Below are 288,358 nucleotides of genomic sequence, written 5' to 3' on the forward strand. Positions count from 1 at the left end.
GTCACCAGTTTCTGCTTTGACAGCAAGATTTCAGCTGGTTCTGGGAGGTCATGTGTGAGAGATCACCCGCACTTTGGTTGGAGCATTCTAGGACATACTACTTATGCCATGGAGGATCAAATGAAGTCGTACATGGTGCATATACACTCACCAGCCACTTTATTAGGTACACCTAGCTAGTACCGGGTTGGACTCCCTTTTTCCTTCAGAACTGCCTTAATTCTTTGTGTGGCATTGAATCAACAAGGGGTTGGAAACATTCCTCAGAGATTTTGTTCCATATTGACATGATGGCATCACGCAGTTGCTGCAGATTTGTCGGCTGCACATCCATGACGCAAATCTCCCATTCCACCACATCCCAAAGGTGCTCTGTTGGATTGAGATCTGGTGACTGTGGAGGCCATTTGAGTACAGTGAACTCATTGTCATGTTCAAGAAACCAGTGGTGAGATGATTTGAGCTTTGTGACATGGTGCATTATCCTACTGGAAGTATCCATCAGAATATGTGTACACTGTAGTCATAAAGAGATGGACATGGTCAGCAGCGATACTCAGGCCATGGCGTATAAACTATGCTCAATTGGTACTAAGGGGTCCAAAGGGTGCCAAGACAATTTCCCCCACACCATTACACCACCAGCCTGAACCTTTGTTACAAGTCAGGATGGATCCATGCTTTCATGTTGTTTACACCAAATTCTGACCATACCATCTGAATGTCGCAGCTGAACTCGAGAATCATCAGACCAGGCAATGTTTTCCCATTCTTCTATTATCCAGTTTTGGTGAGCTTATGTGAATTGTAGCCTCAGTTTCCTGTTAGCTGACAGGAGAGGCACCCAGTGTGTGGTCTTCTGCTGCTGTAGCCCATCTGCTTCAAGGTTCGATGTCTTGTGCGCTCAGAGATGGTATTCTGCATACCTTGGTTGTAACGAGTGGGTATTTGAGTTACTGTTGCCTTTCTATCATCCCAAACCAGTCTGCCCATTCTTCTCCGACATCAAAAAGGCATGTTTGTCCACACAACTGCCACTCACTGTATATTCTCTCTATTAAGGCATGTTTGTCCACACAACTGCCACTCACTGTATATTCTCTCTATTTCGGACCATTCTCTGTAAACCCTAGAGATGTTTGTGCATGAAAATCCAAGTCGTTTTTGAAATACTCAGACCAGACTATATGGCACCAACAACCATGCCATGTTCAAAGTCACTTAAATCCCCATTTTTGATGCTCGGTTTGAACTTCAGCAAGTCGTCTTCACCACGTTTAGATGCCTAAATGCATTGAGTTGCTGCCATGTGATTGCCCGATTAGCACTTTGTGTTACCAAGCAATAGAACAGGTGTACCTAATAAAGTGGCGGTAAGTGTATATGGGCCTTGGTCTAGAATGTAATGATTTTTATTTCATTGATGTTAATATGATGTGCAAATTAGATGGAGCTGTCACCAGGGGGTTAATCTCTTGCTACTAGCCAGTTAAACATTTATTGTGCACTTTATGCTTTAGGTTTTTTTTTTTTTTTTGTTTTTTTTTAGATTTTGGAGCAGTTTAAACTTCCCAGATAATGTAGCGCAGTCGTGTTTTTCAGGTAGTTATCGGGCCTATACAGCCAGCAAAAACTGAATTTATTAAACTTCAAAATGATGATGTTCGAGTATTTTTCATTAGAGGATTATATCCAATGTACAGATGTCACTGATGAAATGTCTTCTCCATGCTTTGAAAACTATGAAAACACGGTCTATATGATCTCTAAAGGCAGCGTTACTTTATTTCAGATTATGAAAAACACTTTTGATAGCATGACGAAAGAAGAATCCTCGTACCAGGAGAAGGTGAATGAAATGCTTCCCAGCATCACACAGCTTAACAAAGAGACTGACGATCAAAAGATCAAGTTGGAGAGAGTCATGAAACAGGTTGTCTGCAGTGCACTGGAAACATGTTTTATGCTCTGTACAAAGTATAGCTGTTATGTCTTATAAGGTGCTTTATTGTTTTATGTGATTTTCTGTTCATAAAAGCACAAAGCTGCGTTTCTTCACCTTCCATGTTCACAGTAGTGATGCTGTATGGGGTTCATACCTTTATCTTTCCAAGAAAAATGTACAAAATCACTGAGCAGCGGGATCACTCTGTGAAGTCATCAGTGGCTGTTATTGAAACATCTCATACCATTTCTATTTCTTAACACAAAGTAGATTGGCTTTTTTTTTTTATTTATTTTTTTTTTTTTTCAAGACGAAGAACCAACTAGTGTTAAGTTGGCCACACAGGGTACAATCTGATTGTACAATATCTTTTCCATTTACCAACAATGATGACTTTTTTTTTTTTTTTTTTTTTTTTTTTTTTTATTGTAGGCTTTCCCGCTGGCTGAGATTTTTCGAATCAGATTGCAGTAGGTGTGACCATTTTAACCACTTCAGCCCTGGAAGAATTTACCCCCTTCCTGACCAGGGCACTTTTTGCGATTCGGTACTGCACGCTTTAACTGACAATTGCACGGTTGTGCGACGTGGCTCCCAAACAAAACTGACGTCCTTTTTTTTTCCCACATATAGAGCTTTCTTTTGGTGGTATTTGATCACTTCTGCGATTTTTATTTTTTGCGCTATAAACAAAAAGATAGCAACAGTTTTGAAAAAAACGCATTATTTTTTACTTTTTGCTATAATAAATATCCCCAAAAAATAATTAAAGAAACATTTTTTTCCCTCCGTTTAGGCCGATACATATTCTTCTACATATTTTTGGTAAAAAAAAAATCGCAATAAGCATTTATTGATTGGTTTGCACGAAAGTTATAGCGTTTACAAAATAGGGGATAGGGGCATTTTTATCTTTTTTTTTTTTTTTTTCTAGTAATGACGGCGATCAGCGATTTTTATTGTGACTGCGACGACATGGCAGACACATCGGACATTTTTGACACATATTTGGGACCGTTGTCATTTATACAGGGATCAGTGCTATAAAAATGCACTGATTCCTGTGTAAATGACACTGGCAATGAAGGGGTTAACCACTAGGGGGCGGGGAGGGGTTAAGTCAGTACTAGGGAGTGATTTCTAACTGTAGGGGGGATGGGCTAGCTGTGACACGTCACTGATCTCTGCTTCTGATGACAGGGAGCAGAGATCAGTGAACACTGTCACTAGGCAGAACTGGGAGATGCTTGTTTTATATCAGCATCTCCCCGTTCGTCCTCTCCATGAGGCGATCGCGGGTATCCCTGCGGCGATCGAGTCCGCGGGACCCGCGACCCGAGTCACGGAGCTCCCGGCCAGCGTACACACGCAATGGCATGGCGGGGAATTCAATGGGACTTACAGGTATGCCCATTTGCCCAGCCGTGCCATTCTGCCGACGTACATCGGCGTGCGCCGGTCGGGAAGTGGTTAAACCATGTTGCTCCATGCACACTAACGTTTTTCATAAGCTCAAAAAAAAAAATGCTGGATGAAAAATGCTAATAGCATTTTTTTTGTCCAAGCTTCTAGTAGCTGTTAAAAGCATTAGCATTTTATTAGCCTTTTTTGTAGTATATGCACACTAGTTTTTTTTTTTTTTTTTTTTTTTTAAGCTCCTAGAAGCTAATAGGATAACACTATCTGTCCATGCATACTACTTTAGGCTATTAGCTTTTTTTGAGCTTCAGCTTCTAGGAGCAGAAAAAAAAATAGTTTTTGTAGAGTTTCTTGGAGCGTTTTTTCAGCAGAAAAATATGCTGAATGCTCCTAACTACTTCTAAACGCTGCTAACAGCTAATTTTGAGCTTTTTCCTTTTTTTTTTTTTTTTTTTTTTTTTTTTCTTATGTACTGCAAAAACGCCAATAAAATGCTAATGCTCCTAAGAGCCCTTTCACATTGGGGCCGCCCGTGCGTTAGCACTAAAGTGCCTCTCATTTTAGCAGTGCTTTTCAGCCGCTAGCGGGGTGCTTTTAACCCCAAAGGAGTTAAAAACACTCCTGTTGCGGCGCTTCGGAAGAGCTGCCCATTCATTGCAATTGGCAGGGGCGTTTTGGGAATAGTGTATACACCGCTCCCAAACTGCCCCAAAGATGCTGCTTGCAGGACTTTTTTTTTTTTTTTTTTTCCCAACATCCCACAAGCGCACCGCTCCAGTGTGAAAGCACTAGGACAGCATGGGAGGCAGTTTTCAGGCATTATTTCTAGCACTAAAACGCCTGAAAACTGCCTCAGTGTGGAAGGGGTCTAAAAGCTACTAAAATCTGGCACAAAAATGCAATTATCAGCATTTTTCTGAGCTTATAGTGTGCATTGGGTCGAAGAGAAAAAAAAAAAAAGCTGTTAGTAGCATTGTAGTAGCTTTTAGCCTAGGTAGCACATTGCAGTGATTTGTGGCTAGTGCTGGCAATGGCACTGTCCTGATCGCTGTGACGCCAACTTTGCGGCGCCGCACCGATTCCCAAAAGTAGTTTCTGTACTACTTTTGGCAACTTTGGGGTGCGATTTGTATAGACATCTGTGCAGCAACCCGCACAGATGTCTCTGAAATCACCCCTGAAGTCGGGACTGACATGCGGGAATGAAATTGTGCGAGTTCAGCTGAACTCCCACGATTTCAATCCCGCTGTCAGTATGAACCAGGGCTAAGAAGCATTTAGTGTTGTGTGTTTTTTTTTTTTTTTTTCTGCTGGAAAATTTCTCCAAGAAACCCCCTACAAAAACACTTTTTTTTTTTTTTCCCTGCTCCTAGACACTGAAGCTCAAAAAATGCTACTAGCCTAAAGTAGTGTGCATGGACAAATAGGATAACACTATTAGCTTCTAGGAGAAGAAAAAAAACATTCTAATAGCTTCTAGGAGCTTAAAAAAAACACTAGTGTGCATGGAGCCTAATGTCCATCTGCTTATGTCATGTTTAGTCTCAGCCACAGTGAACTAAATTGTTGAATATTTGATTTGGGATGTAAATAATAATAATTCACTGACCATTAAAATTAAAAAAGTACTTAAGGCAAAAATAAAAATGACAGATGATGCAGTCTGTAACTAGCATTAGCAAAGCAGTCTATTTTCATAGCGCAGCACCCCCCCCCCAACTTATTTTTTTTTTACCTGCAGTTATTATTTTTCAGACCAAGCTGGGCATCAATATTGGAAGTTAGGGGTTTGAAACAAACCATTTAACGCTGATAGGGTGGAGATCATGCTGTCACTGCTCCTCCTCTTCACCTTATTGAACCAGAGAATGCTTTGTATTCATTGAGAAAAATGCAAGACATTTTCTGGATGTTGGCCTTGCCAAGCAAGCTACTCTCTGTGGTCATTACACAGGACTAACGCTCGGTGCGGCACCCAGGAGATCAGGACCATCACTGTAGTACCTTGGGCTACTACAGGTATTAACAGCATCCAGAGACAGATTAGATATCACATATACAGTATGTTACAGTTACATGAACCAAGCTGGCCCAGTGTAAGTATGCAACAAAAATGTAACCGCTGGAGTTTAGCTTTAAGTTCCCACAGAGGCATATGGCAGATACTGGCAGCGATAGTCCAGATATCGTTTCTCATTCAAAGTGTATTGTTGAATAACCCTTAGGCCCTTTGAGTGGGCTTCAATGCCCAGGAGGGCATTCGCTTTCACAGCAGTCACATAATCGGGAGCCCGTTTTGCTGACTCCCAATCAGAAGCCTTGACTGAGAGCAGTCAGTGACAGCTTGGTCAGTGTGCTGGGAGTGCCATGCAACATCTTGCTGCAGTCTTGTATGTATTGTGGCTGGATGTTAAAGCTTGCTTTTCTTGCTGCTGTATATATGTGTTTATACAGTTAGCAAGAGGATAAATAGAAGGAAAAAACATTCAATGAGGGCGGGCCAATCTTGCAGGTCCATCAACATGCTGCTTGAATAACCAGAAAATTGATTAAAGCAAACCTAAGCACTAAGGGTCTATTTATAAATGTTTCCCACAAGATTCATATAACCCAGGATTTATACATTTTTCCAGTTGATTCGAATCGGAATAAATGCATGAATCTTGTATGAATACATACTCTAAAAGTTAAGGCAAAGTCTTGTGGGGACCTGCAACTTCGTCAAAATGCAGTATGTTGTGCAAAAGAAAATCTTACATTGCCGAAATAAATAAAAAAGAAAAATTGGATCTCCAACTTTTTTTCTGGTCACAGGTTGGTCAGGGCTTCCTAATACCAATTAGGACAGAAGGCTATCTGAAGTTGCCCAATTCCTTTTTTCAGTTTGAGTACATCGTATGAAACTGAGATGAAAAGTGACAAAACAGAATTTGTAAACAGTAGATATTAAAGCAGGGTAAGAGATAAGTATCTTAACTAAGCTTTTTATCAAACATTTATTAACTTGCATTATTTGCTCACAGTGCTCCAAACTGGTGAAAGAAATTCGTTTGGCCAAAAAAAGCAAAGGAGAAACCGATCATGAAAAAGATATTGCTGTACGCGATCTGCGAGAATTCAACAGATCTGTCAACAAGATGCTGGCTCAAGCAATGGAGCAAAATCCTGAGCTGGCAGTGCCACTGCAGATGTACTTTCAACAGGTTTGTAAATTTTGTAAAACTGACCTAGTGGGGTTACACCTCTACCATCTAAAGCAATTGGCATTTACTTTCTTCACTTGCAGATCTGCCATAAGGCAGAAGGTTCTAATCTGAGTGCACACAATTTCTCTAGTGAGAGCAGCAGAATGCATTCTTAGAAGTGGGACTATGTGGTCATAGGGTGATCTAGCTGGCCAGAGGCATATCGGTTGATTCCCTAAATATGTGTGATGGATAACTTGCTCAAAGTTTACCGGAAAAAGTTTACCAGTGCTTATGCTAGAAAGCAATAGCAAGGTCCCCCAACCATACAGTATATAGAAAATCAAAATTCATTTAAATGCATATAAATCAAATTCCATATGGTGCTGCTCTTTTAAATGTAGAAAACCTCTATTAAGAAAAAACATATATGTTACAAAAAACAAGTGAAACCAATTTTTATTGTTAAACTAAACCTCAACAACAAACACATCAGTGTAACATATTACAAACACAAAATACAAATTGCAAGAAAGTCCAGTTGAAGAAAAGAAAAGTCAGTAGGCTGGATTCACAGCTAAGCTAATTTTCAGGATATTTCAGGTGTTATTATTTTATTGTTTTTGTGCACATAAGCAAACGTATTTCAGGCATTTAATCGTGTATTTAAGCTTTAGGCCTGGTGGATTTCATGCAAAATTTCTGGGCCTGAATGCAGGCATTTAAGTTGCTGAGATCCAAAATAGGGTGGCTTCCCTCTTTAGGTTTAGGAACTGTAAAATGAAAAATTGTATACTTGCCGGACCTTAATTTTCCTTTCCTAACGTTAAAGCATGACAGCATATATGTGTGGGTAGGCTCCACCCCCATGCCCAATTCCAGGACCGTTTAATATTATAAAAGGAGTCGCCTCCCACCAGGCAGCCTTCTCATTACTTATCAATGCGTAGCCCTTAGGGAGGGACCTATATGCCGTCATGCTTTAGCATCAGGAAAGGAAAATTATCGTCAAATATACAATTTTCCATTTTTCTGACACAAGCATGACAGCATATACGTGTGGGATGTAGCACGCACCAAAAACAAACAAGGGTGGGTAATGCTGAAGTGTTTAAAATTGAGGATTAGGTCTATCCAACACCGAACGACCAAAGTGTATTGTAGCGAAGGCCACTGGGTCCACTTTAAAATGGGCCCAAATTGTGTTGAATGTAAACCAGGTAGCAGTTTACATATCAATACTGGAGATGCTCACGAGTTCTGTCCAGGGATGCACAATCCGTCTGGTAAAGCTGTCTCTGCACTCAGTTGATGGATTTGGCCTATCCATCTAAAAACTCTTTGAACTACCCTGACCAGCAACAGTGCAATTGTCTTAATGGACAGTGAGTGTTCACCTCTGATGCCGCGAGGCCTAAAGAGCCCATCATTTGACCTTTGAAGAAGGGCCACTTCCATGTATTTCTTCAACATAGAGTCCAATTCCAATGCTTGTGATATTTAGATATTTTAGTTAGGACATCATCCTTCCAGCAGGTCCGAACATAGATGCAAAGATGCAGACCTTTGTATAGCGCTAGTCTGCCTGATAATGGTAGCAACAAGGTAGTTTATAGCTTGACACTTGGATATCCAAGCTCCTTCTTCTAGACATATTAGCCGTATGAAATACTGCTGCAGTGTTACTGCCCATATTTCAAGAAGTCCTATCCAGAAGAATGGAGAGTAAGGCAGCAGGTCCCTCACTATTTGGAAGACCGAAGGGGAAATAATAATCTGCACAGTTTTTTCGGAACTGGTTTAATCGGGATATGTGACAGTAACTGGATCCCATAGAGCGAGGACCCGACTTAGCATCATCTACTATTTAATTCCATATCTAGGCTTGCTTGCATACAATTCAATCCTTTAAATTCTGCAAGGTTTCCTACAATCTAGTACACCTGAAGTTTTGAGTGGGTGCCCTGGCTTCAACGGGGTTTCCAGTCACTAAAGGTGAGCCTTCACTTTTTGGTCTCCAGCATCTTGATATAACTTGTCTGAACTTAGATCATGCAGTTTACCACGCTGTGTAAGGTATTGGATCTCAGAAAGGAGAATAGGAGGATCAGAGACTGTACTTGATGATATCATGGCCTGCAAGCCACTGGGCAATCATTTTCCTCATGACCATTGGACGACTGCGAATCCTGATAAGGAGCCTGGAGACCACTGGGTTTGCTGGATATGCATATTGGCTAATCTGACCCAGCTGGATGTCAGTTCCACTGCTTCCACCTCTGGGAAGCCATCGGGTTACTGTCAGGTTGATATCCTGATAGCCTTATTTCTTGTAGATTCCTTGAACTGCTTGTTGGTTTGGAGGCCATCCTTTGACATCCAATGGCTTTGTATCTTATGGTGTCTGACAGGAAGTTCTAGGAAACCAGATCGCAAAGGGATGGCAAATCTGAATGGGAGATGCCTCTGACAGAAGTTGACTAGTCTTGCGCTCATTCTTGACAACAAAGATAGGACATTACAGTTTTGCTGAGGCTCCCTTTGTTGCGTTTTTAGAATGACCAGCCTGAGAACCATTGCAACTCTGATTTTGGACACTTTGTCCTCCATTGGCATGAATACCCAATAAGGTAAACAGATTGCGACGAATACCCATGAATACCCAATAAAGTAAACAGATTGCGACGATTGGTATGCCAGGTAGCTGATAAAAGCTGAAAAGATTAACTGGCTTAGCCACCACCAAGGGGACTCGTCCCCTATGTGGAGTTACTGTTCCTAGTACAGGAAGCAAGTCTTCTATTACTGTAGACACTTGTTAACCTACAATCTTACCTGATCGCTTGAGTAATGGATTCCAGTGATTCCATATGAAGTTCTTGGATCTTAGTCCTTTCTGCCTCATGCCCCAGTCTGCTTTTCGACTAAGAACCGTGCAGAACATAATCCTTGTCATCTTCTTTGGACAGATGGCTCACCGTTGAGCAAAATGTGGTAACACTTGTTTCAAGCGTTAATTGCTCTAAGGAGTCGTGGAGGGAATGAAATGAGTTGGAGGAAAGGAACAAGAATTCCAATTACTTCCTTAATGCACAGGACCCATGGATCCTGAACCCAATGCCCAAATTTTCATATAATTCTGCTGGCCGACACCTACTGGACAATTTGGGTGGAGAAAACTTTATTGCTCCTAGAAAGTAGTAGACTCGGCTTTAGGCCAACAGATAGAGGATTACGGATTCTTTCAGCCTCTTCTATAGTTTTTTTTCCAAGGTTTAACCTGTTACTCAATCTTCATTACTTTGTCTTTTGGCTATCCTCTGGTCATTGGAGGCCATCATAAGGGGGTTAATCCCTCTTCTAGATATCACCGAATCCAACTTGAAAACAGTCACCAATCCTACTTTAAAAGAGGTATGTGTCGCCTGTGGGATGGACCATAAGGGTTAACTGACCACAACGGGCTTGTAGAGAAACAGCATACAGCTCAACAGCAGGCCACAAAACCCTAAATAGTACTATAAACTTCTTAATTTCCAAATCCATTCACTGTTCCAGGGCCTCTGCAAAGGATATTGCTTCTACTGCTGGCAGAATGGCACCCCTAGCTAATCTGATGAAGACTAGTTGGCCAGCTGCTTTTGAGGCAGAGGTACCCTTTAAAATCAGTTGATTGATTAGCTTAGTACCTGAGCATTAGCGAATAGTGATCTGCACAGAGTTTGAACACGGTCAAAACCTCCACTTTCTCGCTTCTGATATGCAAACTTGCCATAGCCACTTTCCAGCAGCAAGCTACTATCAGCTAAGGCTGACACATCTGGCCAGTCTGATAATAATCCTTGGCCAACTGCTTCTGAGGTAGAGGTTGCCTTTAAAAGCAGCTGCTTGATTAGGCTTAGTATGGAACCATAAGCAACCATAGCACTTTGCAGCCTCTGCCTCACCTTTTGCTGCTGCCTCTGGCATGCAATTTGGCATCACATTTTGGCAGGTAAGCCAGCTACCACAAGCCCAGGACAATTATTGTAGTGGGATTTCCTTATTCTGTCTCTCCTGGAAGTTAAATGCAGAGTGGTTCCTTCAGGGCTAAAGAGGGCCTGTCCCTGTTGAAGGAACAGTTTGCCTCTTCTGGAGAAGTGACGCTGGTGTTGAGGCCTGGAGAGATTTACAATTCATTATGCCCACAATGTGCACATTTTTAGGTTAAAAAAATGTACTTACCTGCCCTCACCTTAGTGAACATGGATGGTTTCTAGGAAGGCTGATTGCTACTGGCTCACAAATGAGCTGAAAGCCTGGAAACATAATACCTGTGAGTATTTGCTAAAAACGTCAGCAGTTATCCACTACAAGCAGCAAACCATGCATCTAACTGCAGTCCACTACAAGTAATAAATCACACATTCCTCTGCAGTCCGTTGCAGGGTTAGGACTCCATTTACAACTGTGAAAGGTGCTGTTCGCAACCAGCCACCGAGACCCAAGAGCCCGCCACCAGCTACCGCAGCCGGTCACAGTGCCCAAGGTGTCCCAATGATCAACAGCAAATGGGCCCCCGCGCAAGTGCGGGTGAGGTCTGAGGCACGTCAGGCAGAAGCAATTAGATTGATAACTAACAGGTAAAGGACTTAAGGAAATGCAACTAAGCAGATCACGGAACTTCACTCAGGCCATAGACTAACATGTAAATGCATAGCAGTCATTAATACTGTAGAGTCAATATAAATTGCAGGCAAAGCAGTAAGGGGTTAATAGACATCGGACAATTGGCACTAGCTGGTTAACCTACCTTAGACAAATGTACTACAAAGGTTAATACACAGTAAGACAAGCCTGCAGAGCCAGGCCTTGCTGAGTTAATAGGAAAGGCTTCAGCTCAGCACACCTGCTATCAGCCTAAGCATTAGCATTACTGCAGACACAAACTACAACCTGTGAGGCATTAATAAAACAGACAAACTATGGACAAGCCAGCAAGAGTCACATGTGCGATACCTGCTTTCAGTGGTGCAAGTTAAAGAGGAACTTCACTCTGCTCACATGATTTGTAATAAAAACATCTTTGTCATTCTGAAGCTTCCCTCCAACCACTTTGCATGTTATTTTATATAAACTGTGATACTGTACTTGTCAAATATGCTGCAGAAATCTCCCTCCACTGAGTCTGGCTGCAACCATTTTAACTGTCGGCAGCTGAAGCTGCTGCCTGTTCACTTCCTGGCTTTACACAGACACACAGGGGCATACTCTCCAGCTCTGCAGCTTATTGGCCCTCTTATGACTCATCCCCCCTCCCTTCCTGGTAAACTCTCACCAGAGTCAGAGAGAGGGATGTGCATGGATGTCATAAACATAGGCTTTTTTCCAGACAAGAAACAGGAAGTGGGCTGTATAAGGTATTTACTGGCAGAAAAAATGTTTTACTAGCCAAAGTTAAAACAAGTGCAAAAGATTTAATAAATGGAAAGATGAGAAAATGACCGAAGTTCCACTTTAACAGCATATACCTGCAGAGAACTTCTAAACCCACATAACTGAACATTATAGACTTGTGCACCATGTGGTGCCTTACCACCCGCACGTCTCTTTGCCAACAGGATGTCCAATGAATGTTCATCCACGGAGTCATGATGCAGGAGCAATCACTAGAGACCAGCTGCCTGCACCCCCAATGCCTGGAATATGCGGGGGGGGGGGCCTCCCCCAACTAGGAGCTTTAAAACCTGTACAGAAGGGAGCATCAACACAGGAGTGGCCTAAATCTGTGCAGCTTGGCCAAATTAATCTCCGGCAAGGTGAAGAGGGGGAAAAAAAAATCTTGCTTGAAACAGTGACACAACCGGCTGAGCATTGAGGGGGAAAAAAAGAAAAGGAGAATGCTGCCTGGTGGGACTCCTTTTATAATCTAAACAGTCCTGAAATTGGGCATGGGGGCGGAGCCTATCCACATGTATATGCTGTCATGCTTGTGTCAGGAAACAGGTTGAAGTAGAACCCCTAAAAGCGGGACTAAACCCTCTTACACTTTACAGCCAAGAAAGCGGCTATCTTAGCCTTTGTTTGATCTGCAATTGCCATGGTGCTGCACATGTGGTCAGCTATGATACCAGCCATTTGATGGCTTGAAAATTCCTTTGAGAGCAAAAGCAAATGTGATGGAACCATTTTGGAAAAGTTACATCGATTTCCGATTCAAATGGTTCTGCAACGGGAATTGGAGAAATGGAACCCTGTTCCCAAAGAACTGCTAGAACTTTATGGAGACCTGCTAATCTATGCAAAGTCACAAGCAGATTGCAAGTGATGAATTAGGGATGGGGCTGTGAGTGACACTCTGGTTTATAGCCCCTGGAAACCACCTCCTACACCTAAGAATCAGAGATGCAATCTGTCAAGGTGTCTGAAAAAGCTAACAGATAACTCCCACTTTGGATAAAGGGGCCCACACTCCTGCAAAAAAAGACTTGTTTAAGGGTTTTGGAAAACTTGGAGATCCAAGGTGCATGGGTAGACTGGGTGTTAAACTTGGGTCTGGGCTTGGAGTGTGAGGCTGTGAAGTAACAAAGGACTTTTTTGAGCTTCTGTGAGGAATTGGCCATCAAAGGCTTAGCCTTGGGTTATATGAAGATGATTGCTCTTGCTTCCTGTGGGATCCTAAATGATGGCATCCAGGGCAGATCCAAAGAGGTTTTTGAAAGCACCTGACATGAGACCCAAGGTCTGAAAGTCCCTTTTAGGCTAGCCCAGCAGTGTCCTGTCCAGCGGGGTCCAAGTACAGCACTCCAAAGCTAGGATGAGGAAAGGCCAATGGGATAGCTGCCATATAGAGATCAGCTTAAGCAGTGATATAGCAGTCTTAAAAAAAAAAAAATCTAAAATGAAAGCTAGTAAGTACAGTAGGAAAGAAAGAAAACTGAGGTTTGCTGGTAGTAAAAGGGGTTATTCTAGACTGACCTATAATTTGTTTGCCATTGTCCAATTCTCCTGTAGGTGGCAATATAACTAGACAGTATATGACTTCTTGCATTCCTCCCATGGATTCGGGAAAAAAAAAAAAAAATTTCAGAAAGATCAGCAAAGGTAGCTGACGTGTTTGTTTTCATGATAGGTTTTATTCAGTGCACACCTCTCTCAGCCAAGCACTGCTGAATCATTTAAGCCAGCCATACATGGATCAAATCTTGGTCGGTTCAGAAGGGACTCGATTCAAACTACGTATAGGCAGGCTGGTTGTGCTGCTATAGTCGATCAATGCCTCAAAAATCAGCCTGTCTGATCACTGCCTGCGGTTATAGCGGCTACCAGTAATCATGTTTTGCTGGCCAGGAAGGTCCCCCCCCCCCATCCCCTGGCAGAATATAATAGCACTGAGTGGTTGCAGGAAAGAGAATCAAATCATTTAGTATTTTCTGTGTGCTTTTGGTAATAACAAATATTAGCCACCAAAGGAAATATGGGTATTAAAACCAAGTCAGAGGAAACCAATCCCGATGACCAGGGCTGGACTGGGACAAAAATTTGGCCCTGGACTTCTTCCAGACTGGCCCACTTTAATTTTGCAGACATGCACAAAAACAGTATATAAACTATATGCAATTGCTCGAGGTGATTGCCCTGCAAAGCGGCCAGTGGGTCCTGCTGGGAGCCAGCCACTGACCTGTGGGCCCTGCAAGGAGCTGGCCACAGGCCATGGCCATCTTCCAGCAGGACCCACATTGTTGAGGCCTTTTTTGAGGTACTGGGTGGGCACTGGGGCAGGGTAAATGGAGGGGTGGATAGATGGGATTTGGGGTCAGCTGGCCCTGGGGGTGTCAGGGTCTTTCACCTCAGCAATGCCTTCACCCCCCCTGGGAGCTTGAGCGTGTGGACTACAACTCCCAGAATTCAACAGGGTGCAACAGCTAGCTGGCGGCCATGCCCCCCAGTGAACTGACACTGACAGCTCCAGCACAGCTGGCTCTGGCCACTCACATATAGCCTCCTGATCCATGTTCCTGAGGACAGGCCAGTGCAAGAATTTTTGTGTACTTAGGCAACGGTGCATTTTACCACCCCCCCACCCCAAGGTAACTGGATACGTCCCTGACTGCCACTGTCGTCCTATGCATACAGAAAGAGCCCCCCTTTACCATGAGAGACCCCACTTACTGAAAGAACCCCCATTTACCATCAGGTCCCCCACACTCACAGAAAGTACCCCCTTTACCATCAGATCCCCCACTCACAGAAATTACCCCCCTTTACCATCAGATCCCCCACTCACAAAAAATTCCCCCCTTTACCATCAGATCCCCCACTCACAGAAAGAACCCCCCTTTAGCATCAGATCCCCCACTCACAGAAAGAACCCCCCTTTACCATCAGATCCCCCACTCACAGAAAGAACCCCCCTTTACCATCAGATCCCCCACTCACAGAAAGAACCCCCCTTTACCATCAGATCCCCCACTCTCAGAATGAACCCCCCTTTACCATCAGATCCCCCACTCACAGAAAGAACCCCCCTTTACCATCAGATCCCCCACTCACAGAAAGAACCCCCTTTACCATCAGATCCCCCACTCACAGAAAGAGTTCCCCAGCAGTGCTGGAACTATACATGGTGGAGAGACTGTGGGGGAAGAAAGTGTAGCTGCAGCAGCGGAGCACACAGATCACATTATACCTGTCAGATGAGAACCAGGAAATGGAGGTTGGCGTGGCGGCTCCCTGTGCACGGTATCCCGATCCCACACATGTCCTCCAGGCTCCACTAGTTTCGGCTTCAGCTCAGAGGAGGTGGGTGGAGCTAAGCACTAGGCGCGCATGGAGAAGGAGGAAGTTAAATCCTCCTCCGCTCTGTATTCTGGGACATCGCTCTGGTGACGTCACTGGTTGCTACACGCCAGGCGGCAGGCGGCTAGCAACCATTCCGGGCAGTGAGTCAGCAGCTGTGGAACTACAACTTAAAGCGGGTCTCGGGTCAGAACAAGTGACAGACGGTAAAACGGCGATGGTGGCCTTTTTAGGGGGCATCAGATCGGCACAGGGGGCAATCCAGGGACACTGTATTGTCCCAGAATAAAAGGATCCTGTCACTGAAACCGGCCCACTGAGCCATCGGCCCACCGGGAAAGTCCCGGTAGTCCTGATGGCCAGTACATGCCTGCCGATGACGGTCTGATTAGCAATTTAATTACCACACTCTTTGCTGCTAATACGACAAAACAGCAACAGGGACTGCATGTGGAAAGACAAATCATAGCTGACAGGAATGAAGCCTTCAGAACCAGCAGTAGTGAGCTGTAATACACTGGTCAGTTGCTGAACTGAGTCCTGTGCGGTTTAGGGCCCATTCAAGCCTACATAATCTGTTAATGCACATTATTAATATGGTGCGTTAAGTAAGGCCATTAACTTGAATGGAATGCCAACACACCATAACAGACTTAAATTTGGACTTGCGGTATTTTTTCTGACTTCGTGCACCACAACACAAATAAAAGGTTTCTATGCGTTGGGATGACATTTAAAATTAATAGCACCCCAGTACATGTATTACAGTAAAACATGGGACAAAATGGGCTTCTAAAGGTAATTTGTCATGAGGAAGATGCAGAAAATCTCATTCCATTGCTGATGTCCTTCTGGCTGTTATGCTGACCTAAAAACAATATAGGTGCCTGTGTATCTCTCATATTTTTAGTACCTTACTGAGTTTGATCAACATGAAATATTTATTTCAGTTTGGCTTAGAAATTCCATCTTCCTCAACTCCTGGAAGCTCACGTTCAGGTTCTTCCCGAAGTTCCATTGCATCTGTCCGGTAAGGAACGCAAAGCTTTTTTTTTTTTTTTTTTTTTCATGAAGTAGGATGTGTTATGGTCTGAATAACAAAAACAAAATTCTAAATAGCTGTCATTATTTTAAGGTACTATACCACTGATGTTCAGCTCTTTATGTACTGCACAGCTTTGAGTGAGAATCAAATGTAGTCTATACAGGTGGCAAGGACCTTGGGCTCAACATTCTAGAATGTATGAATTTTAGTGTTCCTGTTTATGAAGTGTGCACAAATAGTAACTGGAAAGCTGAGACACAGAACATAAAGCAAATTTGCAGAGCAAAAATGTTATGAACATAATTATATATTTAGATGAAAAAAAAAACCACAACAGTCTGTAGCCATTTGCATATAATGCTCCTTCTCTAGTTAATTGCTGAAACCTGGTTTGTGCTATTAAAAAAAAAAAAAAAAAAAAATCCCAGGGAAGCTTTATCTGCCCATGATGAGAGCTGCAGTTAGAGAACTACAAGTAATAGACATACTCTTCCTACCATAAATGGCAAAAAAAAAAAAAATTGTATGCATTTAAGGTATTGGCAATAGAGTAATATAATAAATAGAACATCAAACTCACTGCAATCAATATATACGTTTTCACCTAAGATTCACACAACCTTCACACTTTTTTTTTTTTTTTTAGTTGAAACCAATTCGAAAAAAGCGTGAAGCTTGCATGGAAACATTTGTAAATGGACCCCATAATGGGCTGTATGTGCATGCACTAAGCTGCTTATTGGCCATCTCTTTCTTGCTGATGGCTTAATGTATGGTCCACCACTGGCTTTTCAAGGGTACATGGGCTAACTACCCTGTATAAAGATGATTTACTTGCCTATTTCTCAGCGTGCTCTGGTCTGATCACTTGTCTCCCAGCAGCCAGCTTCAAGCGAGTGAAGGGACAGCCAATAACATTCCCCATAGTAAGCCTATGGGTGATGTCACCACCCAGCCTTTCCCTCTGTTTGTGCTCTCAACAGAAGCTGGCCCTAGCACAGGATCGCTCTGAGAATAGGCAATTATATACATCTTCCTTTTACAGGGTAGTTATTGTAGGCGTTAAAAGGTGGGTGGAAGCAGTGTGAAGCACAGTAAGCTCTAGCTCACACTTATACTTTAAGTATCTGTAATTAAATTTTAACAACGAATAAAAATTCAGTTGCGTATATATTCAGCACATTGTCTAGTGTATGGCCCTAGTGCCTGGAGGTTTTACAGTGTGCTACTAATGTTGTGTACTGTCCAAGTAATCAGTGTGATCAAGTAACTTTATGCTATTCCAATGTTGGGTCTGCAATCATGTAAGTCATATATTTCTTTATTTATAGTTCAAGTTCTTCTAGAACATCAACCAGCTCAGGCCCCTCCTCACGTGTTAAAGTGGTTGAGCTTGGGATACCTATGGCGTCTCCTCCTTCAAGTGCATCATCTGCTCGCAGCTACAAGTCATCCAGCAGGGGGAGTACTCACAGAAGCCAAAAATAGTAATGGGACAATACAAAAATGTGGTGCAATTGTGTTGTTAAGTTTTGTAATGGTAGCAGAGATCAATAAAATATTCACCATCTTTTTTCAGTTTGCTTTTTGTTCTTTGCATTATGGAATATTAAAATAACAGTAATTAGTAATTTAACCGCTTGCCAACCACTCGCTGACGATTGACGGCGGCAGAATGGCACTCCGCAAATCGCCGTAGCTGTACGGTGGGCGCTTTGAGTATAGGGCACATGCGCCCGCCGCGTGACGTAGGAGCCCGTGGCTGGCAGCCGCGATGGCTGTCAGATACCCGCGATTGCTCCTGAGAAGGAGAGAACAGATCTGTCAATCTAAACAGACAGATCTCCGTTCTGTCAGGGGTGAGGAGAGGGAACAATCGGTCTCCTCCCCCAGGCAGTCCCATCCCCCCACAATTAGAATCACTCCCTAGGACACACATTTAAGCCCGTGATCGCCCCCTAGTGTTAACCCCTTCCTTGCCAGTGACATTTATACAGTAATCAATGGCTATTTATAGCTTTGTTCGCTGTATAGATGTCAAATGGTCCCAAAATAGTGTGAAAAGTGTCCGATCTGTCTGCCGCAATGTCGCAGTCCTAAAAAAAGAAAAAAACAGTTACTTACTGGTAACGTTCTTTCCTGGAGTCTTTCAGGACAGCCACCTGAGACCTTTGCTCCTCCCCTCTGCAGGAAACACCGCGCCAGCTCATTTTAAAATTCCTCCTCCCCTGCTGGTTCCTCAGTTGTTTTAGAGCACCTCCAGTCTGCTGGGGAGACACAAGAACACGTGATACACATAAACAAAATACCACAGTTCCTGTTTCAGGAAATTTCAAATCATTTACATTCGGCGGGTACTAGTGCTGTCCTGAAAGACTCCAGGAAAGAACGTTACCAGTAAGTAACTTAGTTTTTTCCCTTAATCGTCTTTCAGGACAGCCACCTGAGAGGATAAGTCAGGGCCAGATTAAGAGCAGCATGGGGCTGGTGCTAAGGATTTTGGTGGGCCTTTTTATGAAAATAAATAAAATGAAAACGCAAATAATTTTTGGTTGAATTAAATTAAAGAGAGAGAGGGGTGTGAGAGAGTGGTTGAGAGGGGGGGGGGGGGGGGTGATAGCGAGATAGGGGGCTGAAAGAGAGGGGATGAGAGGGAGGGGAAAAGAGAGAGAAAGGCGTTGAATGAGAGAGATGGGGACGAGAGAGAGGGGGTGAGAGTGAGAGGGGGGTGAGAAAAAGGGGAATAGAGAGAGGGTGAAAGAGAGAGAGGGTGGTAGGAAAGAGGGGGTTGAAGGGGGCAAGAGAGAGAATGGGGGATGAAGGGGGTGAGAGAAAGTACAGGGTGAAAGAGGGGATGAGAGAGAGAGAGAGAGAGAGGGGGTTAAAGAGGGAGAGAGAGGGGGGTGAGTCTGGGGGGCACAGCATAGTACATTACACGGGGGGGGAATAGCACAGTACATTACATGGTTGGCACTACACATTACATGGTGGATACATGGATACAGCACATTTAACGGTGGGCGAAGCACAGCACATTACATGGCGGGCACAGCACATTACACTGTTGGCACTGCCCAATACAGCACATTACAAGGTGGGCACAGCACATGACATGGTTGGTACTGCACAACACAGCACATTGCATGGTGGGCACAACATAGCACATGCACACGGTGGGCACAGGACCTTATATGGTGGGCACAGCACAAGACATGGCGGGCACAGCTGAGCACATTACATGGTGGGCACTGCACATTACAAGTGGGCACTGCACAGCACATTATATGGTGGGCACAGCATATTATATGGTGGGTACTGCACATGGCATGGTGAGCACTGCACAGCACATGACAAGGTGGGCACTGCATGACACCACATGATATGGTGGGCACTGCATGACACAGCACAGCACATTACATTGTGGACACCGCACATGACATGGTGAGCCCTGCATAGCGCATTCCATTGTGGGTACTGCACGGCACATGCCATGGTGGACAATGTACAGCACATTACATGCTGGGTACAGCACATTACATGGTAAGCACTGCATGGCGCAGTACATGACAGGGTGGGCACTGCACAGTAGTTTACATGGTGGGCACTGCACATGACATGGTTGGCACTGCATGGCACATTACATGGTGGGCACTGTACATTACTTGGTGGGATCACTACATGGTGGGCACTGTACATTACTTGGTGGGATCACTGCATGGCACAGCACATTACATGGTGGGCACTGCAATGTACAGCACATGACATGGTGGGCACTGCACATTACATAGTGAGCACTGCAATGCACAGCAAATTACATACTGGGCACAGCACATTACATGGGGGGCACTGCAATGCACAGCACATGACATAGTTGGCACAGCACATTACATGGGGGGCACTGCAATGCACAGCACATGACATAGTGGGCACAGCACATTACATGGGGGGGCACTGTAATGCACAGCACATGACATAGTGGGCACAGCACATTACATGGGGGGGCACTGCAATGCACAGCACATGACATAGTGGGCACAGCACATTACATGGGGGGGCACTGCAATGCACAGCACATGACATAGTGGGCACAGCACATTACATGGGGCCACTGCAATGCACATGACATGGTGGGCACAGCACATTACATGGGGGCATGGCAATACACATGACATGACATGGTGGGCACAGCACATTACATGGGGGCACTGCAATGCACATGACATGGTGGGCACAGCACATTACATGGGGGCACTGCAATGCACATGACATGGTGGGCACTGGGCACAAGAGAGCACATTACATGGGGGGAAGCAGCAGTCTTTCCCCTAGCACAATAAAACACTTCCCCAACAAATGTACTAACCTTATCTCAACAACAGCATGGGAGATGTCCTTCCTCCCGGGCTCCTGCTGGTTAGAACATCAGCGCCCCTCCCCCAGACAGCTCCCCTCCCCCAGACAGCTCCCAGACACTGAGGATCTGTGTGAGTGTAACAGATCCTGTGATAGGAGTCCGAGTCAGGCATCGACAGAGACAGGACTCGGCTGCAGTGACTAACACTTGTCTCCTCCATGTGTGTACAGAGGGCTCCTCTTCCTTCAGGAAGGCACACAGATATTCATAAGCCACTGCCATGGGCCTATGTTGAGGGAGGGGCCTGGAGCTGCAGCTCCACCAGCCCCTATGTTAATCCGGCCCTGGGATAAGTGAGCACTTACCCTTAGGGCGAGACTAAAGCTTGTAAGACCTTGCGTCCAAAGGCTTGCTCCTTGGTCGACAAGAGATCCACTCTGTAGTGCTTGACAAAGGTATCAAAGCTGGACCAGGTCACCGCTTTGCAGATTTGCTCCAGCCCTCTCTGCCTGTGAGGTTGCCATTGACCTTGTCGAATGTGCCCTAATACCATCTGGGATCTGCCTACCCCCCAAAATGTAGGCCTGACCAATCAATCCCTTCTCTGAGCCATCTGGCTATAGTGCGCCTTGAGGCTTTCTGACCTTTCTTAGCTCCTGAAAATAAAACAAATACGGAATCGGACTTCCTGAAAGGTTTGGTTTCCTTTAAATAATGTAGGATGCACCTCCTTACATCTAACTTATGAAACTTAGCCTCCTGTTCTCCAGAAGGATTTGTACAAAAAGGTAAAATATCATGACCCCTGTGAAACTTTGAGGTAACTTTAGGTAAAAAGGCTGGGTCTAGCTTAAAAACTATACGATACGGAAAAACTTGGCAAAAAGGAGGCCTGATTGATAAGGCCTCCATTTCACAAACTTTCTTGGCAGGGTGACCGCCACCAAAAAAACTGCTTTAAATGTCAGTTTTATTGGGCAAATTTGTCTGCTTAAGGCTTTGAAAAATCGAACTATCCATGGATTGGTGGCTAGCTTCTTTTCCTTTGATGTGAATAGGTCCACTTGCGGAACTCCCTATCTTTGTGTAATTGTCTTGAACACGTCTTGATTTAATCTCCAGTCACCTTCTCTCAAACTCCTTTTGCAGAGATAGTCAGCTACCTGATTGAGTTCATAGGACTGCTGATAGTGAAAGGACGCATTTTTCCACCCAATTTAGAATCCCTTCTGCCAGGGACCACAAGGTTCCTTGTTCCCCCTTGCTTGTTTACGTAAACAACTACGAAAACTACGGAATCTGTAAGTGGTGACTCTTCAGGTGTTCCTCGAAATGTTTGAGTGCTAGGAAAACTGCCTTTAGTTCCTTCCAATTCGAAGATCTTTTCATTTCCTCATCTTTCCAAACTCCTTGTGTTATCTGTGGGCCCCCCAACCCACGCCACTTGCATCTGTAGTCATTACTTGAGTGACTGGTAAGGTCCACATCCGTCCTCTGGTTAAATTTTCCAGATTCCACCACCACCATAAAGACTTTACTTGTGTTGGTATATGTATCTGGGTGTCTAGTGAATCTTGTTTGCGATTCCATATTTTTAAAATAAATATTTGTAGTGGTGGAAAATGCAATCCCGCCCATTGTACTGCCGAGATTGCTGAGGTTAATAGTCCCAAAATGGCCATTGCCCCTCTTATTGTGCAAGGTTGGTTGTTTTGTAGCATTTTCATTGCTTCTTGAATTTTTTTAATTTTTTCTCTTGGTAAAAACACCTTTTGTTGTCTTGAATCTAGGGTGTACCCCAAATACGCAATCTGTTGGGAGGGGAGCAGGTTGGACTTCTCCAGATTTAGTAACCACCCCAGTTTTTGTAAAATTCTGGGTGTAACTTAGGTCTTTGATTAATTTTTCTGGAGTGGTGGCAAAGATCAGCAAGTCGTCTAGGTAGGCAATGACTGCGCTGCCCCTGAGTCGGAGTGTCGCCAAAGGTTCTGCCAGTACTTTTGTGAATATTCAAGGTGAAGATGAAAGCCCGAACGGAAGAGCCTGAAACTGAAGGTGGTACGTCACTTCCTTTGGCAGTAAAAACAATCTTAGATAAACTTGCGGTTAATTATGAATCTGATCAGCAACACAAAACTTGGATGCCTACAACTGGTAGTTATTTCTGCTGTGTCTAATGAATCTACATGACAAAATGGGAAACGACATATGCCATTTCATAACAACTGTTATACTTACACTGAAAGTTGTATTCTGTTCATAGGCCTTAATATACGCTCTATATATGCAAATGCTACATCACTCATATGCACACCACTCATATTCAAATAAAAACTTTTACCCACCAAAACACCAACCTGATCAGCGACACACAAAGGCTCAGACACGTGAATGGATAATCAATCTTTATATTGGCAGTATTTTGTGGAAGCACTAACATAAAATATATATCTGCATATACCATTATACAATATTTACTATATCTGTATTGAATTAAACATTTGCTTTATGGAACTCATCATGCAATATGTATGTACACAAACAATACGTTAAACATGTATGCATCATTTTATTTCAATAAAAAACTTTGTTCAACGAAAAAAAAAAAACAATCTTAGATATTTTTGGCACTTTTGCTCTATTGGGATGTGTACAAATGCATCCTTTAGATCCAGGGAAACCATGTAGCACTTTGGATGCAATAATGCTTTTACGGAAAAGATTGAGTCCATCCTGAACCGTCTGTAGGTCACTGACTAGTTTAAGGGCTTGAGATTTAGTATCGGTCTGAATTTCCCCGAGGGTTTCTGGACCACAAATACGTGGGAGTAAAAATCCTTGCCAATTTCTTCTTGTGGTACATAGCTTACCACTTCTTGTTTTATTAGTTCCTTTATGGCTTTCAATAGACCTCTGTTTTTTGTCAGTTCCGTGGCATAAAATCTGCTTGGGGGTAGGGTTGAAAATTCCAAACGATACCCTTGTTGCACAATTCTTAGTATGAATCAGCTTGAGGATATCGCCTCCCATTGTGTAAGGAAGGCCCCCAATCTTCCCCCCCACTGTGACCAACTTGTCACTGTTTGCTCAGGAGGACGAAAAATTGCTCCTTCTTTGCCTTTCCCTCTCTGGTTCCAGGGTCTCTCGATTCCCAGCCCTGGGTGGTCCAAAGCGAGGCCTCGTATCTGTTCTTGGTCTTTTCTTTCCTTGTTGCGGTTGACCCCAGGTTGGTTTACGTTTCAACGGAAAGGCTTTCTTTTTATCCGCTGTGCGATCTAGTACCTTTTCCAATAGTGGCCCGAACAACATGTCCCCTGTTAGAGGGATTCCACAGAGCTTGGCCTTAGAAGCGTCGTCCCCCTGCCAAGTCTTTAATCACAAGGCCGAGGACCTTGCAGCCATCCGTAGTGACTCCGCAGATGCATCCGCAAAGGAGGATATGCCCTTGAGGAGTGTAGGAAAGGATGATAATATTTGCTCCTTCGGTGTTCCCCCCCTCAGTGTGGGCCTGTATTTGAGTGAACCAGAACTCCATGTTTCTAGCCACCACCGTTACTCCATTACTGCCATAGCTGGCTTTAGACTCCCTACTGTAGAATCCCATGATTTTTTTTCAGAAGAGAATCCATTCTTTTGTCCATTGCATCAGACAGCACTCCCATGTCTTTGAATGTTAGGTCTGTATGCCTCGAGACCTCGGAAACCACTGCATCTAGTTTGCGGATGATCCGGTGTCAGTTTGAAACAGGTTTCCCAAATGGAAATCTTCTTTTTAAAGCTTTTGAAAAGAAGGGTTTCCTCTCCGGATCCTGCCATTCATTTTTTATTGTCTCTACTAAGACCTCATGAACCGGGAAATTTTTCCTTTCTTGTTCCCCTAGGCCCTGGTACATTTGATCATGTAATGTTAGGGTCTTCTTTTCAGGTTGCATACCTAGGGTAGTATAGATGGCCCCCAGGAGGCTCTCTACTTCGTCCAGCGAAAGTTTATACCTGGAGGGTTTTCTGGAATCACCTTCCAGAGCTTCTCCCTCTGATTCTTGGGAACCGGACCCTGCACAATCTGGCTCCTCCTCCTCCCTGGAGGCTTCTGGTGGGCCCGCGCTTGTTGAGGGTACCTGCAATTTTGGCAGTGCTACCTGTTGAGGTGGTAGTGGAGCAGTTTGAGGCTGCGGGATCTGAAAACCTGAGAACAATGTTTTGAATGACTGAAAGGTATTGGCTAGTTCTTTAACTCAAGCTGCTAATTCACTGCCTTGTTCAGTGGAATGTTCCTGAACTACCTTGTCTATGCACTCTTTACATAGCGTCTTTACCTAGGAGTCTCTAAGTGCGACTTTACATGAAGGGCACCTCCTCTTGGAACTATGAGGTGGTTTAGTTTTGTCTGTTTTGCACTGAAATACACAATTACAGGTATCAAACAAATTCAAGCTTAAACTACCCTGTATACATTGCAGGTGTGTAGTTTTAAAATTAAACATGTGGATTTCTTTCCCCAGGACCCCATGTTTTATCCCTTGGCACTGAGGGTATACCCCCCCCCCCTCCGCTGTTACACAGAAGGAACCATGAAAGAGTTAAGCTGTGGAGCAGAGTGGGAGCACTGCTAACATTGAGAGCACTGAGCCTCTGTCAGTAAGGATTGGTGGGGAGAGTAGTAAGGTAAGGGGAGCTCCTCCCTAGGTCCCCCTTACCTTTGAGTGAGTGGAGCTAGCCTCCGTGGGAGCAGTCTGCCGTTCCTCTGCATCAGACATGATCCAAACGGGTCTCTTGTGCCGCCAGTGGAGCCTAGTGCTGTCTCTACAGCAATGTGGCTCTTCTCCAGTCTTTGCCCGGCCCCTCTTCAGTGATCCGGAAGCCGCAGGTCAACCAAATGTACCCGCCCCTTCCACCAGAGATGACGTCACCTGCCGCATTCATGCATTGCGGCGCGGCTTGCTTGTACAGCAAGCGCAGTGATGCCTCTGGCCTTTCTGTGGTGCTCGGTGGGGCCGGTACCTCCTTACCTCACTCGGCGCTAAATCGGGGCCCCCTCAGCTTACTCCTACACCCGGAGAGCAGAAGGCGGCATTTTGTTTTGGCAGGTAAGCCTTTCTGGCCAAAGGTCCTAGAAGCTCTGTACTCCTTTCAGGACATCCATCTGAGCTTTCCTTGCTCCTGGACTGGTTCCTCTGTCGGTGTCTCCCCTCTGGACAAAACACAATAACTGAGGAACCAGCAGGGGAGGAGGAACTTTAAAAGGGGCTGGCACGGTGTTTCCTGCAGAGGGGAGGAGCCAAGGTCTCTCAGGTGGCTGTCCTGAAAGACGATTAAGGGAAAATAAATGCCATAAATCTATCCCCTATTTTGTAGACACTATAACTTTTGCACAAACCAATCAATATACGCTTATTGCGATTTTTTTTTTTTTTTTTTTTAACAAAAATATGTAGAATACATATTGGCCTAAACTGCTAAAGAAATTTTTTTTTATTTTTTGGGGGGGGATATTTATTATAGCAAAAAGTTAAAAATATTGCTTTTTTTCAAAATAGTCTGTCTTTGTTTATAGCGCAAAAAATAAAAACTGCAGAGGTAGTCAAATACCTCCAAAAGAAAGTTTTGTGGGGGGGGAAAAAAACGTCAATTTTGTTTGGGTACAGCATCGGATGCCCACACAATTGTCAGTTAAGTGCCGTATCTCAAAAAAATGGCCCGTCAGGAAGGGGGTGAATTCTTCCAGGGCTGAAGTGGTTAACAAAGGCTTTGGTTTAGGGAAGGGTAAGTCAACACCACCAGGTAAAATTAAGGTTGTGATTGTGTATACATCAACTATACACCACTCTTTCCTGCCACCTTCCTATTGGCTAACAATGGAACAGCTGGTCTCACTAGCCATCAGAAAAGACAGACCCCAGCATTAGCATTCAATTTATGCTTTAAAATTTCCTTTATAGGGATTCTCATTATTCAGACTCCTGGAAAACACTGAAAATTAAACCAAGTTGATTGTGTCTTGAAGATGCAGTCACCTTACCATGCCTACACAAGTTTGCTTTAAGAGCCAATATGGGCTTAAATAAAAAAAAAAAAAAAAGAAACCATTCTTGGCTGCAGTGTGCAAAAAGTTTGACACAGAAAAGAGACACGAAAGCACTGCTACTAGCACAATATAGAAGCAAGTTCCCATAGGGTGATCAAACACATGCAATTATTTGCTTTTTTTTCCCCCCATGTCATGGAGTGCTATGGGTTATTCGCACTATAAACACACAGTGGAATTCATAAATCGTATGGTAGATACACCGTGGATGGTGTTTTGGCAGTGCAACCAATTGTACAGGTCAAAAGAATGCAGGTGAATCTGACAGAACTGTGGCACGTCTACAAGGTGTATGTCAATTTATAAATACTACATTATATACTAACAAGCACACACACCTGTATTATATTTTTAAATGTTATTTCATAATATATGTTTATATAACAATATATTTTAGCTATTTATTAAAGTATATTAATTTCTTTACAAACTAGGAAGAAAAAGTTCACACAATTAACACCAACATGAAGGGGTTTATCTGATATAGTGGTATACTTATTGCTTCTGTCCCAGCATTACTGACAAGCATAAAACATATGGCCACTGTGGCCCAAGTGTTGGTATTTCAATAGAAAGTGGCGCATGGCTTCTGACAGCATCCACAGCACCAATGTCTGAAATTACTTACTAAATCGTCCTGAGGTATTTTAAAAATAAGAAAAACATACAACCAATATTTACAAACTGCTTAAAGCGGTAAAACAAAAATGTAATAGATGTGGTGGCTGCATGATTTAGATTTTGTTTCCCCCTATATTTCACCTGGTGATCCAGCCAGTGACACTATTCCTGTCTTATGCCGCGTACACACGAGCGGACTTTACGGCATACTTGGTCCTGTGGACCGGAGTCCGTTGGACAATTCGATCGTGTGTGGGCTCCAGAGGACTTTTTTTTCCACAAAAGTTCGACGGACCTAGAAATGAAACATGTTTCAAATCTTGAATGAGATGCATTCTAGCCCATTATGTTTTTACTTTGCAGGGAACAAAATAGGAAGTAAAACCCATCAGGGTTTACTTCCTCTAATACTGCTTTGTTGGGTAGATTTGTTTTAGTTTATGAATGCAGGTTTAACCCTTATTTGCAAACTTTTAGTCATCCTTTGCTAAAATGTAAACAAGAGTATAATAAGAGTTTTGGCATACCTGTAAATTCCATATATTGGAGTACAGCGCACAGGAAGTGATTTGATAGATCATAGGTTATATACCCCCACCTTTAGGTGATTGGACATGTGTAACCCTACAGACCTCAGTTTTTTTTTTAGTTTTTGTTTTTTTAGGGAGATCACAGAAAAAAAAAAAAAAGGGAGGGACCTGTGTCCAATACTGAACTCCAAGATATGCCATTTACAGGCATGTCAAACTTCCTATTTTTAAAAGATACAGTACACCAGTATTGATTCATAGACTACGGGCATACACAAGCAATAAATCAAGGAACGGGCAACAAACAAGCATCAACAGGAAAACACAAGAAGGGTCAACGGAACTGAACAACCAGTTATACAGCAGCAAGTGAAGGTGGAGGTTCAAACAAGTTTGGTTTGGAACAAGATGTGAACAAAAGATCAGGCCCAATTACTTGATTTTAACGGGAGAATGGGTTCAGGCAGAAGTTCTATTAACCACTTGCCGACCAGCCACCGTCGTTATACGGCGGCAGGTCAGCTCTCCTGTGCAAATCGCCGTAGCTGCACGGTGGCTCACCCAGGCGCGGGTGCATGCCCGAGGGTCGGGCGGACTCTAATGTCCACTGGCGACCCGCAATGTCCTAGTACAGAGGCAGAATGGGGCTCTGCCTTCCTAAACAAGGCGGATCCCCGTTCTGACAGATGACATGACAGGTTACTGTTCCCAGTATTTCGAAGAATAGCATAAAGTTTTTTGTTTTGCAGCACTGGGCATCTTGAAAAATTCCGCCCCAAACTGCCCATCATTTATAGATCCACCCACGACATGTAGAAATCCGCCCCTCACCGACATGAACTCGCCACGGAAGCACAGGGCACAACCTGACAAAAATGTATTCTGTCGGCTATTGTGCTCAGGTGCCGTCACAACACATTCATCCCGAGCACTTCTCGACGGCGGGCAATTCTCGACACAACACTGGCTTTGCCACAATTTCGTAAGCTGGAAAGAAGTGTTGAGCAAGGCAGACAAGTGCTGAAGCCTCTGGGAACAGGGGGATTGTGACCTTATCCAATACGGAGTCAGCAGATTCGGTACTACGGTCAAAGCCTTGGGAAGGCAAGAGCAGAATAGCTGCCTTAGATCATAAATGGGCAATTTTGCAATCTGCAACCCTGGAAGAAAAGGTAGGTATTTGCATATCAGAGTTCGGGAAGGCTAAAAGCCATAGACTTTATAATATAATAATATCAATATGTAAACATAGTGGCAGAGAATTCTGCTTTTGTCAGACAGGCCACATAAAGAGTCTTTAAGGGAGTAAGGTTTGTGTTAGACCTTTCTCTGGAAAAGGATCAGAGGAACTTGGGAGTTTCCTCAGGGCCTGTAGCGGCCTTACTGCTGTCTGTCCCCCGTGCTCTCTCCCCCAAAGCACCTGTAATTTGCCTATGCCAAATAAAGGCTACTTTCAGAATGGTCATTGATTGAGGGACTTCACCATGTCTGGTAATAGGGCATTACAATGACCAGGGGGCAAACAAAGTTCCAATGGGTGTGTGTCTGCAGTTTTGCCAACTGGTGGGACAGCAAACAAACAGCTTGCGTTGTCAGCAGAAAATGCCCACCAGTAGTGCAGTTAGAAGTCTTATTAGCACTATTTTACTAGCCACAAGAGAAGTTCTGCTATGGAGGTGAAAAAGATCAAAAGTAAAACACGTAAATGCTATAATGTTACCTCTAAGACTAAATAGTAAGATAATAAAAGTTAGGTAAAAACCACTAATGGCAGGAATACACGATAAGAAAATCAGGCGAAAACTTCCGTTCTGCAAACAATCGGCCGATTTTCCACTCGTCGATGCCCAGCAAGTAATACCCGATATCGATATTGTGAACGAAAAAGACGGATTGAAAAAAATTGAAAAATTGCGTTGCATCGTTTGCGAATGAACGATATTCTACTCGTTGGTGTGAAGGTCGTCCATAAAACATCTCTTGAACATTATCACGCATGAGCGGAACCAGTAGACGACCCCACTTGTATGCGAGATGTCAACACTATGTATGAAATCGATTGCTCTTTTAAAAGATTTTTTTGATTGGTTAATGTTGGTGACGATTTCGAACCACGAACGCTGTTTCGTTGGTCGGTCGATTTTCTCTGTATTCCTGCTGTAAGTGTAGATTCCCGTCTCCATAACCTGTGCCTTGTAAATCACTTGAGTGCATGGCACTGTGGTGTGTCTTGTAGGATAAAAATGTAGCACAGATCCATCGAAACATATAAAGGTTCAGAGAAAGCCTGTCCTACCTTGTCCATGTTGCTAGTCCAGATCAGGGTCCAAACTTCACCTGTCATAGTGGGCATACCCCTAAGGGGTCTTCAGGGTCTGGGTGCCAAGAGAATAGACTATGATCCTAGACCTGTAGTACACTTACCTGTGCCAAGGTAAACACTGAAATCAGGATCCAGTGCCTGAAGTAAACGTTACAGGCCAGACCTGCTACTGCTGGATACAGATACGGTATCCCAAGGGTAACTGATCTGGAAACTACTAGTGAGTCATGAAGGCAATAAGCAGTCAGAGCTTGATGGAAGTGTCAGTCGAAGTAAAATGAATCTGATGAAAAATCGTAGGAAATTATTCTCCAAGGAGGAGAAGGCATCTATCACCTAAGAACACTGGCAAAAAAACCTGTATTGGAGTACATGGCTGAGCTACACTGAGGTGTGAACCCAAGGATGCTTTTGCCAGTGTTCAATTAGGTCAAGGAATTTAATCCATGGTCTATGAATGGATTCTTGTGTCTTGTGTGGCATTGTACGATAAAAGTATTCACTTGCATCAGCCTAGATAATGCAAATCACATTGAGATATAATTACAGATCAAAATGTGTGGTATACCCATGGCCAAAGTTATAATACTAACACCTTTTTACAAAGCCATCCACAACTTAGCCCCCTGCTACATCACTAGCCTAGTCTCAAACTACCTAATCGTTCTCTTCGTTCCTCTCAAGACCTCCTGCTCTCTAGCTCCCTCGTCACCTCCTCCCATGCTCCCCTCCAGGACTTTTTCTGAGCCTCTCCAATCCTATGGAACTCCTTACCCAAATTTGTCCGATAATCTCCTACTCTATTGGCTTTTAGATGATTCACCCTCCTCTTCAGAGAAACCTACCCTACCCACACCTAACAACTGTATTTTAATTTCCTCCATCAGCTCACCCTCCACAGTTATTACCTTTGGTTTTCTCTTGACCCTCCCTTCTAGATTGTAAGCTCTAATGAGCAGGGCTCTCCAATTCCTTCTGTATTGCATTGCATTGAAACTATACTGTCTGCCCTCATGTTGTAAAGCGATGCGCAAACTGTTGGCGCTATATAGATCCTGTATAATAATAATATAAATAATTTAAACATGCCTACAGTTAACTATGCATAGAGCAGTGTAAAAAGGAAAGGGGGTGGTTGCGGTGATAGCTTAGTGCTGGAGGGCACCATTTCAAAGGCAAGTCTTTAATAATGTACTAGCACATAGCATAAACATGGAAAGGGAGGGGGGGGGGGGGCAGTGTAAAAAAAAAAAACAAAAAAAACTAGTTTACTGCCGCTTTGGGGAAAAATAAATTACCTTGTGTGCTGATGAATATAATTTAAGCTCACTACACTTTAAAGCGTAGTTCCACCCAAAAGAGGAAGCTCCACTTATCCGCGAGGGGAGAAGGACCTCTGGTGCAACTTTGGCACCTTTCGGTGGGGGGGAGGAATGAGTACCTGTTTTTGACAGGTACCCATCCCCACTTCTGTAAGATCCCACCATGGCGTAGTCCCTCGGAAGTTAAGCCCCCCTCCTCCTTCCTTCGCTGCGCCAGTTAGAAAGCAAAGCGCACTTCGTACATGCGCAATAGGGAACCGGCTGTGAAGCCAAAAGGCTTCCCTTACCACGAATGGCGGCGGCAGCACCCGAGAGCCGATCCAAAAATCAGCTGGGGTGCCGACATTGCGGGATCCCTGGACAGGTAAGTGTCCTAAATATTAAAAGTCAGCAGCTACAGTATTTGTGCTTTAATTTAGCAGCCCCCTCCAGTTCTATGGATACAGCAGCATACTAGAAAAATAACTAGAGTACATGCCCAATATAAGCCACACATGTTCAGGTTTTACAAAATACACTAAACAAAAATTACAAAAAAGTCCAAGTACTTTGGAGAGAAGTTGATTTGCTTATTTGTTCTCGAACAAAATAGATTTTTACATTTTAAAATAAAAGTCATTCTAAAAAAGCAAGACATTTTATTTACATTTTTGTTTAACACCTTTTTCCTTCTCAAATTCAGAAATCTGATGGAGAATATTCAGTAAATTCCCAGGCAAAGCCTTGTTGGCAGCTGAATGAGTGTTCTGTGCTTTGTCATTCCCTTCTGTTCCATCTTGTTGAGATCTTCCGCTGACGTGGGCAGTTTGTAGAGCAGACCGACTGCTACTTAAACTATGCCTTCTTTCTGTGATGTCATGTTCTGATCAATACTTACTCTGAAAAGAGTCCGACTTGCTTCTGCAAGGTTTTTGTGTTTCTTCACGTCGTTTAAAGGAATACATTTTATACAGGTCTTTTTTGGCACAAATCCATAGAATCTCTCCTTTCAGACTTATACTTACTAACTGAAGCTGTACTGTAGGACAAGGCACTGCTGGCCTGAGTCTTTACACTGCTGTAAGAATCTCTTGAATCTTCAGACCTACCTCCCCCAGGATCCATACATTCCAAGGAAGAGGAGGACAAGGAACAATACCTAGTTTTGCCATCTATGGATCTACGTTGACTATGTCTATCCCTTTCTTCATAACCTCTACGACTGTCTACTTTGAGAAATGAGGCAGAGGTGTCTGCAGGAGGGGTACATATTTCCTCTTGGTTTTGGGGTGGCACATTAGAAGAAGGCTTCTTTGAGTGACTGGATGATTTTGAATGCATTCTACGTCTCTTCCTCTTTTTTTGTTTTTTATGGCTGTCAGAAGAAGTATCTGAGGAAGAAGAGTCTGAAGAAGAACTACTTGAAGACAAAGATGAAGATCTTCTTTTGCGTTTCTTTTTCTATCGCCAAAGCAATTAAAAAGCTTAGTAACCAGCATTTTTTTTTTTTAGCATGCTCAAACTTTAAAGATACCCAGCTAAAAGACTAAGAATACCTCAGACATTCAAACATTGGCTCTCTAAATATATAAACTACAGATATCAACTCTGTGTTTATTATTACTACTAGGTTTAAAAAAAAAATGTACATATTAAAAAGGAAAGTTTAAAAAAAATAAAAACACCACACACATCATACCTGCAGCCCCGATCCTTCTTTTCTCGGCTGCCCTATCGCTCCTAGCCTCTCCATCTTGCCAAGTGCCCCCACAGGAAACAGCTTGCTCTGGGGGTACCAAAGCAGGCTTGCTCCCGAGCTGCTGCTCTGCAATGGCTCCCACTGCTGTCTCAGCCAAAGAAGGAGGGAGAGTCCCCTGAGAGCCGAGGCTCTCTTGCACATCGCTGGACTGCGATGGGGCTCAGGTAAGTATTGAGTAATGCATGAAGGTAAAAACCTTGAGTCTTTAGAACCACTTTCACATTAACCTTTAGAGGGAAGTATTTCTAAAAATAGCAATTCTTGTAAATATCAGACACCTCAACATTGCTTCCGTTTCCGGCTTTGCACACTCCTTCCTAATGAGCTAGTAGGATAGCTAGCCTATCATGGAAATAGGCCAACATTGAAGCATGTCAGGAGTAGGGATGAGCTTCGAGTTCGAGTCGAACTCATGTTCGACTCGAACATTGGCTGTTCGCAAGTTCACCGAACAGCGAACAATTTGGGGTGTTCGCGGCAAATTCGAATGCCGCGGAACACCCTTTAAAAGTCTATGGGAGAAATCAAAAGTGCTAATTTTAAAGGCTAATATGCAAGTTATTGTCATAAAAAGTGTTTGGGGACCTGGGTCCTGCCCCAGGGGACATGGATCAATGCAAAAAAAAGTTTTAAAAACGGCCGTTTTTTCAGGAGCAGTGATTTTAATAATACTTAAAGTCAATCAATAAAAGTGTAATATCCCTTTAAATTTCGTACCTGGGGGGTGTCTATAGTGTGCCTGTAAAGGGGCGCATGTTTCCTGTGTTTAGAACAGTCTGACAGCAAAATGACATTTTGAAGGAAAAAACTCATTTAAAACTACCCGCGGCTATTGCATTGCCGACAATACACATAGAAGTTCATTGATAAAAACGGCATGGGAATTCCCCAAAGGGGAACCCCGAACCAAAATTAAAAAAAAAAAATGACGTGGGGGTCCCCCTAAATTCCATACCAGGCCCTTCAGGTCTGGTATGGATATTAAGGGGAACCCCGGCCAAAATTTAAAAAAAAAAATGACGTGGGGTTCCCCCTAAATTCCATACCAGACCCTTCAGGTCTGGTATGGATTTTAAGGGGAACCCCGCGCCAAAAAAAAAAAAAAAAAACGGCGTGGGGTCCCCCCAAAAATCCATACCAGACCCTTATCCGAGCACGCAACCTGGCAGGCCGCAGGAAAAGAGGGGGGGACAAGAGTGCGGCCCCCCCCTCCCTCCTGAACCGTACCAGGCCACATGCCCTCAACATTGGGAGGGTGCTTTGGGGTAGCCCCCCAAAACACCTTGTCCCCATGTTGATGAGGACAAGGGCCTCATCCCCACAACCCTGGCCGGTGGTTGTGGGGGTCTGCGGGCGGGGGACTTATCGGAATCTGGAAGCCCCCTTTAACAAGGTGACCCCCAGATCCCGGCCCCCCCCTGTGTGAAATGGTAAGGGGGTACATAAGTACCCCTACCATTTCACGAAAAAAGTGTCAAAAATGTTAAAAATGACAAGAGACAGTTTTTGACAATTCCTTTATTTAAATGCTTCTTCTTTCTTCTATCTTCCTTCATCTTCTGGTTCTTCTGGCTCTTCTGGTTCTTCTGGTTCTTCCTCCGGCGTTCTCGTCCAGCATCTCCTCCGCGGCATCTTCTGTCTTCTTCTCCTCGGGCCGCTCCGCACCCATGGCATGGGGGGGAGGCTCCCGCTCTTCTCTTCTTCTCTTCTTCTTTTCTTCTTTTCTTCTTTTCTTCTTTTCTTCTCTTCTTCTCTTCTTCTTCATTTTCTTCTCCGGGCCGCTCCGCAATCCATGCTGGCATGGAGGGAGGCTCCCGCTGTGTGACGGCGCTCCTCGTCTGACAGTTCTTAAATAACGGGGGGGGCGGGGCCACCCGGTGACCCCGCCCCCCTCTGACGCACGGTGACTTGACGGGACTTCCCTGTGGCATTCCCCGTGACGTCACAGGGAAGTCCCGTCAAGTCACCGTGCGTCAGAGGGGGGCGGGGTCACCGGGTGGCCCCGCCCCCCGTTATTTAAGAACTGTCAGACGAGGAGCGCCGTCACACAGCGGAAGCCTCCCTCCATGCCAGCATGGATTGCGGAGCGGCCCGGAGAAGAAAATGAAGAAGAAGAGAAGAAGAGAAGAAAAGAAGAAAAGAAGAAAAGAAGAAGAGAAGAGCGGGAGCCTCCCCCCCATGCCATGGGTGCGGAGCGGCCCGAGGAGAAGAAGACAGAAGACGCCGCGGAGGAGATGCTGGATGAGAACGCCGGAGGAAGAACCAGAAGAACCAGAAGAGCCAGAAGAACCAGAAGATGAAGGAAGATAGAAGAAAGAAGAAGCATTTAAATAAAGGAATTGTCAAAAACTGTCTCTTGTCATTTTTAACATTTTTGACACTTTTTTCGTGAAATGGTAGGGGTACTTATGTACCCCCTTACCATTTCACACAGGGGGGGGGGCGGGATCTGGGGGTCACCTTGTTAAAGGGGGCTTCCAGATTCCGATAAGCCCCCCGCCCGCAGACCCCCACAACCACCGGCCAGGGTTGTGGGGATGAGGCCCTTGTCCTCATCAACATGGGGACAAGGTGTTTTGGGGGGCTACCCCAAAGCACCCTCCCAATGTTGAGGGCATGTGGCCTGGTACGGTTCAGGAGGGAGGGGGGGCCGCACTCTCGTCCCCCCCTCTTTTCCTGCGGCCTGCCAGGTTGCGTGCTCGGATAAGGGTCTGGTATGGATTTTTGGGGGGACCCCACGCCGTTTTTTTTTTTTTTTTTTGGCGCGGGGTTCCCCTTAAAATCCATACCAGACCTGAAGGGTCTGGTATGGAATTTAGGGGGAACCCCACGTCATTTTTTTTTTTAAATTTTGGCCGGGGTTCCCCTTAATATCCATACCAGACCTGAAGGGCCTGGTATGGAATTTAGGGGGACCCCCACGTCATTTTTTTTTTTTTAATTTTGGTTCGGGGTTCCCCTTTGGGGAATTCCCATGCCGTTTTTATCAATGAACTTCGATGTGTATTGTCGGCAATGCAATAGCCGCGGGTAGTTTTAAATGAGTTTTTTCCTTCAAAATGTCATTTTGCTGTCAGACTGTTCTAAACACAGGAAACATGCGCCCCTTTACAGGCACACTATAGACACCCCCCAGGTACGAAATTTAAAGGGATATTACACTTTTATTGTTTGACTTTAAGCATTATTAAAATCACTGCTCCTGAAAAAACGGCCGTTTTTAAAACTTTTTTTTGCATTGATCCATGTCCCCTGGGGCAGGACCCAGGTCCCCAAACACTTTTTATGACAATAACTTGCATATAAGCCTTGAAAATTAGCACTTTTGATTATTCATGTTCGTGTCCCATAGACTTTAACGGTGTTCGCATGTTCGAACGAACTTTTTTCCTGTTCGCATGTTCTGGTGCGAACCGAACAGGGGGGTGTTCGGCTCATCCCTAGTCAGGAGGCAAAGGGTGTGACAACACCAGTAGTAAAAACTTTAGTCTGTAAACCGCTTTGCAGAGCACCCCAGGTTTTGAAGTTCTGGTATGCTCTTTTTGGGTACACATTTACACCAGATGCTATTGAAAGCGACTCTGTCACGGGGAAGGATATCTTAAATAATTACTTGCATACACTTTAAAACTAAGGTGTCCCTACTGCCAGTAGCAGTAAAATGGAGGAGCATTTCAGTAATGGGAAGAGCTCCCAGGGAAAGTTGGTATAAAGTGACCCCAGACAGTATTCTGTATAAACAAAATCTAATTTTATTGGACTCAAAGTATTAGTCATAAAGGGATATTCGACTAATTGCAACTCAGCACACATTCATGCATGACTCTGGCTCCTCCAGAGCAAGTACAGCTGCAGACTGAACTTTTTGGCTCCAGTGACCAACTGCTGTCTTATCAGATGCATAGTCCCAATATTAATCCCCTAATGCCTTGTTTCCACTGAGTGGATCGGTTTGGTTCGGTTCGGTTCGGTACGGTACACTATTTTGAGTGTTTCCATTATGAAAGCGGCCCATACAACCGAGCCACGCCATTCTGGGTAATGCTTCAGATGTGGGGTCATAGAAACTGGTTCGGTTAGGGCGGAGCTACGACATGTGACGCCATGCTAGGCATTTTTTCTAAACCCAATAATGGTCCCTGGCGGTCTGACTTGCAGTGGAAACGCTCACCTGAATAGGCCAGACCATTCTAGGCCTTCCAAACTGTACCGACCTGAACCGACATTAGTGTCTGCTACACGCTCCATGTAATTGTTAGACCAGCATGTCCTCACTCGACTAAACCAAAGGGGGAACTGTACGGAGCTTATTTACACTTAGCTAAAAAGTGTTATTGTAAAACTCATTCAAATAACCCCTGCAGCAATTAGTTCTAATTGAACGAGTTTGTCACTACTCCCTAGGGATACAATAACAAGATTGATACTGCTCAGTTGAGAAAATCTCTTGTCTGATACCCCCTTCCTGAATAGAGGAAAAATTTACTCGTTCAACTTATGTTGTGCCCATGGGCCATGTGTGTGCATAATGTTAACTAATAACATTATTTTGGTGTTAGGTGGAGGGTTGCAACATTTCTTTGTTTTGACCTTATTACTTTGAGTCCAATACAATTAGATTTTTTTTTTGATACAGCACTTTATACCAACTTTCCCTGGGAACTCTTCCCATTACTCAAATGCATGCAATTTCTCTGGTATGTATACCCACCCCCATTGTTAAGGGAACAGATGTTTAAAGAAATCCCACTTTTATTCCCCTGAACTAAGGGTGAGTCTTCATTTCTTTGCTGATTATATGTAAAATGGAGAAGGGTAGCAGAGTTCTTAGATTTTACATGAGATGTAAGTTAATCTGAGGTTTTGTTCTTAACAAATCAGTTGTTGTGCCATATGCACATTTTTTAAAGCAGGACTGACATACATACGATCTTTATTGTGTCGGAAATGTATATAGAGCGACATTGGGAGGTTCTCACATAGATGCACAATTGGGTGGACACCAAGCAATTTAAGCAACACAGCTGGCACTGCCAGATTATTTTTAAGTGGTGCATAGCTAATAGCCTCATTTACAAGGGTGCAGATGCTCCTACAGCATTAAAGCGGTAGTAAAGTCTCTTGCTTCATTTAAAAAAAAAAATGGTCCCCCGTGCAGGCTTAGGTCATAATGTACTAGTATGCAGTGCATACTAGTACATTATGACACACTTGCCTGCAGACAGGCCCTCCGGTGCTGTGCTGACACAGCTCTCCTTGGTCTCCGGCGGTTTCCATCTTTGCCCGATCTTCCTTCTGGGTTCCCGATCTTCAGATGCTTGAATGGCCGGGCCGCAGGTGACGCCACTCCCGCGCACGTGCACAGGAGTCACATTGCCGCGGCTCGCAGAGTGGGCTGTAAATGTGGTCTGAGCTACACATGTGCGGCCCAGATCACATTACCCGCTGACAGGCAGGGGGGCATTTATGACAGAAGAGACCACTAAGGTCTCTTCTGTTATAAACAGCTTGCCTGTCAGCGGATTTTCAATTCCAAGAGTTTACTGCCACTTTAATGAGGCATTTGTTTTAGCATTCGTCGCTGTCTGGAGCTGCCTATAGGCAGCCTATGTATGCACAGCTCGGAGAACAGAAAGTGTATAACACAGAATGTCATGTGACAGCAGTGCAAATGGTGCACCTATTAGTCATTTGCTTGAAGAGAAAGAACAGAAAATAAAGGACCACCTGTATACACTGTTGCACTTTGTTCAATGCCTCCTCAGCGTCTGTAAAGGTATTGTCTATAGTCAAAGCTTTACTATAGTAACCCTCGGCATTCATAGGTTTATCTTCTTCAAGCCTACAGTTAAGATGTATCAAACGTTAATGTTTACACTGACTAACTGAGAAACGGATACAGCCAAATACACTTCATTTAAAACTTGGTATGCATATACATTTTCAGAATACACTCCGAACATGCCAGGAAAGAAATTTACCATTACATTTAAAATAACTCTTATGCCCTGTACACACGATCGGACATTGATCGGACATTCCGACAACAAAATCCATGGATTTTTTCCAACGGATGTTGGCTCAAACTTGTCTTGCATACACACGGTCACACAAAGTTGTTGGAAAATCCGATCGTTCTGAACGCGGTCACTTAAATCACGTACGTCGGGACTATAAATGGGGCAGTAGCCAATAGCTTTCGTCTCTTAATTTATTCTGAGCATGCGTGGCACTTTGTGCGTCGGATTTGTGTACACATGATCGGAATTTCCGACGACAGTCAGCGTGGAATTCTCAGCCCCGCCTGCCTCTTCTGATCTGATAGCTACAGTCAGCGGGCGGAGAATTCTCCACTGACGTCAGGAGAGACGTGAGAGGAGAGAGGCGGGCCAGGCAGTCACATGAGCGGCATGTATTGTGCACACACTGAGAAATGAGGTATGAAGCTGAATATTTTTTAAAAAGCACATACAGCGGGGCACTTGATTGTAACATGGGATTTATTAAAGCACAGTAATTTTAACAGTGAGTACAAATGTGTTTGTACTCTTAAACCACATATACGCCCTGTGATAATCGTTCTCCGGCATCCCCTTTGCACATTCCACTGTGTTAACGCCTAGTAGGGGGAAGCCAGGGAACTGTCAGCACAGAGACAGTACAGGGAACGTCACAGGGCTGTTTGTCAGCTGTGGATTGTAATCCCTCCTGACCTCCCAGCAGCAGCTTGTGTGAATGCCTGTACCCTGTAGTGCACCGGATTAGTGCACTTTTTAAGGGAGTGAGGTTATTTTTAATTCAAAGCGGAGTTCCAGTCCATTTTTTGTCTATTAAAAGTCAGCAGCTACAAAAAAAGTGTATCTTCTGACTTTTAATAAAAAGACACTCACCTGTCCCACAATCCAGCAACGCGGCCACTTAAACCCTCCATTCTCTCTCCCCCCTGTCCACGGCGCTGGCAATACTACTGTGGGCATCCGGCTGTGACAGCTTGCAGCTTCACAGCCAAGTGTGCATGTCTCACTGCGCTGTCCTGCATAGCCGGGCAATCTTCTGGGACCTGTGATGTGTCCCAGAAGATTGCAGGGAGGAAGGGCCACCTAGGCGGCCCAAGCGGAAGTGGGAGCTTGTCGGTAATTGTGATGCATCGCAGAATCAAATCCAATTGTTGACCAGATAATCGTAATCAAATCGAATCGTGAGACCAGTGAAGATGCGCACCTCTACCCCATAGTGTTAACCCCTTCCCTGCCAATGACATTTATACAGTAATCAATGGCTATTTTTAGCTCTGAGCGCTGTATAAATGTCAATGGTCCCAAAAAGTGTCAAAAGTGTCCGATCTGTCCGCCGCAATGTCGCAGTCATGATAAAAATCACTGATCACCACCATTACTAGTAAAAAAAATAATAATAATTAATAATTAATTAATAATTAAAAATTTTGTAGATGCTATAACTTTTGCGCAAGCCAATCAATATACACTTATTGCGATTTTTTTTTTTCCAAAAATATGTAGAAGAATACATATCGGCCTAATGATGTGATCAAATACCACCAAAAGAAAGCTCTATTTGTGGGGGGAAAAAAAGGACATACATTTTGTTTGGGTACAACGTCCCACGACCGCACAATCATTTAAAGTGACGCAGTGCCATATTGCAAAAAAATGGCCTGGTCAGGAAGGGGGTAAATTCTTCCGGGGCTGAAGTGGTTAATCCTCTAAAAGACGACCTCAATAATACTTCAGATTAAGGAGAACGTAAACCCTGATGGAGTGACTTTTTTACCCTACTTGACACCAGCCTGAGCTTACAAGCTCCTAAGACCACTGAGGTGTGTCTTCTGGGAATCCCCAATGATTTTGTTAAAAGAATTAAAAGTCGTATTAGGTTTCATTTGCTTTTAGGAAGGCTTTTAAAAAGAAAGGCTATTCTGTTGAATTGGAACAGTGCTGCTCCTATGGTACAGAAAGTCTGTAAATAAATTTTCGGCGGACAACAGTTTGACGTCAGATTTTCGGATGATCAGTACACAAATCCGTCACACAAAAGTCGAAAGTACAAACACGCATGCTCGGAATCAATGCTCACCAAATACAAAATTAGCAGAAGGGGCCCAAAGGGTGGCGCTCAAGAGCTGAAATTCATCATAGTACGTCACTACGTTTGTGTTTGTTGCACGACAATTGTGTACCGTTAGTATGCAAGACAAGATCCTGGCACACGCCCTTTTGACAAAAATCAGACGCTCGGTTGGCCAACAATCGCACCGCGTGTACGAGGCTTTAGTCCGTAGGGTTCAATATTGAGTTGGCCTTCAACTCTTCTGGGAAGGCTGTCCACAAGGTTTAGGAGTGTGTCTATGGGAATGTTTGACCATTCTTCCAGAAGCACATTTGTGAGGTCAGGCACTGATGTGGACAAGAAGACCTGACTCACAGTCTCTGCTCTAATTCATCCCAAAGGTGTTCTATCAGGTTGAGGTCAGGACTCTGTGCAGGCCAGTTAATTTCCTCCACCCCAAACTTGCTCATCCACGTCTTTGTGGACCTTGCTTTTGGTGGAGGGGGATTATGGTGTGGGGTTGTTTTTCAGGGGTTGGGATTGGCCCCTTAGTTCCAGTGAAGGGAACTCTTAAAGCGTCAGCATACTAAGACATTTTGGACAATTTCATGCTCCCAACACAGAGTAGAGTGAATATTTTATTGTCCATTGCCTGGACATATTTTGGACACTTTGAAAAGCAGAAGGCGATACTATCACTTTCTGAAACTCAAACTTGCTTTTTGGGATTACCGCACTGCAACCATGTGCTCGTGGTTGCAGTGCTGCCCCATTGGCTTGAATATACTGCCCACCAAGAATGAGGGGTTGGGGTCATTTTTGAAGCTCCATGAAGCAAAGCCTTGCAGCTGTGAAATGTGTACACCCTGCGCCCAGCTGCCTTTACAGCTTAAGGGGGGCAGTGGAGGGGTGGGTGGGTAAAAATGCAGCTTAAACATTTATTTTTACCCACCCCTTCAACTGCAAGTGTAAACTAAGCCTAAAAGAGAAAGTTGGCTGCAGGAGGCATTGCAATCAATGGAGAGGGTAGTCAAGTGTGTTTGAGTCCAAACAGCACTGACAGTCCCGCTCCCGGCTTACCTCACTTCCGTCCCACACATAAGGCTCCGGCCAATCCGCTTGGCTCCCTTGCACCATGACACCATACAACACACTCAGGCACCGCCTCCATCAGACCAGCCCCCTGCCGGCACTGCCCAAACACACAGTAGCAGGTATTGGAATTGGTATTTGGATGGTCTCGGCCCGCTTCGGACCAGAACTGCGCATGCGTAGTTCTGAGCCAGGTGTCACAGACATATTTTTTACTGGCAACCTTTTCCTGTTACTGGCATTTACTGGCAGGAGAAAAGCGCCTTTTTTTACTGGCTGCCAGTAAAAATACAGACGCTTGACAACACTGCAAACATCCCTTTCTTTATGTGTATGTGTCTCAGAGGTAACTTAAGCAGAATTCAGTATTTTGTGTTCTTAAGGTTGTAAGACTGTTGTTCTGTTTCTGCCAGGGCTTTTTATGGCATTATACCCAATGCCCATTTTTTATATAATATTTTATGATGAACGTTTTTACTACCTGTATAAACCAAAACTTTTAGAATGAAACATTCAATGCAAAGTGCTTTTATGGCACTTTCTTTGCACTGCATTCTGAACTTTCTAAGACAGTTCAGTAGTAGATGGTGACTTTTGAACTGTGTCTCTCTAAGCCCAGGTTCACACATTCCCTCATGTCAGTCCCGACTTTGGGGGCAATTTCAGAGACATCTGTGCGGGTTTCTGCACAGATGTCAATAGAAATCGCACCCAAAAAAATCACCAAAAGTAGTACAGAAACTACTTTTGGGAATCGTTGCAGCACCACAAATGCAGCGTTGCACCAATTCAGACACTCCCATTGCCGACAATTGCCGCCGAGTTGGCATGTGATTTGACATCCCAAATCCCATCAATGTGAACCAGGGCTAATTGAAATACCGCAAAGAAACCATATGAACAAGGAGACAGTTTGTGTCATATAATTAGTTGGGTGATTGTTCTGAGTAGAACTGAACAGAAGGGGAATACATTACACACTCTTTACACTTGCCTATTGAAATAAATCTGCAATGAGCAAACTCTAGACCAGTGATGGCAAACCTTGGCACCCCAATACACTACACTGCAGAGTGCATGAGCATCATGGGAAATGTAGTTCCAAAACATCTGGGGTGCCAAGGTTCGCCATCACTGCTCTAGACCTTTGGCTAGTGCAGAGAATCAATGAATAAGAAATATTCTTAGGGAGTGTAAGGATGCAGTACCAAGTTAAAAAATTCCAGTTTTGCATATAATATTCACTGCCTATATTTCTGGATCTACTGATCATTTTGGCTTATGCCGCGTACACACGAGTGGAATCTTTGTCGGAAAAATCTTGGATGGTTTTTCCGACGGAATTCCGCTCAAGGTTGGCTTGCATACATACGGTCACACAAAAGTTTGCTGAACTTTCGACCGTCAAGAATGCGGTGACATACAACACTACGACGAGCCGTGAAAATGAAGTTCAATGCTTCCGAGCATGCATCGAATTGTTTCCAAACATGCATAGGAATTTTGCGCGTCGGAATTGGTACAGACGATCGGAATTTCAGATCGTAACTTTTTCCGACCGTAAGATTGAGAAAATGCTCTCAATCTTTTGCTGGCTGGAATTCCGCCAGCAAAAGTCCGATGGAGCATACACACGGTCGGAATTTCGGACCAAAAGATCTTATCAGACTTTTGCTGGTGGAATTTCCGCTCGTGTGTACGGGGCATTAGGGTCTTTTCACACGGGCGTTCCGTATGTCCGTTTTTCCTCCATCAGTTGGCAGATGAAAAATGGACATACATGTATGTCTATGGGCTAGCGGACATAGCAGATGATCCTTCGCTGACATCCACTGACATCTGCCTCCGTTAAGTTCCGTTTTTTTGAAACAGAAGAAAACCCTATTTTTATTCTGTTTAGAAAACGGTACGGATGAAAAACCAATGTTAGCAGACGATATCCTCTTACATTCTGATCCGCTGACATCTGTTTTTTACCCAACAGCTCGGGCGTTCAGTTTTTTAGTTCAGTTCAGTCACTTTTTTTTTTTTTTTTAAACTGATTAAAAACGGATGTCAGCGGACATAAAAACGGATGTAATAAATTGACATGCGTATTCGTTTTTGATCAGTTTTATTATCAAGAAACAAGCGACTGAACTGAACTAAAAAAATTGAACGCCCGTGTGAGAGGACCCTTACATTAAAGCAACCAAACTGAACTGAAGGGAACTGAAAGAAACCTCTGTATACACATGTTGTTATTATATATTTAGTCTGAATTGTCCAGGTTTGGGACAGGTTTACTTTTAAAAAATGGTGTTTTCAATCCCCTTCCTTTTTTTTTCTTTTTTAATAATACAAGCCTTACAAGAGAAAGAGAATAAAAATGTGGAAATGTAAAAACTGCAGTTTAATTAGAATATCTACAAATTTCTCCAGCACAGTTATAATTACCATTATTAATCTTTTCCTAATGCTCTGTAACTTCAAATGCATGCCCATATAGCATAAATAATAGCCAATGGTTTTAGTTACACCATTTTACATATTTCATATAATAACTAGGCAAGACATGTTTGGGTGAATAGCATATAAATGATACATATGTAGTCTTCTGGTACCATCTGCTGGATATGCTAATTTACTTCCTCCAAAGCTCTCTTTGTCCATAGTCATATTTATACTCCAGTGCTGTTTAAGGCTGTTCAACAATTACTGCTTCGCCCTCTCTGCTTCCTTCATATAATCACTTTCAACAGATAAAAGCTGTCATTATAATGACCAACTACATAAACGTGAAAAATAAGTACACTCCATGGAAACTGTTGACTTTTCAACGTATTTGAATAGTGCCTACTAGGGATGCACTCATACCATTTTTTTGTAGCGAGTACAAGTACCGATATTTTTGTTTTTAGTACTTGCCGATACTAATTACCGATACCTGCTGACAACTGTTTTGTGTAAACTTCAGCTGTCGGCAATGGTGCAAAGCATTGAAAAGTTAATTACAAATTAAATAAATTCGTTTTTTTTTAATTTTGCGTTTTTTTGCAGTGTGAAACGTGTTTATATGTGTTAAAGTATTAACGAACAAAGCAAACAAAATTTTTTTTTTAACTATTAAAAGTTTAGATTATAAAATAGAAGTGAACAAAAAGAAAATCAGCAGGAAAATAATAATTAAATGGAGAAGGAGAATAAGGAGTTATTAGGGCTGGTTAGAATAAATTAAGGGTTAACAACGGGTGAAACAGAGAAACGTTTAATTAAAAAAAAAAAAAAAAAAAAAAACTTTAAACTGACTTCATATGCAGATTGAAATTCATCCCTTTAATCTGTAGATGAATAAACAGTAGGATATAAAATGAAACGATCTTTCTTTTCATTCTTCTGTTTTAGCAATGTTGTTGATAAACATTGCCCGGCTGCTTTTTTTTTTTTGACACCTCCAATTACCGGGACTTTGTTTACACTTTAACTGTCAAATGGGGAACCCCGCTAACAGCTGAAAGAACTGAGCCTGACAGTATCGGTTTCAGGTATCAGAGCATTCGCACAAGTACCAATACTCGTGCAAATACTTATGCCCTGTACACACGGTCGGACATTGATTGGACATTCCAACAGCAAAATCCATGGATTTTTTCCGACGGATGTTGGCTCAAACTTGTCTTGCATACAAACGGTCACACAAAGTTGAGAAAATCCGATCATTCTAAACGCGGTGATGTAAAACGCGTACGTTGGGACTATAAACGAGGCAGTAGCCAATAGCTTTTGTCTCTTAATTTATTCTGAGCATGCGTGGCACTTTGTGCGTCGGATTTGTGTACACACAATTGGAATTTCCAACAACGGATTTTGTTCTCGGAAAATTTTATAGCAAGCTCTCAAACTTTGTGTGTCGGAAATTCCGATGGAAAATGTGTGATGGAGCCTACATACGGTCGGAATTAGTGCAAGCTCTTTTTGAGTGAAAATGCATGCACTTTGACCCCAACTTATGCAAGAGTTATATAAACATCGTCGCTTACATTTTGAGATTCTTGGAGACTTCTTTTAGTATCCAACAGTAAGCTTTTGGGCTATTTTTGCTGGGCTAGGCTGGCCAGTCCTGGACAAATTTAGGCCACTTGTAGATTATCTATCCAAAAAGATTGGTCTGCACAGAATTGTACATTGCCTCATCCCTAATAGGACAACCAACAATTGAATATTCTCCCATGGGAGTTTTCATGGCAACAAACTTATATAAAACAATACATTTTTTATTAGTAGAAAAATTGTTTAAAAGAACATCTTATATAAAAGACAGCTGTTTAGACATCAAAATACATCCACCAAAAGGAGACCCTAACACATCATAATACCCATATGCCTACTGGTGGGATGAACCCTTCGCCCTTCATGAAGTACCCCTACCAGGGGAACCCCAATGCAGTTTGATTTGTTGCTTGTAAATCTTCTTTAAGGGGAAAGGATATTTGAATCATAAGCCTCATACACACGGTGAGAATGTCGGAGGAATGATCGTCCGGTTGTTTTTGCGTGCTAGTTTTATATTGAAAATGAAAAGGTTACTCAACTTATGAAAATTATCATACATTCTCATACATGTTTGTCCCTTCAGATAATTATGGATCAGTGGCCTAGCGTGGGTTGTCAGCACCCAGGGCAAGGCAAGTAATTTGCGTCCCCCCTAACATGCGGACTTTTAGCTATCCCTGAGTCCCTTCAAATACAAGTACTACTGGCCTACCTGATTCCTATACTGACCACTACACTGAGAACTACACTGTCCACTACACTGACCACTATACTATACTGTCCACTATACTACATTGACCACTATACTGTCCACTACACTACACTACACTGCCCACTGTACTAACCACTATACTACACTATACTGACCACTATACTACACTACACTGTCCACTATACTACACTACACTGTCCACTATACTACACTATACTACACTATACTGACCACTGTACTACACTGTCCACTGACCACTATACTACACTACACTGTCCACTATACTGACCACTGTACTACACTATACTACACTGTCCACTGACCACTATACTACACTACACTGTCCACTATACTACACTATACTACACTATACTGACCACTGTACTACACTATACTACACTGTCCACTGACCACTATACTACACTACACTGTCCACTATACTACACTACACTGTACTACACTACACTGACCACCATACTACACTGTACTGACCACCATACTACACTACACTGACCACCATACTACACTACACTGACCACTATACTACACTACACTGACCACTATACTACACTACACTGACCACTATACTACACTACACTGACAACCATACTACACTGACCACTATACTACGCTATACTGACCACCATACTACACTGCACTGACCACTATACTACGCTATACTGACCACCATACTACACTACACTGACCACTATACTACGCTACACTGACCACCATACTACACTACACTGACCACTATACTACACTACACTGACCACTATACCACACTACACTGACCACTATACTACACTGTCCACTATACTACACTGACCACTATACTACACTATACCGTCCACTATACTACACTATACCGTCCACTATACTACACTATACTGTCCACTATACTACACTGTCCACTATACTACACTACACTGACCTCCATACTAAACTACACTATACTAACCACTATACTATACTACACTAACCACTATACTGACCACTATACTACACTGTCTGTTATACTACACTGTCCACCATACTACACTGTCCACTATACTACATTACACTGACCACCATACTACACTATACTGACCACTATACTATACTGTCCACTACACTACACTGACCACCATACTACACTACACTGTCCACTATACTGACCACCATACTACACTACACTGACCACTATACTGACCACCATACTACACTACACTGACCACTATACTATACTGACCACCATACTACACTACACTGACCACTATACTATACTGACCACCATACTACACTACACTGACCACTATACTATACTGACCACTATACTACACTGACCACCATACTACACTACACTGACCACTATACTACACTGTCCACTACACTGACCACTATACTATACTGACCACTATACTACACTGACCACCATACTACACTACACTGACCACTATACTACACTGTCCACTACACTGACCTCCATACTAAACTACACTATACTAACCACTATACTGACCACTATACTACACTGTCTGTTTTACTACACTGTCCACCATACTACATTATACTGACCACTATACTACACTGTCCACTATACTACATTACACTGACCACCATACTACACTATACTGACCTCCATACTAAACTACACTACACTGTCCACTATACTACACTGTCCACTATACTGACCACCATACTACACTTCACTGACCACTATACTATACTGACCACTATACTACACTACACTGACCACCATACTACACTGTCCACTATACTGGCCACCATACTACACTACACTGTCCACTATACTACACTGTCCACTATACTGACCACCATACTACACTACACTGTCCACTACACTATACTGACCACTATACTGTCCACTACACTAAACACCATACTAACCACTATACTACACTGACCTCCATACTCAACTACACTATACTGACCACTATGCTAACCACTATACTACACTGTCCACTACACTACACTGACCTCCATACTAAACTACACTATACTGACCACCATACTACACTGTCCGCTATACTGACCACCATACTACACTACACTGACCACCATACTACACTGACCAGACCACTATACTACACTACACTGCCCCCCATACTGACCACTACACTACACTGACCTCCATACTAAACTACACTATCCTGCCTACAGTCTCTCTCTCTCTCGCCCCCCCGGCCAGTAACAAGACTCTCACTCACCTTCTTATCCTGGCTGCATCGATCCGGAGGAGGAGGAGGAGGAGGAGAGGACAGCGGTGGCTCACATTCCTCTCTCCCCTGCGCTCTGGCTGCAGCCATGTTCAGTGTCTGGCGCCCTGTGATTGGGCGTATGGGGGGTCATGTGCGGAGGCGGGACTTCAGGAGCGATCTAGGACAAGCCAGCCCTACGCCTCACATGACCCCCATACGCCCAATCACAGGGCGCCGGACACTTAACATGGCGGCCGGGCCGGGGACACAGGATCGAGAAATTAGGAGGAGGCAGCCAGTGACACATACTGGCGCCCCCCTAAATTTCACGCCCGGGGCCACGGCACCCCCTGCACCCCCCACGCTACGCCACTGTTATGGATGAACTGTTGTGATCAGTTCTCCAAAGCGGTGTACTAATGATCAGATTATTGTACGATCGCTTTAAAAGCGGCATTTTTCATCTGATTTTCTGATTGTGTGTACTAGGCTTAACAAAGAATTATATAAACGTGTCATGAAAAATGTAATTACATAAGCTTCTACGTATCTTTTTGTATACCAGCATAAACACTCACATCTTCGATGCATCACCATCACACATGGGTCAGTTCAATTAAAATGGATACCACCTCCTCAGACCTATAAATACCAAGAAATCCACAGTAACAGCCAATGAGCACACAAGGAACCACAGAAACTGTCCACAACCAGCTCAGGGGACAATCACCTGAGGCAAAAGCCCGTATGAAAATTCCCAAAGAATGCCTTTCATTTTAAATAACAATTTCTCTCAGAACTGTTTATATTTCTTTGTATGTTTATGAGCATTTGTATATTCCAGATTTCATCTTTAGATGCTCATAAATTCCGTACCATACAATCAATATCTCTATACAAGGAAGAATTGTTCTAATGAACAAACTTTCAAAGAGTTGGCTGACAAACTAAAGGGAAAGATTACTGGAAAGAGGCTACGCCAAAACATGCTTATATAAAGCTTTCAATCGTGCACATAAACACCCCTAATGCCCCGTACACACGGTCGGACATTGATCGGACATTCCGACAACAAAATCCTAGGATTTTTTCCGACGGATGTTGGCTCAAACTTGTCTTGCATACACACGGTCACACAAAGTTGTCGGAAAATCCGATCATTCTGAACGCGGTGACATAAAACACGTACATTGGGACTATTAACGGGGCAGTGGCCAATAGCTTTCATCTCTTTATTTATTCTGAGCATGCGTGGCACTTTGTGCGTCGGATTTGTGTACACACGATCGGAAATTCCGACAACGGATTTTGTTGTCGGAACATTTTATAGCCTGCTCTTAAACTTTGTGTGTCGGAAAATCCGATGGAAAATGTGTGATGGAGACAACACACGGTCGGAATTTCCGACAACAAGGTCCTATCACACATTTTCCGTCCGAAAATCCGACCGTGTGTACGGGGCATAAGAGAAACTGTTATTTAACCACTTGACGACCGCCTCACGCCGATTTACGTCGGCAAGGTGGCACGGACAGGCAAAATCACGTACATATACGTGATTTGCCTTCCACGGGTGGGGGGTCCGATCGGACCCCCCCCCGGTGCCCGAGGCGGTCGTCTTTTGTCCAGCGGCGATCAGAGGTGAGGGGGAGGCCATCCGTTCGTGGCCCCCCCCCTCGCGATCGCCGCCGGCCAATCACATCATTCCTTTGCTGCTGTATGCTAAACAGCAGCAAAGGAAATGATGTCATCTCTCCTCGGCTCGGTAATTTCCGTTCCGGCCCGAGGAGAGAAGACAGGTATGTGAGTGCACAACACACACACATACAGTAGAACATGCCAGGCACACTAAACACCCCGATCCCCCCCCGATCCCCGATCGCCCCCCGATCCCCCCCCCAATCACCCCCCCCCCCCCCCGTCACAAACTGACACCAGCAGTTTTTTTTTTTTTTTTCTGATTACTGCATTGGTGTCAGTTTGTGACAGTTACAGTGTTGGGACAGTTAGTATTACCCCCCTTTAGGTCTAGGATACCCCCCTAACCCCCCCTAATAAAGTTTTAACCCCTTGATCACCCCCTGTCACCAGTGTCGCTAAGCGATCATTTTTCTGATCGCTGTATTAGTGTCGCTGGTGACGCTAGTTAGGGACCTAAATATTTAGGTTCGCCGTCAGCGTTTTATAGCGACATGGACCCCCATATACTACCTAATAAATGTTTTAACCCCTTGATTGCCTCCTAGTTAACCCTTTCACCACTGATCACCGTATAACCGTTACGGGTGACGCTGATTAGTTCGTTTATTTTTTATAGTGTCAGGGCACCCGCCGTTTATTACCGAATAAAGGTTTAGCCCCCTGATCGCCCGGCGGTGATATGCGTCGCCCCAGGCAGCGTCAGATTAGCGCCAGTACCGCTAACACCCACGCACGCAGCATACGCCTCCCTTAGTGGTATAGTATCTGTACGGATCAATATCTGATCCGATCAGATCTATACTAGCGTCCCCAGCAGTTTAGGGTTCCCAAAAATGCAGTGTTAGCGGGATCAGCCCAGATACCTGCTAGCACCTGCGTTTTGCCCCTCCGCCCAGCCCACCCAAGTGCAGTATCGATCGATCACTGTCACTTACAAAACACTAAACGCATAACTGCAGCGTTCGCAGAGTCAGGCCTGATCCCTGCGATCGCTAACAGTTTTTTTGGTAGCATTTTGGTGAACTGGCAAGCACCAGCCCCAGGCAGCGTCAGGTTAGCGCCAGTAGCGCTAACACCCACCCACGCACGCACCGTACAGCTCCCTTAGTGGTATAGTATCTGATCGGATCAATATCTGATCCGATCAGATCTATACTGGCGTCCCCAGCAGTTTAGGGTTCCCAAAAATGCAGTGTTAGCGGGATCAGCCCAGATATCTGCTAGCACCTGCGTTTTGCCCCTCCGCCCGGTCCAGCCCAGCCCAGCCCACCCAAGTGCAGTATCGATCGATCACTGACACTTACAAAACACTAAATGCATAACTGCAGCGTTCGCAGAGTCAGGCCTGATCCCTGCGATCGCTAACAGTTTTTTTGGTAGTATTTTGGTGAACTGGCAAGCACCAGCCCCAAGCAGCGTCAGATTAGCGCCAGTACCGCTAACACCCACGCACGCAGCATACACCTCCCTTAGTGGTATAGTATCTGAACGGATCAATATCTGATCCGATCAGATCTATACTGGCGTCCCCAGCAGTTTAGGGTTCCCAAAAACGCAGTGTTAGCGGGATCAGCCCAGATACCTGCTAGCACCTGCATTTTGCCCCTCCGCCCGGCCCAGCCCACCCAAGTGCAGTATCGATCGATCACTGTCACTTACAAAACACTTAACGCATAACTGCAGCGTTCGCAGAGTCAGGCCTGATCAATGCGATCGCTAACAGTTTTTTTGGTAGCTTTTTATTGAACTGGCAAGCGCCAGCGGCCTAGTACACCCCGGTCGTAGTCAAACCAGCACTGCAGTAACACTTGGTGATGTGGCGAGTCCCATAAGTGCAGTTCAAGCTGGTGAGGTGGCAAGCACAAGTAGTGTCCCGCTGCCACCAAGAAGACAAACACAGGCCCGTCGTGCCCATAGTGCCCTTCCTGCTGCATTCGCCAATCCTAATTGGGAACCCACCGCTTCTGCAGCACCTGTACTTCCCCCATTCACATCCCCAACCAAATGCAGTCGGCTGCATGAGAGGCATTTTCTTTATGTCCTCCCGAGTACCCCTACCCAACGAACCCCCAAAAAAGATGTTGTGTCTGCAGCAAGCGTGGATATAGGCGTGACACCCACTATTATTGTCCCTCCTGTCCTGACAATCCTGGTCTTTGCATTGGTGAATGTTTTGAACGCTACCATACACTAGTTGAGTATTAGCGTAGGGTACAGCATTGCACAGACTAGGCACACTTTCACAGGGTCTCCCAAGATGCCATCGCATTTTGAGAGACCCGAACCTGGAACCGGTTACAGTTATAAAAGTTAGTTACAAAAAAAGTGTAAAAAAAAAAAAAAAATATATAAAATAAAAAAAAATAGTTGTCGTTTTATTGTTCTCTCTCTCTCTATTCTCTCTCTTGTTCTGCTCTTTTTTACTGTATTCTATTCTGCAATGTTTTATTGTTATTATGTTTTATCATGTTTGCTTTTCAGGTATGCAATTTTTTATACTTTACCGTTTACTGTGCTTTATTGTTAACCATTTTTTTGTCTTCAGGTACGCCATTCACGACTTTGAATGGTTATACCAGAATGATGCCTGCAGGTTTAGGTATCATCTTGGTATCATTCTTTTCAGCCAGCGGTCGGCTTTCATGTAAAAGCAATCCTAGTGGCTAATTAGCCTCTAGACTGCTTTTACAAGCCGTGGGAGGGAAAGCCCCCCCCCACCGTCTTCTGTGTTTTTCTCTGGCTCTCCTGTCTCAACAGGGAACCTGAGAATGCAGCCGGTGATTCAGCCAGCTGACCATAGAGCTGATCAGAGACCAGAGTGGCTCCAAACATCTCTATGGCCTAAGAAACCGGAAGCTATGAGCATTTTATGACTTAGATTTCGCCGGATGTAAATAGCGCCATTGGGAAATTGGGGAAGCATTTTATCACACCGATCTTGGTGTCATCAGATGCTTTGAGGGCAGAGGAGAGATCTAGGGTCTAATAGACCCCAATTTTTTCAAAAAAGAGTACCTGTCACTACCTATTGCTATCATAGGGGATATTTACATTCCCCGAGATAACAATAAAAATGATTAAAAAAAAAAAAAAAAATGAAAGGAACAGTTTAAAAATAAGATAAAAAAGCAAAAAAAATAATAAAGAAAAAAAAAAAAAAAAGCACCCCTGTCGCCCCCTGCTCTCGCGCTAAGGCGAACGCAAGCGGCGGTCTGTCGTCAAACGTAAACAGCAATTGCACCATGCATGTGAGGTATCGCCGCGAAGGTCAGATCAAGGGCAGTAATTTTTGCAGTAGACCTCCTCTGTAAATCTAAAGTGGTAACCTGTAAAGGCTTTTAAAGGCTTTTAAAAATGTATTTATTTTGTTGCCACTGCACGTTTGTGCGCAATTTTAAAGCATGTCATGTTTGGTATCCATGTACTCGGCCTAAGATCATCTTTTTTATTTCATCAAACATTTGGGCAATATAGTGTGTTTTAGTGCATTAAAATTTTAAAAAGTGTGTTTTTTCCCCAAAAAATGCGTTTGAAAAATCGCTGCGCAAATACTGTGTGAAAAAAAGAAATGAAACACCCACCATTTTAATCTGTAGGGCATTTGCTTTAAAAAATATATAATGTTTGGGGGTTCAAAGTAATTTTTCCCCATTCATCTTTCAGGACAGCACCATAGAGAGACACCGGCTCCTCCCCTCTTAGGAAACACCGCCTTCCAATTCAATATTTAAATCTCATCCTCCCAACGGCCCCTCAGTTCAGGTGTTTCCTCCGGTGGGGAGACACTGCTTGGGAACCGTGGCGGATCAGTCAGGGAGACTGAAGCCAAAGATTTGGTGTGAGGAAGAGGGGGAGTCGGGTCTCTCTAGCTCTTTCCCTCTACTATTGTTTATTCAGTTAGGTAAAGGCTGGGGAAGCCATACTTACCTGTTTTTAAAACTGAATTGGCGCGCCTCAGCCTCTCTTGGGGAAAGCGACAGCTGAGGAGGTCCGTGTTTCTTCTGCCCAGGGGGGCGCTGTGGGAAGTGCCTGAGTCTCTCCTGCTTGTGCAGCCAGCGTTTGAAGCTCTATGGCCGGGTCGGATGACGGGTGACGTCAGTTCCGGCGAGGGCGGGCACTTCCGACGATTCCGCGTCTTCCGGTTCCGGACGCGGGGAAAGAAAACGGACCGAGCGTTCGGCTGGTGCGACCCTCTTGCTTTGCTGTAGAGTCAGCTGTCGGGGGAAACGATCGACCACCATCCTCAGCGGACATGTCTGAGACAGAGGTCTCTAGAACTGCTCCAGGAGACAGTAGCACCAGCCATGCTAAGGTAAGTGGAACCCTGGGGTGGTGTTCCCTTACCTAAATCCCGATAGCTTCACGGGTGTTCTCCCCTCACTGGTGGTTGGGGGGAAGGGGAGTGTGTCTGGGACCCTGGTGGTGGTTGGTCCTGGGGGGGGCACTCCTGGTGGTCCTCTGTAAAAGCACTGGTGGGATTGGGCATTTATGGCGACTCTCTCTCTTTCTTTTTCAGAAAGCCACAGAGAAAAGCAAGTCGCCTCATGGTTCAAAGAAAAAATGCCCCTCTTGTAGAGTTAGTATGGGGGAATCCTGGACCAAGGCACTTTGCAAGGAGTGCATTGATGGATTAGTCAGGGAACAGGCAGCAGAACAGGGTACAGATCTTGCTGCATCCGTCAAAGAGCTTTCTAGCACCTTTCAGTCCTTTAAGGCATCTTTTCTAGCTTCCAGTTGCCGCAAGCCCAAAGCAGTCCTTTACCAGTGCAGCAGAGTGTTACACCTAGCCCAGTGGATACTCCCTCTGTTAGTGGAGAGAGACCAGGGGGCTCCAGAGTGGAAATTGAGGAGGAGCCAGATAGCACCGCTTCAGATTCTCAAAGGGAATCGGATGTGGAGGAGGTGGATGGGGAATCCACAAAAACCTCTCGCTATAAGCTTTCCCTGGACGAAGTGGAGGAGCTCTTGGGAGCTATTCACACCACTTTGGGAATTCAGGAAGAAAAGAAGGTGTTATCACTCCATGACCAAATGTACAAAGGTCTTGGGGAACAAAAAAGGAAGGATTTCCCAGTCCATGATGTATTGGTTGAGGCCATAAAGAATGAATGGAAAGATCCTGAGAGAAAACCTTTCTTTTCAAGGGCTTTGAAGCGAAGGTTTCCTTTTTCAGAAGGGGAGTCTCTAGTCTGGAATAAGACCCCTAGGCTGGATGCTGCTTTTTCTCAGGTTTCCAGGCAAACAGGGATTCGTCACAGGGAAACCTTAAGCCTGCCATGGCGGTCACAGTAGTGGCCCGCAATATGGAATATTGGCTTACGCAGATAAAGGCGCATATTGAGGCAGGAACGCCAAAAGAGACTATTTTGGCTTCCTTTCCCATGCTACTTAAGGGTGTAGCGTATATTGCGGACGCTTCCGCCGAATCAGTGCGCATGTCCGCAAGGTCTTCAGCCCTCACTAATTCGGCTCGAAGGGCCCTATGGCTTAAGACGTGGCAAGGAGACAGCGCGTCTAAAGTTAAACTCTGTGGAATTCCCCTCACAGGAGATCTCTTGTTTGGCCCAGGGTTAGAGACCGTTTTAGACCGGACGGCCGATAAGAAAAAGGCCTTTCCCATTAAAAAGAAGTTTGGGGAGCAGGCTAAAAGAAAGTTTCGCCCCCAGAGAAAGTTTGAAACCCCAAAAGGAGAGCGGCAGAAAAAAGCTTGGGGGCAGAAGGGCAAGGGGCGGGGAGGGGCGATTTTTCGCCCTCCTGAACAGCCCAAGAAGACCCAATGACGGGGTAACCACGGTGGGAGGAAGATTGGGGGCCTTCCTCCCACAATGGGAGATGATCACCTCCAACCAGTTTGTGTTAGGGATCATAAGAAGAGGTTACCAGCTAGAGTTCTCAGAACCTCCTCAGCACAGACTTCTGGTCACCGAGCTGCCAAAGTGTGCAGAGAAAGCGTCAGCTCTTCTATCCTCCCTACAGGAGTTAGAGGAACAAGAGGTGATAGTGAGGGTTCCTGTAGAGGAGATAGGCAGAGGCTTTTACTCCCACATTTTTGTGGTCCGCAAGCCTTCGGGAAAATTCAGGCTTATCATGAATCTGAAGCCTCTGAATGTCTCAATTACCTACAGGAAATTCCGGATGGATTCTATCTATTCGGTGAAAGCGCTTCTTCCCCCAAATTGCTTCATGGCGTCAATAGACTTAAAGGACGCTTATCTGCACATTCCAGTCGCAGAAAGTTACCAGAGGTTTCTCAGACTGGCGGTGAGAACTGGGGAAGGAACGTTTCATCTACAGTTCAAAGCACTCCCCTTTGGACTATCCTCTTCCCCCCGCATCTTCACCAAAGTGATGGTGGAGGTCCTGGCTTTCTTGCGGCTCAGAGGCATCTCTGTAGTCGCGTACCTGGACGACCTACTCCTGTTTGCTCCTTCCCCGGAGCAGTTGTACCAGGATCTTCAGGTAGCAAGAGACAGCTTAGAAAACCTGGGATGGCTCTTGAACCTGGAAAAATCCAGTTTGGTTCCGGCCCAAAAGGTCACCTTCCTGGGCTATGTACTGGATTCGACAAAACAAAAAGTGTTCCTTCCAGCAGAAAAAATCCAGAAGGTGGACAGAGCAATATTACTGCTCCAGGGCAGCAGTCAGATCTCAGTAAGGAAAGCAATGTCAGCACTGGGCTTACTGACTTCCACGCTTCCGGCAGTTCAGTGGGCAGGGCTGCACTTTCGCCCCCTACAGCTGTTTATTCTGAGTGTCTGGGACCACAGTCCAGCATCTCTGGACTCCCTTATATCTGTGCCAAGTCAGGTCAAAAGGTCCCTCTGGTGGTGGAGGAAAGGGTCCAATCTCTCACAGGGCCTGGAGTGGGTTCTTCCAGTGTCCATAACGGTTACGACCGATGCGAGCGGCACAGGGTGGGGAGCACACCTAGATTCCAAGATGATGCAGGGCACCTGGGAAAAAGAAGACGCAAAGAAGTCCTCGAACTGGAGGGAACTGAGAGCAATAGAGTTGGCTCTCAGAGCTTTTCAGAGAGAACTCCTGGGGCAGCATGTGAGGGTCCGTTCGGACAACTCATCAGCAGTGGCCTACATCAACAGGCAAGGGGGAACCAGGAGCAGATCCTTGTGGGGTCTGGCAGAATCCATCCTCAGGTGGGCCGAAGGGAGCATTCTCTCTCTCTCTGCAATACATCTGAAGGGGGAGCAGAACCACGTAGCAGATTTTCTGAGCAGAAAAATGCTGAAGGAAGACGACTGGGTCTTGAACCAGGACATCTTCGAGATGATTACTCGGAAGTGGGGGGTCCCCTCCGTGGATCTCTTCGCCTCAAAGGCGAATACGAAAGCTTGTCTGTTCTTTTCCCTAAACAGATGGGACGGAGCAGCCGGGGTGGATGCACTAGCTCAGAGCTGGCGTTTCTCAAAGTGTTATGCTTTCCCCCCTCCCGTAATGATTCCAGCAGTTCTGAGAAAATTTCGGTCAGAAGACACAACCCTCATTCTGATCGCACCACACTGGCCAAGGAGGCCGTGGTTCTCCCTCTTGAAGAGTCTGACAGTGGAGCCTCCCTGGATTCTGCCTATCCGGGAGGATCTTCTCTCTCAGGGTCCAATCTGTTGCCCTCAGGTGGAGCGATGGAACCTCGCAGCGTGGCTACTGAGGAAGAATTGCTAAAGGGCAAAGGTTTCTCGGATCGGCTAGTGACAACTCTCCTAAATTGCAGGAAAAGAGAGACGCAAGCCATTTACCTAAAGGTGTGGAAACGCTTTAACAGTTGGTGCACAGAAAGCTCCTTCGATGTACGAAGTTCTGTAGCAGTATTAGAGTTTCTGCAGGCAGGAGCGGACAAAGGATTAGCCCTTAGCACCTTGAAAGGACAAGTATCGGCACTAAGCGTTTTCCTGGAAAAGCCGCTAGCTATAGATCCTTGGGTAGCTAGGTTTTTTTACAGCTTTAGGCAGACAGAGGCCTGTTAAAAGTTCCCCATTCCCAGTGTGGGATCTTTCCTTAGTTTTACAGTCTCTTACAGGGGATCCTTTTGAGCCATTGGAATCCTGTACCTTGAAGTTGATCACCCTCAAAACTGTGTTTTTGGTGGCGATCACCACAGCAAGGAGAGTAAGTGAACTCGAAGCCCTTTCTATTAGGGCGCCTTTTTTTCAGGTTTTTCCGGACCGTTTGATTTTTAAAACGGATCCGGCCTTTTTACCAAAAGTGGCCTCTAGTTTTCATAGGGGCCAGGAAATTATTTTACCTACCTTCTGTTCGAATCCTGTGAGGGAACAGGAGCATATTTTTCACAAACTGGACGTTAGAAGGTGCGTCCTTCAGTACTTAGATAGTACAAAACAGTTTAGGAAATCCGATTCTTTTTTTGTATTGTTTTCAGGGGCTAGGAAAGGGTTCAAAGCCTCTAGACGATCAATAGCCAGATGGTTAAGGTTGGCCATTAGCCAGGCCTATGTAATCGGGGGTTTGGAGCCCCCGGAGGGTATTAAAGCACATTCCACCAGGGCAGTGGCAACTTCTCAAGCAGAGTGGGCTGGTGCTTCTCCGGAGCAGATCTGTAGAGCAGCAACGTGGTCCAGTTTTTCCACGTTTGTGAAGCATTACAGATTGGACCTGCTGTCAGCCAAAGACCAAGCCTTTGGGCGTAAGGTGCTGCAGGCAGTAGTCCCTCCCTAAGGTAAGGTGCTCGCTTATCCTCTCTATGGTGCTGTCCTGAAAGATGAATGGGGAAAAACGGAGTTACTTACCGGTAACATCCTTTTCCAGGAATCTTTCAGGACAGCACTAGTACCCACCCAGGTTTTTGATTATCTATGAGAACTCATCGCATGAGAACGTCAGGTAAGATAAAGATTGGTATGACGTATTCTTGTGTCTCCCCAGCTGGCCGGAGGAACTCGTGAAGAACTGAGGGGCCGTTGGGAGGATGAGATTTAAATATTGAATTGGAAGGCGGTGTTTCCTAAGAGGGGAGGAGCCGGTGTCTCTCTATGGTGCTGTCCTGAAAGATTCCTGGAAAAGGATGTTACCGGTAAGTAACTCCGTTTTTTTGCAAAAAAAAATAACTTTTTCATGTAAACAATGAGTGTCAGAAAGGGCTTTGTCTTCAAGTGGTTAGAAGAGTGGGTGATGTGTGACATAAGCTTCTAAATGTTGTGCATAAAATGCCAGGACAGTTCAAAACCCCCCCAAATGACCCCATTTTGGAAAGTAGACACCCCAATCTATTTGCTGAGAGGCATGTCGAGTCCATGGAATATTTTATATTGCGACACAAGTTGCGGGAAAGAGACAAATTTTTTTTTTTTGCACAAAGTTGTCACTAAATGATATATTGCTCAAACATGCCATGGGAATATGTGAAATTACACCCCAAAATACATTCTGCTGCTTCTCCTGAGTACGGGGATACCACATGTGTGAGACTTTTTGGGAGCCTAGCCGCGTACGGGACCCCGAAAACCAAGCACCGCCTTCAGGCTTTCTGAGGGCGTGAATTTTTGATTTCACTCTTCACTGCCTATCACAGTTTCGGAGGCCATGGAAAGCCCAGGTGGCACAAAACCCCCCAAATGACCCCATTTTGGAAAGTAGACACCCAAAGCTATTTGCTGAGAGGTATAGTGAGTATTTTGCAGACCTCACTTTTTGTCACAAAGTTTTGAAAATTGAAAAAAGAAAAAAAAAAAAGTTTTTTCTTGTCTTTCTTCATTTTCAAAAACAAATGAGAGCTGCAAAATACTCACCATGCCTCTCAGCAAATAGCTTGGGGTGTCTACTTTCCAAAATGGGGTCATTTGGGGGGGTTTTGTGCCACCTGGGCATTCCATGGCCTCCGAAACTGTGATAGGCAGTGAAGAGTGAAATCAAAAATTTTCACCCTTAGAAATCCTGAAGGCGGTGCTTGGTTTTCGGGGCCCCGTACGCGGCTAGGCTCCAAAAAAGTCCCACACATGTGGTATCCCCATACTCAGGAGAAGCAGCTAAATGTATTTTGGGGTGCAATTCCACATATGCCCATGGCCTGTGTGAGCAATATATCATTTAGTGACAACTTTGTGCAAAAAAAAAAAAAAAAAGTGTCACTTTCCCGCAACTTGTGTCAAAATATAAAATATTCCATGGACTCAATATGCCTCTCAGCAAATAGCTTGGGGTGTCTACTTTCCAAAATGGGGTCATTTGGGGGGGTTTTGTGCCACCTGGGCATTCCATGGCCTCCGAAACTGTGATAGGCAGTGAAGAGTGAAATCAAAAATTTACACCCTTAGAAATCCTGAAGGCGGTGCTTGGTTTTCGGGGCCCCGTACGCGGCTAAGCTCCCAAAAAGTCCCACACATGTGGTATCCCCATACTCAGGAGAAGCAGCTGAATGTATTTTGGGGTGCAATTCCACATAGGCCCATGGCCTGTGTGAGCAATATATCATTTAGTGACAACTTTTTGTAAATATTTTTTTTTTTTTTGTCATTATTCAATCACTTGGGACAAAAAAAATAAATATTCAATGGGTTCAACATGCCTCTCAGCAATTTCCTTGGGGTGTCTACTTTCCAAAATGGGGTCATTTGTGGGGGTTTTGTACTGCCCTGCCATTTTAGCACCTCAAGAAATGACATAGGCAGTCATAAACTAAAAGCTGTGTAAATTACAGAAAATGTACCCTAGTTTGTAGACGCTATAACTTTTGCGCAAACCAATAAATATATGCTTATTGACATTTTTTTTACCAAAGACATGTGGCCGAATACATTTTGGCCTAAATGTATGACTAAAATTTAGTTTATTGGATTTTTTTTATAACAAAAAGTAGAAAATATCATTTTTTTTCAAAATTTTCGGTCTTTTTCCGTTTATAGCGCAAAAAATAAAAACTGCAGAGGTGATCAAATACCATCAAAAGAAAGCTCTATTTGTGGGAAGAAAAGGACGCAAATTTCGTCTGGGTATAGCATTGCATGACCGCGCAATTAGCAGTTAAAGCGGCGCAGTGCCAAATTGGAAAAAGACCTCTGGTCCTTAGGCAGCATAATGGTCCCGGGCTCAAGTGGTTAAAAAGATTAACAAGAAAGGTATTCCAGAGAATGAGGATTTGACCTGAGTGATCTTAAGATCTTCTACCAACATACTGAAATTAAGAAAATCCTTAATAAGCATTGGTCAATCCTAGTGAATGACCCTATAGTTAACTAATGTGTTGGTCAAATACCAAACATATTCTTTTTTGCTGTGAAATGTCCCATTGGAGAATATTGGATTGTTTGCTTGTAGATTATCTCCTTTGCAGTGGAATGATTGATTTCAAATTATTTGGCGATCTCTTTAAATCTCTTGCATCTACAACTTTCTTTCTGGAGGTCTTAGAGAGCACTATTGATCATGTCATGATGACACCACACACATCAATAGTGAAGAGAACTCCAGAGCCTGGATGTCAGTGGCTTAAATAAGATATATGACATATGCATACTGCCCAAGAAAATTCTAATCATTGGCACCTAATTTGGAACACTGGATTCTAATTACAGTGGAGTTAAATGTATAGGTGCACTTACTTTGTCCACATGATAATTTTCCATTTTCATTCATTTAGACTATGAAAATAAATACACTATGTCAATTTTTCATGTCACACGTTCAAGTATATTATCTTTATCTATAGGTTTTATTTGAATCAAGATCAACGTTTGCCTGGTCATAATATATTGAAAAGGTCAACAATTTCCATGGGGTACACTTACTTTTCACATGACTACAGGCTGGCTACGTTTCTGTATATTGTGCTTATTTTCCCTGTAGGAATAGCTGTAAGGATACCATAAAATTGACTTCATAAGGGCAGGTGTAGACAGATGCTTTAACCACTTGCTTACAGGGCACTTAAACCCCCCTCCTATCCAGACCAATTTTTAGCTTTCAGCGCTAACGCATTTTGAATGACAATTGCGCGGTCATACAACGCTGTACCCAAATGAAATTTTTATCATTTTTTTCCCACAAATAGAGCTTTCTTTTGGTGGTATTTGATCACCTCTGCGGTTTTTACTTTTTGTTAAAAAAATGTAAAAACCTGAATTTAAAAAAAAAAAAAAAAAATTTTTTTTATATTTTGTTATAAAAATTTTTTAAAGGGTACTTTTTCTTCTTCATTGATGTACGTTGAGGAGGCGGCAGTGATGGGCACTAATAGGTGGCAGTGATGGGCACTGATGGGTGGCAGTGATGGGCAGCACTGACAGGTGGCACTGATTGGCACTACAGGTGGGCATTGGTAGGTGGCACTTGTGGGCATTGGTAGGTGGCACTTGTGGGCATTGATAGGTGGCACTGTGGGCACTGTTAGGTGGCACTGTGGGCACTGTTAGGTGGCACTGTTAGGTGGCACTTTTGGGTGGCACTGATGAGGAATGTGTTGTGCTTCCACTTCGGGACCGATGTCCCTGACATCTGAGCCGGTGATCGGCTTTTTTCTCTACTCGCGCTGTCAGCGCGAGTAAAAAAAAAAACGATTACCGATCTTCCTGTTTACATCATGTGATCAGCTGTCATTGGCTGACAGCTGATCACATGGTAAGGGGCCGGGACCGGCCCCTTACTCAGATCGGTGATCAGCCGAGTCTCAGTTACTCGGTGATCACAGCGCGCCCGGCAGGGAGCGTGCACAGGGGAGGATGTCATATGACGTCCTCCCGGGAATGCAGGTCCGCGCTGTGGCCGTCATTCGGCCATAGCGCGGATGTCTAGTGGTTAAAAGAGAAGTATGGACTTAGAAAAAAAAAAAATTTATATTAGCCTAGGTGGATGCAACATCTATTTGATGCTGCATCTGTCCCCCGTTGGCTCTGCAGTGAGAACTGAATGATTAAACACTGCTGATCTCTCAGTTCTCCCCCTCTACTCTGAGCAGAGAGCCATGACTGTTAGTCAGCGGTTCTCTGCTCTCCCCTCCAGCGCTCACTGGAGCACTGGGATGTGGAGGGGGCTGGCTCAGGCTTTCAGCAGATCACTGAGAGGATGAGCCAGATGCCCGTCTAGGCACCTGGGTGGATCCTGACCATAGTGTCAGGATCATTCCCAAGCCTGGACCGGCTGAGTGACTTTAGCCAGCTGTCAGCTGAAAATGGCTCACAGGAGTGAAGAATGAAGTGCTCTCCTGTGACCTACAGGAGAAGTATAGCCAAAATAGCTTTGTCCATACTTCTCTTTTAAATCAATGAATAAAACCCTTCATGCTCACCTATTGGTTGGTGAAATATTGTGATAATTAAAAAAAAAAAAAAAAAAAAAAAAAAAACAAGAAAGGAATAAAACCGCAGTACACAAAGTTAACAAACTTTCATAAGAATATACTACAAAAACAATATAGTATCAGTATTAATGCAAATGCTCCGACACCCAAAAAAGCAGTTGGACAATGTTGCTAAAACAGAAGGATAAAAAATAAACATTGTTTCATTTTGTATCCTACTGCTTATTCATGTACAGACCAAAGGGACGAAATTCAATCTGCAGATTAAGTCAGTTTAAAGCAGCGGTAGGCAACCTGGGGCCCTCCAGCTGTTGCAGAACTACAAGTCCCATCATGCCTCTGGAAGTAATTGTAACTGCCAGCCTTGGGAAATGTAGTTTCACAACAGCCCCAGGTTGCCTACCCCTGGTTTAAAGCAACCTGCCAAGTAAAAAAAAAAAAAGTTTTTAGTTTTTTTTTCTTTATTAAATGTTCCTCTGTTTAACCCCTTTTTAACCCTTAATTTATTCAAACCAGCCCTAATTAACTCCTTATTTTCCTTCTCTATTTAATTATAATTTTACTGCTGATTTTTTTTTTTTTTTTTTTACTTCTATTTTATTAAGGGCACTATTAATAAATAAAAATGTTTTTTGTTTTTGTTTGCTTTCTTCAATAATATTTTTACAACTTTAACATATATTTACATGTCTCACATTGAAAAAAAGCACAAAAAAAAAAAAAAAATATTTGTAAAAAACTTTTCAATGCTTTGTACCATTGCTGACAGCAAAAGTGTAAAAAAACAGTTGCCAGCAGGTATCAGAAATTGGTATTGGTGAGTAGTTAAAAAACTATCGGTACTCGTACTCGCTATAGAAAAATGGTATCAGTGCATCCCTACAATCACCAGCAATCAAAGCAGAACATCAACAATCCTATAAGTGAAATCTTCATCAAAATGACAAAAATAATACCAAAACTATGAATAAAAAATTTATATTGTGATAGCATATAATTATACTCATAAATTAGTGTCCAAATGATGTGCTTGTCTATAAATTGTGCAGATGTCAATCCATGCCATACAGTATATCGTGAAAAACTCTTCAACCCAAATTGCACGGCAGAATCCCAGTGTGCATATATGAGTTTCCACGACCACCAAAGGGCAAATAGCTGGCCGCTCACCTAGGGCCTGGTTCACACTATTGTAGCTCTGCGAGTCTCATTTGCATGGGCACAGCCTCCCATTCACTTGAATGGGCGACTGTGCCTGTGTTTCGTGCAGGAAAAAGGTTCCTACATAATTTTGCACCATGCAATTTCCCAGTGGTTCCCACACCCTCAAACACGTTGCATTTTTAGATGCGTGGATTTTGGCTGCAGGTGGTTGCTGGTGAAGGAACAGGTGTGACTCCTGTACCCACAATCTCCCACAATAGTGTGAACATACACCATTTTTTATGATAGTGTTTCTAAGCCTGCATTGCATTGTCAATCTTAGTAAAAATTTGATCTATTAAGTCCTATTAATATGTTTTGCGCTGTGCTTAAAAAAACAAAAAACAAAGTACAGGTGTGCATAGGGGAAGACTGCATAGAGATTTCAATAAATCCTACCAACAGCTGGCCCACACCACCTGTGCTGAGCACAAGATGTTGGAGGCAGGACTTAGACAGAAACTTGTGCCAACAGTAGTGGAATTGTTTTTTAGGCTTCTTGGCAAAGCTATAACAGCTACCGAAGAGAATTCCTCTTCTGCTAGCTCCTGTTGTAAATTTGTCTTATTTCATTTCCAGAAGCATGGGCTCTCTTGCATACGTTAGAAAGTGATTCCATTTGGAAGTACAACTTTAAATGAAGGAGTGGAGAATCCAAGGAATTCCTAATCTTGTCATTCATGATAAAATATACGTATATACCACACAACCATGACCCTTGGCTTTTAAAAGTGCCCTATGGGATGTCTAGAACCTTTGCAAAATGCATGTAAATTGGTGCAAGTAGGAGGTTGGGAGTGCATAGCCAACCAATCCAACAACACTGAAGTGTGAATTGCTTCATTACCCAAAAAGGGCATGTAAGGGGGCCTACGATTGGACGGATGTTGTGTAAGGCCCCTTTCACACAGGTGCTCCAATCAGGTCCGCATGTCATTTTCTCCCGAAAAACGTGACTGAACTGACATGACTGAACTCATGAAATGAATGGTCCACATGTATGAAAGGGGCCTTATGAGAAAGGGTCCTTTTACACAGCCTTCCCGCACGGGAAGCTCATGGGAGATCGCTCCAGTCTGCCTGCATTTTCATTCATTTCATGCATTGACCAATGCTTATTACAGGCAATCTGTTTTCATCCATATTTCGCCATAGAGGAGAGCGGGGCTCTGACAGGTCCATCTCACCACAGTGAGCAGAGACGGACCTGTTATCCAGAAGAGCTGTTATAGGTCAACTCAATATTGAACCCTACGGACTAAGACTGAGATGCCATTAAAGTTCATGTGCGTGTAAAGGCAGATGTTCCAACACTTTTGACAATATCACCAAATGCTGAGAAATACAGGCAGACATTTATATTTATCCATCATGCAATACCATCATGGAGGCGTGTGATTGTCCCCAAATTTATTCTGCAGCAGGAGTCCTGGAAATTATGGTTTGGACCCCACAGAGCCCTAATCTCAACATCATTAAGTCTGTTTGGGATTACATGAAGAGACAGAAGGATTTGAATCAGCCTACATCCACAGATCTGCGATTAGTTCTCCAAGATAATTGGAACAACCTACCTGCCAAGTTCCTTCAAAAAAATGAACAGTGCAGGTGTACCTAGAAAAATTGATACTGGTTTGACACCAAAGGGTGGTCACACCAAATATTGATTTGATATAGATTTTTATTCTGTTCACTTACTTTGCAAAGGGGGTCACACCAAATTTTGATTTGATATAGATTTTTCTTCTGTTCACTCACTTTGCATTTTGTAATTTGATAGAAATACATTAATATTTTTGAAAGCATGTTTACTTTACAGCATTTCTTTATGCCTAAAACTTTTGCACAATTATATACACAGTGGGGAAAATAATTATTTGATCCCCTCCAGATTTTGTAATTTTGCCCACTTACAAAGAAATGAAGGGTCTATAATTTTTAACATAGATGTATTTTAAATGATAAAGACAGAATATCAACCAAAAATACAGAAAAAAACGCATGATACAAATGTTATAAATTGAGTTGTAGTTCAGTGAGTAAAATAAGTATTTGATCCCCAAGCAAAACATGACTTAGTACTTGGTGGAGAACCCCTTGTTGGCAAGAACAGAGATAAGACATTTCTTGTAGTTAGTGGCCAGGTTTGAACACATCTCAGGAGCAGTGGCATCTCCAGCTTTCATATTTAGGGGGGGTACATGAGGGGACAAAAGTAGGGGGGGCAACTATAAAATGCAATTTTATATATATACACATATATATATCCTGGGGCCCTTTACTACGATCCCACAATGGGCCCTTTCACATGTTCTGCAGTGAGCTCCCTTCTTACTGTATTGGGGCCCCCCAGGGTGGCAGAAAACAAGAGATATATGTCACCAGCATACCAAGAAAATATAAGGGTCCAAAGCAGTGGGAGAACTATCAGGGTTGCAAAGGTTGTCTTGCCACCAGGCCCTGGTGTTCTGCCATTGTGGGATTTCCCAGTCTCCTCTTGCTGTCCTGCCCCTGCTATTGACAGCGCTGGTCTGGCATCTGTCTCCTTGGCAGCGGCGGCAGTCTATTAGGACCTAGTGCTGGTGACATTATGGGTGCATGCAGGGGAAGGCTGGCACTATTGGTTGTAGAGAGCCGAGCCCCCAGCTGGTCACCTAGCAGCAGTCATGCTGTATAACCTTCTCTGTTGACATTAGAGCTGCACGATTCTGGCCAAAATGAGAATGACGATTTTTTTGCTTAGAATAAAAAGATGACGATTCTCGCGACGTAAAATCTTTCACATTATACAAAAGAAAAAAAAATGGGCTAACCTTACTGGTTAGATTTTTTTTTTATTATTCATTAAAGTAATTTAAAAAAAAAAAAATTGCATTTGAAAGACCGCTGCGCAAATACAATGTGACATAAAATATTGCACCAACCACCATTTTATTCTCTAGGGTGTCTACTAAAAAATATATATATGTTTGGGGGTTCTAAGTAATTTTCTAGCAAAAAAAAATGATTTTTACTTGAAACCAACAAATGTCAGAAAAAGGTTTAGTGTTTAAGTGGTTACATTTTTCTCACTTACACAGGAAGTCTATTCCATTGACAAACTGGTACAATGTTTATACTTAAGTTCAACTGATAAAGAATGTTTTGTTTCTTGGCAGACTGTCAGGGTTTTTCTCTTCCTTTCTTTTGAGGGCTGTGGCTTCAGAAGAGCAGAGAGAATTATTTGCATAGAAAGAATTGTGAAACACTTTAGCCACTTGACAACTGGGCACTTTTAATACTGTACCCAAATGAATTTTTTGTCCTTTTTTTCATACAAATAGAGCTTTCTTTTGGTGGTATTTGATCACCTCTGGGTTTTTTATTTTTTGCTCTATAAATTAAAAAAGACTGAAAATTTTGAAAAAAAATGCATTTTTCTTTGTTTCTGTGATAAAATTTTGCAAATTAGTAATTTTTCTTCATAAATTTTGGCCACAATTTATAATGCTACATATCTTTGGTAACCCAAATTAGTGGATATTATTTGGTCCATGTGAAAGTTAGAGAGTCTACAAGCTGTGGTGCAAATCATAAAAAATTGATCACACCTGATGTACTGATGGCCTCATTTCTTGCGACCCGAACAAGTCAGGAAAGTACAAATACCCCCCAAAAGACCCCTTTTTTGAAAGTAGACATTCCAAGGTATTTAGTAAGATGCATGGTGAGGTTTTTGATGTTGTCATTTTTTCCCACAATTCTTTGCAAAATGAAGATTTTTTTTTTTCCCCACAAAATTGTCATTGTAATAGGTTATTTCTCTCACATGGCATGTATATACCACAAATGACACCCCAAAATACATTCTGCTACTCCTCCTGAGTATGGGGATACCACATGTGTGGGACTTTTTCACAGCCTGGCCACATAGAGAGGCCCAACATGCAGGGAGCACCATCAGGTGTTCTAGGAGCATAAATTACACATCTAATTTGTTGACTACCTATTACACTTTTGAAGGCCCTGGAGAACCAGGACAATGACATGTGACACTGAAGTGGCACTGATGACAAATGACACTGATATGTGGTACTGATGACAGATGGCACTGATACGTGGCACTGACACTGATGTGGCACTGATGACAGATGGCACTAATACATGGCACTGATGACAGATGGCATTAATAAGTGGCACTGGTGACAGATGGCACTAATACGTGGCACTGACAGATGGCACTAATACATGGCACTGATGACACCTGACACTGATGACAGATGGCACTAATATGTGGCACTGATGACACGTGGTGCTGATGACAGATGGCACTAATACGTGGCACTGATGACAGATGCACTAATACGTGGCACTGATGACACTAATGACAGATGGCACTGATACGTGGCACTGATGAAACGTGACACTGATGACAGATGGCACGTGACACTGACAGGTGGCACTGATGACAGATGGCACTTATACGTGGTACTGGGGACAGATGGCAGTGGGGACAGATGGCAGGGACATGACAGCAGGGACAGATGGCAGGGACAGATGGTAGGACAGATGGCAGGGACAGATGGCAGGACCGATAGCAATGGGGACACTTTTTTTTCGTTTTTTTTTTCACTTACCACCGCAGCGGTTCGCTCTCCCTCCTCACACGCTGTCTCTGTGTGAGGAGGAAGAGCCGGCGATGAGAGATGATCTCATATGTTTACATATGAGATCGTCTCTCATTGACACAGCCAATCGCGCTGAAAACAGCCGCTATGATTGGCCGTTTTCAGCGATCTGTGACTGGCTGTGACACGGCCAGCACAAAACTTCCCCGATGCGCGCCCACGGGAGCTCGCAACGCAGAAGTAAACAGGAGGATGTCCAGGGACGCCCTCCCGGCAATTGGAGTCCGCGCTGTAGCCATCTTTCGGCTATAGCGCGTACGCCTAGTGGTTAGTCAAGATCGCGATAACGATTCTTGACGATTATTCACAATAACGATTCTTGACAATTAATTGTGCAGCTCTAGTTGACATGCTGATCGGGATGTGATCCAGGCGATGCTCCCAGTCAGATCTAATAAACAGAGTATTTATTAGCATCAAGAGTACAACCACATCAACCGTATGTGCAGCAGCCATGTGGGCTCTATGCCTGTAAGGTGTGGGCTTTGATCAATAAAATCACTATGATATTTAACACTAGGATTTGACTAGGAGCATCACCTGAATTGCATCACGATCAGCATGTCAGAGAAGGCTGCACTGCTGCTAAGCAACCTGCAGGGAGCTCAACTGTCTACTCTACAACCATTAGAGATGGGCTCAGGTGTGTTTGAAATCCCACATGCCCGATCTCGCCAGGAAGCCGACACTGCACACGGCTAATCACAGGCAGTGAGACATTCCTGATCTGTGCAGCTGTGGACCGGGAAATGTCTCAGTGCCTGTGATTAGCGCTGTGTAGTGCCGGCTTCCTGGAGGGATCGGGCATGTGGGATTTTGAACATGTCCAGCCCATCGCTAACAACAAATTGTGCTGGCCCTCCTGTACAGCAGCCCCATAAAGTAACCAGCACTGGGTTCCAATGTGCCACCGCTGCCATGGAGACAGAGACCAGCACTGAATAGCCGGGACAGGACAGAAACCCTGGTAGTTCCACCACTGATCCACACTGGGAGGTTTCCCCCATCCACCTATAATGTGTAGATGGGAGAATTGCATCATTTCTTTTTTTTTTTCATTCAACCTAATAGTTGAATGAAAAAAGTGATCAATGTATGGGCTGCCTAAGTGCTAAGACCAGCCATAGGCAGTTTAAATCTCAGCTGGTTCAGCAGGAACCGGCTGAAATTTGAACCATTAATGAGCAGGCTGAATGTACCAAGTTGATTGATCAAATTGGGTACAACCAGCCTGCCAGATACTCTTATGATTATCACTAGTGGTTGCTATAGCCACTAGTGATAATCACTATTTGTTGGGAGAATACAATTGCTGGGCAGGAAGGATATTCCCCTGTCACCACTGTCTGTGTTTATGCGGGAATCATGCAAGTTTCCTTCCTGCAATCTGTGGATGCAGGAAAGAAAATAGCACCGTCTATTACCTGCCTTAGTGAAAGTGAAAGTAAATTGTGAAGGTCTTGAAAGAACAGGAGAGGGGGAGGGACAGATGCGGGAGAGAAGGGATGGAGATAATGCAGTTCAGTGATTACAGTGTACTGCAGTGCACATACTTACCCACGGGTCCAGGCTAGAAGCTCAGGCATCATTGACACACAGCCAGGAATGCTGCTGATTTTCATATTTCCCGCCCACACATGCCCTCTCTTCAGATATAGCTACACGGGGGATAGTGTGGGCGGGACTGGAAGACTCAGGAGGAACAGAGGCGGGGGGAGGAGGAGGAGCTGTATTAATCTGTACATAAAGAGAGTGAGGGGGAGTGGCTGGACGCGCTGGACTGTGAAAGAGTGTCATAGACTGACACTCGGCTCAGCTTGCAGTCACCACTCTTGGAATTTACAGGCTGGTTCTCATGTCCTAAGGATGGGAGAAATCAGTCTGTTTTATCAGTAACTGAGAGTCCTGGTGGAGTCTTTCCTGCAACTCACTGTTCTTGCTGCCAATGAGGATGCAGGGGAAGGAGCAGATCGGGCGGCCATGGTTGTGTGAGCGCTCGCATTATGCAGTGTCAGTGAGCAGAGGGAGGGGGGAGGAATCACCCGCAGGAGCTGACTGGGGACGCTCTCCCTCTCAATAGAGACTGTGCTTCTCCAGCTGCGGCCCGAGTAAGATGCGTCGCATGCGCTACGAATGCAAACAAAAAGACATTGCCTTTTTGTAAAAAAAAAATAAAAATGTATTTTTTAGTTAGGGGGCACATGGTGGGGCACAGCATAATTTTGGGGGGGTCAGGGCCCCCTCTGCCCCCCCCTCAGTGACGCCATTGCTCAGGAGGGATTTTGGTCCACTCTTCTTTACAGATCTTCTCAAAATCCTTAAGCGGAGGTCCACCCTAAAAAAAAAGGAGATGGGGTGCGATGTCTTCTGGGACATGTATGTGTCCCAGTAGACAGGCGTCCATTCACAAAGCCCTGCACAACTCACGCGTGCGCAGTAGGAAATGGGCAGTGAAGCCGCAAGGCTCCACTGCCTGTTTCCCTTCATTAGGATGGCGGCGCGGGCATCCGTTCCGGTGGACGGATTGGCCTCGGGGGCTCGCTGGACAGGTAAGTGCCCTTATTAAAAGTCAGCAGCTACAGTGTTTGTAGTTGCCGACTAAAAAAAAAAAACGGCCGGACCTCCGCTTTAAGGTTTCTTGGCTGTCCCTTTTCTATAGGATTAAGGTCTGGAGACTGGGTAGGCCACTCCATGACCTTTTTGTGATTCTTTTTGAGCCCCTCCTTTGTTGCTTTGGAGGTATGTTTTGGGTCATTGTCATGCTGAAAGACCCATCCATGACCCATCTTCAGTGTTCTGGCTGAGGGAAGAATGTTCTCATCCAAGATTTTACAATACGTGGCCCCATCCATTGGCCCCTTAATGTGGCAAAGTCGGTCTGTACCTTTAGCAGACAAACAGCCCTAAAGCATAATGTTTCTATAATGTTTTCTGTGCTTGACTCTAGGTCAGGGGCGGATCCAGGGGGGGGGCAACGGGGCAATTGCCCCCTCCGAGAAATGCGGGTGAGTGAGCCGGCGGGCAGCTCCATAAGTGAGAGAGCCGCTGGGCGGCTCCACAGGTGAAAGAGCTGCCGGGCGGCTCTGCAGAGAGAGACAGCGGCACTGGCGTTGTTAGGTGGGTGCGGGGGGGTGACACCCGTAGGTAGCGGCACGCACCGCTAACACCGCCCGCTGACCTGATCTGCTCCTCAGGTCTTGCGCTGTATCCCTCAGCGCAATGGGCTGAAGCCGCCTCCCCCTCCTCTCTGTTTACATCCACACAGGAGGAGGAGGAGCCCGAGGGACACACACGGCTGTGTGTATCGTCCGCGTTGTTCTGAGGTCTGTAAAATTTATGTATATGTGGGTTGACATGTGCAGGCCAGGGGGATTCTATACTAATGGGGGGCTCTGCACTGAGGGGGGATTCTATACTAATGGGGGCTCTGCACTGAGGGGGATTCTATACCAATGGGGGGCTCTGCACTGAGGGGGGATTCTATACTAATGGGGGGGTCTGCACTGAGGGGGATTCTATACTAATGGGGGGCTCTGCACTGAGGGGGATTCTATACCAATGGGGGGCTCTGCACTGAGGGGGGATTCTATACTAATGGAGGGTCTGCACTGAGGGGGATTCTATACCAATGGGGGCTCTGCACTGAGGGGGATTCTATACTAATGGGGGCTCTGCACTGAGGGGGATTCTATACCAATGGGGGGCTCTGCACTGAGGGGGGATTCTATGCTAATGGGGGCTCTGCACTGAGGGGGATTCTGTACCAATGGAGGGCTCTGCACTGTGGGGGGATTCTATGCTAATGGGGGCTCTGCACTGAGGGGGATTCTATACTAATGGGGGGCTCTGCACTGAGGGGGATTTTATACCAATGGGGGGCTCTGCACTGAATGGGATTCTATATTAATGGGGGTTCAGCACTGAGGGGGATTCTATACTAATGGGGGCTCTGCACTGAGGGGGGATTCTATACTAATGGGGGGTTCTGCACTGAGGGGGGATTCTATACTAATGGGGGGTTCTGCACTGAGGGGGGATTCTATATTAATGGGGGTTCTGCACTGAGAGGGGATTCTATATTAATGGGGGTTCTGCACTGAGAGGGGATTCTATATTAATGGGGGTTCTGCACTGAGGGGGGTTCTATACTAATGGGGGGCTCTGCACTGAGGGGGATTCTATGCTAATGGGGGCTCTGCACTGAGGGGGGATTCTATACTAATGAGGGGCTCTACACTGAGGGGGGATTCTATACTAATGGGGGGCTCTGTACTGAGGGGGGATTCTATACTAATGGGGGCTCTGCACTGAGGGGGGGATTCTATACTAATGGGGGCTCTGCACTGAGGGGGGATTCTATACTAATGGGGATTACAACATCTCTCTGCTGCCTGTCTCTGGGACACAAGAGACCACCTTAGCAGGTGGAAAGTGACAATCTTCATCTGGTGACAGGCAATGTGGCAAGAGACAATCCGCAACATGTGGCAGGCGACGTGGCAAGTGACACACTCGGGCCTCCCACTGATTCTGCATTACGGTGAGTTAAACTATTTAATTTTTTATAACAATGTAATAATAGTAATAATGCGCTTCAATCATCCTGACACCATAACAACCATGGTGCCGTAATGATTGGAGCGCCAACACCAGCCATTTCCCCGATAGATGTACCCCAAAAAAATATATTTTCTGGCAGTGCCCCTCCCGAGACTAGACTCTGGATCTACCCCTGCTCTAGGTATGGTGTTCTTAGGGTCATAGTCAACATTTTTCTTCCTCCAAACACGGCGAGTACCTCTCCTCAAGAAGGCACATGTACAGTTTTTTTTAGCTGGCTTTGAGCCATTATTTAGGAATCAAGGGGGGTGCTTTGCATTGGGGAGGGTGGGATTACCTATAGTGGGTTTTTTTTTGCACTCTTTTGACCCTCGGTCAAACCATGTGTTTGGTTTTAAGAGGAATATTTTTGGGGAGGGTTGGATTATATGGCGGGTCTTGGGTCATTGTGTTAATAAGTTGTTCATCGCTTCTTTTAGCAATAAATTCATTTTGTAGTTTAACTCTTTAGGGTGTGTAGTAGTCTTTGTGGTTTGTTTTTGTTTTTTTGGTATAGAATAATACTGATTACACCCCCCCCCCCCAAATTTATTCTGTGAACTCTACATATATATATTAGGTAGGATTCCCACTTACTCCATATTTGTTGCACAGGTACAGTCATGCCAATGAACATCTAAATGATTCAGAGAAGGATTGGGTGAAAGTGCTGTGGTCAGATGAGACCAAAATTGAGCTCTTTGACATTAACTCGACTCGCCATGTTTGGAGGTAGAAAAATGCTGACTATGACCCTAAGAACACCATCCTTACTGTCAAGCTCTGAGGTGGAAACACGATGCTTTGGAGCTGTTTCTCTGCTAAAGGTACAGACCGACTTTGCCACATTGAGGGGCCAATGGATGGGGCCATGTATTGTAAAATCTTGGATGAAATCCTTCTTCCCTCAATCAGAACATTGAAGAAAGGTCATGGATGGGTCTTCCAGCATGACCATGGCCCAAAACATACCGCCAAGACAACAAAGGAGCGGCCTAGCCAGTTTCCAGACCTAAATCTTAGGCCCCTTTCACACTGGGGCGGTAGGGGGCGTCGGCGGTAAAACAGCGCTATATTTAGCGCTGTTTTACCGCGGTATTCGGCCGCTATCGGTGCGGTTTAACCCCCGCTGTCGGCCGAAAAAGGGTTAAAACCCCTCGTATAACGCGGCTATAGCCGCGGTATTACCGCGGTATAGCCGCGCTGTCCCATTGATTTCAATGGGCAGGAGCGGTTTAGGAGCGGTGAATACACCGCTCCAAAAAAGCGACTGACAGGAGATTTTTTCTTCTCCTGCCAGCGCGCCGCTTCAGTGTGAAAGCCTTCGGGCTTTCACACTGAACAAACAGTGGAGGCTGTTTAGGGGCGGTTTGCAGGCGCTATTTTTAGCGCAATAACGCCTGCAAACCGCCCCAGTGTGAAAGGGGTCTTATAGAAAATGTATGGAGGGAGCTGAAACTTCGAGTTGCTCAGCGACAGCCAAGAAACCTTAAGGATTTAAAGAAGATCTCTAAAGATGAGTGGACCAAAATCCCTCCTGAGATGTGTGCAAACCTGGTCACAAACTACAAGAAACGTCTTACCTCTGTGCTTGCCAACAAGGGTTTCTCCACCAAGTACTAAGTCATGTTTTGCTTGGGGACCAAATACTTATTTTACTCACTGAACTGCAACTTACATTTTTAGCATTTGTATCATGTGTTTTTCTGGATTTTAGGTTGATATCCTGTCTCTATAATTTAAAATACACCTAAAAAAACAAAAACTAAAAATTATGGGCATACTTACGAAATCTGCAGGGGATCAAATAATTATTTCCCCACTGTATATATATATATATATATATATATATATATACAGTATATATACTGTATATATAATTATTATATAGGATTTATTATATGCTCCCATATAGAAGTTCCTTATAGGAACTATAATAGGAATATATTTATAGGAATATATTTATTTATTTTTTCCCCATATATAGTTACTCATTCTGTATTTAGCTGCTATAGATCCTTTTTAATGGATGTATGTATGCGGTACCAGAGCCTTGTATATTCGCAGTCCCCCCCCCCCCCCCCCTTATAATCAGTATCACGTATGATGAGGGGTGAAGGGTGTATGGCTGGGCAGTTCCATGCCATGTATGGGAAGGTGTATGGCCGCCAATGAGATATACTGTACATACACAGAAAATCTTTCATAGCTTTGTTTGAGCGCTGCACTACTTTGTATTTATGCCCAAGTGAGTTGTCACCTCATAGTGCGAGCAGCTGGAGATTTCCTAGCGCTCACTGTATCTATTGTTTCAGATTACTGTAATAGCCACTTCCCTTCTCTGTGACCCGTGGCACTGTAATTTCACCAATCCCAGACAGAGCCCCCAAATGTTACTGGATTATCGGTAGGGATGAGCCCGACGGTTGAGTCGAACGTAAGTTTGACTCGAAAATCGGGTGATCGTCCGTTTGCCGAATTTAGAATATTATGGGGCGTTCGCGGGAAATTCGAGTGCCCGCTGATTGCCCCATAATGGACTGCGAGATCCTCAATGCATCGCAGTGCATTGACGGCTGCTGATTGGCCAAAGCATGCACCTGACCTGCATGCTTTGGCCAATCACAGCGCGCTCTGCAGTGAGAGCCATGATTGGCCAAAGGCAGGGTGCCTTTGGCCAATCATGGCTCAGGGGGCTAAGTCCATGCTCCCACACTATGTAAGGCTACTTACATAGCAGCCGTACATAGTGTAATGAATGAGAGCAGCAAAATTACATTTCTAAAAGGAAAAAATGTCATTTAATACTGCTTGCGGCTGTAATGTATTGCCGTATCCCGGCAATATACATAAAAGTAATTGAAAAAATGGCGTAAGCCCCCCCCCCAGTCCATTACCAGGCCCTTCATGTCTAGTATGGATATTAAGGGAAACACCGTGCTAAAATGTAAAAAAAAAATGGCGCGGGGTCCCCCCTAAAATCCATACCAGGCCCTTCAGGTCTGGTATTGATTTTAAGGGGAACCCTGTGCCAAAATTTTATAAAAATTGGCGTGGGGTTGAGAGAGCACCCCCCCTCGAACCGTACCATGCCACATGCCCTCAACATGGGGAGGGTGCTTTGGGGTCCTCAGGCAGAGGGCTTATCAGAATTTGTAAGCCCCCTTTAACAAGGGGACCCCCAGATCCCGACCCCCCCTTCTATGTGAATGGGTATTGGGTACATTGTACCCAAACTCATTTACCAAAAAAAGTGTCAAAAAAGTAAAAATTACAGGAAACAGTTTTGGACAATTCCTTTATTTAAAAAAATAGATTAAAAAAAATGTCCATCCATCTTCAATCACAGCGCAGACAGTCCAGAAAAAAAAGAAGGAAAAACTCCGCCTCTATGGGAGGTGTCCCACCGACTGCAGCCTTTTCGCGATGACAGCTGTTATATAGCTGAAGGCGGGGCCACCCAGTGAAGTAAATGGGTGACCCCGCCCCCTCCGGTGTCACGTGACATCACATGATGTTAGAAGGGGCGGGGTCACCCAGTTACATCACCGGTCAGGTAAGTAACAGCTGTCAGGCAGATTTTTTTCCATTTTTTTTTCCGGTCATCAGCCTGAAAGGCATGGTATAGATTTTGGGGGGGACCCACACGCCATTTGTTTTTTCATTTTATCTATATTGCCGGGATCCGACACTATATTATAGCCGCGAGCAGTTTTAACCGCTTCAGCCCTCAATGACCAAGCCATTTTTTGCAATACGGCACTGCGTTGCTTTAACTGACAATTGCACAGTCGTTCAACGCTGTACCCAAACAAAATTGACGTCCTTTTATTCCCACAAATAGAGCTTTCTTTTGGTGGTATTTGATCACCTCTGTGTTTTTTATTTTTTGCGCTATAAACAAAAGAAGAGCAACAATTTTGAAAAAAATACAATATCTTTTACTTTTTGCTATAGTAAATATCCCACATTTTTTTTCAAAAAAACTAATTTTTTCCTCAGTTTAGGCCGATATGTATTCTTCTACATATTTTTGGTAAAAAAAAAAAAAAAAATTGCAATAAGCGTATATTGATTGATTTGCGCAAAAGTTATAGCGTATACAAAATAGGGGATAGATTTATAGCATTTTATTTTATTTTTTTTTTACTAGTAATGGAGGCGATCTGCGATTTTTATCAGGATTGCGATATTGTGGCGGACAAATTGGACACTTTTGACACATTTTTGGGATCATTGATATATATCAGTGTTATAAAAATTCACTGATTACTGTATAAATGTCACTGGTAGGGAAGAGGATAAACAAAGGGGGCGATCAAGGGGTTAACTGTGTTCCCTCACTGTGTTCTAATTGTAGAGGGATGGGATTGTCTAGGACGAGAGAGAGAGATCGGTGTTCATACTTAGTATGAACACACGATCTCTCTCTACTCCCCTGAAATAACCAGGATTTGTGCGTTTACACACACAGATTCCGGTTTTCGCTCTGTCACAAGTGATCGTGGGTGCCCTTCGGTCATCGCGTCCGCCGGGCACTCGCAACGGCTCCAGGCACACACTGCAGGCGCGTGCCCCTAGTGGCCAAAAGGAAAAGCAATGTAAGGTAACGTCGATTTGCCCAGCCGAGCCAACCTGCCGCAGTAAAACTGCGGCAGTTGATCCGGAAGTGGTTAAATTACATTTTTTCCTTTAGAAATGTAATTTTACTGTGGTACTATTATGAACATGGGAAAGATGCGCTACTTTACAGGCAGATTAAGGAGACCCCCCCAGGCACGATATTTAAAGGAATATTTAATTAATTTTATTGTTTCACTTTAAGCATTAATAAAATCACTGCTCCTGAAAAAAACAACAACCGTTTTTAAAACATTTCTATGTATTGATACATGTCCCCTGGGGCAGGACCCGGGTCCCCAAACACTTTTTATGGCAATAACTTGCATATAAGCCTTTAAAATTAGCACTTTTGATTTTTCACATTCACGTCCCATAGACTTTAACTATGTTAGCGTGTTCGCAAAATTTTGTTGCCTGTTCTGCTGCGAACCGAACCAGGGAGTGTTCGGCTAGGGTTGTCACCTCATCCCTTTAAACCCGAACACATATTAATTACACAGGTTCTGTGGCTGATTACGGTGATAATTAAACTCACTTGTTGCCTTATCTGCATTTTATTAGCCACAGAACCTGTGTAAATCATATGTGTTCGGGTTTAGGCCGGGTTCACACTAGTGCAACAAACGCTCCGACATTGGGAGCTCATGTCGCATGACGTGTGAAAACCAATGTTTCCCTATGGGAGCCGTCTTAACTGGTCCGACACATGTCGGTCCGACTTTGAAAATGCTCCCTGTACTACTTTGGTCCGACTTTGATCCTACTTGAGTCCATTGACTATCATTGAAGTGTGATCAAATCGGATCACCATCTTGCATGATTCGACTTTGGCATGTGACTTGTGCTCTGATGATCTTGAGGGGGAACTCCACGCCAAATTTTAAATAAAAAACCGGCATGGTTTCCCCCTCCAAGAGCATACCAGGCCCTTGGGTCTGGTATGGATTTTAAGGGGAACCCCCCTACGCTGAAAAAACGGCGTGGGGGATACCCCAATCCATACCAGACCCTTATCGAAGCACGCAGCCCGGCCGGTCAGGAAAAGGGGTGGGGGCGAGGGAGCGGCCCCCCTCCCAAACCGTACCAGGCTGCATACCCTCAACATGGGGGGTTGCTTTGGGGCAGGGGGGCGCCCCGCGCCAAAGCACCTTGTCCCCATGTTGATGAGGACAAGGGCCTCTTCCTGACAAATTTAAAAAAGGCAGTACAGCGCTTAAAATGTTAATCCCTATGAAACATGAATTAGCATAAATGTCCATAAAAAGAGAATTCCAGATGAGAATCCAAAAGTGCGAGTGACATCCACATAAGATGAGTGACTATTAATGTGATAAACCTCCACCAACGATATCGCTAGCCGCTCACCTCAGCAGGTGGACCCCTGAGTAAAATCAGTCAGGTCTATAACAGCTTTTCCCACAATGGGAGATAAACAGGAGCAGGTAACTTAGGCCGGTCAGCTTTCAGTCTTTAGTGGAGCTCGCAGAAAGATCACATGCAATAGAATAAACAACATCTAGTGCTCTCTGTATATTGTATCAAAGGTTTAATAAAAAGTGGACAAACTTACAAGAAAAGCACTGTTCCCCAGTGCGAAGGATAAAAGCCTGTAGGATACTCCACGGAGATCAGTGAGCAAGACGCGGGTGACGTCACGATCCAAGTCACGTGATGTTTTCCGTACGCGTTACGTCCCTTGTGATGGGCAGGACTTCTTCAGCGGCGACGGCATGACGTGGTCCACCCGCTTTAAATAACTCAGCTGATCACCACAGCCAATTGGGGCATAGTGTATATGAACTACCATGGTAACCAATGACCGGGAACGGAGATAATAGTTCTAGTGATAGAACCACAAAGGGGTCAGCTATAACGGTAATAAATAACCGAAGCTAAGCCCATAATGACTGAAAATATGTGTTGTTACTAAGTAACTATTAGGAATGTGACCAGCTTCCAAAAAAGGAAGTCTAGTTTGTGCAACAACCCGTGTACTCGCTCGACCCGCATTACGTCCCTTGTGATGGGCGGGACTTCTTCAGCGGCGACGGCATGACGTGGTCCACCCGCTTCACATGTATTTTATGTTTGGAATATACAGATGAATTTTTATCCTGATTCAGTTTTATTGTACTATGTAATAGGATGTTCCACGGAATCGAGCGAGTACACGGGTTGTTGCACAAACTAGACTTCCTTTTTTGGAAGCTGGTCACATTCCTAATAGTTACACTTAGTAACAACACATATTTTCAGTCATTATGGGCTTAGCTTCGGTTATTTATTACCGTCATAGCTGACCCCTTTGTGGTTCTATCACTAGAACTATTATCTCCGTTCCCGGTCATTGGTTACCATGGTAGTTCATATAAACAGCCCCATTGGCTGTGGTGATCAGCTGAGTTATTTAAAGCGGGTGGACCACGTCATGCCATCGCCACTGAAGAAGTCCCGCCCATCACAAGGGACGTAACGCGTACGGAAAACATCACGTGACTTGGATCGTGACGTCACCCGCGTCTTGCTCACTGATCTTCGTGGAGTATCCTACAGGCTTTTATCCTTCGCACTGGGGAACAGTGCTTTTCTTGTAAGTTTGTCCACTTTTTATTAAAACTTTGATGCAATATACAGAGAGCACTAGATGTTGTTTATTCTATTGCATGTGATCTTTCTGCGAGCTCCACTAAAGACTGAAAGCTGACCGGCCTAAGTTACCTGCTCCTGTTTATCTCCCATTGTGGGAAAAGCTGTTAGAAACCTGACTGATTTTACTCAGGGGTCCACCTGCTGAGGTGAGCGGCTAGCGATATCGTTGGTGGAGGTTTATCACATTAATAGTCACTCATCTTATGTGGATGTCACTCGCACTTTTGGATTCTCATCTGGAATTCTCTTTTTATGGACATTTATGCTAATTGATGTTTCATAGGGATTAACATTTTAAGCGCTGTACTGCCTTTTTTAAATTTGAGTTGTGGGATTTGATAAATTTTATCCTCAGTATTCAGCTGCTTTAGTTTATAACATAAGTGATTAGCGCTGGTTGAGTTCTTGCTACATTCTCTTCCTGACAACCCTGGCCGTTGGTTGTCGGGGTCTGCGGGCGGGGTGCTTAATGGAATCTGGGGGCCCCCTTTTAATAAGGGGGGCCCCAGATCCCGGCCCCACACCTATGTGAAGGAGTATGGGGTACATCGTACCCCTACCCATTCACCTAGGAAAAAGTGTCAATTAAAAAACACACTAGACAGGTTTTTAAAGTAATTTATTAGGCAGCTCCGGGGGTCTTCTTCCGACTTCGGGGGTCTCTTCCTTCTCCGTGCTCTCTGGCCTCTTCTCCGCGCTCTCCGATTCTTCTCCCGCTCTTCAGTATGTTCTGCCAGGCTCCTCCGCTATCTTTTGCTTATTTGCAGGCTCTTTTGCTAGCATTGGCCCGGTCTTCTCCATCGTCTTCTTCCCTCCAGACTTCTTTCGATGTTGACACGGCGCTCTCTCCCGCTGTAATGCCGTGTGTGCGGTGCGCAACTAATTATATAGGCATGGGGCGTGGTCACCGGGTGATGTCATCTGAAGACCCCACCCCTTATGATGTCACCGCCCTTCATGCCCCGGGCGGTGACGTCAAAAGGGGGCGGGTCACCAGGTGACATCACCCAGTGACCACGCCCATGCCTATATAAGTCGTTGCGAAGCGCGCACACTGCAGTACAGCGGGAGAGAGCATCGTGTCAACATCGGAAGAAGACCGGAGGGAAGAAGATGACGGAGAAGACTGGGCCAATGCTAGCAAAAGACCCGGCAAAAGAGCAGAAGATAGCGGAGGAGCCCGGCAGAAGGCACCGGAGAGCGGGAGAATAACTGGAGAGCGCGGAGAAAAGGGCGGAGAGCGCGGAGAAGTTGGAAGAGACCCCCGAAGTCAGGAGAAGACCCCCGGAGCTGCCTAATAAATTACTTTAAAAACCTGTCTAGTGTGTTTTTTTTTTATTGACACTTTTCCCCCAGGTGAATGGGTAGGGGTACAATGTACCCCATACTCATTCACATAAGGTGGGGGCTGGGATCTGGGGGCCCCCTTATTACAGGGGGCTCTCGGATTCTGATAAGCCCCCCTGCCTGCAGACCCCGACAACCAACGGCCAGGGTTGTCGGGAAGAGGCCCTTGTCCTCATGAACATGGGGACAAGGTGCTTTGGGGTGGGGGGCCGCAGGGCGCCCCTCTGCCCCAAAATACCCACCCCCCATGTTGAGGGCATGCGGTCTGGTACGGTTCAGGAGGGGGGCGCTCGCCCGTCCCCACCCCCTTTCCTGACCAGCTGGGCTGCGTGCTCAGATAAGGGGCTGGTATGGATTTTGGGGGGACCCCCATGCCGTTTTTTCGGTGTGGGGGTTCCCCTTAAAATCCATACCAGATCGAATGGCCTGGTATGCTCTTGGAGGGGGAACCCATGCCGGTTTTTTATTTAAAATTTGGCGTGGAGTTGGTCCTCAAGATTCATACCAAACACAGTGCCTGGTATTGGCGGGGATACAAGTCGGATCCCCGTTCATTGAAAGTTGGACGTATGTCGGCTTCAAGTCGCAGGGCAAAGTCGGATCCAAAGTAGGATGGCTGTCGTGTCGCACCAATGTGAACCCGGCATTAAAGGGATGCGGTTGCAACCCTATGTTTGGCTCATTCCTAATTATCGGTGATCTGAGTGCAAGGTGTGACAAAGACGCAGCCTGCAGTATGTGTATCAAAGGGGAGAGATAAAACACTGTTGCTCACTTGCTTTTCAAGTTTAATGTGTTAAGCAGAAATGGATCACATTGTACAGATGATTACTTTCTTTATAGTGGTAGGGCAGGCCACATGGAAAAGCACAGCAATTTGTGTTAGATAATTACCAGTACTAACATATGAGATACTTACAGAGAAAGTGAATGTCAGAATAAACACAAAACTGATCAAAGACAGCATAAACAAAGTGTGACTAACCCGTATCAAAGAGGAGACACAAAACACTGTTGCTCACTTGCTTACCAAGTTTAATGTGATCTTGTTGGTTTTTAGTCTACTGAAGTCACACTACAAATCATTAGAGCTCCCCCTAGCTGCAGCCTAGTAATGGCATTACTGGGAGGTTTATTTATTTACTTGCTACACAGCACACAATAGGATCAGAGAACCTGGGAATTACAGTGGGCGGCAGCAGGAGGAATGGCCCCTTCTGAGGCCCTGTAAAAGTGATTGGGCAGCCGTATAGTCACTTGATCATTTTTAATATAAAAGAGCATGGCTGGCTGCAAAATTTGACAGCAAGATCATGGCTGCAGCTGCACATTATAACTCTTGTTATAACCATTTCCAGTCCAGGATGTATATACAATACCTCGCAAAAGTGAGTACATCCCTCACATTTTTGTAAATATTTTATTATATCCTTTCATGTAACAACTCTGAAGAAATTACACTTTGCTACAATGTAAAGTAGCGAGTGTACAGCTTGTATTATGCCCCGTACACACGGTCGGATATTCCGACGGAAAATGTGTGATAGGACCTTGTTGTCGGAAATTCCGACCGTGTAGGCTCCATCACACATTTTCCATCGGATTTTCCGACACACAAAGTTTGAGAGCAGGATATAAAATTTTCCGACAACAAAATCCGTTGTCGGAAATTCCGATCGTGTGTACGCAAATCCGACAGACAAAGTGCCACGCATGCTCAGAATAAATAAAGAGATGAAAGCTATTGGCCACTGCCCCGTTTATAGTCCCGACGTACGTGTTTTACGTCACCGCGTTTAGAACGATTGGATTTTCCGACAACTTTGTGTGACCGTGTGTATGCAAGACAAGTTTGAGCCAACATCCGTCGGAAAAAAATCCTAGGATTTTGTTGTCGGAATGTCCGAACAAAGTCCGACCGTGTGTACGGGGCATAACAGTGTAAATGTGCTGTCCCCTCAAAATAACTCAACACACAGCCATTAATGTCTAAACCGCTGGCAACAAAAGTGAGTACACCCCTAAGTGAAAATGTCCAAATTGGGCCCAAAGTGTCAATATTTTGTGTGGCGACCATTATTTTCCAGCACTGCCTTAACCCTCTTGGGCATGGAGTTCACCAGAGCTTCACAGGTTGCCACTGGAGTCCTCTTCCACTTCTCCATGACAACATTGTGGAGCTTGCATTCCTCCACCTTCCGTTTGAGGATGCCCCACAGATGCTCAATAGGGTTTAGGTCTGGAAACATGCTTGGCCAGTCCATCACCTTTACCCTCAGCTTCTTTAGCAAGGCAGTGGTCATCTTGGAGATGTGTTTGGGTTTGTTATTTTGTTGGAATACTGCCCTGCGGCCCAGTCTCCGAAGGGAGAGGATCATGCCTCTGCTTCAGTATGTCACAGTACATGTTGGCATTCATAATTCCCTCAATGAACTGTAGCTCCCCAGTGCCGGCAGCACTCATGCAGCCCCAGACCATGACACTCCCACCACCATGCTTGACTGTAGGCAAGACACACTTGTCTTTGTACTCCTCACCTGGTTGCCGCCACACACGCTTGACACCATCTGATAATAAGTTTATCTTATTCCACAGGACATGGCTCCAATAATCCATGTCCTTAGTCTGCTTGTCTTCAGCAAACTGTTTGCAGGCTTTCTTGTGCATCATCCTTAGAAGAGGCTTCCTTCTGGGATCACAGCCATGCAGACCAATTTGTTGCAGTGTGTGGCGTATGGTCTGAGCACTGACAGGCTGACCCCCCATCCCTTCAACCTCTGCAGCAATGCTGACAGCACTCATACGTCTATTTCCCAAAGACAACCTCTGGATTTTACGCTGAGCATGTGCACTAGACTTCTTTGGTCGACCATGGAGAGGCCTGTTCGGAGTGGAACCTGTCCTGTTAAACCACTGTGCTGCAGCTCAGTTTCAGGGTCTTGGCAATCTTCTTATAGCCTAGGCCATCTTTATGTAGAGCAACAATTCTTTTTTTCAGATCCTCAGAGAGATCTTTGCTGTGAGCTGCCATGTTGAACTTCCAGTGACCAGTATGAGAGAGTAAGAGCAATAACACCAAATTTAACACACCTGCTCCCCATTCACACCTGAGACATTGTAACGCTAACGAGTCACATGACATCGGGGAGGGAAAATGGCTAATTGGGCCCGATTTGGACATTTTCAGTTAGGGGGTGTACTCACTTTTGTTGCCAGCGGTTTAGACATTAATGGCTGTGTTTTTAGTTATTTTTTAGGGGACAGCAAATTTACACTGTTATACAAGCTGTACACTCACTACTTTACATTGTAGCAAAGTGTAATTTATTCAGTGTTGTCACATGAAAAGATATAATAAAATATTTACAAAAATGTGAGGGTGTACTCGCTTTTGTGAGATACTGTATATGTATACTTGATGGGAAGAGGTTAAAGGGGGATGAGGTGCAAACAACCATACCACTCTACTTTATAAATATGCTGTGCCCTGCTGATCAACCTTTGTGTGTTTGGCTTCCTGTTTCCTGCCTGCCGTGTGCTCTAGGTTTGTCTCTGTTACCAACCTTGGCGTGTTCTCTACTATTCCTGTCTGCTCGTGACCCTGACCTTTGGTGTGAACTCTGATGTCCTTGTCTGCTTGTGGCCCTGACCTTGGCTTATTCCCTTACTACCCCTAGCCTCCTGTTGCCTACTGTGGGTGTGAGCTGGGGGACCCTGGGAACCAGTTGCAGCCCAGTCCATCCTCACCACAGAGGCTCTGGTGAACACCTGCTGGCTCTTAGACTCCGCGCCCTAGGGAATCTTACGCTCTAACCCCGGTGGGATCCGTGTTGGTGTTCCAGCAGTCCTGCCTTCCTTTCCACCCTGACTCCCATCCGCAGCAGTCAGCCGTAGTGTCCACTACCTTGCGGTGCACTCCTGCTCCCAACAGTGTGCATCTGTCACCTAGCCTCAAGGTGACCTGACACCCGGCCCCTGAATGCCCTCTTCTCCTCCTCTCCCTCCCTCAGGCATTCAGTGGCTGCAGAAGGGAGATGGAGGGATCGGTTTCTCTATATGCCCCCCACTACCCCTCCTATCCAGGTGTACAAGGGGCAGCACAGGCCCCCTGGAGCATGGAGCTATTCAATGACAGCAGTGGTGGTGGGGGGGTATGGGATCAGTGGCAGAGGTGGTGGTGGGGGAATAGGATCAGTGGCAGCAGTGGTGGGGGGGCTGGGATCAGTGACAGCAGTGGTGTGGGGGGTTGGGATCAGTGGAAGCGGTGGTGGTGGGGTGATGAGAACAGTGGCAGTGGTGATGATGGTGAGGGGATGAAATCAGTGGCAGTGACACCTACCATTCACTACGTCCCGCAAGTCTTCCAGCGGCTTGCTGAGAGGCTGAGCTAGCTGACAGTCCAGGCATGTGGATTCCGACTGTGAAGTCGGGATCGATCCAGCACCTGGACCGGCTGACTGGTGTCTCAGAACCAACTGCACTCCTGTGATCCATAGGTGAAGTAGGGCCAAAAGAGCTTTGACCCTACTTCTGCTTTTGGCTGGTGCACCAGATTTCCTGTCTTAGGATGGCTCCTTTCTCTCACAGCATCCTATCTATGGACTCGACTCACCCTTGCATGCAGAGACCAGAGCTGTGTCTTCCTACACTATATGCATCAATAGAAATACACAGCCTTAGGAAGGCAGGGCACTCCTCTCCTCTTACATACAAGCCCCTCCTCTAAGCTAACATACTTACTAGAGACAGGGAAGCAGCACTGAAAGTTGTAAACTGCAAGTGCTAAAGTAAGAATTTTAACAAATAGTTTACTGGGGGATGTTTATTTTATTGCGCCCAATTTTACATAGTTACACAGTTGAAAAAAGAAACAAGTCAATCTAGTTCAATAAATAGAAGAAAAATGCATTAAGCTAAAAAATACACTGCTGGTTTAATATTGCTTTAGGGTTCTTGTTCAAGCACTTCCAGTTTAAGGATGACCATAGGCTGTCTTGTCCCCCAATTGCTTGTGAAGGCATATTTCATCCACTAGGAACCTGCCCCAGACCTTGCACAGACAGGTGGTGCTTAATCAAAACACAATTTCTTTTTTTTACATTTTATTCACCCTTATGCTGACCATTAAATGTAACCTAAAGACCTAATAGGGGTTTATTCAAGCACTCTATGTCCGTTACTGCTCCTTGGTAACACCAGTCCAGAATTTGCACTGGGCTCTCCAATTACAGTTATAAGTGCAGAACCTTTAACCATACCTCCCAGCAATCTGAGATGAGATAGGACACCCTTTTGTAGAAAGAAAATAGGCAAAAGACACACCCCTGCCATTCCTTACATTTACATGGACCAAAAAGAACACTTAAAAATGACCAGTTAAAACCCACAAGTGATTATTTGCAGTGTTACTTTTTTGCAATGTTTGCCTTTATACTGTCTTTTCAAAAAAAGTCAACTACTACAGAGGTTGGATGAAAAGGTTCATTCTACGGTAGTCTAATACTTTGCTAGTTAAATAACACATTTTTTTAGAGGCCTATACATCAGACCAAACAGAGGAACTACTGAGGAGGTAAAGGAGAGAGAGTAATCTGGTTCCAAAAAAGAGACCGTCCATCCAAATTAGGGACAGTTGAGATAATTTCGCATTACCTTTCTTTGGAGCTCTATCCCCCATCATTACAATCTGTATTCACATAAACATGAACACTCAACTGAGTGTTTATTTTTAAGCTGGTAAAGTTGCCACAGGAATATATGATACAGTAGTTTGTCTTTTCATGTTCATGTTGGCAAATGCACTAAACACTTTTAGAACTTTTACTAAGTCTCTTAATGTGTTAATTATAAGAGCTGCTTAAGATAACACCTCATTTCATTCAAGAGATGACTTTGTAAGCATGTTAATATCTATATAGGGTAAAATAACACCTGCAGAGTTTCCCAGCTGTGTCCTTGACGCCAGTGGTTGTAGATTGGGCCACGTTTACCTACACTAAGCAGCACATAAATAGTAAGCTTACAGTCTGTCTTTCTTTGTCAAGAGGGCTCTCGGGTGCAGCGTGCTTGCTTGTTCTCATGGCTGGGCTGAACATAGTGGTAGGCTTTTTCATATCTGTGGTTGCACTGTCCCAGCTAATTCGCTGGATAACCAAGAAATATTTGCCTGCCAGGATTTACAGATGCACAACAAGCGAGATAGCCAGCTCTTTGCAGCTGTGTGCCTGCTACATGGAACTCCGCATGTTAGTCGAGATTGGCATGTGGGGTGGAGGTTATGGTCCTGATGTAGTCTCTACTCTTCTCTTCCTGCTATTTTTAGCTCATGGGTTTACTTTTGATGGAGCATCAGCCAACCCTATGGTATCCCTACAGGAGTTTCTGCTCCGGGATTGCCCTTTCATAGATACAACAATTAAACTATTGGCTCAGTATGCTGGCATGGAGGCTGCTAGGTTCCTGATTAAACAGTACTGGATGCTGGAATTAACGGATTTCCACACAATTCAGATGATGATGGTAGATGATTGCAGTCCATCTCTACAAACCTCTCTAGCTCAAGGCATCTTTGTAGAGGCAATATGTGCCTTCTGCTACCATTTGGTACTACTCCGTTTCCAAAACTCAAAAGCGGTCTATAAGATACCAACAGCTGCTCTTACTGTAACTATATTGGCCTATGCAGGTAAGAAGCCAATTTGTTTTCTTTAAAGTATCAGAGTAAAATACAGTATTCTATTTCTTTGGACGTGTGTCAATATACTTTGGGGTTGTGTTGATGGCATCAGTTTGACATCAGTTTGACATCAGTTTGAGATGCTGCTGAGATCATCCAGAATTTGACAGGTGCACCTTCAGCCACCCTCCTTATGACCTGCATTTGACCTGCTTCAAGTGAGTTTTACATTCAAATAGACTTATATAAGAATGCAAAACCCATCTGACTCCAAAAAAGGCCATTGACACTGGCTCTTATGGGGATTGTTCACCCAGGCTGAGTTCCTGTCATATATTGACTGATATAATTAATTGGCTCCCTGAACTAGAGCGTGAGTGTTATACAGCTCAGCTATACATGATTTGAAAATTATTCAAATCCACTATTTTATCTTATCCAATTTTTTCAAGCCAGGTGATGCTTGCAGGGACATCCACAGCTTGAATTTTGTCAGATTCAGCAGAAATTGTCATAATTCGAGCCACCTATGTCTAAGTTTAGTTGTAACTTCAGGCTACCTGCAACTCATAAAATTAAGTCAGATACTATTTGTTCAGACATGTTTAATTTTCATTATATCTCAATCTTCCATATTTTTTAATGTTTGAGTACAAAATGTTCTTTAATAGCATTTTTAAGTGAGTGGTTATTGCATGCAGTGCTTCTCTCCCAAGGTTGGTGTCTGTCAACAGCTCTTTATATGACTGGTAATTACAATGGTAGGGTGAGCCCAGGAGCAGTTTGCTCTGTACATGTATGGGCTGCATGTGTGTACAGATCCAGCCATGGCAACAGCTAATGTTTAAAGGAGAGCTCCAGAAAACATAACTAAACTTATCTCTCTCAGTCTTTTCTAGTATGTTAATTACACTTACCTCCATGCTGCCTTTACCAGACCAGGGGCGGATCCAGGGGGGGGGGCAACAGGGCAATTGCCCCCCCCCCCCGAAATAATAGCACTGTCTGAAATTGTCTCCTGCCGCTGCCGGCCCGAGTCTCTCTCTCACATGTGCCGATCAGCGGCGCCGAGAGAGAGACTCGTGTCTATGTATGTAGTACAGGCGGCGGCGGTCACTCACACTGAAGGTGGATACATACCAGGAGGAGGTGGGTGGAGCCTCTTCCCTGCACTCGTTGCTAGACGCCAGGCGGCCCAGGCGTTAGCAACGAGTGACGTCAGTGAGTGAGTCACCGTCATGTCGGAGCAGAGTTCGGACTCCAGTCTCAGCCTCCGCCGCGGCTGACAGTGCGGGCAGCCCTGTAGGTGACAGTGCGGGCGGCTCCACCATGGCTGACAGTGCGGGCGGCTCCACAGTGCGGGCGGCTCGGTCAGTGAGTGAGTCGGTGAGGGGGGGTAGCTGGGCGGCTCCATGTGACTGTGAGTGGTCTGCTGGCCAATCAGGGAGCCGGCGGGCACAGGAGCAGAGAGATGACATCTCTCACCACCCTGAGCCCGCCCTGCATCCCTGCAGTTCCGCCCTCACTGTGAAGGCAGCTGTGGGCAGCAGAGAGATTACATCATCTCTCTGCTGCCTGACTCCGGGACATAGCAAGAGACCACCTTAGCAGGAAAGTGTGACACGGCAGGTGACAATCCGCATCTGGTGGCAGGAGACGTGGCAAGTGACAATCCACAACGTGTGGCAGGAGACGTGGCAAGTGACAATTCACAACGTGTGGCAGGTGACGTGGCAAGTGACAATCCACAACGTGTGGCAGGTGACGTGGCAAGTGACAATCCACAACGTGTGGCAGGAGACGTGGCAAGTGACAATCCGCATCTGGTGACAGGTGACGTTGGAAGTGACAATCCGCATTTGGTGGCAGGTGACGTTGGAAGTGACAATCCGCATTTGGTGGCAGGCGACGTGGAAAGTGACACACTCAGGGCTCTCACTGATTCTGCATTATGGTGAGTTGAACTATTTAATTTTATATTACAATGTAAGAATAGAAATAATGCGCTTCAATCATCCTGACACTATAATAACCATGGTGCCGTGATGATTGAAGTGCCAACACCAGCTGTTTCCCCGATAAATTGCCCGCAAAAAAAAAGGTATTTTCTGGCAGTGCCCCTCCGGAGATTAGACTCTGGATCCGTCCCTGTACCAGACACAGCTTGCTGAAAACAGAGAGCAAGGAGCAGCAGCACAGTTAGTCATTGCAAAAAAAAGGTCTATGTGGCCATCATTCACAGCAAGTAACTTCATTAATACAATAGCAGGGACTAAAAGTGAAAAGCACCCAGACCTAAAGCATTGTGCATCCTTGGCAACAAGTTAAAAGTATTAAACATTTTACACTTCCTTCCTACTGTAACTTCTTAAAAATATTTCCTGGAGCTGTCCTTTAAACAAATGGGCAGGTCCAACATAGGGTTGCCACCTGTCCAGTTTTGACCCGGACAGCCTGGGTTTTGACACATGTGCCCAGGTTTAAACCCACCAGAAACCCGGGCACATTCACGCTCAACCGTCCTGTGACCAGTGGCCCTTGGCCGCAACATCTAGAGCGACCGGGGCTACTCTAGATGTATATAACATAGAGCCTGCTATATAATGTACAGAGCCCTGTGTATAATGTAGAGCCTGGTATATAATGTACAGAGCCCTGTGTATAATATACAGCCTGGTATATAATGTACAGAGCCCTGTGTATAATGTACAGCCTGGTATATGATGTACAGAGTCCTGTGTATAATGTACAGCCTGGTATATGATGTACAGAGTCCTGTGTATAATGTACAGCCCGGTAAATGATGTACATTGACCTGTGTATATTGTACAGCCTCGCATATGATGTTCAGAGTCCTGTGTATAATGTAGAGCCTGGTATATGATGTGCAGAGCCCAGTATATAATGTAGAGCCTGGCATATGATGCACAGAGCCCTGTGTATAATGTACAGCCTGGTATATGATGTACTACAGGGTACGGAGTGGGTGTATTCTATAAGGGGTGGGGCTTATGAGAAGTGGGAGGGGTCAAAGGGGAAGGGCGGGGTCTGGCGCCCCCCCATCTTAAAACTTCACCAGCCGCCACTGGACCAGGGATGAAGGGAGGGTTGAGTTCTCCTTTTTATGCTTCAGCATAAAGAAGAACAAGGAGTCCTGGAAGTGATGGTTTGGCCCCCACAGAGCCCTGATCTCAACATCATCGGGTCTGTCTGAGATTACATGAAAAGACCTACATCCACAGAAGATCTGTGGTTAGTTCTCCAAGATGTTGGGTCAACCTACCTACCGAGTTCCTTAAAAACTGTGTACCTAGAAGAATTGATGAGAATTCAGAAGAATTGGAGGCAAAGGGAGGTCACACTAAATATTATTTTTGATTTCTCTTCTGTTCATTTACTTTCCATTTTGTTAATTGATAAAAATAAACTATTAACACTTCTATTTCTGAAAGCATTTCCTAATTTACAGCATTTTTCACACCTCACTAAAGCTTTTTCACAGTACTGTATATTGCTATTGGGCTACTGCACTATTGTTTAACACTACAAAGCAGGAATGAGAGCCTGAAAGTGAGTAAAAACAATCACAGAAAAAATATATGACTCAGGGTGGTGATACAAAATACTGATGAGATGTTTAAATCGTGTAAAAAATGTGTAAAAAAAATATATATGGAGTAAGATGTGCTACAGTCCAAAAAATTAGTAAGGATTGATGTAAAGAACAGTTCATGGATCTTCACAATAGATGAAACAGGATCTGGAGTGTAAACAGTGGTATGGTGACATCTGTTCAATGTGCTCACAGAGCCCTTACCTTAAAAGGCATGGGTAAATGCCTTATTCTCAATGGTAGTTAGTTACAGTCTCAGACTATCGGATCCATCCGGAAGGTGGATGACGAATGTGGGGACGGATCAGGCTCGCATCGAGGTTCGGATGTGCATAAAAAAATAATAAAGAAGGGGGCCTCCAATCGTGTATTAACATAATAAACCAAGTTTAATAAAAATAGATAAAAAAAACTGCTATTACAGGGCAGTTTAAACACCACAACAAGCATAAAACGGCGTTACGCCGCCACCTATTGTATCACTTCCGGTCCGCAACAAAAACAACCGGATCAACAGGTGATAACTTCCGGTTACGTCTAGTGTGAAATACATCCAATAGCTGACAATAATAGTCAATGGATAAAAATATAATAAATGACAAAAATGACTAAGTATGATCAGGGAAAATTAGAAACCAATGAAACATTACTAATTCAGGAAAAAGAGGAAGGGAAGTTAATTCTAACTTTCAATGCCCTTTTTGTTCTATCTACATATTGTAATTTACAAGAAGATTGCAGGACATGCACCACACCTTCTGTGTGACAGCTGATAAAGTCTTTAATTGGGTATGTGTTTCCTGTACTTGTTGCCAGAAATTCATTCTTTTTTCCTTGAAATTTTTTAGAATGTTGACACGCAAAGCAATATTTACACGGAAAGAAACCTTTTCCATTAAAAAAAGAAAAATGTTTTTTTGAGGGAGGATCAACTACATTTTTCACAATCAGATCCCGTAGTGTGGTGGCGCGTTTGTATATAATCACAGGTTTATCTGGTAAAATGCTTTTCAAGTGTTTATCACCTTTCAAAATATGCCAGTGTTTCTTGAGTATTTTTTCTATGTCTTTATGCTGGACATTAAAATCAAGAACGAGGGCTTATGCATCCGGTACTGGTTGTATTTTCTTATCGCCATGGATCATTTGACATCTATCCATAGTTTGTACCGATTGAATTTGTTTATTAATGAATTCTGGGGTGTACCCTTTCGCAATAAATCTTTTACCAATTAGATCAGCCTGAGTTTTGAACTCAGAGTCCCTGGTGCAGTTACTTCTGATTCTGACTAACTGACCCTTTAGAATGTTGAACAACCAGGGCTTATGGTGACAACTGGTAATAGGTAAGCAACTGTTTCTCGCAACCTCTTTAAAATGTGTTTTAGTGATTATTTTGTCATTTTCAATACTAATTTCTAGGACAAGAAATTGTATTTGTTTCTCCTCAATTTTCCAGGTCAAAACTATGTTCCTGTCATTGTGATTCAAATTAGACAAGAATTTCTCCAGTGACTCTTTATTGCCATTCCATATAATTATAATATCATCAATGAATCTTTTGAAAAATTCTCGTTTGCAAGGTGTATTTTTATATACTGCTTATTCTTCCAATTGGGCCATAAACGCGTTGGCAACGCTAGGGGCAAATTTCGCTCCCATAGTTATTCCTGTGGTCTGTTTGTAGAAATTCCGGTCGTGCCAGAAATAAGTATTTTTGAGAGAGAATTCTATGCATTTAATGAGGAACTTCCTCTGCATGCATTTTAAATTGCTGAATTTCCTCAAAACCCACTTGGTGGCCTCACATGCTTGATGGTGTTTGATGATTGTATACAGGGATGACACATCCGCTGTTGCCAATAGAGTTCTTCCTTCCAGGACGGTTGGTGATTCCAGTAGTTGTAGGACAAGTTTAGTGTCTTTAAGGTATGATGTTGTGAGTTGAACAGCAGGCTGAATGAAACTGTGAATATACTGACCCATTCTTGATGTCAATGAGTTTATCCCATTGACAATGGGTCTCCTTGGCGGATTTTCTCTATGTTTGTGTATTTTTGGAATGGTATAAATCACTGGGATTCTGCATGAATCTGGAACAAGGTATCTAGCCTCTTTGGTGTTCAATATATTTTTCTTCACTTCTAAATGTACAATTTGCTCCAGTCCTCATTTAACTTGCATTGTAGGGTTTCCTAATAATTTGGTGTATGTAGTGGAGTCTTGGAGTTGTCATTCAATTTCACTTAAATAATTTTGTTTAGTTTGAAGCACCGCTTCTCCCCCTTTATCAGCTGGTCTAATTACTAAATCTTTTCTGGCAGCTAATGATCGTATACCTTTTTTTTTTTTAATATGGATGGGGTCCATGACTTTCTTGATCTTTAGTTCATCCAAATCTTGTAAAACCAAGTTCTTGAAGACTTCGATGTGTTGCTTATCGTGAACCTGAGGATTAAACAGGGATTTGTTACGTAAAGAACTATGTTGTATCGTACTTCTGATGGTATGATGGTATCCCTAGTTTGGGGATTACCCAAGATGACCTTCTTGATATTAATTTTCCTTACGTATTTGTGTATTCTGATGTAGGTGTCAAATTTGTTTAAATTCTTTGTTGGGGCATATTTAAGGCCCTTGTCTAAGACAGCTAGCTCCTCAATACTTAACTCTTGCCCACTAAGGTTGAAAATGCCTTCGCCGTCTATTTGCGCTTTCTTTTTGAATCTCTTTCTCTCTTTGCATCCCCTCTTGGTTCTGGTGTTCTTCTTTGGTGTTCTTCTTGTTGTCGCCTCTTTGGCAAATACTTTGGTTCTTGTTGATGTCTCCTTGGGAAATGGTATGTTTGCTCTTGCCTCCTTCTCAGGGATTGGTCCCTCCGACCTCGATCTAAAAAATCTCCCTTCTGTCTGTCTTGTTGGTAGTAGGGTTGGCGATAATAGGGATTATGTTCCGTATGATGTCTCAGTGGTTCGAACCTGTTATAGGTGTGTATCGGGCTTCTCTCCCATATTTCTTGTGGGTGATGGTAGATGAATTCTCTAGTGTCTTTCTGATAGCCTTCATTATGAGGCCTATCTTGTTGAGGTCTTTCATAGTAATGGCCATCATTATACGGTCTAACTTGTTGGGATCTGGAATAGTGACCTTCATTAGGATATGGTTTCTTGAATGGTTTTTTAAAAGGTTTTTTTTCTAATATTCCTAGGGGTCTGGTACCAGTTATTTTGATGTCCTTGATAGTCTTGGTTTCTTCTCGGTGAGTGGTAATCTTCTCTTTTCCACCCCCTTGGTGGTGGGGGGTATTGGGAAGTGCTAGCCACTGGTTCCTCAATTCTTACTTCTCATTCAGGTGTGGAGTACGCTGAAGTTAACACTGGTTCTTCTAACTTACTCTGCCATTTAAAAACTTGATCTGCCTTGTAGTCCGAAGTGTCTCTTTGGTACTTTTTCATTTTTCTTTGTTGTACCTCTAAATCTTTAGCCATCAGATCTTTACTCATTTGGTTGGCTAATTTACTAAACTCGGTGGAGGCCTTATGAGGTTCTAGTTTGAGTTTTAGCTCTTCTATAGACCAACAGATAGAAGACACCTGAACGAGAAGTATAGACTTGATCTAGAAATTAGTATTGAAGGGGGGGCGTGACCAGATGCCGTTGTGAGTGGGTGTGTGTGCGAGCTCCCTCCTAGCTCCGGCCTTCATGCTGCTCAGCCCCGTCCCTAGCAGCTCAACCTAGCCTGCTACCTGCTATCACTTGCTATTTGACTTGCCTCCCTGCCTCTGACAGCTATTGTGACCGGCCAGCCGCACCTTACCTTCGGGAGTGGGGGCACGTCACTGCCGCTGCATCGCGCTGTCGTGTATCGGCTTGGTCTCTGCCCAGCGCTCCTCGCTCGGGCCGTGCTGCAGGTTCCCCCCGCCGCTGCCGGACTGGTCGCCTAGCAACGCCTGGGGCTCTCGCGAGAGCCGAGAAAATCTTCTGTGATCTGGACAAAGGCTCGGGAGTCTCAGCTAAGACGCTCTGCTTCGATTCCAGCCTCCCTCCCCTTGCTTCAGCCACAGCCACAGCTACAGCAGCAGACGCCAGCTACAGCAATAGACACCAGGTACACGTGGAGAGAGCGTGCCGCTCTGAAATACTCCAGGACAGGTACGAGAGCACTTGAGCTCAGTCTAAAAAGCCCTGGGGCTATAGAGGTGGACTTTATGGTATCCTGTAAAAACTATGCCCTGCTATACCTGCTAATGTTACACAGTTATACAGTAGTTGTAAAATGAGTCATTGAAGGAGCAAAATAAGGAAAAGCAGGGGGAGAGAGGGAAGAGGAGTGCAGAGAAGATCGTAAAGAAGCAAGGAAAGCGTTGGTTAAAGGGGGAGGGTATAAGAGAAGGAGAGGGGAAAGAAAGAAAAGAAGAAAGTAAAGAGAAGTCCAATTAAGTTCCAGCTGTGGGTTCTAAGGATGTCACGTTTATCTTAAAGGGTGGGCTGCAGGGGGAGCGGCAGTGGCAGTGGCAGCGGCAGTGGCAGCCTCTGGGCACACCATTCAGCAGATAAGGGGCAAACCACTGTTGGAATCCTGCTTTTTTTAGCGTCCCCAATGATGACTAGGAAGAAGGGAGAGGAGCCCCAACAGTCACACGAAAACACAACAACACAGGCTGCCCGCTCTGTTAAGGAAAAGGGGTCCCTAGCAGCATCAGCCTCCCTGGCGGCGACAGCTGCAGCAAAATTAGAAAAGTTTGCGCATACCCCTGCGCATACCCCTGTTAAAGGTAATCAAGTGCCTCATGAGAAGACACAGACAGGCCCATCTGGGGATCGGAAAAGCGTGGGCAGAATGTCAGCAGCTTCAGCTGTACTACCGGCTAGTACTAAAACCACATCAAATAAAAAAAGTCCAGAGATAGCCCCCCTGGAGAAAGGAACTGTACCAGTCAGTGGTGCTTCACCTGATCTTACTATAGCAGTTGAACCAGAACCCTCACTAAAGGAAGTACTAGCTGCAGTGAATTCATGTAAGGGGTCCCTGAATGACCTGTGTGACCAACTAGGGGGCCTCAAGGTAGAACTACGCTCTATGAGCCAGGAACTTCAGAAAGTACTAGAAAGGACTACCTATAGAAGAAAGATTGAGTCAACTTGAGGACACAGTGTTTCCAATGCAACGGGAATTCAAGAGTATACAAACGCAGTTTGAAATGTATAGAAACAAAATGGACGAAATAGAGAATAGAATGCGCAGATGTAATGTTAGGGTGTTGGGTCTCCCTGAGGGAAGTGAAGGCCCTCGCCCTGAAGTATATATGGAAAATCTGCTTAAGGGGCTCTTTGGGTCTGATACACTTTCACCTTACTTTGCTATCGAGAGGGCGCATCGAATCCCCACTAGGCCTACCGCATCAGGGGGACGCCCTAGAACAATGATTCTTAAGCTGCTCTGTTACAAGGACAAGGAGGCGCTAATGCAAAAATCTAGAGAGAAAGGAGATATTTTCCATAATGGCAGTAGGATTTCACTGTACCCCGACTTCTCCCTGGAATTGCAAAAAAGAAGGGCAGGCTTTGTGGAGGTGAAGCACGCTTTACGGTCTTATCAAATCCCATACGCCTTGCTATACCCAGCGCGACTGCGTGTAGAAGCCTCGGGGACAGTCTACTTCTTTGATGCAGCTGACAAGGCCTCAGCATGGCTGGAAGACTACAAAAAGAACTTATAAATCTAGGAAATCGGGAGAGTTGCAAAAGAGGAAAACGAAAAAGAGGACAAAATAAAACACTGTATTATTAAAAGCTAAATAAGGGATGGGGTTGGGGGGCTGAGGGAGGGTTTATTAATATTTTTTTTTTTCTCAGCGTGAGCCGGAGGTGGGGGGGAGTGTGGGTTGAAGAGTTTGTGAAAGTCTTAAATGTGTGATGGTACACGATCAAGGATGTGGGGTGGCCTGCTTTGTTTTTTTTCTTTTGTTTTTCTGCTCTAGTGTTCCCTTTAAGGGAGATGCTATAAAACCAGGGGGGGGGAGGGGGACAGGAGGAGGTTAACGGGTGGGTATGGTTGTTATTAGGTGTGATCGGGAGGTATGGGGTAGATTGGGTCACAACAAAAGCTCCTAGGGCTAACCGAAATAGGCACGGGTGGGGTAAGGGAAAGTCACTGGATAAAGAGTTAATTAGTCCCCATATGGGACTTAAACACATTAGTAAACAGAAGCAGGGGTGGGGGGAGGGTAACAAATTAAATAAGGGATTGTGTTACTTACACACGCACGTGGAAAGAATTGGAGTAGTGGGGGCTTGGGGGAGACAAGAGGGGAGGGGTTCTCCCCTTCTCCCTTTGCTCCTCACGCCCCTAAAATATAGTTCCAGCACTGATGGTGGGCTTAGGAATTATAGAAGAGTCACAATAAATGCTAAGAAGTTTGACGTGTTCGGTTGGGGTTTAAAAAGCGGCTTATATTTTATATTGCACAAGATGGTTGTTTTTTTTTTAATTTTTCTGCTAAAAATTTCTTATTTCCTTTTTGATGCTTAGTGTAGTTGGAATAGGATCGTGGAATGTTAGGGGTTTAGGTGATCCCGATAAGAGAACTGCTGTATTATCAGAGCTGGAGGCCCAGGGTGTCGATCTGATCTGCCTGCAGGAAACGCACCTGTCAAATGAAACCAGGACAAGATTTGGGGGTAGGAAATTCCAGACGCAATTCCACTCTGTCTACTCCTCCTATTCGAGAGGAGTGAGTATATTGATTAAAAAAGGGGTGTCGTTTACCTGCAGGGGTGTTCAGATCGACACGTTGGGCTGCTATATTTTTCTACACTGCCTATTAGACGGTAGAGAATTTGTTATTGCAAATATATATATCCTTCCTCCTAGTAAGTTGGAAATCCTATACTACCTGTTGGAATATATGGAGAACAAGACAGGGATCCCGTTGATTCTGGTTGGCGACTTTAACACAGTCCTCGATAGTTGGCAGGATAGACTCCCATCTGGTACCCGGACAGGGAGTGCAATGGAGGGCAGGCTTAAGCAGTTTTTAGAGGAAGTGGGGTGGTGTGATCTATGGAGAATCCGCAATCCAAATGTTAGACAATACTCTTGTTACTCAGGGACGCACTACACATTATCTCGAATAGACCTAGCCATAGGCAATAAGGAAGCGCACCCCCTAGTACATAAAATAGATTACGGCCCAAGAGGACTATCAGACCATTAGCCCTTAAAATTGATGATGCGCACCGGGGATAGACAAATACATAGGCCTTGGTCAGTAAATCCAGTATGGTTGGAGATGATAGGGAGCATGGAAGAAATTTCTACTAGTCTAAAGGAGTTTATGATGTGTAACTCAGGTACAGCGGCAGGGGGGGTGGTCTGGGACGCTCTAAAGGCCTTTCTCAGAGGGCTCCTAATTCAGAAAATAGCAAGGGTAAAGCGGAAAACAAGAATGCAGGAAGATCGCATCAGAAATTAGGTTATGGAGCTGGAAAGGCAGTATGTTTTGGGCCCCACTATAGAGCTAGGGGAGCTATGGGTTAGGAAACAACAGGAATTCAATGCGGTAACAATGAGAAAAGCTGAAAACAAAAGACTTTTCCAGAGGCAGAGGTTCTTTGAGGAGGGGGAAAGAATGGGCCGAATGCTGGCCGTAGTGGCAAGCACCAACTCCCCGACCTCAACAATCTCCGCGATTAGATCCCCAAAGGGGAAATTGCGACGGATCCTGTGAAAGTCAGGGAGATATTCTTCGATTCCTACAGTTCCCTGTACAAATCGAAACAGCCTATAGAAAGAGGAGAGCTGGATAAACTACTGGAAGGAATTGTACTACCAACCTTAATTACACTAGATAAAGTTAACTTAGAATCCCCTATAACCCTAGAGGAATTAAGGAGCGCTGTGGCTGCTATGCCCAATCATAAGTCTCCAGGCCCAGACGGACTCCCCCTGGAAATTTATAAATACTATGGGGGGATTTTGCTCCCCACTCTCCTGAGGACACTAGAGGAGGCGTTTATGGACGGTGGTCTCCCTGCCTCAATGACAGAGTCTAACATTATACTTATTCAAAAGGAAGGGAAGGACCAACTAGAGGTAGCGTCATATAGACCAATTTCTTTGCTTTGCTCGGACATTAAAATCCTAGCAAAGGTATTAGCAACTAGACTAAGTAAATGTATTAATAAATTGATACATCCAGACCAAGCAGGATTTATCCCCCATAGGTCTACCAGTGTCAATATTAGGAGAGCATATCTGAACCTGCAGACCCCAGTAGTAGACAGGGACCCTAGAGCCATTATATCCCTGGATATTGATAAAGCATTTGATAGCTTGGAGTGGGGCTACCTCTGGGGAATAATGGACAAATTTGGGTTTGGCCCGATTTTTATCAATTGGGTAAAAATCTTGTATAGCCATCCATCAGCTAAGCTAAAGATCAACAACGAGTATACAGATAGTTTGACATTAGAGAGGGGCACAAGACAGGGGTGCCCGTTATCGCCCCTCCTGTTCGCTCTGGCAATGGAGCCGCTGGCGGAGGCTATAAGAAGGGAGCCGGGCTTTCGGGGCTTTAGGAGGAAGGGTAGCGAAGAAAGAGTCGCACTTTACGCAGATGACGTTTTGGTATTCCTGGGGGATATGGGTCCATCTCTGGAAAAAACGATGCAACTGGTAGAAGGATTTGGGAAGGTATCGGGCCTAGTAGTTAACTGGGATAAATCTTCATTGCTACAGATTGACTCAATCAATAACCCCCTCCCTGATGGTCTCCCTGGGTTAAAAGTAACTGATAAGATAAAGTACCTGGGAATAGTAATTACTAGCGATCCCAATGACTACATTCGAGATAACTTGGCCCCCTTGTTTGAGAAGTTTAGAAGAAAATGCGACATCTGGTGTCGGCTTCCCCTGTCGCTAGCAGGACGTTCAAATCTGATCAAAATGATCTGGCTGCCACAACTACTCTACATTCTCCATAACTCCCCGGTATGGATCGGGAGAAAATGGTTCATGAAAATAAACTCCTTATTTAGGGACCTTATTTGGAAGAAGGGCCAGGCTAGGATTAAACTGCAGATACTGCAGCGACCTACCTGGGAGGGAGGATTGGCAATCCCCCATCCGTATGGTTATTACCTAGCTGCCCAAATGCAGCATCTAGGGGGCTGTGAATCCATGGGCGAAGCAAGTGCTAGCAATAAAATAATGCTGGAAGGCAGTTCACACAGACGCTTGGTGGATGCACTAGGGGCCGGTTCACTCCAGAGAAAGTTACCAACACTTAAACTAGTAAATAAGATCTGGCAGACAGTTAAGAAGATCATGGGGTATAGAGGCATTACTGACTTTTTGCCCATATGGTCTAACCAATCCCTGGGGGAATTAAGGGCTATAGAAATGAACCCTGTTTGGGAAAGCCACGAAATCTATAGACTGGTTCAGCTGTACACCGATACCAACTTGAAATCCTTTATGGAATTGAGAATGGAATTTGGAGTTCCATATAATACATTCTATAATTATCTGCAGATCAGGCACGCACTGAATACCCAATTTAGGTCTTCCCCTATGAAGCGATGTAAAACACTGCTTCTTAATAAAGTAGTTAAAGAAACAAACACTAAGGGGCTGATTGGAGATGTGTATACGCAGTTATTGGACAAGATCCTGGTTCAAGGCGTGTCCCTCGGGTCTAGAGAAGGTTGGGAGGCGGATGTGGGGGAGCTGTCGGACGCCCAGTGGAAAAAAATACTGGAACTTGGGCAGACGGTGTCCGTCTCTCCCTCACAGAAGGCCTCACATCTATTCCTTCTACATAGAGCATACTACACTCCTAGAAGATTGTACAGGTTTGGGAGTAGACCAGACGACAGATGTCCCAGGTGCTACAGGACAGGAGATCTCATACACATGGTTTGGAGATGTCCAAAATTGGCAAGATATTGGACGGAAGTGGTCAGGACAATAAATTGTAGATTCAAGGTAAACTTGGAATTAGTCGCTAAAGTATGTGTGTTGGGGTTAGTGGGAGCTAATATGGGTAACACCAACACAACCACTGCCATAGTAAGCTGTCTATACCAAGCGAGAAAGCTGATAGCACAATCCTGGCTCTCAATAAACCCTCCAACTATAGGGGAATGGCTTAAAAAAAATGGACTCCCTGGTTTGGACAGAAAGGACAGTATACACTAAAAAAGGGAACTACAGTAAATTCCTTGGTATATGGAAGCCCTGGCTCCAGGAGCTGAATACTCGTTATTTATTCTGAATCAATTATCTTTGAACCTTTCACGAATGCGGGGGAGAATAACAGCCCAAACCAGATAAGCCAGAGTGTAGGAACAGGCTCCACTGGGGCTTAGACAATTATAGCATGCCACGAGTCCTAGTGTTATTGAACCTAACTTTTGCGCTGATTATAAGGGAAGGGAGGGGGGTGGTAAGGCGGGTAGAAGATAAAGGGTGGGTGGGAAGAGTAGGGAGAGCAAGGGAAAAGAAAAAAGGGGGGGAAAAAATAGCACACTGTAAGATATTATCACTTACATATTTATTAATGTTTGTAATCATCACAGTGCACAGCAGGTACGCGAGGTATTGAGATTTACTATTGCCTGTGAATTTTGTTTTACTGTTTTTGATAATCGCACTTTAAACTTAATTGTCACGTAAAGTATGTAACTTTTTATATTGCTATCAATAAAAAGAAAGAAAAGAAAAAGAAATTAGTATTGAAAACGACAAAATAATCACTAAAACACATTTTAAAGAGGTTGCGAGAAACAGTTACTTACCTATTACCAGTTGTCACCATAAGCCCTGGTTGTTCAACATTCCAAAAGGTCAGTTAGTCAGAATCAGACGTAACTGCACCAGGGACTCTGAGTTCAAAACTCAGGCTGATCTAATTGGTGAAAGATTTATTGCAAAAGGGTACACCCCAGAATTCGTTAATAAACAAATTCAATCGGTACAAACTATGGATAGATGTCAAATGATCCATGGCGATAAGAAAATACAACCAGTAGCGGATGCACCAGCCCTCGTTCTTGATTTTAATGTCTAGCATAAAGACAGAAAAAATATTCAAGAAACACTGGCATATTTTGAAAGGTGATAAACACTTGCAAAGCATTTTACCAGATAAACCTGTGATTATATACAAACGCGCCACCACACTACGGGATCTGATTGTGAAAAATGTAGTTGATCCTCCCTCAAAAAACATTTTTCTTTTTTTAATGGAAAAGGTTTCTTTCCGTGTAAATATTGTTTCGCGTGTCAACATTCTAAAAAATTTCAAGGAAAAAAGAATGAATTTCTGGCAACAAGTACAGGATACACATACCCAATTAAAGACTTTATCAGCTGTCACACAGAAGGTGTGGTGTATGTCCTGCAATCTTCTTGTAAATTACAATATGTAGGGAGAACAAAAAGGGCATCGAAAGTTAGAATTAAAGAACATGTCCAGAACATTATGAAAGCATTCCCAAAGCACAATATATCGAGGCAATTCGCTGCAGTCCATAATAGTGTGCTCACAATTGGTCTACAAAGTAAAAATACCCACCTATACCTTGTTTCCCACCACTGCGCCTCGGAGTCAACACCAACTTATTTAATAAAAAATATTGATGCAAGTGTCTAACTACAACTGCCACATTGTAAAAAAATATCTATACCATATACTTTTTATCTATAACGTGTCTAATGTATGTGAATCACACGTGCAATAAAAATAGTGGCGCTTCCTAAAAAAAAAAAATCGAGTGTCTAAAGAAGACACTAATAAGTAACCACCCACTCATGAATTAAATAGTCCAGATTATTTAGGATCACTATATTCCAGCTACACGTAAATATTGATTTTAATAAACATGCATAATTTGGTAATTTTAAATAAGTGCTTTTAATATTTTTTATGATCATATTTTTTATAATATTTTGTATGATCATTTGTGAGTGGTGGTTGCTGGGTGATATTTGATTACTCTTGAGTAATATTGCTGAAGCAACCAGCACGGAGTATTTTTTAACATTTAGGGTCCAGTATATAAACTAAGAATTAGTGAAGTAATGTATTGTGCTGTTAGTAACTTTTGATTTGAATATAACTGATACTTGGGAAGTGCATATCAGTAAGTGTAAAATTGATAACTAAGCAGTACAGTCCTTTACTTCATGCATCTATCGAGCAGCGGTCCCGAGCAATGGGGGTTTGCGCTCACGGGGACACGATTAGTGTGCAGGCGCGGCGTTCACTTAGGGCGCAAGCGTACTGAGCGATCTCCTGTCATTTGTTGATGGGAGGGTATATAAATAATGACGGACATTCCGGGCGGCCTATCCCATGAATAAGTCACAGGTGTGACGAAACATGTCGGGGCGTGGCCATGTAGTGGTGGACATCGAAAAAGAGTGACGTGTAGAGAGACGAGCGTCGCGGTGTAGCCTACCAAGGAAAGAGACCTGTCGAAGCGGCTGGGCGAGCGAGGAGCGGGTGAGAGAATCAAATTAGACGCCTGCATATCTCGGGTCTGCCGTGACCGCAAACCCTCAGGAGGTTTTACAAGTTGTTGTGCTGTGCATTGTTTACACAGTGTGCTGTGGAAGTTTGCTGTGCAAGTTTTTTAAATTTAAAGTGTGAGTTTAACCATTGGAGATTTGTTTTAAGTGTGTGCTATTAAACTGGTTGTACGTATCACACTATTGGAGCATTTTTTCTCATTCACATATGGAACGAATTTTGCACTTACACTCGGATGGATGAATTGTTGGTTTAATTCCGGTGATTTGGAATCATTAAGCTTTGCAGCCTTACGCGCAAGTGGGGGCAATTGGAGCTGGTGAGTGTGTTTTTCATTGGGAGTGGGCTCACCCAACACCCGGGTGTGGTGGAAGTTTTGGAAAGAAGATACCGCACATTTATTTGGAGGACTTTGGCACGAATGTTCAATTAACTTTTTTTCCCTGTCATTGGGTCACATCCTTGCTTATATATGCTAAAGTACACAAAATAATTTCAATATTATTTTTATTCTATATTTTTTTGTATTTTTTGCTGTGTCGGCACTGTGTTACAACTTGTTATTAGATTTTTGATCAATTGGTGTTCACCACTTTTATAATATGTACAATATTTTTGTATGATTTATGTACACTTTAATAGGTGTTCACTAGTAATTAGTCACTGTAAATGTGTAATCTTTTTTAGGAAGCGCCACTATTTTTATTGCAAGTGTGATTCACATACATTAGACATGTTATAGATAAAAAGTATATGGTATAGTCCATAATAGTGACCCGGCTGAAATGACCTTTTAGGGTATAGACAGATACCATAAGTCTTGGAGTGGTGACCATAAAGTCAGGAGTATCAGCCAAAAAGAATCCCAATGGATTTACAAAATGAAAACACTTGTACCTAATGGATTAAATATAGACTTCAATTTAAATTGTTTTATAAGTGATTATTAAATTCTCATTTTTTATTGTGAAACTTTTATTGAACTTCCGGTGCACATTATTTTTTTTTTTATTTAAGTTTTTTTTATAAACCTCCCTCTTTTTTCCTGAATTAGTAATGTTTCATTGGTTTCTAATTTTCCCCGATCATATTTAGTCATTTTTGTCATTTATTATATTTTTATCCATTGACTATTATTGTCAGCTATTGGATGTATTTCCTCTAAACTGCCACAAGATGCCAGCAATGAGTCGACCACTAGTGCCATCTATTGGATGTATTCCCCCTAAATTGCCACAAGATGACAGCAGTGAGACAGTCCTTTTACTGCATCATCCACTTCTCCCTTGATGCGGTATTAATTGTGATGATGTTTATCTGAACAAACCCTAATATATTGTAAGTACTGAGCCATCATCCTAGTTTTATATATAATTTAAAAATGTTTTCCCATATTTAATCTATGTATTAAGCGCCATGTACATTTTCACTTGACCGCCATGTAAGAACACATATTTTAGTCTTTGGTCTTCACCAAAATGGCTTTGGTATCACTTCCTGTGTAACTAGTATAAATGAACTGATTGCTCATCCAATCGGATTCCCTGAGGAAGTCACGAGGGGCGTGACGTAACGCGTAGGATTGACGCACTAGACGTAACCGGAAGTTGGCACCTGTTGACCCGGTTGTTTTTGTTGCGGACCGGAAGTGATACAATAGGTGGCGGCGTAACGCCGTTTTATGCTTGTTGTGATTTTTAAACTGCCCTGTAATAGCAGTTTTTTATCTATTTTTATTAAACTTGGTTTATTACGTTAATACACGATTGGAGGCCCCCTTCTTTATTATTTTTTATGCACATCCGAACCTCGATACGAGCCTGATCTGGCCCCACATTCGTCATCCACCTTCCGGATGGATCCGATGGTCTGAGACTGGAACTAACTACCATTGAGAATAAGGCATTTACTCATGCTTTTTAAGGTAAGGGCTCTGTGAGCACATTGAACAGATGTCACCATACCACTGTTTACACTCCAGATCCTGTTTCATCTACTGTGAAGATCCATGAACTGTTCTTTACATCAATCCTTACTAATTTTTTGGACTGTATCACATTTTACTCCATATATATATTTTTTTACACATTTTTTACACGATTTAAAGATCTCCTCAGTATTTTGTATCACCACCCTGAGTCATATATTTTTTCTGTGATTGTTTTTACTCACTTTCTTCTTTGTATGATTCACAATTTAGATATTTATCACATTGGTTTATTCACATTTTTATCCCATTGGTGTGTTCATTTATGACCACTTAGTGGGCACTCCACTCATCTATTGTTTATGGTTTTGCGTGAAATCACATTAAGTTTGCTTATTCACTACATTTATTGGTCGATTTGTGATGACCATTAGATTTTGCTGCAATCCCCCATCCCATCACTTTTAATAGCGCAGAGGTCCTCTTATTGAATTATTTTTTAGGAATGAGAGCCTGTATGTGAAATGAGTGAATATGGCAGCCCCCCATACATATACAAATAAAAACTATATATAAAAGCAAGGCTTTTCAAAACAATAACACACATTTGCAGAATTTACATCAAATTGATGGTTTGTACATGTATTTCTAAAACAAAGCATTGAAGTCTATACATCCTGCTCAAATAAGCTCAAGGTTGTCTCTTTGGCTACTTAATTGGCTCCTACATTTTTTTTTTCCTTGATTTCCTCATGAACAGTTAGATGGAGAGGGGTTAACTTCTATGTTAAGCATAAATCACGTAAGCACCATTATTCATAACACCAGAACCAAGGTTAATGCTTATTTATGTGTATGAATGAGCTATTAACTAACAAGGTAAGTAATTGCACCTTTGGCTCACTACATGTTATCTAAACCAGTGTTGATTCTTCTATTTAGCAATGTTCACCTAGTTGTTCCTGTCCTCAGGTACCTCATACACAGCGGCTTACTTCAACCCAGTCTTGGCTTATGCCCTGACATTTCACTGCCCTGGCAAGAGCATTCAGGAGAACTCTGCAGTCTACTTGGGTGGTTCATTCATTGGTGAGTAATGATAAAATTAACTATTATTACTGAATTCATTTGATCAAACTATATGAAATGTTCATTGATAAATGACTGTAATTCAAGCCATGATATAATTAATTTGATTAAAGAAACCCTGTCACCAACTTAAAAAATCTATTATTTTAGATGCTTAGTCTCCTCTTTCATAAATTCATTTTATTTACTTGCAATGTGATCTTACTAGTCAGTTTCCTAGCCCAGTCTTGGGGCTTTCGGATTTCAATAATGAAGGCTTTTTACAGGTAAGTCACATGGATAATATACACTATATTACCGCACTGGTGCGCAGTCATGTTGGAACAGGAAGGGGCCACCCCCAAACCGTTCCCACAAAGTTGGTAGCATGAAATTGTCCAAAATGTCTTGATATGCTGATGCCTTAAGCATTTCCTTCACTGGAACTAAGGGGCCAAGCCCAACCCCTGAAAAACAACCCCACACCATAATCCCCCCTCTACCAAATGATTTGGACCAGTGCACAAGGGAAGGTCCATAAAGACAAGAATGAGCTAGTTTTGGGTGGAGGAATTTGCCTGACTTGCACAGAGTCCTAACTTCAACCCAATAGAAAACCTTTGGGATGAATTAAGAGCAGAGACTGCAGGCCAGGCCTTCTTATCCAACATCAGTGCCTGACCTCACAAATGCGCTTCTGGAAGAATGGTCAAACATTCCCATAGATATATTAATAATATATATTAAACCCTATGGACTAAGACTGGGGTGCCATTAAAGGTCATGTGCGTGTAAAGGTAGGTGTCCTAATACTTTTGGTAATATAGTGTATGTAAAATGTAAATACTGTATAATCCTATGGAAAGATTTTTGATGAAATAAATGGTCTGGTGTTTTAACATGTTTTTGCTTGCATTAAAGCCAACAAATATCAATGAAGGTTTCAGGTAAGTGAATGTTAGATACATACCAGATGGTGCCATAGAAACCTAATTGATTGCCTTTCTCTGCTAATATTCAGATTTAGCAAGCCCACAGATGTCCTTATAAAAGGGCATATGCATGTGACCGAAGCCTCTTCTCCCCCATATCGATGCAGACCTCAAAGCCCTGCCTTGCCAGGGGAGCGGAGGATCAACTAAAAACAGGTAAGTAAAAGTACAACCCCAATTCCAAAAAGGTTAGGACGCTATAAAATCTACATAAAAACAGAATGTAATGATTTCCAAAACTCGTGAACCCAAATTTTATTCACAATAGAAAACATAGCAAATGTTTAACCACTTGCCAACTGCGCAATAGCTGAACAACGGCTATAGCGTGGCTGGCTAGTTCTGGGGTGAGGCCATATGACAGTCTCCCATGATCGTGTCCACTGAGGGGCACAGGCGGCGCGCTCTGTGATGCTGTGATGCTCTGTGATCGCAGTGTCCTTCAGACACTCCACAGCATTCAGGAACTGGTGCTGCACAGCCTGCGCTGGCATCCATCAACCCAACAATACCTGTCAACTCACTCCCAGTGACATGTCTACAGTTACTAATGGATACAGGAATTTAACATCAATCCAATTTGAAGGGAAAATATAGCTAATCAATTCATCAGATCCACCACACATCTACATTGTAACAATTTGCACCTGGCTGGTTCATCTAACCTGAAGGCATGAGCACAGACAGGAAAAAACAGGAACACAGAAAGAAAAACGGATTAACACCTTGCCTACATGGGGGTGCATTAGTGCATATGGACTGGGCAGCTTGCAAGTCTGGAAAGGCACCATCTATGCTGAAAGATATATCCAGGTTTTAGAGCAGCATATGCTCAGGCAAGAATGGGACAATATTCCTCTCCCAAAACTCTAGCAACTGGTCTCAGTTCCCAGACATTTACAGAGTGTTGTTAAAAAAGAGGGGATGCTACTGTGGTAAACATGGCCCTGCACCAACCTTTTTTGGAATTGGGGTTGTGCTTTGCCAGCTTTTTGTTGCTCTGTCCCAACTTTTTTGAGACATGTTGCTGCCATCAATTTCAAAATTACCTTATTTTTTTTTTTTTACATTTTCTCAGTTTAATTATTTGATATTTTTTATATTTTCTATTGTGAATAAAATATGGCTTTATGTGATTTGTAAATCATTACATTCTATTTTTACATATTTTATACAGCTTCTCAACTTTTTTCAATCGGGGTTGTACTTTTCCTGTCCCCCAGACTAAACAAGCGCTTAACCAATGAAGTGCAGCTACAGCCCCAACGCAAGGAAGGACTTTTTCATTTTTTGGAGTTCGGCTTTAAACTTTTGTCTGTACTGGCTTCCCATTAAAAGGTCACAATCACTTAAAGTAGAACTAAAGGCACAACTTATTTTTCATTTTAGATAGAGTAAGGGAGGGTTATTTCCCTATAGAGTTTATTTTGTCATTTGTGTCCCATTGGGGAGATTTCCCTTCTGGGGGAGGGTCTGAAAGCTTCTATCTTACCCAATAAAAGGGTATCACCTAAATACTTTGCACTAAACTGAAACAATTAATTATTTTTATTTGTTTCCTCTTAGTCTGTTAAATATACAATTGAACGTGTACATACTTGTTGATCCCATCCAAAATCCAAGAGCCTGTACGTTCCTGTGCTCTCTGCAGTGTTATCTCCAGCAGTGTTATCAGCCCTTCCCAGTTCTCTCTGTGGACTACAGACCACATTTCCCCATGTTATTGTAGCTCTACCCTCTAAGGAGCCGCTGAGTTTTGGGTCGCCCTATAGTCTGCACAGCCAGGCAACACGCATTTTCCAACTTGCATCCAGACACAAGAAACAGTCCATGGACTTGTTTTTTTTAGATTGATTAGGGATTTCAATTTGGATAGGGTAAAAGGGGTTATGGGATGCCCAACTGGATTTGAAGAACAAAAAATTAGGAGAATTTCCTTCCCTGACAAATTGGCGTTGATTTAGTAAAGGAAACTAGTCTGTGCACTTGGCAAAGTGCAGTTGCACTTTGCAAGGGCAGTTGCTTCAGGGCTTAGTAAATGAGGTAAAGCTTCACCTTGCAAAGAATACCCCATCACATGCAAGAAAAATTAAAAAACAGTTTTTTTGCTTGCAAATGATTGGATGGTGGAAGTCAGCAGAGCTTCTTTTTATTTAAAAAGCTATGGAGTGACTGTTCTTGCAGAGTGCAACTGCACTTTGCAAAGTGCACAGTCTATTTGCCTTTAGTAAATCAACCCTATTGCAACAACAGATACTTGACTGTATTCCCTCCAGAATAGCAAGAGTCTTTAGCAAAGTAATCCCCAGGGCAGGGCAAGCAGTGGAACTCCCTCTGTCAGCTTTCCTCCTTCTTCCCACCTCCAGCCTGGAGGAAGAACCCCCCTTCCCTGGGGCCCCCTCCCAGGCTACACAGCAGCACCTCAACCATCCATCTTCCCCTTGACTCCCCTGCTGGCCAGGCTCCTTAATATTTAAGGGCTGGTTCAGCCACCCTGCCAGGCCTCCTGCCTGGGGATTGGCCAGATTCCCACAAATATTCAGATCCCTGTCTCCAGCTTCTAGAAGTTTCCATGAAACTTTCAGAACCAGGGGGAGGCGATAGAGGCCTGGTTTACAGAACCTTCCAGCTTGACCTGTATCTGAGCCCTGACCCAATTAACAGACTCATGCAACTACTATGCGTCAAGTAAATTTTCCTACACCTATTCTAGTACTAGAGGGTTCTACATTCTGAAGATGAGAAGAAGGGGACATCTTAGGTAGTTATAACACACTTCCTTTCGTAGTCTATTCCTTCACAGATTGCTGGCTTGTTGTCTGCTTATAATCACAATTGCCTATTTTTGCCTGTATATTGGCTTGGTTAGCCATTTGTTACCTGCATATTGTCAAAATTGTCTGTTTTTTGCACGCTTATCATAATGATTGTCTATATGCTGTCTGCTTTTTTTAGCACAGTTGACTGATTGATGCCTGTGTATTGTATACTATTGCCCATTTAGGGTCCATGTAGTGTCAGGACTGCCATTTTTGCCAATGTATTGTGAGGTCATTTCTGTTTTGAGGATCATATTACTATAATTTTATACCCCTGTAAACATGCCAAAGCCATGCCAAAACATCAAAACACGGTGCTGTTATCCTTTCCCAAAATGCACTTTTGTTTTATTTTTATAGCGTGTATATTCTTCATTTTTCATTATGGAGCATTATGTGCTAATTTCCAGTTCTACTTTAGTTAGCATGCAGATATTTCCCTCTTTTTTTTCACCCTGGTGTACCCTGCTATTACCACCTTTAATTTAATTTTTTTGTAACCAACGTAATTATATATAAAACATTCACACAAAGAAAATCTTCACAGTTTCCAATTTTTCTGATCATTATCCTTATATATTTAATTTCATTATTTCTATTGAAAGAAATTTTGACATATAGATCAGGCCATATAGCTATATGGCCCTATAGACACATGAGAGTGTTAAAATATAATCTGCCCCGGGTGTCAAGTACGATAGGTATTTAGACCACTGCACTGGAGATAAATTATAAATGTAGTGCACAAAAAGGCCTATGGCAAAGAGTCTTGTCAGATATATTTTCATTTATTATCTGCAATAGAATTTTGACATTGGAATCTGGTAAAATCAAGGTCCCAGAGACAGTTTTCATTTACTGGAGGTTGCAGGTACTTTTGTTGCCCAAAGCAACTCCTCTCTGCTAGAATCAGCAAATTTACACAAAAACATGTCCTTGTTTTACTAGTCCTCACCTAGTTTAGAATGTTGTGAGAAATGATAAATAGGTATTTATCTCATTTGAGAAGACTGTACTTCTACTGATAATAGGTAAAAAAAATTTGTAGCATGATAGCTATACAATGAAAAGTCCCTTTGCCTCACAGCAGAAGGCCTACAAAGTAAATCTAGACCTGCATGGTCCATTATCGGCTCCATGCATGCTAGTTGTTACTAACTGGCCAAATTACTCACCTTTGCTTCTGAATAATAATAATAGCGGGAGTCAAACTTCTTACTCAATCTGTATAAGATTGTTATTTCAGTCATTGAACCTGTTGTGTTATGGGGAACGTGTGTGCTTTTTAACCCATTCCTTCTCAGATCCAGGGGTAGTGACCTTGCCTTAACAGCATGCCATGAACACAGGACCCTCTCAGGGGAACTATTCTATTCTCCCATTCACATCTCCTCGGCACTCCAGCTGTGGTGAAACCACAAATCCCATCATGCCTCTGCCTCTAGGAGTCATGCCTGTGATTTGTCAGGGGCTTGCAATGTCTCATGGGACTTGTAGTTTCACCACAGCTGGAGGGCCGAGGTTGCCTACCCCTGCTGTAGACAGTACTTAATGCACCCATACCTCCCAATCATTCCTGATTTGCCGGGATTTTCCCGCAAATTGGACCCTCTCCCGGAATCCTGGCGAATCAAGGCTGAGTCCTGGAATAGCCGTGGCGTGTGCGGGTTGCCATAGTTCCCGCACGTCGCTAGCTACATTTACATGGCAGCCGCATCTCTCTTCTCTGCCTCTTACACAGAGACAGTGCAGGAACCCTCCCCTCCTCCTCCTGTGCTGTGATGTTCTCCTGTACACAGAGGAGGAGGGGGGAGGAGGCACACCAGTCTGCCTGAACGACATTGGATAGTAGAAGATTGGACAAAAGTTACAATGCAGGTAAGCTTTGCACTCCTGGCACATCATCACTGCAAGGGATCATTTTCAAGTTCAGCTGGACTTTAATAGCATTTTACATTTTAGGAGAGTGCTGAGGGGTTTCAGGTTATGTTGTACCAGTCTTCAGGTTTGCCAGGTGGTAGACATGTTGCTGTGTGAAGACTGGCCCATGCATGTCCCCAATCTTCAGCAATATATTGTATTTTATGTATCATAGCCAACATCCTGACAGTGTTGCCAGAGCTGGAGAAGAGTGCTAGCTCTTGGGGTTTTGGAAAAAGCATGTGCCCTTACCTCCAAACTTACAATGCAGTGCTTAGTGCCTGGGGCCACGTGTAGCCCATTGCCACTTTTTGTGTGGCCCATTGATCCCCTGCAGACACTTATCTGTAATCTGTCATGTACCATGTCTCCAGTCTATGATTGACTGCTGATGCATACCCCCAGTCTCCAACAACACCTGTAGCATGTTCATAGTCTCTGACAGTCTCTCGGAGCATATCTGCAGTCTCTGACAGTCTCTTAAAGCATATCTGCAGTCACTGACAGTCTCTTGAAGCATATCTGCAGTCTCTGACAGTCTCTTGGAGCATATCTGCAGTCTCTGACAGTCTCTTGGAGCATATCTGCAGTCTCTGACCGCCCTTGTATCATGTCTCTTGTATCACGTTCGCAGTCTCTGACAGTCTCTTGGAGCATGTCCACAGTCTCTGACAGTCTCTTGGAGCATATCCACAGTCTCTGAAGTCTCTTGGTGCATATCCGCAGTCTCTGACAGTCTCCTGGAGTATGTCCGCAGTCTCTGACAGTCTCTTGGAGCATGTATGTAGTCTCTGACAGTCTCTTGGAGCATGTCTGTAGTCTCTGACAGTCTCTTGGAGAATGTTTGCAGTCTCTGACAGTCTCTTGGAGCATGTCCGCAGTCTCTGACAGTCTCTTGGAGACTGCTTATCAGTGCAGCCTCATCAGTGCCCATAAGTGCAGCCTCATCAGTGCTGCCACAATGCAACTTATCAGTGTCTATAAGTGCAGCCTCATCAGTGCTTCCTCACTGCCCATCAGTGCTGCCTTATCAGTGTAGCCTCATCGGTGCCACCTTAATGCAGCCTCATCAGTGCCCCATCAGTGCAGCTTATCAGTGCCCATCAGTGCAGCCTATCTGTGCCCATAAGTGCCACATATCTGTGTCCATCAGTGCCCACCAGTGCAGCTTATTAGTGCTGTCTCATCTGTGCTCATCAGTGCCGCCTATCTGTGCCCATTAGTGTGGTCTCATCTGTGCTCATCAGTGCCGCCTATCTGTGCCCATTAGTGTGGTCTCATCTGTGCTCACCAGTGCAGCCTGTGCCCATCAGTGCGGTCTCATATATGCCCACCAGTGCCTCCTCATCAGTGCCCATCAGTGCAGTTTATCAGTGCCCATAAGTTCAGCCTCATCAGTGCCGCCTCAGTGACCATAAGTGCAGCCTCATTAGTGGCCATAAGTGCAGTCTCATTAGTGCCGCCTCAGTGCAGCCTCATCAGTGTCAATAAGTGCAGCCTCATCAGTGCTCATCAGTGCAGCTTATCAGTGCCACCTCAGTGCAGTTTGGTAAATAGACCTATGAGTGCTGCCAGCATTGCTGCAGAGGTTGAAGGGGTGGGGGTCAGCCTGTCAGTGCTCAGACCATATGCCGCACACTGCATCAAATTGGTCTGCATGGCTGATGTCTTAGAAGGAAGCCTCTTCTAAAGATGATGCACAAGAAAGCCTGTAAGTTTGCTAAATACAAGCAGACTAAGGACATGGATTACTGGAACCATGTCCTTTGGTCTGATGAGACCAAGATAAACGTATTTGGTTCAGATGGTGTCAAGCGTGTGTGGCGGCAACCAGATGAGTTCATAGACAAGTGTGTCTTGCCTACAGTCAAGCATGGTGGTGGGAGTGTCTTGGTCTGGGGCTGTATGAGTGCTGCCGGGACTGGGGAGCTACAGTTCATTGAGGGAACCATGAATGCCAATATGTACTGTGACATACTGAAGCAAAGCATGATCCCCTCCCTTCGGAGACTGGGCAGCAGGGCAGTATTCCAACATGATAATGACCCCAAACACACCTCCAAGACGACCACTGCCTTGCTAAAGAAGCTGAAGTTGAAGGTGATGGACTGGCCAAGCATGTCTCCAGACCTAAACTCTATTGAGCATCTGTGGGGCATCCTCAAATGGAGGGTGGAGGAGCGCAAGGTCTCTAACATCCACCAGATTCGTGATGTCGTCATGGAGGAATTAGAGGGTTAAGGCAGTGCTGGAAAATAATGGTAGCCACAGAAAATATTGACACTTTGGGCCCAATTTGGACATATTCACTTAGAGGTGTACTCACATTTTCTGCCAGCGGTTTCGACATTAATGTCTGTGTGTTGAGTTATTTTGAGGGGAGTTGTACACTCACTACTTTACATTGTAGCAAAGTGTCATTTCTTCAGTGTTGTCACATGAAAAGATATAATAAAATGTTTTAAAAAAATGTGAGAGGTGTACTCACTTTTGTGAGATACAGTAAGTATGACATGTTTGTTATTTTAAAAAAAAGAACCTTTACAATTACTTTAAATGTCCTACCTAAGAACAGATGCCACCAGCAGCCTGTTCTTACGTTTATTAATCAGAAAAAACTCACCATGTTACTAATACCTTGAAACAATTTTCACTTTGTTGTAGGAGTCTGACTGCCCTGACTTCCCCAAAAACAAACATGACTGGTGTAAGGCTGATGTGCTTGATGCTCTACCAACCACTCTTAGTCCCCTTCTACTTAACCTTAAATTACTAAATTAAACACATAACACCTTCTGGATTAAATGGCCAACAATGGCCCCTTTATTAATTCTGAACATAACAACTTTATAAAAATAACCTTTTATTTTAATAAATATATATATACCGTATTTATCGGCGTATAACATGCACTTATTTCCTCTTAAAATCAGGGGAAAATTGTGGGTGCGTGTTATACGCCGATCCCCGCCAATCCCCCGCTGACTGTGAGCGGAGGAGCGAGCGCCGCCAACATACATACAAAGCCGAGTGTATTCGGCTAGGTTTGGCTAGCTCCGCTCACAGTCATGCCCAGTCCCGACCCCATGATGGACATAACACAGGGACTGAGCGTGACTGTGAGCGGAGCTAGCCGAATCTAGCCAAGTACACTCGGCTATGTATGTATATCGGCGGCACTCGGCTCCGCCCACAGGACTACGAGAGGAGCCGAAAGCAGCCGAGAGCTGCCGAGAGCCACAGATATAGCCCAAACATTTTAACTGACTGCTACGTCTGGGGTTCCTGAAAGAAGGTAATACTATCTCATCGGCTGTCCACCACCACCACAGCATCCTAGCCCCTAGCCGTGATCCCACCAGCACAGGGACAAATGATTACCACCTTCTTGCACCATTCAGCTCGATGACCGATAGCCCATATTTCCAGATAGGGAAGGTACCCATACCGAGATAGGCCCCAACCCATACCACACCATATATATATATATATATATATATATATATATATATATATATATATACCAACCACCATTCCGACCTTCAGGAACCAGAGACCCCTGCCACCAGTACCTGAAACAACAAAACAGAAAAAACACTAACACACATACCATATAGCTGCCTAAAGGGAGGGAGGGAAAAATCACTCTGCTTGTGTGTTACCTCTTCCTCGTCTCGAGCCCGAATGCCAAGCTCCACCCCCGCCCCTGCTAATAGACACAGGACGAGCTGACTAGCACCGCCCTGTGGCCACACTATCCCTTACCGCTTCCTGCACCCAACTTCCTGGTGCATCTTCCCCCAGCGTCCCCCAGTCATGTGGCCCCTCCACTTAGGTTCCCTTTGCTCCGGGACGTTCTAGAGTGTCTCAGTAGCTTACACAATAACTGTTCTGGGACAGAAGGACTGTAATTGGTAGTTAGGGAACTCCAGGCTGTGGAAACATAATGAAACACTTTGTAAGATGCACACAGAGTAGAGTTTATGGGTAATAAGATACCTCATGGTTCCACTGTCAGGTGTAACATTAAATGGTTAGATAAAAAAATCCCGTTAGGCCACTGCTGGCCCTCTTGTGCTAAAAAGACTCAATATTTTTAGCTAGCACAAATAATCTCTTTCCCTCTTGTGGCACTTGCATCACTGTACAGCTGTCCATACATCCCTATATGTAAAGTATGCATCATGTGAAAGCACTGTCCTGCTTTTTGTACTTCTCAGTCTTAGTGTGAAGAAAGTAAAACTGGGAGGTTTGCAATAACTACAGGAACCAACTGGTGATTCTACACCGGGGACATATTTATTAAAGTGTGTTGAGCTTTCCACATGCCATGGAAAGATCACTGTGCTGTGGTAATTATGACTGATCTCATCAATCGACAGAGTTCTTAGTTATCAGAGTGCCTGAATGATGAATAAAATAATAAGAGTCTGGTACTGTGGTCTTCACCTTTTTTATTTTTTATTTGAATAGACTAGTAAATGGCTATAAATTTGTTATTGCTGTCCAGGACCCTGCTGTCAAGATATCACTTCACTTTCCAGCTCTGTGACAACAAGACAGCAAAAAAGTAGCAATTGTCACTGGGACAGGAAGACACAGGGATTTATTTACTAAAGGCAAAAAGACTGTGCACTTTACACGTGCAGGTACACTCTGCAAGGGAATTTGCTCCAGAGCTTGGTAAATGAGGGGACGCTCTGCTGACTTCCATCATTCACTCATGTGCAAGCAAAAATGCTATTTTCTTCATTTCCTTGCATGTAATTGGGTGTTCTTTGCAAAGTTTCACCTCATGTGATAGGCTCTGGAGCAAGTTCCCTTGCAAAGTGCACAGCCCACTTGCCTTTAGTTAATCAACCCCATAGATAATAATAATAGCCTGATGGGTATTCTCTTTCACATTATACTGAAAAATTAGGATTTTTTTTGCAGTCTTTGTTCCTCAAGAGAAATTCCCCAACCCTGTCCCAACAAGGCTTCTGTCCCTTCCCAACTCTGTTCAAATCCATAAAAAAGAGTTTTTGGCTGAAGTGGAGCTTTATTAAATTGTGCCACGGTTTCTGGTTCATACCATTCTGCTTATTTGTTTTGTACCCAGGTATGATGGTGGCCCTTTTCCTGTACAAGGGAAATATCCCTCGACTCTTCCAGAGGAATCTACTCTACAGCCAGAAAAGCAAATTCAGAACCCCTAAAGCAAAGAATGTTCAGCCTAAAACTTCAAGTAATAAATCATCGCCTGCAAAGAGTCCAAAGAAAAAATCCAGTGAGGCCAGGCAGCAGAAAGTGGAGAATGTGCCAATAAAAGACAAAAGCAGCTAAACCTGTTCTAGAAATTTTGTACTGGATTCTTTAACCTATAGGCAGAAAAAACAACCCAGGACATTCTGGACTTACACCACAGATGTTCATTGTTCCACTTTTTCTTGGGCTTCATCAAAAGTCTATCCACTGTGTCTTTTCATGTCAGGGACTGCTTGGTAAATTAAACTTGTCATGAGAGAATTATGGAGGCTGCCGTTGCTGACCTCTCCTGAAAATGCTAGTTCTTTGGTTGTCATGTTGACTGGCTTTAATGCTTTCTGCGTCACTGACCTGAATTGAGTATAAAGTTAAGGAATTTTGACAATTTTCTGACACAAATTTTCAGCATTTATATTTATGTTTAAAAAGTATTAAATCCAAAAAATGGCCAAACAACTAGCATTTTTAAGAAGGAGGTCAGCAAAGGTGGCCCCTATAATTTGCCAATTACAGGGTCAATTTAAAGTAGTAAATAAGTCCTTCTCAAGGATCCTCTTCTACAAATATCTCTGTCAACAGGCATATATATTTCATTTTAGAACAAAAAGCTGTAAAAGACATTTTAAGAATAAAACATTTGTAATAAAAATGTTTCTGGCTGTATTGGTGACATTTATTTTAGACTCGAAATTATTGCACTCCATTTGAAGTCATCAGCAGAGCAACGTAGGAGAGGTGCTGTGTTAACGTCTATGTAAATTCTAAATACATTTTCCAGTATATTCGGCATCATGTCTCACTGTATATGTTTTTTTTAAGCAAATCGTTTGTTTGTGAAATTGTTGTAAAGTTTCTTACCTGGAGATCCTGCAAGTAACAGCACTCTTTGTTCCAATGCTAAGCTGCTGTCTTGCATTTAGCAGCAGTGTGTTGACCCTGTGGTTCACAATTCTTGGACTGTCTACAGATAGGCAGCCCAATGGCCAACTAAAGGTGCATGCACTGCAGGCTGCACTGACAACACTGCTGCTAATTGCGAGACAGTGGATTAGACTGGCCATACATTATACAATTTTCTTGTACCATTTTTTAGATTAACCAATCATATAATATGATGTCAAACCTGAACACTTTCAATTTGTATGCAATCAGGCAGACCCTTGCACTACAGAGTTGAAGAGTTGACTCTAAAGGAATTTGAACAAGAAAATTGTATAATGTATGGCCAGCTTTAGCGTTGCAACAGGATGTGCTGTTATCGGCAGGAGATTTCAACTGATTAACATAAAACAATGTGCTTGATAATGACAAAACAACAAAAATGAAATAAATAAAGCTTACCTTTCCCTAAAATGGCACTTCTGTCAATTTTTCCTAGTTCCATCAAATCACAGAAATTAGGTCTGCTCAGATTCTTCCTGTCAACTGCACGGTAGCTCATTTCCAGGTTCTGGAAATCCTCTACCATACATTACTTAGAATATATAAAACACAAAGCGCTGTGATGCTAAATAGCTGATAATTACACAGAAAACCATTACTTAGAACCCCCAAACATTTCATATATATATATATATATATATATATATATATATATATATGTATATGTGTATATCTATATATATATATATATATATATATATATATATATATATATATATATATACATATATATATATATAGATATACACATATATCTATATATATATATATATATATATATATATATATATATATATATATATATTGATTGTTGCAATATTTTATGTCATACGGTATTTGCGCAGCGGTCTTTCAAACACACTTTTTTGGGAAAATAGACACTTTCATGAATTACAAAAAAAAACTATACAGTAAAGTTAGCCCAATTTTTATTGTATAATGTGAAAGATGATGTTACGCCAAGTAAATAGATACCTAACATGTCATAACTCAAAATTGTGAACACAAGTCAGTGAAATTGATCACTTATATACTGCTGGCAGCGAGGTTTACAATTGCTAGGCACTGGAAACAGTCAGTTATTCCTCTCAATTACACAGGAAGTAAACTCAATTGGATCATGGTTAATGATAAGCTCATTTATATACTTTGTAAGAATTCCAAAAAATTTGATAAGATATTGGACCTGTGGATTTGTTATATCTCGGCTTCCTAGTGAACTCCGGGTTGGCCCTCTTCTTCCTCTTCTCCTTCTTCCTTTTCCTCATTATTTCCCTCTTTTTCTGGTATCTAAATGTACTGTACATTTGGTTGTCTATGGGGCCTCATACAGTTGTGTGCCCTACGATAGTCTCAGGGATTAATGGTGGGATTTGCCCGTGGCTCCTTACTCATTACTCCCTCCCCCCTTCATCTTTTCCGTATACCATGCCCTTGTTCCTGCTCTCCATCGTACATAGTTGTATTCCTGACTACCGATAAGAAGTGATTATTTGGTTCCACTATCACTCACGATTACGTTTTGGTTTGTGTTTTTTTTGGTTGGATAACAGTTATCTTATTTGGTCATACCTTATGTGCCTTTGTTTTACTATGTTGACAACCTGAGAATTGGCTTTGTTCCAATGATATTTCGGTTACTACCAAATTTTTTTTTCTTTCCCAATTAAAATATTGAAATATAAAATTGCACGACAAACTATGGTACCTAAAAATCTCCATAGGCGATGCTTTACATTTTGTTTTACAGTTACCAGGTTAGAGTTACAGAGGAGATCTTTTGCTAGAATTATTGTTATCACTCTAACGATCACGGCAATACCTCACATGTGTGATTTTAACAGCGATTACATATGCGGGCGCACATTACGCATTTGTTTTCTTTGCTGCGCAAGCTCGCGGGGTTGAGGGCGCTTTAAAAAAAAAAAAAGTCTTATTTATTTTATATTGTCACTTTAAAAAAATAATAATTCTGATCACTTTTATTGCTGTCACAAGGAATGTAAACATCCCTTGTTACAGTAGTAGGTGGTGACAAGTACACTTTACGGAGGAATCGGGGGTCTAAAAGACCCCCAAATCCCTCCTTTGCACTTCAAAGTATTCAGATCGCCAAAAACTGTGATTCTGAATACTGTAATTTTTAAAACATCTGCGCCATTGACAGCCGAGTAAAGTGGAAGTGACGTCGCTTTGTGTGTTTACATAGGAGACTGGAATGAAGCCGTTTCTGGCTTTGTTTCAGTCTCGCTCTAGCCAACGGACGTGCCGGATCACGGATCGGGTCTCCCGGGTTGCAGCAAAGAAAATCGCTTTTTGTCCCCTCAACACAGTCGGTGTTGATGGGGGAATCCCTCCCATGGAGCTATTGTGTTCTCCTAATGGGGAGGGGGGAGTCAGCCTCTGCCAGGAGAACACAGTGATTGCTGCTAATGGCTATAATAGCCACTAGCAATAACTGCATGTAAAATCCGGCAGGCTTTTTGTACCCAAGTTGATCGATCAACTTGCGTGCATTCAGCCTGCCCATACATAGCTTGAATCCTCGCCTGGTCCCTTTTGAACCAGACAAGATTTAAACCTTCTATGGCTGAGTTAAAGAATTGATAAGTTGCAATATATTACATTTTTATTTAATACTGCTTTAACTTATTGACAATGGGAGCTTGGCCTGTTGTAATCATGGTGTTAAAGGAGAATATTTTTGCCTATATAAGAGGCATCAGTGAAGACCTAGTGAAACTTCATACCTTTACCAACCCTAGCCAAAATGGAGAAACATTTTTAACTGCATGTCTAAACCTACATGGAGAGATATACGGAAGCTGCCATCCTGATCCACTTCGTAAAATATTACTAACCTGTCTGTTTCCTGCTTCATTATTTTCACAATCGCTGGCCATAAACAAGGTTGCAGATCCAGAAAGTCCGTGTGAAGTAAGGACTCCTGATCAGCATTTTTAGGGGGGTAAAAATATTTTTATTGGTAATAAGAACAGCGTAACAGTTACATAACTGATATATCAAAATAGAAAAAGAGGGCTGCGAGCAGGCCAAGTGGTTATCGCCTGCAGGCATGCTCGTGACATATCTCAATAATGACACAGAGAAGTGCAAATAATATCAAACAATAAATAACAGCAAAAAGAAAAAAAAGGGGGGGGGGGAGAAGAGATAGAGAGGGGTGGAGAGCCAAGGAAGAAGGAGAGAGAGAAGAGAATAGAAGAATTCTGCTGGGAAAGCATGGAATAGAAGAAAAAAGAACTGTACTTGTGGGGATCATCGCCACATGTGATAATTCAGGGTAGGGGTGAGGATGAGTTTGAAGAGGGAGCATATCAGTCAGAGTGTCGGCTGAGGAGAAGCAAAGCCAAATGGCCCATAGAACTTTATATCTATCATGGGTATTATTGTCGAGTGCCAGCATCTCCTCCATTCTCATGGCGTCGTTCACTGTAGATACCCATAATGATAATGGAGGAGTAGTGGTGGTATTTACTTTATTTTCTTTACTGGAAAGCGGGATAAGTTGCCAAGCCGCCGACAAGAAAAAAACAGAGGAGACATCGTTTCTGTGAGGCTATGGAGCCCGGCAGCATGGAGAGAAGGGCAATCTCTGGGGTCAGCTGCAAAGATTCCTCATAAATAACGTTATACACCTTAAATACCTGAGTCCAGAAGGGTTGTATCCGATCACACTCCCACCAGACATGGATGTAAGTACCTGAGGATGTACCACAGCGCCAACAGGAGGCCGGGGTAGACAGAAAGATTTTGTGTAAGGTGAAAGGGTCCCTGTACCATCTAGAAAGGCTCTTAAAATTCTTCTCCTGCGAATAGCAGGAAATAGAGGACTTGTGGGTGAAGTGGAACGCAGTCTGCCATTCTGCTCTGGAGAGGCTCTTTCCCAGCTCTGCCAACCACATCTTAGTGTAGGGGGGCAGGTCATTATGTGTGAGGGGCTGGATCAGGCCGTATAGGGAGGAGAGTAGATGTCTGGGCATATCACAGAGAGAGCTTAAACATTCAGTGAAGGGATGGTATATTTGAGAGGAGAGGAATAATTCTTTAGCAAAGGAAGATAAGTGTAGGGCAGTGAGCCAGTCGTGTGTAGGATGAAAGTATGGGCCTGGGGCCAAAAGGAGGAGCGATGGAATGAACCTAAAGTGGGAACCCTGATGCCCTGGGGGAAGGCTGGGTTGTCAAATAGGGAGGATAGGGGGGAGGGGTCTGAAGAGAGGCCCTCATATAGCCCCCTTCGGTACCATAGAGTGAGAGCAGCAATGGTTAGGGGCGAGGCGGAGGACATGCTACAGATGTTTCCTTTGTGTCCCCATAGAAGGGCAAGTAAATCTACTGAGGCCAAATCCTGTTCAACCATGACAGAGGCTTTTTGAAAAGGACGTGGGAACCATTCAAGAACACATGCCATGAGAGTAGCTTTGTAATATAATTCAAAGTCAGGTAGTCCTGTACAACCTTGAAGCTTTGGACGGGTGAGTAGCTTATGTTTGACTTTGGATAGGCCCTAATTCCAGATAAAGCGAATGGAAAGTGAGCAAAGAAGGCTTTGGGGATTAGTATGGCTATGGTTTGGAAGAGATACAGCGGTTTGGGGAGGGTATCCATTTTAATGGTGTTGATTCGGCCGAACCATGGTATCGCGGAGCCCCCCAGGATGCCAGGTGATGCCTAAGGAAATGCCCTTGGTTTGCCATTGGAAGGAGTAGTTGGAGCGAAGGGATGTAATTAAGGGGGTGGATAAAGAAATATTTAGAGCCTCCATTTTGGAGATATTAAGCTTGAAGTTACTAAATGAGCTGAAAACGCTGGAACTAAGAAAAGAGTGAAGGCAGGGTCGTATGAGGTTGTTGGGCATAAATCAGCAGATCGTCCACGTAAAGAGATAGTTTATGGTGGGCGGAGGGGGTTTGAACGCGAATGTCACACGCCAAGTGTTCAATCACTATGACAAATAGGAACGGGGAGAGGGGGCAACCTTGGCGGGTGCCATTCGAGATGTCGAACTGATCAGCATTTTTAAAGGGAAAGGTCAGCAAAGCCAGCCTACAGACTTCATTGCTACAAGTTTCCTTGAAACAAATTTGAAGCACAGATCTTTCATTTCAAATAGCAGCTATGTTGTTGTTGTGTTGTAGAACACTGATAATGCTATATACAAAAATCATGAACACAATTGTATACCTATATAGTCATTTTTTTGACCATACGTGAAGGTTTCAAAGAGGATTTTTATTGCCCATACAAACCTGAGGTATACCATAGACTTGTTACATGAATCTAATTAAAAGCACGTCCAATTTATAAATGTTATTACAGTGGTATTGCTTTGTGTCCAAACCTGTTGATTTTGCTTTTGAAGATCTTTCTCACCATTTTAGCTTTACTAGTAAATGTTCATAACTTAGTTTTGTTTGTGAAATCTTATACAAGTACATAGCAGCCCCAGTTTAGAATAAGGGGGCTACATATGGATGTGGGACAGACTCTAACCCTTGGCCAATATATATATGGATCACCTGATCATCCCGAAAGCTGCAGATCCAAACACTGCATGACCACTGTAAACAGGGTCCTTATAACTGTTTTGTCCTAGATGGTTCTACACAGCCAGAACATACTATGTAGCTCATAGCTCGCACTATCAAAAGGAATACTTTTCATCTCATCTCATTTCATCTAGTTAAATGTTAAATTGAAAACATTTGTCTACTACAGTCCACTGAACTAAGAAAATATCTGTAATATCATCTTAATTCTATATTTTAATGTCACAACCACATTATATAAAGTAAACAGATACTTAAGCCGCGTACACACGGGCGGACTTTTCAACCGGACTGGTCCGACTGACTTTCCGACGGACTTTCAACGGACTTTTGATGGACTTCCGACTGACTTTTTAACGAACGGACTTGCCTACACACAATCACACCAAAGTCCGACGGATTCATACGTGATGACGTACACCGGACTAAAATAAGGAAGTTAATAGACAGTAGCCAATAGCTGCCCTAGTGTCGGTTTTTGTCCGTCGGACTAGCATACAGACGAGCGGATTTCTGGGTCCGGCGGAGTTACGACTTAAAGATTTGAAGCATGTTCCAAATGTAAAGTCCGTCAGATTTTCGACTGAAAAAGTCAGCTGAAGGTCCGATGAAGCCCACACACGATCGGATTGTCCGCCGGACTCGGTCCGTCCAACCAGTTCGGTCGAAAAGTCTGACCGTGTGTACGCTGCATAAGCCCTGCTTCACACCAGTGTGGCTTTGAAATTGTGCTGCTTCAGCACAATTTGCACCTCTGATTTAATTGCAGCTTGCGACTTCGTTTTACAGAAATCTTTGCAAGTCGCTATGAAATCATAAAAAAGCAATGCAGGAACCTTTTTCATAATAGCTGCGACTTGAGTCGTGGCAATTTGAACGGTTCCATTGCTGGCAATGGAGGTGCGACTTGTCATGCGATTTGGAACTGTCAAATGGCGTGACAAATCGCACCGCTGTGAACGAGGGCTAAATGTGTCAATACGCAAAACTGGCTGCGCCTGCAAAAAGACATCTAGCTAAGATGCACACAGACCACACCACACTATAGATGTGATCATTTGAAATTTTGGGGTTTTGTTTTTACCCTACCAGCAGCCTGCCACCCTTCTAATTTGTAATGTAAACACAGAGCAGGTGCACAGGAAGATGGGACAGAGCAGAGTGCTGAGACTCAATTTGAACAACTTTACTTTCTCTTCGCTTGGGAAATTTTAGAAATAATTACTCCTCCATGTCTGCAGCTATAGAGGCCAGTGAGAATTTCTTTCAAAGTTTATTTATTGCTTATTATGAATTTGTAAATATTTAAATGCCTGGCCAAAGCTTTACTTTAAGGCTCACAAACATTTAGGCTGCATTCACACCTGAGCGTAGCATCTTTGAGCGTTTTTGTCGCGTTTTTATGCACGATTTTGTCACGTTTTTATGCGTGACTTGCACGTTTTTATACAGTTTTTGAGCTTTGGCGTTTTTTATTAGCCAATAGACTAAACTATTCTGATGCATAATTTTTTGCTAGGTATTTCTGCTTTTTTAGCTTTTCCATTAGCTTTTATTTCTTTTTTTAGTATTATTCTTTTTTTTTTCCGTTAGGGTAAGTGGTTAGAGTTAAGGTTAGGTTAAGGTTAGGATTAGGAGTTGGGGTTAGGGTTAGAATTAGAGGTTAGGGTTATTTATTTATTTTGTTAGGGTGTTAATACTACTACTACTGCTACTACTACTGCTACTAATAATAATAAATAAATGTAAAATAAATAAAAATAATCATAAATAAATTCAATAAATGAATACTAATACTAATACATCGCGGCGATCGGTGGATCGGTGTGTCAGTCTGACACACCACTACACCAATCTTGGTAAAGAGCCTCTGGCAGAGGCTCTTTACCACGTGATCAGCCGTGTCCAATCACGGCTGATCACGATGTCAGTAGTAAGAGCCGTTGATCATCTGACAGACGCGAGTAGAGGAGAACCGATCGGCGGCTCTCCTGGCAGGGGGGGTCTGTGCTGATTGTTTATCAGCGCAGCCCCCCCCTCAGATCACCACACTGGACCACCAGGGATCGCCACTAGGGCCACCAGGGAAGGGGCAACATGTGGATGGACAGGTATATACCCCATGGCCATCCACATGTGCCCAGTGTGCCCAGTCAGTGCCCAATCTGTGCCAATCAGTGCCCACAAATGGGCACTGATTGGCACCATTATGTTGCAGTGATGCCCAGCAATGCCACCCTTAGGGGCATCAGTGCAAACAATCAGTGTCATCAGTGCCACCCATCAGTGTCCATCGGTGCCACCTGTCAGTGCCCATCCGTGCCCATCTGTGCCCATCTGTGCCAACTATCAGTGCCACCCATAAGTACCCATCAATGCCACCTACGAGTGCCCATCAATGCCACCTACGAGTGCCCATCGGTGCCACCTATGAGTGCCCATCAGTGCCGCATACCAGTGCCACCTATCAGTGCCACCTATCAGTGCCCATCAGTGCCGCCTATCAGTGCCCATCATCAGTGCCCGTCAGTGCCACCTCATCAGTGCCACCTCATTGGTGCCACCTCATCGGTGCCCATCAGTGCTGCCGTATTTTAACAGAAACAAAGAAAAACTTTTTTTTTTTCAAAATTTTCGGTCTTTTTTTATTTGTTGCGCAAAAAAAAAAAAAAAAAACGCAGAGGTGATCAAATACCACCAAAAGAAAGCTCTATTTGTGGGAGGAAAATGATAAAAAATTTGTTTGGGTACAGTGTTGCACGACCGCGCAATTGTCATTCAAATTGCGACAGCGCTGAAAGCTGAAAATTGGCCTGGGCGGGAAGGTGTCTAAGTGCCTGGTATTGAAGTGGTTAAAGAAGATAAAAATAATGATAAATAACTAAACACCCCAACCCTAACACAAAATAAATAAATAAATACTTTTTTTGTTTTTATTTGGGTTTGGGTGTTTATTTATTATTATTATTATTATTATTATTATTATTATTAATAATAATTTATGTAAGATTTTTTAAGGTTAGGGGTTAATTAGTATTTATTTTATTTTATTTTATTTATTTATGATGTTTTTTAAGATATTTGTGTATTTATTTTACAATTATTTGTTCATACTGTATATTATTACTATTTTATTTTTTAAATGTCTTCATTTGGACCAAAAATTGTGCAAAAATGGGTGACAAAAAGGCGCAAATGTGCACAAAAGGTGCGAATGACGCGTTTCAATTAATTTCTTTCAGAATAAAAACGCTCCAATAGCACTCAAATCTGCCCGATCCAAGCTACAGAAAAAGCTTCAGAAATTTTTTGAGCTACAGGCATTTGGCTTCAGGCGACTTGGAGTGGAGATGTGAACCATCTCCATAAAGAATGATTGATTTTTTTCTCCTCCAGCGTTTTGGAGCTTGAAGCTTCAAGCTACAAAACATTGAAGTGTAAATGAGGCCTTAGTAATCTAGAAAACTCAAAAGTGCAAATTACTATTTACTTTATATATTCCTAAATCATTTGACTATGGCTACTTGTAAAATTAGACATCTACCTTTATAATTAGAAATGTGTGCAATCTATAGTAATATTACTTTTAACCTGTCTCTTGTACCATGTCAACAGTCTCTTTTCATTCGCTTCTTGAAACACGTTGGTAGTCTCATGGAACACTGGATTTGGTAAAATCTCTTCTCTTAGAAGAATACCACAATAACAATTAGCAATTACACTTGTATGTTCATTTTCTTTTCTCCAGTTTAAAATTAAAACTCCAGGAAGTATAACATTAGATTATAGTGAGAGGTACAATACCTTGAAAAAGTATTCACACCCCTTGAAATTTTCCACATTTTGTCATGTTACAACCAAAAATGTAAATGTATTTTATTGGGATTTTATGTGATAGGCCAACACAAAGTGGCACATAATTGCAAAGAGGAAGGAAAATGATAAATCGTTTTCAATTTTTTTTCAAATAAATATCTGAAAAGTGTGGTGTGCATTTGTATTCAGCCCCCTTTACTCTGATACCCCTAACTAAAATTGAGTGAAACCAATTGCCTTCAGAAGTCACCTGATTAGTAAATAGAGTCCACCTGTGTGTAATTTGATCTCAGTATAAATACAGCTGTTCTGTGAAGCCCTCAAAGGTTTGTTAGAGAACCTTAGTGAACAAACAGCAACATGAAGGCCAAGGAACACACCAGACAGGTCAGGGATAAAGTTGTGGGGAAGTTTAAAGCAGGGTTACGTTATAAAAAACAATATCCCAAGCTTGGAGCATCTTACGGAGCACTGTACAATCCATCATCCGAAAATGGAAAGCGTATGATGCAGTTCATCTAAACTGACAGGCCAGGCAAGGAGAGCATTATTCAGAGAAGCAGCCAAGAAGCCTATGGTAACTCTAGAGGAGCTGCAGAGATCAACAGCTCAGGTGGGAGAATGTATCCACAGGACAACTATTAGTCGTGCACTCCACAATGCTGGCCTTTATGGAAGAGTAGCAAGAAGAAAGCCATTGTTGAAAGAAAGCCATAAGAAGTCCTGTTTGCAATTTGCGAGAAGCCATGTGAGGGACACAGCAAACGTGGAAGAAAATGCTCTGGTCAGATGAGACCAAAATTGAATTTTTTGGCCTAAAAGCAAAATGCTATGTGTGGCGGAAAACTAACACTGCACATCACCCTGAATGCACCATCCCCACTGAGAAACATGGTGGTGGCATCATCATGTTGTGGGGATGCTTTTCTTCAGTAGGGACAGGGAAGCTGGTCAGAGTTGATGGGACGATGGATGGAGCCAAATACAGGGCAATCTTAGAAGAAAACCTGTTAGAGTAGAGTCTGTAAAAGACTTGAGACTAGGGCAAAGGTTCACCTTCCAGCAGGACAACAACCCTATACATACAGCAAGAGCTACAATGGAATGGTTTATCAAAGCATATTCATGTGTTATAATGGCCAGTCAAAGTCCAGACCTAAATCCAATTGAGAATCTGTGGCAAGACTTGAAAATTGCTGTTCACAGACGCTTTCCATCCAATCTGACAGAGCTTTAGCTATTTTGCAAAGAAGAATGGGCAAAAATTTCACTCTCTAGATGTGCAAAGCTGGTAGAGACATCCCCAAAAAGACCTGCAGCTGTAATTACAGCGTAAGGTGGTTCTACAAAGTATTGACTCAGGTGGGCTGAATATAAATGCACCCCCACTTTTCACATATTTATTTGTAAAGCATTTTGAAAACCATTTATCATGTTCCTTTCACTTCACAATTATGTGCCACTTTGTGTTAGTCAATCACATAAAATCCCAGTAACATACATTTACGTTTTTGGCTGTAACGTGACAAAATGTGGAAAATTCCAAGGGGTATGAATACTTTTTCAAGGCACTGTAAGTGTAATGTGTAGTTTACACTTGCACATTGTCCTTTGGCAGATAGAAGGCTTTGGAAACTTTGCTGTCAGTGCTGTGTACTGATATAACAGTTGCACCTTTAGTGTGCTGGGATCAGAAGTGTTCAGTTAATGCAGGGGTGTCCAATCTTTTTTCCAAGAGGGCCAGATTTGATGAATAGAACATGCTTGAGGGCCGACCATTTTGCCTGACATTCTTAAACCATTAAAATTTGGTCTAAGTGTGTCCATCCGAGCACTAATACACGGCCCAACAAGAATTCTCTTGCCTTTGTGCTGTGTGTGGTGAATAGATGAGCTTGGGCGTGTTATTTGGATATACCGGACTTAATCTGCTTATAACATGCACCTTCACTTTAAAAATGAAGTTTCAGGAAAAAAAATCTTAAATTTTAAATAAAGAACTGTGAAGCAAAATAAGGGTCAGTGCCCATCAATGCAGCCTAATCAGTGCCCATCTGCGGCCCCCACTCCATTGCCATGAATGTGGCCCCCACTGTATTGACATGAATGCAGCCCCCACCGTATTGACATGAATGCAGCCCCCACCACATTCACATGAATGCAGCCCCCACCGTATTGACATGAATGCAGCCCCCACCACATTCACATGAATGCAGCCCCCACCGTATTGACATGAATGCAGCCCCCACCGTATTGACATGAATGCAGCCCCCACCGTATTGACATGAATGCAGCCCCCACCGTATTGACATGAATGCAGCCCCCACCACATTCACATGAATGCAGCCCCCACATTGACATGAATGCAGCCCCCACCACATTGACATAAATACGGCAGCCCCCACCACATTGACATGAATGCAGACTCACCATTGCTGTCAGTGCAGCCTGATTCATGTCCATCTGCAGCCTTGGAGGAGACAGGGAGGGGGCGGGACGAGCGCCAACAGATATACAGGAGAAATTCCTGTTTACACGGCGGCCTCTTTAATTGAAAGTCCCGCCTCCTATGATGGACAAAACAATTGTCCAATGGCAGCGCAGGAGACGGGACTTCCTTTTACACAGGACGCCGTGTAAACAGGAAATTCTCCTGTATCCTGTACGGCGCTTGTCCCGCCCCCTCCAAGGCAGCCAGCATATCTATCTTTTATGGCCCCCGGCGCTCGGGGATTCGTTGGGGGCCACAAAAGATATATATGTCAAAATTACCAGGCGGGCCGTCCGAAACCGGACCGCGGGCCGCGATTGGCCCGCGGGCCGGACTTTGGACATGCCTGAGTTAATGGTACCACAGTGGCAACCAAGTTGTAGAGTCTTTTACCCACTAATGGACACTGACATTGCACTTTGTAAAACCTTGAGTTCTTCTTTAATGACCTGTTCTATTAGATCTTATGTTTATTTTTTATGATATTTAAATACAGATTACCTCTCCCAATTGAAATCGCATATGGTGACACATGATATCAAACTTAAGAAAGGTCCTCCTAAAATAGCCTTCCACATAAGCAGCGTTGAAGTAGAAAGGATAAAAGAACTGTGATGCGTTATAAGCTGGTAAGGCAAAGGTCAGATTGTTTGATTCTCCAAAGCGGAAAAGCATGTTCATGATGGTGCTGCTGGCCGTCTTGTGAGTTTTCATGAAGAAAATATGTTTGTGAGGCTTACATGATTTCTTCTTTATAACATTAACTTTAGAGGAGCTCTTAGTTGGCTTCTGTGCTATATCACTGTTGAAAAAGAGAATATATGTGAGGTCAGGTTTTTTAAAATACCATTTTTTTACTCTCTTAAATGTAGGAACTATAAGCAGAAATGGAATCCCCCATCCTGCACAGCCAGGCACACCAAATTTTCAGTCTCCCAGAGTCAGAAAACAGTCCAGTACTTTTTTTTTTTTGTTTTATTGAGGGGATAAAACTTGGATAGGGATAGAGGTATTATGGGATGCTCGCTTGAGTTCAGAAAACTCTTATGGGACAACTCTTCCTATATACAGCTATATACAGTCTCTATGTACGCTCCTCTTCTTCCTCCAGACCTTGCTTGCAAAAACATACTCAGCTGGGACACTTTTAGTGAATCTGGCAAAATACTCAGCCAGCTCAAAGCAAAAGCCCTTTACAGGCTGGGACCCCAGGCCTCTTTGGTTGTGTAGCAAAGTCCAGTGTCCATCTTACATCCCCGTGGCTACTGATCCCAGCACCACCTCTTCAGGCACTGCCAGCCTGCCTAGCTGCAGCTGTCCCATTCACTAGCCCTCCTGGGTACTTCTCCACAGTCCTCCCACCTCCCAGACTGACACCACAGTCCTTCCAAACTGCTCACTCACCAGCCCACCCGGCTCACTCCTCTGGAGACTCCTGGATGTGCTGAACCTCCCCCACTGTCCTCTCCTTGCACCCGTGCCTCCAGGAAGGATTTCCTCCATGTGCTGTAGAGGGTCCCTCCAGCCCCCGACCCGAGGTCGCCCCACTTCCAGCCTCCTCAGCACTCCTTCACTATCTTCCCCCTGACTGCCCCTGCTGGCATGACTTATGAGTATTTTTTTTTTTTAAACAATAGTGTTTATTCAGTTTTGGATCTACAAAAAATAAAACAAAAACCAGGAACGTTATTTAGCATACTTCTACAGATATCATCGACTGTAATAAAAATAATGAAATAAACGGGGAAAAGAAAAACAAAAAAACGGGGAGAATAACAACTCTCAGGGTAGTACATTAACTTACAGTTACATCGTCCCAGCCTGGTTTATAGGAACTATACCTTGTGCAGATGGCACTGTTTTCCTCCGCCCGTCACCCCCGTGGGAGCTCGCTGTGACTAGGCGGAGGTGCAGTCCCTGCTATTCAATGTTTATTTATTTTCCTACTAACGTTTTTGTTTATGTTATCAACTAAACCCACGAACCAGACTAGGAAAAGGAAGTGCCAATGTTCTTTATCAGTATAAGGACCTTTGTAACTGAATAGGACTTTACTGGTGAGTTATAGTATTATTGTATCATGAGTACTTCCCGACTTACATAATATTTTATTCAACTATATGGGTTGAGCTCAAAACGAGTCCTCAACCCATTAAAAGAAAACAAACTTAGCAATGAACCTGAGAAGAGAAAGAGAGAAGGGAAATAGAAAAGGAAAAGAGGGGGAGCGTGAGAGAGTGGGAGGGGGTAGGGGGTGGGGAGGTGGTGTGGATGCGCTCCTGCCACGCAGTGGATGCTTCAGTCGTCAGGCATCCTACGTATTAGTAAGGTACCTTATCCAGGGATCCCATATTTTGTTAAATCCAGCAATCTTATCCTTCAAGATTGCTGTAAGGCGTTCATTTACCATTATCCATGAAAGCTTGGCTTTTAGTAAGTAAAAAGGGACCGTGTGAGACCTCCAAGACTTGGCTATTGAAATCCTGGCCGCCACAAATATGAATGTGATTAGTCTGCACATAGGCTTTGATGCCCCCTCCACTGGGCATCCCAGCAGCGCGTGCAGAGGTGATTTAATTAGATTCACTTGCGTGAGGGAGTATATGAGATTATACGTGCGTATCCAAAATCTCCTCACTTTGGGACACGTCCACCAAGTGTGGAACATGGTGCCGTCTACATGACATCCTCTGAAGCACCAGGGGGACGCCCCTGGGACGAAGGTTGCTATCCTCTCTGGGACCATGTACCATCGCATCATTACTTTATAATTTGCCTCTATCAAGGAGGTATTAACAAGCGACTTAGATGCGTTCTGTATTATTTTGCTCCATTCTTCCATGTCCAGATCCATATCCATGTCTTGCTCCCATTTATGCATATAGAACAGTTTTGGGGTAGATAAAGTCAAGATATTATATATTTGTGATATATGACCAGTGTGCTTATCGGGTTGGAGACCCGGAGTGAACAGTGCATTTCCGAGTAGAGGGGCCAAAGGGGTGTGTTGGGACTTAAACCTGTGGGCTGTCAGCAATCTGTCCCACATGTTCAGGGAGAACGACAAGCTCGGGCACATCATGACCGGTCTGTCCTTCACCTTCATCCACATAAAGTGGCTAATCTCTCTATCAGGGTACAGAGAAGATTCGATTGACATCCAGAGCGGTCTAGGCTGTCTTGTATGGAATTTGATTAATTGGGACATTTGTGCTGCTTGGAAATATTTAAGTAAATCGGGCATTCCCAGGCCCCCTCTCAGCTTTGGTGTATATAGTGTTCGCCTGTTCACTCTAGGTCTCCTGTGTCCCCACACATAGTCCAGCAATCTCCTCTGGAATTTCTGTAGGTCTTTCCTTACTATTGCTATTGGGAGAGTCCTAAACAGATATAGCACTTTCGGTAAGACCGTCATTTTGATTGAGCACAGCCTTCCAAACCATGACGGAGGGTTATTCGACCATTTTTTGAGATCATCTAGTATTTTCCTAAATAGTGGGGGATAGTTATGTTTATACAGTGTTGTAAGGGTGGGAGTAAGGAAGATGCCCAAATATGGCATTGTCTCCTTCTGCCATTTAAAAGGGTAGGATTGTTGCAAGGCTTGAATTATGTGTGTTTGTAAAGAGACATTAAGCGCCTGAGTTTTGGAGTGATTCACTTTTAGTCCCGAAAATTCTGTGAAGTGTCGCAATACTACCTATAGATTGGGCAAGGAGGTGACCGGGGAGGAGAGAAGTAATAGGATGTCGTCCGCGAACATTGCACATTTGTGCTCGCGGTCGCCACATCTCACCCCCAGTATATCCTGATGTTCCCCGATTTTAATGGCCAGTGGCTCCAGGGCTAAAATAAATAATAGGGGGGACAGGGGACAGTTCCTCTGAGTATCTTCATGTTTTGGGATTTATATCCTTTGACTACTAGATTTGCTGTGGGGTAACTGTAAATAGTTTTAAGTGTGGTTAGAAAGTGAGGTCCAAACCCATATTTTCCTAAAATGAAAAAAAGATAGTCCCAGGATAGGGAATCTAATGCTTTGTGTAGGTCTAATGAGACCAGTAGTGCTCCTCTCTGGCCCCCTCCATCCCAACCCAAGTTTAAGAGTTTATAGAGATTATGTCGATAATGCGTCTAGTTTGGTCCGGGGCTTGTCTATTCGGGACGAATCCCGTCTGGTCAGGGTGAATATATTTAGATATGAACGAGTTCATGCGAGTGGTTAGTATCTTAGTCAGTATTTTGAGGTTGACATTGATCAACGATATGGGGCGATATTTTGCGATAGTCTCCATGGTCTTTATTCGGTTTAGGAATAACATGTATGAAGGCCTTGTTTTCATGGAGTGGTATCGGAGACCCCTTTCTTAGTGAATTATAGAAAGAGCAAAGATGAGAAGTTAGAATTTCTGTGTATTTGCGGTAATATTGGACTGAGAATCCGTCTGGACCCGGAGACTTCGACAGATTCAGGGATTTAATAGCCGCCGCTACCTCGTAAACTCTGCCTCCATCACCTCAGCATGGTCATTGGACAGAGTTGGGAGTGGTAAGTCCCTCAGGAATTCTTCTACTTTGTTTACGTTAAAGTCCGTTGGGGAGTCATAAAGTTTAGAATAAAATGTATAAAATTCCGAAGTATAAGTTGAGGGTTTTGTGTCACCAGTCTGCAGTCTCAGTTTAGGGAGCGCCGGGTTATAGGGCCTTGGGCTGAGTTTTCTTGCTAGTAATCTATTTGGTTTGTCTCCCATTGTGTAATAGCGATTTTTAGCCCATCTGATATATTTTTCTGCTTTGGTAGTGAGACTCAAATTTAACGCTGTTCTTGCTGTATCGATCTGATGCCTAAGATCCGTATGTGGGTTGGATTTTTGTTCATGTGTTAGTCTATGTAACTCTTCTTCTTGTTGTTGAATTGTTTGAGTTCGTTCCCTTTTGACCTTGGTAGCTAGCTGTATTAATTTACCCCGTAAGGTAGCCTTATGGGCTGCCCATACTATCTCTGGGGAAGAGGTTGAGGGGGTGTTTTCTTGGAAATATTGTTGTATGGCTGTTTCAACTTCCTTGGCAATTATAGGATCGCTTAATAAGGATTCATTCAATCGCCAAGAAGGCTGTCTTGACTTAGACCATAGATCTGACAGATCCACTTGAACTGCAGAGTGGTCCGACCATGCAATTGGTACTATTTTAGTCGATGATATGTATGGGAGTAGTGGGGATAGCGTGAACAGGTGGTCGATGCGCGAGTATGTTTTATGTACATGTGAGTAAAATGTGTAGTCACATTCTGTAGGATGGGCGTCCCTCCAGAGGTCTATCAGATCGTAACTATGGAGCAGACGTGCTAAGGTACTGCTTTGTTTAGGGGTATGTTTCAGGAACGTCTTTCGGGGGGTCAGACTTATTTAGAATTTGATCGAGGGAGGTGTTGCTGTCTCTGCCTAGCATCACATGACCCGCTAAGTGGGGCGTTATAACTTCCAGCATTGTATTGAAAAAGTTTATCTGTCCTACGTTGGGAGCGTAGTAAGAAAGAAAGGTGACCATGCTATCATTGATCTTACCAGCGACCATAATATATCGGCCCTCCTTATCTCTTATCACATTAGTGGGAGTAGAGGGAACCCGTTTAGCAATACATATAGCTACTTCTCTCTTTTTATCTGGTCCGTTAGACAAATAAACCGTCGGGTATTTTGCGTTTAGATACTTTGGGGCTGAAGTTTGTGAAAAGTGAGTCTCCTGTAAAAACAAAACGTCTGCCCCCAATTTGTGATATTGCTGAAAAGCCTTGGTCCGTTTAATGGGGGAATTAAGGCCCTGTGTATTGTGCGCCAGTATAGTGTAGGTGGGTTGATTTCTACAGGTCATGGCGGTTCGGAAGGCTGTACTCACGTTTTGGACGTTTCAATGGGGTTGTCCGGAAGTCTTTAGGATCATCCTCTCGGACCCTTACGCGGTGCAGGAGTGCATCCAGGGAATAGAAGTGGTAAAAGGGAGGAAAAAGGACAGAGTTAGAGATATAGGAACACAAATAATGTTGTGCTGTTTTTTGTTGTAACATTAGGTAAAACCTGTAAATTGTACCGAAAACAACATGGAGATATAAAAAAGGGAAAAAAAAGAGATTAAGTAAAAAAAAAAAAGGGGACCAAAAGGGCACCTGCACACTGCATTGCAGTGTGGCTGCAGGGGTATCAAGCCCCTGTGTAGTTGTTGTGAAGTTGTCTCTCTGCTTACGGTGGAGACAAGTTCACTCTTAGTGGCATGTGGTTCACCTCCGGCACTATTTTCTAGCTTCAGGAGGGGGTGAGCGGGAACCACCCGCTGTTTGATTGGGAGGAGTGACAACTCAGATCAAAACAAAATAGTGGAGGGGGGGGAGGGGCGGAGGAAATGGGGGCAATTCCGCTAGTAAAAGCAAAATTCCCTCCCAGGATACATAGGCATTGCAACTTTAACCTGAAACAGTGACAACTTTTAAGTCTGTATAAAACAGGAACGGCAACAGCAGGAACAGTCAGATGCTTGCATCTGGGTCTTCAAGGGTTGGTCTTGGACCAGCTTTAGAGAACTCGGTCACGGATACCGAAGTTGTGAGCTGCTTCTTGAATAGGATTCAGGTGACTGATGGAGATTTCCTAGCTCTGGAACTTCCCTGTTGAGACCATAGGGGGGAAATTGGTCAGCTCTCGTCGAACAGGGCGCTAGACCCCTGTGGTTCCGTAGATAAAAGGCCCAAGTCCCGGAGTAGGGCCTCGCCAGACTGCAAGGTAGTGAATGAATGGGATTTGCCTTTGTAAGAGAATGACAGCCGGAATGGAAACGACCACCGGTATTTAATCTGTCGGTTGATGAGTTGATTGAGTAGCGGCTTTAGAGCTCTCCTCTTCTGAATCGTTATCTGGGCTATGTCCGCAAAAATCTGGATCGAATGACCTGAGATAGTTATGTCTCCGTGGTTCCTTGCCTCCAGCATGATCTTTTCTTTGATACGGTAAAAGTGAGGTTTAACTATCACATCGCGTGGTAGTCCATCCTGTCTAGGGGCTGTCAGGGCCCGGTGTACCCTATCCAGTTCTAATTGGTGAGGAGAAATGTCCGGTATCAGTTGTTTCATTAAATCATGGATCGATTCTTCCAGGTCTAGTTCTGATTCTGGGAGGCCCCGCACGCGGAAGTTATACCTCCTAGACCTGTTTTCCAAGTCTTCAATTTTTGCATTTGCTTGGTCTAGTTGGTCCTGCAGGGACGTGATCATTTTGGAGTTTTGGTTCACTCGTTTTACTGTCCCATCCATTTTGGACTCGATCGTGTCCAGTCTCTCCCCTATATTTTGGAAGTCATCCTTCATACCCGTGGTGATAATGTTGCATGCTTTAGATAGTTCCTGTTGCAGGAGTGCTGAGAATCTGGCGAGGAGAACTGTGTCTCCTGAATACCCAGTTGCAAGGGCAGGTGGTTGTGAAAAAGACCCACTGTTTTGGCTCATGGCTATTTCAGCAATTTCAGCCATTTGCCTATCTGTGGAGGAAGCTGGGGAACTAGTGAATAATAAAGGTCTGTCCGAGGAGCCCGATAATGGGGACATCTGTGGGTGTTCACTCTGTGGGGAAGAAGGTCCCTCCTGGGACTGGGATGAGAAGGGATCTCTGTGCACCTCAGCTAGGAAAGTGATTGCTGGGCGATTTGGCTCCTTCTGCTGTGTCTGTGTCTGGCCTCCCTCATATGAATAATCTCCCATGTCAGGCGTCATCTTAGGCTGGGGGGGCCACAGCTGTGTCTGGGGACTAACCTTCTCAGGTGCTGTTAGCTTCAGTTGCTGCGGCGGCTGCTGAGTCTCCCAGTTCTGATGCTGGGCTTGAGTATTGTGTCCCTCAGTGCGACCCCCTCCTTGTTGTGTGGTGGGCTGCGGGGTCCGCCACTGAGTCTCCGCCGCGTGTAGTATCTCCCTTCCCCGGCGCCATCTTGGGAGAGGGAGGCTGCTGGGCCTTAGAAGCGCGGGTTGTTCTGAGGTGCTGTGGGGGGTTTCGGCTGTTTCCCGGCCCTCTCCGCTGCATCATCGGCTCCCAGGCTCCGGGATGTCAGTTTGGTGGTGGTCCGCTCGTCCCCTATCGCTTATTATTAAGCTGTTCTGGCCGGAGGTGTGCGGAGCCAAGTCAATGCATGTCCGACCTCGGCGCCGTGCGCATGCGCACTTTTCACTTATGAGTATTTAAGAGGTGCCTGCCCCCTGCCAGCCCACTTTGCTGGGGATTGGCCTCATTAATAATCCAATCAGCTGCTCCTAGACTCCACAATCTAGTTCTGGAAGCTTATCCAAGCTTCAGGAAAGCATAGGAAGTTACCAGAGGTGCTGCTTGATGAGTCATCCAACCTCCCTGAGTCACTCAGCTCTGACCCAGATTCAACCCAGGTCTGGCTCTCAGCCAGGCCAATTTCCCTACTATAACAACTATCCACACTAGCAACTAGCTAGAGGGTGCTACATAAATTACAGAAATCATGCATATTATCTGACAAGAAAGTATAACTGTGAAGGTTATGTTGAGAGGGTTTTAAAGGACTTAAAAAGCCCTCCAACTGAACCAGTGGGTAACAGTACAGCATTCTTAGAACAGGAGGTTTTTACATATTAAATGCACTACATATTTCTAAAAAGGATTACACCTCATTTTAAGACAGTGGATGGAGTGATGCAAATAATTCCTATACTAGTGTATAGTACTGCTACAGCCTGATATAGAGACATTTATTCCAAACTATAAATTACCACAAGTGCCACGCACAAAATTGTGAACAATAGAGGTATGGTGATGTGTAAAGACAAGTAAATCACACATATCTAAAGCAAATTTCAAAATATGAATCAAGTTTTTGAGTCATAAAATAATAAATATGATGACTATTATATAAAGTCAAATAAAGTCTTTTGTTGCGTTCTTTTTCATCCACTTCACCAATAAACATCCACTGTGTAATTGTAAAGGTTCCACCACCTTGAAACAAAAGGTGTCCACTGTATCTCAAAGGCTTGCAAATCTCTAGATTCCTGGAGTAGTTTTTAATAATCTCAAGAACTGGGCAAGGTCAGTCATCTCCAAATGTGAAGACAAACCACCACAACACAGGCTAGTCGCTCACCTCAAAACGTGCGTTTAATATTAAAGGTCACAACATGCATATTCCCCTTTAACCAGTGCCATACTGGGCCATAGTCAAATGACGCCGGCAAGAACACTCTCTTCCTCTGGGTGGCCATCCTGGGGGCTCGCAGCGCGGCGATTGGGGATCAGGTATGTCCCTCTTCCTCTACCACGTGACCAACTGTGTCCAATCACAGCCAATCACTTTGAAGCTTGTCGTGCACACCTCACTGTCCCAGTACCGCTCCGATTCTGGTTCAGAATACGAGCCCGCCTAAGGCAGGACACCTGAATCGGAGAAGGAAGTGGTCCATCCTAAAAGAAGGTGGTCTGAAGACCAGGCAGCTACCAGCAGCGCCAGACACCCCAATGGCCAATCGGCAAATGCCAACGGCGCTAGACCCTAGGAGGAGAGGCCCAGTACAAGGGCTGGAATTTCACACCAGACTCAAAGATTTAGGGCTCAAACCCATCTTCTGGATGCCTTGGCAAACCCATTGTGGCTGCCTTCTAGCACTGGGTAGGCCACAATCCCCCCTTTTACAACACAGCCAGGTGTGCAGGCCAACACCCAAAAATTTTCTGAAATAGATTTTTTTACTTTATTTTTCCCTGATGAGTTACTTCAAAGTATCATGGACCAAACAAATCTTTTTGCCCGTCAGTATATAGAAAACAACCCCAACTCAAGCTATGTCTGCCCTTTCGAATGGGGACCCCTAACAGTGGAGGAGCTTAGGTTGTTTTTAGGCCTTACGCTCAACATGGGGTGTACAAAAAAATTAACTACATGCATATTGGTCTACCAACCCCATCCACCAAATGCCAATTTTTTCAGCTGTCATGTCCAAGTCCCGTTATGACATAATAATGCGCTGCCTGCATTTCAGTGACAGCTCGCAGTGCCCCCCCAGAAATCATCACGACTTTGATAAATTGTATAAAATTCGCCCCCTAATTGTTTTTTTAATAAGAGGTTTGCAAACTTTATATCACTGACCAGAACATCTCTGTGGACGAATCCATGGTCCATTTCACAGGCTGACTCGGATTCAAGCAGTATATCCCCAGTAAGAGGGCCAGGTATGGATTGAAGCTCAACAAGCTCTGTGAAAACTCCACTGGATATGTGCATGCCTTTCGCGTGTACAAAGGCAAAGGTTCCCAGCTCTAGCCCCCTGAGTGTCCAACGTACATGGGAATAAGCGGAAAAATTGTCTGGGAGTTGGCATTCCCACTCTTCCAAAAGGGATATCACATTTACATGGACAATTAATATACCAGTTTGCCCTTTTTTCGACACCTATACCTTCAGAAAACATTGGCCTACAGTACATCAAGAAAAACTAGGAAGGGCTTCCCACAGCATCCAGTCACCACAAGGCTACAAAGGGGGGAATTGACAGGGGAACGAGGAAGTGTTGAAGTGGAGGGATAGGAAAGATGTGTACATCATGTCCACCATCCACGATGACACCTCAGTGGAACTTCGGAGAACACACGGTCCCGTTCAAAAGCCTTGCTGTATTCATGATTACAATAAGTTCATGGGGGGGTGGATTTAAACGATCAAATGTTGCAGCCCTATCTATCAACATGAAAGTCTTCTGGTATAAAAAAGTCGCAATTTACTTCTTCCATTTGGCCATTTATAATGCATACGTTACCTATCAAAAATCAACAGAAATACCCAACCTCTTCCTCAAATTTATCAAAGATATTATCACTGCCCTGATCTATCAGCAGGCATCCCCCCCAGAAAGAATTTGCTCCGATTGTGTCAGCAGACTACATGAGCGCCATTTTCCTGACAATATTCAACCATCAGCAACCGGAAGATGCCAAAAACAATGGGTGTGCATCAAAAGAGGAGTTAGGAAAGACAACAGTTTCCATTGTCCCCAATGTCCCTCCCAACCTGGCCTTTGCATCAGAGAATGCTTCAGACGCTATCACACTCTCGTAAGCTATTAGCCCAAATTAGACTGCCATTTCCCCGTTTTCAATTTCTGTGCTGATTATTTCCCTTGTGCCTCAACCCACCATATCACTGCCTTCCATGTGAACGGACCCTGGCCTGTTTATGGACTATGCCTATGCCTACCGTCTGCATTGTTTATCCGCAATGTTTCTGCCTTTCACATGAACTGACCCTGGACTGTATCGACTTTGCCTCTGCCTACCGTCTATCTCTGCTTTTTACCTGCACTGACCTCGGCCTGTTGACCATGTTTTTGCCTGCCCCTTGGACTGATCTTTCACCCTGCTACACAAGGGTCTAACATATGTGAGGGGCTCCAGAATAGTGTTCTGAGTTGAGAAAAACAGTTTTTGGTTTTCTCTTTGTTTTGTAATTCCCAGAACAGGGTCTGGGGTCCGGAGGCTTCAAAGCGATTTGGGTGGGAGAAACCTCTACCCCTGTCCCCATTCTTTTCTGACTGAGCCCTAAGCTTTATGGTCCTGCCTGCTTCCTGGACCAATATGTTGGCTTTGCTGACAATATCTTTGGCTGCACTGACCCAGGACTTTTTATGGACCATGCGCCTGTTGCCTGGACCAATACTTTGGCTGTACTGACCATATCTCTGCCTGCTGCCTGTACTAACTGTGAACAGTATTCCTGCCTGCTGCATTTACGATCCTTTCGTTGCTACTGACCACATCCCTGCCTGCTACCTGGACCAATGCTTTGGCTGTGCTGACAATATCTCTACCTGTACTGACTATGGACAGTATTCCTGCCTGCTGTCTGTTTTGCTGTCACTGTCCACGTTCCTGCCTGCTGCCTGGACTGATGCTCTCCTCTGTGGATCACTGCACTACTAAAACCACAGGTAATCTTTTGTTTACCCTTTGATCAGCAGAATGTATTTTGGTTTGTAATTGGTATGTACAGTATATGCTATGTGTTAGAAATATGAAGGCATTCAACAATGTGATAGGTTGGCAGGAATTTATGTGCGTAATTTATGTCCCTGGAACACCTGAAGGTGCTACTTGGATGTTGAGCCTCTCTATGTGGCTAGTGTGTGTAAAAGTGTCACACATGTGCTATCGCCATACTCAGGAGAGATAGCAGAATGTTTTTTGGGTGTCAATTTTGCTATGTACATGCTATATGTTGGAAATATCTTATAGGTTGACAACTTTGTGTAAAAAAAATGAACCATTCAAAAGACTCATTATGCCTCATAGATTATACATTGGGGTGTTTGCTTTACAAAATGGGGTCATTTTGGTGGCCTTTCAGGGCTTTCAAAAGTGTGATAGGTAGGAATAAAATTAGATGTGTAATTTATGCTCCTAGAACGCCTGGAGCTGCTATTTGAATGTTGGACATCTGTATGTGGATAGGCTGTGTAAAAGTCTCACACATGTAGTATCACCATACTCAGGAGGAGTAGCAGAATGTATTTTGGGGTGCATTTTTTGCTATGCACATGCTATGTGTTAGAAATATCTTATAAATGGACAACTTTGTGTAAAAAAATGCGTTTTCATTTGTATTCCACAATTTCCAAAAACTTGTGGAAAAAAACGAACCATTCAAAAGACTCATTATGCCTCATAGATTATATGTTGGAGTGTTTGCTTTCCAAAATGGGGTCATTTTGTGGGCGTTTCCATTGTCCCGGTGCCACAGAGCCTTCAAAAGTGTGATAGGAAGGAAATAAATTAGATGTGTAATTTATGCTCCTAGAACGCCTGAAGTTGCTACTTGGATGTTGGGCCTCTGTACATGGCCAGACTGTGCAAAAATGACACCCTAAAATATATTCTGCTCCTCCTCCTGAGTATGGCGATACCACATGTGTGAGACACACATACTCAGGAGGAGTAGCAGAATGTATTTTGGGGTGTAATTTTTGCTATGTACATGCTATGTGTTGTAAATATCTTATAAATGGACAATTTTGTGTAAAAAAAATGCGTTTTCATTTTTTTACACATTTTCCAAAAACTTCTGGAAAAAACGAACCATTCAAAAGACTCATTATGCCTCATAGATTATATGTTGCGTTTGCTTTCCAAAATTGGGTCATTTTGTGGGCGTTTCCATCGTCCTGGTGCTCCAGGGCCTTCAAAAGTCTGATAGGTAGGAATAAAATTAGATGTGTAATTTATGCTCCTAGAATGCCTGGAGGTGCTACTCGTATGTTGGGCCTCTGTATGTGGCCAGGCTGTGTAAAAGTCTCACACATCTGGTATCGCCATACTCAGGAGGAGTAGCAGAATGTATTTTGGGGTGTAATTGCAAGTATGCATGTGCTGTGTGAGAGAAATAACTTGTTAATATGACAAAAAATGTCTTAATTTCCCCAAAAATTGTGGGAAAAATTTACAACTTCAAAAAACTCACCACGCCTCTTACTAATTACCTTGGATTGTCTACTTTCCAAAAAAGGTATCATGGTTATGCAGTAATCTTTTTCTGTCAGCTTAACTTCTCCTCATGTGTTCAGATTTAATGGCCAGCCACTCACACCTGCCTGGTTTTATAACCTCTCCTCTAAGCATGGCCCCACCCCAGGCCCTATCAGGGAACTCTATATTAACCTGTGCACTGCGCGCCAGCAGTGCTGATCAACCATTGTGTGTTAGCCATTGTGTGTTAGCCATTGTGTGTACTTGCTGTGTTTCCTATGTCTGATTTCAGTTACAGACTTTGGTCTGTTCTCGACTTTCCCTGTCTGCTTGTGACCCTGACCTTTGGCATTTCCCCGACTATCTCTGTTTGCTTGTGACCCTGAACCTTGGTGTGAACTCTGTTGTCCTTGTCTGCTTGTGGCCCCGACCTTGGCTTATTCCCTTCCTATCCCTATCCTCCTGTTGCCTACTGTGGGTGTGAGCTGGGGGACCCTGGGGGTCGCGACCTGGAGCCAGTTGCAGCCCAGTCCATCCTCACCACTAGAGGCTCTGACGAACACCTGCTGGCTCTTAGACTCCGCGCCACAGGGAATCTTACGCTCTAACCCCAGTGGGATCCGTGTTGGCGTTCCAGCAGCCCTGCCTTCCTTACCACCATGACTCCCATCCGCAGCAGTCAGTCATAGGGTCCACTACCTTGCGGTGCACTCCTGATCCCAACGGTGTGCATCTGTCACCTAGCCTCAAGGTGACCTGACAAAGGGGTCATTTGGGGGGGTATTTGTACTGTCCTGGCTTGTTAGTACCTCAAGAAATGAGATCTGTCAGTACATCAGGTGTGATCAATTTTCAATGATTGGCACCATAGCTTGTAGACTCTATAACTTTCACAGAGACTAAATAATAGCCACTAATTTGGGTTATTTTTACCAAAGATATGTAGCAGTATAAATTTTGGCCCAAATTTATGAAGAAAAAATAACTTATTTGCAAAATGTTACAATATAAACGAAAAAAAAAGTGTTTGTTTTTTTTTGTTTTTTTGAAAATTGGTCTGGGCAGGAAGGGTGTATAAGTGCTCTGTATCGAAGTGGTGAATAAGCCGAGATCAGCTTTCAGAAGCAAAACACTCCATGTGGAAGGGTAGCCTCTGGCTGACAGCTTAGGAAGCAGATGGAACAATCTTCGGCCACTGTGTACAGGGAACCTCCACTCAAGCACACACACACAGAACAATAGCTCAGCCCTATGCACCTGACTTCTCCTCTTTGAAGAAGTTTTTTTTTTTGCATTTTTTGAGCTTGTATGGATGGTGAATCTATCCAGGAGGAAGGAGAGAGTTCCAAATGGAGTGTTTGCCGCTGAAATCTGATCCCAGCTTATTAAAGGAGGACACGCATGTTGCGACCTTTAATATTAATGGTCCACATTTTGAGGTGAGAGGGGTGGTTTGTCTTCACGTTTGGAGGTGATTGACCTTACCCAGTTTTTTAGAATTTTAAAAACTACTCCAGGAATCTAGAGATTTGCAAGCCTTTGAGATACAGCGGCCACCTTTTGTTTCAAGATGGTGGAACCTTCACAATTACACAATGGGTGTTTGTTGATGAAGTGGATGAAAAAGAACACAACAAAAGAGTATATTTGACTTTATTTGATATTCATTATATTTATTATTTCATGACTCACAAAGTTGATACATATTTTGAAATTTGTTTTAGATATATGTGACTCACTGGTCTTCACACATGACCATATATTTATTGTTCACAATTTTGTGTGTGGCACAAGTGTAAAGTTGGAAACTTTATGTGCTGCAGTTATATTGTATTTGCACTACAATTGATAGGTGGGCCCAAGAGTTTTTTCATATTTTAATTTGTTCCAAACTGCATACAGCCATGGGCCAATATCATGGAAGTGCATAGAAACAAGGGTTCTTTGGACTGAGACATGGAGACCAATGAGAAAGTAAGCCAATGAAAGTTGAGAAGAGTGAATAAAAACATTAAGAGAATTATTCCTTATTTCAGGACTGTGGATGGAAATATAACAAATCATACCCTTATGCACCGATGGTCAACTGCACATGCAAAAGCTCTGGTGTATAATATATTTTTAAACTGTACCTGTAGCATACACTATTGGTTGTGTATGTGCAGCTGGAAATGGTTTTGCAAAGGATTGATTTGCATGGCTCTGCACTTATTAATGCTCAAAAACCTGTTGTTCCTTATTTTATAGTCCGCCCAATAGAATTGGATACCACGTCTACATTAAGGTTTGACCTGACTGATTGATGTATTTTTGTACCAATAAAGTTACCTATTTCATATTTACACTGCTGTGTGTTTGCCTTTGGAGTCCCTTCACTTCGGTATCTCTTACCTTAGCTATCTTTTTGTTGGCTGCCTTAACTCCGGGATTCCCCACCCCCCCTGTCCTATTTATGCAACTTGTCAAATTATGTTTTTTCTCTCCCCTTTCTTCTCCCCCCCCCCTTTTTTACACATTTTTCTATATACTACGTCTACATTGACAAGTTTTACTCTAGCCTATAACTTTTTAGAGACCTGTATGCAGAACCAGGAACTTTCAGCATTAAAATGTAAAATGTAACTCCACTTTTGTTGAGAAAACACATTCCTGTCTGGGGGATCAATGTACATTGCAGGGATTTTAACAAACATTGTTGCAGATTATTACCTTTTGTTAATCTGAAGAAATAGCTGTTTGTTTGTCTGTGTCCATGTGCAGAGTGCATCTGTATGGGCGTGATTTCGTAATTATAAATCAGCTGCTAAACTTGCAGGGTTCTAAAAGAAAAGTGGCAAGGTCTGCATCTCTTTAGAAGTGTTTTTCCTTTGGCAATATCTCACCAAAAATTACATTTTGTTGCAAGGGATGCCAAAAATCTGACTTGTATCTTAGTGCAGACTTCTGGGAAAATCGGTAAGCCAATCACACAAGCAGGAAATAACATATCTGGGGGCATTCTACCTCCAGCTTGCTATACTGCATGGCATTTTACAGAAAATTACAGTGCTGTAAATTGAAAGGGAAAGTTAATTCTTAATAGCATTAAATTGCAATATGATTTGTGTTGCAATTGTATATTCTATATTGTTTTTTGTTTTAATTAGCTTTTTTTCCCCAGGAAAGTGGAGTTACCCTTTAGGTATTAATGGGAAATTTATATTCTCTCCACCATCCACACAGAGACCCTAGGGCCAGTGCAAATTACTCTGGAAAGATATGAAAAACCTCACTGCATCCAAGAGTATACTCTGTACACGGGAGTGAAAGATTTAAATGATCAAATTATGAAACCCTACTTGGTAGTTCATAAATCAAAGAACTGGTACAAAAAGTGTAGATTTATTTATATCGGTTGGCCGTTTGCAATACCTATATCATCTGCAGGAAGGTCTGGCTCCTTCCTCACACAGCTTGAAAAAAACTATAACATTGTTAATTTATCAGTCGGAATATACGCATCCAAGGCTTCAATTTGCCATAGTGAGAAGGCTGTATGAAAGGTGCTTTCCAGGTATCATCTTTCCCAAACAGACAGTACACCTCAAAAGATCCATTGTATGCAGAAAAAATGGAATACGCAAAGACACACGATATTGTTGTCCCAGCTGTCCCACAAAGTCTGGCTTTGGCATAAATTGATGCTACTGGATTTATGATACCTCACCACAATATTGGTCCTCTAATTGAAATGATTTTGAGGCACTTTTATTTACTTTTTTATAATGGATATATTAGTATTTATTGAAGAGCACAATAACAAAATGGGCTGCACAGCATACAAATCCATCAAAGCAAGGAGCTCTATTCATCCTATAATTTATCATGGTATCACTGGTTTATTCCAACCCATTTCTTCTTTTGTATTCTGCAACATAGTCACTGTGCTGCTTGAATAGGAGAGCCCAAAGAGTGAATGAAGTTCCAAATGCTAGGCTGACATTAAACCAGTTTGGACTTGAAGGGTCGTGTCTTTTTGCTGTGAACATCGAGGCACTTTTATTTATTAACAGCAAATCTTCCCATTCAGCATACCACTTTTTAAATCTTTTTTATTTCTCTGCTGTATAAAGCAGTATTTAACCAAAAGTCTCACATTGCCATACTTAGGAGAAGTAGCAGAATACATTCTGAGGTGCTGTTTGAACCCTCCTTCTGGTGGCCACCAATCAGTGGTGTTCCCCTTCGCCCCATTTATTTTAACTCAGTGCAGCTCTTGGCCTACTGCCCAAGGAACATTTGTAAGTAGCTATTATGCCTCTCTAGAGTAGGCCCTTCTGCCAGCATACTTCATCTGTATCCAATCTCTATATGACATATGCATACTGATCTCTGGGTTGCATTCCGATTACCTGTGTCTGCTGCCTGCCCTGAACTCTGGAGAAATCAGAGGGCCCTGCTCATTAAAGCTTACAATAAAAAAGGGAGGGTCAAGTGTTACAAAAGTAATAACTGTGGGGAATAAACTGATGGAGACAATAAAAGTTTAGTTTTTTTTTTTTGGTAGAGGCAGGATAGACTTCTCTAAAGAGATGGGTTTTTAGGAATTGCCTAAAAGGTGGATAAAGTAGGAAATAGTCAGACAGATTGAGATAAGGAGTCACAGAGGATGGGAGAGGATCTGGAGAAGTCTCGGAGGTTAGTAAGGAAGGATTAAGCTAAAGAGCAGGAGCTATTGTAAGGAGTGAAGATAACGGTTTGGTTGGTATTTTGAGACAAGTTTGGTGATGCAGTTGAGTGCAAAGTTTATATACCATTGTTTGTAGACACTATAAATTTGACATACACAATATACCGTAATATCTTTATGTTTTGTAAGTAAAGAAATGCAGCAGAATACCCTTTGGTCTAAATATATGAAGAAAGACAGTTGTTTTATTTTTTCTTGGCATTATATATTATCCTTTATATAGTAAAAAATAAAAACTCAGTGGTTATCAAATACCACCAAAAGAAAGCTCTATATATCTCAAAGAAACAGTATAAAATTAATTTGGTTGTAGTGTTCAATGACTGAGCAATTGTCAGTAATACTATCACAACAATGAAAACTGAAAAAATGGCCTGGTATTAAAGAGGTATTACAGACTGGTACACAACTCGTTAAACACCAAAGAGTGGATGGACTTTGTCTTACATCTACTAGGGAGAGTGAATATTATTAAAAGAACTTTATTTTTTTTCCTAAATTGCTCTACATTCCTGTCAACTCCTCCTGTCCAATACCAGTAACATACTTCAAAGCAAATCGTTTCCATGCTCCTTCTTTCTTGAAAACAGCAGACTCCAAGGATATTCTTTAAAACTCTATGGCTTTTTTAGTGACTGGCTGGTATTGTGGCATTGCACAACTACTGATGTTCACTTCCTATGAATCCTTACATAACTCCATATACAGGGAAACCACCAATTTAAAACCCAGTACAATGATGATATCAACCACTGCAAACAATTTTCGTGTTTATGTAACCTTTTACAAAGAAGACTGGACCAGATCCAGTAACATTCCCATTAAGGGTAATTCTGAATTTCCCAAACTGCAAATATCAAAATACTGGTCTGCTCCAGGTATTAAATTGCTACACCTCTTGTTCAGTGAGAAGAACCCCATAACCTACCTCAGGAGGAATTTTGGGTCCCGCATCATACTCTTACTATTTACAACTCTCAAATACCGCCAAAGCTCAGTTTGTTCGTTCTCAACCGACCTTAGAAAAAACCCTCCTTTGTGCAGATACATCTTAACTGGTATTCAAATACCCAGATAGCAAGGATAACTTGCCCCAAATTTGTGGCAGTATTGAATTATAAGTCTGTTAACTTGCTGCACATTTTCACCTGCGAGTTGTATACTTGCAGAACACTTGAAGCACAAGTTCTAGTTGACACTTTTCCAATTTGTAGCAAATTTGCGTAGGAAGTCTCTAGCAAGAGAAAAGTTGTATTGGTGAGTCTACAGCAAGAGCTCTGCATGTTTACAGCATGAAAATTCAGCCATAGTGGTGGGATGACTATTGTACAACTTGCACCAGAACTTTCAGAATGTTTGCAAAGAAAGTTGATCTGGAGTCATGACTTGCTGCAATTGTGCAACAAACTTGTGAAGCCAGGCAAGCCTAGCAATAGCTTAGCAAGTCATTTTCAAACTTGCAGCTCAATTGCTTGCTATCTGGGTATTACTCTGATGTAATCTCGAACAAGCTCCTTAAATTTTGTAAAAGCTAAATGGAAATGACAGGAACAAATTCCCCAGTTATCATCACATGACTGGATGGATTTTGAAGACAAATACAGTATATACCTTCAATTATTTTGTCTAAAGATAAGATTGCCCAACGGAAACTATAATATCAAATGTATCTTACGCCTGCAGTATCATATAAATTTGGTTTAGACCAATCTCACATTGTTTTAAGGGTTGTGTTTTAGATATAGATTTCTTCCACTCCTTTTGGCGCTGTCTTTACATCCATAGGTTTTTTTTTGTTTTTGTTTTTTTAATTTTTTATTTATAACAGGCAAGGGGGCCCAAATGGACCGACATACAAAAAGTATACATTAAAACATTATCAAACATAGCGCATAACACAACCATATGATTCAATAAGCGTTATTATTGGAATATAATTGTAAGTATCCTGGTGAGCGCAATTGCTGCAATGGGCAACAAACTTTCTTATTCATTGTGCGAAACTACTAAGATAACGCTGTGGGTTATGTCCGTTAATATCGGGCGTCATTCCGCTTTGGTAACAAAAAAAAAAGAAAAAAAAACTTTACATATTCCTTATAGTATAGTGGATTAGGTTGGTACAGTCCCTCAGGCTCCCTCCCTACTTTTTCCTTTTTTTTACATCCATAAATTTTAATCAGATGTTACCAAATGTATTGTCTTCATGGCATGCTTGAGAACCTCTATATCAATTCTCATACCTGAAACCTCCCACACCTTTTCTTTTGCCTAAGAAAGTCATTCCCCTTGCCTGGAAGGGACCCTCCCAGCTAACCCTTGTGGAATGGAAAAAGCTGTTTGATCTAATCTTACCTTTTTATAAACTCACTTATGCCAACCTAGGTCATCCACAAAAATTTGACTGTATTTGGAGCCCATGGCTCACATCTACCCCCACTCTTTCTAACCTGGACTAGGATATCTTGGATTGTATCTGATTTTATTATACACCTATTATTGTATTTTTCTATTTAATTCCATCTTTAAATGTAATCATCAATAATGACGACAGGCAACAAGAATAGGGTGGAGTGTACAATTGATTTTACTGTGGTTTTCCTATGACATACAGGTACATGCAACTTTAAATAAAAATCATCTTTAAAAAAAGAGATTAACTTGTGTTATTAACCCTCTGTTCTGGGCTTGGCACCCTGTACAATCATGTAATATAGTGGAATCACAGAGGCAGAAGCTCTTTTTTCCATGTGTAAGACCTGCCAAGGTGGTCAGCTATTCCCCTTTTAAAAGAGTAGCAGTGCTTTTGCTGCCATCTTCACCAGTGAGCGTATACAGCTCAGCTCAGCTATGTACAGGGTTGCTGTTATGCTGTTAGAAATCATAGGGCCCTGTACAACCTTCCTGACAGCCCCCCCCAACTTCACCTACACCCACCCACCCCCCCCCACTTCCTGGGGTGCAGAGGAACAGCAGCTCTGACTTTATCTGCCTACACCTCAAATTTCTGTTAAAAAAGTCTCTCCTCTGCTCCCACTTGCTGGGCCCCTTTGTTAACCTGATGGGGTCCAGGGAAATGTAAGTTAAGCCCTGGTAAGCAAGTAGGAGCAGTAGTGTATCTAGTAAAATTCATTTATGAACAATGAAGCTGCCCTAGGCCCCCCTGTTTAGCTGATGGGGCCTGGGCCCAGTACAAAAGGACTGGTTGTACTGCCTTATCAGTGGCCCATGCTATGTAGCTAACAGGGTATGAATCAAATGACTACCAACAAACATATATTTTCAATACATTTTCCAGTACATGAAAATAAAAATTAGACTAGTTGGTATGTATAGTTTGGGCAGTCCCTGATTAAAGGTGCACAGAAGAGTTTCTTCTTGGGCATAGGTTAAGTGGTTCTCTTGTCTCATGCATCCATACAACCGCTCACAAATCTATGAAAGAATACGTAAACATGCTGTATTTTTTTTTTTTTTTTTATCTTTCACTTTTTTGACGCTTTCATTTTTATTTTTTTTTTTGTTGATCACATACCTTCCATAGGAGGATTTTGTTCCTCTGCTTGGCCATTATAGTCCAACATTCAGATTTTTCTTAGTTTAAAGGGTTATATGGTATTAGGACTCACCATGGCACATTTCTCTCCATTGCCACAAACCCAGAATATCAATAATAGAACAGCGGAATGGCCCTATGTGACCAATCCACAGTGAGAGAGGGAAAACATGTCGGGGGGGGGTGTGGTTGGAGCGGTGCTTGTTAAGGCCACATTTATCTACATACTAATGCACTGGGTTGGTGAGCGGCATCTTTTCTTCTCTTTGATAATGCTCTTACACCTCGGAATGGTGCACTGACACCAGCTCCCTTCACTGCAACCCGCAGGGAAATCTCTGTCTCAGCTTAGAACGATACTGCAAATTTCATTTGGATCAGTCAAATATAACCCTTTCCCTTTCATATTGCAACATTCATGTATAAGTTGATAAAATTGCTCTTACTACTTACCATTCTGATGTGTTCTGATTCTGCAGTATGGCCAGCATACAAATAATTCCAGTAAATATAAAAATAGTAAACAGTAACTTCAGGTATCGGATACTCCTGTAGACAATAGGAGAGATTCTATAATTAGATATGCAATCTTTACATTTCATTGTATTCAGTAAAGCAAAGTGAAATGGCCAATAGTGTCCAGTTGGTTCTCATCTTTTATTGACACACTGTTTTTGGACAGGGGTGTAGCCTGTCGTGTATAAAATCTTAGCCCTGATAACAGGGGAGTTGAGACCCATATAAAACAAGTTTAGCCAAGACCTCTAATTATTTTAATATGTGTAGCACCCTCTACCAATAGGTAGGTGCTAGAAATAGGATTTTTGCTAAATAGAATGTCAGCACAAGTAAATTTAGGCATTCCTATGCTGCAAGCTAGGCCTGTCTGTTTTGATCTGGGGGCTGGGAGTGGTTAGTGTAGCAGTGGGTGTGACCACCTGTGCTCTAGTTCTGAGGCACCTCCCCTGCTTCCAGGGAGAATGTTCTGGAAGAGGGGCAGGGCCTGGAACTGGAGTGGCAGGCAGCTCATGTGGGAGCCCTGACCAATCCCCAACTGGTATTGGCAGGGGGGGCGGGCCTCCTATATAAACTGAGGTAACATGCCACTGGGGGGAGTTGTCGGCCAGGTGAAGTGGAGAATGGAATACTAGACAGCAGTAGGAGGGCACCCCCATCTGTGGGGGGGGTGCGCCAATCGCAGGAGGAGGCCCGGGGAGAACTGTGAGGAAACTTTGCCATTACACGGTCATTGGCAATGTCCTTATCATTACACAGTCAATGATGAGGAACTACTGGAGCAGAGGGGCAGGTGAAGCTGTCGGAACGTATGGTCCGGTCAAGTTCTCCATCAAGGACTCTGGGCAGAGGAAGGTCTGTGAGTGTACCACAGTGTAGGGCTGGATGTGCCAGGAAGTCTGTGAGGGAACTTCACTTCTACACGGTCAGTAGTGAAGTCCTTATTACACGGTCAATGATAAGGAGTCCTGGATCAGAGGAGAGACTGTGGGGAAATGTGTCAAATCGATGTGGCCTGAGGGCACAGGATTTGCAAGCTGGCTAGCTGGGAACAGTAGTCAACCGCTCAACATTTGCTTTTAAACTACTAGGCCTCCGGGGAGAGGTGCTGCAGGCCTCTGGCCTAGTAGCAGAGAGCAGCCAGAGCCAGCTTGAGGAACTATTCAGAGTGGGTCCTTCTTGCTTACAGAAGAAGATGTGACATACTTTATATTGACAACTACAGTATAAGTTTGTGCAGGAGGAGAGGATTTCTGGGAACATCACCCTTACACGGTCAAGAGTGGTGTCCTCATCCTTACACAGTAATAGATGAGGAAATTCTGGAAGCAATAGTCTGCGGGAGTTACGCAGAGGAAGAGTAATAGTCTGCATGGTGATGAGGGAGAAAGCTGTCAAAACCTGCACATCTTTTCTTCAGGCTCAAACTATGTGCTAATCTGTAAATCTACAAAAATATGATGGCGAAATGAACTATTCTATGGGTATCCTATATACTCCTTTCCCCAACCAAGTTGTACCCCCCAATAAACAAAAACAAGACCAGCAAAGGACTGTTCATTGTCTCTGCAAGTGATATATGGGAGTCTGGCAGCGGGGTGATTTGGTGGATGTTTGCAGTGGCAACTACACAGCTACATATGCTAAAATGGCTGACTGGTTCACTTTAAATGCTAAGTGTTTCTATAGAAATGAGTGTGGATTCTGTCAAGAAGTGCTGGAGCTTCATTCAGAAAAGTCAAGGTTATTTAAAAGCAATCTACTGTGCCTGCGATTAGGCTGTGATAAATTTATAAGGTCAAGTTAACTTTGAACATTTCTACAAGCCAGATGCAACATTAGCTCAACCCACATAATCAAATATTGACTAGATTCACAATGCATTTAAGAGATGTTATTAAATATATTATTATGTAGCCAGGCGCTTGGCTAACAATGAGAGTGAGAGGAACACTGACTGCAGCTGCTCTCTGAGGCTGCTGCCCTGCGATGCTGAACTGGTTAACAGCTATTTCAGCAAAAGGAGGGAGCTGATGAGCAGATAGAGTTTAATGGACTGAGTCAGGTAGCACTGCACTGTGGGAACTGTAGTCCTGGGGAGAGACTCTATTATGTAATAAAGAGCTTTTGAACTACATTCCTCAGGAAGAGATTGCCAGAAGGAGGAGAAGTGCTGCATTTTTCCTGGGCTGTACAGAACACAGCTTCCTCTTGCCGCGAGGGAAACCAGAAAGTGCACATTGCTGTCCAGTATGCACCACCACTGCTGTATATCAGCAGCCCGAGTGAGATTTGGAGTGCTGAGTTTGGATGTGCCAACAGACAGAGTCACGTGGGTGCAGAGCAGAAGTTTGTTGCAATGATCGCCGTGTGTGACCGGATGGTGAGCTGCGATATCGCTGGGACTGGTGATCTGCTGCTGTGGCGATTTACTATTTGCTGTTAGGGAGACTGGGCCCTTTAGTAACTGACCATACAGCATCTAGTAGCCTTATTGCTGTCTGCAGGCTTGACTGGGACTATTTTAATGTGCACCAATGGTACAACTGGGCCCTGATGCATAAGGATGAGATTATGTAAATAGAATAGGTTAGTGACACATCTTTCACACCTTCTGTGTGTTCCTGGACAATCAACATTTGTATTTACACATTCCATAGTGATTGGATTAAAGAGGTTCTAACGTCTAATTTTTTAAATTAAAATAACAAACATGTTATACTTACCTGCTCTGTGCAATATTATTGCACATAACAGCCCTATTGTTCCTCTTCTGGGATCCCCTGCTGGCGCTCTCCTCTCCTGTGTGTGCCCCCATAGCAAGGTGTGTGCTATGGTAGCACATGTGTGGTCATGCTCCTGATCCAGGCTGTGTGCATCCATAGAAACACACACAGCGGTTAGGCCCCACCCTCCACTCCCTCCTCACAAGATTTGACTGACAGCAGCCAATGGCTCCAGCTGCTTTCAGTGAAGCCTCTAAAAACAAGGATAGGGGAGAGAAGAGATGCAAAATGAGCACAGCACTGGATCAATAGAGGACTCAGGTAAGTGTTTAGGGAGGTAAAGAGGTGGGTAGCACAGCAAGTAGTAAAACATTTCTAACTTAATGTTGGCAATGCATTAAGGTAAAAACATGTTTTAGCTTTAGAACCACTTTAAGGAGTTACCCCAGTTGCTATAAATGTTGGAATATGTTCCTGACACTTATTTGAACTAAAGAAGCATCTTGGGTAAGCTGCAAATTGTCTTTAACATGATGGAACAAGTCCAATTGAATGTGACTAACTACTATTAGCTATTCTTATAGATGTAGCACCCTCCTAGGTAGGTGCTAGGATAGTTAGATAGTTGTTAAGTTGTGTTTTTAATAGGCAAATTTGGTTGCCACACGGTAGACAGTGTGGCTGTGATTGCGCATGAAGCTGAAATCTGCTAATTAGGTCTGCTCAGTGTGCTCACCTGCTGCTAGTTCTGCCTATAGCTTCCTCTCTATCCCAGAGACCGGAGAAGTTTCTTGATGATAGGTGTGGCGCTATCCAGATGGCAGCATGAATATGGATGCAGCCCTGGCCTATCCCAGAAAAGCAGGCTCTGGAGGCGGGCTGGGTGATTGTATTTTTTCTTTGGGCACACTGAGGTCTGGGTTATGTCCCAGATTGGACAAGTCTGGACTGGAAAGGGCACACTGCTCTACCCAGGCTCAAGCTGCTGAAATGAGGCCTCAGGTGGTCAACCTGAGGGGAGGAATGCAGAGACCCGGGTGCTTAGAAGAAGCTGATTAAGGGGATCTGCCTGCCATAGATCTGTCTGGTATTACTGAAGGGCATTGTTAGGAAGATTGAAAGGCAGCATCCATCTGTCCTCAAGCCTTGTGTGTACAGACTCTGCTGGATCTTGGGGACCCTGTGTTCTAACTACCCCTCTGGTGCCTAGTTATAGTCAGCTGTGGGTCTATTTAAAGGGGACACTGGCTGGTGGTCCTGAAGAGCTCTGTCCTGATATTGTCCACTAAGAGAAGGGACTTTGCTCTACTAGTTCTACTACTACCTAAGCAAAAAAGGAAGATTAAGTCCTCAGTGTACATAGTTCTCAATTTTGGAGTATCCCACCACTACCCTCATCCCTATCCAAGTTCCCAAAAAATAAAAACAACAACACAACACCCCTAGACTGGTCATTGAAGAAAAAAGTAAAAGTGTTGTGTGCACCTGGCTGTAAAAATACTTTATGCCTGGCTGAAGGGCTGAAGTTTGGAAAGACCTGGGCAAAATTCCAGTGGCTCCTGTGGGAGTATGTGTGAATGACTCTTGCGCTGTCTAAAAAACGAAGCTAGGGGGCACTGCTGCAAACACCTGGGAATCTGATCCAAGCAGAAAAATGAAATGTGAAATGGTGATGGTGTTTGCGCCGTGTAAATGCAAAAGAAAGGGGGGGTGTTGCAAAAAGATACTAGTGATGTGTAAAAGATGAAGAACAAGGAATACCAACAAAAATATATATATACGTGCTATTATCAAATAGTCCTGGTATTGGAAAAATCTAAGTATATCAATAATGACTAGTGCCGTGTGAACAAACAATCAAAAGAATAAGCATGTGTGACATATCTAAAACATGTACTGAACATATGCCACATAAAACTGGGTGAATGCACATGTGGATATACAGAATAATAAGTCCAAAGCAATAAAATAAAAAATATATAATTAATTCAAAGTGACAAAAAGTCCATGTAGTGATAAAATGAAATAACAGGAGTCAGTGTGAAAAAAGGCAACTGATCAATTCCACCACCAGGAAACACAAGTGTTCACAGTAAATTCTTCAGTGATAACACCTCTGTGTCTGCAAGCAGCTCACCTTGCTGCTGTAAGATATACAGCTTGTGCTAGTCGCAGATGGGGATGATAGATGCAATGGTGTGATGGTCTCCTATACGTTGCTTGGACAATCCCAGTGGCAAATGTTGGATCATATGGAAAGATACAGACAAGTTGTATATAGCGTAATTCTGTGATAAACACAGTGGGACAAGGGCGGATTGAAGAATGATGCACTCACTTTTAATAAAAGGAGCATAGATGTCAATCCACAAACACCGAGTTCATATGCCCTTTGTATGGGATCCTCGGTTCGCTCCTGCTCCCAGATGTTTGGCCAGATATACGCTCAGTGGATATTAATGTAAATATAAAACGAAAAAACTCATAGCATAATCCCGTATGTGGGACAGATTTATTGATAAAAGATAAAAACCAAATTCATATATGTGATGAACAGCAAGATAAAACCATCTACGAGCGCCGAGCTCGTCTCCTGGCGTCAGGTTGTGAGGCCAGGAGACGAGCTTGGTGCTCGTAGATGGTTTTATCTTGCTGTTCATCACATATGTGAGTTTGGTTTTTACCTTTTATCAATAAATCTGTCCCACATATGGGATTATGCTATGAGTTTTCTCGTTTTATATTTACATTAATATCCACTGAGCGTATATCTGGCCAAACAACTGGGAGCAGGAGTGGACCGAGGATCCCATACAAAGGGCATACGAACTCGGTGTTCGTGGATTGACATCTATGCTCCTTTTATTAAAAGTGAGTGCATCATTCTTCAATCCGCCCTTGTCCCACTGTGTTTATCGCAGAATTACGCTATATACAACTTGTCTGTATCTTTCCATATGATCCAACATTTGCCACTGGGATTGTCCAAGCAACGTATAGGAGACCATCACACCATTGCATCTATCATCCCCATCTGCAACTAGCATATGTTGTATATCTTACTGCAGCAAGGTGAGCTGCTTGCAGACACAGAGGTGTTATCACTGAAGACTTTACTGTGAACACTTGTAGATCCTGGTGGTGGAATTGATCAGTTGACTTTTTTCACACAGACTCCTGTTATTTCATTTTATCACTACATGGACTTTTTGTCACTTTTAATTAATTATATATTTTTTATTTTATTGCTTTGGACTTATTATTCTGTATGTCCACATGTGCATTCACCCAGTTTTATGTGGCATATGTTCAGTACATATTTTATATATGTCACACATGCTTATTCTTTTGATTGTTCACACGGCACTAGTCATTATTGATGTACTTAGATTTTTCCAATACCAGGACTATTTGATAATAGCACGTATATATATATATATATATATATATATATATATATATATATATGTATATATATATTTTTTTTTTGTTTTGTTGGTATTCCTTATTCTTCATCCTGTGGGAGTAAGCAATACATATATGGTGAAAGATCTTCAACTAATTGTAGACCTATATAAATCTAAACAATACAGCTTGTAGTTGTCCAAATGGCTGGTCCATGAAAAGGTGTGAAAGGACGAAAATACAAGTCTTAACCAAAATAAAACCATTTACCAACAACCCCTATTCACCATATTGGTGAATTCCTGAGAAATGTGTATGGGTTCCCTAAGAAAGACAAAATTCACTTTTAGTTATTTGTAAGGGGGGGGGGGGGGGTAGACATGAAGGGCTTTGAACACAAAGCTACAGAACTTCAGCCCCGATAGTTTAGAAAATCCACCCAACAGAAAATGTAGATAAGGAAATTTGGCTAATGTGAGTATTATGAACAAACAAAACTGAGAACAGTGTGTTCCTTTCCCCTACTTCTATCAAAGATTGCAAACATAAAGCCAGGGGAAGCCAACATTGCCTTTGAAATGGCAGATAAGAGCTGGATCCTTTTTAAAAAATCTTTCTGTTACGTTATTAAGTTAATGTCAAAGCTGATTGACATCAAACATAGCTAAGGAAATTCAAAGAGCAGTTAGTATAATATTGCTAAGCCCAAGAAAATGCAAAGTCAACTGATCAATTAAGTGACTAACTGTTTTAGGGGCATTATATATGGCTGTAAATATTAAAAAAAAAAAAAAGAGTAAAAAGGTGTAGGTACAAACATATTAAACACAGGAGATAATTATGGACTTCATATATGAAATTGCCTGGAACAGAAAAAGACCTTGACCCCATTCATCCAGTATAAGTGGGCGAATCTGTGATTCTGATTGGTTGTATGGTCAATATGAATTGTTCCTTCTTCATACGCATTTATGAAACAAACTATTTGGGAATTGTGAAAAAAAACCAACATAATTTAGACAGCACAGGCCTGTTACATAGATGATGAGAAATCTGCATCTACTGTATACAATTGCTCTAAACCAAATAACATTCACTACTTAACTCTTCTTGTGGCTACAATGGCTGACAGTACCACAAATGATGTTTTATCTCCATACCATTTGATACATATCAGTTGGTGTAGAGAAGAAACAGCGTGTGGTAAGTCTCTAGTGGTAGCTGTTGATGGCTAATGTTATTAAATAAATTAATGTTATTGATTATCTTATTGGATTTAAATTGCAGCCTTATAGCTTATGGCAACTATATAACTGCATGTAGAGCCCTGCTTTTGGCAGGTTATTAAACCAGCTCTTGCCACTTAGCCTACTGTACACTTCAGTGATGAATGGTCTGAGACCCTGTAACAAAACCACCACTCTGGTTAACTAGTCCCCAGCCTTTAGGCTGCATCAAGACACGCTCATATACACACAAAAGGGGACCCTCTGCTTCTGTTGGTCCCAGGCTCAGTTTATGGATGAGTCATGCTGAACACCTAGACCAGTGATGGCAAACCTATGGCACGCGTGCCACAGCCAGCACGCGTGCCACAGCCGGCACGCCGAGCCCTCTCTGTGGGCACGTGAGAAAATCCTGTACGAGGTGTATCTCGACCACACCTCCCCTCCCCATAGAACTACATCTCCCACATGGCTCTGGAGCCAGGGGTGACATGTCTAGGGTGGGCGTGGATGAGATGAAGCAGTGCTGCTGGGTTGCAATAAACCAAGAAGTTCATTGATAAAAACGGCATGGGAATTCCCCACATGGGAACCCCAAACCAAAGTTTAAAAAAAAAATGACGTGGGAGGGTCCCCCTAAATTCCATACCAGGCCCTTCAGGTCTGGTATGGATATTAAGGGGAACCCCGCGCCAAAATTTAAAAAAAAAACGGCGTGGGGTCCCCCCAAATATCCATACCAGACCCTTATCCGAGCACGCAACCTGGCAGGCCGCAGGAAAAGAGGGGGGGACGAGAGAGCACCCCCCCTCCTGAACCGTACCAGGCCATATGCCCTCAACATTGGGAGGGTGCTTTGGGATAGCCCCCCAAAACACCTTGTCCCCATGTTGATGAGGACAAGGGCCTCATCCCCACAACCCTGGCCCGTGGTTGTGGGGGTCTGCAGGCGGGGGGCTTATTGGAATCTGGAAGCCCCCTTTAACAGGGGGACCCCCAGATCCCGGCCCTCCCCCCTGTGTGAAATGGTAAGGGGGTACCCCTACCATTTCACTAAAAAACTGTCAAAAATGTTAAAAATGACAAGAGACAGTTTTTGACAATTCCTTTATTTAAATGCTTCTTCTTGCTTCTATCTTCTATCTTCCTTCATCTTCTTCTTCTTCTGGTTCTTCTGGTTCTTCCTCTGGTGTTCTCGTCCAGCATCTCCTCCGCGGCGTCTTCTTCCCTTTTTCTCCTCGGGCCTCTCCGCATCCATGCTGGCATGGAGGGAGGCTCCCACTGTGTGACGCTTCTCCTCTTCTGACGGTTCTTAAATAATGGGGGGCGGGGCCACTGGGTGACCCCGCCCCCTCTGACGCACGGTGACTTGACGGGACTTCCCTGTGGCGTCACGGGGAATGCCACAGGGAAGTCCTGTCATGTCCCCGTGCGTCAGAGGAGGCGGGGTTACCAGGTGGCCCCGCCCCCCATTATTTAAGAACCGTCAGAGCCTCCCTCCATGCCATGGATGTGGAGCGGCCCGAGGAGAAGAAGGGAAGAAGATGCCACAGAGGAGATGCTGGAGGAGAACACCGGAGGAAGAACCAGAAGAACCAGAAGAACCAGAAGAAGAAGAAGATGACGGAAGATAGAAGATTGAAGTAAGAAGAAAGAAGAAGCATTTAAATTGGAATTGTCAAAAACTGTCTCTTGTCATTTTTTTTTTTTTTAAGTTATTTTTATTGTAATTTCAAGGTAAATATAACAACAAAACAGAGCCTATTGGGCATACCCAGGCTCGGTCATAAGAACTACACACTAATACAAAAACAACAAAAGAAAAAAAAAAAGAAAACACATATACATATATAGAAATATATATATTCTAACTAAACTACTGTACGCTCAACCACCTGCACAGAATATTCAAAGTAGTCCTCTAATTTCATGTATATCCTGTAATGCCCACTTTAGTCATTCATGAAATGAGATGTACATTACAGTAAACATATTCCTATTCCTCCCCTCCCCATAAACTATCGATTGAGCAGCCTAGTGACGTTCATGAGGTCAGGGATGTCACTTGTGCCATTCCCGGTGCTAATAGAGTGAACTGGTCATCAATTGAATCTGCATTAGTGGACAGGGATTCCGTCCAAATATCCCATATTTTGTGGAATTTTTTGCCACAGCCACGTGATAGGTAAGTAGCTTTGTACAAGGGTATAGCCGCATTCACTAACTTCTTCCAGAAATTTAATGAAAGTGCAGATGAGGCCTTCCATCTGAGTACTATAGATTTACGGGCGTAGTAAAGTAATAATCCTAGCAGGGTTCTGAGTGCCCGGCGTGGGGCCATTGGTTCAACCAGTCCCAGCAGACATACCTCTATAGACAATGGCATGGGGACGGTGGTGACAGTCAAAATAAATTTGGTTACCTCAACCCAAAAAAATTCAATATGAGGACAGTTCCAAAAAATATGAGTGAAATCCACTGATGCTGAGTTGCATCTCCAACAAGAGGCAGAGATAGATGGATAGATTCTATGTAAGCGCACAGGTGTGTAATATACCTTATGTACTATTTTAAATTGCACTAGTTTATCTCTAGCTGATACTAGTTGTGAAAAGGGGTATTCCCATATTTCTTCCCAATCTTCTGTGTGTAGTGTAGGGAAATCTACCTCCCACTGTGCTCTTAGGTTTTCTAGCCCCGTGTGGACGTTGGGGAGTAGTGCTTTATATATGGTAGATAAGGGCTTAGATAGAGCTTCATCTCTGAGCAGAGTCTCCAGATTCGAGGTGTAAAAGGCCACCTGGGCATTTTCAAACTGGGTGTTGAAGGCATGCCTAAGCTGCAGGAATCTAAACAGGTGTGAGTTAGGTAAGTTATACTGTTGCTTCAACCTGTCAAAAGTTTGTATTCTGCCCTCAAGACAAATTTGATTTATATATTTGATGCCCCTGCATGCCCATACCCCAGGGTCGGGAATGGACCCGAATTCTGGCAATTTCGGGTTAAACCAAAGAGGGCTATAGGGGGAAATGTGCCCGGAAGGTATAGGGCGTAGTAAATTTGCCACTGACCATGCCCGTATAACCGCCCTCATTGCCACTGTAAGAGGAAAGGGAGCTCTAGGGCCCCGGTAAAGTAGGTTCCGTAGCGCCTCATAAGACCCCAAACATGCTGCTTCCAGGACCACCGCTGCGTTGGACTCATCAGAGACCAGCCAGTTGTGGGCATGAGATAACAAGAGACTGGGCAGGGTCTCCCAAGAAAAGGATAAGATCATCCGCGTACAGAGCAACTTTTTCGTGTATGGATCCCACCTGTATGCCCCCAACCCCGTCTGCTTGTCTGAGGGCCGAGGCAAGTGGCTCCATCACCAAGGCAAAAAGGGCCAGTGACAGTGGACAACCTTGCCTTGTACCTCCTTCAACAGAGAAAGGCGCCGACAGGGCACCACCAAGCTTGATCCGCGCCGTCGGTTCCTTATATAAAATATCAATCCATCTGCAGAATACTTCTCCAAAACCCATAACCTCTAGGACCGAGGACATAAAAGGCCATGCCACCGAATCAAAAGCCTTTTCAATGTCTAGTGTCACCATTACCCTCGTGGGAGGTAGCTGAAGATGGGTAAACACTCTGCGTAAATTTATATCTGTTGATTTCCCTGGCATGAAACCAGTTTGGTCTATATTAATCAGGGATGGTAAAATCGTCCGCAGTCTGGTCGCTAATATTTTTGTCAAGATCTTGAGGTCATAATTTAGCAGGGAGATAGGCCTATAAGAAGCACACAGGGATACGTCTTTGCCGGGCTTAGGGATGAGGACTATGTGTGCCTGATACATTGAAAGGGGTAATTACATTTGTTTTTTACTTTCAGAGAAGACTTTTAACAATTTTGGTGCAATTAATGATGCATACATTCTATACCATTCACCAGGTAGGCCATCAGGTCCTGGTGTTTTACCACTAGGAAACGAGCAAATAGCCTCCTCTATCTCCTCAGTGGTAAAATCTTTGTCTAAGAATTCAAGATCCTCCTGTGAAAGAGTGGGTAGATGCAGGGAATGTAGAAATTCCCTACGCCGATCTTCAGGCCAGCCAGGGACCGCCTTTTATAAGTTTTCATAGAAGGATTTGAATTCATCTAGAATTAGTTCAGGGGTAGAGATCATCTGACCATCTAAACCACAGATTTCTGACACCACCGTCTGCAATTTAGAGTCCGCAACTAAATTCGCTAGGAGTTTGCTATTTTTGTCTCCGGATTCAAAGATCTTCCCCGCCTGGGAATTTAAATCTAAATGTGTGGCCGAGGTAAGATGTAGAGACAATGCTCTTTTCGCATCAGCTAGTTGGTTAAAGTGATCCAGAGTCGGGGAGCCAGAAAAAGCCTCCGCCGCCCTAGCCTCTTCTTCCTCAAGTGCCTGGACCTGACTAGACATCTCAACACGGACTGCTTTAATAGCTGAAATGTATTTTCCTCTGGTGTTGGCCTTAAAGGCGTCCCAGACTACTTGCGCTGAGGTTGAATCCTCATTGATCTCTCAGTATTGTTGTAATCTGGGAGAAACCTCCTCCCCCACCCTCGAGTCCTGCAACCACTTGGGTGCTAAACGCCAACAGTCTCGACTCCTGATGTTCGACAACTCCAAGGTGACCTCCAGGGGTGCATGATCAGAGAGGCCCGCAGGTAAGTACGAGACCCCCCTCACCGCCGCCAGGGCACAGGTGTTGCCAAATACCAGATTGATCCTAGAACCTGATTTATAAGTGGTGGAGTGAAAGGAGTAAGCCCTAGTGGTTTGATGCTTCCATCTCCAGATCTCGGTATAATTAAATGCTTGTGTCCATTGAAGCAGGTCTGGCGAAAACACTCTATTTGGATTGGACGAGTCCAGGGACGGATCCAAAATAGAATTAAAGTCCCCAGCTATGTATAGTCTGGAGAATTGTAATGTAGCTAAAAGCTCATATAGCTTGTAGAGGATCCGTTGGTTAAAGGGAGGGGGTATATATATATTCACGTAAGCGTAGACCACTGCTCTAATCTCCAGTAGTAGGATTATGAAACAGACCTCCTGATCAGTATGTAGATGCATGACCTTATACGCAAGGGATTTGTTCAATAAAATGGCCACTCCCCTTGCATAACTGGAGTACGTCGCATGAAATGCTTGCCGTACCCAGGGTCTGCGTAGGGCCAGGATCTTGTTCCCCAGAAGATGAGTCTCCTGCAGGAACAAGATATGAGGTCTGTGATTATTCAGATATTTAAACATTAATGCCCTTTTTACCTTGTTATTGAGGCCCCGTACATTCCATGATACCAGTTTTAACTCCATAAATGTAATGACAGATTATGGTACAACATAATGATACCCATGTATGGAGGGGGCCAGCCCCCATGGAACCAAGGGAAATGTCAAAAGTCTAACAAATTTTGCATTGGACATAGTGAGCGTTAATAGAACACCTGAAATATAAGCATCAGTCAGTGGATATAGAGTGTACAAAAAAGAAAGAAAAAAAACATAACCTGTGAACTCCCTACTGACCATGAAGTACCCCTAAAAGAGAAAATAGAACAAAGAGAACAATAACTATGGTCAGTTTGATACCCAAAACCGGAACACAAACGTTTAGATCTTCAGACTTCTGAAAGAAAAAAAAAGTTCCAAAGTACGGCAACTCAGTGTCGCCGACGCCTCTTCAATTGGCGGGGAGTATATATAACTGGGGGTTTGATACTTCTGTGAGTTACTTTTTTCAAGGTAGCTCCGGGGTAGAAGAATGTATAAGAAAAGTACATCTAGTTTAGGACTAGAAGAATCTTTAGTGATCAATGGGTCTAGGAAAATAAGAAAAAATAATAATCGCAGTCAGTGGGAAGTCAAACACACCAGCTTCCGGGGATAGGATGTTCTCCCACCCAAGATAACATTTAAATTCTGCATGAGGGGCAAAGGAGTCATCTAGCAACAACATCTGATGATGATGTCCAAGTAGGCCAGACGGCTGGATAAAACAACCCCCCCGAGCATTGATCCGGAAGGGAGATGAAAACTGTGTGCTAACTTTCAGATAGCGACTTGTAGTGAGGAAAAACATCATGCGTTTACCGTAGGTTGTTCAGCCAGTCATCAGCCTCAGCCGGAGAGTCGAAGAATCTGACCGAGCCATTATGAGGGACCCGGAGACGGCTGGGATACAACATGCTGTATTTTATGTCCTTTTCCCGTAGAGGCTTACGGACATCATTAAAGGACTTCCTCTTGCGCTGCAGGTCAGCCGAGAAATCCGGAAACAGCAGGATTGAGGAGTTACCGTATGGAAGCGAGGATTGTTTGCGGGCTGCGGAAAGGATTCTGTCACGGTCCCTGAAGTTGAGGAAGCGGGCCAAGAAGGGTTGGGGATTTGCACCAGGAATACTGCGTCCCGTGGGAACACGCTGGGCACGCTCGACAACATAAGTTGGGGAAGTATCCGCGAGACCCAACAGTGTTTTGAAGAATTCTTCCGCGAACTCCACCGGTCGGTCACCCTCCTCCCCCTCCGGGAGACCCAAGACTCGGACATTGTTGCGTCTCGCTCTGTTTTCTGCGTCATCGGATTTAGCGACTAGCTGTTGTACTGTGCGTTGTAATTCCGCTATGGTGTTGTTGTGGGTAGCTGTAAGATCTTCAGTAGCAGAGATTCTAGATTCTGATTCAGTCAGTCTACCCCTGATATTTTCCAGGTAATTTCTGATGAGATTGCATTCTTCTGCGAGGCGGTCTATTCTCACCAGCATGGAGGGTTTACTTTGTTCAATGGCGGCCAGGATCACTGCAGTGCTGTCCTGGGATGGTGGGGCAGAGAGAGACGCACTCAGAGAAGCTGGAGGCTCCATGGTTAATTCTGTCAACAGGGTCTGTATTCTCCCTATAAGAGAAGGATCTGATTGTGTAGCCGGTGCAGGGGCCAGGCGGCCTGGCGTGGACGAGTTCTTGGGCCGACCCTTAGGGCCCATGAAGGAAAGGTGGGCAGTAAACGTCAGCAATCTTCCTCTGACCTACAGGCAGTAGCTGTCTAGCGAGGGGGGCCAGTCAGGGGGACCATGCAGGAGAGACCCAGGGAGCTGGATGGGTATAGGAGGGTGAGGAGGATGCTGGACCCCAGGGCTCCTCAGCCTGCCCTCACAGTTCGTTCACCCTGGCTGACTCACTGTAGCTGTGTGGAGCAGCAAGGTGCAGGGCTGACAGGATGGCCAGGAGCGTCAGCGTCCGCACTCCCGAGCTGAGGCTAGGCCGGCCGCGGTAGGAAAGTGCAGTCGGCGGCAGGCCGCACTAGGCCGCACTAGGCCGCATTAGGCCGCGACCACGCCGGGCGATATCAGTGGCCCCACGGACGACCGGACCCCACCAGGCACACAGTAGGGCAAGCTGAGGGGTCAAAGGAGCCCCCTACCTTGCCAATCAGTCCAGGGATGGCTTTTTTCAGCTGATCAGAGGCCCGGGAAGATGGCGGCGGCCGCGGGTGTGGAGGATTTGTTGTGCCCCGGCTGATTACGGGCCGGATCTCTGCAATATCCTCACCGACTGCAGCAGGCAGAGTATAGATGTCCTCAGGCAGGTATTTGGGCTTTTTTATCACATATAGTGTGAGGATGACTCAGAATTAGGTCACGGATGCTCGGAGCTCCTCTCTAACACAGCTGCCTGCGTTCACATCCGAACACGCCCCCCGTCTCTTTTCATTTTTAGCATTTTTGACAGTTTTTTAGTGAAATGAGTACCCCCTTACCATTTCACACAGGGAGGAGGGCCGGGATCTGGGGGTCCCCCTGTTAAAGGGGGCTTCCAGATTCCAATAAGCCCCCTGCCCGCAGACCCCCACAACCACCGACCAGGGTTGTGGGGATGAGGCTCTTGTCCTCATCAACATGGGGGCAAGGTGTTTTGGGGGGCTACCCCAAAGCACCCTCCCAATGTTGAGGGCATGTGGCCTGGTACGGTTCAGGAGCAGGGGGGTGCTCTCTCGTTCCCCCCTCTTTTCCTGCGGCCTACCAGGTTGCGTGCTCGGATAAGGGTCTGGTATGGATCCTTGGGGGGGACCCCACGCCGTTTTTTAAAAAATTTTGGCGCGGGGTTCCCCTTAATATCCATACCAGACCTGAAGGGTCTGGTATGGAATTTAGGGGACCCCCCACGTCATTTTTTTTTATTTTGGCCGGGGTTACCCTTAATATCCATACCAGACCTGAAGGGCCTGGTATGGAATTTAGGGGGACCCCCACGTCATTTTTTTTTTTATTTTGGCCGGTGTTCCCCTTAATATCCATACCAGACCTGAAGGGCCTGGTATGGAATTTAGGGGGACCCCTCACATCATTTTTTTTTTAAATTTTGGTTCGGGGTTCCCCTGTGGGGAATTCCCATGCCGTTTTTATCAATGAACTTCTATGTGTATTGTCGGACCGGCAATGCATTAATAGCCGCGAGTAGTTTTAAATGACTTTTTTTCCTATGAAATGTCATTTTGCTGTCAGACTGTTCTAAACACGGGAAACATGCGCCCCTTTACAGGCATACTATAGACACCCCCCAGGTACGAAATTTAAAGGGATATTACACTTTTATTGTTTCACTTTAAGCATTATTAAAATCACTGCTCCCGAAAAAACGGCCATTTTAAAACTTTTGTTTGCATTGATACATGTCCCCTGGGGCAGGACCCAGGTCCCCAAACACTTTTTATGACTATACCATGCATATAAGCCTTTAAAATTAGCACTTTTGATTTCTCCCATAGACTTTTAAAGGGTGTTCCGCGGCATTCGAATTTGCCGCGAACACCCCAAATTGTTCGCTGTTCGGCGAACTTGCGAATAGCCCATGTTCGAGTCAAACATGAGTTCGACTCGAACTCGAAGCTCATCCCTACCCAGGCACCATACAAATGCGTTCCACTGTCAAACACGCACAGCATAGTGGCTAGTCACATACGTAGCTGCCATCAGATCACTGCTCATCAGGACATAGCCCAATGATTTCTGATGTGTCCAATGTTCACCCCCAGACATCACAGCACATGCTCATCTAGTTCTGTATATGTTGGCACTCTGAAATAAATACATCGGTTTCGTGTTTCGAGTTTGGTCACTCAGGCTCAAAAAGGTTTGCCATCACTGACCTAGGCTCATGTGACATGGGGATCCCAGTTTACTGGCATGTGGCAAAATAGACAACCCTTTTTCCCACCACCAGACAGTTTGGGGGATATTTACTAAACCTGGAGAGTGAAAAATCTGGGGCAGCTGTGCATGGTAGCCAATCAGCTTCCAACTTCAGCTTGTTTAATTAAGCTTTGACAAAAAAAGTGGAAGCTGGTTGGTTTCTATGCAGAGCTGCACCAGATTTTGCACTCTCCAGTTTTACAGTTTTAGTAAATCAACCTCTTTGAGTCTCCTAAACTAGATTACCAACAATTTAATGAACAGAACTGGTCTCTTAGTCCCAACTGCCCTAGTATAGGCTCATCTAAACATCCATAGGAATATAAAGTTCAAAAAGTTTACCGCTCCAGGTGATGCCCCATGTTCACACCATCCTTGTGTTTCAGGAGATGGAGGGTGCTGGCTCAGCAAAGACAATAACAAGAGAAATCAAGTAGGACAGCTGCACTCTGATATAATGCCTTTATTGATAAAACTTAGTCCATACACCAACAGAGGCACAGGTACAGATGATAGCTGATGCGTTTTACACCGTTAGTAGCACTTAGTCATAGCTATAGGACTACTGACCCCAATCTATCTTTTATACACATAAATCACTGGTCACCTGACCAATTGTGTCTAATCTAGATTGCGGTCAGGTGTAGTCCTCAAAAACTTTCACACACATGAAGATGAATGGGCGTGCGTGGAGGCAATTAGAGTAGACAAAATATAAGTGGACTAACCCATGCAAGGGAGGAATTAGTAAATAAATGATAAATGAAGAGTTCAAGTTCAAAATACTTCATGGCCCCAGGGTCCAGTAGATAAACTAAAACATTCACACGTGTGGAAGGACCCTTACATGTTATAGGAAGGGTTATATATAGGAGCACAACTAGCTTTATTAATATTAGATTGAATTTGAAACAAATTTGTCTGGAACAATGTAAATGCAATTACAGGCCATATCATCTCTCCATTTAACTCCGGATATTAATAGGTGTCATAAATATTAGTAGTACGTTCCTAAAAAATATATATAGTTTCAGTATAATCCTGATATAGTGCAATGGCAAAGGGGCAAATATAAATGTTGCCCACTATAAAAAGGCTTTTCAAAGCAGAAAGGTGAGATATAAATGGCCGGAGCGAGCCAGATAATTGAAACAAATCTCGGATTAACGAACTGACAGATGAATGGAAAGTAAAACCCCATATACTATAGGAGCTCGTGTTTTCAATCAGAAAAATGGGATACATCCCATTCAAAATTTAACCCTGCCGGCTTTCTAGTATTGAGGTGAAATATCCAGAACACTTCTCTTTTACAGGGTGTTCTGAATCTGTCAACCCCTCAAAGGGGTGTAAAGATCCTCTCCATTCCCTGTATGGTTAGACATGAAACATCCTTATCATGCATGTAACGAGCCCCTGCTCGCTCGGTTCCACTCTCCCGACACTCCTCTGTGGCTATTGAATCAGATTGCAGATCGCAACGTCTGATGGTTCGGCCATCCGATGCTCCGGGGATCGAACTACAGCTATGTGCCGTTCGAATCCAGTTGTGATAGCTCAGAACAAACACCAGGCAGGCTGTATGTAAGTTCAAACAGGAATCTCACTTTTATTGATGCACACAACACACTTTTATACACAGCAGTTTGAACACCCCGCCCCCAACAGCCACTTTCCTATTGGTCAATTGTAAAGTACACTCTAGTCTTCACTCAGGTCCTCTTGTCCATGCAAATGAGGACTTGAAACAGGGTCAGCAGAGATTGGTCTGAATAGGAGGACTGATATGTGTAATGACACAGAGAAGCCCCAGGGGGTAATTAAAGTACATAAACAAACGGTCAAACACAGAACAATGCCTTCCTTCCAGACCATGGAGCCGTCTGGAGGGGGTTAGCCTTAAAACAGGGCAGAAGACCCCCCCCCACTGTGTAATAGAATCAAAGGAGAAATACTTCAGTATTCCAAGCTTCATGACAAGAGGTGAAATATCCAGAACACTTATCTTTTACAGGGTGTTCTGAATCTCTCAACCCCTCGAATGGGTGTAAAGATCCTCTCCATTCCCTGTATGGTTAGACATGAAACATCCTTATCATGCACATGGATCCAATGTCTGGTGACATTGGTCGAGTGATTCTTTTCAATGTCATGCAGATGATCGCAGAGGCGGTCTCTCAGCCGTCGAGTAGTCCATCCCACGTATTGGATATTACATGAACTACAGGTGATAACATATACCAAGAATTTCGTATTGCAATTAATAAATGAAGGGATCTTGAATATTCTGCCAGTGGTAGCAGAACAAACAACATCACCCCCCTTTATGAAGGGACAATAGGCACACGTTATGCTCCCACATCTAAAGGTGCCTTTAACTGCAACCAATGAGAGCCTGAACTAGTGCTGGTGTATAAACTAGGGGATAAATATCTTCCCAATGTAGGAGCCCAGCAAGATACAGTTTTAATACCACCTGTCAAAATCTGAGCATATTTCGAGTCATTAAATAGAACAGGAAGGTACCTAGTGATAATGTTCCTAATTTTATGACATTCCACACTATAGGGCATTGAGAACACAGGGATACTGATATTTGAGGAAAACTTTCTTCTGTTTTTACTTCTAATCGAGCCCCCATCCGAGATTAGTTGACAGCGTGGGGTGCTCTCAGCTATCTTGAAAGCTCTAGATATCTTGTTTCTATTGTATTGCAGGTTAGTGGCCAGACCTAAACCATGTAGATCTCCCCCATTTTGTGTCTGTTTGCCCCAGGTTGGCATTGTGTCCACAGTAGCATTTGCAGTGGCAAAGCAGAGTAGGACTGGCTAAAGAGGGATTACTTTGACTCAGATTAAACATGTGCAGCGGTACCCCCGTAGGGGCTGCTGGTAGTTGTGGTCCGCCTCTCACCCTGCACAGCCAGGCACTCAGTCTTCAGACACTCAGCAGTCAAGAAACAGTCCTTGTACTTTGTTTTTATGTTTTATTGGGGGAAATAAACTTGGATGGGGATAAGGGAGATATGGGATGCCCACTTGATTGAAGAAAAAGATAAAGAATTGGGAACTATATACAGTCTCTGTATATACACCTCCTCACTTCCAGCTCCAGCACATCACTTGATTACTGATCTCACTCTTCAGCAGCTCATTTGATTGGTGATCTCACTCCCAAGACCAGCCAGGACTATGTTTTAGGCCTGACTCTGGCTCCACCAGGTCTTAGCAAATGTCCTTTGCAAGCTGGGACCGTGGGCCCTTTTGGTGTAGCAAAAATGTAGGTAGTTCTAGTGCTAGCTGTCCACGCGGCTACTGCTCCCAGCACCACATCTTCAGGCCCTGCCAGTCCTCCTGGCTCCAGCTGCCTCTCTTCACTGCCCATGCCACCACAGTCTACTCCACTGGCTCTGCACCCATCCCGGACTGCACTCTCCCAGTCCTCTCAGGCATGCCTCCCCAGTCCTCCTGACCGTGTGAACACTCACCAGCCCTCCTAGCTGCCTCTGTGGAACTCCTGGAGACTTGCCCCGGCAGTGTTCTCCTGCTGTCTTCTCTTGCTCCTCCTGTGCCTCCTGGTCAGGACACCTCTATAGGTGGTAAGAGGTTGTAAGAGGGTTCTGTCCGCACCCGAGCCCAGGCCCAAGGCCTCAAATGCCACAACAGCCTAACACTCCATCTCCATCCTCCACCGATACCAACTCCTCCCTAGCTGGGCTGACCCTGAGTATTTGAGAAAGCCTCCCCCCTGACAATCCTAGTTGAATACTCAAGGCAGCTGAACATTCTGCCTCACATCTACATTTATTGCTGAATAACACTACCAACTCACTTATCAGTTTTAGATAATCATTTAACCACTTCCTGCCCAAAGACGTCATATGACGTCTTTGAATTTCAGTGGGAATATCTGAATGATGCCTGGAGCTATAGGCATCATTCAGATATCCTTGTTTTCAGCCGGCGATTCTGTGCACCATAAGAATGATCATAGTGGCAGTTCCACCGCTTGATTGTTCTTACAGGCGACGGGAGGGGACATCCCCACCCCGACGGGAGGGGACATCCCCACCCCGACGGGAGGGGACATCCCCACCCCCCGCCACCATCCGGTGCTTCTCCAGGCCCTTTCGTGCCATCGGGGACCTGGAGAAAGAATCAGCCGCCGCCAGATGACGACCATAGAGATTTCCGGTGACCATATGGTCACCAGTCATCTCTATGACCGTCGGAGGCCCGGGCGCGACGTTATGAAGTCACGTCCGGGCTGCAGATGTAAGCAAAGTCATGATCGTGGCTGGTAAGCACTAGATTGTGGATTTTTTTCCTGATCTCATGCTTTCCAGCCTGGAGGAGAGATGTGGGGTCTTATTGACCCGCATCTCTCCATAAGGAGGACATGTCACGAACGATTTCTATTAGAAGGGATGTTTACATTCCTTCTAATAGGAATAAAAATGATCAAAAAAATGTTAAAGAAAGTGTAAAAATAAAAAAAAATAAAGTAAGATAAAAAATAAAAATAATTTAAAATGCCCCTGCCCCTGGTAGCTCGTGCTCAGAAGCAAACGCACACGTAAGTCCCACCCACATATGTAAACACTGTTCAAACCACACATGTGAGGTATCACCGCATGCGTTAGAGCACGAGCAACAATTCTAGCACTAGACCTCCTTTGTAACTCTAAACATGCAACCTGTAAAAAAATGTAAAACGTTGCCTTTGGAGATTTTTAAGTACTCGGCGTAACATCGTCTTTCACATTATACAAAAAAATTGGGCTAACTTTACTGTTTTGTTATTTTTTAAATCATGAAGCTGTTTTTTTTCCAAAAAAAGGTGTTTGAAAAATTGTTGCACAAATACCGTGCAAGATAAAACGTTTCAACAACCACCATTTTATTTCCTAGGGTGTCTGCTAAAAAAATATATATAATGTTTGGGGGGTTCTGAGTAATTTTCTAGCAAAAAAATTATGATTTTTACATGTAGGAGAGGAGTACCAGACTAGGCCCGGTATGGAAGTGGTTAAAAATGAACAGTAAGTAACTTTACATTCAGAAAGAAGGGGGGGGGGAGAAAGAGCCAGACCATCTAACTCAGTACTCCAGACCTCTGAAAGTTGAAAAAAAGTCTGTTGTTTGCAAACCTTAACATCAAAAGCTGAAATTATACACATGACTAAAAGGGTCAATGGGATATTCACCTCTACCTCCCTGCCCATGCAATATTATTATTATTATAATACAGGATTTATATAGCGCCAACAGTTTACGCAACACTTTACAATATAAAAGGGAGACAGTTACAATACAATAAAATACACAAGGATTAAGAGGGCCCGTCTCAGAAGAGCTTACAATCTAATAGGGTAGGTAGTACAAAAGGGTTGTAGCTGTAGGGAATGAGCTGATGGAAGTTGTAAAAAATTAGTTGGAGGTGTGATAGGCTTCCCTGAAGAGATGAGTTTTCAGGGATTGCCTGAAGGCAGCTAGAGTAGGAGATAGCCAGACAGGTTGAGGTAGAGAGTTCCAGAGGATGAAAGAGACTCTGGAGAAATCCTGGAGACGAGCATGGGAGGAGGAGACAAGGAAGCTTGAGAGTAGGAGGTCTTGAGAGGAGCGGAGAGGATGGTTTGGTTGATATTTGGAGACAAGATTGGTGATGTAGCTCGGGGCAGAGTTGTGGTTAGTATTTTGAATTTAATTCGCTGGGCGATCGGGAGCCAGTGTAGGGATTGGCGGAGAGGGGTAGCAGACACTGAGCATTCATGATAGACTGAAGAGGGGATAGCCTATGGAGAGTTTGGCCAATGACAAGAGAGTTGTAATAGTCAAAGCAAGAGATAACAAGGCAGTGAATGAGTAGCTTGGTGGTTTCATTAGCTAAAAAGGAGCCTATTTAGAGATGTTATGATGGTGAGATCTACAAGCTTTTGACAATGATTGGATTTGGGGCTGAAAGGACAGGTCAGAGTCTAGGATTACACCTAGCATCCTAGCATGAGGGGAGGAATTGATGGTTGCATTATTGATTTTGATAGAAAAGTCATGGAGGGGTGGATATTATCAGCTCGGTTTTAGAGAGATTTAGTTTAAGGAAGTGGTACAACATCATGCTGATATGTCAGTTAGTTAGTTTGTAATGTGAGAGGGGACTGAAGGAGTGAGGTGAGGAGTAGACAGATAGATTTGGGTGTCAACGGAGTATTGATGGTATTGGAAGCCATGGGCAGTTATCAAGTGACCAAGGGAGGAGGTATAGATAGAGAAGAGAAGGGGTCCAAGAACAAAGCCTTGGGCGACCCCCACAGAAAGGGCCAATGGAGAGAAGGAGACAGAGTTGTAGGTAACACTGAAGGAGCGCTCTGATAGGTAGGAGGAGAACCAGGATAGAGCAGAATCTTGGAGGCCAAGGGAACAAAGTTTATTGAGAAGCAGCAGGTGGTCAACAGTATCAAAGGCCGCAGAGGGGTCAAGCAGTAGGAGTATGGAGTAGTGGCCATTGGTTTTAGCAGTTAGTAAATCGTTAGTGAGTTTTAATAAGGCAGTTTCTGTGAAATGCTGTGAGCGAAGGCCAGACAGTAAGGGATCAATAAGGTTATTTTCACCGAGGTAGGAGTTAAGATGGGTGTAGACTAAGCGTTCTAGAAGTTTAGAGGTGAATGGGAGCAATGGGATAGGTCTTAACCACTTCAGCCCCGGAAGGATTTGCCCCCTTCCTGACCAGTGCGTTTTTAGCGATTTAGCACTGCATCATTTTAACTGACAAGTGCACGGTCGTGCGACGTGACTTCCAAATAAAATTCACGTCCTTTTTTCCCCACAAATAGAGCTTTCTTTTGTTGGCATTTGATCACCTCTGCGATTTTTATTTTTTACGCTATAAACAAAATAAGAGCGACAATTTTGAAAAAAAGCATTATTTTTTACATTTTGCTATAATAAATATCCCCCAAAAATGTATAAAAAAACATTTTTTTTCCTCAGTTTAGGCTGATATGTATTCGTCTACATATTTTTGGTAAAAAAAAATCGCAATAAGCGTTTATTGATTGGTTTGCACAAAAGTTATAGCGTTTACAAAATAGGGGATAGTTTTATGGCATTTTTATTAATTATTTTTTTTTTTACTAGTAATGATGCCGATCAGCGATTTTTATTGTGACTGTGACATTATGGCGGACATTTTGGACATTTTTGACACATTTTTGGGACCATTGTCATTTATACAGCAATCAGTGCTATAAAAATGCACTGATTCCTGTGTAAATGACACTGGCAGTGAAGGGTTTAACCACTAGGGGGTGGGGAGGGGTTAAGTCAGTACTAGGGATGCGTTCTAACTGTAGGGGGGATGGGCTGTGTGTGACACGTCACTGATCTCTGCTCCCGATGACAGGGAGCAGAGATCAGTGACACTGTCACTAGGCAGAACATCAGCATCTCCCTGTACGTCCTCTCCGTGAGGCGATCATGGGGATCCCCGCGGCGATCGTGTCCACGCGACCCGCGACCCGAATCACGGAGCTCATGGCAGGCGCGCGGGCACGGTGGCAAATTCAAAGTAACGTACAGGTACATTACTTTGCGCAGCTGTGCCATTCTGCCGATGTATATCTACAGGAGGCAGTCGGCAAGTGGTTAAGTTGTTCAGGTTGGTGGGATCTAGTGAGGGCATTTTAAGTATGGGAGTGATCTGCGCATGTTTTAGAGGGGAGGGGAAGGTACCACTAGAGAGGGAGAGATTGGAAATGTGAGTGAGGGAGCATAGATTAGAATAAGAGGGTGACCGTAGTATTTGTGAGGGAACAGGATCCAGGGGACAAATGGTTAGGTGGGCATCTGAGAAAAGTTTTGTAACCTCTTCAGTAGTAGCCAGTTCAAAAGATGAGAGTGTTGACTGTGTTGTTAGAGAAAATATAACAAGGGTTTGCCTGGATCAATCCCTCACCACTGGGGTATCACTGCCACTAAATCCTTTTTGGACGATCATTACCCCATGCTGGGAGCTCATAATGAATTTATTATTGAATGACTTGAATTCATGTTGGACAACAATTTTTTTCAATTTTTGGGCCAATATTAGCAACAGGTGAGAGGCACCAGCATGGGTGTACCCTGGGCTCCTTCCTATGCGTGCCCCCACCTTGGCCTCAGGGAGGAGGAGGTTGTCTACAAGTCCTCAATGTACCTCAGCCACTGTTGTTTGTGGCTGAGGTACATTGATGACGTCCTCATGGTATGGGTGGGCTCAGCAGAACAGCTTGTGGACTTTATGTCTCAACTAAATATCAATGAAAGAAATATACGTCTGACCTACTCCTACCATGCCCACACTCTTTCTTTCCTTGATTTGCAAATTACTAGATCTGGAAACAGGATCACAACTAGTACTTTTCGTAAGGAGACGGCAGCCACTACCCTCCTCTTAGCACAGAGCCACCATCCCAAGTCTCTTATTAACGGGATACCCACAGGACAATTTCTGAGGATAAGGCAGAATTGTTCTGAGGATGAACAATTCCAAAATGAAGCACGCAAGATGTACCAGTGATTTAGACAGAGAGGATATTCGCATCATTCTCTTAAAAAGGCCAGAAACAATGCATTAAAGAAGAAACGTGAAGATCTCACCACACAGAGAAAGCACCTGCAGCCCAATAATCCTGAGCAGGATTTCCCTAGGATTATCACTAGATTTGGTTCTCAATGGACTAAGGTCCAGGAGATCCTTAATAGACATTGGCATATCCTGAGATCTGCCCCATTAATCGCCAACATAGTTAGTCCGAGACCCTTATTGACTGCTAAAAGGGCACGCAATCTGGGTGATGTTCTAGTCCATTTTGAATACACGCGAACCATAAGTGAGAATTGGCTCACCAGGTCTAAACCACCCCCAGGCATGCATGCCTGTGGACATTGCACTATTTGCAAATACATACATCAAACCAATGTGTTCGCCAATCCATGCGGAGGCAAAAATTATGAAGCCACTTGACCCGTGACGCCACGCGTAGGGATAGGCACACCCTTCCAATGTCAGCAGTGTATGAGCTCGCCGCTCGTCCGGATACACTGCATATTCCGCTCTGTTCTGTTTGAGTACCGAATCTGTTTTATTGATAATAAAGCTTTGTGGATAAAAATTACTACACTATACGGCATCCTTGTTTCCTTTGGTTACTATATATGTGGATGATCTGAGGCTAAGTGAGAGACAGCGCTGTGCGCAGGAGCCACCCCCACAGGAGATACCAGCGGTGCCTGATTAATTATATGCTGTAACCTCAGGTTAATGAGGTAAGGGGCCATTACCTTACAGTGTAGGAGCATCTGCATGGGAAGCACCTGTATACACCTCACATCTCTACCTCAGCTTATCATTATGTGATACAATCCAGTCTGTATCTCCTCACCGTTTGGCATGTTTTAAAGCATCTGAAGCTGCTTGAGATTGCACAGATCACTGTTTGGATTTTTGAACACTATATTGTTGCACAAGTCACTTTCTTTGAGAAACTTTCAACTTGCAGTTTTGCACTTTTTGTTTGGCATTGAATACTACATTATATCCTGTATGGATCCCTATGGACATTCATTATAATATTGCACGTCTAATTTGAATTAATTTTTGTTCCTACCATTATTGTGTTTTTATTCTTCTTTACCTTATGTCACGTTTTAAACAATATTAGAGGTGTTTAGATTGCACAAGTCACTTTCTTTAATTTTAATACAGTTGGTGCTGTTATATAAGTCACCGTTTTGATGTATTTGAATATTGTGTTTTTAAGCACCCACTATAGGTATAAGATATCTTTTTGCAGCAACTGTAGATCTCCACAGACACTTAGTGTAACTTTGTATACACCATTTTTCTTTTTTGTTTTATGCATTGGAGACCTTTTCTGATCCCACTGATTTTAGAGTGATTAGACACTTTTGTTTATTTTCACATATATTTACGTCCAATCCCACACAGCACGTTAGGCACTACAGCCATCGTGTGATCAGTAGGCTCCTCATCCCACGGCCACTATTGTCTATACCTTAGCCACTGATTACTACTATATACCCACACTTGGGAAGTGTGGAGAACATTAGGATTAGCGCAGCACCATCCCTACCTATTTAATCTCTCTTTTTCTGGGGTCAGGTTGGACCCTATTCGGTGCAAGCTGCTTTTCCGTTACCAACATCACAGATTTATACATGGTAGTGCAGGAATAATATAATTTATCAGTTTATAAAATTAAACAGTTTATTAATTGTTCAACTACACGGGTCATTTATATGCTCACTTGCTCCTGCAATAAAATATATATAGGCAAAACTAAACACCAACTCCGCATTAGGATTGGCGAACACATCGGTAGTATTAAGAAGAAGGATGACGATCGCCCGATTCCCCTACATTTTGCCAAATTCCATAATGGTGACCCAAAAGGCCTGACAGTTAAGGGGATCTATGTGTTAAAGGTCAGGAGGTGATGTGGCGTCTCGGCCTGACTGTTTCCTTCACGCACATGAGGCTCGGAATGCAAGCCTCCTGTGTGTAGGTGGATATGACTACCAGATGCTGAGTGGAGGTGACGTGGCGTCTTGGCCTGATGGTCTCCTTCACGTACATGAGGCTTGGAACGCAAGACTCCTGTATAACGCCATTGCCCCTTACTGCCTCGAGGCTTGGTATACAACCTAAGTCAGCTCTATTTTTGTGTCTTAGACGCTACTGGCACTTTCATTATTCTTTAGCCTTTTTGATTTGACCGTGGATGTTTTTTTTAATATTGTTTAGCCATATGCACATACATGTATACAATTCTCACTTCCGGTTCCGCCATGATGGTGTCCAATTTTTAATTACTGTATAGTCTATAAGTATGAGCAATGTGGGGAGGCTAATTCATGCCCCTGTTGAAGACTTTTCAGTCAAAACGCGTAGGGATAGCATTTTTAGCTTCCCACATTGCCATTTTTATTCTCACAGTGATCACTTTTTATTCTTGTATGGTGTTTTATTCCAATAAATCCCAATTTGGTTGACCTGCACCATGTGGAGTTCCCCTTTTTCTTTTTCCCATGTTTGAATGCTGATGACCATCCCTGGACCATCCCTTCCTGGAAACGGGTATTGTGAGTGACAGTCGTCGAATTCCCGTCTGGGATGGGATCACCTTCCTTCTTGTGTCCATTGGTGCTCACGACTCACAGGATACTGTCCGGCTTGACATCACGGGAGATCCTCCCTATGCATTTTTTATGCACCGCTATATGGTATGCGCGTCCTACTAATCCGGTAAGGGTACCTATCTCATGCTATTGAATATCCACACGTCTTTTGGTGTTCACCTTTGATTGGAAATTGAGGAGATATCCCTTCATTATTTGATACCTCAAATGTGGACTTTTACATTTTGCTGTTTCATATTTCACATATGGACATTTGAGCATTTTTTAATTCTTATTTTTACACTTTTTGGACTCGAATGTGTGTTTGCTTCACGTTTATATGTTTACCATTGCATATTTGACACTTCTAGCGCTGCACTTGTTTTTATTTATTTCTCAGTGGACTTAGTTTTAATTGGTCTGTGCCAGCCATTTATCCTTGCCCTCTTTTTTGTACTAATAAAGCCAGTTTGTATTTATCTTAGTGTTCTGTCTTGACCCTCTTAAGAGAACTTTATTCTCTTAGTTTTTTCTGTAGACTGTGTTGTTAGGCAAGGTATGTTGAGTGGGGAAGATATACGCGCAGTGGAGGTGTCCTCATGTATTGCATCAATCTTGTCTTTAAAGTGATTGCCAATCACTTGGGCCGTGAGAGAGTTAGTGGGTAGAGGGTGGGGGGGCGGAGCAGAGAGTTAAAGGTTGAGAAGAGCCGACAGGGACTGAATGATGAGGTATTAATAAGAGAGACAAAGTATTGCATGTTAGACTCATTACAATTTTTATATGCATAATTAAAAAAAAGGTCTTATACATCAGATTAGACTAAATGTAATGCACGCAGCAATGAGTTCCAATCGGCTGCATTTGCTAATCAGTGTATTCTGACAGCTAAAGGAGCCCCACTGTCAGAATATAATAGCACAGCATTGAGGATTCCTCCATCTACCTTGCTTGTGTGGATGGGGGAACCTGTTCTTTTTTTTTTTTCATCAGCTCACTGGCTGATCAAGCAAAAATTAACCATCTGAGGCCAGTCTTTGAATTTAATAAACAATGGAACATTTTATGTGTGTGACTTAAAAATCTCTTATGTCCCGTACACACGGTCGGATTTTCCGACGGAAAATGTGTGATAGGACCTTGTTGTCGGAAATTCCGACCGTGTGTAGGCTCCATCACACATTTTCCATTGGATTTTTTGACACACAAAGTTTGAGAGCAGGATATAAAATTTTCCGACAACAAAATCCGTTGTCGGAAATTCCGATCGTGTGTACACAAATCCGACGGACAAAGTGCCACGCATGCTCAGAATAAATAAAGAGATGAAAGCTATTGACTACTGCCCCATTTATAGTCCCGATGTACGTGTTTTACGTCACCGCGTTTAGAACGATCGGATTTTCCGACAACTTTGTGTGACCTTGTGTATGCAAGACAAGTTTGAGCCAACATCCGTCGGAAAAAATCCTAGGATTTTGTTGTCTGAATGTCCGAACAAAGTCCGACCGTGTGTACGGGGCATTACAGTAATTTGTGAGCAAAGGGGCCAAACACCAGTGTTTCCTTGATTCCCATGGTCTGCTAAGGTAAAGCAGGTATACATGGTTGCTACATGTGGCAATTGTATCTCTAAAAAATGTAAATAAACGTAACTATTAGAGCTTTCCTTCAAAAATCTCCAGGTCAGCATATGGTTTTCTAGGGGAAATATAAAAAACACTGGGTAGGGGCAAAATAGCATAAAACCCGAGGAGGTATGGTAAGTAGAAGTAAATATGAATGAACTCACTTGATCAGGTTGTGTATAATTAGGCAAACCAGCATGTAGCAATGGAAAACTCCTTCCCAACTCTGCTGGGAGCATTGGGGCATATGACTGTCATTCAAACTGTATGGAGACAACTAAAATGGAAGATAAATACACAAGAGCCCTGGGGCCATCCTAAATACAAATACAGAAGAACCCTGGGACCATCCTAAAATGTATTAAATAAAATTCTGAGTTTCAAAGTCAGAATTCTGAGATTAAATGTCAGAAATCTTAGATTAAAATTAAAAATTCTTCGGACTTTGAAACTCAAAATTGTAATTTTTAATCTCAGAATTCTGAGTTTAAAACTGAGAATTTTGTTTAATAAATTTTAGGATAGCCCCAGTGCTAATCCGTAGATAACAGTGCCAAAATATGTTATAATATAACATCCTGGTCACTTTGTTGCTTCTTTCTACACAATATGAGGACGTGATCATTAGACAATAAATATCTTTTAAACGTATATCTTATTTTGGAATTGCTGTCATCTAGTTTGAACTCCCTGTCTTCATTTACATAGATGCTTAATGTATAGTAGTAATACACAAACATGTGGCTAAAAAGGTATTTCACTGACAACCCTGATCTCTAACCTTAACATGCCAGATTGCAGGTAGTTTTAAAGAAGAATCTGCATAAAATACAGGCATAAGGTTACAGTGCAAAATGATCAGTCATAAACTTCTTAACTGATAACTCTCATCCAATACACTGAAACTGACAGCTATTGCTGTATGCATGTAACATTCAGCCATTATCTTCTTACCTGCAGCGCACCCATTGCATGGACATCTTTGCTGATATTTACAACAATCATCTGTAATGAAATGACTGGTCAGAATTCAATTTCATAGACTTTTCTCCTTCTTCCAGGTCACCATTCTTTACCCCAGAATGATCTGGCTTCTGTCCACATGTCTACTTGCTCTAAATCTTCAGAAAAGCTCACGCCCATTTCACACCCTCCTTTCTACTTTACATACTCTAAAAAAAACATCATAATTGCTGCAGGTTCAGTTATTCAAGACCCTAGGCAAACAAAAGCATAATTCACCAATCCTCGCTTAACCAGTTATCTAGGTTTTAAATAAAAATAGTTCTCCTATGATCTGCAAGCACTTTGAAGTAAACAGGGCTGCCCTGAGCACATAGGTGAAATGGCCCATGACAAGGTGGGCCGGAAAGCAGAAAAAGGGTTAAGAATGTGTGGGGAATAGTTTAACCCCTTCATGACCAGAATCAAAACAAACCTTAACGCCCAAACCAAATTTTGCAACTTTGATGTGTGTTAGTAAAACTGTACATGTCATTGCTACTACATAGTTTATACAGGGTGGCTTATACCCTGCTTTTTTGGGACAGATTGGGCTTTCTTCTGGTTGAATTTTTTTTTTTTTAAAGGTAACTTTTTTTTGGGGGGGGGGGGGGGTTGCATAAGTATAAACCAAATGTACAGTATGCACATACAAAAAACATTGATCATTTAAAGTGTTTGTTAACCCAAAACAAAACAAAAAACTTGATCCTGTTCCTTTAAAGCATGTTATACAGCACAGTGCTTGTGCTGTGTCATTTGGCCCCCTGTATACCCTAAAAAACCTGGCTGATCCTGCCTGGCTATACCCTCCCCCCTGCAAACAGACCACGATAATCATGGCTGCTGAGCCCTGACATTGTGGTCTATTTGCATGATTCAGTCAGCCGCAGCTCTCCTGTCTACAGTTCTCCCCCCTCCCCTCCCTGCTCATAGCTGCGCCCGCCCTCCCTGCTCCTTCTCCTCTCGTATCTGATAATAAATGTTTTTATCCCCTCTGTAGCATTAGAACATCTGTCCCTGTGCCTGTGTAATGTAAAAACTCAGCTGATCGGTACCTGTATAAACGGCTCCAGCCACTCAGCTGATTGTCGGATCTCTCTCTCTTCTCTCTCCCCCTCCTCCACCCGCTGACATCAGCAGGACGGCTCGGCCCCGCCCACATCAGCTCTGAGCTGGAGAAACAAGGGAGCTGACATGTCAGCTGAGCACTCAGAGTGCAGCTTAAACAGGTACAGATCTGCAGTTTTTTTTACATTACACAGACACAGGGACAAATGTTATTATGATACAGAGGGGATAAGACTATGTTAGTACAGTGGGTTGACAACCACTTTAATACAGCAGTGCAATACAGTAAAGTTTAAACCAAACATATATATCCATATTTCATCCAATGCCAATTTGTTATAGAAGCCCAACTGCCATAGATAATTAGGTGTTCCTGCATAGCAAGACCACTTACTGTTATCTCACATATATATTATTCTTATTATAGCCAAATTTACCACCCAAACTCCTCCCACAGCTTTTACACTACATAAAAAGTAATATACCGAAACGTGCGGATTGTTCCCGATTGGTGTGCTATTACTTTGTGGAACGTTTCGCTGAATGGTTCACAAAATATCACTGTTTTTGCAGCAAAATTGGTCCCATAGGAATGAATGGCGAAATGTTCAAAACTAGAGTGGGTGGTGACGAAAGCTGACAACCCCATGATCAGCGAAAACATTTTGAACACCCCATGATCAGCCAAAACATTATGACCCCCCATGATCAGCCAAAACAGTATGACCACCCCATGATCAGCCAAAACATTATGACCACCCCATGATCAGCCAAAACATTATGACCCCCCCATGATCAACCAAAACAGTATGACCACCCCCATGATCAGCCAAAACAGTATGACCACCCCATGATCAGCCAAAACAGTATGACCACCCCATGATCAGCCAAAACAGTATGACCACCCCATGATCAGCCAAAACATTATGACCACCCCATGATCACCCAAAACATTATGACCACCCCATGATCAGCCAAAACATTATGACCAAAACATGATCAGCCAAAACATTATGACCACCCCATGAAAAAAAAAAATAATAATTTAAAAAAATAATAATTTTTGAAAAAAAAAAATCATTTTTGAAAAAAAAAATCATTTTTGAAAAAAATTTTTTTTGAAAAAAAAATCATTTTTGGAAAAAAAATCATTTTTGAAAAAAAAATCTTTTTTTGAAAAAAATAATCATTTTTGAAAAAAAAAATCATTTTTGAAAAAAATGTTCAGCTCTTTCAGCTAATGATGGGACTTCTACTACTATTTATACTTTTTAAAATATTAAGCTTTTTTAACACTTTTCACAGTTACTCCAGCCACTCCAACCACACAACAGTTACTCAAGCCACTCCCACTCCACCCAGTTACTCCATCCACTCCAGTTGTAGAGGCAAGAACACTTCACACAATTTCCCCAGAAATTGAAGCTTTTCTAGTTCTTCACTTTCACTTATAATACATTATCATAATAATCAAGTGGTCTTGTAGATTGCAATTCCAGCCAGGGAGACCAAATATTCCCAAATTTCTTTGGGCATCCTCATGCCTCATACATTAATTTATACATAGGTATAATTTGGTTAACAGTCTTAAGCCACTGTGGTAAAGTAGGGGGGTATGTGATTTCCACTGAATCACTGTAAGTTTCTTAGCATAAAATAGTAACAAAGGTAAAAGAAGTTTTGTACAAGTAGGAATATCAGAGTCCTCTAAGTACCCCAATAAACATCTAGAAAGGTTGCATATGTTAGGTAGGTAAAGGAGGGAATTAAGTCTGTAACAGCAGACCAGAAAGAACAGATAGCTGGGCATTCCAAGATCATATGATAAAATGTGCCATTGTCAGAAGGACATTTAGGGCACGTGGGAGCAGTGCCGGATTTAGACCTTGGGAGGCCCGGGGCACTTCAAGATCGGGGCTCCTCAACATAGAAATGATATCATGACAAATAAAAAGGTGAATTGAAATGAATAATAAACCGCATTTGTTCTAAAAAAAAATACAAATTAGGTTCTGAAAAAGACACTTGTCTAATTTTTTCGCTCAATTTTATTAACTGTCAGAATACACATTACACAGGTAATTGGAACTGGCAAGTCATAATCACAGTTATGTATTACACTACAATATTTTCAAACAAGTCTTTCTTCCTACACTGAGCATCTGTAGAATCCTTAAAGCGATGTTCCACCCAAAAGTGGAACTTCCGCTTATCTGCTTCCTCCCCCCTCCGATGCCACATTTGGCACCTTTCAGGGAGGAGGGGAGAACAGGTACCTGTTTTTGCCAGGTACCCTTTCCCACTTCTGGGAGACTGTACCACGGCGCTGTCCCTCACAAGTTTGCCCCCTCCTCCTTCCCCTGCCGCCGGGCTAGTTAGGAAGTGCAGCGCGCTTCACGCATGGGCAGTAGGGAGCCAGCTGTAAAGCCAAAAGGCTTCACTGCCGGTTTCTCTTAACAGGAATTGTGGCGGCAGCACCCAGGAGCCGTTCCGAAGATCAGCTGGGGTGCTGAAATCGCTGGGCTCCCTGGACAGGTAAGTGTCCATATATTAAAAGCATGACATGTTAGGTATATACAGTATTTTCTCGGTATAACATCATCTTTTAATTTTTTTCCCCTGGGCTGAAACTCCTCTTTAACTCATCAAACTGTATCATTTTGAGGACATTGCTCTCAATAGGCAGTTTGCACAAAGTACTTAGTTTTTCATGGGTCATCAAGGTTCTCAGATAATTCTTTATCAGTGCCAATTTGCTGAACGACCTTTCTCTCACACTAGTGACCATCATGCTATATTATCACCGCAAAGCAAGCCCTTCATTATTTCATTATGTAATAAAACTGCCTGTTGCGATGGAGTGAGACAGGACTGGAGCTTGGCAAAGGTTGCAATCTGGAAAATTTCCTCAACAAACACACTACTAAAGTCTTGAGGGAAAATACGTTTCATTTTTTTAATAAAGGAAGTCTGGTTCCCCCTCTAGTAGGGGGGGCCCGGGGCAATTGTCCCTTTTGCCCCCTTACAAATCTGGCACTGCATGATGGGAGAGGGAAGTTTACCTGTTTTAAACAGGATACATGGGGTGTAATATATATGATGCAAAAACTTTATCTGGATTACACACTCTCTGGAGGAGATAACTAAGGGGACATGAGAAGGTAAAATGTCCTGCCAGGCATCATCTGGCAAATCAGATTTATTCCATCTCCAATAAGATTCAACTCAAATGAGGGGTTTCAGTTTGGAATGAAACAGAGTACAACAATATGTAGAAATGAGTTTATGGTGACCTGGCTGAAAAAGCACATTTTCCAATTTACTACATTGCAAAGTTACATTAGTAAACCAAACTGAGTTGCTACAGTGTGATGTATTTGCAAATATTTGAATTATGCAGAATTTAGGATACCATAGTCCTTTTGAAACTCCGAAAAGGATTTGAAATTATCCTTAACGTAAAGATGTGATACATATTTTACTCTGATCCTTCCCCAAAATAGACCATCTGTTCATAAAAATAATTCCTGTAGCTGTAGATAATGCCATAATGGGGTATTGGGCAAATAGATTATATCTCCAGCGGATGTGGCTAATTGGGATGCTCAGAATATACGGAGCATCATTGAAAATATTGTTGCACTATCTTGCTTAGCAGTACATTGCCTATGCACTAAATTTGTTAAAAATTCATAGGATGTAAGAATAGCAGCTTCTAATACTGCAGCTGCATTATTAGCCTCAGGGTAGATCCACCAATGGGCGTGTGCGAGTTGTGAGGCAAAATAATATACCTGTAGATTAGGTGCAGGCAGACTGTCTTGGTGGGAAATGTTAATGGATATCTCCTGATTTTTATTATCAAAGGAAAACAGACCCAGAATAGTAAAAAAAAATATTTTTTTTTTTAAAGTAACTGCAACTGATAATATTGTTTTCCATTTTTTTCATTCAGCACAGATCCCTGTTTTTGCACTCAGTGCACTAGATCAATCTCTAAACTAGTTAATATTTAATTTTTTTATTTTTTTAACCACTTGCTGACCGGGCCTTTTTCTGACATTTTTTGTTGAAATCAGTATTTTTTGCTAGAAAATTACTTAGAATCCCCAAACATTATATATTTTTTTTTTTTTAGGAGAGACCCTAGAGAATAAAATGCCGGTCATTGCAATATTTTATGTCACACTGTATTTGTGCAGTAAATATATACTTAACATGTCATGCTTTAAAATTGTGCACGCCCATGGAATCGCAACAAACTATGGTACTTAAAAATCTCCATAGGTGGCACTTTAAAAAATTTTTACAGGTTACCCATTTTGGGTTACAGAGGAGGTCCTGCACTAGAATTATTTCTCTCACTCTAACGATTGTGGTGATACCTCACATGTGTAGATTGAACACCGTTTATTTATGCGGGAGCAACTTACGTATGCTTTTGATTCTGCGTGCGAGCACAGAGGGATGGGGCGCTTTCAATTCTTTTTATTTCTTCTTTATTTTACTTTTTATTTTTTATTTTTACACTGTCCCTTTTTTTTTTTGGATCACTTTTATTCCTATTACAAGCAATAAAACAAAAAAAATCATCTATCTAAGCTCGAGAACAAGAAGTGACGTCAGGCATCGCTCCCGTCCTCCAAGGGCATAGAGCCGAGGGGGGGCTATCTTGCCCTCACTCGACTTCCTGCCTAACGATCGACTGATTCTGGGCTTACGACAGCTCTGGTAAGCTCGGAAACCACCGGGAAGTAGCGCCGCCTATAAAAGTGATCTTGCTGACATGTCCGCTAGAGGAAGAAAGAGACATTCACAGAGGAAAAACATGGGCAGGCTTCAGAATAAATAAAACTCAGTGCTGGTAGCTAGGGATGAGCTTTTTGTTTGGGTCCAACATGAGTTCGACTCGAACATTGGCTGTTCGCCCGTTAGTCGAAAAACGAACATTATGGGTTGTTCGCGCTAAATCCGAGCAGTGCGTAACAGCCCATAATTCACTGCGGGAGCACAGTGCATTGCTGTATGAGGATTGGCCAAAGCATGCACCATGACCTGCATGCTTTGGCAAATCCCAGCGCCCTCAGCTAAGAGAGCCATAATTGGCCAAAGGCAGAGTGCCTTTGGCCAATCATGGCTCAGGGGGACTAAGTCCACGCCCCACACTCTATAAGGCTGTCTGCGCATCGGCCCCGTGTAGTGTGTTGTTGGCGTGGACGGAGAAAGAGTGTCATTTAACTTGAGCAGGCAGGCAGGTTATTCAGTTAGCTGCTGTGTATTTAATATATATATATACAGACAATCTCGTATATATTTATATATATATATAAATCCACTGTATAGCAGGCAGGTTATACAGTTAGCTGCAATGTATTTTATATATATACATATATATATATATATATATATATATATATATATATATATATATATACAGTGGGGACGGAAAGTATTCAGACCCCCTTAAATTTTTCTCTTTTTGTTATATTGGAAGCCATTTGCTAAAATCATTTAAGTTCATTTTTTTCCTCATTAATGTACACACAGCACCCCATATTGACAGAAAAACACAGAATTGTTGACATTTTTTGCAGATTTATTAAAAAAGAAAGACTGAAATATCACATGGTCCTAAGTATTCAGACCCTTTGCTGTTACACTCATATATTTAACTCAGGTGCTGTCCATTTCTTCTGATCATCCTTGAGATGGTTCTATACCTTCATTTGAGTCCAGCTGTGTTTGAATATACTGATTGGACTTGATTAGGAAACCCACACACCTGTCTATATAAGACCTTACAGCTAACAGTGCATGTCAGAGCAAATGAGAATCATGAGGTCAAAGGAACTGCCTAAAGAGACAGAATTGTGGCAAGGCACAGATCTGGCCAAGGTTACAAAAACATTTCTGCTGCACTTAAGGTTCCTAAGACCACAGTGGCCTCCATAATCCTTAAATAGAAAACAAATGGGATGACCAGAACCCTTCCTAGAGCTAGCCGTCCGGCCAAACTGAGCTATCGGGGGAGAAGAACCTTGGTAAGAGAGGTAAAGAAGAACCCAAAGATCACTGTTGCTGACCTCCAGAGATGCAGTCGGGAGATGGGAGAAAGTTGTAGAAAGTCAACCATCACGGCAGCCCTCCACCAGTTGGGGCTTTATGGCAGAGAAGCCTCTCCTCAGTGCAAGACACATGAAAACCCGCAAGGAGTTTGCTAAAAAACACCTGAAGGACTCCAAGATGGTGAGAAATAAGATTCTTTGGTCTGATTAGACCATGATAGAACTTTTGGCCTTAATTCTAAGCGGTATGTGTGCAGAAAACCAGGCACTACTCATCACCTGTCCAATACAGTTCCAACAGTGAAGCATGGTGGTGGCAGCATCGTGCTGTGGGGGTGTTTTTCAGCTGCAGGGACAGGACGACTGGTTGCAATTGAGGGAAAGATGAATGCGGCCAAGTACAGAAATATCCTGGACGAAAACCTTCTCCAGAGTGCTGAGGACCTCAGACTGGGCTGAAGGTTTACCTTCCAACAAGACAATGACCCTAAGCACACAGCTAAAATAACTAAAATAAATGGGGTGCTGTGTGTATATTAATGAGGAAAAAAATGAACTTAATTTTAGCAAATGGTTGCAATATAACAAAGTGAAAAATTTAAGGGGGTCTGAATACTTTCCGTCCCCACTGTATATATATAAATACAGACAGTCTTGTATGTGTGTGTATATATATATATATATATATATATATATATATATATATATATATATATATCCACTGCATACAGTTTATCTATATCTGACTGCAAGCCGTTCCTGGTGTACTTTTTCCAATATACGTCTGGCAGGCAGGTTATTCAGTTAGCTGCAGTGTATTTAATATATATATATATATCTATATATATATATCTATATATATATAGATATATATATATATATCTATATACACATATATATATACATATATACAGACAGTCTTGTGTGTATATATCTATATATATATAGATATATATATATATATCTATATATATATATATAGATATATATATATATATATATCTATATATATATATATCCAAAGTATAGCTATATCTGACTGCAGGACGTCCCTGGTGTACTTTTTCTAATATACTTCAGGCAGGCAGGTTATTCAGTTAGCTGCACAGACATTCTTGTATATATATATATATATATATATATATATATATATATATATATATATATATATATATATATAAATAATATATCCACTGTATCCAGTTTAGCTATATCTGACTGCAGGCTGTACCTGGTGTACTTTTTCTAATATACTTCAGGCGGTGTACGCAGTTGCTACTACTTTTCTGGTGGAAATATATATAGGGGGGAATTGGGACTTTATATGAGGCACAATTAAATGCCTCCATCCCGGTATTTGGTACAATAGAAAAGGGAAGTTGGGACTTTAAAATGAAGCATTTGGGTAGTGGAGGTAAAATAAACCGTATTTAAAATGCAATATAAAATGTTTATTGATTGTACAGAGTAACAGACAATAAAAGGAGTATTCATTTCATATGCAGTAAACCATTCATTGTATAAATGTATAGGAAAGGTACAAATAGCATAGGCATATTAAAAATTGTATACACATAGCAGCACATGATCTAGTATAAATAAGAAAGGTAGTAGAGCATAAATAATGTTAGCAACAATATGCCTGGTGGCGACACATGCACCCACATAGTAAATATGCATTTAGTAAGTAGGAAACAATGTATTAATTTACGATGTATAAAGGGGGAACAGATGGTGCAGATGACTATGGTTCCATGTAAGATAGCTGAAGCATCAAAAAACAGAGCTCGACGCGTTTCGTGGGTATTCCCCACTCATCAGGAGCTGATGCAAATGTGTTTCCTATGGGATGTATATATAAAAAGTATAATGAACCACATAGTCCATATAGAGAAATAAAAAATAATAATAGATGAACATAAAGTATATATGGTTGTTTTTGCCGAACACACTCACCAAATCAGGCAGCAAGTGCAAATGCGCAGAGATGGGCGTACGGTAGGCCACGGATGTAAACTCTCCACGGGAGCCGAGGCGGCATACATAATGATGCGACATCGGACAGGATGAAAGGGATGGAATGAGGCAGAGTGTGTTCACGAAAAAAAGTGTATTATCATGGGAACAAGCGAATCTGGGAACAAAATGGTAGTATTATATTAGATATATATAGAGTATGTAGTAAGTGTTTTATTCATTAAATAGTAAGCCCAGTGAGTTCCGAAGTTGGTGATGGTCTGAGTAAATAGATGTGTAAGAGAATCTATGCCTAAAGAAAGGCGACATAGGGGTGAATATAAGGATAAACCAAACGGGTGAATATAGGAATAGACCAAATGGGTGGGAGTGTGATAGTAACCAGTGCATGGAAAATTGCAAGTGTAAGATAGTAGGAGAGTATGAGGAAGAGAAGTTCACCAAAAAAGTATGCCTAAACCAAGGAGAAAGACAATAGGTGAAGAAAAGGAACGAAAAGGGGGGAAGAAGAGAACCTACCCGTATGAAGCATCAAAAGGCACTGGCAGCCGAACGCCAGGTAAGGCTGGTGTGCAGAGACCCCAAAGAGAGACTGGTCGTGTGAACAGCCAGCTCTGAGTGGGGAATATAAATATACCGCCAACGCCACGTGGGTGATGTAAAGGAGAAACCGCCGCATCTGAACTGAGTTGACACTCAGCTGTCAGCGCGAGAAGGTTCCTCCCTGGAGACACTGAGTATGGAAAACACTGGACGTCACACGCATGGCGTCGGGTACGTGGCGCCGATGCGCAGAGGGGCATCCGCCCAATCCCCTGATCACGTGATAGATGGGGAGAAGGGGAGGACCCACTGGCGCATCACGGCTCCCGCAGAGACAAAAACCCGTAGCCGCCCAAGCGTCCAATCAACGCACACTGAGCATGATTGCTTGCCAGGTGGAGAGTGTGTCTGGGGCATCGGTTAAAGAAAAAAGCCAAATGGGGCATGAAGTGAAGTCAGTAACCAAGATGCTGCCAATCAAAAACTTGAAAAGATAATAAATTGAATAGAATAAATAGTATGTTGGTATGTCCATAGCTACAAGATGTATGTACATAGGGAGGACACTATCCTATACATGGTACTACCCTATAAGTGAGGGCAAAACCTCGCACAGGGAGGGCAGGGGAACACTGCCGATCCCAATATAACCGAATGCTTCCATCCCGGTAACTGTAAAAATATATAGGGGGGAATTGGGACTTTATATGAGGCACAATTAAGTGCCTCCATCCCGGTATTTGGTACAATAGAAAAGGGAAGTTGGGACTTTCAATGAAGCATTTGGGTAGTGGAGGTAAAATAAACCGTATTTAAAATGCAATATAAAATGTTTATTGATTGTACAGAGTAACAGACAATAAAAGGAGTATTCATTTCATATGCAGTAAACCATTCATTGTATAAATGTATAGGAAAGGTACAAATAGCATAGGCATAGTAAAAATTATATACACATAGCAGCACATGATCTAGTATAAATAAGAAAGGTAGTAGAGCATAATAATGTTAGCAACAATATGCCTGGTGGCGACACATGCACCCACATAGTAAATATGCATTTAGTAAGTAGGAAACAATGTATTAATTTACGATGTATAAAGGGGGAACAGATGGTGCAGATGACTGTGGTTCCATGTAAGATAGCTGAAGCATCAAAAAACAGAGCTCGACGCGTTTCGTGGGTATTCCCCACTCATCAGGAGCTGATGCAAATGTGTTTCCTATGGGATGTATATATAAAAAGTATAATGAACCACATAGTCCATATAGAGAAATAAAAAACAATAATAGATGAACATAAAGTATATATGGTTGTTTTTGCCGAACACACTCACCAAATCAGGCAGCAAGTGCAAATGCGCAGAGATGGGCGTACGGTAGGCCACGGATGTAAACTCTCCACGGGAGCCGAGGCGGCATACATAATGATGCGACATCGGACAGGATGAAAGGTGGTGCACACAGTACACCCATAGTTGTTATTACACTTCTGTTGCTATACACAGTACCATGCACCCGTAGTGCAGTTGCTACTACTTTCCTGGTGGTGTACACAATACATACAGTGCACCCATAGTTGTTATTACACTTCTGTTGGTGCACGGTAACGTGCACCCCTAGTAGAGTTGCTACTACTTTTCTGGTGGTGTACACAGTACACAATACATACAGTGCACCCATAGTTGCTATTAGACTTCTGTTGGTGTACACAATACCGTTCACCCCTAGAGCAGTTGCTACTACTTTTCTGGTGGTGTACACAATACAGTACACCCATAATTGTTATTACATTTCTGTTGGCGTACACTGTACCGTGCACCCCTAGTGCATTTGCTATTACTTTTGTGGTGGTGTACACGATACAGTACACCCATAGTTGTTATTACACGTCTGTTGGTGTACACAGTACCGTGTACCCTTAGTGCACTTGCTACTACTTTTCTGGTGGTGTACACAGTGCACAATACATACAGTACACCCATAGTTGTTATTACACTTCTGTTGGTGTACTCAGTACCGTGCACCCATAGTGCAGTTGCTAGTGCTACTACTTTTCTGGTGGTGTACAAAGTACACAATACATACAGTGCACCCATAGTTGTTATTAAACTTCTGTTGATGTACACAGTACCGTGCACCCCTAGTGCAGTTGCTACTACTTTCCTGGTGGTGTACACAATACATACAGTGCACCCATAGTTGTTATTACACTTCTGTTGGTGTACACAGTACCGTGCACCCCTAGTGCAGTTGCTGCTACTTTTCTGGTGGTGTACACAGTACACAATACATACAGTGCACCCATAGTTACTATTAGACTTCTGGTGGTGTACGCAATACCATTCACCCCTAGTGCAGTTGCTACTACTTTTCTGGTGGTGTACACAATACAGTACACCCTTAGTTGTTATTGCACTTATGTTGGTGTACACAGAACTGTGCACCCCTAGTGCAGTTGCTACTACTTTTCTGGTGGTGTATACAGTACACAATACATACAGTACACCCATAGTTGTTATTACACTTCTGTTGGTGTACACAGTACCGTGCACCCCTAGTGCACTTGCTACTACTTTTCTGGTGGTGTACACAGTACACAATACATACAGTACACCCATAGTTGTTGTTACACTTCTGTTGGTGTACACAGTACCGTGCACCCCTAGTGCAGTTGCTGCTACTTTTCTGGTGGTGTACACAGTACACAATACATACAGTGCATCCATAGTTACTATTAGACTTCTGGTGGTGTACGCAATACCATTCACCCCTAGTGCAGTTGCTACTACTTTTCTGGTGGTGTACATAATACAGTACACCCATAGTTATTACATAGTTACATAGTTACATAGTAGGTGAGGTTGAAAAAAGACACAAGTCCATCAAGTCCAACCTATGTGTGTGATTATGTGTCAGTATTACATTACATATCCCTGTATGTTGCGGTCATTCAGGTGATTATCTAATAGTTTCTTGAAGCTATCAATGCTCCCCGCTGAGACCACCACCTGTGGAAGGGAATTCCACATCCTTGCCGCTCTTACAGTAAAGAACCCTCCACGTAGTTTAAGGTTAAACCTCTTTTCTTCTAATTGTAATGAGTGGCCACGAGTCTTTTTAAACTCTCTTCTGCGAAAAAGTTTTATCCCTATTGTGGGGTCACCAGTACAGTATTTGTAAATTTAAATCATATCCCCTCTCAAGCGTCTCTTCTCCAGAGAGAATAAGTTCAGTGCTCGCAACCTTTCCTCATAACTAAGATCCTCCAGACCCTTTATTAGCTTTGTTGCCCTTCTTTGTACTCGCTCCATTTCCAGTACATCCCTCCTGAGGACTGGTGCCTAGAACTGGACAGCATACTCCAGGTGCGGCCGGACCAGAGTCTTGTAGAGCGGGAGAATTATCGTTTTATCTCTGGAGTTGATCCCCCTTTTAATGCATGCCAATATTCTGTTTGCTTTATTAGCAGCAGCTTGGCATTGCATGCCATTGCTGAGCCTATCATCTACTAGGACCCCCAGGTCCTTTTCCATCCTAGATTCCCCCAGAGGTTCTCCTCCCAGTGTATAGATTGCATTCATATTTTTGCCACCCAAATGCTTTATTTTACATTTTTCTACATTGAACCTCATTTGCCATGTAGTCGCCCACCCCATTAATTTGTTCAGGTCTTTTTTCAAGCTTTCCACGTCCTGCGGAGAAGTTATTGCCCTGCTTAGCTTAGTATCGTCTGCAAATACAGAGATTGAACTGTTTATCCCATCCTCCAGGTCGTTTATAAACAAATTAAATAGGATTGGTCCCAGCACAGAACCCTGGGGAACCCCACTAACCCACCCCTGACCATTCTGAGTACTCCCCATTTATCACCACCCTCTGAACATGCCCTTGTAGCCAGTTTTCAATCCATGTACTCACCCTATGGTCCATGCCAACGGACCTTATTTTGTACAGTAAATGTTTATGGGGAACTGTGTCAAATGCTTTTGCAAAATCCAGATACACCACGTCTACGGGCCTTCCTTTATCTAGATGGCAACTCACCTCCTCATAGAAGGTTAATAGATTGGTTTGGCAAGAACGATTCTTCATGAATCCATGCTGATTACTGCTAGTGATATCGTTCTTATTACTAAAATCTTGTATATAGTCCCTTATCATCCCCTCCAAGAGTTTACATACTATTGATGTTAGGCTAACTGGTCTGTAATTCCCAGGGATGTTTTTTGGGCCCTTTTTAAATATTGGTGCTACATTTGCTTTTCTCCAATCAGCTGGTACCATTCCAGTCAATAGACTGTCTGTAAAAATTAGGAACAACGGTCTGGCAATCACCTGACTGAGTTCGCTAAGTACCCTCGGATGCAAGCCATCTGGTCCCGGTGATTTATTAATGTTAAGTTTCTCAAGTCTAATTTTAATTCCGTCCTCTGTTAACCATGGAGGTGCTTCCTGTGTTGTGTCATGAGGATAAACACTGTAGTTTTGGTTACTGAAGCCCCCCGATTCACTCGTGAAGACTGAGGAGAAGAATAAATTCAATACCTTTGCCATCTCCCCATCCTTTGTAACCAGATGTCCTTCCTCATTCTTTATGGGGCCAATATGGTCTGTCCTCCCTTTTTTACTGTTTACATACTTAAAGAATTTCTTGGGATTTTTTTTGCTCTCCTCCGCTATGTGTCTTTCATGTTCTATCTTAGCCGTCCTAATTGCACCCTTACATTTCTTATTGCATTCTTTATAAAGTCTGAATGCTGAGGATGATCCCTCAACCTTGTATTTTTTGAAGGCCTTCTCCTTTGCTTTTATATGCATTTTTACATTGGAGTTAAGCCATCCAGGATTGTTATTGCACTTATGTTGGTGTACACAGAACTGTGCACCCCTAGTGCAGTTGCTACTACTTTTCTGGTGGTGTATACAGTACACAATACATACAGTACACCCATAGTTGTCATTACACTTCTGTTGGTGTACACAGTACCGTGCACCCCTAGTGCACTTGCTACTACTTTTCTGGTGGTGTAAACAGTACACAATACATACAGTACACCCATAGTTGTTGTTACACTTCTGTTGGTGTATACAGTACCGTGCACCCCTAGTGCACTTGCTACTACTTTTCTGGTGGTGTACAGAGTACACAATACAGTGTAGTGTGGTTTTGCTAAACAAAATTTACAGCATGTCCTGAAGGCCACCAAGGTGAGGCAGACACTCACAGGCCACTAAAAGAGGGCAAGCAGACTCTGTGTCTACAGTCGACAGTGCTGGTCGTGGACACGGTGCATCCTCAGCACGTGGCCATGGGGTACGCTTGTCCTTTTTTTCTGCAGCTGGCCGTGTTATTGAGCCACAACATGCAGAAGAGTTGGTGGAATGGATAACAAATCCCTCCTCATCCTCCTCACCCTCTGTCACCCAGGCTCAGGGTAGTTTGCCTGCCAATGCAACTGCCAAAGCGGCCTATTCCATCGGCTTCATGTCAACAGTCACTCCTTCCCTAGCCCCACCATCATGTACAGAGGAGTCCCCCAAACTATTCGATCACGGTGTCGGGTACATGCTGCAAGAGGATGCACAGCAATTTGAAGGCTCGGATGATGGTACCCAGGTTGAGGAAGGGAGTAACGTGAGCCTAGAGAGAGGGGGTGCCCAAGAAGGTCAAGAAACTGACAGTCTTGTTTCCCAAGCTGCAGCATACTGCCAAGTTTGCTCCAGTGACAAGGAGGGAGGGGATGATGAGGTCACTGACTCTACTTGGGTGCCTGATAGAAGAGAGGAGGAGGAGGAGAAGGAGGAGGCACATCTCCAATGAGGCAGGATGCCCACCAGGGGGCAGCTTAGGGGCAGCCCCCTATTGCATCATACCACAGAGCTAAGCAGGTGCAGGGCGCTGCTGACTCCCCACATATTTTGAAAAGCTCTTTGGTGTGGGCCTTTTTTGACATGTGTGCAGCAGATTGCACTGTTGCTGTTTGCAACATATATCTGAAGCGTATCAAGCATGGCCAAAACAGCAGCCGCTTGGGCACCACATGCTTGACCAGACATATGGTGACCTCCCATGCTGTCTGTTGGCAACAGCACTTAAAAGACCCACATTAAAGAACAATCTCCTTGCTCCTCATCAGCTGGGATCTCCAACCCCACTATACCTCCAGTCCTCTCAGAAACCTGCACTGAGAGGAATGAAGGTATAGAAATAGCTGTCCCAAGTGCTTGCAGCCAATCTGCTAGCGGTACACCAACATCGGATTTTAGCAGGCAAATTTCCCTACCCCAGTTGCTAAACCATCGAAAGAAATTCGGTCCCAGCCATCCACATGCTCAGCATCTGAATGTTAGCTTGGCCAAATTGCTAGCACTGCAACTGCTGCCTTTTCAGCTGGTAGACTCTGCCCCCTTTCGTGAATTTGTGGAATGTGCAGTACCTCAGTGGCAGGTTTCCAAACGCCATTTCTTTTCACGGAAGGCCATTTTGGCTCTCTACCAGCATGTGGAAGGCAATGTCTTGGCCTCGCTGGACAGGGCGGTCAGCAGTAAGGTGCATATTACTGCTGACTCATGGTCCAGCAGGCATGGACAGGGATATTACCTTTCTTTCATGGCACACTGGGTAACTTTGCTGGCAGCTGGGAAGGATGCAGGACAGGGTTTAGTACTGTTGGAGCTTGTTCCGCCACCACACCTCCAAAATGCTAGTGGTGATTCTGCCACAGCTCTCTCCTCCACCCCCTCCTCTTCTTCTTCCTCTATGGCCTCTTCCTCTGCAGATTTCTCCTCTGAACCAGTGGTTCACCTTAGGCGTTCAAGGGGCTACGCAAGCACTCAGGCAAAAAGATGCCATGCAGTGCTTGAGTTGGTCTGTTTAGGGGACAGGAGCCACACTGGGGCATTGATTCAGAGGTGGTTGACGCCACGCCAGCTTCAGCCAGGAATGGTTGTATGCGACAATGGCACCAACCTCCTATCTGCCCTCCGACAGGGACACTTGACCCATGTTTCCTGTTTGGTTCACATCCTGAATTTGGTGGTGCAGCGGTTCTTGAGCAGGTACCCTGGCTTACAGGATCTCCTGAGGCAGGAGATACTAGATACTAGTATTCCTGCAGGCCTGCCGATCGCACAGGAAGAAGAGGAGGAGGAGGATTCTGTCAGCATGGAGGTGGAGGATAACACTCAGCATCAGCAGCAGTCTTCAAGGGATCATTTGCAGTCCCCAGAAACCCATGGAGTTGTACGTGGTTGGGAGGAGGTGGTTGAGGATCATGTGATCATTAGTGACCCAGAGGACTCAGGATCGAATGCCTCTGCAAACTTATGCCTCCCTGATCCTGCAAAGCCTGAAAAAGGACCCTAGGATTCGTGGTATACTAAATACTAATACTAATACTAATACCATACTAAAGGTGAGCCAGGAACGTACACGGCAGGTGCCGGCAGGGGCCAGCACAGAGGCGGGTGGAGACAAAGAGGTGCAGGCACTAGCAAAGAGTAGATGGGTGACAGTCAGGAGGGGTAGAGGGGGAAGTGCCAGAGAGGCCGATCCAGGACTGGAGCATCCCAATAAGTACGCTCCATTGAGTGACATTGGTGAAACCAGTCAGGGACCAGCACTGCTGGAGATGAGGGACTCTCCTAGCTGCCAGGGGAAGAACTCCTCCAGTGAGAGTGGGGTTGCAGCAAAGGGAAAGGAAAGACAGATTCTGGTGGTAGGGGACTCAATTCTTAGAAGGACAGAGAGGGCAATCTGTAACCAAGACCTGAAGCGCCGAACGGTATGTTGTCTACCGGGCGCTCGGGTTCGGCACATCATGGATCTTGTGGACAGATTACTGGGAGGGGCTGGGGAAGACCCGGCTGTCATGGTGCACGTTGGCACCAATGACAAAGTCAGAGGCAGATGGAGTGTCCTAAAGAACGATTTTAGGGACTTAGGAGCTAAATTGAGGAAAAGGACCTCCAAGGTAGTGTTCTCAGGAATACTACCGGTACATCGAGCCACACCAGAAAAGCAGAGGGAGATTAGGGAAGTAAACAAGTGGCTGAAGAGCTGGTGTAGTAAGGAGGGGTTTGGGTTCCTGGAGGACTGGGCCGACTTCTCAGTCGGTAACCGGTACTATAGAAGGGACGGACTGCACCTAAATGAGGAGGGTGCAGATCTGCTGGGAATGAAGATGGCCAAAAAGTTAGAGGGGTTTTTAAACTAGGCGATGGGGGGGAGGGTCCAGAGACAGTGATAGCCAGCGCGGAAGATATTCCAGAGGGTAGTATTGGGGGCATTAGTGGTAGGTTAACCAAAGCACAAAAACACAAGGTGAGTATAGTAGCAAGTCCTAGTTGCAATCTTGAAACACCCAATACGAGGACAATATGCGACCGGTCTAACCTATGTGGCATGTTCACTAATGCCAGGAGCATGGCGGACAAGATGGGTGAACTAGAGATACTGTTGTACAAGGAGGATTTGGATTTTGTGGGAATTTCAGAGACCTGGTTCAACAGCTCTCATGATTGGCTGGCAAACATGGGTATACCCTATACCGCAAGGATAGAGAGGGTAAAAAAGGGGGAGGGGTATGCCTATATATCAAGAATAATGTACAAGTGAATGTGAGAGATGACATCACTGAGGGGGCTAGGGAGGAGGTGGAATCTTTATGGGTAGAGCTCCAAAGGGATGAAGCTAAGGGGAAAATAATACTGGGAGTATGCTATAGGCCCCTAACCTGAGGGAGGAAGTGGAGACGGATCTCCTATCACAAATTGGATTAGCAGCAACGATGGGAAGTGTTATCATAATGGGGGATTTTAATTATCCAGACATAGACTGGGCGGAGGGAACCTCGCATTCATTTAAGGCTCGCCAGTTCCTTAATGTCTTGCAGGACAATTTTATGGGTCAGATGGTAGACGCACCAACTAGAAATAAAACATTACTAGATCTACTGATTACCAACAATACAGACCTGATCACAGATGTGGAAATACAGGGCAATTTAGGTAACAGCGATCACAGGTCAATTAGTTTCAGTATAAATCACACAAACAGGAAACATGAAGGGAACACAAAGACACTGAATTTCAAAAGAGCCAACTTCCCTAAACTACAAACCTTGCTAAAAGGCATAAATTGGGATAAAATATTAGGAACAAAGAATACGGAGGAGAGATGGGTTTGCTTTAAGAGCATATTAAATAAGGGCATTAGCCAATGTATCCCATTGGGTAATAAATTTAAAAGAGCGAACAAACATCCTGGATGGCTTAACTCCAATGTAAAAATGCATATAAAAGCAAAGGAGAAGGCCTTCAAAAGACATATAGCGGAGGAGAGCAAAAAAAATCCCAAGATTTTCTTTAAGTATGTAAACAGTAAAAAAGGGAGGACAGACCATATTGGCCCCATAAAGAATGAGGAAGGACATCTGGTTACAAAGGATGGGGAGATGGCAAAGGTATTGAATTTATTCTTCTCCTCAGTCTTCACGAGTGAATCGGGGGGCTTCAGTAACCAAAACTGCAGTGTTTATCCTCATGACACAACACAGGAAGCACCTACATGGTTAACAGAGGACGGAATTAAAATTAGACTTGAGAAACTTAACATTAATAAATCACCGGGACCAGATGGCTTGCATCCGAGGGTACTTAGGGAACTCAGTCAGGTGATTGCCAGACCGTTGTTCCTAATTTTTACAGACAGTCTATTGACTGGAATGGTACCAGCTGATTGGAGAAAAGCCAATGTAGCACCAATATTTAAAAAGGGCCCAAAAAACATCCCTGGGAATTACAGACCAGTTAGCCTAACATCAATAGTATGTAAACTCTTGGAGGGGATGATAAGGGACTATATACAAGATTTTAGTAATAAGAATGATATCATTAGCAGTACACAGCATGGATTCATGAAGAATCGTTCTTGCCAAACCAATCTATTAACCTTCTATGAGGAGGTGAGTTGCCATCTAGATAAAGGAAGGCCCGTAGACGTGGTGTATCTGGATTTTGCAAAAGCATTTGACACAGTTTCCCATAAACGTTTACTGTACAAAATATGGTGCGTTGGCATGGACCATAGGGTGAGTACATGGATTGAAAACTGGCTACAAGGGCGTGTTCAGAGGGTGGTGATAAATGGGGAGTACTCAGAATGGTCAGGGGTGGCTAGTGGGGTTCCCCAGGGTTCTGTGCTGGGACCAATCCTATTTAATTTGTTCATAAACGACCTGGAGGATGGGATAAACAGTTCAATCTCTGTATTTGCAGACGATACTAAGCTAAGCAGGGCAATAACTTCTCCGCAGGATGTGGAAATCTTGCAAAAAGACCTGAACAAATTAATGGGGAGGGCGACTACATGGCAAATGAGGTTCAATGTAGAAAAATGTAAAATAAAGCATTTGGGTGGCAAAAATATGAATGCAATCTATAGACTGGGGGGAGAACCTCTGGGGGAATCTAGGATGGAAAAGGACCTGGGGGTCCTAGTAGATGATAGGCTCAGCAATGGCATGCAATGCCAAGCTGCTGCTAATAAAGCAAACAGAATATTGGCATGCATTAAAAGGGGGATCAACTCCAGAGATAAAACGATAATTCTCCCACTCTACAAGACTCTGGTCCGGCCGCACCTGGAGTATGCTGTCCAGTTCTGGGCACCAGTCCTCAGGAGGGACGTACTGGAAATGGAGCGAGTACAAAGAAGGGCAACAAAGCTAATAAAGGGTCTGGAGGATCTTAGTTATGAGGAAAGGTTGCGAGCACTGAACTTATTCTCTCTGGAGAAGAGACGCTTGAGAGGGGATATGATTTCAATTTACAAATACTGTACTGGTGACCCCACAATAGGGATAAAACTTTTTCGCAGAAGAGAGTTTAATAAGACTCGTGGCCACTCATTACAATTAGAAGAAAAGAGGTTTAACCTTAAACTACGTAGAGGGTTCTTTACTGTAAGAGCGGCAAGGATGTGGAATTCCCTTCCACAGGCGGTGGTCTCAGCGGGGAGCATTGATAGCTTCAAGAAACTATTAGATAATCACCTGAATGAACGCAACATACAGGGATATGTAATGTAATACTGACACATAATCACACACATAGGTTGGACTTGATGGACTTGTGTCTTTTTTCAACCTCACCTACTATGTAACCTATGTAACTATGTATCAAGGAGAGGGATCATTACTGGCTGGCAACCCTTCTTGATGCACGTTACAAGGGTAAGGTTGCAGAACTTATCTAGCCTTTGCAGAGGGAGCAGAGGATGAAACATCATCGGGAGGCCTTGCAGAAAGGTTTGTGCAATGCGTTTCCAGAGCCTGGGAGGTTTTTTCTTCAGTTCTCAGCACCCAGGTCTGATCAGTTCCAGCAACCATCACCAGCGTCTGAATTACATGGTGCAGGAATATCTAGGGGCAAGATCAGACTTGGAGACCTTTCCACCAGAACATTCACTGGGTTACTGGGTCTTGAGGATGGACCAGTGGCCAGAGCTTGCTCAATATGCAATTGAGCTACTGGCCTGTCCTGCATCAAGAGTTCTTTCTGAATGCACATTCAGTGCTGCTGGAGGCTTTGTAACCGATCGCAGAGTGCGTCTGTCCACAGACTCTGTTGATCGGCTCACATTCAAAAAAATGAATCAGTCTTGGATCACCAGCTACCAAGCACCTGATGCTGAAGTAACCGATTGATTTTTCTATGGATGTGGGATCCCTTGAAGACTGCATATGCTAAGTGATTATCCTATTATGCTGAGTGACTATCCTATTCCTCCTCAATCTTCATGATGATAGCTTCTAGGATTATTTTCGGTTGAGGGCACCACCACCACTGCCTAAGGCCCATTTTTATGCCCCTGTTTAACAGGGGCGTGTAATTACAATTTTTGATCTAATATTTCACAGCAGGGCTTGTTCCTGTGCTCAACAAAAGTATCTGTGAGGCCTTACAGTGTTGTGCCACCACCACCGCCTAAGGCCCAATTTTTATGCCCCTGTTTGACAGGGGAGCGTAATTACAATTTTGGATCTAATATTTCACAGCAGGGCTTGTTCCTGCGCTCAACAAAAGTATCTGTGAGGCTTTACAGTGTTGCGCCACCACCACTACCACCGCCGCCTTAGGCCCAATTTTTATGCCCCTGTTTAACAGGGGCACGTAATTACAATTTTTGATCTAATATTTCACAGCAGGGCCTGTTCCTGCCTCAACAAAAGTATCTGTGAGGCTTTATAGTGCTGTACCGCCACCACCACCACCACCTCCTAAGGCCCAATTTTTATGCCCCTGTTTAACAGGGGCACGTAATTTCAATTTTTGATCTAATATTTCACAGCAGGGCCTGTTCCTGCGCTCAACAAAAGTATTTGTGAGGCTTTGCAGTGTTGTACCACCACCACCACCGCCTAAAGCCCAATTTGTATGCCCCTGTTTAACAGGGGTGCGTAATTACAATTCTTGATATAATATTTCACAGCAGGGCCCGTTCCAGCGCCCACCAAGAGTAACTTTGAGGGCTTACAGTGTTCTGGTATCACCAACACCTAAGGCCCAATTTTCCACAGAGTGTATAGGACATGCCGTATAGTATATACAGGCAGTCCCCTATTTTCAAACATCCGACTTACAAACGACTCCTACTTAGAAACGGAGGAAGACAACAGGAAGTGAGAGGAAATATACCCCTAGGAAGGGCAATTCTCTCCTGTAAGAGTTAATATGGGAAAAAGGTGTCTCCACTGATGCTTTATAACCAATCCTTGTTTCCCTAATAACCCAAAATTTTCAAAATCCAATTATCATTGGGACAGAAAGTGAGGTGAAATCTTCTGAACAGGGGCAAAGACAGCAAAACAAATGTTACAGGGGTGATGATAACCCTTTCCTATGTTATCCAAAAAGCTTAAAAATAGATTTTTTGGCTGGAGCTACACTTACAAAATGTACCTGGTCCAAAATACAAACAGATTCAACTTAAGAACAAACCTACAGTCCCTATCTTGTTTGTAACCCGGGGACCGCCTGTATACTGCTGCTGTTCAGAGTATATAGGGCCTGGGGGCACCACGCCTTTTTTTTTTATTTGGGTTCCCCTTAACCCATTAATACCCATACCAGACCCAAAGGGCCTGGTAATGGGCTGGGGGGGGGCAACATTACATTACAGCCGCAAGCAGTTTTAAATGACTTTTATTCCTTTAGAAATGTCATTTTGTGCAGGGACTGTTCTAAACACGGGGAAAATGCGCCACTTTACAGGCATACTATAGACACCCCCCAGGCACGATATTTAAAGGAATATTTCACTTTTATTGTTTCACTTTAAGCATTATTAAAATCACTGCTCCCGAAAAAAACGGCCGTTTTTAAAACTTTTTTTTTGCATTGATACATGTCCCTTGGGGCAGGACCCCAAACACTTTTTATGACAATAACTGGCATATTAACTTTTAAAATTAGCACTTTTTCACGTTCGAGTCCCATAGACTTTAACGGTGTACGCGTGTTCGCACAAATTTTTTGCTTGTTCGCATGTTCTGCCACGAACCAAACCGGGGGGGGGGGGGGTGTTCGGCTCATCCCTACTGGTAGCATGTGTTCGAGCAAGCTCCCAGCACAAGAACACATACTGTATATGCAGTGCCCAGGTTTAAAGCCCACTTCCTGTATGCCACATATATGTGTTATGTGGTGATAAAGGGGTTAGGGATATGACACAGGAAACAGATAGGAAGTAGTTAGAGGTTAGAGAGACCTTGAGGTGGAACAGCCAGTAAGGTGAGCAATTTGGCACACCTGCCCGCCCTCTTGGTAAGCATGTAGTATTGGGTATGATTAGAAGGGCATACTGTACAATTGGAGAATCGGGGGGATGGAAAGAGGGTGGGGGACTTGTGGGGCATGTTAAATTTTTGTAACAGCATTGGGGGAGCTCCTTGATGGTGCCAAAAAAGTTAAATAATTTGTAATGTTTGCGCAATGTTTGCACAGGTGGTTTAACCTTAATGGCCACAAATACAGTATCTCACAAAAGTGAGGAGGGAAGACGTGTATGAGCTGAGCTCCGCTTAAGGGATACTAATCCACGGCCATCCTAACTGTTTCCCGATCTCCCGAGCTCCATCCTTCCCTCTACCACACCGACCCCCCTCCTGCTACTGCTGCCGAGGTATATTGGAAAATTTTGCGGAGCTTTGCGGTCCCGGGCCTACGGCCAGTCTTAGGCCTGGTGTGCCCGCCGCCATATTGGGCCTTACAGGCGCCCGAATTATGCAGCCTTCCTCCCCCTTGCATCAGTGGAACAGCGGAGCCCCACACCTCTACTCCCTAATCGGGTTGACATCGGAGATTTCGCTAGCTCCTCTGAGGGCTGTGGTGACGCCAGCTGCTCCCCTCTCCTACCTCAAGCCTGTCTTCAGTGGGAGCCATCTTGCGGCCTGCTGCTCCGGTTTCTCCTAGTAAAGACACAGTGAGTACGGTGACATCCCTATCCTCTTCCCCCACTGAGTACTCTTTACTCTGCAGCCCCACTGAGACACTGAATTTAGACCCATACAGCGCCGTTCCGGACCCCCGAGAGGCGGCACACGCCAGACCGGACACTAATCTCAGGAAAGTCCGCGGCTTCGGCCTACCCCTGGAAGTCGGCGGCCATCTTGGTGCTCCACAGTGTTCTCCCTGTCCTCAGCCTGCTCTGTCTTACTTATCAACGTTTTTTTTTTTTTTTTTTCTGGATAGAGGTTTACAAGCAAGCTCCTCTATACATTGTTAATGCAAGCAACCACCACAAGGAAAATCTAAAAATATAACCCGTCTTTGGGGACCGTCTGCCATATTAATCCACCAAGTGCTGCTACTTCCTCTCTGCCTCTACCTAAGGTACAACATTTTTTTTTTTTTTAACTCCTCGTTGTACCTTTTAAAGTGACCTTATAGCAATACCTGCATCTACACTTTTCCACATGATTGTGGCACCTTAATGCATGTCTGACCTTACACAGATGTAATTTAGGAGTGCTCCCTACAGCTAACGGCCGTATAGGTCCAGTGATGCCCGCCAAAAGCCTAAACTTCGTGCAGCCTCAGGTAAACGTCCAGGCAAGAGGTCAATGCCCGTTCCAGTCTCTACAGGCTCCATCCAACAGTATTTGGCTAACGCACGTGACGAACAGGTTCGAACCTCGCGCACAAGTGCCTCTCCATCGTCTCACACAGTCTCTGTGCGAGAAAGCTCTCCTGCCTCCTCATACTGCTCTGACCTTATGGATGATCCAGGATCCCCAGCCGGCTCCGAGATGACTACACTAATGAGCGGCCTTAAAAAAGAACTTGCAGGTATGTTTCGCAGTTTGGAGAAATCCATCAAAAAAGAAATAACTGCTGTTAGATCTGATATGTCGCATATCCTGGTCAGAGTTGAGGAAACAGAACAACGGCAAGACACACATGCTGTAGCCATTAAAGAACTACAAGACACTGTTACTCAGCTGGCCTTTGCCCATCGAGCCTCTCTTTATAAGCTTGAGGACCTCGAGAACCGCAACCGTAGAAACAATATTCGTATCAGAGGTCTGCCGGAAGCTACTGGGGATAATGATCTAGAACCATCCATAAGAGGCATTTTTAATACCATCTTGGGTAGATCTGTCACTGAACCGCTGCGTTTCGACCGTGTGCATCGGGCTCTAAGGCCTAGAAATGCTAATTCAGATCAACCTAGAGACGTCATCTGCCGCCTGCATTACTTCGAAGATAAAAACGCTATCATGTTGAAGATGCGGGGTCTACCTAACGTTGACTTTGACGGAGCAGTCATTAACATCTTCCCAGATCTTTCCAAGGAAACGCTAGATCGTCGTAGAGCTCTGAAACCGCTTCTTGACCAGTTGCGCTCTGATGGGATCATATACAGATGGGGATTCCCAGCCTGCCTGATTGCCACGAAAAATGGTCGTTCCTACACATTAAGATTCCCGGAGGAACTTTCAACTTTTCTACATGATCTTAACCTCCCACCAATGGAGCTCCCAGGCTGGCAAGACCCAATCCCTAAATTTCTGAGCCATCTAGACCCACCATGGGGAAAGACTCCCTCAAAGAAGCAACGTACCTCACTCCCAGGCTCTGCACAAAAACATGGTTGAAAAGTGGCCTTTTCCCTCTTTTTTTCTGTTTTTTTTTTTTTTATTATTCATCCATGTAGACCACCAATTATTCACAGGATGACATTCTGAGTAGTATTTTGGTCACAAAGTTTTTTTGTACTTTTCCACATACATATATGGCCAAAACCGATGTACTATTGCATTGACCAATGTTTTTTGGTATTCTAATTATTTAGTTGTTTTTAAGTGTTTACTTTAATCTTTTATTATATAATTCAGGTACCAAGCTGGTCTACAGTTATATATTACTTTTTCAAGCTATATGTTGTTTACAATGATCCTGGCCCGTTTATAGGTTATCTCTACATTACTAACTGGAACTTATTAAGTCCCTACAGTTGTAGGTTATATGTTTTTTATAGGCCGTGCGCTGTCAGTGCGTACTCCTCCCTCTACCCCACCTTAAACACAGTAAACCCGCCCCCCATTCCTTCTGGGGTTGGAGACTGCGATTGGCCTTACAACTGTTCTATCCGATCCCTGCCCAGGGGTTGAGATGGCCTCTCGTTTTCTCTCTCCCCAATGGGAACACTGCAGATTTCTGCGTGACGTTCAAATGTCTCCCACAAGATGCTTAATCTACATATGTAATTTCTATATATGCTCTTTTTTCCTCTTTTTTTCTCTGTCTCTCTCTCCAAAATTCTCTTTCTTCTCCCCCGCCCCCCTACCCCCTCTCTGTTGGCACACATGGATAGGTTGGCTGAAGGACCGAGCTCTGCTTTAGATATGGCTACCTTAAAGTGTGTATCATACAATGTCAGGGGTCTTAATGTCGCTGTTAAGCGTCACCAATTAGCTCGTGAACTAAAACAAGCCGTTTGTTCAATTGCTTTTCTCCAAGAAACGCATCTTACTCACACAACTTCTGTTAAGCTAACTTCACCCCATTTTCCACAGTGGTACTATAGCTTATCAGATACCAACAAAGCTAAAGGTGTTGCCATTGGATTCTGTAGAGGCGTGTCCTTCAGGCTATCTGATATGTTAGCAGATGAACATGGTCGCTTTCTTTTCCTTCGAGGCTTCATAGGAAACACTCAATGCACTTTAGCAAATGTATATTGTCCAAACCACAATCAACCAACTTTTTTCTCACAAATCATTACTAAACTCTCACAGTTTGCCAAGGGTCTTACTATCTTAGCTGGTGACATAAACATGCCCCTAGACCCTACTCTGGATACCTCTCAAGGTCGCTCCAGTGTTTCTTTCAAACGTTTGAAATATGTTAAAAAGAAACTTTTGAGCCTCCAACTAATGGATGTCTGGCGTCTCCTCCATCCTAAGGAAAAGGATTTCTCCCATTTTTCCACAACACATCAATCCTATTCCAGAATAGATAACATGTTTTTAGATCACTATCATCTTCCCCTCCTGCAATCCGCTCACATAGGGACTGCTTCTATATCTGACCATGCACCTGTGTCGATGACGTTGACCATGCCCTCCCTACCAAGACGTACTAATAACTGGAAACTTAATGACTCCCTTCTTTCCAACGAAGCTGAGGTCTCCATATTAGCCTCTCATTTATCACAGTACTTTAAGGAAAATAAGCCTGCTGACACATCTCCCTCCACTGTATGGGAGGCTCATAAGGCTACTATAAGAGGTCGTCTCATTGAACTTGGAACTAGGAAAAAAAGAGAGCATGGTCGGCGAGTCGCCCAGGTCTTGCAGCAGATAGCGACCCTCGAAAAACAACACAAATTATCTCTACATATTGAACACCTTAAATCCCTCACACTTAAACGAGAAGAGTTGAAATCGCTCCTCAACTTAGATACTAAGAGGAAATTTCAACGCCTATCTCAGAAATTCTATGAGTGGGGGAACAAACCAAGTAAGCTATTAGCCCGATCCTTGAAAACTAAACAGGCGCAGTCGTTTATTTCCAAAATCAAACTCCCATCAGGAGAGCTAGTCCACGCAACTCCAGATATCGCTAAGGCCTTCAGAGATTACTACACGGACCTTTACAATGTTAAAAATGATTTGCCCTCTCTTTCTCAAAAAGAAAGAAGGAGTCGCATATTCTCTTATTTAAAAGATGCTAACTTACCTAAATTGCCCCTGTCCATACTAAAAGAAATGGAATAAGATTTCTCAGTCGAGGAATTTCAGGCAGCATTAAAATCATCCCCATCCGGTAAAGCCCCTGGACCTGATGGGTTCACTATTCTATATTACAAAACATTCAGTGATGTACTGCTCCCTCGTCTGTGCACCTATGCAAATTCCATCTCTCACTCTTCAGGTTTACGCCCAGAATCTCTCTCCACTCATATCACTGTCATCCCCAAACCTGATAAGGATCCTACCCTATGCAATAGTTTCAGGCCCATATCGTTGATCAATGTGGACATTAAATTACTTGCCAAAGTAATGGCGAATCGATTGTTGCCTCTTTTACCTAGCTGGATTTCAGCAGATCAATCGGGTTTCATACCTAACAGGGAAGCAAAAGACAATTCCCTCCGTGCAATCTCGTTGATCCAATATGTCCAGAGGCGCTCCCAGTCCACCCTACTCCTCTCCACTGACGCTGAGAAGGCTTTTGATAGGGTGGACTGGGAATACCTTAACCACTTGACCACTGGGCACTTAAACCCCCTTCCTAACCAGACCAATTTTCAGCTTTCGGTGCTCTCACACTTTGAATGACAATTACTCAGTCATACAATACTGTACCCATATGAAATTTTTGTCCTTTTTTTCACACAAATAGAGCTTTCTTTTGGTGGTATTTAATCACCGTTGGGTTTTTTATTTTTTGCGCTATAAAAGAAAAAAGACTGAAAATTTGGTAAAAAAATGAATTTTTCTTTGTTTCTGTTATAAAATTTAGCAAATTAGTAATTTTTCTTTGTAAATTTTGGCCAAAATTTATACTGCTACATATCTTTGGTAAAAATAAGTACAACTTGGTGTATATTATTTGGTCTTTGTGAATGTTAGAGAGTCCAAATGCTATGGTGCCAATATCTGAAAATTGATCACACCTGAAGTGCTGATGGCCTATCTAATTTCTTGAGACCCTAACATGCCAGAAAAGTACAAATACCCCCCAAATGACCCCTATTTGGAAAGAAGACATTCCAAGGTATTTAGAAAGATGCATGGTGAGTTTTTTTGAAATTGTCATCTTTTCCCACAATTCTTTGCAAAATCAAGATTTTTTTTTTCTTTTTTTTTTTTCACAAAATTGTCATATTAGCAGGTTATTTCTCACACACCGCATATGCATACCACAAATTACACCCCAAAACACATTCTGCTATTACTCCCGAGTATGGCGATACCACATGTGTGAGACTTTTACACAGCGTGGCCACATACAGAGGCCCAACATGCACGGAGCACCTCCAGGCGTTCTGGAGCACCCAGGCCAATTCTTATATTTCTCTCCTACATGTAAAAATCATAATTTATTTGCTAGAAAATTACATAGAACCCCAAAACATTATATATATTTTTTTTAGCAAAGACCCTAGAGAATACAATGGCGGTTGTTGCAACTTTTTATCTCGCACGGTATTTGCGCAGCAATTTTTCGAACGCTTTTTTTTGGAAAAAAAACAGTTTTGTGCTTTAAAAAAAAATAAAACAGTAAAGTTAGCCCAATGTTTTTGCATAATGTGAAAGATGAAGTTACGCCGAGTAAATAGATACCTAACATGTCACCCTTCAAAATTGCACACTCTTGTGGAATGGTGCCAAACGTCGCTACTTAAAAATCTCCATAGGTGACGCTTTAAAATTTTTTACTGGTTACATGTTTTGAGTTACAGAGGAGGTCTAGGGCCAAAATTATTGCTCTCGCTCTAACATTCGCAGTGATACCTCACATGTGTGGTTTGATCACCGTTTTCATATGTGGGCGGGACTTACGTATGTGTTCGCTTCTGCATGCGAGCACACGAATGTGGGCGCTTTAAACATTTTTTTTTTTTTTTTATTGTTTATTTTACTTTATTTATTTTAGTTTGACACTTTTTTCCCCCCCAAAAAAATTTTTGATCACTTTTATTTCTATTACAAGGAATGTAAACATCCTTGTAATAGGAATATGGCATGACAGGTCCTCTTTACAGTGACATATGGGGTCAATTAGACCCCACATCTCACCTCTAGGCTGGGAAGCCTGAAATTAAAAAAAAAAAAAAAACGATCTTGGCTTCTATCGTAGCGGTGAGTCGGTAGAAGCACCGGAGGGTGGCGGGAAGGGGGGGGCGTCCCCTCTCGCCTCCCGTAAGAACGATCAAGCAGTGTAACAGCCACTATGATCATTCTTATGGTGTAGGGAATCGCCGGCTGAAAAAGCTGATATCTGAATGATGCCTGTAGCTGCACCCATCATTCAGATATCCCCGCTCAAAGTCAAGGACGTCATATGACTGTGGGCGGGAACTGGTTAAAAATTGCGGGGTATTGCAGAGTATTGTGGAGTAGTGCAGGGTATATTGCTGGGTATATTGCAGAGTATTGCTGGGCATATTGCAGAGTATTGTGGGGTATATTGCAGAGTATTGCGGGGTATTATGCAGAGTATTGTGGGGTATAATGCAGAGTATTGCGGGGTATAATGCAGAGTATTGCGGGGTATTATGCAGAGTATTGCGGGGTATTTATGCAGAGTATTGCGGGGTATAATGCAGAGTATTGCGGGGTATTTATGCAGAGTATTGCGGGGTATTTATGCAGAGTATTGCGGGGTATTTATGCAGAGTATTGCGGGGTATTATGCAGAGTATTGCGGGGTATTACGCAGAGTATTGCGGGGTATTACGCAGAGTATTGCGGGGTATTACGCAGAGTATTGCGGGTATTATGCAGAATATTGCGGGGTATTACGCAGAGTATTGCGGGGTATTACGCAGAGTATTGCGGGGTATTACGCAGAGTATTGCGGGGTATTACGCAGAGTATTGCGGGGTATTACGCAGAGTATTGCGGGGTATTATGCAGAGTATTGCAGGGTATTACGCAGAGTATTGCAGGGTATTACGCAGAGTATTGCAGGTTATTACGCAGAGTATTGCGGGGTATTATGCAGAGTATTGCAGGGTATTACGCAGAGTATTGCGGGGTATTACGCAGAGTATTGCGGGGTATTATGCAGAGTATTGCAGGGTATTACGCAGAGTATTGCGGGGTATTACGCAGAGTATTGCGGGGTATTATGCAGAGTATTGCGGGGTATTACGCAGAGTATTGCAGGGATGGCTGAGCATGGAGGGATGGATGGATGTGACTGCAATTGTCACTGAGCACCGCTGTGAGCACTACACATACAGCCCACAGCGGTGCTGCCATCCGATCCCTCCCCCTCTCCCCTCACACTGTACAGATCGGTACAGAGAGGGGAGGGACGAACCGGCGTCATGACATGACGCCGGTCTGTTGACATGTGATCGCTCCGTCATTTGACGGAGCGATCACATGGTAAACGGCCGCGATTAGCGGCCGTTTACCGTGATCCGTGATGCGCCGGGTCCTCTGGACCCGGCGGTCACGGAAGTTCTCGGGTGCGCGCCCCAGGGGGCGCGCGAGAGCAGTATTCTGTGAGGACGTCCCAGGGACGTCCACCCAGAACTAGCCGACCGCGCTGCAGCCGTCTTTCGACTATGGCCCGGTCGGCAAGTGGTTAAAATGACCCTACGATACTTCGGGCTGGGTCCTAAGATGTTTCATCGAATTTCATCCCTATACTCAAATCCTACAGCGCAAATTAGGATAAATGGGATGCTGAGTGACCCTTTCGTCCTACACAATGGAACCAGGCAAGGCTGCCCCCTTTCTCCCCTTCTCTTTGCTATTACCCTAGAACCATTTCTAGCAACAATTAGACATAACATTGATATCAAAGGCATACAAATAGGTAACAAATCACATAAATACGCAGCTTATGCTGATGATATATTATTCTTTATTCAACAACCACGCATTTCAATTCCAAATTTAATGACGGCATTCTCCAATTTTCACTCCATCTCTAACTTCAAAATAAATTTATCCAAATCGGAAATTTTAAACATTAATATCCCCAAGTCGGAGGCTCTCTCTCTTAAACCTTTATTTCCCTTTAAGTGGGAACCAAAATGTATGAAATATCTGGGTATTTATCTTACTCCTCATCCCCATTCTCTTTTTCAATACAATTATATCCCCTTGCTAAATAAGATTAAAGATGACCTACGAAAGTGGTCCAATTTATCACATACCTGGCTGGGGAAAGTAAATATAATTAAAATGAATATATTACCTCGCATCCTTTTTATTTTCCAAATGCTTCCATTAGGTGTTCCGGTGGGGTTCTTCACTATTTTACAAACCATGATTTCCAAATTTATTTGGAAGAATAGGCACTCCAGGATATCCAGAGAGCTATTGTTCCGCTCCAAATGCTCTGGTGGTCTGGCTCTTCCTAATTTCAAAACATACTATCAAGCGGTTGTTCTTTCCAGATTGGCGGATTGGAAATATGCTCTCAAAACGAAATTGTGGGTACAAATTGAATATTCTCTAAGTGGAATGGACCTTTCTATAGCTCCCTGGATACCCCGATCTTGCAGAAATTTGGCTCATAATACTTCGGTTCTTACTATATCTTCTTTAGATATATGGGATGCACTACACAAAAAATTTTCATGGAACTATAACTCCCCTTTATTGCCCCTTCTCAACCACAAATATTTTTTGCCGGGTCTATTAGACCCAGGTTTTAAATCATGGAAATCTGCAGAACCCCTTCTACTACATCATGTCCTCCGTGACAACACTATTAAACCACTAAGTATGATTCTAGCTCCTAAACCTGCTACATTTATGGATAAATGGAGATATCACCAATTACAACATTTCTTAAATTGCCTCCCTAAACCAATTAGAGGTGTTGAGGATTTACATGCTATAGAAGAGATTTTCTATCCAAAAGATCCACCTTTACATAGTATATCTCTATTTTACAAAGCTCTCATTGCTCTACAAAATCCCAACCCTCCACCTTTCCTTGCTAAATGGGAAACTGATTTAAATTCTTCCCTCACTGACAACCAAAAAGACAAGGTTCTTCAACTAGCCCACACTTCTTCCATAGCCTCGAAAATGTCAGAAGTTAACTATAAACTGTTAACCAGATGGCATTACACCCCAGCTAGATTACACCAAATGTTCCCAGCCAGTTCCCCGTTATGCTGGAGGAATTGTGGGAGCAACGCTACTCACGCACACGTCTGGTGGTTTTGCCCACTGATTCGACCTTTCTGGGATGCCATTCGTACTCTGATAACACAGATCTCAGATACGAATATACCCAATGACCCTTGGGCTATCCTCTTTCACTCTACGACTACCCCTATGAGATTATATAAACGCTCAATTATCCCCCATTTGCTGAACACAGCCAAAGCTTTAATCCCGACTTTATGGGGACAACCAACAATCCCTTCTATTCGAGCTTGGTTACAAATGGTTGATAACGTACATCTTATGGAGAGTATTACACACAACATCAGAGGTACCTCCAAGAAACATTCCACAACATGGGATTCATGGATAACCTTTCAATCCACTTCCACCTATAAAGACATTATAACACAAACCCCTTAAATTGACTTACTAGGAGTAGCTGTTTATATTCTGATGTTTAGGTTCTTTTCAATGTGATAACATGTGTGCCAGCAATTCATCCCTCCCCCCTTCCCCTCCCCATTCCTACTTCTTGCTCTCTCTTTTCCTCTATCCTCTCTTTCTATTCATACTCTCCCTTTTCCTCTTACTTTATACTTTTGTTAAACCAATATACAGATCTCTTTTCAGTATGTTTGACTTCAGGACTCAAATACTGTGAACCTCCCCTTCTTTTTTACTTAGATGATGCAATAATACTTTTTATAAATATATAGTCACTTGCTGGGTGTATGGTTCATAGCTTACTGTCATAGTTGATACAGTCTAAACCTAAATTTATCATTTTGACTTCTAAATATGTACCTTTTATGTGCCTTATGTTTGTCTTTGCTCTATTTTTCTTTAATAAAAACTTATTAAACAAAAAAAAAAAAATCTCACAAAAGTGAGTACACCCCTCACATTTTTGTAAATATTTTATTATATCTTTGCATGTGACAACACTGAAGAATCTACACTTTGCCACAATGTAAAGTAGTGAGTGTACAGCTTGTGTAAATTTGCTGTCCCCTCAAAATAACTCAACACACAGCCACTAATGTCTAAACCGCCGGCAACAAAAGTGAAAATGTGCAAATTGGACCCAAAGTGTTAATATTTTGTGTGGCCACCATTATTTTCCAACACTGACTTAACCCTCTTGGGCATGGAGTTCAACAGAGCTTCACAGGTTGCCACTGGAGTTCTCTTCCACTCATCTATGACAACATCACGGAGCTGGTGGATGTTAGAGACCTTGCACTTCTTCTATTTGAGGATGCCCCACACATACTCAATAGGGTTTAGATCTGGAGACATGCTTGGCCAGTCCATCACCTTTACCCTCAGCTTCTTTAGCAAGGCATTGCTGATCTTGGTGGTGTGTTTGGAGACGTTATCATGTTGGAATACTGCCCTGCGGCCCAGTCTCCAAAGGGAGGGGATCATGCTCTGCTACAGTATGTCACAGTACATGTTGACATTCATGATTTCTTCAATGAATTGTAGCTCCCCAGTGCCAGCAGCACTCATCCAGCCCCAGACCATGACACTCCCACCACCATGCTTGACTGTAGGCAAGACACACTTGTCTTTGTACTCCTCACCTGGTTGCTGCCACACACGGTTGACACCATTTGAACCAAATAAGTTTATCTTGGTCTCAGACCACAGGACAAGTTCCAGTAATCCATGTCCTTAGTCTGCTTGTCTTCAGCAAACTGTTTGCGGGCTTTCTTGTGCATCATCTTTAGAAGAGGTTTCCTTCTGGGACGGCAGCCATGCAGACAAATTAGATGCAGTGTGCGACGTGTGGTCTGAGCACTGACAGGCTGACCCCCCCACCCCTTCAACCTCTGCAGCAATGCTGGCAGCACTCATACGTCTATTTCCCAAAGACAACCTCTGGATATGATGCTGAGCATCTGCATTCAACTTCTTTGGTCAACCATGGCGAGGCCTGTTTTGAGTGAAACCTGTCCTGGTAAACCACTGTATGGTCTTGGTCACCGTGCTGCAGCTCAGTTTCAGGGTCTTGGTAATCATCTTATAGCCTAGGCCATCTTTATGTGGAGTAACAAATCTTTTTTCAGATCCTCAGAGAGTTCTTTGCCATGAGGTGCCATGTTGAACTTCCAGAGACCAGTATGAGAGAGTGAGAGTGATAACACCAAATTTAACACACCTGCTCCCCATTCACACCTGAGAAACAATGACAGTAACAAGTCACATGATATTGGGGGAGGGAAAATGGCTAATTGGGCCCAATTTGGACATTTTCACTTGGGGTGTACTCACTTTTGTTGCCAGTGGTTTAGACATTAATGGCTGTGTGTTAAGTTGTTTTGAGGGGACAGCAAATTTACACTGTTATACAAGCTGTACATTCACCACTTTGCATTGTATCATAGTGTAATTTCTTCAATGTTGTCACATAAAAAGATATAATAAAATATTTACAAAAACGTGAGGGTGTACTCACTTTTGTGAGATACTGTATGTATACTTATGTGGTGTTCATGAACAAAGTAATTAATTAAGTTTTTTCCAAATAACAATAGTAAAAAAAACAAAATTGACTGATATATACCCACAAAAGATTGCCCATTCATTTAATAAGATGAAATGCCACATTCCTAGGAAACTTCATTTTTTTTTTATTTAAATACTTTTTTTTATTATTTTGCAAGTATCAAAAAGAAATACAACATCATAAAATATTGTGTGTTATCTTACAATATATGAAAGCCTTATAAGTTTACCTTTTTCTCCTTCCCAACCCGCCCCCACCGCCCCCACACTCACACCACTTAATCATTACTTATGTGCATACTTCCATTAATTACCAGACCTACTAATTTGACTTCCGAGGATGGACAAGGACTCTCCAAAGAACAGTGCGGGAACAAAAAGCATCTGGGGTCTCCCAAGGAGGAGCGGCAAGAGCAGCGGATGGCAAAAAAGAAAAAAAAGAAAAAAAGGAAAAAAAAAACCCTCTCATCCGCTCATTGTCCTCCCCCTATGGGGGACACCTCATCTCATCTAACCAGGGCCTCCACATTCTCTCGAACTTCCTATAGTTACCTTGCCTAATATATACCACTCTCTCACTCCAAACTATTGAGTTGATAGTCTCTACCCAATTCTTCACAGTCGGGGGGTTCTGTGCCTGCCATTTCTGTGCAATCAATTTTCTCGCCTGATATAGGCATCTCAGCACTACTTCAATGGTGTCGATCGGGCACTACCTACCTCCATAATCCCTAGTAGGCATATTTTGGCCGCCGGTTCTAGTGTGGTCTTGAAGGTTTTATTTAACCTATCTATTATCTCCATCCAGTATCGAAATAGCGTTGGGAACTTCCATACCATGTGGATAAAATCTCCTGTCGCCCTACACCTGTGGCACGTATCATTTCGTCTCCACCAGAGCTTGAGCATTTTTTTGGGGGGTATAGTAGACTCTATGTATTAAGAACAGATGAGATACTTTCTGTGAAGGAGAAATTGAGACTAGTGCTCCCTGTTTCAAAATCCTGTACCATTCCTCCATAGTCATTGCCCCCAGGTCTCTTTCCCATCCCGCTCTGCTCTTAGAAGGTCCTGCTCTATTTACTATTCTATCTTCCAAACTAGTATATAACTCTGAAATTAGTTCTTTAGATGTATCTAAATCAATTATTTTTAAAAGCGCAGGAATCTGGATCCATTTGGAGATATTTATAAAATAAATTATCTGATATGCTAAACTCCCGTTTTAAAGCTAGAAATGTTTTCATAAAATTACCCTCATATAGTTGGCATAGTCGATTGATGCCCTGTCGCTCCCATTCCCTGGGCCTCTCTATGCCTCTTAGTTCCGCCAGGTTTTTGTTGTTCCATAGATGGGTGTATTCTGTTACCCCAATAGTGCCTTAGTTGTCTGCCATACTTTACTGACTAGTTTTATCGTCGGGCATCTGCAAGTAAATGAGTCTGCCTCTAATACCTCCACTAATATACTATGTGGGGCCCATATTATCATCATTCTGCCACTGGGGTTCCCCCCTCCTAGAATTCCACAGCCCGCTAGGTGTTGCAACTGGACTGCCAGAAAATATGACCTCGGATGCGGGACCGCCATACCCCCTGTTTAACCGGTATCTGCATAGTTTGCAAGCTAATCCTGGATCGGCCCTTCTTCCAAATTAATTCCCTAAAGAGGGATTTCATTTTTTTAAACCACTTCTGGCCTATCCAAATCAGGGAGTTGTGGAACAGGTATAATATCTGCAGTAGCCATATCATTTTTATTAAATTGCAACGTCCTGCTACAGATAATGGGAGACGACTCCAGATATCTCCCTTTTGCTTTAGTTTAAGTAGTAGTGGGGCTAGGTTGTCCTTAACATACTGGTTTACATCTCTCGTGATCCAAACCCCCAGGTATTTCAGTTTCGTGACTACTTTTAGGTGGGGAGTTCCCAAAGGTATCTGGTTACCAAGTGTGTCAACCAGCAACAGAGCCGATTTCTCCCAATTGATAACCAGTCCAGAAAACCGCCCGAACTCTCCAACCATTTCTGGGTATTCATTATTGATTTTTATTTTTGCTCTTGGTTCCCTAGTGTAGAGTATTTTCAGCCAGCTAATAAAGGAGGGGCCAAAAACAAATCTCTCTAGCACCCTCCATAAGTAGTCCCATTCCAGACTACCGAAGGCCTTAGCGGCATCCAAGGCCAATATGGCCCTGGAACCCATGTTGTCTGTTGGAATCTGCATATTTTAAGAAGACTCTTCTAATATTGATGCTAGTTGACCTGTTAGGTATAAAACCTGAATGATTGGGGTGTAGAAGGAAAGAAGGAACCTTCTTAGTCATACAAAAGTACAACACATAATGCAGAGTACAACAGCCTAGGGAAAATAATGTAAAATACAGAAAAGTGTACAATATGCAGTGATTTGTACATGTGATGTACAGCCATGGTAGGGGCAAGGGGGGTCAAGGGCCCCCCCTGGAATCAGGGATCGGATTGGCACATTCAGCACAGTGGCGTCGCTATGGGGGTGCAGGCAGCCAGCGGAGGGGGGGACAGCATCAAGGTGCTGTCAAGCCCCCCCATCAGTGTAGTGTGACTGTGGGCTCTTTACCCTGCTCAGTCCAGGAGAGAACTCAGTGGCGCTGTGTCAGGAGAAAGGCGAGCTGCAGGCTGTCAGAGGTTTCCCCCGCTCACCCCCCTCTCCTGTCAGGGAGAAGAGACGGCGGCACTCACCAGGTTCCCCACCCAGCTTCCTGCCCGCTCCGTTCCTTCCCCATTGGCCATAACTGAGGGCCAATCAAAGGAGACTAGGAGTGGAGAGCATCATGGGACATGTAGTCCCGAGGATTGGCGGCTTCCACAGGAAGGAAGCTTACAGCTCGAGTGAGTGCTACAGGACAAAGAGGCGTGTGCTGGGAGGAAGCCAGAGAGCGCCACGTTGTCCAGTGTCACCAGAGAGAGCGCCACGCTGCCTAGCATAACCAGAGAGGGTGCCGCGCTGCCCAGCTTCACCAGAGAGAGCGCCACGCTGCCCAGCGTCACGAGAGAGAGCGTCACGCCGCCCAGTGTCACCAGAGAGAGCGCCACGTTGCCCAGCGTCACCAGAGAGAGTGCCACGCTGGCCAGCATCACCAGAGAGAGCGCCGCGCTGCCCAGCGTCACCAGAGAAAGCGCCGCGCTGCCCAGCGTCACCAGAGAGAGCATCACGCCGCCCAGCATCACCAGAGAGAGCACCACGCTACCCAGCACCACCAGAGAAAAAGCCGCACTACCCAGCACCACCAGAGAAAAAAGCCACACTACCCAGCACCACCAGAGAAAAAAGCCACGCTACCCAGCACCACCGGAGAGAACCACGCTACCCAGCACCACCAGAGAAAAAAGCCGCACTACCCAGTGCCACCAGAGAAAAAAGCCACACTACCCAGCGCCACCAGAGAAAAAAGCCGCGCTACCCAGCGCCACTGGAGAGAGCCACGCTACCCAGTGCCACCAGAGAGAGCCACGCTACCCAGCACCACCAGAGAGAGCCATGTTACCCAGCTCCAGAGAGAGAGCCATGCTACCCAGCACTACCAGAGAGAGAAAGACTGTACCCTGGCAGGGGCTCAGGCATGCTACACTACTGACCAGAATCACCCCTGGGGAACCCAGAGTGAACGATCGTCCAGCCGGAGGGATCATTTCTGTAGTTTCGCTGGGTCTGCTAAGAGGGCCTGTCGGCCATTATCCATTACTTATTCTAGGGACTGTACTACACCTGCAGTCTCTGACCATGACAATGTGATAATGACATTGTCGAAAAGGGGCGGCGCATGGGTGACCCTAAAATTATGCCCCCCCCTGAAAAAAGTTCTGCGGATGCCCATGTGTACAGCATGATGTATGTACTGTATGCATGTATGTACAGTATGTAACATGAATGAAAATATGCTGCCTAATAGTGACTCTTTAGTGCTGGCCACGACATGCACAGTTGATATTTTTTCATCAATAGTACTGTTCTTTTTGCCAAGGGCACAATTTAATTTATGAATTCATGTTCTGCCCTAGGCAACTTGGTTTGACAGAAAACTGCCTGCTTAATGTACTCAGGCCTACTGACAAAAACCCAGAAAAGTAAGTGTGGGGAAAGCAAACACTCAGCTTTATTTCCTGATTTTAAAAATGTAAAATGTATCTAAAAAATAAAATGCAAATCAATTTTTATATTGAGTTAAAACTCAACTCTAGCAAAAACGTTTTTTCCAGTTTTAGAGTAGAAAAGGGTTAGAGCCTCCACCAAGTTTCAAATGCCATCTTTGACCATACTGATTAAAATTTTTCATACAGTTTTTAATTGTTTCTGGTAAAGAGATTGCCTAACATTCCTCGCCCATTACCCTTCCTGCTTTTTTCTACCTCTACCCAAGGGGGGGTTCTGTTACTTTCTGTTCTGTCAGATACCCATCAAATACACATCAAGTGGGGAGATTTTGTGTCAGTTCCTGTTCAGTCTAATGCCCCGTACACACAGTCGGATTTTCCGACGGAAAATGTGTGATAGGACCTTGTTGTCGGAAATTCCGACCGTGTGTAGGCTCCATCACACATTTTCCATCGGATTTTCCGACACACAAAGTTTGAGAGCAGGATATAAAATTTTCCGACAACAAAATCCGTTGTTGGAAATTTCGATCGTGTGTACACAAATCCGACGGACAAAGTGCCACGCATGCTCAGAATAAATAAAGAGATGAAAGCTATTGGCCACTGCCCCATTTATAGTCCCGACGTACATGTTTTACGTCACCGCGTTTAGAACGATCGGATTTTGCGACAACTTTGTGTGACCGTGTGTATGCAAGACAAGTTTGAGCCAACATCCGTCGGAAAAAATCCTAGGATTTTGTTGTCGGAATGTCCGAACAAAGTTCGACCGTGTGTACGGGGCATTACACTCATCAGTTGGACAGAAAGTAAAGAGGTCTCCCAAACAGAGACAATGAAAGATATCTATTTTGCTACTCTTCTTTATAATATCCAAAATTTAAAAACTTGGACTAGTTTTAAAATTTAACTAAGAAAATTTGTCTGCTTGATCCCAAATGATACCTCCCCTGAATGTTTTATTCTTTCCTGTTTCCCGGCTCTCTGGCATACTGCTACAGGACTGAGTTTTAAATAAATGACTGTAGCAGTGTTGCTGTGCTTGTGAAGGATGTATTATAATGCATGTCAATTTTGTTGGTACCGTATTTCATGCACCTGTTGCTTGGCATTGGACACCATCTTGGTTGGTGATGACATCAGTCAAATAGTTAATTTAAGGTTTGTTTGTGGCAGGTTCCGAGCAACTCTTGTGGTTCTCTGTGCTGTCAGTCTCATGTGTGAGACACCACCATCAAGAAAACCAGGCACATTTTAGTTTATTGTGCTCCTCTAAAAATGTATCAATTCTCATACCATTTAAACCAATAGTTATAAAGCATCACTGTGAATATAGATTTAGCACCCTGCCAAAAGTTTGGCTAAATTTAATTTTTTGGCGCCACTGTACTCAGTGGAGTAGTAATCTGTTTTTTGGTCTGGTCAGGTTTTCCTAAGCTTGGTGGTTAATTACTCTTGCCTACTTCTGGAAGAAGCTTCCAGAACATACAGTAGTATCGGAGGATCAACCATTGAGTTATGAATATTTATCAGACCTTAGCTAATCCCTGGGAGGGGACGCCCAAAAGATGGCTGAAGAAGGTGATAAATGTTTGGGAGACCTGCTCAGGGTGTTTTTTGTCCTGGGACTGCTGTCCCTGATATGGGGCCTGTATACCGGAGTTGCAATTTGGGCCTCAGCAAATGCTGGGCTGAGTGCCTGGAGAAGATATGCTAAAACGATCTTTGCTAGAGGGCATCATCTTGAAGTCTGGTCTGTAAAAGGATCATAATCTCCCTCACTGGAATGTGTCACATGGAAGTTAGGTGGCAAACAACTGTCCTACAGTACATTGTGAGTAAAACCTTGTTTTGGACTCACACGTGTGCATGTGCTAGAGGGCATTGAGTCCCAGAGGTTACTCGTTGGACTGGGTCTACTATTACAGAGACCTAGAATTACTGGCCATTCCCTGTTACCTCCTGTCAGGTCTGTTTCAAGAGGATTTTGTAAGACGTTTGCTCTCCTGATGATATCTGCTATCGTTTTGGAGTTTCCTAAACCCTTAAATCCCCTCCTGTTCAAGTTTATGCAAATAAAATCCACGAAAAGACATCCCTAGAATGACCCTGTGTTGTCGGTGTACTTGGAACTGTGACTGTGTTAGGCAGACTGTACTAGCAAGAGAGACCTGGGGCAAATGGCATTAAATGACAAGGTCCTGAAAAGAACTGGTTGCTAAGCAATGCGGAAACATGTCTGGTGCAAACTAGGTCTGGAGTCTAAAGCCTTGTACACACGGTCAGATTATTGGACAAATTTTTGCCAGTTTTTTGTTTGATGCTAGTCTCAAATCGAAAGTGGAGAGGACGCTGTCATATAGGGAAATGTTATTAGTTGGATACACTTTATCTACAGTCAGCTTGTAGAGCTGTTTCTAGGGAAGAATAAATATTTATTTGCTGGTGTCAAGTTCAAACCAACTGTGTAACTTTCAGTGCCCTTGGAAGGTAAAATCTTAAAAGGTCTGTGACTTATAAAACTTTTTTTCTGTATAAAGTGAAAAAAATTGCTATGCTCCTTCTCAAAAAAGAGAGCATACAAGTTATTCTTGCTAGGAAAGAGACTCTACAACAGTGGTTGTCAACTTTTGAGCTAAAGGGGGTCTCAAATGCTACTTCTGACATCAACAAAGGGCTTCGCATAATGTTTAATATATGTAATACTTGAAGGACTGTCAGAAACTGCAGACCTAATAGAGGAAATGAGGGTCAGAGAGAGTGGATACACTACAAGGACCGCAGGTTGGGCACCAAGGCTCTACAATATACTGTAAGTGTAGTAAGTGAATGCATCTTGTGAAGACATTATAAACCTACATTTACATTTGATGGGGGGGTAAAGATGTTCTAGGAGCAAGTGAACCCTCGTCTAAAATATCCTGACTAGAGTATTCTTTCAAACCCAATCAGGCCTGGAGATCATTCCGATAAGAAAATAATGACACAACAGTCAATGCATTCGGGATGTTCTGCTTTTACTTCCGTAAACGGTCACTTATATAACCAAAATGACATCACAAAAAAAGTTCAACCCTTTCATTAATATATGCTAAAATTACAGACATTACATACGTATCAGATGTTTGAAACTACCAAAAATAGGACATGATTTCTTCATACAGAAACTGTCAACAAGAAAAAAACTTCATGCGTCATTTCGGGGAAATCATATCATTTACAAGAATTTGAAGCTAACTTTTGATAGACGTCACATATACATATTATTCTAAAATGGATACACATTTTTATAGATTTTTATAGCTAAAATAAAGGACAGCAAGCTAAAATATTCCTACAACATTAATGAATTAAAGATTGTTTCACTGAGAAGACTGTTTTATTATTGCTGGTGAATGATATTAAATTTTTGCATAACAAGCTGAATCAGTGGAATTTTTGTTAACGGTGTAGGTTTTCTTTATTATCATACATGGCATAAATAATTAGGTATAAAACAGCAATTAATTAGCTTCCCATCCATGGCAACTAAACCTCATCAGAACAGTTCCTACTCATATAAGTCAGATTATACATATGTAGAACAGCATTGATGAAGGATTCTCGGGAGGATGCTTTAGGTAGTAGGGAAGATTTCATAGTATACTACATGAAAAGGTAGAACAGGTATGACAATAGTAGCTTTGTGTGATCAAGCATCTGTACATCCTCATGTATACCCAGTGAGGCTAAGGCCAGGGAGGGTCACAAGACAAGAGTTTCTAAGACCTATAGCCAAAAGCTCTTTCAAAAGTCTAGAACATATTTGTATGTGCCAAGTTCTACTAAGCAACGGTAACCAGCTGAAGGTGTCTGGAGATGTATCCTATGCAATCTCTGTGGGGTATAGTACACCCGGTGTAAGAATTTTGTCTGAATCAATTTGTCTCTAGAGGAAAATAGCAGTTTAGAACAGTTTTTGAGACAACACTTCCAATCTCCATCCAAATTTGAAGGGTTTATCTTCCATTATTCCAACAATTTGTTAATTTTAGTTGAATCAGTACAGAGAAGAGGGGCATACAGGGAGGATAAAGGTTTCTGAAGTAATCTGCTCAACAGGCTTTCTATGGTGTCGACCTGGAGGACAGATGGATGTGTAAATTGGGACTGAGCAGCATGGCGCGGGTGACAATATCGCATGTGCCCAGATTTGAAGATCAGGGATAGTTCTAAAATAGGGCAGTGAAGGATTACCCCATACCAGATGGAACAAAGACCAGTAAATGTGTTTGTGGAATCTATGTCTAGCCATAGCCCACACCCTAAGGTGGTTCAGGTAGGTCCAGGGAGTCTGGGTTATGCCTTTGGGTCCCTAAAGACAAAAGCCCCATATACACTATTAGATTTTCTGCAGATTGTTGTTTTCACTGATTTACCAAAACCATATAATATGAGGTCAAACCTTAACAGTTTCAATTTGTATGCAATCAGGCAGGCCCTTGCACTACATGATTTTGATAAATCTGAAGACATAAATCTGCAGAAAATCTAATAGTGTGTATGGGGTCTAAGTTGCCCAGCTCTGGAAGAGATCCCACATAGGCTGTTTCCAAACATACTGCTTTGTAATTTGTTATATGGGCAAACCACCACCTTACTGTGAATAATGTCTGGTACACACTATCAGGCTATTTTCGTTCAACCCAACGGGCTGAATGGAAAAAAGGAGGAGCTAACTAGCCAATGTTAGTACAGCAGTATCCCCTTTGAGCTATTGTGTTCTGACAGTGGGGCTGTCCTAACACCAGAACACGCGGTCAGCGCTCACAGGGAAGCCAGAGGAAAAAGGACTGACTTAGATCAATTGATAGTTATTCCTGAAATTAAATTAAAAGAGGTCAAACATATCCAGGGCAGCCTAGAAGGATGGACCTGCATTATGTGAGTATAAAAAAGTGTTAACAATATTTAATTACAACCTCTCTTCTAAGTTACCTACCCTAAGGCCCTGTACCAGTGGAGAGCACTGTACTGCGATGGCTAGGGGGTCCAGGGCAAATGCAGGGAGGCTAGCTGAAAGTGGACATCATTGGGGGGGTCCTCTTCTGTGACACAAAGGGTCAAAGATAGTTATATTAGTACAAAACAGAGATAGTTCTATTAGTACAAACTCTGGCTCTTTGTGCTTGACAGAGGATACGCAACCAATTCATGAAGCTACCGCAAAACCATATCTTCAAAGTACCACTGATAAGTCAACTCCACCAAGTCAAATGCCTTTTCAGTATCCAGCGAGGCAATAACTCTCAACCCTCCACTAATATGAGAAATTGCAGAGTTCAAGAATATCTGCCTAAGATTATTGTCACTGCCCTTGCTGGGCATGAAACATGTCTGGTCTATATGGATTAGTTTGTCTAGGACCTTAGAAAGTCAGTTGGCCAAAGTTTTTGTAAAATCTTAGCATTCACATTCAGCAAAGAAATAGGACGAGGGGGGCGTGGTCTCAGCATGGAGGAGTGAAGCCGTGTTTTCCAGAGGGCTCCCGGATCGCGGCTCAATCACAGACCACCTGCACAGAAAAACCTCATATTTTGGCTTCTCAGCACACCCATTTGGACAGAGAAGACTGCTCAGCTGTGTTCCGAGGGCGGGGATACTGATGGAGCGATTCCTGGTGCTGAAACAGCCCGCGGCTTCTACACCGGACTTTTCTAAGATGGCGCCAGGCACAGACGAGGGAGAGGAGCATGGTGTGCCGGCAGGAGGAGGAGGGAAACATGACCATGGTAACGATATGCTGCCGTTCTCCCCGAATAGTGATCTCTCCCCCTGCCTCCCCCGTTCACTATCCCTCGCATCACTTACAAGCCCAGGAGGAGAACCCAGCTGCACACCGCAGTGGGACTCACAAGATATCCAACGCTCCCAGCCACGGAGCTTAACTCCTGGTGCGCCTCTGCCCATCATGCTGCAAGCTTCCATGAGCTCTGCCCCACTGACTCTGCCTTCACATATGCCCCCACCTGTGCTTACTGGAGAGCAAACACTATGGGCTCTATTACAAAAGCTGCCCGCAAGAGATGACCTGGATTCTGTAGCACTTAGAATAGAAGCGGCGCTAAGAGGAGAGATTGCTAGAATTAGGCAATCTGTAACAGAGGTCACCTCAAGAGTCACTTCCATTGAGGAAGATACTACAACCCTGCGCCAGGGTTTTACGGAATTAAATGACACAAAAGAAGAGATGGCAGACCAAATCGCACAGCTACATTTACTGCTAGCTGACCAGGAAAACCGCAGCCGTAGACGTAACATAAAAATCCGAGGTCTGCCAGAAGCGACTCAGCAAGCGGATCTAAAGATGACAGTGACTGTTCTATTTAACGACTGCTTAGAGCGCCCAACGGAGACACCTATCGCCATAGACAGGGTCCACAGAACCCTTGGCCCCAGAAACACGGCGGAGGACAGGCCTAGAGATGTCCTTTGTTGCCTGCATAATTACTCTATCAAGGAGGACATTCTCCAAAGAGCCTGGCGTAGAGGGCATATTGACTTTGATGGAGCCCAGATATCTCTCCTGCCAGACGTTTCCCGAAGGGCCCTACAGATGCGCCGTTGCATGAAGCCCCTGTTAGAGAAATTCAGGGAACAAGGAATCACCTACAAGTGGGGTCATCCTTTTCATTTAATCGCAAGGAAGGGAGGTCGCACATATACCCTCCGACACCCTAGAGAGGTTCCCACCTTTCTCAATACCCTTGGGTTACAATCGATGTCACTACCTAACTGGCTGGCATTTGTCCTGACTCCCACTGCTAACATACCGGCAGTGAACCCTTTAGGCAGACCTCAAAGAACTCGACGCAACCACCGAGCACAACTTAGAAGGCCGCTGGCCCCTCAGGACAACGAACCTTGAATCCATAGAGATAAGTCGCTTTTAAGCCTGAACATGGTTACTAACTTTTCTTTTGTTGTCTCCTTTTGTGTGCTCACCTGGATTGACTTCCTTGTACCTCCCTGGCCTGTTGGTTTTATAGAGACAAGTTAAGTTTCCAGTATCTTGGTTAATTGATTTTTTTTTTTTTTTCTGACCAGGAACAGAGGGAAAGTACACAGACTGGTAGGTGGGTCTCACAGGTGGGATCATCCTAGAGAAGACACTGATATGTCCGTCTTTACTGTTATAAATTAGAGATAACAGACTCTATGGACAGTAGCTTAGCAATCACTCATTGGTCTTTGTTTTTCAGCCTGTACCACATTACCAGACACAGATGCTTACCACTGAAGTATGTTTAACTTCTACGATGAGATTCAGAGGGGCTAGTTGGTATCAGGAGTGGAAACTCTAATAACAACCAAGATAAATATCGGTTTAGAGAGGTTATTATTCTACTAATGGTCCCCTACTTCCCCTCCCTCCCTTCCCCTCTTCTCTCCCCACTTTCCTCTTCCCTCTCCTCACCCCCTCCCTCATCCACTCCCCCCTTTTGCCAACTACCTTATCTCGGGACCCTGAGAATGTTCCAGACAGAAATTGACTCCCACAGGTATGGTGACTAGAGTAAGGGTCTTTGGATCGTTCTCATTTAGCCTAGATCAGGAGGGATTAGCGATCCATCCAGTAAACAGGGCTAATAACGAGAGATCAGAAATTGACATGGTTTTTTTCAATTAAGGTACTACTTAATGTCTTATTTTTGCCGGTTATAATGTTAAGATGTGTTATATTATACTGAATGTCACAAGGTTAAATATTTTGTGTTTCTAAGGAGCCATCTCATTTCAAAGAAGCCTATTGTACTAATGCGGTTCCTGACAGGACCGCACCTATTGAGAAGTGGGTTGGGGGGGACTCGAGTTCCGAGAGCCCTCACCTCTGAAGTGCCCTACCTCTTCCCCCACTAGGCCCTAGCTGCCCAATTTGGCAGTAGCTCTCAGATTGGAGACTTAGATTGTTCTTACTTCTCCTTTCTTGTTCTCCTTTTCTTTTCTTTCTCTTTTCTTGCCCTTATCTTTGTCCCTCCCCACCCTCTCACCACAACTCCCTCATACTAATCTGTTTTCCCCCTCCCTTCCTCTCCCCCACACCGCTAACAGCTCCAGTTTCTGGCGAGGTCTGGCGACCCGACCCCGTTCTTTCAGACATGTCTCTGAAGTTTGTATCCTGGAATGTGAAGGGCCTAAATGCTCCAGAGAAGCGTTCTAGTTGCCTTTCGGATCTTTGGAGGCAGAGACCCCAGATCGTATTCTTACAAGAGACTCATTTTCAGGCGGACTGTATCCCCAAACTCCACAGCAAGCATTTCCCAATAGTGTACCACAGTGCTTCACCCTCCTCAAAATCTAAAGGGACAAGTATCCTCCTGGCTAAAACTTTGCCTTGGCAGCTCGGGGACCTCCATGCTGACCCTGACGGTAGATACCTTTTTGTCAAAGGTACTATTCAGTCACAGACATTCACATTTGCGAACCTGTATTTGCCAAATGTGGACCAACTGCCGGTACTTGAATCATGCTTGGACGCCCTGGCCTCTTTCACAGAGGGAACACTAGTGTTTGGGGAGACCTTAATCTTACCATCGATCCCCATAAAAGACACATCGTCGGGATCCTCGGCCCTATCTTTGCGATACCAGAACCGAATCAGGGACCTGTTGCATTCTTATCGCTTAGTCGACATATGGTGGATTCTTCATCTGCAGGAGAGAGATTACACCTTTTTCTCGGCTGTCCATAACTCATATTCCAGGATTGATCTCTTCCTGGTCTCCCACGCTACAATTCCACTGGTCTCGGGAGCACAGATTGGGCGCATCGCACTCTCAGACCATGCTCCGATCTCTTTGACCCCAAGAAACGCCCGACTCCCAAGAGAGCCACCTGGTGTCTAAACGAATCTCTTATACAAGATCCTGAGGTGAGAGCAGACATTTTGCGAGAACTGAATCTCTTTTTCGAGAGTAACAAACAATCGGTCCCCAATCTGTTAACTGTCTGGTCAGCGCATAAATGTTACATAAGAGGAATACTTATTAAACATGGCCACAGACTCAAAGTAGCCAGAGAAAAAGCGCTATCTGGATTACTCCTAAAGCTACACGATTGTGAAAAACGTCACAAACACCATCCAGACGGGGCCACAGAGACAGAAATAACCAAGCTTCAAGAGCAAATCAGAGAGCATTCTCTGTTTCATGCTAAGAATAACCTCTTGAGGATACGCAGAAACTTTTACGAGTTCGGAGATAAGTGCAGCAGAACACTTGCAAATGCCATACGGACCCAACGCAACCTTTCCTAGATCACCGCCTTATCTTCTTCCACAGGACCCAAAATTCACGACTCCGCAGAAATGGCTGAGTCTTTCAGGGTATTCTACGAAGCCCTATACAATTTACATTCCTCTCCCTCGGGGGAACGGAACCAAAATAAGGTAGACTCCATAGAAGCGTATCTTGCAGCTGCGAAACTTCCTTCCCTCAATGAGGAGGAGATAGATTTGCTCTCACAGCCTATTACCTCAGATGAGCTCACAAATGCTTTAGCCAACACCCCGACAGGGAAAGCGCCCGGCCCCGATGGTTTTACCATCACCTATTATAAAACCTTCCAAACTCAACTGCCAGCTCACTTCGTTACTGCTTTCAATGCCATATTAGATAACCACTCCATACCTACTGATATCCTGAAAGCCAGCATATCTGTCATCCCTAAGCCTGAAAAAGACCCGCTGATGTGCGCAAGTTACAGGCCTATTTCCCTTCTTAATTGTGATCTGAAGCTATTCACAAAAATTCTGGCTGAGCGAATAGGCTCAGTTCTCCAACGCATAATCCCTCTAGACCAAGCAGGCTTTATCCATAACAGAGAGGCTCGAGATAATACCATCAGGACGATAAATGTGGTGGCTAGGGCTAAACGCCTCAATATCTCATTCATTTTGCTGTCGACGGACACCGAAAAGGCGTTTGACAGGGTAAATTGGACTTTCCTCTTGGCCACCCTGCGACGCCTTGGCATGCCAGCTCCCATGTTATCCTGGATTTCTGCCATTTACTCTTCTCCTAAAGCAACAGTTAAGGTGAATGGGACTACTTCTAGCCCCTTCAAGATAAACAACGGTACGAGGCAGGGATGCCCACTTTCCCCACTCCTTTTCATAATTTCACTAGAGCAGTTATTACAACATATAAGGCTTAACCCGAACATCAGGGGACTTGAGACGACGACCTGTTATTCTACATCTCAGATCCTCACATGTCTCTCCCAAAAGTCAGAGGCGCTAAACATCACTCTTACCCCTGGTTCCCGGGCCTCCATTAGCGGCAATTTCCCCTTCCGATGGTCTCCTCAGGCCATCAAATATCTAGGCACGAAAATCCCCTCTGATTTACACCTTATTTATCAACTCAACTTTCAACCACTCCTGAGAGTGTTCTCTTCAGATCTAGACAGATGGAGGAGCCTGGCGGTCTCCTGGTTCGGTAGATGCAATGTCTTAAAAATGAACATCATGCCAAGACTGCTCTACCTCCTCCAGGCATTGCCTGTCAGGATACCACAGGACTTCTTCAGTAAATTACGCTCAGTATTTGTTAGATATGTCTGGCAGGGCAAACCACCGAGGCTCAAGAGATCCCTCTTACAAAGACCAAAACTGAGAGGAGGCGTTGGTCTCCTTGACCCAGCTCTATATTACACAGCAGTCCACATGAACAGAATTGTAGACTGGTGCAGGCACTCATCACATAAGCTATGGATTGGATTAGAACAGGAAACAATTCCATTTCCCATTGAAGGTCTACCCTGGAGTGGAACTCATCCTTCCAGATTCTTACCTTCACACCCATTGCTTGAACCCACCTTGGAGGAACTCAGTAGATACTCAAGATTGGCGGAGACGCCCAATTTTCCTTCCCCAATGACACCCATAATTGGACATCCGGATTTCCACCCAGGCCTTTCATCTCCATTCGGATCGGAGTCTAGTTAGAGCCTCTTCTTTTTGCGGGCCTTCTGGTTGGAATGGCCCTTCTAACATATACCCTAGTTTTAATTGGGCAGATGGAAGATCCTACAACTGTCTCACTTTCTCAGATCCCTTCCAGAGGTCAGCAGTTTCTGTAGACAACCTACACCCTTTGAGGAGTTATGCATGGGCGAGGAGCCAATTCGGAAATCTCTCTCCCATTCTTACAACATCTTACTGACTCATACGTCCCAACAGGATCCCTCATATTTAGTGAAGTGGGAGAGAGACCTAAACATCACGTTTACGGAAGACCAAAAGACCTGAATCCTTTTCTTTGCACATAAATCCTCTCTATGTAGCAAATACCAAGAAGTTACCTTCAAGATTCTGACACGATGGTACAGGACACCGTCGGTACTGGCATCTATTTTCCCGGGGCACAGTCCCCTATGTTGGAGATGTGGCACACAAAATGGCACATTAATCCACATCTTTTGGGAGTGTTCAGCCTTGATTCCTTTCTGGAGACAGGTTTTGGAAATCATTCACAAACTCACTGATGTGGATCTTCAGAACAACCCAGCGGCAGTACTCCTGAACCTGACTCTGATGTCTAGTAAGCGGTACCGCAACTCTTTGCTGAAACACCTCTTGAGCGCGGCTAGGGCGTGTATTTCCAGCATGTGGAAGCAGCAGGCCACTCCAACGGTGACACAATGGTTTAGCAGGGTCTGTGATATTCAGCATATGGAGAGCATCACAGCTGCTCTCAGGGAAAAAGAGGAGGAACATGGCACTCGTTGGACACATTGGAATATGTTCTGCTTTTCAGATGAATAAAACTCATACACATAGGTGTCTGTCCTCTAGATGCTTCAGGGCCGCGGGTCGTCGGCCTCGCCAGAACCCTATACCTACCCCTCCTTCCTTCATGCTTTTCCACTTCTGTTTCCCCTTATTCCTTTTTCTTTCTTCCTTCTTTGGCACTACTAGTGTCCTTTGCCTCTTTTCCCCATCAGTAGGGGGGGAAAAGGGTAAAAAAAAAAAAAAAACCCGGTTTGCAGTATCCCATTTTGGTGCCTCTCCTATGTTTGTAGGATTGAGCACCATAATTTTTATATAATGCAATACATAGACTTAATTCACCATAAGATGGCAGAGCATTACTCAGACAACAGGGACAGACTGGTGCAACCCCTCGGGAAGTAACATAGATAGTCTCAATTGCATTGCTGGAGCACCCTCGTTTGAATTAGGCTTAATTTAAGTTTATTACTTAATTTCAGATAGAGGGCACTTTCCCCAGCGCTGGTGAATAAATCAAGCTAGAACCGTTAACTTACAACTATCTGCCTTAATAGCACATTTCAAAGGAAACATGCCTGTTGTTAAACCAATATATACTTGATTTTCTTTTGTTTTTTGTGTGTGAAATAGACTAACAGAAACAGATAACTGTCGTTCCGTATTGTTGAATGGTATGTATAATCTGCACTCCCTAAATAAAGATTTAAAAAAAAAAAAGAAATAGGATGATATGAAGCCTATTCATCAAACTCTTTACCCAGTTTGGGCACCAAAACAATAATGGTCTCAGACACCAACTCAGGGAGTGGACTGTCACGGAACGTCCCACACTCCGCTTGAGTGCTTCCGTCATATACCACTTCCTCCCAGTCTGTATACAGATATGAGATATTCCAACCTCTCTGAGCAGAAAACAAGGCGACACTTGCTTCACTGCTAACATGGACTGTTTATTATGAATCAGTTACAAGACTTTATATGCTGTTGGAACCTCCTCTAACAATACAACTGTAACTTAATTAACATGAGCTAATTATCTAATCCTTTATACAGCCTAGGTGACTGAGACATGACCTTTCGCCCAGACTTGTGGTCACCGAGCTTCACACAGTTAATTAACACAAATAACAATGGGTGAAAAGACTCTTAGAGCCACACTAGACTTATTTACAATAAACACATTATAGCAGAATTGATGACATTAGCATTTAACAGTACGAGTCCCAACGGTATAAATCAGTCACCATTCTAATATGGCATATAAAGGGTTCCCAGAGTCTGTGTGTTTTTGGGGGGACATGGAGCTGAATCCAAAGTAACACCAACCCCAGGGTCCCCAGGCATACAGCTCACAGAGAGCACCATTCCCCCAAATGCTAGGGCCCATAATCAAAAGGCAACAGGCCCGCACCCAGTCCTCTCCAACAGCCTCTGTCCCGGCCAGGTCCATCACATTTCTCCCCTTTCGGCAGGAGACTAACACAGGAGGGGACCCCAGACGGGTTGACTCCGAAGTTAGTCAGTAGTTCCAGTCCTCTAATGCCTGTACCCACACAGTACCCCAAATAAATTATTCCAGAGTATTACTCACCCAGCCAACCTCTGCCTCTCTCAGAGAACATATCTGCCGCTGGGGAGAGGCCTGGACTGGCTCTTCTCCCTGGAATCCTTTCTGCCGCTGGAGAGAAGACAGGGTGTCTGGGCTCACTCTGTCATGCTGTTGGGGATCGGGGCCCACTGCCCAGCATCCCTGGGGTATACAGGTGGAGACTGAAGTCCCATCCACCTTCACAGGAAATCCATCCTCTGTTAGTTGAGGGCAGAGTCCAGCAGTCCTTGGCCCTGTTGCCAGCCCTTCTGCTGGAAACCCCACACCATCTGTTCCGGCTAACTGTTGGAGAGAGAGGCCGACTGCCCCGCCTCCCTGGAACTCTGTAGTTGTTGCCGGTGCTGGGCAGAGGTTGGTAGCACTCTGCCCTGTTGCCAGCACTTCTGCTGGGGACTCCGCATCCTCCGCTCCGGCTAACCGTTGGGGCAGGAGGCTGGCTTCCTCCACTCCCAAACTGTGTAGCTGCCATTGGGGAGGTGAGCCGGCTGCTTCCTTTTCCATTCCCTCATCTGGCTGCTGGGACGACATGTGGATGGTACTGTCTCCCAGGTACACGGATCTTTGCTGGGGAGGAAAGCCCACTTCCTCCACCCTGGCCAACTGTTGGGGAGGGACAACACACACCTCCTCTCCCTTCTCCCCCTGTATCTGCTGCTGGAAAGTGATTGCCATCTTCTCAGCCTGAGCCTCCACAATTGCTGCAGGTGTGGGGCAGAGGTCTTGGACCCTCTGTCCGGTTGCCAGCACTTCTGCTGGGGGTTTGCCAGGTGGTTCCTCCTCTACAGAAACGTCTATTAAATCCCCAGTCTCTGGAATTGGTAAAAGTGTGGGACAGAGGTCTTGGACCCTCTGTTCAGTTACCAGATCTTCAGCTGGAGAAGTTTGTTTTAACTCCATAGATGTTGCTGGCAGAAAATCACATGTCCCTGTCAGTGTTGTGGGAGAAAGGCCGACTACCCCTTCTCTCAGGAAGGCTGAAGCCACTGTTGGTGCTGGGCAGAACACAGTGAACTTTGGCCCTGATAGCAGCTCTTCTGCTGGAGGCTCATCAGGTTGTTCCTCAGCAGAAAAGTCTATCAAATCCCATGTCTCTGCAACTGATGTCTGGGGATAGAGGTTCACCATCTCCTGTCCATGGAACCCAGAAGATGCTATCATTTCTGGGCAGAGGTTAGCAGAGCTCTGCCCTGTTGTCAGCACTTCAGGTTTGGGGACGGCAATCTCCGGATTTTCCACTGCCGATTCTCTGGCATGCTGCTGAACTTGTTCTAGCAGTTTCCTGTATGCCCTTTCCAGATGCTGTTCCTTCCTTAGCAAATGGTCCAGATCAGGTTTGAGCTCTGAGACCCCTGCAAGACCAAGCATAGACTCTCTATAGTCTCTCAGGTCCTCAAGGTCAGGTTCTCCTTCATCGCCAAACATAAAAAGATCTGTAAGGCTCTCCCACAGCAATCCAGGGCCGCCAAAGTCATATCCCTCCGGAGAGCATTCTGTTGTCTCCCCTAAATATCCTTCCTCTGCGTGCCATTGCAGAGCCCGATAACGATTGTCCAGCTCTATCTCCTGCTGGACCAACCTGTCCAACTCAATCACCCATTGCTCCTGGGGCTGCTCTCCCAGGAATGCCATCCGCAATGCCCGTTGGTCACTGGCCCGTTGCTCTTGGGTTGGAAAGCACTTGCCCTGTTTTATACCAGCGAGACGGAGGGCTGCAATCCAGAGCTCCACCCGAATTTGCTGCCTAAGCTCCAGGTATTCATCCTCAGACACAGTCCTGGTGTATGTTGAAAGGATGATCCGCAGCAGCCTCTGATACCAAGTCCATATCTCCGCTGGGGTGACTGACGTCTGCTATGCTGATCTTGGATCCAGTTGGAGGTTTGGATGTCCCAGTCTTCAGGAAGCTATCCCACTGCTGCCACCAAATGTCACGGAACGTCCCACACTCCGCTTGAGTGCTTCCGTCATATACCACTTCCTCCCAGTCTGTATACAGATATGAGATATTCCAACCTCTCTGAGCAGAAAACAAGGCGACACTTGCTTCACTGCTAACATGGACTGTTTATTATGAATCAGTTACAAGACTTTATATGCTGTTGGAACCTCCTCTAACAATACAACTGTAACTTAATTAACATGAGCTAATTATCTAATCCTTTATACAGCCTAGGTGACTGAGACATGACCTTTCGCCCAGACTTGTGGTCACCGAGCTTCACACAGTTAATTAACACAAATAACAATGGGTGAAAAGACTCTTAGAGCCACACTAGACTTATTTACAATAAACACATTATAGCAGAATTGATGACATTAGCATTTAACAGTACGAGTCCCAACGGTATAAATCAGTCACCATTCTAATATGGCATATAAAGGGTTCCCAGAGTCTGTGTGTTTTTGGGGGGACATGGAGCTGAATCCAAAGTAACACCAACCCCAGGGTCCCCAGGCATACAGCTCACAGAGAGCACCATTCCCCCAAATGCTAGGGCCCATAATCAAAAGGCAACAGGCCCGCACCCAGTCCTCTCCAACAGCCTCTGTCCCGGCCAGGTCCATCACATGGACCTTGGGAAGCAAATTACTAAAACATATCTGTTAGCCTAGGGACCAGTAAATCAATGTGATAGGAGTAGAATTCAGAAGGAAGGTCATTTACCCTTGGGGTTTTACCCACCTGCAACTGACCAGTTGCCCCCTGCACCTCTTTGCAATGTAATATCTGGCTCATTTTGGACAGAGGTGTTCAGGGAGGGGAGAGAAATTCCAACTTAATAACCAAAACGGTCAACCTTACCATAAGATAACTTAGTGGAGTTAAGACTCTTGTAATGGAGGAAAGTTAAAAAATAATATTAGAAAGTACTATTTTAATAAAAGAGTAGTTGATGCCTTGGATAGATTTTCAGCAACAGTAAGTGAATTCAAACATGCTTGGGAAAAACATATGTAGATATATACCAGAGGTCTCCAAACTTTCTAAACAAAGGGACAGTTTATTATCCTTCAGACTTTAAAGTGGCTGGACCGTGGCCAGTAGGAGCAGAAAATGTCCTGGCATTGGTAACAATGCCCCATCCTTGGTGTTAGTGAGAGGAATAGTGCCCCATCATTGGTGCCAGTGGGAGGAATAGTGCCCCATCATTGGGAAGGGGAAAGGTAAATGGGCCAAACTCAATTGGTCTTTTTCCATCACTCTTTAATAGCCTGTCGCCAGTCTTGGTAAGCTGCTTGACTTGTTGACTTGGCTGTTCCACATACAGTACTGTGCAAAAGTTTTAGGCAGGTATGGAAAAAAATGCTGTAAATTAATAATGCTTTCAGAAATAGAAGTGTTAATAGTTTCTTTTTAAATCAAATCAATATCTTATGTGACCACCCTTTGCCTTCAAAGCAACATAAATTCTTTTAGGTACACTTAGACAGAATTAAATCCTTCTGTCTCTTCATGTAATCCCAGGCAGACTTAATGATGTTGAGATCAGGGCCATGTGGTGGCCAAACCATCACTTCCACTTGACATTGGCTGTAGGTTTGGAGTCGTTGTCCTACTGCAGAATAAATTTGGGGCCAATCACATGCCCCCCTGATGGTATGGAATGATGGATAAGTACAGTATCTGCCTGTATTTCTCAGTATTGAGGACACCATTGATCCTACCAAATCTCCTGTTCCATTTGCAGGAATGCAGCCCCAAACGTGCAAGGAACCTCCATCATGCTTTACTGTTGCCTGCAGGCACTCATTATTGTACTGCTCTCCAGCCCTTCGCTGAACAAACTGCCTTCTGCTACAGCCAAATATTTCAAATTTTGACTCATCAGTCCAGAGCACCTGCTGCCATTATTCTGCACCCCAAGTCCTATGTTTTCATGCATAGTTGAGTCTCAGCCTTGTTTTTACCTTGGAGGTATGGCTCTTTGACCGCAATTCATCCATGAAAACCACTCCTGGCCAGACTCTTCAGACAGTAGATGGGTGTACCTGGGTCCCACTGCTTTCTGCCAGTTCTGTGCTAATGGCACTGCTGGACATCTTCAGATGTCGAAGAGAAGGAAACATGATGAGTCTTTCATCTGCTGCATTAAGTTTGCTTGGCCGACCACTGTGTCTATACTCTTCAACGATGCCCGTTTCTTTGGGCTTCTTCAATGGAGTTTGAATAGCACATCTTGAAACCCCAGTCTGCTTTGAAATCTTTCAATACAAACAGAGAGCTCCACTCTGGGTACAGCATTACTTACTAACAGCAAGTTTATTCAGACAATTAGCAACTCACATTAAGTGGCTTTGAGCTACCTTCCAAGTGCTGCCTATGACCTTATTGTTACTGTTGCTAGGAAAAATTTGCTATGCCTAATGGATTCAGTGATTACCCATCCTTTGCACCATCTACACATGTGTGCTTTGAAATCTTTGCCTGGGAGAGACCTTGCTGATGCAGTATACCTACCTTGTGTCTTGTTGCTGTGCGCAGTCTTGCCATGGTGTATGACCTGTGACATGAAAATGTCTTCCACAACCTCACAGAGCTTAACTGTCCCTTACCCAGTTTTAGGCCTCCTACACAGCTATTTCTTTTTCAGTTAATGACTGCGTTTAAACCTACACATGGGGGGGGCGTATCCTGAACATGGAGCTGTGAGGACGTTCTTGGTCCACGCTCTGCTTCCACCGCTACTTCACCAGCAGCATACCCGTGATCCTGGGCCCTGACACGGCCCAGGACATGTCACAGAGGCGGCTTGAATACAAGAGTAGTTGATGCCTTGGATAGATTTTCAGCAACAGTAAGTGAATTCAAACATGCTTGGAAAAAACATATGTAGATATATACCAGAGGTCTCCAAACTTTCTAAACAAAGGGACAGTTTATTATCCTTCAGACTTTAAAGTGGCTGGACCGTGGCCAGTAGGAGCAGAAAATGTCCTGGCATTGGTAACAATGCCCCATCCTTGGTGTTAGTGAGAGGAATAGTGCCCCATCATTGGTGCCAGTGGGAGGAATAGTGCCCCATCATTGGGAAGGGGAAAGGTAAATGGGCCAAACTCAATTGGTCTTTTTCCATCACTCTTTAATAGCCTGTCGCCAGTCTTGGTAAGCTGCTTGACTTGTTGACTTGGCTGTTCCACATACAGTACTGTGCAAAAGTTTTAGGCAGGTATGGAAAAAAATGCTGTAAATTAATAATGCTTTCAGAAATAGAAGTGTTAATAGTTTCTTTTTAAATCAAATCAATATCTTATGTGACCACCCTTTGCCTTCAAAGCAACATAAATTCTTTTAGGTACACTTAGACAGAATTAAATCCTTCTGTCTCTTCATGTAATCCCAGGCAGACTTAATGATGTTGAGATCAGGGCCATGTGGTGGCCAAACCATCACTTCCACTTGACATTGGCTGTAGGTTTGGAGTCGTTGTCCTACTGCAGAATAAATTTGGGGCCAATCACATGCCCCCCTGATGGTATGGAATGATGGATAAGTACAGTATCTGCCTGTATTTCTCAGTATTGAGGACACCATTGATCCTATCAAATCTCCTGTTCCATTTGCAGGAATGCAGCCCCAAACGTGCAAGGAACCTCCATCATGCTTTACTGTTGCCTGCAGGCACTCATTATTGTACTGCTCTCCAGCCCTTCGCTGAACAAACTGCCTTCTGCTACAGCCAAATATTTCAAATTTTGACTCATCAGTCCAGAGCACCTGCTGCCATTATTCTGCACCCCAAGTCCTATGTTTTCATGCATAGTTGAGTCTCAGCCTTGTTTTTACCTTGGAGGTATGGCTCTTTGACCGCAATTCATCCATGAAAACCACTCCTGGCCAGACTTCTTCAGACAGTAGATGGGTGTACCTGGGTCCCACTGCGTTCTGCCAGTTCTGTGCTAATGGCACTGCTGGACATCTTCAGATGTCGAAGAGAAGGAAACATGATGAGTCTTTCATCTGCTGCATTAAGTTTGCTTGGCCGACCACTGTGTCTATACTCTTCAACGATGCCCGTTTCTTTGGGCTTCTTCAATGGAGTTTGAATAGCACATCTTGAAACCCCAGTCTGCTTTGAAATCTTTCAATACAAACAGAGAGCTCCACTCTGGGTACAGCATTACTTACTAACAGCAAGTTTATTCAGACAATTAGCAACTCACATTAAGTGGCTTTGAGCTACCTTCCAAGTGCTGCCTATGACCTTATTGTTACTGTTGCTAGGAAAAATTTGCTATGCCTAATGGATTCAGTGATTACCCATCCTTTGCACCATCTACACATGTGTGCTTTGAAATCTTTGCCTGGGAGAGACCTTGCTGATGCAGTATACCTACCTTGTGTCTTGTTGCTGTGCGTAGTCTTGCCATGGTGTATGACCTGTGACATGAAAATGTCTTCCACAACCTCACAGAGCTTAACTGTCCCTTACCCAGTTTTAGGCCTCCTACACAGCTATTTCTTTTTCAGTTAATGACTGCGTTTAAACCTACACATGGGGGGGGCGTATCCTGAACATGGAGCTGTGAGGACGTTCTTGGTCCACGCTCTGCTTCCACCGCTACTTCACCAGCAGCATACCCGTGATCCTGGGCCCTGACACGGCCCAGGACATGTCACAGAGGCGGCTTGAATACGGTCCACAACTCCGGGACGGACAATACAAGGAGGGGCAGCTGGATTCCTATTTTCCTGGGACCCACGGCAAGGCCCAGGAAAAATCCAACACGGCGCCGGTCAGCAAAACGGCGAAACAGCATGCATCGGCACAGAAGCAGCCCACACCGCCTGCTATGTCTCCGCAGCTATCACCCGGATCGGTGAGTGACTCTGCACCTCCGGCCTCCCCTGGGTCCTCGGTGTCCAGGGCTGAGGGATCGGACATTACAGACCTCATGGAGGATGAGGATATCAAGAGGCATATCTGGTCTCTCCCCACTAGAGAAGATCTAGAGAAATTCACAGCAAGGGTGGAAAAGGCATTCAAAGAAGATATAGCACAGCTTAAGGAGGACACCACACACCTGGGCACAAGAGTGGAAATGCTAGAACAAAGGCTAGATGAGGCTCTTCCTTCTATATCAGCTATGCAATTCAGATGTGCAGGCCAAAATTAAAAGCTGGACTTACTGCTGTCACAACTTGATGATTTTGAGAACCGTAGCAGGAGGGCTAATATTCGTATCCGAGGTGTGCCAGAAGCCACAGCCCCCAAAGATATCATCCCCTCCTTGCAAAGCATATTCTGGGAGATCCTGGAACTACCGGACATGGTGCCCATCGAGATTGACCGAGCCCACCGGGCCCCTTAGACCACCATCCCAAGATGTTGACAAACCCAGAGACATAATATGCAAGCTGCATAAATATACCCTCAAAGAGCAAATAATGCAAAAGATGCGCAACAGGCCCTTCTTTGATTTCGATGGCTCCCACCTATGTTTTTTTCAGGACATCTATAGACGCACGCTAATGCAACGTCGGACTCTGAAACCTGTGTTATTGGCCCTTCAAGAAGCGGGTCTCACATACCGCTGGGGTTTTCCTTCTACTTACAAGCTACTAAAGATGGCCGCTCAGCCACTTTACGCACCAGAGATGACCTTCCTCACTTCCTTTCTGCTTTGGGCCTAGGTAAGGTTGACTTTCCGGATTGGTATGGGGATCCTGCAATGGCAAACTTTCCAGCCATCGAACTCCCCCAGCCCTGGATGCAGATGCCTCAACGCCAAGGCCGTAGACACAGCCGCCACCAGCAGCAAATGGACGCCTCTCCTGGCCCCTCTATACCAAGAGACTGATGGTAATGCCTGGATACCAGATGGACAAGACTTTGCCCTGCAACCCAGTTAGACATATTTTTAGGATTGCTTCCAGATCCCTTCACTTTCTAGACCTACCCCCAAGGACTCATCCCCGTTTATGCAATCCCCTGAGTCCCCGCCATCCCCCCCGATACTTGGGGTCACAAAGAGGCTCCTATGACGTGGGGGCGGAGCGGACCCTTTCCTCCTTCCCTCCTTCATGTTGGCCCACGACCCCCCAGTAGGCTGCCCATATACGGGTAATAATCCCATTTGGGATGTCAGGTCTGGACAGGATGGGCCCCCTGAGAGAGGGGGGCTCATCGGGCTCAGTCTGCACCTATTCAGAACCACTGTTAGGTTCTTTTTGAGTTTTTACGTTGCCTATGTTTATGCTGGCGTTAACGATTGTCTTTCTCTCGTCTTTCCACTTTTCTCACCTATCCTTTTTTCCCTTCTTGGTCTCTTTCCCCCCCCCTTCCTTTATTAACAGGACCCACCGGATTGATATTGCCCGCTCCGGACCCCGCCGCCAGGATCAAAGCTGGCCTATATCACCATGCTTCAATGACAACCATTAAGGTAATTTCTTATAATGTCCGCGGTCTTTGCTCCCCTTGTAAGCGTAGTAAACTGTGGTGGGAACTGAAAAAATTGAAAGCGCAGATAGTCTTTCTGCAGGAAACGCACTTTACCCACCATTCTATTCCCAAGTTACCGACCCACATATATAGCCAGTGGTACCATAGCACCTCCCCGGTCAATAAGTCCAGAGGTACTGCAATAGCTATCCACAAAAACTGCCCCTTCCAACATAAGGGTGACCTGGTTGATCCCCTGGGGAGATACGTCTTCCTGAAGGGGACCATTGCGGGTACTAAATACACCTTCGCCAATATATACTTCCCTAACTTGAATCAATTGACCTTCCTTGACACAATCATAGAGCACCTAGAGGGGTTCAGGGAGGGGTCCCTAATACTAGGTGGCGACTTCAATGTGAGCCCGGACCCATCCCTGGATACCTCACACAGCCAGTCCTTCGCACTCACATGCCTTCCTTAGGCACTTCCGGAGGTCCCTCCAGACCGTAGGCCTAGTCGACAGCTGGAGGGTCCTGCACCCCACAGAAAGGGACTACAGCTACTATTCAGCAGTACACAACGTCTATACGCGCATAGATTTGATCTATGTTGACCGCACGACCCTAGAGCTCCTCCAAAGCTCTTTCTTAGGAAACATTACCATTTCGGACCACGCTCCGGTCGCTGCTACCTTTAAGATCCTGGCAGGTTCCCATAGAGCGTGAAAACTTATTAGATGACCCTGTAGTGGAAACTCAGATTTCAGACACGCTAAAGAGCTACTTTCGAGAGAATACATCAGAGGACTTGAGTGAGGGCACAATATGGGAATGCCACAAGGCAGTAATAAGGGGTGAGCTAATTGCCCATGGCACTAGACTGAAAAGAGAACGGCTAGCAGACTACAATAGAGTTTTTAATGCACTCCAGCAAGCGGAGCTTAAGCACAAAGCGGGGGGGGGGGGGGGTGCCCCAGAAGCCCTACGTGAATTAATAGAACTCAGAGACATATTCTCACGGTTATTAGAATGACAGGCACGTAAACAATTGCGGTATTTATCCCACAAGTACTATGAACATAGTAATAAGTGCGGACACATGTTGGCAAGAGCACTGCGCACAAAGCGAGCCAAAATGCAAGTGCACAAACTCCGCTCCTCCACAGGAGATATGACATTCCACTCCTTCAAGATAGCGGCAGGGTTTCAAGACTATTACGCCGACCTCTATAACTTAGACGCGAACATAACCCCAGACACTAAGGTGACCAGATTGACAAAAATCCGTGACTATCTATCTATTAATGGACTGCCCCCCCTAACTGAAGACCAGCTAACTGACTTAGATTCCCCTATCACTACCGCAGAGCTCGAGTTCACCATCAAATCATTACCCAATGGGAAAAGCCCAGGCCCTGACGGGTTCACCAAAGCGTACTATGCTAAATTCTCCCCGATACTCACGAACCATATGTGTAAGTACTTTAACTCCTTAGCAAAGGGATGCAATATTCCCCTTGAGGCTCTTTTAGCACACATATCGGTTATACTGATAGAGGGCAAAGACCCGACTGTTCCACAGAGCTACCGCCCCATATCTCTCCTGAATACGGACGTAAAAATTCTGGCGAAAATCCTAGCAAACCGTCTGAAACATCTTGTCCCCCTTGTGATACCCCTAGACCAAACCGGTTTTATTACAGGACGTGAAGCCCGAGACAACTCCATAGGAGCGATTCAACTAATGCACTGGGCCAAGAATAGAGAGGTTCCCCTCCCCTACCTAATACTTTCTACCGACGCCGAGAAGGCATTCGACCGCATTGACTGGTCCTACCTCAGGGAGGTTTTAACCTCACTGGGGCTGGGCCCAAATATGCTAACTTGGATACTGGCCCTCTACTCAGAACCTAGTGCGCAGGTTAAGGTTAATGGAGTCTTCTCAACCAGGTTCCCAATCGGGAACGGCACGAGACAGGGGTGCCCACTCTTCCCCCTCCTCTTTGCTCTGGCCCTTGAGCCATTATTACGAAGAGTGAGAGCAAATACCGATATCACAGGCCTGACTGTGGGAGCTGTGGAACATAAACTTTCGTCTTACGCAGATGATGTATTGTTTCACCTAATTAATCCCCTGATCTCGCTGCCGGTCCTGATGCAGGAACTCCAATATTTCGGAACCCTCTCTAACTTTAAGATTAACTATAATAAATCAGAAATTTTGCCCATAAATCTGCCTACCTCTATGGCAAATAGCTTAAAGGCTGCATTCCCTTTCACATGGACTAACACTTCCCTACGCTACCTGGGCATACAACTGACAGACTGCTTTGATACCTTATACACCACAAACTACCCCAGATTATTGTCTGAAACGGTGGATTATTGTCTGAAACAGTGGTTAGCACGGTGGACGAAAACAGCTTTTACGTGGATGGACAGGGCAAACATAATAAAAATGAACGTTCTCCCTAGAATTTTGTTCTATATGCAAATGCTCCCCATATCCCTACCCAAAACTTTCTTCACACAAGTGTCTAACATGCTCACTACTTTCATATGGAACTCACGGAAGCCACAAATAGCTATGTGCTCTTACCAAGGCATGAGGGCTACTTGGCGGCGGATTATCCGGAGCGGAACCTAGGAGACCTACACAGATCTAAGGTGTGATCCTGTCCCCCTTCCCACCCCACTTACTCCCTACCCACTCCCCCCTCTCTTTTTCTCTCCTCTTCCTCTCTGCTCTTTCCTATCTTAAATAAGTACTGTAATTAATAGATTTATATGTTGAATGACCAGAATGTTAGTAATTATTGATAACGAAGTTGATGACTACTTTATTACAAGGTGGAGGTGTAGTGAAGATGTTCCCCTGGCCGGGAGGGTTGGGGGGGCGGCGATGCACTTGTGGTCTGGGTGGTGCCCCGGGAGAGGATAGTAGGAGGCCTTGATGGCCCCCCTCTCCTGGTGTGGACGCTGGGTGGGGGTGGTCCCGTGCTCCCTCTGCTTTTTTTTCCCCGGCCTAGGAGACAAATATGGCTCAGGTGCAGAAATTCACAGAAAGATAGTGAGCCAAGCCAGTCGCCGCTTTGTGGAAGCTGAGGTCCTAAAACAACTTTTATATGTAACACTAAAAGCGCACATTCTCAATGTCTAAATTGCCTTTTATTATCACACTGCCCTATTTACCCTCTTTCTTTATCTTCTTTTCTCTTTTTATTTCCTTCCATTTATTATTTATTTTACTTATGTGTATGCAATTCATTCCCACTGTTGAAATGAGAAAATATCTGTCACCATTGAGCTTATATTGAAATATGTTTATCAGGCTGTGACTGAATACAATAAAGAAAGTTTAAAAAAAAAAAAAAAACTACACATGAAATTAATGATCATTAGCATCTGCTTGGTATAATTGGTTAATCATACTTTTATAGGATCACCTGACTGTGATCCTATAAAATCCCTGATTTTGTGCAAGTGTACAAAGTGTGCAAGTATACGAACTGATGCTGGTTTGAAGCCAAAGGTTAGTCACCAAATATTGATTTGATTTAGATTTTTCTTCTGTTCACTCACTTTGCATTTTGTAAATTGATAAAAATAAACAATTAAAATATACAGTATCTCACAAAAGTGAGTACACCCCTCACATTTTTGTAAATATTTTATTATATCTTTATTATATCTTTTCATGTTTCAAAACTGAAGAAATGACACTTTGCTACAATGTAAAGTAGTGAGTATACAGCTTGTATAACAGTGTAAATTTGCTGTCCCCTCAAAATAACTCACACAGCCATTAATGTTTAAACCACTGGCAACAAAAGTGGGTACACCCCTAAGTGAAAATGTCTACATAGGGCCCAAAGTGTCAATATTTTGTGTGGCCACCATTATTTTCCAGTCTTAACCCACTTGGGCATGGAGTTCACAAGAGCTTCACAGGTTGCCACTGGAGTCCTCTTCCACTCCTCCATGACGACATCACGGAGCTGATGGATGTTAGAGACCTTGCGCTCCTCCACCTTCTGTTTGAGGATGCCCCACAGATGCTCAATAGGGTTTAGGTGTGGAGACATGCTTGGCCAGTTCATCACCTTTACCCTCTTTAGCAAGGCAGTGGTCATCTTGGAGGTGTGTTTGGGGTCATTATCATGTTGGAATACTGCCATGCGGCCTAGTCTCCGAAGGGTGGGGATCATGCTCCAGGTCAAGAGTTCATTTCAAGTGTGCTATTTGCATTTGGAATCTGTTGCTGTCAACTGTCAATATGAGATCCAAAGAACTGTCACTATCAGTGAATCAAGCCATCATTAGGCTGAAAAAACAAAACAAACCTATCAGAGAGATAGCAAAAACATTAGGTGTGGCCAAATCAACGGTTTGGAACATCCTTAAAAGGAAAGAACGCACCAGTGAGCTCAGCAACACCAAAAAACCCGGAAGACCACGGAAAACAACTGTGGTGGATGACCGAAGAATTCTTTCCCTGGTGAAGAAAACACCCTTCACAACAGTTGGCCAGATCAAGAACACTCTCCAGGAGGTAGGTGTATGTGTGTCAAACTCAACAATCAAGAGAAGACTTCACCAAAGTGAATACAGATGGTTCACCACAAGATGTAAACCATTGGTGAGCCTCAAAAACAGGAAGGCCAGATTAGAGTTTGCCAAACAACATCTAAAAAAGCCTTCACGGTTCTGGAGCAACATCCTATGGACAGATGAGACCAAGATCAATTTGTACCAGAGTGATGGGAAGAAAAGAGTATGGAGAAGGAAAGGAACTGCTCATGATCCAAAGCATACCACCTCATCAGTGAAGCATGGTGGTGGAAGTGTCATGGCGTATGGCTGCCAATGGAACTGGTTCTCTTGTATTTATTGATGATGTGACTGCTGACAAAAGCAGCAGGATGAATTCTGAAGTGCAATATTATCTGCTCATATTCAGCAAAATGCTTCAGAACTCATAACTTCCCAGTGCAGAAGGACAATGACGAAGCATACTGTGAAAGCAACCAAAGAGTTTTTTAAGGGAAAGAAGTGGAATGTTATGTTATGAATGTTAGGCAATGGCCAAGTCAATCACCTGACCTGAACCTGATTGAGCATGCATTTCACTTGCTGAAGACAAAACTGCCTGGCAGAGCATCACCGGGGATGAAACCCAGCGTCTGGTGATGTCTGTGCGTTCCAGACTTCAGGCTGTAATTGACTGCAAAGGATTTGCAACCAAGTATTAAAAAGTGAAAGTTTGATGGGTGATTGTTAATCTGTCCCATTACTTTTGGTCCCTTAAAAAGTGTGAGGCACATATACAAACTGTTGTAATTCCTACAATGTTCACCTGATTTGGATGTAAATACCCTCAAATTAAAGCTGAAAGTCTGCAGTTAAAGCACATCTTGTTCGTTTCATTTCAAATCCATTGTGGTGGTGTATAGGGCCAAAAAGATTAGAATTGTGTTGCTGTCCCAATATTTATGGACCTGACTGTATACCCCTGTAGTAATAATCTAATAACATGTTATTTATGGTATTAAGGTTTGAACATGCACTACAGAAACAGATTTAGCCGTGAGTTATAACGTCTTTAAAAATAAAACCAAGTTTAGCGGGCACCTACTTTTGGTAGGTGACCTTTTTCCTGGTAGTTTCTATGTCAGGTAAATTTAGACAGGCTTGTGCTATTACAGCAGGCCTGTCTGTTGTTAATTTTCCTTTGAGTGGCAGGTAGTTTGTATGCTAATCTCAGCCAATCATTAATTTGCTTGGTAACACCCGGGATTCTCATATAAAAGGGGAATCACGTGGTTCCGGGGGGAGTTCGAGTAGAGTCCTCCTCTGAGGAGCGAGAGAAGCCAGCCTGGTTCTCGGAGGGGGGAGTGGATGTTTTCCATTCCGGGGAACCAACGGAGCTTTACCTTTGCAATAAGGGTGAAGAACAGGTCCTCATGGAGCAACAGACGACATCTCGCAGCATGTAGTTGCTGGTGTCAATGGCCGCCCCTGCGGGGAGGGGAGCGGGCCATAAAGTAGAAAGGGAACTAAGAATCATTGCAGAAGAAGTAGCAACAAAGGGGAAGGAAACTGAGCGATCGATCGTTTATGAGTGGCACATGGACTATTGATCACGTGAGTGAAAGCCCAAGGGAAGGGTACTACCAGAGGCTGAGGGTTGTTGGTACGCAAGTCAGTGAGATGGGCAGCGATGGCCTATGACTTTGGGTTCAGCAATGCCCCGGGATTCCAATCAGTCAAGCGGGAGGAGTTATTCAGAGTGACTTTTCTTTAGCTCAACTTGGAAGTACCATGTAGATGGGAAGTAGTGGTAAAAAGGTAGCGGTGAAGCTGCAAGCACACATATAGAGATACGGACTGTTCTTTAAAAGTCATGCAGATGAAGAAGTTATTCAGAGTGACTCTTTATCAATTACTACTACTTCCATCTTCCCTGATTGAAGAAATCACACAAAGTGATTTCTCAACAATCCGCAATTGATTATAGTTTTCCTGTAAGAGCAAATGGAAGATGATAATGTAACAAAGAGCATCTCAGAGAAAGTCCTTCTCCCATCCCAGTTTATGTTGATGAATAAAGCAAGAAAAAAAGCATTAAGCACTGTGAGTTTTGAATCTATGGGCTGCGAGGGTTGGGTGGTGAACGTGAATTACGGATATAATAATTAATCAGCCGCTCCTTTGGGGGTAAGCGCTTCACAAGTTTCATTAACAAACAAAAATATTGCTTTTTGACACACAGAAGTGCAACTTTAAAATATAAAAAAAATCCACAAAAAGCTGTAAACTATTGCCTGTAATGCCATTGCACACATTACCTCAACATATTACCAATTTTAAATATTAGTAAAAGCTCTTTCAGCAGCTTAGTGAATACCCCCTATTTATTCTTATGTGGTAGTGCAGTGTTGATTTGATGTCAAATTTCTATTTAGTTTTAGTCATAGTCTTTTGACTAAAATGCCGTTTTAGTCATATTTTAGTCATCTGAATTGTTTTAGTTTTAGTCATATTTTAGTTGAATAATTTCATCGCTGAAAATATTTTTGTCTACAAACTTAACACTGGTTAACTGATCTGTTCCCTGAAGCAGAGATTAAGGGGGTCATTTACTATAGCACCGTGGCGCTAATTAGCTCTAATTACCGCAAATTAGCACTAATCACGGTAATTAGCGATAAAATGGTATTCAGTATAGCCCTGGTGAAAAAATACTCCAAAAATCAAATTTACTATAGCTCCCCGAAAACAAATAGCGCCCAAACCCTTATGCCCGGTACACACGGTCGGATTTTCCGATGGAAAATGTGCGATTGGAGCTTGTTGTCGGAAATTTCGACCGTGTGTGGGCTCCATCGGACTTTTTCCATCGAAATTTCCGATACACAAAGTTTGAGAGCTGAGCTGGCTCTAAAATTTTCTGACAACAAAATGCGTTAGAGTAAATTCCGATCGTGTGTAGACAATTCCGATGCACAAAGTACCACGTATGCTCAGAATCAAGCAGAAGAGCCTCACTGGCAATAGAACTTCATTTTTCTTGGCTCGTTGTACGTGTTGTATGTCACCGCGTTCTTGACGTTCGGAATTTCCAACCAACTTTGTGTGACCGTGTGTATGCAAGACAAGTTTGAGCCAACATCCATCTGAAAAAATCTGATGTATTTTGTTCTTGGAATGTGCGATCGTGTGTACAGGGCATTACTCTGCTAAAACCTGGAGTAGTGCACATGGAAATAATGTTTAGAGCATGATATAATTGCCTAAATAGTATTGAAATATGTGGTATATTGTTTAACCACCTCAATACATGGAAACAACAGTTCGGAAGGGAACCAATATTTGAGCTTGCCCGGGGATCACTGCCACATCCCAATTAAGCAAAGAAACCAAAAAAGGAAGTGTGCCCCAAGGGGGATAATATGGGCAGTGTATCACCGGGCAGTGGATGGATGGTGCAAGCGTGAAATACACAATTAATGTTGAAAGTTTTATAACAAAAGTTTATTAAGTAGAAAATTAAGTAGAAAAATATACACACAGATCTATAATATAAAATCGCATGAGCGGAAGAGACAAAGAACAATGGTAATCAAACTGCTAACATGCTTTGGTATACTATCCCAGTAAATTCAAAGATGACCTGCTGGGGTGAACATACGGCAGCACATGATACTCTACATGTTTCGGAAAATAAAGGGGTTCTATCCCCTCTATATAGTGTATTTCCTTCTTCAGGAGTTTCGGGGAAGCAGTGATGATATTTTTCTAGAAAGAATAAAAAGGGATATATATGTATATAGGTATAAGTCAGTCACTGTATTTAGCACCAACATAGGGTATAAGACCATTATGTCTGAGAGTATGAGAGACTGTTTGAAATACAGACAAGACATGAGGACAGAGCAAAATCGCAGATTGAGCGAACATATCTATACAGAAGTACTCACGAAGCATATGACTCTTCAGCATATATACTGTACACAGGTATACCATGAGAAGGACTCCCACTTCCTAGGGTTCGGAAGATTACATCAATTAGTTAAGGATCCAAATACTGGATATGATTTGAAGAATGGAGACCAGGAAGGAGAGTATGGGGAGATTTGCAGATTCTGGCCTTGACAGAAATCCCTACAGGGACGGCAAGCCAGGGCTCACAAGAGCCACCACTGCTGAGCGGACTACAAACACACCTGCAGAGTCAGAGACAAGGAAGAGGGGGTTGTTTTGAGAGATATGTATCCCATATTAAAGATATAGGGCTAATAGAGCCTTAACATTAAGTGTCCTTTCACAGCACAGTGTATAAAACACTGAGACATGTTTGTGACAATCACAGTTAGGATTGACATGCCTGGTCTCTGATGTTTCAATGTAAACAACTCCTGCAGGGAAGGAATTCTCCTCTCGGCTGTGTAGCAGAGAAGAGTGTGTGTGAGGCCAATACTAAGTATTCTATTTGGTGTAGGGTGTGATACTTGCAGGCCAATCATTAGCCTGCAGGGCGGGGTAGACTTAGGTGGCTGCAATACAGCTGATTGTCAGACCAACCGGAGCGTAATGTCCGGAGGAGACATCAGCTGTATGCAGTTGCGTTCGTAATGGCCGCCCACTGTAGCTCCTCGGCCTGGGCGGCGGCCGACGCCACCGCGTCATAGGACGCGGTGACGTCACTCGTCGACAGAGGCCGCCGACACGGAAGGAGAGCAGCCTGATGGGGTGAGGATGGGAGATCCCCAGTGCGCAGGCGCGAGACAGGGCGTCGGGCGCGTGCGCATCAGCGCTGCTGGGGAGATGCCGCTGTCCCCAGAGAAGGGATACAGAGGCCTTTCTTAGAAACCGGGATTGGTACCGCCCGGTAGGCACCGACATAGTTGAAGCTTTCAACAAGAAATTCTATACATTTGTAGATGAGGCCTTCCAGAACAACATTATCTCCAAACAGACTTGGGAGTTTATTCGAACTCCCCACCCCCGTGTACCAACATTTTATGCACTCCCGAAATTACATAAAAATCTGAATGACCCCCCAGGGAGACCAATTCTCTCTGGGAATGGTTCAATCACGGAAAATTTATCCAGACTTATAGACGAACACATCAGACCGTTTGTCCTGACTATTCCCTCCTACATCAGAGATACGATCCACCTTCTCCAGATTTTGCAAGATGTCCAAATCCCAAGTCACTGTACATTGGTAACCATTGATGTAGAAGCCCTTTACAGTTCGATCCCCCCCTGTAAAGGGCTGGCTTGCACCCGCAGGGTCCTATCACAAACCAGTCACCATGAGACACCATTTAACGAATTCATACTCGAGTCCCTAGACTTTATTCTCAATCACAACATCTTCTCCTTTGACAGTGGACTCTTCCTCCAGGTACAGGGCGTAGCCAGGGGCACTTGCTGTGCCCCTGGCTACGCCAACCTGTACCTGGGGGAGTGGGAAAAAACCATATTTAACGACGAGGATCTCTCTATGTACCTGTGCCACGTCCTCATGTGGCACAGGTACATAGATGACATTTTCGTCGTATGGGATGGGACTCCATCCCTTCTCAATGAGTGCCTACGAGCGCTAAACAATAATTTGTTCAATCTCAAATTTACCATGACCTCTGATAAAAATACCATCACGTTTCTGGACATTGAGATTTCGATTGATGAATCCAATGTTCTATCCTCCAGACTATTCCGGAAACCCACCGCTGGTAATACAGTGCTCCACTCCTCCAGCTTTCACCCTAAACCCTTTATTAATTCAATCCCATACGGGGAATACCTAAGAATTAAACGAAATTGTTCAAACCAATTAGACTTCAAACAGGAAGCCAATAAATTAAAACGTCGATTACTACAACGTGGATATAGCCACAAATGTTTGAAAAGAGCCTTTAAACGCGCCAATCAGAAAGAGAGATGTCAATTACTAATTCCTAAACCTAAATCCACTGTTGAGGCCCCTGCTAGAATCATTACAACTTACACGAACGATCACGAAAAAATTAGGCAGATTTGCCAAAAATACTGGCATCTATTAACTTCAGATCCGACTTTGGGCCCTCTGGTAACCCCCAGACCCCCAATAACATATAGACGCGCCACTTCCGTAGGTGATTTATTAATTAAAAGTGAGTATAAGGGACAGGATAGAGGTGATCCCTGCACTACGCTGGGCACATTCCAATGTGGATCATGTGCATACTGTAGGTACATGGATACACGCAAAAATATATGTTTGCCTAACGGCAAACCTTTTGTACCGAAACACTATGCAAACTGTCAAACCACAGGAGGGTGTATCTATTGACCTGTCACTGTAACTGTTTCTATGTGGGGAAAACCTTACAAAAATTATGGCAACGCATCTACCGACACCTTAGGGTGATGCAGTCTGCCGACCCTGACTTCCCCTTAGGGAGACACGTAGCCCAGGTACATGGTGGCACATGTCCCAAAGTCTCAGTACTAATTTTGGATCGGCTACATCCAAGTTCCCGAGGAGGGGATTTTAACAAGATCCTCCTACAGCGGGAACTCCGCTGGATATCCAATCTGAATGCGACAATGCCACCTGGCCTGAATGAGGCGTTCAATCTTAAACCCTTCCTTCTTGGCTTCTCCACAGGTGGTTATGACAAGGAATTATAGGACAGTGGCTTGTTCCACCAAGCCATTCTGTCCTATCTTCCATTCAAGCACCCAATATCCTGAATCTCTTGTGCTTATGTATTAAGTAATTTAATTTTTTATAAAATTATTCCATTTCAATAGTCTTATGCCCAATGCAGATTACACATGCTGGGCTGCCGCTCTTATCCTTTACCCTATCATTCTAGTTTTATTACTACCTTTTTTTATGTCTTCCATTTGTCTTTGCATTAGGCTCACATTGATGTGTTTAAAGGACAATCAATTATTCCCATGATAAAGAATAGAATGTGCTCACAGGACTAACCAGTGTTAAAATCTTATTGTCCAGCTTGTATGTGTATATATATATCTGTACTGTAATATTAAGGAAATTTATACATGCTTGTGATTTTCCAGGAACGTTTTGTAAAGATGGAACTCCCACCTCTGAACAGTCCAGAATAGGTCAAATTTAAATTCCCTTAAAAACGACCATACCAATGAAATTACTGTATTCATAGATGTGGCTTTGATCAATGTGCCCTTGGGGATGGCTCGCCGGTGCTCCCCAGCACAGAAAGGCCTCTGTATCCCTTCTCTGGGGACAGCGGCATCTCCCCAGCAGCGCTGATGCGCACGCGCCCGATGCCCTACCTCGCGCCTGCGCACTGGGGATCTCCCATCCTCACCCCATCAGGCTGCTCTCCTTCCGTGTCGGCGGCCTCTGTCGACGAGTGACGTCACCGCGTCCTATGACGCGGTGGCGTCGGCCGCCGCCCAGGCCGAGGAGCTACAGTGGGCGGCTATTACGAATGCAACTGCATACAGCTGATGTCTCCTCCGGACATTACGCTCCGGTTGGTCTGACAATCAGCTGTATTGCAGCCACCTAAGTCTACCCCGCCCTGCAGGCTAATGATTGGCCTGCAAGTATCACACCCTACACCAAATAGAATACTTAGTATTGGCCTCACACACACTCTTCTCTGCTACACAGCCGAGAGGAGAATTCCTTCCCTGCAGGAGTTGTTTACATTGAAACATCAGAGACCAGGTATGTCAATCCTAACTGTGATTGTCACAAACATGTCTCAGTGTTTTATACACTGTGCTGTGAAAGGACACTTAATGTTAAGGCTCTATTAGCCCTATATCTTTAATATGGGATACATATCTCTCAAAACAACCCCCTCTTCCTTGTCTCTGACTCTGCAGGTGTGTTTGTAGTCCGCTCAGCAGTGGTGGCTCTTGTGAGCCCTGGCTTGCCGTCCCTGTAGGGATTTCTGTCAAGGCCAGAATCTGCAAATCTCCCCATACTCTCCTTCCTGGTCTCCATTCTTCAAATCATATCCAGTATTTGGATCCTTAACTAATTGATGTAATCTTTCGAACCCTAGGAAGTGGGAGTCCTTCTCGTGGTATACCTGTGTACAGTATATATGATGAAGAGTCATATGCTTCGTGAGTACTTCTGTATAGATATGTTCGCTCAATCTGCGATTTTGCTCTGTCCTCATGTCTTGTCTGTATTTCAAACAGTCTCTCATACTCTCAGACATAATGGTCTTATACCCTATGTTGGTGCTAAATACAGTGACTGATTTATACCTATATACATATATATCCCTTTTTATTCTTTCTAGAAAAATATCATCACTGCTTCCCCGAAACTCCTGAAGAAGGAAATACACTATATAGAGGGGATAGAACCCCTTTATTTTCCGAAACATGTAGAGTATCATGTGCTGCCGTATGTTCACCCCAGCAGGTCATCTTTGAATTTACTGGGATAGTATACCAAAGCATGTTAGCAGTTTGATTACCATTGTTCTTTGTCTCTTCCGCTCATGCGATTTTATATTATAGATCTGTGTGTATATTTTTCTACTTAATTTTCTACTTAATAAACTTTTGTTATAAAACTTTCAACATTAATTGTGTATTTCACGCTTGCACCATCCATCCACTGCCCGGTGATACACTGCCCATATTATGCCCCTTGGGGCACACTTCCTTTTTTGGTAACCACCTCAATACAGGGCACTTAAACCCCCTTCCTGCCCAGACCAATTTTCAGCTTTTGGGGGACTCACACTTTTAATGACAATTACTCAGTCATGCAACACTGTACACAAATTAAATTTGTGTCCTTTTTTTCACATAAATAGAGCTTTCTTTTGGCGGTATTTAATTACTAATGGGTTTTTTTATTTTTTGTGCTATAAATAAAAAAAGACCGTAAATTTTGTGAAAAATTGCCTTTTTCTTTGTTTTTGTCATAAAATTTAGCAAATTAGTAATTTTTCTTCATCAATTTTGGCCAAAATTTATACTGCTATATATCTTTGGTAAAAATAACCCAAATTATTGTATGGGGGAGTGAAATGCTCGATAACAACCTGTAGGGTGGCTAAGAAACAATCATGTATACACAACCATATTTCAAAGTGACATTGCAGAGGGATGGATAAAAAATAACATGAGGTATCTTAGTATGCTACGTATACAGCTCCACGCAAAAATATTGTTCATTGGGGTTGAAACCAAAAGAGGGGGCGTGTAAGGTGGCTAAGAAGCAGACATGCATACACAACCGTGATTTTAAAGTGACATTGCAGAAGGGTAGATAAATAATAATACAGGGTATCTTAATAAGCTAAGTCTACAGCTCCACACAAAAATACTGTTCATTGGGGTTAGAACCAAAAAGGGGGGGGCGTCAAAGTCCCTATAAAGGGATATGTATAAATGAATGAACAATGTTAATTGGAGGACGGATGGAGCACTCCCAAAAAAGTCCCACAAAAATCTGGACGTAAGCCGTCTTCCTATGGGATGATTACAGATCCTTAAGTGCGGGAAGGTTCTTGGCTCATGTGGATGGTCCCAACATCGAGAAAGAGAAGACAAAAGAATGCCCTTACCGGATCTGGTGGACTCACAGGCCGTTGGCGGTGAGTCAATCGGGCTTGTACCGTCAAGCGGTATGGAGTGGAGATCTATGTGAAGACTGGTGCGGAGTCTTGTCAGACGTTCTCGGATGGTGTGCCAGGATGGGATCCAGGGCCCCCAGGATTTGGTTGCGGTCGCCGAATGACCGTTTCCTCAAAAGCCAGCCACGTGAGCCAGTAGGCAAAGAAAGGAAAAAGAAAAAAACTTCCACATAGTGTGAATCCTTACTGGTAAAAAGCGTTGCAGCACTTTATTAGGGAGTATACTTCCAAAAGTTTACAAATGGGGGCGGTAAAAACTCGGCTCAGAGTAAAACTTGCATCAAACAGCATAAAAGTGGTATAAAATAGCGCAGTGGATAGTGGTGGGGTGTAATCATAGGAACCCGACGCGTTTCGCCTCCATAGGCTTCTGCTGGGGTACCCCAGCAGAAGCCTATGGAGGCGAAACGCGTCGGATTCCTATGATTACACCCCACCACTATCCACTGCGCTATTTTATACCACTTTTATGCTGTTTGATGCAAGTTTTACTCTGAGCCGAGTTTTTACCGCCCCCATTTGTAAACTTTTGGAAGTATACTCCCTAATAAAGTGCTGCAACGCTTTTTACCAGTAAGGATTCACACTATGTGGAAGTTTTTTTCTTTTTCCTTTCTTTGCCTACTGGCTCACGTGGCTGGCTTTTGAGGAAACGGTCATTCGGCGACCGCAACCAAATCCTGGGGGCCCTGGATCCCATCCTGGCACACCATCCGAGAACGTCTGACGAGACTCCGCACCAGTCTTTACATAGATCTCCACTCCATACCGCTTGACGGTACAAGCCCGATTGACTCACCGCCAACGGCCTGTGAGTCCACCAGATCCGGTAAGGGCATTCTTTTGTCTTCTCTTTCTCGATGTTGGGACCATCCACATGAGCCAAGAACCTTCCCGCACTTAAGGATCTGTAATCATCCCATAGGAAGACGGCTTACGTCCAGATTTTTGTGGGACTTTTTTGGGAGTGCTCCATCCGTCCTCCAATTAACATTGTTCATTCATTTATACATATCCCTTTATAGGGACTTTGACGCCCCCCCCTTTTTGGTTCTAACCCCAATGAACAGTATTTTTGTGTGGAGCTGTAGACTTAGCTTATTAAGATACCCTGTATTATTATTTATCTACCCTTCTGCAATGTCACTTTAAAATCACGGTTGTGTATGCATGTCTGCTTCTTAGCCACCTTACACGCCCCCTCTTTTGGTTTCAACCCCAATGAACAATATTTTTGCGTGGAGCTGTATACTTAGCATACTAAGATACCTCATGTTATTTTTTATCCATCCCTCTGCAATGTCACTTTGAAATATGGTTGTGTATACATGATTGTTTCTTAGCCACCCTACAGGTTGTTATCGAGCATTTCACTCCCCCACACACCCAAGCTTTTCTATCCTTACTTCATTTATTTTCTATACACCCTTTTGGATGTCCCCTGAAAACAAACAATTGCTTTTGGTTCCACAAATCCACACTGTAATTGTTATTTGTTCTCTTTAATGATTACCATTACCTAACTAGTAATCTCTATATCACCGTTCACTAGCGCCACACTTTTTATCTTTACTCCTACTTGCAACGGTCAAATTGCTGTGTTGGCTGCTTTACAAGAGTTGGCGCAATTTCTACACCTTTTTTTTTCCAAATTATTGTATATTATTTGGTCTTTGTGAAAGTTATAGAGTCTACAAACTATGGTGCCAATCACTGAAAATTGAAAACATCTGATCAGGCCTTCAGTACATCAGGTGAATCTCATTTCTTGAGGTACTAACAAGTCAGAAAAGTACAAATACCCCCCAAATTACCCCTTTTTAGAAAGTAGACATTCCAAGGTATTAAGTAAGTAGCATGGTGAGTTTTTTTTTTCCACAATTCTTTGCAAAAGGAAGTTTTTTTGTTTTGTTTTTAATTGTCATATTAACTGGTTATTTCTCTCACAGAGCATATGCATACAACAAATTATACCTCAAAATACATTCTGCTACTTCTCCTGAGTATAGGGATACCACATGTGTCTGACTTTTACACAGCCTAGCCACATACAAAGGCCCAACATTGAAGTAGCACCATCAGGCGATCTACGAGCATAAATTGCACATCTCATTTCTCAACCACCTATTACACCTTTGAAGGCCCTGGAGCACCAGGACAATGGAATTGCCCACAAAATGACCCCATTTTGGAAAGCAAACACCTCAATGTTTAATCTATGAGGCATAATGAGTCTTTTGGATGGTTATTTTTTTCCAGAAGTTTTTGGAAAATGTGGAGAAAAAATGAAAACGCATTTTTTTTACACAAAGTTGTCCATTTATAAGATATTTCCAACACATAGCAAATACATAGCAAAAATTACACCCCAAAATACATTCTGCTACTCCTCCTGAGTATGGCGATACCACATGTGTGGGACTTTTACACAGCCTGGCTACATACAAAGGCCCAACATTGAAGTAGCACCATTAGGCGATCTACGAGCATAAATTGCACATCTCATTTCTCAACCACCTATTACAATTTTAAAGGCTCTGGAGCACCAGGACAATGGAATTTCCCACAAAATGACCCCATTTTGGAAAGCAAACACCCAAACGTATAATCTATGAGGCACAATGAGTCTTCTGAACGGTTATTTTTTTTCCAGAAGTTTTTGGAAAATGTGGAAAAAAAAATGAAAACGCATTTTTTTTTTTACACAAAGTTGTCCATTTATAAGATATTTCCAACACATAGCAAATACATTGCAAAAATGATATGCATAAATACATTCTGCTACTCCTCCTAAGTATGGCAATACCACATGTGTAGGACTTTTACACAGCCTGGCCACATAATCTATGAGAAATAATGAGTCTTTTGACTCAAAAGTCTTTGAGTTTTTGGAAAATGTGGAAAAAAGTAAAAACGCATTTTTTTTTTTTACACAAAGTTGTCCATTTATAAGATATTTCCAACACATAGCAAAAATGACACCCCAAAATACATTCTGCTACTCCTCCTGAGTATGGGGATACTGGGGATACCGCATGTGTGAGACTTTTACACAGCTTGGCCACATACAGAGGCCCAACATCCAAGTAGCACCATCAGGCATTCTAGGAGCATACATTACATAGATAATTTCCTGGCAACCTATCATTTTTTAAGGCCCTTCATATTTCTAAAACATAGCATGTACATACCAAGAATTACAATCCAAAATAAATTCTATTGCGGAAAGGGTAAAAAAAAAAAAAGTATTACCTGTGCTTTTAGTAGTGTCTACAGAAGAGAGCACTGGTCCAGGCAGCAGTCAGGGATGTGCTTAGCGATAGCAATAGTAATTATCCAGGCAGCAGGCAGGAATATTGTCTATCGTCAGCACAAGGATATTATCAGCACAGCTAAAGCATTTGTCCATAGAAATTGTCTAGGCAGAGACAGCCACCACAGCCATAATATTGGTCCTGGTACACTGTTACCTGCAGACACTCATTATTGTACCGCTCTCCAGCCCTTCATAAACATAATGCCTCTTGCTACAGCTAATTATTTGCATAGTCCAGGTAGCAGGCAGAGGTGTGGTCCGTTCATGCGGCAGGCAAAAGCATGATGGCAGTAAGTCAGCAGCAGGCTGAGGGGCTCAATCGGGTAAGACCTGTGCACAGGGGCACAGGGGTAGAGGCTTCGACCCACCCAAATCTCTATGAAGTCTCCGGACTCCAGACCCTAGTCCGGACATTACAAAACCCGGAGAAAACAAAAAAAATTGTTTTCTCCATCTGGAAAAACTATTCTGGAACCCCTCACATATGTGAGACCCCTGTGTACTACAGTAGCAGGGCAACAGATCAGTCCAAGTGGTAGGCAAAAGCATAGTCCATAAAACAGGCAGGAGTCAGTTCACGTGCAAGCAGTCCAAGCGGTAGGCAGAAGCATAGTCACAAAACAGGCCAGGGTCAGTTCACGTGGAAGCAGTCCAAATGGTAGGCAGAGGCATAGTCACAAAACAGGCCAGGGTCAGTTTATGTGCAAGCAGTCCAAACGGTGGGCAGAGGCATAGTCACAAAACGGGCCAGGGTCAGTTCATGTGGAAGCAGTCCAAACGGTAGGCAGAGTCAAAAAGCAGGCCAGGGTCAGTTCACGTAGAAGGCAGTGGCATGGTTATTTGGGGAAGCATGGAAAATGGTCAGCACAGATGATGAAAATGGGGAAAATATGGGCTAATATTTTAGGGATGTATGATAAAGTTCAAAGCATTCACCAATGCAAAGGCCAGGCTGGGAGGGACACTGGGGACAATGGAAGCTGGTATCTTTTCGAAATCCTCTTCTGCTGCACACGCGACATCTTTTTTGCCGTCTTCGGCCTGCTTCCGATGGTGGAATGTTGTACGGGAAGTGGCGTTCATGAATTTGGCTAACAGCATCAGAGCGAAGGTCTTCTGGGGGGGGGTCTTTGTTGATAGATGAGGGACGTGACTACTACTTCTATGAATTTTATGAAGGGGCGGGGCTTTCTGTGATTTTGTGTAGACTATGTAGGAATTATAAACAGCCAGATGGATGAGATAAATTGCTACCTTCTTGTACCAGAATCGGGACCTCCTTATTGACAAATAGGGCTGAATCATTTGATCATTGAAATCCACCCCCCCCCCCATGTAGAGATTATAATCTTGGACACATGTCGTTTTTTTAATGGAACCTTGTCTTCGCTGAACTACAACTATAGTGTCATCGTGAATAGTGGACATCATGTGCACGTTCCTGTCATCCTTTCACCTCAATACCAGCACTTCATTGCATCTCAGTGTTGCTTTTTCCCCCCTTTGCAGCTTTTTGTTTACTATGGATTGTGGGAAGCCCTTCCTATTTTTTCTTGAGGTTCCGCAGGGCAGGGTTTTTTCGATATATAGGTGTCTGAAAAGGGGCAGGCTGGTATAAAAGTTGTCAAGGTATATATGATATCCTTTTTTCAGAAGTGGGTAAGCCAGGTCCCATACGATTTTTCCAGTTGTGCCCATGTAGGCCGGGCATTCAGGGGGCTGGAGCTGGGAATCTCTTCCTTCATATATGTGGAACTCATACAGATATCCCGTGGCTCTCTCACAGAGCTTGTAAAATTTTACTCCGGATTTGGCCTTTTTGCTAGGAATATATTGTTTTATTCCTAGCCGGCCTGAAAATGGTACCAGGGACTCATCCACACATATATGCTTCTCGGGGACATAGAGTTCTGCAAATCGTTGGGAAAATAAATTTATCAGTGGGCGAATCTTATATAACTTATCGGAATTTGGATGATTGCAGGGAGGGCACTGGGCGTTGTCGTTAAAATGAAAGAATCTCATATCGAGACCTGGGCATTGCGGCAGAATACATGGGTATATGGTGGATGGGGTTGGCGGACCAATAGGTATGTCCTTCATTTTTTTTTGTAAGCCCCATGTTTAGGGTGAAGCCCAAAAACAATTTGAACTCCTCCAAATTCAGATCTCTCCACTCAAATGGACTGATGATTGGGGGTTGTTGGGAATATACTGCTGGGCATACAAATTTGTCTGGTCCAAAATGAATTGCAGCAAAGTGTCGGGCAAAAACAGATGAAAGCAATTGATCTCTGTGAAATTTTGGGTGTTGGCCTGCACACCTGGCTATGCTGTGAAAGGTGAAATAATTGGTTATTCCGGAGTTGGAAGGCAGCCATGTTGTGTTGGCAAGACCATCTGGCACGTATGTAGCGGCCCTGGCTCTTGGGGGACGTGACACTCCAGTAGTTGGGGGAGTTGAATTTCCTGTGCTGGTACTGGGCCTGGTGTGATGTGGTGTGTGGTGTGATGTGGCAGCACTGGTACTGGGCCTGGGCATTTGTTTGCGGGGCCTATCGCTGGTGGCAGCACTGGTACTGGGCCTTTGTTCCTGGGGCCTATTGCTGGTGGCAGCGCTGGTACTGGGCCTTTGTTCCTGGGGCCTATTGCTGGTGGTAGCGCTGGTACTGGGCCTGGGAATATAATCCTGGTTGCTGTGGTCACTGATGGGTGACAGGCGATGGTCACTGATGGGTGACAGGCTACGGACCATGACGGGTGATGGTCACAGATGGTTGACAGGCGATGGTCACTGAGGGGTGATGGGTGACAGGCCACGATCACTAATGGGTGACGGGTGCACCGCTGATGGTCACTGATGGATAATGGGTGACAGGGCAAGGTCACTGATGGGTGACGGGTGCACCGCTGATGGTCACTGATGGGTGACAGGACACAGTCACTGATAGGTGACGGGTGACAGGGCATGGTGACTGATGGGTGACAGGCGATGGTCACTGATGGGTGACAGGCCACGGACGGTGACGGGTGATGGTCACAGATGGTTGACAGGTGACGGTCACTGATGGGTGACGGGTGCACTGCTGACGGTCACTGGGTGATGGGTGACAGGGCACGGTCACTGATGGGTGACGGGTGCACCGCTGATGGTCACTGATGGGTGACGGGTGACAAGGCACGGTCACTGATGGGTGACAGGTGACAGGGCACGGTCACTGATGGGTGACAGGTGACAGGGCACGGTCACTGATGGGTGACGGGTGCACCGCTGATGGTCACTGATGGGTGACAAGGCACGGTCACTGATGGGTGACGGGTGACAGGGCATGGTCACTGATGGGTGACAGGTGACAGGGCACGGTCACTGATGGGTGACGGGTGCACCGCTGATGGTCACTGATGGGTGACGGGTGACAAGGCACGGTCACTGATGGGTGACGGGTGACAGGGCAAGGTCACTGATGGGTGACGGGTGCACCGCTGATGGTCACTGATGGGTGACGGGTGACAGGGCACGGTCACTGATGGGTGACGGGTGACAGGGCACGGTCACTGATGGGTGACGGTTGCACTGCTGATGGTCATTGATGGCAATCTCTTATGTGACAGGTGCACTTTTATGGGGTGACTGTTGGGTGACAGATGACAATTGAGGGGGCGATGGGACAGGTGTGGTGTTGGTGCAGACACTACTAAACACAGATCTGTAACTCACTGCTCCTAGCTCTTCTCTCCTCACACTGGAAACAGTGTGTGAGGAGAGAAGAGCTGGTAACAGCTAGTTACCGCTCTGTGTTTACATTTAGTGATCGGCTGTGAATGGATCACAGCCAATCACGTGGTACACAGCCCTGACCGATGGCTGTTTACTATAGTCAATGACGAGCAGTGTTCCCGGGAACACACCACCACGATCGCGCGCATGCGCCGTGCAATGCGGGGAGTTACCATTCGTGATCGGCCGTGACTTCATCACGGCCGATCACGTGGTAAACAGCCATGCCCAGTGGCTGTTCACCCCTGTCGGTGACGAGCGGTATCTCGGTGACATGCCGCCACCAACAGTACAGGGCTGCGCGCACACGATCGCGCGCATGCCCTGTTTAAACGGGCTCACGTCATATGACGTCCGCCCAGAACTAGAGCCTTACCGTCCCATCATCATAAGACAGTGGGCGGTAGGCTAGTGGTTAAAGATAATCGGATTTTAAACTGTGTGAAAAAAATATTTCTACACTGAAATATATTTAAAAGTCTGAGAAAAGATAAATTCCGTGTCTCTGTACAACTCATGCCACGTACACACGAGCGGACTTCTCGTTGGACTGAACTGCGAAGGACTTTTCAATGGAGTTCCGATGGAGTTCCGACTAAACGGATTTGCCTACACACGATCCCACTAAAGTCCGATCGTTTCAAACGTGATGACGTACGACCGGACTAGAAAAGGAAGTTTAATCGGCAGTAGCCAATAGCTGCCCTTGCGTCGTTTTTGGTCAGTCGGACTAGCATACAGGCAAACGTTTTTTTCAATAGGGATTGAGTCCGTCGGAAAGATTTGAAACATGTTCTATTTCTAAGGTCCATCAGATTTTTCGTCAGAAAAGGTCCGATGAAGCCCACACATGATAGAAATATCCGACAGATTCATACGGTCGGACCTTTTCTGCCGGAAAGTCCGGTCGTGTGTACGCGTCATAAGGACCAGCACAACTGAGCATGCTCAGACCTGCAAACTACTCTCATTTTAATTCCCATGGCTTTTTTACAGGGCGCTATAGTAAATACCAAAATTAGCGCTGGCCAAAATGCGTTTTTGAGAGTGAAAATCGGCACTATTTAGTCCAATGCAAGTTTCAGCCATTGATTCTAATGGTACAATTGTAACTTCCCCAAATAAATACTTATAATGTTCAGATGAAATGTATCTTTCTCTGAAATAAATTTTCCTTGCAACAATGTTAATTCTACTATTTTGTTTTTAAGAATGCTAGAATGTGGAATGTTTTGATGTTTTGGTAAAATATATCTTTCTCTGTCACTTTCAGTTGTTACTCTCCAACTCACAAAAATCTTTACCCAAACTCACACAGGTGTCTTCCACATAATCATAATTTGAGCCCAAAAAATGTGATATGTGTACCAACATCAGAAATCAAAATGTCTTTCCCAAAAATTAGAGGGTAACATCACTATTTTACACTCACCCACCACATATCACAGAATAAATCAAGAAGAATAACTTTTGAGTGATGTAATTCCACCACCTACAGTATCTCACAAAAGTGAGTACACCCCTCACATTTTTGTAAATATTTTATTATAGCTTTTCATGTGACAACACTGAAGAAATGACACTTTGCTACAATGTAAAGTAGTGAGTGTACAGCTTGTAGAACAGTGTACATTTCCTGTCCCCTCAAAATAACTCAACACACAGCGATTAATGTCTACACCGCTGGCAACAAAAGTGAGTACACCCCTAAGTGAAAATGTCCAAATTGAGCCCAAAGTGTCAATATTTTGTGTGGCCACCATTATTTTCCAGCACTGCCTTAACCCTCTTGGGCATGGAGTTCACCAGAGCTTCACAGGTTGCCACTGGAGTCCTCTTCCACTCCTCCATGACAACATCACGGAGCTGGTGGATGTTAGAGACCTTGCGCTCCTCCACCTTCCATTTGAAGATGCCCCACAGATGCTCAATAGGGTTAAGGTCTGGAGACATGCTTGGCCAGTCCATCACCTTTACCCTCAGCTTCTTTAGCAAGGCAGTGTTCATCTTGGAGGTGTGTTTGGGGTCGTTATCATGTTGGAATACTGCCCTGCAGCCCAGTCTCCGAAGGGAGGGGATCATGCTCTGCTTCAGTATGTCACAGTACATGTTGGCATTCATGGTTCCCTCAATGAACTGTAGCTCCCCAGTGTCAGCAGCACTCATGCAGCCCCAGACCATGACACTCCCACCACCATGCTTGACTGTAGGCGAGACACACTTGTCTTTGTACTCCTCACCTGGTTGCCGCCACACAAGCTTGACATCATCTGAACTGAATAATTTTATCTTGGTCTCATCAGACCACAGGACAAGGTTCCAGTAATCCATGTGCTTAGTCTGCTTGTCTTCAGCAAACCGTTTGCGGGCATTCTTGTGCATCATCTTTAGAAGAGGCTTACTTCTGGGGCGACAGCCATGCAGACCAATTTAATGCAGTGTGTGGAGTATAATCTGAGCACTGGCAGGCTGACCCCCCCACCCATTCAACCCCTGCAGCCATGCTGGCAGCAGTCATACGTCTTTTTCTCAAAGACAACCTCTGGATATGAAGCTGAGCACGTGCACTCAACTTCTTTGGTCGACCATGGTGAGGCCTGTTCTGAGTGGAACCTGTCCTGTTAAACCGATGTATGGTCTTGGCCACCGTGCTGCAGCTCAGTTTCAGGGTCTTGGCAGTCCTCTTATAGCCTAGGCCATCTTTATGTAGAGCAACACTTTTTTTCTGCAGATCCTCAGAGAGTTCTTTGCCATGAGGTGCCATGTTGAACTTCCAGTGACCAGTATGAGAGAGTGAGAGCGATAACACCAAATTTAACACACCTGCTCCCCATTCTCACCTTGTAATGCCCCGTACACACGGTCGGACATTGATCGGACATTCCAACAACAAAATCCTAGGATTTTTTCCAACGGATGTTGGCTCAAACTTGTCTTGCATACACACGGTCACACAAAGTTGTCGGAAAATCCGATCTCTGAACGCAGTGACGTAAAACACGTACGTCGGGACTATAAACGGGGCAGTAGCCAATAGCTTTCATCTCTTTATTTATTCTGAGCATGCGTGGCACTCTGTGCGTCGGATTTGTGTACACACGATCGGAAATTCCGACAACGGATTTTGTTGTCGGAAAATTTTATAGCCTGCTCTCAAACTTTGTGTTTCGGAAAATCCGATGGAAAATGTGTGATGGAGCCTACACACAGTTGGAATTTCCGACAAGGTCCTATCACACATTTTCCGTCGGAAAATCCGACCGTGTGTACAGGGCATAACACTAACGAGTCACATGACATGGGGGAGGGAAAATGGCTAATTGGGCTCAATTTGGATATTTTCACTTAGGGGTGTACTCACTTTTGTTGCCAGTGGTTTAGACATTAATGGTTGTATGTTTAGTTATTTTGAGGGGACTGCAAATTCACACTGTTATACAATCTGTACACTCGCTACTTTACATTGTAGCAAAGTGACATTTCTTCAGTGTTGTCACATGAACAGATACAATAAAATATTTACAAAAATGTGAGGGGTGTACTCACTTTTGTGAGATACTGTATATGTCCAAAGAAATGCAGTATAAGTGTATTTCTGTGTAGGAGGTTTCCACGTGTGGTGGCTCCATGACCTAGAAGTTAGCACTTCTGCTTAGCATCTCTGAGGGTCTGTGTTCAAATCCCAAGTATGCCACTTCATGTAGAGAAGTTGTCTCATCTCCCTATGTTGTTAAACATAACTCCTGACTCAGGTCCTAAAGCTATGTCTAAATGTAGTATTTATGCATAGGAGGGTTCCACCACCATTGTAAATCTTTCCAGATACACTATCTAGCCAAAAGCATTGGGACACCTGCCTTTACACACACATGAACTTTAATGGCAGCCCAGTCTTAGTCCGTAGGGTTAAAATTTGATTTGGCCCACCCTTTACAGCTTCTGGGAAGGCTGGGAAGGCTGGGAAGGTTGGGAAGGCTGTCCACAAGGTTTAGCGTGTCTATGGGAATGTTTGACCATTCTTCCAGAAGCCCTTTTGTGAGACCAGGCACTGGTGTTGGAGGAGAAGGCCTGGCTCGCAGTCTCTGCTGTAATTCAGCCAAAAGGTGTTCTGTCAGGTTGAGGTCAGTGAAGTTCTTCCACCCCAAACTCCCTCATCCATGTCTTTATGGACCTTGCTTTGTGCACTGGTGTGCAGTCATGTTTGAATACGAAGAGGACATCCCCAAACTGTTCACACAAAGTTGGGAGCATGAAATTGTCCAAAATGTCTTGGTATGCTGAAGCCTTAAGAGTTCTCTTCACTGGAACTAAGAGGCCAAGCCCAACCCCTGAAAAACAACCCCACATCATAATTCCCCTACACCAAATTATTTGGACCAGTGCACAAAGCAAGGTCCATAAAGACATGGATGAGTGAGCTTGGGGTGGAGTAACTTGACTGGCCTGCACAGAGTCCTGACCTCAACACAAAAGAACATCTTGGGGATGAATTAGAGCAGAGACTGTAAGCCAGACCTTCTCATCCAACATCAGTGCCTGACCTCACAAATGCACTTCTGGAAGAATGGTCAAACATTCCCATAGACACACTCTTAAACCTTGTGGACAGCCTTCCCAGAAGAGTTGAAGCTGTTATAGGTTCAAAGGGTGGGCCAAATCAATTTTGACCCCTACGGACTAAGACTGGGATGCGGGGGGGTGTGGCTTGGCTAAGCATGGAGTAGAACGTGTGAGAACTGAGCTCCTACTGTTACTCCTGTTTCCAACAGACCCTGCACTTCGGCATCATCCTGACCCAGCCTTCCCCTGGGGACCCTCCACACTACTACCCGGCCCCATGAGCTTTCGACCAGGCGAAGGCCCGAACGGAACAGCACTCTCCCAACCGGCCGCGGCCTCCAGGAAAGACCACTGCTTCGGCCTAGTCTCGGGAGCCAGCGGCCATCTTGGTCCACCCGGGCCCTCTCGGCTCTGCGCAACGGCCTTCCTGACTCCCCGCTAGCCCCCCAACCTGCTCCGACGGTGGGCGTGTTTGTCTGCTGATGCCCGCAGCCCTCCTGGGGGCATCTCTGTGTACCATCCTGCGGGCAATCCCCAGGTCCACTGGGTAAGTGACGGCCATTTTGCTACACCCCAGCAGCCACCTCCAGCCTCCTAGCCTCTCTTCTTCTTGTTCTGGGCCCCACTCAACCACCACAGCACCCTAGCCTACCAGACAACTCCCTCCATCTGAGGCTATAGAGGGTATCCAGGGATGTGGCCAATGACCGGGATATGAGGGGTGCCTGAGCTCTGTCCACGCCGCACACATCCTTAAGTGAACCCACACACCTGATCAAGTTCCGGGTGTCCCGTCTGCTTCATTAGATCCTCCAGAACCCGCAGCACGCCAGGGGATGGGAAAATACGGCCCTGTGATGGAGGAAGTGCCGGGATTCATGTCGCCGCCTCCCCAGCAGCAAGATGGCGCCAGCCAGCCTCACAGTCAGAAGCATGGACAGCCCTCCTCTTCTTCCTTCTCAGTGCAGTGACCTCCAGGGAAGGGTGAGTCACAGAAAACCCAAGCCTCCAGCCCTGCTGACCCCCTCCTATTCTCCTCTCCTGATGACACTGACCCCCCTGCAGCTCCACTCCATGATGCAGAGCACACAGAGCCCACCCTGGCACAGATTATGGAGGCTATACAGCACAGCCATGCTTCTCTTACTACACAGATGGACTCCATTAAAATGGATCTCTGTTTTCTGAAACATGATGTTCATACCCTCTGTCACAGAGTGACGAACGCAGAACAACACATAGGGGAATTTGGAAGATGAGATGCGTCCCTTGCAGGGTTCTGTTAGGTTGAGGCGCAACAATTTACACTTCTTGGGGTTCCTGGAGGGCTCAGAGGGTAGAGACCTAGAGGCCTTTATGGAGCGCTGGCTGACCACCACATTTAGCGCCTCCACATTCTCACGGCTGTTCGCCATTGAAAGGGAGCATAGAGTTCCCCTACGCCCCCTGCCCTCTGGCGCCCTGCAACGTGCCATCCTCATTAAATTACTACACTTCAGAGACAGGGAAGCTGTTCTCAGAGCTGCCAGAGAAAAAGGCAGAGTATCCTTTAACGGCAATGGTATCACTATCTTTCCTGACTTCTCAGCAGCCACTCAGAAACAAAGGGCTACCTTTCTGGCCAAACAGAGGCTAAGAGAGCTTCATTTACCTTATGGTATGTTTTATCCTGCAAGACTGAGGATCATTTATCAGGGCAAAGCCTACTTCTTCACGGATTCGGGGCCCACTGGGCTATAAGATATGGGTATTTCCAGTGCACTGTGAGAACTGGGCCCCACCAGGGGCGGATCCAGGGGGGCAACGGGGCAATTGCCACCCCCGAGAAATCTGTTGTAGGCTGGGCGGGTGATCTCCGCGGGTGGCTCCGAGAGCGGGCGGCTCCACCGCTGGTGGATAAGAAAGCGGGTGGCTCCGAGGGAGGGCCGGGCAGCTCCGTTTGAGGGCGGGCAGGCAGGTGGGTGAGAGAGCGGATTGGCTGGGCTGCCGGGTGGCAACGTGTGTGGATGGGCAGGTGAGACTGAGCAGGCTAGGTGTTGTGTGTGTGAGGGCGGCTGGCCAATCAGCGAGCCGACTGTCAGGGGAGCAGAGAGATGACATCATCTCTCACCGCCCCCACATCTCTGCAGTAACTTCCGCCCTCACTGTGCAGGTAGCGTGGGCAGCAGGGAGATTACATTATCTCTCTGCTGCCTGTCTCTGGGACAAAGAAACAAGAGACAAGCAAAATACCACCTTACTTGGCACGTGACAATCCACATCTAGTGGCAAGTGACAATCCGCATCTAGTGGCAGATGACGTGGCAAGTGACAGTCCGCATCTAGTGGCAGATGACGTGGCAAGTGACAATCCGCATCTAGTGGCAGATGACGTGGCAAGTGACAATCCGCATCTAGTGGCAGATGACGTGGCAAGTGACAATCCGCAATGTGTGGCATATGACGTGGCAAGTGACAATCCGCATCTAGTGGCAGGTGACATGGCAAGTGACAATCCGCAATGTGTGGCATATGATGTGGCAAGTGACAATCTGCATCTAGTGGCAGGTGACGTGGTAAGTCACAATCCACAAGGTGTGGCAAGTGACAATCCGCATATAGTGACAGCTGACGTAGCAAGTGACAATCCGCAACATGTGGCAGGTGTCAATCTGCATCTGGTGGCAGGCAAGTGACAATCCACAAAATGTGGCAGGCGACGGTGGCAAGTGACACGCTCGGGGTTCCCACTGATTCTGCATTATGGTGAGTTGAATGATTTCATTTTATATTACAATGTATTAATAGAAATAATGTGCTTCAATCATCCTGACACCATAACAACCATGGTGCCGGGACGATTAAAGCACCAACAGCCATTTCCCCGATAAATTGTCCGCAAAAAAAAATATTTTCTGGCAGTGCCCCTCCCGAGACTAGGCTCTGGATCCGCCCCTGGGCCCCACCGATTATATCTCATGCTTATTCATGACTAGATTACGCATAATCTCATGGAATGTTCAGGGGCTTAACTCCAAGGTGAAAAGGTCATTAATATTTGAGTATTTGGCGCGACATAACCCGCATGTGATCCTTCTCCAGGAAACCCATCTGCAAGGCTCCAGGGTCATGGCCCTGAAGAGAGCAAAAATTGCATATGCTATTCACTCCACTTACTCCACATATGCCAGGGGCACGTCTATCCTTATTGCCAAGTCCGCGCCCATCACCATCAAACATATCAAACTAGATCCAAACGGCTGTTATGTAATTGTTGTACTTGAGCTCCTTGGTAAACCATACACGGTAACCACCACCATTCACTAAACAATTCTTTGAGCGGGTGATGGGCTCGATATTGGCGATTGCTGAGGGCCCCCTTTTGATAGCTGGTGAATACAACACGGTGCTTGATAACTCCATTGATAGGTTCCACTGCTCCACAATACCCCCCACACCCCTTTTTTTCTTTCTAACCCAATTCGACCTAGTAGAAGCCTGGAGATGGAAGCATGCGGATAAGAGGGAATATTCATGCCAGTCTGAGTCGCATGGTACATTGTCTCGCATTGATTTATGTTTGGGCAGGCCCGCAAGGCATCTCAGTCCAGATTGGTGGATGCTGAGGGAGATCTTAGGGACGCGTAAGCGGCTTTTTCTGCGTCTCCTACTTCTGAGACACACACTGTCTGGCGGCATAAAGCCAGGGACTTAGACTTGGTACTCTTGGAGTGTACCCAAAAGAAGCTGTTGTATCAAAATCAATGTTTTTTCGAGTTTGGCGACAAAAACAGTCGCCTGCTGGCCTATCTTTCCAGACCAGACTATCAGCCATGCAGCATCCCAAGAATTAAGAACGCTGAGGGTAAAGTAGTGGAACAAAACAATGAGATAGTGGAAGCATTTGTCACAATCTACTCCTCACTATATGCTACTAGAGCTCACTACACCATTGTTAAATTAGACAATTACCTGTCTGATATCACTCTACCAAGGCTTCAGGATCACCAGGCTTCACTGCTTGATGCTCCCCTAACAGCTGAGGAAATAGGGGAGGCAATACAGTCCTTTACAATGAATAAAACACCAGGATTAGATGGATTTCCCATAGAATGGTACATGCAATTCAGAGACTTATTAATCCCTCACTTGCTTAAGGTATACAATTGAGAAACACCTTAAAGATGTGGAATACTCTTCCCCTGACATGACTAGGTAGGATAAATATTTTTAAAATGGTTTTCCTGCCGCGCTTCTTATATATTCTAAGTAACTCACCATTGCTCTGAGGATGGGACAGTTACTGCCCTCTATGTCTGAGGCGCTGATTGTCCTCATTCCTAAACCCCATAAAGATCACCTACTCTGCGAGTCGTATAGGCCGATTTCACTCATCAACACAGGTGTTAAGATTCTGGCCAAGGTGCTCGCCCAGCGATTGAACACAGTCATTACCACTATTATTGGAGCGGACCAGACTGGGTTCATCCCTGGGCGATCAACCTCCATCTATTTATGTAGACTTTTCACCAATATGCAAGCTACTCATGATAGAGTGAGTTCTCGGGCAGTGTTAGCCCTGGATGCCCACAATGCATTTGACTCTGTGGAATGGCCATACCTAATAGAAGTCTTGGAAAAGTTTGGTTTTGGAGACACTTTTATTAGGTGGGTACAGTTGCTGTATCTGAGACCTACTGCCAGGTTGCGAGTGAACGCCTCTGTGTCTGATTCCTTTCCGATAAAGAGAGGCACCAGACAGGGGTGCCCTGCATTGGCGATAGAGCCTCTGGCTGCACTAAGGTCCAGTAGGGAGGTTGTGGGATTGACGATTGGGGGTCTGGCAGAAAAAGTTTCTCTCTATGCCGATGACATGTTAATCTACTTGTTGGGCCCTCAGTCATCTCTCCCGGCCCTGCTGGATATTATTCAGGGGTTTGGTCACTTCTCAGGGTTCCAGGTCAACTGGGACAAATCTATCTTATTTATGATAGATCAGACGACATCGATAGTATTGCCCCCCTCCTGCCTACTGCAGACAGTCAGCTCTTTCTGATATCTAGTAGTTGTGGTACAACATCCCATCTCCTCTTATATTAAGATCAACCTAGACTCCCTTATTGGAAGAATGAGAAATACCTTAAAGATGTGGAATACTCTTCCCCTGACATGACTAGGTAGGATAAATATTTTTAAAATGGTTTTCCTGCCGCGCTTCTTATATATTCTAAGTAACTCACCATGCTATGTTACTAAGGTCAAATTTAGGGAGACTCAATCCTCACCACTTTTATTTGGAGGGGAGGGGCAGTTTGGATGGGTAGAAATACAATGCAGCTAACGGTTGTGGAGGGAGGTCTTACTTTACTGTGCCTACAGACTTATTACATTGCTTCACAATTGGCACATGCGCATTGGTGGTTTTACCTTGAAGCCAACAATGCGGCCACTGCTCTGGAGGCAGCAATCCTTACCTCCTATGAGTCCCTCCAGAACCTGATACACAGAATGTCCCTACGGGGGAGGGTACTAGCCTCCTAGCGATGACCGTGCGGATTTTCAGGCTCTCTAGGATGCTACCGTCCACCACGCTTAATACAAATTCACCGTATGCTCCACTGTGGGGAAACCCAAATCTATGTGAATTTTTTCGTAGAACTGATGGGGGATGGGGGATTCTGGTCTAATATGGGAGTAAAAACGATTATGCATCTATTTTCAGACAACATGTTCTGCCCTTTTGCTGAATTCTGTAGAGTTTATAACCTCCCACACACGGCCTATTTCTTATACTTGCAGATTCGACACACCACTGCAATGCAGTTCGGTCTCCGTAACATAGTGGTTCAGCTTTTTCCGCTAGAACGACTATTGACTGATTCTTCTCATTCCAAGTTTGTTTCTACTTACTACAGGACTCTCCTACACTCCACAACAAATAGGCTTAGTGACACAGCCAACAGATGGCGTGCCGACATACCTGAACGGACAGAGGATATTTGGCAGGAAGTTCTTCCTCTCCAGGTGCCCGCTGTCATCTCCTTACGTGACAAGGTAATCCAGACTAAATTGTTGTATAGATCCTACTTCACCCCAAGCATGCTATACAGATTAGGTAGATTGCCTTCTGCAGTGTGCACTCAATGCAGCAAGGCTGATGGTACCTTCTTTCACCAAATGTGGGAGTGTACTCTGATTAGAAAGTTCTAGTTGGAGATCACAGCCTTTATCAGCTCTGTAGCTCAGATACCTAATATTTGCAACCCCCTGCGATGCTTGTTGGGGCATATCGACGATGAAGGAATATCCAAAAATGTACAAACCTTTATACGTATTGTGCTGTTCTATGCAAAAAAAGCAATAACTATGCACTGGAAATCTCAATCCTCACCTACTATTGCTTTTTGGCTCACCCTTATTAATCTTGTTATACCATTATACAAGTTGAAATATGAAGCAAGAGGGTGCCCGAAAAAGATCTCTAAGATTTGGGACTCTTGGGTCAGTTCTGACCGTACCATACCACCTGCTCCCTGATATCTTGACTGAAACTAGATTCCTTAATACAGATTGTACAGGAATATGCCCCTAAACTATATCTGATTGATATCACTTATGAGCAATGGAATAATGACTTCTGTGTTGCTCCGTTTATATTGAATGTATACCAGACCTATGTATTCTGTTCAGGTTTGAGCGCTATTCGCTCCACATGTGTATTTGTATGTTTTTGTTTTTTGTTTTTTTTTTCTGTTGTGTGTGAAATAAATAAATAAATAAATAAATGTACCCTTTAAAAAAAAAAAAAGACTGGTATGCCATTACAGTTCATGTGCGTATAAAAGCAGGCATCCCAATACTTAGGCCAATATATTGTATATTGCTTGTGACACTGAGCATAGCTATGGGCTGGTTCACACCACAGAGATGCAGGCTACATGTGTAAGGCTGCCCACTGGCTTAGTGGGTAGCAATTCTGTCTAGCAGCACTGGGGTTGCTTGTTCAATTCCCAAACATGCTAATGCTTGTGTTGAAGTTTATATGTTCTTCGTGTGTGGGTTTCTTACCACAATCCAAAGACATGCTGCCATATTATTTGTCTCCTGTCAAAACAGTCTCTAATGTAAGAAAGTTAGTTTTGGACTTTAGATTGGAAGCTCATTGCAGCCAGGGACTGATGTTAATGTTTGTTAGCACAAATCATGCCCAGGGACTTGGACATTTAAAATTGTAGGGTTTACACTGCACAGGTACATTTGCTTAAAAAACTATTGCTTTGTTTATGTGCATGCAAATGAACTTTGATCTTTGATCTGTAGTTGGAGATTTGATGGAAATAGCCAAGGACTAACACAGTTGCAAATAGTATTACGTGTTCCTGCCCATCAGGTGCAATCACTTTAGACATACACGAGCGGATAGATTGAAAGATACTGGTAGGCGTGTACTTCTATTGGGCGTGTGATTTGTGGGGTAGAAGGAATGATATTGTGCATAATGACAAATGCCTAAATGGGGTTGTTTGCTGAAATTCTTGTGCATTTTAACCATTAAAAGTGGGTTTATGTGGCTATGCTATCAATGTTGTGTGTGTATTCCTGTCTGACCATGCATTCATGGTTTGGTAGCATCTGCTAACCTACTCTTTGATCTCATTGCTTAATTGTGTACACAAAAATGCAGCTTCCAGCAGAACATGGTCACCAATGTATGTGTGTGGATTGTGGAGTGGTGGTGGGTGTTATAGTTTGAATATGTGCCTTTTTTAATATCATGGTGGAATGCTTTGTAAGAATGACTGTTAAGTTTGTTTCTATAATCGTGCAGATAAAATGTGATGTTGGTTGGTGTGTGAGTAGTTGTATTATGAAATGTGTTGCCCATTATACACTGAAAGTAAAGCTGTTTTCACTCTAAGGCTTAGACACATTTTAGTTTGTAAGCTCCTATGAGCAGGGCCCTTAAAACCCAATTGCTAACTGTTTTGCTAAATGTATCACCATATATACTGTAGAACATTTTTTTTATGCTAGTAAATGAATGTACATAATTTTGTTTCTGCTGGCAAAATAAAAGTACATTATTGAGCTTGTTTTTTTTCTCTTTTCTTTCTTCTTTTTAATTAGTTTTCGGGGTGGTGGTTTTGGGAAGGTGCAATATTTTATAGCCATAGAAATTATGAGATATTGTGCACCAAAAAGCTGAGTCTCTTCAGCACACCTGCAAGTAAATGATAAAGGTGTTTAGGTGGAGTCTTTATATATAACAGCTGTGGAGAATTGCAGGTAATTAATTCAGCTGGTGGATAGGCAGTGTTGTATGTGTCAGCCCCGGTTCACATTGGTGCGATTTGACATGTCAAATCGCATGCCAAATTGACGGCAATTGCACCATCCTAATCGTTATGGCCAGGGCCGTCTTTAAGGCGGGGCAAACCGGACACCTGCTCAGGGCCCTGTCATTGTTGAGGGGCCCAACATCCTCACAATCGCTCCCTGTCACATAGTGCAGCTGCAGGGAAAGTAAAACAGTAAGCGGCGGTGTCCTTGCCTGGCAGCAGAACTGGCCGAGTGGAGAGACATACTAATGAGCAGTGGCAGGGGTTGGAGGAGTGAGAGAGGATCCCAGTGAGGAGGCAATGACAGTCCTAAGGCAGCATGGATGAGACAAGCCGATGGGCAGTGAGAGTTACAGTCTGAATGAGAACATGCATGGCTGTTTGAGCCGTTAATATATTATTGCTCTTCTTTAATCTTTTAATCTGGCAATGGGACTGCTTTGTATTTGTAGCATAATCTAACTATGATCTAGCAACCAAACAGAGAGCAGTAATTTTGTGCAGTAACCTCTAGCAACCAATCAATGTGCAGCAAGGATGTGCAGTAACCTCTAGCAACCAAGCAACGAGCAGTAATGATGTGCAGTAACCTCTAGAAACCAATCAATGTGCAGCCAGGATGTGCAGTAACCTCTACCGACCAATCAGTGAGCAGTAATAATGTGCTATAACCTCTAGCAACCAGTCAGTAAGTGGTAATGATATGCTGTAACCTCTGACAATCAATTGCACTTGCTGTCTGGTCTGCTGCAGTAAACTGATTTTGAGTCTACCTGCTATTTATTGTATGTCTCAGAGCAGATGGAGAGAGAAATTGCGTAGTGGGGGCCGGGGGTGGTGGTGTTGGGCCAGGGGGGCCCCAGAAAAATGTTTGCCCAAGGTTCAATCAATATTAAAGATGGCCCTGGGTGTGGCCCCGCAATTTCCAAAAGTAGTTTCTGGACTACTTTTGGCGACTTCAGGGTGCGAGTTCCATTGACATCTGTGCAGAAACCTGCACAGCTGTCTCTAAAATTCCCCCGCAGACGGGACTGACATGTGGGAATGAAATCGTGTGAGTTCAGCTGAACTCACACAATTTCCTCCCGTTGTCAGTGTGAACCAGGGCTCAAACTGGGCCTTTGTCTTTGTAATTCACCTGCTGTAATCTCAGGGACACCATTTCTTATCAAACTCCCTTAAGTTTGCCTTCAAATATTGTTATATGTAGAAATACAGATTTTGATATCTGCAAATAAACGAAAAGAGAAAATTCTAATCGTGGTTGCGATCAAATATTCGCAGCTGTAATTAAAAAAACATGGTTTCACCTTCTGAACCGGAAGTTCTTGTGCTGGTCAGGATCTCCATCTAGGTCAGTGGTTCTCAACCTTTCTAGTGCTGTGACCCATTGATAAAATTCCCCAAGTCGTGGGGACCCCTAACAGTAAAATTATTTTTGTAGCGTGGGTTGTCGGCACCCAAGGCAAGACAAGTGATTTGTGCCCCTAACCCACAGACATTTAGCGCTCCCTGGGTCCCTTCCACTCGTACAGTTTTAAAACCCCTTATGGTACATTTTAGGATGTAGCACTCTTTCTCTTTGTTCTCCTTTCTTTCCCTTTTATCTCTTTCTATCCCAATGTCTTGTTTTTTTCCCTTTCCCTCTCTCTAGCCGTCGTTCTTGTTCTCTTATTCTATCCTTTTTCTTTGCTCCTCCCCCTCTTTTCCTCTCCCTTCCATGTATTCTCTATTTTTATTCCTTCCCTTACTCCTTGGTGGGGGGAATGGGATGAGTGGCAGTGCTGGGGAGTTCTGATCATCCAACTTAGGTGCTCTTGATCAAGGTCATCTGCTGATCTGAGAACTGTAGTGGGAACTTTTTAATGGCAACTATAATCACAGGTAGTGTTATTCACTGTGTCTCCGACTCTGTGGTTACTCGCAGCAGTGACACCTATGCCAAAATCAGGAGATAGGGTCTCCTACAGCCCCTCCCACTTCACATTCCTCACCAGTCAGCTGACCTCTAGTCTCTGCCCCCCAGCCATGCTGTGAACTGAATGGGCGGCTGCGGGCTCCAGGAACTGCCTAGCGGGGCGGCCACAGGCTCTAGCGACAGCCCTGCTGGGTGGCCACAAAAAGGCTGGGAGAGCGGAGCGGGATTCAGGAACAGCCCAGGATTCGGTGACCCCTGGCAAATGGTCATTTGACCCCCGGGGGGGTCCCGACCCCCAGGTTGAGAACCACTGATCTAGGTGGACATGGCGAGGTCCCTAGAAAGGAAGAATTTTGTGGGACTTTAAATGAGGGTACGCCATGTTAAGAGAAAATGACAACATAAAAATGAAAGTACAGTATATGATTTATTTATTACAAACTAGAATACATATCAGATATTTTGTATCAAATAGATAGGTAGTCACCAGACTAAAGCCCCATACACACTATCAGATTTTCTGCTGATTTTTGTCTTCAGATTTATCAAAAGCATAAAATATGAGGTCAAACCTTAGGAGTTTCAATTTGTATGCAATCAGGCAGGCCCTTGCACTACATGGTTTTGGTATATCTGAAGCAGAAATCAGCAGAAAATCTGAGTGTGTATGGGGCTTTAGACTAAATATGCTGCTCATAGCATGCAATACAAATAAAAAGTAGACATGGCAAATATACATGGTATAATAAATTAATTGAAAGACAAATGTAATAAAGACAAGTAACTGTTGGCATCTAGTGGCACTCTACGCATTTCCTGGGATTACAGCCATTACAGCCAGGAGTGTTATGATGTAATATACTAGGAAAGAAAGAACAGGGATTAATGATAATACCCTTAGAATAAGGGGGGACAGGGGAATTATGTCCCAACAAGGTGGAGATAGATTGGGATACTTACTAACAGCCTCAAGGCCAAGTCCGGTATCAGCCAAGGAAGACGGGGATAAGAGGCATGATGTCTCCCCCGGGCATAGGTGTGCCCATGGGGTGTACCGGGTGTGCACAGGCACACCCTAATCCCTGGCCTGTGCTGAGCTCTCATTGGTCCGGCCGGGCAACCAAAAACATCTGTTTTCTTCCGCTGTGACTTCTATAGTTCCGGCCGCGGGCGGCGGCAGAATGATATACATGTGCACTCCGCCCCCTCTCTCTCCCTTGGAAGAAGGGCAGAGCCTCAGCCTGGATAGTGGCAGGCGGGTCACATGAGCAGTGAGTGCCATGTACAGCTGACTCACAGCTTTGGCTATTTTCAGCGGCTCCGTTGTGGTTCGTACTGCGCAAGCCCTGCACCTGCACAGTACAGGGGAGCATTATCTGCCCGGGGGACCTTTTTCGGCAGGACACAGGCACTGGTAGCCAGACACACAAATCACGATGGATCAAAACCCTCCCTGCCTAACTTGTCAGCAAAAAAGTAAGTGTGTGTTATATATATATATATATATATATATATATATATATATACACACACACACACACTTACTTTTTTGCTGACAAGTCAGGCAGGGTTCATATTGATTTGAATTGAATATGTAATGTATATAAAATGTGTATATATATATATATATATATATATATATATATATATATATATATATATATATATATATATATATATATATATATATATATATATATATATATATATGTGTGTGTGTGCAAGGGACATCGGTCCTAAAGAGGAAGAAGGCACATCTGCCTCATCTGTGCCAATCAGTACCCCCTGCCAGTGCCACCTGCCATTGCCACCTGCCAGTGCTCACAGTGCCCACCAGTGCCACCTATCAGTGCCGCCCATCGGTGCCTACCAGTGCCGCCCATCTGTGCAGCCCATATATATATAGACGCACGTGTGTTTGAGCTTTGGTTTGAGGTGCACACCCTAATGCAATAGGCTGTGCACACCTATGCCCCCGGGGTTGAAACGGGGGAACCCTCCAAGGACGGAGAACAGCGCCCGGAGCCCAACATAGTGGTCACGGCATAATCCAATAGACTATGTGTACACCAAAGGTCCCTCTTTAGGAAAGAGGAGGTGCTTCTCATTTGCCGGGTAAGCGTAGGATATGTACTTGTGCTTACTCAATGTGGGGGTGGACGTGGTAGTTAGATTTAGTGTGGGTGGGGTTCATTGATTTGTTTTTGTTATCACCACACATTTGCTTCTGGCCCATGTGCACACATCACTTCCTGCATTTGTTCTGCGGATGTAAATCAGTAAGGACTATGCAAGTATAAATGAGAGCGCCTTTCTAGTAAAATATATATGAATTATTTCACAGTAGGGCGACTTTTCCAGTAAATTTGGACTGAGTTGTATGACAAGTTGTACCCCGTGATTCTCAATGATAACCATTCATATCTGTGCTACTTCAAGTCGCACCAACGTCAAAGTAGTCTCTGTACTACTTTGGTGTGACTTTTATGTGGCTTGAGGTACATTGGATTCCCAGAGGTTTAGGCCAAGTTGCAGCGGCAATGTGGCAGAAAAATAGTGTTAATTTCAGGTCACAGCAGTGTGAATGAGATTCACGGATAACACCTTTGCATTTGGCCCTATTGTCATTTGTGCATCCTGAAAGTGGGGCAAATTCATCCCTGCACTACCTTGGTTTGACTTTGATGCGATTTGAGGTCCATACACCGTAAGATTACACAGGCATTGCTTCAAGTCACGGCAAAGCTGTGCAATTTTAAGGTCACACAAGTGCAAATGGGGCCTAATTTAAAGGTGTTCTCAATTACTTTCACACTTGGGTGACTTTTCATGCAGCTTTGGACCTTCAGAGTCGCATGAAAAGTTGCCCCTCCCATGATTTCCATTCATATCTATGCAACTTCACCCATGTTCACATAGCTCTGAATTTACATGTCAAACTGCTGGCCAAATCAGCACCTATTGACGGCAATGGAACTATCCGAATTGGTGCGACGCTGCACCGATTCCCAAAAGTAGTTCCTGCACTACTTTGGGCAACTTCAGGGGGCGATTTCTTACCTCCCAACTTTTTGAGAATGAGGGACACCTATTAGCAAAAATATGTAGGCATAGGACACACCCCCTAACAGGCCTCCTTAAAGGAGAATTATTCCAAAAAATTGCTTTTTTTTACCAATAATATTCGTTTAGATTGGCTTTGGAAATTTACAAATAAAGCAATTTAGAATTTAGATGAAAGGTTTAGCGCTGGGAAACCCTTTTGAAAGATAAAAAGTGCATTTTATATAAAACTATATAGATCATAACAAAATGAGGGACAAATGAGGAGGAAAGAGGGACCGGTGGGACTTTGTTCTAAATCAGGGACAGTTGGGACCTATGCAATTTCACTAGACATCTGTGCAGGAAAGTGCACTGATGTCTCTGAAATCACACACAAAGTCGGGCTGAGGCCCCTTTCACACTTGTGCGACTTTTCCTGAGGCTTTGGACATCAGAATCGCATGACAAGTCATACCCCATGATTTTCAATGAGTACCATTCATATCTGTGCGACTTCAAGTCACATCGACTTTAAAGTAGTTTCTGCACTACTTTGGTCTGACTTTGATGCGAGTTGAGGTCCATAGACTTCAAGTTTTCACAGGCATTCCCTGAAATTGCAGCAAAATTGCCGTTGCAAAATAGAGGGAAAATTGCGTGACTTTCCCTGCGACTCCTGCATCCATAGACCTCAAGATTACACAGGCATTGCTTAAAGTCGCATCAAAAATCACACGACTTTCTGTTCGCACAAGTGTGAAAGAGGCCTAAGTCACTGTGCTGAGTACTATTTTACCTAGAATATAAAGTAATCCCACCATCAAACACTAGTAAACATATGTTCTCAATATAATTGTGCTCAAATGGCTGAAAATCACACAAATGGTATCACCTACTGAAAGCTTGCATTGTACTCAGCAGCATATGCTAAAAAGAAGCGAACACCTATTAGCCAATGCCACATCAGCATGAGCATGGTTGTTACTATAATATTAATGCCTGAAATGCAAAACATTATTGTATAGAATCAAACACTAGCAAATGTATTTTCTACATAGGTTTGTGCTCAGCTCTGTAGCATAGTGGTATGCCCTGCTACCTTTAAAGGTTTAACCTTTCTGGCGGTATGATTATGTCAGATTTTTGCGTCCCAACGTGGTACATTGTTTCGCATTGAATATTGGCATTTTATATTGTAGGTCTGTAATTCTTAGGAATAACACACTTAAATCTGTCCAAACAAAAGTGTAGTAGACATCCCAGTTATGATAAAGTTTGAAACACAAAATCATAAATTATAATATAATAAATAACTATAAATAATTATAACAAATGATAATATAATAATAATAAAATGTATTCAATAATGTAATCAAATCAAAAACACATAAATTTTCTCAGTTGCAGAATTGTCGCTGTCGTTACTTTCAGTGTTTGGTGACAAATTTCCCCACAATTCACTATCGCTCAATTCTGCAAGTGATTCTTATTTATTATCGCTGTTTTCTAGCTGGTCTAAAACGGCTTTTGACGTAAAGAGACACTTTTTGATTGCCATGGACAATCTTAAGTTTACAGGCAGAAAGAACCATATATGTAATATAAAACTGCAGGTACAGCACTGGACAAAGCACTAGGGACAAAAGGGAAGTGAAATGATTTGATACAGTAATGTAATCTGTAAGATTACAGTGTACTGTATGTGTTTTGTTTTTTGCACTTTTTGAATTTGGCGCAGAGCCCGGCACACAGTATATCGAGCGGAGTCCACAGTCCGGGGACACAACAGTCGGATATCGCAGGATCCTGGGGACAAGGTAAGTAACTTTACCAGGATACTGTGATATAGTCCTGAGTGTGGCTTGTGGTTACTGCTTTTTTGTAATGAAAATTCACCGGATTACCACCAGGGAGGTTAAGCCATGAGTTTGAATCCCACTGACAGTATCACCTCCTGAAAACGTGCATTGTACTCAGCAGCATAATAATCCAATGCACATCAA

The 288,358-nt window shown here is 43.9% G+C and overlaps 3 protein-coding genes and 1 long non-coding RNA gene across 5 annotated transcripts in view; 3 read left to right on the plus strand and 1 right to left on the minus strand.

Moving 5' to 3' along the window:
* LOC141139472 (coiled-coil domain-containing protein 39-like) overlaps window positions 1-17,946 on the plus strand; it is a 76,247-nt gene extending 58,301 nt beyond the window's left edge. The window contains exons 17-20 of the mRNA XM_073625623.1: window positions 1,793-1,933; window positions 6,388-6,567; window positions 16,278-16,357; window positions 17,704-17,946. Of these exons, the coding sequence (XP_073481724.1) occupies window positions 1,793-1,933; window positions 6,388-6,567; window positions 16,278-16,357; window positions 17,704-17,860 (558 nt within the window). The 3' untranslated portion in view covers window positions 17,861-17,946. The remainder of the gene's footprint in view (window positions 1-1,792; window positions 1,934-6,387; window positions 6,568-16,277; window positions 16,358-17,703) is intronic.
* Window positions 17,947-39,717: 21,771 nt separating this feature from the next.
* AQP12B (aquaporin 12B) lies at window positions 39,718-121,625 on the plus strand. 2 transcript variants are annotated; one of them, XM_073625622.1, is made up of 3 exons: window positions 89,544-90,184; window positions 109,224-109,340; window positions 120,152-121,625. In XM_073625622.1, exons 1-3 carry the CDS (start codon window positions 89,578-89,580, stop codon window positions 120,373-120,375), a joined length of 948 nt encoding a protein of 315 aa, XP_073481723.1. In that variant the 5' UTR covers window positions 89,544-89,577; the 3' UTR covers window positions 120,376-121,625. The 2 variants fall into 2 exon arrangements, 1 of the variants encoding a protein (XP_073481723.1); XR_012243763.1 differs by lacking the exons at window positions 89,544-90,184; window positions 120,152-121,625 and adding an exon at window positions 39,718-39,783 and having other exon boundaries at window positions 109,224-109,342.
* Window positions 121,626-133,568: 11,943 nt separating this feature from the next.
* On the minus strand, window positions 133,569-186,004 carry LOC141139474 (galactose-3-O-sulfotransferase 2-like). The gene is made up of 3 exons (XM_073625624.1): window positions 185,762-186,004; window positions 155,369-155,464; window positions 133,569-133,918 (listed from the first exon to the last, which is right to left on the minus strand). The coding sequence occupies exons 1-3, from the start codon at window positions 185,785-185,787 to the stop codon at window positions 133,603-133,605; spliced, it is 438 nt and encodes a 145-aa protein (XP_073481725.1). The 5' UTR covers window positions 185,788-186,004; the 3' UTR covers window positions 133,569-133,602.
* A 73,254-nt stretch (window positions 186,005-259,258) lies between these two features.
* LOC141141409 (uncharacterized) lies at window positions 259,259-260,406 on the plus strand. The gene is made up of 3 exons (XR_012244065.1): window positions 259,259-259,481; window positions 259,643-259,888; window positions 260,071-260,406. It is a non-coding gene; the product is annotated as an uncharacterized lncRNA (long non-coding RNA).
* Window positions 260,407-288,358: the final 27,952 nt, after the last annotated feature.

This window comes from Aquarana catesbeiana, linkage group LG04, assembly GCF_042186555.1.
Source record: "Aquarana catesbeiana isolate 2022-GZ linkage group LG04, ASM4218655v1, whole genome shotgun sequence".
In the NCBI taxonomy this organism is placed as follows: Eukaryota; Metazoa; Chordata; class Amphibia; order Anura; family Ranidae; genus Aquarana; species Aquarana catesbeiana.

Excerpts from the sequence above, each read along its gene's own strand:
- AQP12B (XM_073625622.1), top strand. The coding sequence starts at position 89,578 with ATGGCTGGGCTGAACATAGTGGTAGGCTTTTTCATATCTGTGGTTGCA. Across the intron at positions 90,185-109,223 it reads AACTATATTGGCCTATGCAG|GTACCTCATACACAGCGGCT; the intron begins GTAAGAAGCCAA and ends TCCTGTCCTCAG. Across the intron at positions 109,341-120,151 it reads CTTGGGTGGTTCATTCATTG|GTATGATGGTGGCCCTTTTC; the intron begins GTGAGTAATGAT and ends TTTTGTACCCAG.
- LOC141139474 (XM_073625624.1), bottom strand. The coding sequence starts at position 185,787 with ATGTCCATGCAATGGGTGCGCTGCAG. Across the intron at positions 155,465-185,761 it reads ATGCAATGGGTGCGCTGCAG|GAGTATCCGATACCTGAAGT; the intron begins GTAAGAAGATAA and ends TATTGTCTACAG. Across the intron at positions 133,919-155,368 it reads AATCAGAACACATCAGAATG|TGATATAGCACAGAAGCCAA; the intron begins GTAAGTAGTAAG and ends CTTTTTCAACAG.